General features: G+C 45.0%; 4 protein-coding genes across 6 annotated transcripts; 1 reads left to right on the top strand and 3 right to left on the bottom strand.

The window, feature by feature from the left end:
* Positions 1 to 101,453: 101,453 nt before the first annotated feature.
* Positions 101,454 to 105,646, bottom strand: LOC141129491 (uncharacterized). The gene is made up of 6 exons (XM_073617547.1): positions 105,092 to 105,646; positions 104,252 to 104,386; positions 104,040 to 104,163; positions 103,826 to 103,923; positions 103,578 to 103,719; positions 101,454 to 103,355 (listed from the first exon to the last, which is right to left on the bottom strand). The coding sequence occupies exons 1-6, from the start codon at positions 105,173 to 105,175 to the stop codon at positions 102,595 to 102,597; spliced, it is 1,344 nt and encodes a 447-aa protein (XP_073473648.1). The 5' UTR covers positions 105,176 to 105,646; the 3' UTR covers positions 101,454 to 102,594.
* Positions 105,647 to 114,440: 8,794 nt separating this feature from the next.
* Positions 114,441 to 116,942, bottom strand: LOC141129490 (uncharacterized). Its single transcript, XM_073617546.1, has 3 exons — positions 116,845 to 116,942; positions 116,596 to 116,737; positions 114,441 to 116,373 (listed from the first exon to the last, which is right to left on the bottom strand). Exons 2-3 carry the CDS (start codon positions 116,657 to 116,659, stop codon positions 114,809 to 114,811), a joined length of 1,629 nt encoding a protein of 542 aa, XP_073473647.1. The 5' UTR covers positions 116,660 to 116,737; positions 116,845 to 116,942; the 3' UTR covers positions 114,441 to 114,808.
* Positions 116,943 to 139,295: 22,353 nt separating this feature from the next.
* LOC141129492 (uncharacterized) lies at positions 139,296 to 240,527 on the bottom strand. 3 transcript variants are annotated; one of them, XM_073617550.1, is made up of 10 exons: positions 240,396 to 240,527; positions 194,441 to 194,485; positions 192,018 to 192,063; positions 180,340 to 180,573; positions 176,892 to 176,987; positions 166,031 to 166,114; positions 155,720 to 155,773; positions 149,240 to 149,311; positions 146,298 to 146,360; positions 139,296 to 144,385 (listed from the first exon to the last, which is right to left on the bottom strand). In XM_073617550.1, the coding sequence occupies exons 2-9, from the start codon at positions 194,453 to 194,455 to the stop codon at positions 146,329 to 146,331; spliced, it is 633 nt and encodes a 210-aa protein (XP_073473651.1). In that variant the 5' UTR covers positions 194,456 to 194,485; positions 240,396 to 240,527; the 3' UTR covers positions 139,296 to 144,385; positions 146,298 to 146,328. The 3 variants fall into 3 exon arrangements, with proteins under 3 accessions (XP_073473651.1, XP_073473650.1, XP_073473649.1); XM_073617549.1 differs by lacking the exon at positions 240,396 to 240,527 and adding an exon at positions 221,381 to 221,637; XM_073617548.1 differs by lacking the exon at positions 240,396 to 240,527 and adding an exon at positions 203,426 to 203,500.
* Positions 240,528 to 255,434: 14,907 nt separating this feature from the next.
* Positions 255,435 to 286,928, top strand: LOC141130155 (tyrosine-protein phosphatase non-receptor type substrate 1-like). The gene is made up of 5 exons (XM_073618105.1): positions 255,435 to 255,527; positions 265,414 to 265,725; positions 271,102 to 271,386; positions 282,902 to 283,023; positions 286,391 to 286,928. The coding sequence occupies exons 1-4, from the start codon at positions 255,491 to 255,493 to the stop codon at positions 283,021 to 283,023; spliced, it is 756 nt and encodes a 251-aa protein (XP_073474206.1). The 5' UTR covers positions 255,435 to 255,490; the 3' UTR covers positions 286,391 to 286,928.
* The last annotated feature ends 1,430 nt before the right edge of the window (positions 286,929 to 288,358 follow it).

Raw genomic sequence — 288,358 nt, 5'->3', positions numbered from 1 at the left:
GTCACACGGTCTTTCAAACGCAATTTGTTTTGTAGGAAAACATAGACTTTGGGCTCCATGCACACTGACATAAAAAACGTTTCTTCTCCAGGAGTTTTGTGTTCTGCCTGTAGAAGCAGCTCAATGTTCTCCTAGGTGTCCATGTACATTAGGACGTTAGGAGGCAGATTTTGGGTTTAACGTTTAGAGGCAGAAGAAATAACCCGTCTGATTCGTATTTCTGACTGGAACTTGGAGGCAGAAAAAACGTAAAACTCTCCTAAACACGTCTAAACTTTCTACAAAAAATGCTCTATATCAGCGTTTTTTACTCCTGAGAGAACAGATGATTTTTTAAGCCCAGTGTGCAGGGAGCCTTCATGAATAAAAAATAAAAACATACAATAGTTACCCCATTTTTTTGTTGTATAATGTGATAGATGATGTTACATTGAATAAATAGATACCTAACATGTCACGTTTTAAAACTGCGCACGCTCGTGGAATGGTGAAAAATGACAGTACTTAAAAATCTCCATAGGGGACCGTTGACATTTTTTTACAGGTTACCAGTTTAGAGTTACAGAGGAGATCCAGGGCTAGAATTATCGCTCTCACTCTAACGATCGTGGTGATACCTCACATGTGTGGTTTGAACACCGTTTACATATACTTATGGATGCGTTCAGTTCTACGTGCGAGCGCGGAGGTTTGGGGCGCTTTCAATGTATTTTTTTCTTATTTCCTGTATGTTACCCTCATCCACACTGGTGCATGTTCTCCTACGTTTGCTGTCTCTATAGTGTACACCACAATGGAAATCACATTGTTTTCTATGGCGCCCGTTTACATCAATGCAGATCAGTGCAGGGCGCTTGTTTTCACCACTTGCTGACCAGGACTTTTCTGGAACTCTTTGTTTACAAGTTGAAATGAGTATTTTTTACTAGAAAGTGACTGAGAACCCCCAAATATTATATATATATATTTAGCAGAGACCCTAGAGAATAAGATGGCGATCGTTGCAATATTTTATGTGACACGGTATTTGCGCAGCGGTCTTGCCCTAACAGCTCCTGTCCTTCAAATAAATGGCGTATTTTTACTATAGACAAGTGATGACAACCCCTCCCCCCCCCCCCCCGAGAGATCTAAACCTCCGAACAGCCGGAATTGGGGGTCAGTGTGAGAAATATGTCCGGCGTCATGTTTTATTATCTCACAACTATGTGCTGTATATGTGTTTATGTATCTTTATCTCTGATCTTCTACAAAATGCCATTGTAGCTGCTGTTCTATGTAAGACATGCCGCCTTTCTTTTCTACCTAGAAGGTTTTAATTGGTTCATAAGCAGAAGAAATTAAAGTAGAACTCTAGGCAAAACTTTATTAATATTATTATTTTATATAGAGTAAGGGGGGTATAACCCCCGTCAGTTCCCTTCACTTCCTGTATACCATAGCTAAAACAGGAAGTCAGACCAGGCCTTTTCTGGAACTTTTTGTTTACGAGTTTAAATGAGTATTTTTTACTAGAAAGTGACTGAGAACCCCCAAATATTATATATATATATTTAGCAGAGACCCTAGAGAATGAGGCGGCGATTGATGCAATATTTTATGTGACACAGTATTTGCGCAGCCGTCTTTCAAACGCAATTTTTTTGAGGGAAAAATACACTTTATCTTATTACAAAAAAAAAAAACACAATACAATTGTTACCCCAATTTCTTTGTATAACGTGATAGATGATGTTACACCAAGTAAATAGATACCTCACATGTCACGTTTTAAAATTGCGCACGCACGTGGAATGGCGACAAACTACAGTACCTAAAAATCTCCATAGGCGACACTTGAATATTTTTTTTACAGATTACAAGTTTACAGAGTTACAGAGGAGATCCAGGGCTAGAATTATCGCTCTCACTCTAACATTTGTGACAATACCTCACATGTGTGGTATAAACACCGTTTTCATATATTTGTGCACCTTATGTGTGTGTTCAGTTCTGTGTGGGAGCACGGAGGGTTGGGGTGCATGTTCTCCTGCGTTTGCTGTCGCTCTCGTGTACATGACAACGGAAATCACATTGGGGGGTTATTTACTAAAGGCAAATCCACTTTGCACTACAAGTGCAAACTACAAATGCAAAGTGCGCTTGAAATTGCACTGAAAGTGCACTTGGAAGTAAAGTCGCTGTAGATCCGAGGGGGACATGCAAGGAAAATAGAAAACAGAATTTTAGCTCGCACATGATTGGATGATAAAATCAGGAGAGCTTCCCCTCATTTCAGATCTTCCCCTCAGATTTACAATGATTGCACTTCAAAGTACACTTTCAGTGCAATTTAAAGCGCACTTTGCACTTGTAGTTTGCACTTATGGTGCAAAGTGGATTTGCCTTTCGTAAATAACCCCCTTTGTCTTTTACAGACCCCATTTACATCAATGCAGATCAGTGCAGGGCGTCTTTGTTTTCACCACTTGCTGACCAGGACTTTTCTGGAACTTTTTGTTCACAAGTTTAAATTGGTATTTTTTACTAGAAAAATGACTGAGAACCCCCAAATATTATATATTTTTTATAGCAGAGGCCCTTCTAGAGAATAAATGGCGATCGTTGGAATATTTTATGTCACACGGTCTTTCAAACACAATTTGTTTTGGGGGAAAACATAGACTTTGGGCTCCATGCACACTGACATAAAAAACGTTTCTTCTCCAGGAGTTTTGTGTTCTGCCTGTAGAAGCAGCTCAATGTTCTCCTAGGTGTCCATGTACATTAGGACGTTAGGAGGCAGATTTTGGGTTTAACGTTTAGAGGCAGAAGAAATAACCCGTCTGATTCGTATTTCTGACTGGAACTTGGAGGCAGAAAAAACGTAAAACTCTCCTAAACACGTCTAAACTTTCTACAAAAAATGCTCTATATCAGCGTTTTTTACTCCTGAGAGAACAGACGTTTTTTTAAGCCCAGTGTGCAGGGAGCCTTCATGAATAAAAAATAAAAACATACAATAGTTACCCCATTTTTTTTGTTGTATAATGTGATAGATGATGTTACATTGAATAAATAGATACCTAACATGTCACGTTTTAAAACTGCGCACGCTCGTGGAATGGTGAAAAAGGACAGTACTTAAAAATCTCCATAGGGGACCGTTGACATTTTTTTACAGGTTACCAGTTTAGAGTTACAGAGGAGATCCAGGGCTAGAATTATCGCTCTCACTCTAACGATCGTGGTGATACCTCACATGTGTGGTTTGAACACCGTTTACATATACTTATGGATGCGTTCAGTTCTACGTGCGAGCGCGGAGGTTTGGGGCACTTTCAATGTATTTTTTTCTTATTTCCTGTATGTTACCCTCATCCACACTGGTGCATGTTCTCCTACGTTTGCTGTCTCTATAGTGTACACCACAATGGAAATCACATTGTTTTCTATGGCGCCCGTTTACATCAATGCAGATCAGTGCAGGGCGTTTGTTTTCACCACTTGCTGACCAGGACTTTTCTGGAACTCTTTGTTTACAAGTTGAAATGAGTATTTTTTACTAGAAAAGTGACTGAGAACCCCCAAATATTATATATATATATATATTTAGCAGAGACCCTAGAGAATAAGATGGCGATCGTTGCAATATTTTATGTGACACGGTATTTGCGCTGCGGTCTTGCCCTAACAGCTCCTGTCCTTCAAATAAATGGCGTATTTTTACCATAGACAAGTGATGACAACCCCTCCCCCCCCCCCGGGAGATCTAAACCTCCGAACAGCCGGAATTGGGGGTCAGTGTGAGAAATCTGTCCGGCGTCATGTTTTATTATCTCACAACTATGTGCTGTATATGTGTTTATGTATCTTTATCTCTGATCTTCTACAAAATGCCATTGTAGCTGCTGTTCTATGTAAGACATGACGCCTTTCTTTTCTACCTAGAAGGTTTTAATTGGTTCATAAGCAGAAGAAATTAAAGTAGAACTCTAGGCAAAACTTTATTATTATTATTATTTTATATAGAGTAAGGGGGGTATAACCCCCATCAGTTCCCTTCACTTCCTGTATACCATAGCTAAAACAGGAAGTCAGACCAGGCCTTTTCTGGAACTTTTTGTTTACGAGTTTAAATGAGTATTTTTTACTAGAAAGTGACTGAGAACCCCCAAATATTATATATATCTATTTTTAGCAGAGACCCTAGAGAATGAGGCGGCGATTGATGCAATATTTTATGTGACACAGTATTTGCGCAGCCGTCTTTCAAACGCAATTTTTTTGAGGGAAAAATACACTTTACCTTATTACAAAAAAAAAAAACATAATACAATTGTTACCCCAATTTCTTTGTATAACGTGATAGATGATGTTACACCAAGTAAATAGATACCTCACATGTCACGCTTTAAAATTGCGCACGCACGTGGAATGGCGACAAACTACAGTAGCTAAAAATCTCCATAGGCGACACTTGAATATTTTTTTAACAGATTACAAGTTTACAGGGTTACAGAGGAGATCCAGGGCTAGAATTATCGCTCTCACTCTAACATTTGTGACAATACCTCACATGTGTGGTATAAACACCGTTTTCATATATTTGTGCACCTTATGTGTGTGTTCAGTTCTGTGTGGGAGCACGGAGGGTTGGGGTGCATGTTCTCCTGCGTTTGCTGTCGCTCTCGTGTACATGACAACGGAAATCACATTGGGGGGTTATTTACTAAAAGCAAATCCACTTTGCATTACAAGTGCAAACTACAAATGCAAAGTGCGCTTGAAATTGCACTGAAAGTGCACTTGGAAGTAAAGTCGCTGTAGATCCGAGGGGGACATGCAAGGAAAATAGAAAACAGAATTTTAGCTCGCACATGATTGGATGATAAAACCAGGAGAGCTTCCCCTCATTTCAGATCTTCCCCTCAGATTTACAATGATTGCACTTCAAAGTACACTTTCAGTGCAATTTAAAGTGCACTTTGCACTTGTAGTTTGCACTTATGGTGCAAAGTGGATTTGCCTTTCGTAAATAACCCCCTTTGTCTTTTACGGACCCCATTTACATCAATGCAGATCAGTGCAGGGCGTTTGTTTTCACCACTTGCTGACCAGTACTTTTCTGGAACTTTTTGTTCACAAGTTTAAATTGGTATTTTTTACTAGAAAAAAGACTGAGAACCCCCAAATATTATATATTTTTTATAGCAGAGGCCCTTCTAGAGAATAAGATGGCGATCGTTGGAATATTTTATGTCACATGGTCTTTCAAACGCAATTTGTTTTGGGGGAAAACGTAGACTTTGGGCTCCATGCACACTGACATAAAAAACGTTTCTTCTCCAGGAGTTTTGTGTTCTGCCTGTAGAAGCAGCTCAATGTTCTCCTAGGTGTCCATGTACATTAGGACGTTAGGAGGCAGATTTTGGGTTTAACGTTTAGAGACAGAAGAAATAACCCGTCTGATTCGTATTTCTGACTGGAACTTGGAGGCAGAAAAAACGTAAAACTCTCCTAAACACGTCTAAACTTTCTACAAAAAATGCTCTATATCAGCGTTTTTTACTCCTGAGAGAACAGATGATTTTTTAAGCCCAGTGTGCAGGGAGCCTTCATGAATAAAAAATAAAAACATACAATAGTTACCCCATTTTTTTGTTGTATAATGTGATAGATGATGTTACATTGAATAAATAGATACCTAACATGTCATGTTTTAAAACTGCGCACGCTCGTGGAATGGTGAAAAACGACAGTACTTAAAAATCTCCATAGGGGACCGTTGACATTTTTTTACAGGTTACCAGTTTAGAGTTACAGAGGAGATCCAGGGCTAGAATTATCGCTCTCACTCTAACGATCGTGGTGATACCTCACATGTGTGGTTTGAACACCGTTTACATATACTTATGGATGCGTTCAGTTCTACGTGCGAGCGCGGAGGTTTGGGGCACTTTCAATGTATTTTTTTCTTATTTCCTGTATGTTACCCTCATCCACACTGGTGCATGTTCTCCTACGTTTGCTGTCTCTATAGTGTACACCACAATGGAAATCACATTGTTTTCTATGGCGCCCATTTACATCAATGCAGATCAGTGCAGGGCGTTTGTTTTCACCACTTGCTGACCAGGACTTTTCTGGAACTCTTTGTTTACAAGTTGAAATGAGTATTTTTTACTAGAAAAGTGACTGAGAACCCCCAAATATTATATATATATATTTAGCAGAGACCCTAGAGAATAAGACGGCGATCGTTGCAATATTTTATGTGACACGGTATTTGCGCAGCGGTCTTGCCCTAACAGCTCATGTCCTTCAAATAAATGGCGTATTTTTACTATAGACAAGTGATGACAACCCCTCCCCCCCCCCCCCCCGAGAGATCTAAACCTCCGAACAGCCGGAATTGGGGGTCAGTGTGAGAAATATGTCCGGCGTCATGTTTTATTATCTCACAACTATGTGCTGTATATGTGTTTATGTATCTTTATCTCTGATCTTCTACAAAATGCCATTGTAGCTGCTGTTCTATGTAAGACATGACGCCTTTCTTTTCTACCTAGAAGGTTTTAATTGGTTCATAAGCAGAAGAAATTAAAGTAGAACTCTAGGAAAAACTTTATTATTATTATTATTTTATATAGAGTAAGGGGGGTATAACCCCCGTCAGTTCCCTTCACTTCCTGTATACTATAGCTAAAACAGGAAGTCAGACCAGGCCTTTTCTGGAACTTTTTGTTTACGAGTTTAAATGAGTATTTTTTACTAGAAAGTGACTGAGAACCCCCAAATATTATATATATATATTTAGCAGAGACCCTAGAGAATGAGGCGGCGATTGATGCAATATTTTATGTGACACAGTATTTGCGCAGCCGTCTTTCAAACGCAATTTTTTTGAGGGAAAAATACACTTTATCTTATTACAAAAAAAAAAAACACAATACAATTGTTACCCCAATTTCTTTGTATAACGTGATAGATGATGTTACACCAAGTAAATAGATACCTCACATGTCACGCTTTAAAATTGCGCACGCACGTGGAATGGCGACAAACCACAGTACCTAAAAATCTCCATAGGCGACACTTGAATATTTTTTTAACAGATTACAAGTTTACAGAGTTACAGAGGAGATCCAGGGCTAGAATTATCGCTCTCACTCTAACATTTGTGACAATACCTCACATGTGTGGTATAAACACCGTTTTCATATATTTGTGCACCTTATGTGTGTGTTCAGTTCTGTGTGGGAGCACGGAGGGTTGGGGTGCATGTTCTCCTGCGTTTGCTGTCGCTCTCGTGTACACGACAACGGAAATCACATTGGGGGGTTATTTACTAAAGGCAAATCCACTTTGCACTACAAGTGCAAACTACAAGTGCAAAGTGCCCTTGAAATTGCACTGAAAGTGCACTTGGAAGTAAAGTCGCTGTAGATCCGAGGGGGACATGCAAGGAAAATAGAAAACAGAATTTTAGCTCGCACATGATTGGATGATAAAATCAGGAGAGCTTCCCCTCATTTCAGATCTTCCCCTCAGATTTACAATGATTGCACTTCCAAGTACACTTTCAGTGCAATTTAAAGCGCACTTTGCACTTGTAGTTTGCACTTATGGTGCAAAGTGGATTTGCCTTTCGTAAATAACCCCCTTTGTCTTTTACGGACCCCGTTTACATCAATGCAGATCAGTGCAGGGCGTCTTTGTTTTCACCACTTGCTGACCAGGACTTTTCTGGAACTTTTTGTTCACAAGTTTAAATTGGTATTTTTTACTAGAAAAAAGACTGAGAACCCCCAAATATTATATATTTTTTATAGCAGAGGCCCTTCTAGAGAATAAAATGGCGATCGTTGGAATATTTTATGTCACATGGTCTTTCAAACACAATTTATTTTGGGGGAAAACATAGACTTTGGGCTCCATGCACACTGACATAAAAAACGTTTCTTCTCCAGGAGTTTTGTGTTCTGCCTGTAGAAGCAGCTCAATGTTCTCCTAGGTGTCCATGTACATTAGGACGTTAGGAGGCAGATTTTGGGTTTAACGTTTAGAGACAGAAGAAATAACCCGTCTGATTCGTATTTCTGACTGGAACTTGGAGGCAGAAAAAACGTAAAACTCTCCTAAACACGTCTAAACTTTCTACAAAAAATGCTCTATATCAGCGCTTTTTACTCCTGAGAGAACAGACGTTTTTTTAAGCCCAGTGTGCAGGGAGCCTTCATGAATAAAAAATAAAAACATACAATAGTTACCCCATTTTTTTGTTGTATAATGTGATAGATGATGTTACATTGAATAAATAGATACCTAACATGCCACGTTTTTACTATAGACAAGTGATGACAACCCCTCCCCCCCCCCCCCCGAGAGATGTAAACCTCCGAACAGCCGGAATTGGGGGTCAGTGTGAGAAATATGTCCGGCGTCATGTTTTATTATCTCACAACTATGTGCTGTATATGTGTTTATGTATCTTTATCTCTGATCTTCTACAAAATGCCATTGTAGCTGCTGTTCTATGTAAGACATGCCGCCTTTCTTTTCTACCTAGAAGGTTTTAATTGGTTCATAAGCAGAAGAAATTAAAGTAGAACTCTAGGAAAAACTTTATTATTATTATTATTTTATATAGAGTAAGGGGGGTATAACCCCCGTCAGTTCCCTTCACTTCCTGTATACTATAGCTAAAACAGGAAGTCAGACCAGGCCTTTTCTGGAACTTTTTGTTTACGAGTTTAAATGAGTATTTTTTACTAGAAAGTGACTGAGAACCCCCAAATATTATATATATATATTTAGCAGAGACCCTAGAGAATGAGGCGGCGATTGATGCAATATTTTATGTGACACAGTATTTGCGCAGCCGTCTTTCAAACGCAATTTTTTTGAGGGAAAAATACACTTTATCTTATTACAAAAAAAAAAAACACGAGTTTAAATGAGTATTTTTTACTAGAAAATGACTGAGAACCCCCAAATATTATATATATTTTTAGCAGAGGGGGCGTGGCCTGACCTGGCATGAGGAAGGTCGCTTGATTCCTGAGCTCCGGCCGCCACAGGAAAAAGCCGTCTATTACCGAAGGTATTCAAACTACAAACATTGCCAGACTATGGGGACAGCTTCCCGGACCTCGTCCGCCTCCCGTTCTCGCTCCCCCAGAGCTCTTTCAGGGTCCCAGAGCCATAACATCCCGGAGATGTTCTGGAACAGCAGAGGCAATATGGCGCCCTCCCGGCACGGACCTTCCCGCTCCCAGGCACAACCGCCACTAATGCTCGACCCTCCTCAATCAACCTCCCCTCATGTTCTTCCTCATGGAGGTGGAATCAGTCTTGAGCCAGGGCTCCAAACTCCCATATGCCTACAAGATCTCCGCTCCATTGCTGATGAAATCAAAGAAACCCTAGCCGCAGCCATCTCAGAGATAAGGCTTGACTTACGCGACCTCACTGACAGGGTGAACAAGGTGGAGACAGTGACAGACCGCCATGACTCTACCCTCCGCTCTGCCGCCTCTTCCATTGACTCTCACACACTGCAAATGAGGGACATGCAGAGGCACATCGAGGACCTGGACAACCGCGGCAGGCGCCATAACCTCAGGATCCGCGGTATGCCTGAGTCAATAGAGGGCGACCAAATCACTCCTGCTATCACTGCTCTTTTCAACAACCTCCTCCGCAGGCCTCCTCAGACCCCCATCCTCATGGAAAGAATACATCGTGCCCTGCGCCCTAAAGGCAGAGAGAGCGACCCCCCGCGCGACATCATCTGCTGCCTAGTAGATTTTAAAATAAAAGAAGACATACTTCGACAAGCCAGAGGGAAACAACAAATCCTTCATGCAAGCGCACCCATCCAAATCTACCAAGATCTTTCCGGCATCACCCTGCAGCACAGACGAGACCTCAAGCCCCTGCTGGACACATTGAGGGAGAGGAACATCCCTTATAAATGGAAGTTTCCATTTTGCCTGTCCGCCTCCACACATGGCCGCACAGCCCTCTTAAAGGTACCAGAAGACCTGCCACACTTCTGTGATCTGCTGGACATACCACTGACCCCAGTTCCTAACTGGTATGCCACCTTCCGCCCTCTGTTCGCAAGCAAAGGCACAGCACGGGACATGCCCATGGAGACTCAGGCCTCCAGATTCCGTAGGAGACGCTCTCCCTCTGCTTACAGACACCAGGCCGATCCCCGCGGATACCGAGATCCCATTTCGCCTGAGTCACCACGATCCAGGAGAGCCCACCGGGACCGCTGATATGGGTCTGCTATGTACCGAGTTGTACTCTCAGTTGGCCCCGTTGGGCCCCTTTGAAAGGCACACTGTCTAGTTTTCCCTGACGTGGTTACAGCCTAACTGAAGAATCTGTGAACTTTATTCTTTACATTTCCTTTATTTAAATTTATTTTCTGAGCTATGGTACCAGAATGAATAACTGTACGGGACCTCCCTTCACCCCCCGGTAATGACCCTCCTTGTAGACCTCCAGCACTATCCAAAACGGCTGAATGCGCTCTCTCTCATCTCGTAATATCTAATGCCAAGTCAACTCTGTGTTTTCCCCCCTTGGAGGCGTTCTCATATGATCCCACTACACCGCTCTCTCCTAGCAATCGGCCCAGCAACAAGCCCTCGGTCCTCTACTACAACTACCAGGATTCCGCACGGCTTCTACCCACGCCCCCTGCCAAGATGACGACGGGATGGACACTGCCCCTACCTTCCTGCTCCAAGACTGAGCTCCACACGACGCCGTGCGTCACCGTTGCGGAAGACGCGGACAACACCAACAACGGATTCCACTCCCCTCCTCCACGCCACAAATTAATGACTCTCGCTGCACAGTCACTCTACAAGCCATGAGTGCGGCCGAACACGTCTTCTTCAACCGACCTGGCTTCACCACAACCGGATTCAAGACTGCAGCACGAGCGCGAGGCATATTCAGCACGCCGGTCTAGCTACACCTTAGACTGCCTTGTTGCACGGATCGACGGAACAGGTACCTGCCATGAGGAACTCTCATTGCTTGAAAGTGACATTACTTACCCCCCAGGTGCCTCGTCCTCTTCAACTTACTATAGCATGTATGGTCTCTCAGGTTGTCATCTATAGAGCCTTAACTTACTAGCTTTTTACAATGCTTACCTCTGATTGTCACCATACCCTGACTGTCCTAAAGCTCAGGCCATTTAGACACCCCCTCTGACTTATAAGACCTCATATTTTATATCCTCCCTACGCTTTTGTCTCATTACAAATGTAGTATTTGAACGTGTCATGACACCAGCTCTAGACCCGAGCACTGATATTCGTCGTGTCTGGAACCCGTGGTCCTGCCGAGGGGGCGGACGTGATGGGTACCAGACCGACATGATCGGGCCGAGACTAACAGCTGGTCTCATGGGATAACGATCACTTGACCGTTCACACACTTTACTACCTCATCAATGCACCCCTGCTCCAGTTGGAACCACCCCAACAAATACATTCATCACTCACCTTCGCCAATAATATCTATTATCCTGTGGCGGCGGACAATAGAATCGTCTTTTTTCTTTTTACCTTTTCGGTTTCTTTATCACCTTTTTCCGCTTCATCCTTACTGCCTCGAGTTAGGCCAACCCCCACACAGGTACGGGCCGGAGCGCTGTACCTTGATTAGGTGCACGTGCTCTGACCGCGCGTTGTACTCTTCCGATAACCACCTCTTCCCGAGGTCTGTGGACATCCGTTTCCACACCTCATCGGTTCCCTACCAGTGACTGACGTGTCAAACATACACTACCCACATTCACCGGAGGCACCCAATACCCAATATCCCCTTATCCTCACCCCTTGACTACACTATGGCAGACACAAATACCATAAACCCCCAGAATACAGACGCACAATCCTCGACAAACTCTATCAAAATTTGCTCGATCAACATTAGGGGTCTCAACACTCCTGAAAAGAGGTCCAAACTTCTATATTGCTTACGCCAATCAAAGACCCAGATAGCTCTCCTACAAGAGACACACTTTCACACAGACGCGATCCCTAAACTAAAAGATAACCATTTCCCCACAGTATATCATTCCTCCAACGATGAGGCAAAATCAAAGGGCGTATCCATTCTGTTCTCCAAAAACTGCCCCTTTCTGGTCTCTGCGGTTCAAAGGGACCCGCAGGGCAGATTCCTCTTTATCAAGGGCACCATATACGGTAAGCAACACACGATCGCCAACATATATGCCCCAAACACCAAACAAGTGTCCTTCTTCCGCTCCACACTCCAACACCTAACTAGTTTCCAAACTGGCACACTGATTGTTGGTGGCGACTTTAATGTCGCTCTCAGCCCCCCCATGGATACCTCGAATGGCACCTCATCCCTGACATACCGGGCCCTCAAAGCTATTAAAATGCAATTTAACAACTTATTGCTTCATGACACGTGGCGCACATTGCACCCTAAAGTGAAGGACTTCACCTTTTTTTCAACACCACATAATAAATATGCTAGACTAGACCACTTCTTTTTGTCTCAGAATGTTTTACACAATCTCACCAAAGCTACCATTGACCCGGCTATACTCTCTGACCACAACCCCATATCCATGACCCTCCTTATACCTACAGCACATCACAAGAACCACATATGGAGGCTTGACAGCTCCTTATTGACAGACCCCGTTACCACACAACGGATAACTGACTGCCTCTCTAACTTTTTTACAGAAAACTCCCCCGACATGGCTGCACCATCGGTCATCTGGGCCGCACACAAATGCGTGGTACGGGGTGAATTGATATCCGTAGCAGCACAACGGAACAAATGCAGAAATGCGCACATTACAGAACTGACTAAACGCATCCACACGCTAGAACAGGTACACAAGGCATCTCTGGCGACTTCCTCTTTGGCGGACCTCACAACGGCAAGAGAGGAACTCTTGGAAACACTGAACAACACTGTAAAACGCAAATTCGCACTGACACAAAAGCTCTACTACGAATTTAGCAATAAAGCAGGCAAACTCCTGGCGAGAGCTCTCCAATCCAGGAGGGCGGCTCAGACAATCCACAAAATACACCGACCATCGGGAGACGCAGCAGTTACCAATAAGGAGATCTCAGACCAATTCATACAATACTTTTCCAAACTGTACAACCTCCCAACAGCGCACACCTTTGACAGCAACACGAACCGTAAGGCAGCTATCAAAGACTTTTTAGTGCAATACAGCCCAACCCCCATCCCCTTAGACGACTCTCAAAGTTTAGACCAACCTATCTCCACTGAAGAAGTCCTTCTCGCACTAAAACAAATGAAAACAGGCAAGAGCCCTGGCCCGGACGGCCTATCGGTCAGTTATTACAAAACGTTCCCGACTATTCTGATCCCTCATCTCACCAAAGCCCTCAACGATCTCACAACCAACTCAGCAGCACACAAAGATATTCTAGAAGCACATATTACTCTTATCCCCAAATCTGGCAAAGACCCCACACTAGTATCAAACTATCGCCCAATATCTTTACTAAATGTGGACGTAAAACTCTACGCCAAAACCCTAGCGAATCGCATTCTACCCTTCATCCCGAACCTTATATCACTAGACCAGGTGGGCTTTGTCCCAAGCAGAGAAGCTCGGGACAACACCACTAAGGCCTAAAACAAATGAAAACAGGCAAGAGCCCTGGCCCGGACGGCCTATCGGTCAGTTATTACAAAACGTCCCCGACTATTCTGATCCCTCATCTCACCAAAGCCCTCAACGATCTCACAACCAACTCAGCAGCACACAAAGATATTCTAGAAGCACATATTACTCTTATCCCCAAATCTGGCAAAGACCCCACACTAGTATCAAACTATCGCCCAATATCTTTACTAAATGTGGACGTAAAACTCTACGCCAAAACCCTAGCGAATCGCATTCTACCCTTCATCCCGAACCTTATATCACTAGACCAGGTGGGCTTTGTCCCAAGCAGAGAAGCTCGGGACAACACCACTAAGGCCTAAAACAAATGAAAACAGGCAAGAGCCCTGGCCCGGACGGCCTATCGGTCAGTTATTACAAAACGTTCCCGACTATTCTGATCCCTCATCTCACCAAAGCCCTCAACGATCTCACAACCAACTCAGCAGCACACAAAGATATTCTAGAAGCACATATTACTCTTATCCCCAAATCTGGCAAAGACCCCACACTAGTATCAAACTATCGCCCAATATCTTTACTAAATGTGGACGTAAAACTCTACGCCAAAACCCTAGCGAATCGCATTCTACCCTTCATCCCGAACCTTATATCACTAGACCAGGTGGGCTTTGTCCCAAGCAGAGAAGCTCGGGACAACACCACTAAGGCTCTCCAAAACCTCCACTCCGGGGTTTTTTCTTTCCCTCGATGCGGAGAAGGCGTTTGACAGGGTGGCCTGGGATTATATGGAAGCCTCACTACAGGCGATAGGCCTACCACCCCGCATGTTACAGATGATCTTGGCCCTCTACTCGCTTCCTACGGCAAGAATCAGAGTTAACGGTACCCTGTCAGACGCCTTCTCTGTCTCCAACGGAACCCGACAGGGCTGCCCCTTATCCCCACTAATTTTCATTTTGTCCATGGAACCCATGCTCCGCAAACTTAGGGACAACCCCTCCATTAAAGGCATAGAAATCAATCATAAACAATACAAAATGGCCGCATATGCCGACGACATTTTACTATTCTTGACCGATCCTATCACCACTATCCCCAACCTGTTGGCAGATTTCTCGCTCTTCCAATCTCTGTCGAATCTAAAAATTAATTTTGAAAAATCCAAAGCCCTAAACATTACTCTGCCAAATGCCGTAGTGTCCCAATGTAAACTCAACTTCCTCTTTGTTTGGGAACGACAGGCCCTATCCTATCTCGGAATTAAGATCCCAGCAAATTTAAAGGACCTTTATGCCACTAATTTTTCCCCAGCGCTCATGTCCATCCAAGGTGATCTACAGAAGTGGCATCTGGTATCTTTCTCTTGGATGGGCAGAATCGCCATCATTAAAATGAACGTCCTACCCAGACTCCTCTATCTCCTTCAGGCAATTCCCATCAAATTACCATCCTCATTTTTTAAGTCCTACAAACGTATGTGCAGACTCTTTATTTGGGCCTCCAAAACCCCACGTATATGCTGGGACAGACTGACCTTACCCAAACCTTTGGGAGGCTTAGGCCTCCCAAACATTCTAAAATACTACTGGGCCTGCCACCTAACCAGGGTGGTGGATTGGCATGTACACAGCCCCACCAAGGAATGGACAACTGTAGAAGACTCTTTTGCCAACTTACCGATTAGGAACGCACCATGGATAGGACTTACCTCTATTCCCAAAGACTATACAACACACCCACTCATCGGAGCCACCCTCTCCATCTTTAAAATAGCAAGTAGAACACTGGCTATCACCCCTTCTGTTGGCCCCATGACGCCCCTAGAAAATAACCCAGAATTCCCTCCTGGACTCACACTCAAAGACTCAACTCTTAATGCACGAACTTCACATGCCAGAGCACAACGATTCTTCCGCAATGGCTCTCTCCTACCATATCACGAACTCTTAAACACCATCCCAGAATACAACATCCCCTTCTATAAATATCTCCAACTACGGCACTTTTTCTCCTCCTCTAAACGCACCACTCACTGGCACAAAGACCTCTCACCCTTTGAACTACTGTGCACCAGCACAGAACCTCAGGGCCATCTAATCTCCTCCGTTTATTCCCTATTACACTCCGATTGTAAAGTTAAGGAAGACCGACTGGTACGACAATGGGAGTCAGATCTTGCTCTAGATCTCACTCCCACTGAATGGGAACGCATCTTCACTCTCCTACATAAAGGCTCAATAAACGTCGCAACTCAGGAGAATAGATACAAACTGTTTTCAAAATGGTATAGGACCCCTGACAAAGTGCATCATTTCCACCCGACAGTATCCCCAACCTGTTGGAGATGCAATGCAGCACACGGCACCCTTCTCCACATATGGTGGGATTGCCCCATCATCCAACCTTTCTGGTCTGAGATTCATCAACTAATTTCAAAAATAACCACCTACACACCTGCCTTTTCTCCCGCACATTATCTCTTGCACCACACCCCGGCCCCACTGGGTTCCTATAAAAACTCACTTACACTACACCTTATTAATGCTGCCAACCTCTGCGTCCCACTCCTTTGGAGAACTACTACCCCCCCATCGGTAAACGACTGGATCCGCCGAGTAGATAGAATCGCTGACATGGAAAAACTCATAAGTCAGGCCCAGGACAACCCGTCCAAATTCCACACCACGTGGACATGCTGGCTCCACTACAAACACTCCTTGACTCAGAATACACCTCCCGACACTTCAGCATCTCCATCATGAGAACTGAAAACCCAAACACACAACTCTCTTTACTGCCCTCTCCCAGAACCTCCGGGCAACTCACCCCCAATACGCGTCCCAATGATCTCACACGGGATACTGCTCCCACTCTCTGCTACCGCTGAAGATAAGTTTTTTTTTCACTACATCACTGAACCCTCCGGTAACATAGTATAGACACACCTTGGTTACATCACTGAACCCCTTTCCCCTCCTCACCACCCCCCCCCAACTTCCCTCCGCTGTTTCAGCACCTTTTTAATGATGCTTCCTCACGAAAATAGCTACTTTGCCCTAACCCACCGCTCAATGTTTCACTCTGATGTACATGCACCCAGTCACCCTTTCATCCACAGAAAGTTCCCTTAGAGGGGTGGATGAATTGTGGGCCAACCACCACGGTGTACCTCTCCCTTAAAGTTATTAGGCACCAACCGACTCCAGTCCTATGTACACTTGTGCGAGTTTGCACCTCACACGACGAGACACTTATATCTGTTATTTGACTGTATTTTGATTGTTAGGCAACTCTGCCTCTATAATGTTTCTATCTTTTTCACACATGTGTAAAGTACCGCAATATGTATGCTGCCTATACTCTGTATTCATGAAAAATTTAATAAACTATTTTGAAAAAAAAAATATTTTTAGCAGAGACCCTAGAGAATGAGGCGGCGATTGATGCAATATTTTATGTGACACAGTATTTGCGCAGCCGTCTTTCAAACGCAATTTTTTTGAGGGAAAAATACACTTTATCTTATTACAAAAAAAACCCACAATACAATTGTTACCCCAATTTCTTTGTATAACGTGATAGATGATGTTACACCAAGTAAATAGATACCTCACATGTCACGCATTGCGCACGCACGTGGAATGGCGACAAACTACAGTACCTAAAAATCTCCATAGGCGACACTTGAATATTTTTTTAACAGATTACAAGTTTACAGGGTTACAGAGGAGATCCAGGGCTAGAATTATCGCTCTCACTCTAACATTTGTGACAATACCTCACATGTGTGGTATAAACACCGTTTACATATATTTGTGCACCTTATGTGTGTGTTCAGTTCTGTGTGGGAGCACGGAGGGTTGGGGTGCATGTTCTCCTGCGTTTGCTGTCGCTCTCGTGTACACGACAATGGAAATCACATTGGGGGGTTATTTACTAAAGGCAAATCCACTTTGCACTACAAGTGCAAACTACAAGTGCAAAGTGCGCTTGAAATTGCACTGAAAGTGCACTTGGAAGTAAAGTCGCTGTAGATCCGAGGGGGACATGCAAGGAAAATAGAAAACAGAATTTTAGCTCGCACATGATTGGATGATAAAATCAGGAGAGCTTCCCCTCATTTCAGATCTTCCCCTCAGATTTACAATGATTGCACTTCCAAGTACACTTTCAGTGCAATTTAAAGCGCACTTTGCACTTGTAGTTTGCACTTATGGTGCAAAGTGGATTTGCCTTTCGTAAATAACCCCCTTTGTCTTTTACGGACCCCGTTTACATCAATGCAGATCAGTGCAGGGCGTCTTTGTTTTCACCACTTGCTGACCAGGACTTTTCTGGAACTTTTTGTTCACAAGTTTAAATTGGTATTTTTTACTAGAAAAATGACTGAGAACCCCCAAATATTATATATTTTTTTAGCAGAGGCCCTTCTACAGAATAAAATGGCGATCGTTGCAATATTTTATGTCACACGGTCTTTCAAACGCAATTTGTTTTGTAGGAAAACATAGACTTTGGGCTCCATGCACACTGACATAAAAAACGTTTCTTCTCCAGGAGTTTTGTGTTCTGCCTGTAGAAGCAGCTCAATGTTCTCCTAGGTGTCCATGTACATTAGGACGTTAGGAGGCAGATTTTGGGTTTAACGTTTAGAGGCAGAAGAAATAACCCGTCTGATTCGTATTTCTGACTGGAACTTGGAGGCAGAAAAAACGTAAAACTCTCCTAAACACGTCTAAACTTTCTACAAAAAATGCTCTATATCAGCGTTTTTTACTCCTGAGAGAACAGATGATTTTTTAAGCCCAGTGTGCAGGGAGCCTTCATGAATAAAAAATAAAAACATACAATAGTTACCCCATTTTTTTGTTGTATAATGTGATAGATGATGTTACATTGAATAAATAGATACCTAACATGTCACGTTTTAAAACTGCGCACGCTCGTGGAATGGTGAAAAATGACAGTACTTAAAAATCTCCATAGGGGACCGTTGACATTTTTTTACAGGTTACCAGTTTAGAGTTACAGAGGAGATCCAGGGCTAGAATTATCGCTCTCACTCTAACGATCGTGGTGATACCTCACATGTGTGGTTTGAACACCGTTTACATATACTTATGGATGCGTTCAGTTCTACGTGCGAGCGCGGAGGTTTGGGGCGCTTTCAATGTATTTTTTTCTTATTTCCTGTATGTTACCCTCATCCACACTGGTGCATGTTCTCCTACGTTTGCTGTCTCTATAGTGTACACCACAATGGAAATCACATTGTTTTCTATGGCGCCCGTTTACATCAATGCAGATCAGTGCAGGGCGCTTGTTTTCACCACTTGCTGACCAGGACTTTTCTGGAACTCTTTGTTTACAAGTTGAAATGAGTATTTTTTACTAGAAAGTGACTGAGAACCCCCAAATATTATATATATATATTTAGCAGAGACCCTAGAGAATAAGATGGCGATCGTTGCAATATTTTATGTGACACGGTATTTGCGCAGCGGTCTTGCCCTAACAGCTCCTGTCCTTCAAATAAATGGCGTATTTTTACTATAGACAAGTGATGACAACCCCTCCCCCCCCCCCCCCCGAGAGATCTAAACCTCCGAACAGCCGGAATTGGGGGTCAGTGTGAGAAATATGTCCGGCGTCATGTTTTATTATCTCACAACTATGTGCTGTATATGTGTTTATGTATCTTTATCTCTGATCTTCTACAAAATGCCATTGTAGCTGCTGTTCTATGTAAGACATGCCGCCTTTCTTTTCTACCTAGAAGGTTTTAATTGGTTCATAAGCAGAAGAAATTAAAGTAGAACTCTAGGCAAAACTTTATTAATATTATTATTTTATATAGAGTAAGGGGGGTATAACCCCCGTCAGTTCCCTTCACTTCCTGTATACCATAGCTAAAACAGGAAGTCAGACCAGGCCTTTTCTGGAACTTTTTGTTTACGAGTTTAAATGAGTATTTTTTACTAGAAAGTGACTGAGAACCCCCAAATATTATATATATATATTTAGCAGAGACCCTAGAGAATGAGGCGGCGATTGATGCAATATTTTATGTGACACAGTATTTGCGCAGCCGTCTTTCAAACGCAATTTTTTTGAGGGAAAAATACACTTTATCTTATTACAAAAAAAAAAAACACAATACAATTGTTACCCCAATTTCTTTGTATAACGTGATAGATGATGTTACACCAAGTAAATAGATACCTCACATGTCACGTTTTAAAATTGCGCACGCACGTGGAATGGCGACAAACTACAGTACCTAAAAATCTCCATAGGCGACACTTGAATATTTTTTTTACAGATTACAAGTTTACAGAGTTACAGAGGAGATCCAGGGCTAGAATTATCGCTCTCACTCTAACATTCGTGACAATACCTCACATGTGTGGTATAAACACCGTTTACATATATTTGTGCACCTTATGTGTGTGTTCAGTTCTGTGTGGGAGCACGGAGGGTTGGGGTGCATGTTCTCCTGCGTTTGCTGTCGCTCTCGTGTACACGACAACGGAAATCACATTGGGGGGTTATTTACTAAAGGCAAATCCACTTTGCACTACAAGTGCAAACTACAAATGCAAAGTGCGCTTGAAATTGCACTGAAAGTGCACTTGGAAGTAAAGTCGCTGTAGATCCGAGGGGGACATGCAAGGAAAATAGAAAACAGAATTTTAGCTCGCACATGATTGGATGATAAAATCAGGAGAGCTTCCCCTCATTTCAGATCTTCCCCTCAGATTTACAATGATTGCACTTCAAAGTACACTTTCAGTGCAATTTAAAGCGCACTTTGCACTTGTAGTTTGCACTTATGGTGCAAAGTGGATTTGCCTTTCGTAAATAACCCCCTTTGTCTTTTACAGACCCCATTTACATCAATGCAGATCAGTGCAGGGCGTCTTTGTTTTCACCACTTGCTGACCAGGACTTTTCTGGAACTTTTTGTTCACAAGTTTAAATTGGTATTTTTTACTAGAAAAATGACTGAGAACCCCCAAATATTATATATTTTTTATAGCAGAGGCCCTTCTAGAGAATAAATGGCGATCGTTGGAATATTTTATGTCACACGGTCTTTCAAACACAATTTGTTTTGGGGGAAAACATAGACTTTGGGCTCCATGCACACTGACATAAAAAACGTTTCTTCTCCAGGAGTTTTGTGTTCTGCCTGTAGAAGCAGCTCAATGTTCTCCTAGGTGTCCATGTACATTAGGACGTTAGGAGGCAGATTTTGGGTTTAACGTTTAGAGGCAGAAGAAATAACCCGTCTGATTCGTATTTCTGACTGGAACTTGGAGGCAGAAAAAACGTAAAACTCTCCTAAACACGTCTAAACTTTCTACAAAAAATGCTCTATATCAGCGTTTTTTACTCCTGAGAGAACAGACGTTTTTTTAAGCCCAGTGTGCAGGGAGCCTTCATGAATAAAAAATAAAAACATACAATAGTTACCCCATTTTTTTTGTTGTATAATGTGATAGATGATGTTACATTGAATAAATAGATACCTAACATGTCACGTTTTAAAACTGCGCACGCTCGTGGAATGGTGAAAAAGGACAGTACTTAAAAATCTCCATAGGGGACCGTTGACATTTTTTTACAGGTTACCAGTTTAGAGTTACAGAGGAGATCCAGGGCTAGAATTATCGCTCTCACTCTAACGATCGTGGTGATACCTCACATGTGTGGTTTGAACACCGTTTACATATACTTATGGATGCGTTCAGTTCTACGTGCGAGCGCGGAGGTTTGGGGCACTTTCAATGTATTTTTTTCTTATTTCCTGTATGTTACCCTCATCCACACTGGTGCATGTTCTCCTACGTTTGCTGTCTCTATAGTGTACACCACAATGGAAATCACATTGTTTTCTATGGCGCCCGTTTACATCAATGCAGATCAGTGCAGGGCGTTTGTTTTCACCACTTGCTGACCAGGACTTTTCTGGAACTCTTTGTTTACAAGTTGAAATGAGTATTTTTTACTAGAAAAGTGACTGAGAACCCCCAAATATTATATATATATATATATTTAGCAGAGACCCTAGAGAATAAGATGGCGATCGTTGCAATATTTTATGTGACACGGTATTTGCGCTGCGGTCTTGCCCTAACAGCTCCTGTCCTTCAAATAAATGGCGTATTTTTACCATAGACAAGTGATGACAACCCCTCCCCCCCCCCGGGAGATCTAAACCTCCGAACAGCCGGAATTGGGGGTCAGTGTGAGAAATCTGTCCGGCGTCATGTTTTATTATCTCACAACTATGTGCTGTATATGTGTTTATGTATCTTTATCTCTGATCTTCTACAAAATGCCATTGTAGCTGCTGTTCTATGTAAGACATGACGCCTTTCTTTTCTACCTAGAAGGTTTTAATTGGTTCATAAGCAGAAGAAATTAAAGTAGAACTCTAGGCAAAACTTTATTATTATTATTATTTTATATAGAGTAAGGGGGGTATAACCCCCATCAGTTCCCTTCACTTCCTGTATACCATAGCTAAAACAGGAAGTCAGACCAGGCCTTTTCTGGAACTTTTTGTTTACGAGTTTAAATGAGTATTTTTTACTAGAAAGTGACTGAGAACCCCCAAATATTATATATATCTATTTTTAGCAGAGACCCTAGAGAATGAGGCGGCGATTGATGCAATATTTTATGTGACACAGTATTTGCGCAGCCGTCTTTCAAACGCAATTTTTTTGAGGGAAAAATACACTTTACCTTATTACAAAAAAAAAAAACATAATACAATTGTTACCCCAATTTCTTTGTATAACGTGATAGATGATGTTACACCAAGTAAATAGATACCTCACATGTCACGCTTTAAAATTGCGCACGCACGTGGAATGGCGACAAACTACAGTAGCTAAAAATCTCCATAGGCGACACTTGAATATTTTTTTAACAGATTACAAGTTTACAGGGTTACAGAGGAGATCCAGGGCTAGAATTATCGCTCTCACTCTAACATTTGTGACAATACCTCACATGTGTGGTATAAACACCGTTTTCATATATTTGTGCACCTTATGTGTGTGTTCAGTTCTGTGTGGGAGCACGGAGGGTTGGGGTGCATGTTCTCCTGCGTTTGCTGTCGCTCTCGTGTACATGACAACGGAAATCACATTGGGGGGTTATTTACTAAAAGCAAATCCACTTTGCATTACAAGTGCAAACTACAAATGCAAAGTGCGCTTGAAATTGCACTGAAAGTGCACTTGGAAGTAAAGTCGCTGTAGATCCGAGGGGGACATGCAAGGAAAATAGAAAACAGAATTTTAGCTCGCACATGATTGGATGATAAAACCAGGAGAGCTTCCCCTCATTTCAGATCTTCCCCTCAGATTTACAATGATTGCACTTCAAAGTACACTTTCAGTGCAATTTAAAGTGCACTTTGCACTTGTAGTTTGCACTTATGGTGCAAAGTGGATTTGCCTTTCGTAAATAACCCCCTTTGTCTTTTACGGACCCCATTTACATCAATGCAGATCAGTGCAGGGCGTTTGTTTTCACCACTTGCTGACCAGTACTTTTCTGGAACTTTTTGTTCACAAGTTTAAATTGGTATTTTTTACTAGAAAAAAGACTGAGAACCCCCAAATATTATATATTTTTTATAGCAGAGGCCCTTCTAGAGAATAAGATGGCGATCGTTGGAATATTTTATGTCACATGGTCTTTCAAACGCAATTTGTTTTGGGGGAAAACGTAGACTTTGGGCTCCATGCACACTGACATAAAAAACGTTTCTTCTCCAGGAGTTTTGTGTTCTGCCTGTAGAAGCAGCTCAATGTTCTCCTAGGTGTCCATGTACATTAGGACGTTAGGAGGCAGATTTTGGGTTTAACGTTTAGAGACAGAAGAAATAACCCGTCTGATTCGTATTTCTGACTGGAACTTGGAGGCAGAAAAAACGTAAAACTCTCCTAAACACGTCTAAACTTTCTACAAAAAATGCTCTATATCAGCGTTTTTTACTCCTGAGAGAACAGATGATTTTTTAAGCCCAGTGTGCAGGGAGCCTTCATGAATAAAAAATAAAAACATACAATAGTTACCCCATTTTTTTGTTGTATAATGTGATAGATGATGTTACATTGAATAAATAGATACCTAACATGTCATGTTTTAAAACTGCGCACGCTCGTGGAATGGTGAAAAACGACAGTACTTAAAAATCTCCATAGGGGACCGTTGACATTTTTTTACAGGTTACCAGTTTAGAGTTACAGAGGAGATCCAGGGCTAGAATTATCGCTCTCACTCTAACGATCGTGGTGATACCTCACATGTGTGGTTTGAACACCGTTTACATATACTTATGGATGCGTTCAGTTCTACGTGCGAGCGCGGAGGTTTGGGGCGCTTTCAATGTATTTTTTTCTTATTTCCTGTATGTTACCCTCATCCACACTGGTGCATGTTCTCCTACGTTTGCTGTCTCTATAGTGTACACCACAATGGAAATCACATTGTTTTCTATGGCGCCCATTTACATCAATGCAGATCAGTGCAGGGCGTTTGTTTTCACCACTTGCTGACCAGGACTTTTCTGGAACTCTTTGTTTACAAGTTGAAATGAGTATTTTTTACTAGAAAAGTGACTGAGAACCCCCAAATATTATATATATATATTTAGCAGAGACCCTAGAGAATAAGACGGCGATCGTTGCAATATTTTATGTGACACGGTATTTGCGCAGCGGTCTTGCCCTAACAGCTCATGTCCTTCAAATAAATGGCGTATTTTTACTATAGACAAGTGATGACAACCCCTCCCCCCCCCCCCCCCGAGAGATCTAAACCTCCGAACAGCCGGAATTGGGGGTCAGTGTGAGAAATATGTCCGGCGTCATGTTTTATTATCTCACAACTATGTGCTGTATATGTGTTTATGTATCTTTATCTCTGATCTTCTACAAAATGCCATTGTAGCTGCTGTTCTATGTAAGACATGACGCCTTTCTTTTCTACCTAGAAGGTTTTAATTGGTTCATAAGCAGAAGAAATTAAAGTAGAACTCTAGGAAAAACTTTATTATTATTATTATTTTATATAGAGTAAGGGGGGTATAACCCCCGTCAGTTCCCTTCACTTCCTGTATACTATAGCTAAAACAGGAAGTCAGACCAGGCCTTTTCTGGAACTTTTTGTTTACGAGTTTAAATGAGTATTTTTTACTAGAAAGTGACTGAGAACCCCCAAATATTATATATATATATTTAGCAGAGACCCTAGAGAATGAGGCGGCGATTGATGCAATATTTTATGTGACACAGTATTTGCGCAGCCGTCTTTCAAACGCAATTTTTTTGAGGGAAAAATACACTTTATCTTATTACAAAAAAAAAAAACACAATACAATTGTTACCCCAATTTCTTTGTATAACGTGATAGATGATGTTACACCAAGTAAATAGATACCTCACATGTCACGCTTTAAAATTGCGCACGCACGTGGAATGGCGACAAACCACAGTACCTAAAAATCTCCATAGGCGACACTTGAATATTTTTTTAACAGATTACAAGTTTACAGAGTTACAGAGGAGATCCAGGGCTAGAATTATCGCTCTCACTCTAACATTTGTGACAATACCTCACATGTGTGGTATAAACACCGTTTTCATATATTTGTGCACCTTATGTGTGTGTTCAGTTCTGTGTGGGAGCACGGAGGGTTGGGGTGCATGTTCTCCTGCGTTTGCTGTCGCTCTCGTGTACACGACAACGGAAATCACATTGGGGGGTTATTTACTAAAGGCAAATCCACTTTGCACTACAAGTGCAAACTACAAGTGCAAAGTGCCCTTGAAATTGCACTGAAAGTGCACTTGGAAGTAAAGTCGCTGTAGATCCGAGGGGGACATGCAAGGAAAATAGAAAACAGAATTTTAGCTCGCACATGATTGGATGATAAAATCAGGAGAGCTTCCCCTCATTTCAGATCTTCCCCTCAGATTTACAATGATTGCACTTCCAAGTACACTTTCAGTGCAATTTAAAGCGCACTTTGCACTTGTAGTTTGCACTTATGGTGCAAAGTGGATTTGCCTTTCGTAAATAACCCCCTTTGTCTTTTACGGACCCCGTTTACATCAATGCAGATCAGTGCAGGGCGTCTTTGTTTTCACCACTTGCTGACCAGGACTTTTCTGGAACTTTTTGTTCACAAGTTTAAATTGGTATTTTTTACTAGAAAAAAGACTGAGAACCCCCAAATATTATATATTTTTTATAGCAGAGGCCCTTCTAGAGAATAAAATGGCGATCGTTGGAATATTTTATGTCACATGGTCTTTCAAACACAATTTATTTTGGGGGAAAACATAGACTTTGGGCTCCATGCACACTGACATAAAAAACGTTTCTTCTCCAGGAGTTTTGTGTTCTGCCTGTAGAAGCAGCTCAATGTTCTCCTAGGTGTCCATGTACATTAGGACGTTAGGAGGCAGATTTTGGGTTTAACGTTTAGAGACAGAAGAAATAACCCGTCTGATTCGTATTTCTGACTGGAACTTGGAGGCAGAAAAAACGTAAAACTCTCCTAAACACGTCTAAACTTTCTACAAAAAATGCTCTATATCAGCGCTTTTTACTCCTGAGAGAACAGACGTTTTTTTAAGCCCAGTGTGCAGGGAGCCTTCATGAATAAAAAATAAAAACATACAATAGTTACCCCATTTTTTTGTTGTATAATGTGATAGATGATGTTACATTGAATAAATAGATACCTAACATGCCACGTTTTTACTATAGACAAGTGATGACAACCCCTCCCCCCCCCCCCCGAGAGATGTAAACCTCCGAACAGCCGGAATTGGGGGTCAGTGTGAGAAATATGTCCGGCGTCATGTTTTATTATCTCACAACTATGTGCTGTATATGTGTTTATGTATCTTTATCTCTGATCTTCTACAAAATGCCATTGTAGCTGCTGTTCTATGTAAGACATGCCGCCTTTCTTTTCTACCTAGAAGGTTTTAATTGGTTCATAAGCAGAAGAAATTAAAGTAGAACTCTAGGAAAAACTTTATTATTATTATTATTTTATATAGAGTAAGGGGGGTATAACCCCCGTCAGTTCCCTTCACTTCCTGTATACTATAGCTAAAACAGGAAGTCAGACCAGGCCTTTTCTGGAACTTTTTGTTTACGAGTTTAAATGAGTATTTTTTACTAGAAAGTGACTGAGAACCCCCAAATATTATATATATATATTTAGCAGAGACCCTAGAGAATGAGGCGGCGATTGATGCAATATTTTATGTGACACAGTATTTGCGCAGCCGTCTTTCAAACGCAATTTTTTTGAGGGAAAAATACACTTTATCTTATTACAAAAAAAAAAAACACGAGTTTAAATGAGTATTTTTTACTAGAAAATGACTGAGAACCCCCAAATATTATATATATTTTTAGCAGAGGGGGCGTGGCCTGACCTGGCATGAGGAAGGTCGCTTGATTCCTGAGCTCCGGCCGCCACAGGAAAAAGCCGTCTATTACCGAAGGTATTCAAACTACAAACATTGCCAGACTATGGGGACAGCTTCCCGGACCTCGTCCGCCTCCCGTTCTCGCTCCCCCAGAGCTCTTTCAGGGTCCCAGAGCCATAACATCCCGGAGATGTTCTGGAACAGCAGAGGCAATATGGCGCCCTCCCGGCACGGACCTTCCCGCTCCCAGGCACAACCGCCACTAATGCTCGACCCTCCTCAATCAACCTCCCCTCATGTTCTTCCTCATGGAGGTGGAATCAGTCTTGAGCCAGGGCTCCAAACTCCCATATGCCTACAAGATCTCCGCTCCATTGCTGATGAAATCAAAGAAACCCTAGCCGCAGCCATCTCAGAGATAAGGCTTGACTTACGCGACCTCACTGACAGGGTGAACAAGGTGGAGACAGTGACAGACCGCCATGACTCTACCCTCCGCTCTGCCGCCTCTTCCATTGACTCTCACACACTGCAAATGAGGGACATGCAGAGGCACATCGAGGACCTGGACAACCGCGGCAGGCGCCATAACCTCAGGATCCGCGGTATGCCTGAGTCAATAGAGGGCGACCAAATCACTCCTGCTATCACTGCTCTTTTCAACAACCTCCTCCGCAGGCCTCCTCAGACCCCCATCCTCATGGAAAGAATACATCGTGCCCTGCGCCCTAAAGGCAGAGAGAGCGACCCCCCGCGCGACATCATCTGCTGCCTAGTAGATTTTAAAATAAAAGAAGACATACTTCGACAAGCCAGAGGGAAACAACAAATCCTTCATGCAAGCGCACCCATCCAAATCTACCAAGATCTTTCCGGCATCACCCTGCAGCACAGACGAGACCTCAAGCCCCTGCTGGACACATTGAGGGAGAGGAACATCCCTTATAAATGGAAGTTTCCATTTTGCCTGTCCGCCTCCACACATGGCCGCACAGCCCTCTTAAAGGTACCAGAAGACCTGCCACACTTCTGTGATCTGCTGGACATACCACTGACCCCAGTTCCTAACTGGTATGCCACCTTCCGCCCTCTGTTCGCAAGCAAAGGCACAGCACGGGACATGCCCATGGAGACTCAGGCCTCCAGATTCCGTAGGAGACGCTCTCCCTCTGCTTACAGACACCAGGCCGATCCCCGCGGATACCGAGATCCCATTTCGCCTGAGTCACCACGATCCAGGAGAGCCCACCGGGACCGCTGATATGGGTCTGCTATGTACCGAGTTGTACTCTCAGTTGGCCCCGTTGGGCCCCTTTGAAAGGCACACTGTCTAGTTTTCCCTGACGTGGTTACAGCCTAACTGAAGAATCTGTGAACTTTATTCTTTACATTTCCTTTATTTAAATTTATTTTCTGAGCTATGGTACCAGAATGAATAACTGTACGGGACCTCCCTTCACCCCCCGGTAATGACCCTCCTTGTAGACCTCCAGCACTATCCAAAACGGCTGAATGCGCTCTCTCTCATCTCGTAATATCTAATGCCAAGTCAACTCTGTGTTTTCCCCCCTTGGAGGCGTTCTCATATGATCCCACTACACCGCTCTCTCCTAGCAATCGGCCCAGCAACAAGCCCTCGGTCCTCTACTACAACTACCAGGATTCCGCACGGCTTCTACCCACGCCCCCTGCCAAGATGACGACGGGATGGACACTGCCCCTACCTTCCTGCTCCAAGACTGAGCTCCACACGACGCCGTGCGTCACCGTTGCGGAAGACGCGGACAACACCAACAACGGATTCCACTCCCCTCCTCCACGCCACAAATTAATGACTCTCGCTGCACAGTCACTCTACAAGCCATGAGTGCGGCCGAACACGTCTTCTTCAACCGACCTGGCTTCACCACAACCGGATTCAAGACTGCAGCACGAGCGCGAGGCATATTCAGCACGCCGGTCTAGCTACACCTTAGACTGCCTTGTTGCACGGATCGACGGAACAGGTACCTGCCATGAGGAACTCTCATTGCTTGAAAGTGACATTACTTACCCCCCAGGTGCCTCGTCCTCTTCAACTTACTATAGCATGTATGGTCTCTCAGGTTGTCATCTATAGAGCCTTAACTTACTAGCTTTTTACAATGCTTACCTCTGATTGTCACCATACCCTGACTGTCCTAAAGCTCAGGCCATTTAGACACCCCCTCTGACTTATAAGACCTCATATTTTATATCCTCCCTACGCTTTTGTCTCATTACAAATGTAGTATTTGAACGTGTCATGACACCAGCTCTAGACCCGAGCACTGATATTCGTCGTGTCTGGAACCCGTGGTCCTGCCGAGGGGGCGGACGTGATGGGTACCAGACCGACATGATCGGGCCGAGACTAACAGCTGGTCTCATGGGATAACGATCACTTGACCGTTCACACACTTTACTACCTCATCAATGCACCCCTGCTCCAGTTGGAACCACCCCAACAAATACATTCATCACTCACCTTCGCCAATAATATCTATTATCCTGTGGCGGCGGACAATAGAATCGTCTTTTTTCTTTTTACCTTTTCGGTTTCTTTATCACCTTTTTCCGCTTCATCCTTACTGCCTCGAGTTAGGCCAACCCCCACACAGGTACGGGCCGGAGCGCTGTACCTTGATTAGGTGCACGTGCTCTGACCGCGCGTTGTACTCTTCCGATAACCACCTCTTCCCGAGGTCTGTGGACATCCGTTTCCACACCTCATCGGTTCCCTACCAGTGACTGACGTGTCAAACATACACTACCCACATTCACCGGAGGCACCCAATACCCAATATCCCCTTATCCTCACCCCTTGACTACACTATGGCAGACACAAATACCATAAACCCCCAGAATACAGACGCACAATCCTCGACAAACTCTATCAAAATTTGCTCGATCAACATTAGGGGTCTCAACACTCCTGAAAAGAGGTCCAAACTTCTATATTGCTTACGCCAATCAAAGACCCAGATAGCTCTCCTACAAGAGACACACTTTCACACAGACGCGATCCCTAAACTAAAAGATAACCATTTCCCCACAGTATATCATTCCTCCAACGATGAGGCAAAATCAAAGGGCGTATCCATTCTGTTCTCCAAAAACTGCCCCTTTCTGGTCTCTGCGGTTCAAAGGGACCCGCAGGGCAGATTCCTCTTTATCAAGGGCACCATATACGGTAAGCAACACACGATCGCCAACATATATGCCCCAAACACCAAACAAGTGTCCTTCTTCCGCTCCACACTCCAACACCTAACTAGTTTCCAAACTGGCACACTGATTGTTGGTGGCGACTTTAATGTCGCTCTCAGCCCCCCCATGGATACCTCGAATGGCACCTCATCCCTGACATACCGGGCCCTCAAAGCTATTAAAATGCAATTTAACAACTTATTGCTTCATGACACGTGGCGCACATTGCACCCTAAAGTGAAGGACTTCACCTTTTTTTCAACACCACATAATAAATATGCTAGACTAGACCACTTCTTTTTGTCTCAGAATGTTTTACACAATCTCACCAAAGCTACCATTGACCCGGCTATACTCTCTGACCACAACCCCATATCCATGACCCTCCTTATACCTACAGCACATCACAAGAACCACATATGGAGGCTTGACAGCTCCTTATTGACAGACCCCGTTACCACACAACGGATAACTGACTGCCTCTCTAACTTTTTTACAGAAAACTCCCCCGACATGGCTGCACCATCGGTCATCTGGGCCGCACACAAATGCGTGGTACGGGGTGAATTGATATCCGTAGCAGCACAACGGAACAAATGCAGAAATGCGCACATTACAGAACTGACTAAACGCATCCACACGCTAGAACAGGTACACAAGGCATCTCTGGCGACTTCCTCTTTGGCGGACCTCACAACGGCAAGAGAGGAACTCTTGGAAACACTGAACAACACTGTAAAACGCAAATTCGCACTGACACAAAAGCTCTACTACGAATTTAGCAATAAAGCAGGCAAACTCCTGGCGAGAGCTCTCCAATCCAGGAGGGCGGCTCAGACAATCCACAAAATACACCGACCATCGGGAGACGCAGCAGTTACCAATAAGGAGATCTCAGACCAATTCATACAATACTTTTCCAAACTGTACAACCTCCCAACAGCGCACACCTTTGACAGCAACACGAACCGTAAGGCAGCTATCAAAGACTTTTTAGTGCAATACAGCCCAACCCCCATCCCCTTAGACGACTCTCAAAGTTTAGACCAACCTATCTCCACTGAAGAAGTCCTTCTCGCACTAAAACAAATGAAAACAGGCAAGAGCCCTGGCCCGGACGGCCTATCGGTCAGTTATTACAAAACGTTCCCGACTATTCTGATCCCTCATCTCACCAAAGCCCTCAACGATCTCACAACCAACTCAGCAGCACACAAAGATATTCTAGAAGCACATATTACTCTTATCCCCAAATCTGGCAAAGACCCCACACTAGTATCAAACTATCGCCCAATATCTTTACTAAATGTGGACGTAAAACTCTACGCCAAAACCCTAGCGAATCGCATTCTACCCTTCATCCCGAACCTTATATCACTAGACCAGGTGGGCTTTGTCCCAAGCAGAGAAGCTCGGGACAACACCACTAAGGCCTAAAACAAATGAAAACAGGCAAGAGCCCTGGCCCGGACGGCCTATCGGTCAGTTATTACAAAACGTCCCCGACTATTCTGATCCCTCATCTCACCAAAGCCCTCAACGATCTCACAACCAACTCAGCAGCACACAAAGATATTCTAGAAGCACATATTACTCTTATCCCCAAATCTGGCAAAGACCCCACACTAGTATCAAACTATCGCCCAATATCTTTACTAAATGTGGACGTAAAACTCTACGCCAAAACCCTAGCGAATCGCATTCTACCCTTCATCCCGAACCTTATATCACTAGACCAGGTGGGCTTTGTCCCAAGCAGAGAAGCTCGGGACAACACCACTAAGGCCTAAAACAAATGAAAACAGGCAAGAGCCCTGGCCCGGACGGCCTATCGGTCAGTTATTACAAAACGTTCCCGACTATTCTGATCCCTCATCTCACCAAAGCCCTCAACGATCTCACAACCAACTCAGCAGCACACAAAGATATTCTAGAAGCACATATTACTCTTATCCCCAAATCTGGCAAAGACCCCACACTAGTATCAAACTATCGCCCAATATCTTTACTAAATGTGGACGTAAAACTCTACGCCAAAACCCTAGCGAATCGCATTCTACCCTTCATCCCGAACCTTATATCACTAGACCAGGTGGGCTTTGTCCCAAGCAGAGAAGCTCGGGACAACACCACTAAGGCTCTCCAAAACCTCCACTCCGGGGTTTTTTCTTTCCCTCGATGCGGAGAAGGCGTTTGACAGGGTGGCCTGGGATTATATGGAAGCCTCACTACAGGCGATAGGCCTACCACCCCGCATGTTACAGATGATCTTGGCCCTCTACTCGCTTCCTACGGCAAGAATCAGAGTTAACGGTACCCTGTCAGACGCCTTCTCTGTCTCCAACGGAACCCGACAGGGCTGCCCCTTATCCCCACTAATTTTCATTTTGTCCATGGAACCCATGCTCCGCAAACTTAGGGACAACCCCTCCATTAAAGGCATAGAAATCAATCATAAACAATACAAAATGGCCGCATATGCCGACGACATTTTACTATTCTTGACCGATCCTATCACCACTATCCCCAACCTGTTGGCAGATTTCTCGCTCTTCCAATCTCTGTCGAATCTAAAAATTAATTTTGAAAAATCCAAAGCCCTAAACATTACTCTGCCAAATGCCGTAGTGTCCCAATGTAAACTCAACTTCCCCTTTGTTTGGGAACGACAGGCCCTATCCTATCTCGGAATTAAGATCCCAGCAAATTTAAAGGACCTTTATGCCACTAATTTTTCCCCAGCGCTCATGTCCATCCAAGGTGATCTACAGAAGTGGCATCTGGTATCTTTCTCTTGGATGGGCAGAATCGCCATCATTAAAATGAACGTCCTACCCAGACTCCTCTATCTCCTTCAGGCAATTCCCATCAAATTACCATCCTCATTTTTTAAGTCCTACAAACGTATGTGCAGACTCTTTATTTGGGCCTCCAAAACCCCACGTATATGCTGGGACAGACTGACCTTACCCAAACCTTTGGGAGGCTTAGGCCTCCCAAACATTCTAAAATACTACTGGGCCTGCCACCTAACCAGGGTGGTGGATTGGCATGTACACAGCCCCACCAAGGAATGGACAACTGTAGAAGACTCTTTTGCCAACTTACCGATTAGGAACGCACCATGGATAGGACTTACCTCTATTCCCAAAGACTATACAACACACCCACTCATCGGAGCCACCCTCTCCATCTTTAAAATAGCAAGTAGAACACTGGCTATCACCCCTTCTGTTGGCCCCATGACGCCCCTAGAAAATAACCCAGAATTCCCTCCTGGACTCACACTCAAAGACTCAACTCTTAATGCACGAACTTCACATGCCAGAGCACAACGATTCTTCCGCAATGGCTCTCTCCTACCATATCACGAACTCTTAAACACCATCCCAGAATACAACATCCCCTTCTATAAATATCTCCAACTACGGCACTTTTTCTCCTCCTCTAAACGCACCACTCACTGGCAGAAAGACCTCTCACCCTTTGAACTACTGTGCACCAGCACAGAACCTCAGGGCCATCTAATCTCCTCCGTTTATTCCCTATTACACTCCGATTGTAAAGTTAAGGAAGACCGACTGGTACGACAATGGGAGTCAGATCTTGCTCTAGATCTCACTCCCACTGAATGGGAACGCATCTTCACTCTCCTACATAAAGGCTCAATAAACGTCGCAACTCAGGAGAATAGATACAAACTGTTTTCAAAATGGTATAGGACCCCTGACAAAGTGCATCATTTCCACCCGACAGTATCCCCAACCTGTTGGAGATGCAATGCAGCACACGGCACCCTTCTCTACATATGGTGGGATTGCCCCATCATCCAACCTTTCTGGTCTGAGATTCATCAACTAATTTCAAAAATAACCACCTACACACCTGCCTTTTCTCCCGCACATTATCTCTTGCACCACACCCCGGCCCCTCTGGGTTCCTATAAAAACTCACTTACACTACACCTTATTAATGCTGCCAACCTCTGCGTCCCACTCCTTTGGAGAACTACTACCCCCCCATCGGTAAACGACTGGATCCGCCGAGTAGATAGAATCGCTGACATGGAAAAACTCATAAGTCAGGCCCAGGACAACCCGTCCAAATTCCACACCACGTGGACATGCTGGCTCCACTACAAACACTCCTTGACTCAGAATACACCTCCCGACACTTCAGCATCTCCATCATGAGAACTGAAAACCCAAACACACAACTCTCTTTACTGCCCTCTCCCAGAACCTCCGGGCAACTCACCCCCAATACGCGTCCCAATGATCTCACACGGGATACTGCTCCCACTCTCTGCTACCGCTGAAGATAAGTTTTTTTTTCACTACATCACTGAACCCTCCGGTAACATAGTATAGACACACCTTGGTTACGTCACTGAACCCCTTTCCCCTCCTCACCACCCCCCCCAACTTCCCTCCGCTGTTTCAGCACCTTTTTAATGATGCTTCCTCACGAAAATAGCTACTTTGCCCTAACCCACCGCTCAATGTTTCACTCTGATGTACATGCACCCAGTCACCCTTTCATCCACAGAAAGTTCCCTTAGAGGGGTGGATGAATTGTGGGCCAACCACCACGGTGTACCTCTCCCTTAAAGTTATTAGGCACCAACCGACTCCAGTCCTATGTACACTTGTGCGAGTTTGCACCTCACACGACGAGACACTTATATCTGTTATTTGACTGTATTTTGATTGTTAGGCAACTCTGCCTCTATAATGTTTCTATCTTTTTCACACATGTGTAAAGTACCGCAATATGTATGCTGCCTATACCCTGTATTCATGAAAAATTTAATAAACTATTTTGAAAAAAAAAATATTTTTAGCAGAGACCCTAGAGAATGAGGCGGCGATTGATGCAATATTTTATGTGACACAGTATTTGCGCAGCCGTCTTTCAAACGCAATTTTTTTGAGGGAAAAATACACTTTATCTTATTACAAAAAAAACCCACAATACAATTGTTACCCCAATTTCTTTGTATAACGTGATAGATAATGTTACACCAAGTAAATAGATACCTAACATGTCACGCTTTAAAATTGCGCACGCACGTGGAATGGCGACAAACTACAGTACCTAAAAATCTCCATAGGCGACACTTGAATATTTTTTTAACAGATTACAAGTTTACAGAGTTGCAGAGGAGATCCAGGGCTAGAATTATCGCTCTCACTCTAACATTCGTGACAATACCTCAGATGTGTAGTATAAACACCGTTTACATATATTTGTGCACCTTATGTGTGTGTTCAGTTCTGTGTGGGAGCACGGAGGGTTGGGGTGCATGTTCTCCTGCGTTTGCTGTCGCTCTCGTGTACACGACAACGGAAATCACATTGGGGGGGTTATTTACTAAAGGCAAATCCACTTTGCACTACAAGTGCAAACTACAAGTGCAAAGTGCGCTTGAAATTGCACTGAAAGTGCACTTGGAAGTAAAGTCGCTGTAGATCCGAGGGGGACATGCAAGGAAAATAGAAAACAGAATTTTAGCTCGCACATGATTGGATGATAAAATCAGGAGAGCTTCCCCTCATTTCAGATCTTCCCCTCAGATTTACAATGATTGCACTTCCAAGTACACTTTCAGTGCAATTTAAAGCGCACTTTGCACTTGTAGTTTGCACTTATGGTGCAAAGTGGATTTGCCTTTCGTAAATAACCCCCTTTGTCTTTTACGGACCCCGTTTACATCAATGCAGATCAGTGCAGGGCGTCTTTGTTTTCACCACTTGCTGACCAGGACTTTTCTGGAACTTTTTGTTCACAAGTTTAAATTGGTATTTTTTACTAGAAAAATGACTGAGAACCCCCAAATATTATATATTTTTTATAGCAGAGGCCCTTCTACAGAATAAAATGGCGATCGTTGCAATATTTTATGTCACATGGTCTTTCAAACGCAATTTGTTTTGTAGGAAAACATAGACTTTGGGCTCCATGCACACTGACATAAAAAACGTTTCTTCTCCAGGAGTTTTGTGTTCTGCCTGTAGAAGCAGCTCAATGTTCTCCTAGGTGTCCATGTACATTAGGACGTTAGGAGGCAGATTTTGGGTTTAACGTTTAGAGGCAGAAGAAATAACCCGTCTGATTCGTATTTCTGACTGGAACTTGGAGGCAGAAAAAACGTAAAACTCTCCTAAACACGTCTAAACTTTCTACAAAAAATGCTCTATATCAGCGTTTTTTACTCCTGAGAGAACAGATGATTTTTTTAAGCCCAGTGTGCAGGGAGCCTTCATGAATAAAAAATAAAAACATACAATAGTTACCCCATTTTTTTGTTGTATAATGTGATAGATGATGTTACATTGAATAAATAGATACCTAACATGTCACGTTTTAAAACTGCGCACGCTCGTGGAATGGTGAAAAATGACAGTACTTAAAAATCTCCATAGGGGACCGTTGACATTTTTTTACAGGTTACCAGTTTAGAGTTACAGAGGAGATCCAGGGCTAGAATTATCGCTCTCACTCTAACGATCGTGGTGATACCTCACATGTGTGGTTTGAACACCGTTTACATATACTTATGGATGCGTTCAGTTCTACGTGCGAGCGCGGAGGTTTGGGGCGCTTTCAATGTATTTTTTTCTTATTTCCTGTATGTTACCCTCATCCACACTGGTGCATGTTCTCCTACGTTTGCTGTCTCTATAGTGTACACCACAATGGAAATCACATTGTTTTCTATGGCGCCCGTTTACATCAATGCAGATCAGTGCAGGGCGTTTGTTTTCACCACTTGCTGACCAGGACTTTTCTGGAACTCTTTGTTTACAAGTTGAAATGAGTATTTTTTACTAGAAAGTGACTGAGAACCCCCAAATATTATATATATATATTTAGCAGAGACCCTAGAGAATAAGACGGCGATCGTTGCAATATTTTATGTGACACGGTATTTGCGCAGCGGTCTTGCCCTAACAGCTCATGTCCTTCAAATAAATGGCGTATTTTTACTATAGACAAGTGATGACAACCCCTCCCCCCCCCCCCCCGAGAGATCTAAAACCTCCGAACAGCCGGAATTGGGGGTCAGTGTGAGAAATATGTCCGGCGTCATGTTTTATTATCTCACAACTATGTGCTGTATATGTGTTTATGTATCTTTATCTCTGATCTTCTACAAAATGCCATTGTAGCTGCTGTTCTATGTAAGACATGCCGCCTTTCTTTTCTACCTAGAAGGTTTTAATTGGTTCATAAGCAGAAGAAATTAAAGTAGAACTCTAGGCAAAACTTTATTATTATTATTATTATTTTATATAGAGTAAGGGGGGTATAACCCCCGTCAGTTCCCTTCACTTCCTGTATACCATAGCTAAAACAGGAAGTCAGACCAGGCCTTTTCTGGAACTTTTTGTTTACGAGTTTAAATGAGTATTTTTTACTAGAAAGTGACTGAGAACCCCCAAATATTATATATATATTTTTAGCAGAGACCCTAGAGAATGAGGCGGCGATTGATGCAATATTTTATGTGACACAGTATTTGCGCAGCCGTCTTTCAAACGCAATTTTTTTGAGGGAAAAATACACTTTACCTTATTACAAAAAAAAAAACACAATACAATTGTTACCCCAATTTCTTTGTATAACGTGATAGATGATGTTACACCAACTAAATAGATACCTCACATGTCACGCTTTAAAATTGCGCACGCACGTGGAATGGCGACAAACTACAGTAGCTAAAAATCTCCATAGGCGACACTTGAATATTTTTTTTACAGATTACAAGTTTACAGGGTTACAGAGGAGATCCAGGGCTAGAATTATCGCTCTCACTCTAACATTTGTGACAATACCTCACATGTGTGGTATAAACACCGTTTACATATATTTGTGCACCTTATGTGTGTGTTTAGTTCTGTGTGGGAGCACGGAGGGTTGGGGTGCATGTTCTCCTGCGTTTGCTGTCGCTCTCGTGTACATGACAACGGAAATCACATTGGGGGGTTATTTACTAAAGGCAAATCCACTTTGCACTACAAGTGCAAACTACAAGTGCAAAGTGCGCTTGAAATTGCACTGAAAGTGCACTTGGAAGTAAAGTCGCTGTAGATCCGAGGGGGACATGCAAGGAAAATAGAAAACAGAATTTTAGCTCGCACATGATTGGATGATAAAATCAGGAGAGCTTCCCCTCATTTCAGATCTTCCCCTCAGATTTACAATGATTGCACTTCCAAGTACACTTTCAGTGCAATTTAAAGCGCACTTTGCACTTGTAGTTTGCACTTATGGTGCAAAGTGGATTTGCCTTTCGTAAATAACCCCCTTTGTCTTTTACGGACCCCATTTACATCAATGCAGATCAGTGCAGGGCGTTTGTTTTCACCACTTGCTGACCAGGACTTTTCTGGAACTTTTTGTTCATAAGTTTAAATTGGTATTTTTTACTAGAAAAATGACTGAGAACCCCCAAATATTATATATTTTTTATAGCAGAGGCCCTTCTAGAGAATAAAATGGCGATCGTTGGAATATTTTATGTCACATGGTCTTTCAAACACAATTTATTTGGGGGAAAACATAGACTTTGGGCTCCATGCACACTGACATAAAAAACGTTTCTTCTCCAGGAGTTTTGTGTTCTGCCTGTAGAAGCAGCTCAATGTTCTCCTAGGTGTCCATGTACATTAGGACGTTAGGAGGCAGATTTTGGGTTTAACGTTTAGAGACAGAAGAAATAACCCGTCTGATTCGTATTTCTGACTGGAACTTGGAGGCAGAAAAAACGTAAAACTCTCCTAAACACGTCTAAACTTTCTACAAAAAATGCTCTATATCAGCGTTTTTTACTCCTGAGAGAACAGATGATTTTTTAAGCCCAGTGTGCAGGGAGCCTTCATGAATAAAAAATAAAAACATACAATAGTTACCCCATTTTTTTGTTGTATAATGTGATAGATGATGTTACATTGAATAAATAGATACCTAACATGTCACGTTTTAAAACTGCGCACGCTCGTGGAATGGTGAAAAACGACAGTACTTAAAAATCTCCATAGGGGACCGTTGACATTTTTTTACAAGTTACCAGTTTAGAGTTACAGAGGAGATCCAGGGCTAGAATTATCGCTCTCACTCTAACGATCGTGGTGATACCTCACATGTGTGGTTTGAACACCGTTTACATATACTTATGGATGCGTTCAGTTCTACGTGCGAGCGCGGAGGTTTGGGGCGCTTTCAATGTATTTTTTTCTTATTTCCTGTATGTTACCCTCATCCACACTGGTGCATGTTCTCCTACGTTTGCTGTCTCTATAGTGTACACCACAATGGAAATCACATTGTTTTCTATGGCGCCCGTTTACATCAATGCAGATCAGTGCAGGGCGTTTGTTTTCACCACTTGCTGACCAGGACTTTTCTGGAACTCTTTGTTTACAAGTTGAAATGAGTATTTTTTACTAGAAAGTGACTGAGAACCCCCAAATATTATATATATATATTTAGCAGAGACCCTAGAGAATAAGACGGCGATCGTTGCAATATTTTATGTGACACGGTATTTGCGCAGCGGTCTTGCCCTAACAGCTCCTGTCCTTCAAATAAATGGCGTATTTTTACTATAGACAAGTGATGACAACCCCCCCCCCCCCGGGAGATCTAAACCTCCGAACAGCCGGAATTGGGGGTCAGTGTGAGAAATATGTCCGGCGTCATGTTTTATTATCTCACAACTATGTGCTGTATATGTGTTTATGTATCTTTATCTCTGATCTTCTACAAAATGCCATTGTAGCTGCTGTTCTATGAAAGACATGCCGCCTTTCTTTTCTACCTAGAAGGTTTTAATTGGTTCATATGCAGAAGAAATTAAAGTAGAACTCTAGGAAAAACTTTATTATTATTATTATTTTATATAGAGTAAGGGGGGGTATAACCCCCGTCAGTTCCCTTCACTTCCTGTATACCATAGCTAAAACAGGAAGTCAGACCAGGCCTTTTCTGGAACTTTTTGTTTACGAGTTTAAATGAGTATTTTTTACTAGAAAGTGACTGAGAACCCCCAAATATTATATATATATTTTTAGCAGAGACCCTAGAGAATGAGGCGGCGATTGATGCAATATTTTATGTGACACAGTATTTGCGCAGCCGTCTTTCAAACGCAATTTTTTTGAGGGAAAAATACACTTTACCTTATTACAAAAAAAAAAAAACACAATACAATTGTTACCCCAATTTCTTTGTATAATGTGATAGATGATGTTACACCAAGTAAATAGATACCTCACATGTCACGCTTTAAAATTGCGCACGCACGTGGAATGGCGACAAACTACAGTACCTAAAAATCTCCATAGGCGACACTTGAATATTTTTTTAACAGATTACAAGTTTACACAGTTACAGAGGAGATCCAGGGCTAGAATTATCGCTCTCACTCTAACATTTGTGACAATACCTCACATGTGTGGTATAAACACCGTTTTCATATATTTGTGCACCTTATGTGTGTGTTCAGTTCTGTGTGGGAGCACGGAGGGTTGGGGTGCATGTTCTCCTGCGTTTGCTGTCACTCTCGTGTACACGACAACGGAAATCACATTGGGGGGTTATTTACTAAAGGCAAATCCACTTTGCACTACAAGTGCAAACTACAAGTGCAAAGTGCGCTTGAAATTGCACTGAAAGTGCACTTGGAAGTAAAGTCGCTGTAGATCCGAGGGGGACATGCAAGGAAAATAGAAAACAGAATTTTAGCTCGCACATGATTGGATGATAAAATCAGGAGAGCTTCCCCTCATTTCAGACCTTCCCCTCAGATTTACAATGATTGCACTTCCAAGTACACTTTCAGTGCAATTTAAAGCGCACTTTGCACTTGTAGTTTGCACTGATGGTGCAAAGTGGATTTGCCTTTCGTAAATAACCCCCTTTGTCTTTTAAAGACCCCATTTACATCAATGCAGATCAGTGCAGGGCGTTTGTTTTCACCACTTGCTGACCAGGACTTTTCTGGAACTTTTTGTTCACAAGTTTAAATTGGTATTTTTTACTAGAAAAATGACTGAGAACCCCCAAATATTATATATTTTTTTATAGCAGAGGCCCTTCTAGAGAATAAATGGCGATCGTTGGAATATTTTATGTCACATGGTCTTTCAAACACAATTTATTTTGGGGGGAAAACATAGACTTTGGGCTCCATGCACACTGACATACAAAACGTTTCTTCTCCAGAAGTTTTGTGTTCTGCCTGTAGAAGCAGCTCAATGTTCTCCTAGGTGTCCATGTACATTAGGACGTTAGGAGGCAGATTTTGGGTTTAACGTTTAGAGACAGAAGAAATAACCCGTCTGATTCGTATTTCTGACTGGAACTTGGAGGCAGAAAAAATGTAAAACTCTCCTAAACACGTCTAAACTTTCTACAAAAAATGCTCTATATCAGCGTTTTTTACTCCTGAGAGAACAGACGTTTTTTTAAGCCGTGTGCAGGGAGCCTTCATGAATAAAAAATAAAAACATACTATAGTTACCCCATTTTTTTGTTGTATAATGTGATAGATGATGTTACATTGAATAAATAGATACCTAACATGTCACGTTTTAAAACTGCGCACGCTCGTGGAATGGTGAAAAATGACAGTACTTAAAAATCTCCATAGGGGACCGTTGACATTTTTTTACAGGTTACCAGTTTAGAGTTACAGAGGAGATCCAGGGCTAGAATTATCGCTCTCACTCTAACGATCGTGGTGATACCTCACATGTGTGGTTTGAACACCGTTTACATATACTTATGGATGCGTTCAGTTCTACGTGCGAGCGCGGAGGTTTGGAGTGCTTTCAATGTATTTTTTTCTTATTTCCTGTATGTTACCCTCATCCACACTGGTGCATGTTCTCCTACGTTTGCTGTCTCTATAGTGTACACCACAATGGAAATCACATTGTTTTCTATGGCGCCCGTTTACATCAATGCAGATCAGTGCAGGGCGCTTGTTTTCACCACTTGCTGACCAGGACTTTTCTGGAACTCTTTGTTTACAAGTTGAAATGAGTATTTTTTACAAAAAAAATGACTGAGAACCCCCAAATATTATATATATATATTTAGCAGAGACCCTAGAGAATAAGATGGCGATCGTTGCAATATTTTATGTGACACGGTATTTGCGCAGCGGTCTTGCCCTAACAGCTCCTGTCCTTCAAATAAATGGCGTATTTTTACTATAGACAAGTGATGACAACCCCTCCCCCCCCCCCCCCCCGAGAGATCTAAACCTCCGAACAGCCGGAATTGGGGGTCAGTGTGAGAAATATGTCCGGCGTCATGTTTTATTATCTCACAACTATGTGCTGTATATGTGTTTATGTATCTTTATCTCTGATCTTCTACAAAATGCCATTGTAGCTGCTGTTCTATGTAAGACATGCCGCCTTTCTTTTCTACCTAGAAGGTTTTAATTGGTTCATAAGCAGAAGAAATTAAAGTAGAACTCTAGGCAAAACTTTATTATTATTATTATTTTATATAGAGTAAGGGGGGTATAACCCCCGTCAGTTCCCTTCACTTCCTGTATACCATAGCTAAAACAGGAAGTCAGACCAGGCCTTTTCTGGAACTTTTTGTTTACGAGTTTAAATGAGTATTTTTTACTAGAAAGTGACTGAGAACCCCCAAATATTATATATATATATATATATATATATATTTAGCAGAGACCCTAGAGAATGAGGCGGCGATTGATGCAATATTTTATGTGACACGGTATTTGCGCAGCCGTCTTTCAAACGCAATTTTTTTGAGGGAAAAATACACTTTATCTTATTACAAAAAAAAAACCCACAATACAATTGTTACCCCAATTTCTTTGTATAATGTGATAGATGATGTTACACCAAGTAAATAGATACCTCACATGTCACGCTTTAAAATTGCGCACGCACGTGGAATGGCGACAAACCACAGTACCTAAAAATCTCCATAGGCGACACTTGAATATTTTTTTTACAGATTACAAGTTTACAGAGTTGCAGAGGAGATCCAGGGCTAGAATTATCGCTCTCACTCTAACATTTGTGACAATACCTCACATGTGTGGTATAAACACCGTTTACATATATTTGTGCACCTTATGTGTGTGTTCAGTTCTGTGTGGGAGCACGGAGGGTTGGGGTGCATGTTCTCCTGCGTTTGCTGTCGCTCTCATGTACACGACAACGGAAATCACATTGGGGGGTTATTTACTAAAGGCAAATCCACTTTGCACTACAAGTGCAAACTACAAGTGCAAAGTGCGCTTGAAATTGCACTGAAAGTGCACTTGGAAGTAAAGTCGCTGTAGATCCGAGGGGGACATGCAAGGAAAATAGAAAACAGAATTTTAGCTCGCACATGATTGGATGATAAAACCAGGAGAGCTTCCCCTCATTTCAGATCTTCCCCTCAGATTTACAATGATTGCACTTCCAAGTACACTTTCAGTGCAATTTAAAGCGCACTTTGCACTTGTAGTTTGCACTTATGGTGCAAAGTGGATTTGCCTTTCGTAAATAACCCCCTTTGTCTTTTACGGACCCCGTTTACATCAATGCAGATCAGTGCAGGGCGTTTGTTTTCACCACTTGCTGACCAGGACTTTTCTGGAACTTTTTGTTCACAAGTTTAAATTGGTATTTTTTACTAGAAAAATGACTGAGAACCCCCAAATATTATATATTTTTTTTTTGCAGAGGCCCTTCTAGAGAATAAAATGGCGATCGTTGGAATATTTTATGTCACATGGTCTTTCAAACACAATTTATTTTGGGGGAAAACATAGACTTTGGGCTCCATGCACACTGACATAAAAAACGTTTCTTCTCCAGGAGTTTTGTGTTCTGCCTGTAGAAGCAGCTCAATGTTCTCCTAGGTGTCCATGTACATTAGGACGTTAGGAGGCAGATTTTGGGTTTAACGTTTAGAGGCAGAAGAAATAACCCGTCTGATTCGTATTTCTGACTGGAACTTGGAGGCAGAAAAAATGTAAAACTCTCCTAAACACGTCTAAACTTTCTACAAAAAATGCTCTATATCAGCGTTTTTTACTCCTGAGAGGACAGATGATTTTTTAAGCCCAGTGTGCAGGGAGCCTTCATGAATAAAAAATAAAAACATACTATAGTTACCCCATTTTTTTTGTTGTATAATGTGATAGATGATGTTACATTGAATAAATAGATACCTAACATGTCACGTTTTAAAACTGCGCACGCTCGTGGAATGGTGAAAAACGACAGTACTTAAAAATCTCCATAGGGGACCGTTGACATTTTCTTACAGGTTACCAGTTTAGAGTTACAGAGGAGATCCTGGGCTAGAATTATCGCTCTCACTCTAACGATCGTGGTGATACCTCACATGTGTGGTTTGAACACCGTTTACATATACTTATGGATGCGTTCAGTTCTACGTGCGAGCGCGGAGGTTTGGGGCGCTTTCAATGTATTTTTTTCTTATTTCCTGTATGTTACCCTCATCTACACTGGTGCATGTTCTCCTACGTTTGCTGTCTCTATAGTGTACACCACAATGGAAATCACATTGTTTTCTATGGCGCCCGTTTACATCAATGCAGATCAGTGCAGGACGTTTGTTTTCACCACTTGCTGACCAGGACTTTTCTGGAACTCTTTGTTTACAAGTTGAAATGAGTATTTTTTACTAGAAAAGTGACTGAGAACCCCCAAATATTATATATATATATATATTTAGCAGAGACCCTAGAGAATAAGATGGCGATCGTTGCAATATTTTATGTGACACGGTATTTGCGCAGCGGTCTTGCCCTAACAGCTCCTGTCCTTCAAATAAATGGCGTATTTTTACTATAGACAAGTGATGACAACCCCTCCTCCCCCCCCCCCGAGAGATCTAAACCTCCGAACAGCCGGAATTGGGGGTCAGTGTGGGAAATCTGTCCGGCGTCATGTTTTATTATCTCACAACTATGTGCTGTATATGTGTTTATGTATCTTTATCTCTGATCTTCTACAAAATGCCATTGTAGCTGCTGTTCTATGTAAGACATGCCGCCTTTCTTTTCTACCTAGAAGGTTTTAATTGGTTCATAAGCAGAAGAAATTAAAGTAGAACTCTAGGCAAAACTTTATTATTATTATTATTTTATATAGAGTAAGGGGGGTATAACCCCCGTCAGTTCCCTTCACTTCCTGTATACCATAGCTAAAACAGGAAGTCAGACCAGGCCTTTTCTGGAACTTTTTGTTTACGAGTTTAAATGAGTATTTTTTACTAGAAAGTGACTGAGAACCCCCAAATATTATATATATATATTTAGCAGAGACCCTAGAGAATGAGGCAGCGATTGATGCAATATTTTATGTGACACGGTATTTGCGCAGCCGTCTTTCAAACGCAATTTTTTTGAGGGAAAAATACACTTTACCTTATTACAAAAAAAAAACACAATACAATTGTTACCCCAATTTCTTTGTATAACGTGATAGATAATGTTACACCAAGTAAATAGATACCTCACATGTCACGCTTTAAAATTGCGCACGCACGTGGAATGGCGACAAACCACAGTACCTAAAAATCTCCATAGGCGACACTTGAATATTTTTTTACAGATTACAAGTTTACAGAGTTACAGAGGAGATCCAGGGCTAGAATTATCGCTCTCACTCTAACATTTGTGACAATACCTCACATGTGTGGTATAAACACCGTTTTCATATATTTGTGCACCTTATGTGTGTGTTCAGTTCTGTGTGGGAGCACGGAGGGTTGGGGTGCATGTTCTCCTGCGTTTGCTGTCGCTCTCGTGTACACGACAACGGAAATCACATTGGGGGGTTATTTACTAAAGGCAAATCCACTTTGCACTACAAGTGCAAACTACAAATGCAAAGTGCGCTTGAAATTGCACTGAAAGTGCACTTGGAAGTAAAGTCGCTGTAGATCCGAGGGGGACATGCAAGGAAAATAGAAAACAGAATTTTAGCTTGCACATGATTGGATGATAAAACCAGGAGAGCTTCCCCTCATTTCAGATCTTCCCCTCAGATTTACAATGATTGCACTTCAAAGTACACTTTCAGTGCGATTTAAAGCGCACTTTGCATTTGTAGTTTGCACTTATAGTGCAAAGTGGATTTGCATTTTGTAAATAACCCCCTTTGTCTTTTACGGACCCCGTTTACATCAATGCAGATCAGTGCAGGGCGTTTGTTTTCACCACTTGCTGACCAGGACTTTTCTGGCACTTTTTGTTCACAATTTTAAATTGGTATTTTTTACTAGAAAAATGACTGAGAACCGCCAAATATTATATATTTTTTTATAGCAGAGGCCCTTCTAGAGAATAAAATGGCGATCGTTGGAATATTTTATGTCACATGTTCTTTCAAACACAATTTATTTTGGGGGAAAACATAGACTTTGGGCTCCATGCACACTGACATAAAAAACGTTTCTTCTCCAGGAGTTTTGTGTTCTGCCTGTAGAAGCAGCTCAATGTTCTCCTAGGTGTCCATGTACATTAGGACGTTAGGAGGCAGATTTTGGGTTTAACGTTTAGAGGCAGAAGAAATAACCCGTCTGATTCGTATTTCTGACTGGAACTTGGAGGCAGAAAAAATGTAAAACTCTCCTAAACACGTCTAAACTTTCTACAAAAAATGCTCTATATCAGCGTTTTTTACTCCTGAGAGAACAGACTTTTTTTAAGCCCAGTGTGCAGGGAGCCTTCATGAATAAAAAATAAAAACATACAATAGTTACCCCATTTTTTTGTTGTATAATGTGATAGATGATGTTACATTGAATAAATAGATACCTAACATGTCACGTTTTAAAACTGCGCACGCTCGTGGAATGGTGAAAAACGACAGTACTTAAAAATCTCCATAGGGGACCGTTGACATTTTTTTACAGGTTACCAGTTTAGAGTTACAGAGGAGATCCAGGGCTAGAATTATCGCTCTCACTCTAACGATCGTGGTGATACCTCACATGTGTGATTTGAACACCGTTTACATATACTTATGGATGCGTTCAGTTCTACGTGCGAGCGCGGAGGTTTGGGGCGCTTTCAATGTATTTTTTTCTTATTTCCTGTATGTTACCCTCATCCACACTGGTGCATGTTCTCCTACGTTTGCTGTCTCTATAGTGTACACCACAATGGAAATCACATTGTTTTCTATGGCGCCCGTTTACATCAATGCAGATCAGTGCAGGGCGTTTGTTTTCACCACTTGCTGACCAGGACTTTTCTGGAACTCTTTGTTTACAAGTTGAAATGAGTATTTTTTACTAGAAAAGTGACTGAGAACCCCCAAATATTATATATAAATATTGTTAGGGAAATAATTTCACCATCTCAGACCGTCCTCGGGCATCAAGGTAATATTTATTGCATATGCAAGAGAAATGAATTACACGTTCATGCAGCCTTCATCATTTCTAAGAGATTACTGTGGTACATGTCTTTTTTTATAAGCCCTGGACACCCCCCTTTCCTGTCTTAAAACATGCCCAGTCTCATGTATTTTCAACTTTATTCTGGACACAACAGGAAAGGTGGAAGTGTCTGTTACAGACTGTTATCTGCATATAACAATGCTTACAGGATACTGACTTGAAAACTCCCCAAGTCAACACAAAAATACAGGATATATTCAAAACTGCACATCTAAGCATATTATATTGCTGAGTATATATTGCTGACTCCATATTATCACTATAGCTTATTTCTAGGCCATGATAATCAAAATGGCGTCTTTCATAACTGACATTTAAAGTATAATTTCTCTAACATCTCCCTCCTTTTATACTAATAATGTCAATACTTCAAATATCCAGGTTATTTTATTTTACCAGGTATTATCATTTAGACAGATAAGTCCTTAGCGAGAGTTGTAAATTCATCATCAGGTTCCGAGTATAGTTCCGTGTTGCTCTGGAGTTCCATAGTTTTTGTTAAAGATGTGTCAATCAGTCTTTGAAGAATTCCCCTAATACAGGGAATGCAGCAACATCCACACAATGTAAGAACTGTGGCTGTCATGACAATAGAGATAAGCAAACTTTTTGCAAGATCACCCCATTTACCAAACCATTTTCCGAAAAGTCCTGTCAGGGGGTTCTCTACACCAGAGTTCTCAGCTAATTCTTCGGATAGCATTTGTAGGCCTTGTAAGGCTTTGGTGATCCTTCCATCAGGTGCCGTATTGTTTGGAATAAAAGTGCAGCAGAAGGTGCCGAACATTTTGCATACCCCGCCCCTTTCTGCCAGCAACATATCCAACGCTATACGGTTCTGCCACGCTGTCAAAGAGGTGGCGTCCAATTGTGCTGCTATACCTTTGATAGCATCTCTGGTGTAATTCACAAACCTCTGCTGGTTGTAGTAGATGTAGTTTATCCAGTCGATGTTCTTGTTGGGCTGGACCCATATGAAGAGTGAGGTGAGTCCTGCTGTTATTTGATTCTGCGCTTTAATTTCATCTGGAACTCCTCGTGGAACACCTATTTCGTCTATATACACTCGGTTGTCAAATGAGCCTTGTGGTGTTTCTCGCTTAATTCGTTTAAAAAAAAGGTATTTACCTGGTAGTTTCATTGATTTATCACTCATAGGAACTATATAAAAGGGAAGCAGCAATCGGGTAAGGGCACAACTACCCTCCCATCTAGGTGGCAGTCTGGGTTTTAGTCTCTTATCTCCACACAGACACCAAACATCAGCCAATTGCTGTTTCTGTTCCTGAAACCATTTTAGTTCATACTTAATGTCTGTAGTAAGGGTTGTAGTTGCACAGTATTCAGGGGATAGGGTGCCAACATTTGTACCATTACTGTCATTGTTAGAAAAACAAGTAAAATTTCCTGGTAATGCTTGTACTGATGGGGGTATACTTTGCATTTTAGTCTTAGGGTAACTCTTTTTCTCATTTACACATTCTGACCCAGTAATATTTTATGAAAACATTCTTATTATACAAGTCAAGTCTATTTCCTCTTCAGGGAGAAGAACGGTGGCTAGTTGTGGAATATAATAAGGTTTACAATACAACATTTCATACGGTGTTAGTCCTTTAGCAGTAGGGGTCATTCTTATACTCAACAATGCCATTGGCAAACACTAAACCCATTTATTTTTCCCTGTTTCCTCCAACAATTTTCTTAGTTTACTCTTTAAGGTACCATTGTGTCTCTCCACTGTGCCCACAGATTGTGGGTGGTAGACACAGTGGTTTTTTAGGTCAATATTGTACCATTTACCAATTTGTTGTATTGTTCGGTTTACAAAATGGGAGCCGTTGTCACTGTAAATCACAGAGAGGATCCCATGAAATGGAATCACCTCTTTAATAAGTACTTTGGCTACTGACTGCCCATTTGGGTGTGTCAGGAAAAGCTTCCGCCCACTTTATAAACAACAAAAATCATAAAATCCATGCATATCGTGTGAAAGGGATAAGAGGGTTGTGGGAAATGACCTCTTAAGGGTCTTAGGGCACCTTGAGCATGGTATCTGGTACAAAGCGGACAGGTGAGGCAAAAGTTTCTAGAGTCGTTCGTAAACCCATATGTTGTGAACACCTTGTTGATCACCTGTACCATCCCTCCTTTTGAGATATGGGCTTGCCCATGGCTCAATAATGCAGCATATCTAAATAGTGATGTAGGTAAGATGGGTTTACCTTCTGTACTTGTGTATATACCATTGACCAGCGTTGCCCCTTTAGATAACCACTTTTGTTTTTCACCTGCCGGTGATGTTTTCTGCATTTCTGATAACCATGTTTTATCAATAGCTTTCCGTACCTCACCATTTTCTTGGGGACCTGTATAGTATATGTGTGTTTTTTTGCGGTCCTGTAGCAGCTTCCCTTGCGGTCTTGTCTGTTAGTGCATTTCCTAGAGTAATTGGATCTGTTCCCTTTCTGTGTGCTGTACATTTACAAATAGCCACTTGTGTTGGTTTCTATATGAAACAACACTAATTCTGAATATGAATGTACTATTTTTGTAAGTATTTTCCAAGTTTATGTGTGTACAATAAAACACACAGTTTGATTTAAGCTGACTCAAGCAGAAATAATTCCAAAATTTGTCTCACGAGAAATCATCATTATTGAAGGCTTTTTATACAATATTAAGCCATTTATTTCATTCTGGCTTCAATGACCTGGTCATGTGTTACTATAGCGTATGCCGTTTGATGTACCCCTTTATCGTCCTCTTTACAAGACCCATCAACACAAAAGGTAATGTCAGCATCTAGAAAGGGAATATCAGTGAGATCCTTCCTTACAATCTACAGTCTGATAAAAGGTTTTACTTTAATTAGGAAGGCTAAGCATAACCCACAATGAGGTGCTTTACCTTCGTAAATGCATCCTCTGCTTGCACATTCCACTGAATGGAATCTTTTGCAGCCATTAGTGAACCATAGATGAGATCAGAAAGAGGCTCCACCTCCGTAGCATAATTTGCTATCCATGCTCTACAGAAATTTGCCATGCCAAGAAATGACATCATTTATTTTTTGGTATGTGATATGGGGACTTGAAGGACGGCCTCTTTTCGGATCTCATGCAAAAGTCTACCTTCTTGAGATAAAATGTAACCCAGGTATTTCACCTTTTCTTTCCACAGTTGTAATTTGTCTTTGCTGACCTTTTGACCTTGGTCTGCGAGGAAATGCATCAGAACCATGGTCATTTTACATACATTACTACCAGAATGTCATCCACATACAAGAGAATTTAACTCCCACTGGGAGGTACAAACCGAGACAAATTATTGGACATTCTTTGTGAGAAGGTAGTTGGACTTTCACAATATTCCTGTGATAACCTAGTGTATGTGTACCTCTTTCTTTTTTTTTTCCGTGTACATAAATGCAACCCAGAACTGACTGTCTTTGTGTAAGGGAATGGAAAAGAAGGATTACTGTTATCGATGACATAAAATACCTTGTTCTCTGGGTAGAGCTCGTTCAGGAGCACATGCATGTCTGGGACCACCGGGGCCCTCGGTAATACGGCCCCATTGACTGCCTGTAAATCCTGCACGAGTCTCCACCCATCTTTCTCTCCCTTATGCCTCCTATACCTCTGAATCCCTCTGGATTTTAGTTTCTCATCTGTCAGTTGGACCCAGTTCGTGATAAGTTCTCCTAGCTCATGCCATGATACCTTGGTATTCTGGGTGACCGAAACACAAGGTACAGTATCCTACCTGTATATTTGCAGAATAGGCTGTGGTAGGAGACAAGTAGCCACGCTATTTCCTTTCCTTATCACAGTCCAGACATTTTAAGAGAACTTCAGTGTTAGTGAGACTCATTAACTGTTTATCATAGGACTTATCAGGCCCAGAGATCTTTCTGTAGTACATGGTGCAATAGAGGTTTGTCTGGACCTTATACCTTTTCCTCACAGACTCTTCGTCAATTATTTCTGCCAGTGTTTTGGGTATATTTAATCCCTCAGTTTGCAAATTCCAGGCTGTTCCAGTATCAGGGCTCATTATCCACGGCTGTGATTTCTTTTTCACACAGCCGATGGGCTCTGAGACCTCCCTCCACTGGTACGACAGAAATATCAAGAGCGTGCAACATGTCTCTACCCAACAAATTAACAGGACATTTAGTTGAAATGACAATTTTACACTGAGCCTTTTTACCTGTCTGTGGATCTTCCACAGTAAGGCCTTCAGACACGGCCTCCTGGTGCATCAACCCATTTTTCCGATTTTACATATACTACACCTTTTTCTTTACCTTTTTCATATCCAGCAGGTGTATTAGGGTCCTACAAACCCCAGTATCACAGAGAAATGTTAGCCATCTACCCTTCACAACCAAGGTTATTTCTGACTTGACTTTAGCATGCAAACAAGTTTGAACAGCGCACACATCCAAAATTTCAGATTCTTTCTCATCATTTTCTTCTGTATCTCTGTCTGCAGACATACCAACATCTTCTAGTCATGCTTCTTCCTCTCTGTTTGACCTACATTCTTTTGCCAAATGACCTCTTTTACCTCACAGGAAACACTCCCTTCTCTTTTTTTTTTTGCATAGTCCTGAATGCGGGGCCTTGTTCAGGTGTTTCCTGTCCTTCTGTTCTCTATCCTTGCTATAAGAGCATTTCTCCTGTTTTCTAGTGCTGCATCATCATGAGGCAACGCAACTCCCTGATTGTTTAATCCACTCCAATCTCCCACTACATGATGCCAGTCGGGACCCAGGATCTGTCTGATATTCTGCTCTATTTCCCTCCCAATAAGATGATAGTTAGCAATCATTCCCATGATACCATCCCTGATTTGAGCTATGTTGACCTTGGAATGTGGTACCACTTCAGTAGTTTTTTTAACATCCTCAGGGGTCCAGGGGCGATAGACCATCATAGTGTTGGGGACTACTATACCTCCTACATTTTGTCCTGCCCTAGGGTTGGGAACTTCAATTAGTGGAAATTCTTCCTCTCCACATTCTGTTTGTTCCCCAGCTGAGGGGGATATCAATTGGTTCACCAGGTCCCCGAAAAATTTTGTAACAGTTGCTGTAAAGGTAGTCCCTTGTGGACTCCTCTGGACAGCAAGAGTCATCTTGAGAGGGGTTTAGCTGCAGCCATAAGAGAATCGGTTGCATCTGCGGGTGACCCAGGTGACCACGGGGGAACAGCAAACAGTGGAGAGTCAGGTTGCATTTGGTTTGTTACGTTTTGTTCAGTCAATACTTGCTGAACTAAACTTCAGAGGACGGTCATATTATTGTCCTCCTCTTTGTTCAAAAACATAGTCTTTTTATGGTTTTCTGAATTTAACCTATGGTTAGCCTCCTCAAGCCATTTCTTTGCCTGGGGAAGGCCTAATTTCTTCTGTTTTCTTATTTTCATGCCGGCATCATTTTTAAGCTTTCTACACAGTATTACACAACAATCCTTATTTAAAAACGCATCAAAATCATACTTTGTTTTCCACATTTTAAGAAGTGTCACATTCTCTTTGTCTAGACTACACATATACCTAACATCTTCATTCATACTAACAGATTTTCCATGGATCATACCTACTTTGTTTATCGTGCACACGGAGCTCTTTTTTTGTTAATGTCTTCTCACAATGACACAACACACGCACACAGTATCTTATCACTTGCAATCACTCACAGACTTTCTAGTCATGATATATCACTTCTAGATTACTGATCTTGTGTATTGCTAAAACACTGGTGTCTTAGAGAATTACAGAATTACGAGGAGACTGAATTCTCCCGACTGTTCTTTCATCCTATCAAAACATTTAATATTTCAGTCCTTGATCCAAGGGTATTTATGTGCCTGCTCAGGATTAATACAACATATGAGGCTGGCATGAACACTGCGGTCCGCCAAATGTCCTCTGTTTGTTACCTGGAAATCTATCAGGCCACACCCTTGTATCAGGGGGGGGGTTCTTTATCTGGAAGTATTTTTGATCCAAGGGTATTTATATGCCTAGAAATCTATCAGGCCACACCCTTGTATCAACAGGGGGTTCTTTTATGTTTTGATCTAGGAGTATTTATGTGTCCCCAAGGGATTTTCTGCAGTTTACAAGACTGTCTGGATCTAAGATCCAATCGACAAATTTCCTTTATCTGCACCTGGATATTAGTATGGGCCCATTGTTAGAATATCAGAATTTATGAATGGTTGAGTTCTTGTGATAATTGAATTATATATATAAATATATATATAAATATATATATATCTTCTATGTATGGAAAAGGTGAAGTTATATAGGTTTTTATACTCATGAAAGTTTATGCTGGTTTAGGCTTAGTATGCATTTCTTGGGAGAGATTCATCTCACATATGGATACAATTTAGTGTAGACCATTTCACCTCCCCCATCGTAAGAAGATTAGATTACAGTCTTTCCAAAGACACAAAGTTTCAGTATGTTAAGAATATAAGCTGTTTCTTTACATTGCTATATTTTTTGATTAGGATATTAATAAGAACACTGCATTTTACATATATGTATACTGATATGTAGGATTTTATATGTTTAAAGGAAATGTATATATTGTAAGTTAAATGATTCTTAAAAAATAGCTTTTTCATATAGTTCATAGCCCCGCCCTTAGGAATGTTGGAAGGAGTAATTCAAATTTCCCGGTCTTTTCTATGGGACTATAACGAACCGTTTTTAAGCCAGCCTCTTTGGGAAAGGTGGGAGTTAATTGTAGGAGTACAGACAGGCTGTGGGGAGAAGACAGATGCATTGCAGCTCTCCATCAAGACACACACACACACAGATCTCAAGATGTACACACAGACATATCTGATTTAGACTTTATTTTAAGAATAATCTATTTTTGTATTCTACATTTTGACATTGTTTTTGTAACATTTTGCTAATTGATCATTAAATCAATTTTGGAGGTTTTACACGAGAACTTAACAGATTTTTCTTGGAACTTTTCTCATCAATATGAATTATTGATATATAGTTATTAATACAGTAATAACTCGATTATTACAGTGGCGAGCCATTTGCCAGATTCTTTTTGTCCGAATATCGAATTTTTTTTCAATAATTTCTCCTTCCGCTTGTCGAGAGGGAATATCAGCAAAAACAGTGATTATTCAGACAAGCTTTCAGGAGAAATCGAAAAAGCTCATTTTCGGCATCATTGAATTGAACTTGGAAGGAAAAGAAATATCAGAATCGGTGAGACGTTTGTGCACGTACAAGAAAAATCTGTTTCTTGATGACGTAATTTCCCGCCAAGAGAGGGAACGCGTGTTACATGAAGGAAGCCGTCTTACATTGGTAAGTTATGGATTTAATTCATGAATTATCCAGTGAGAGTGATTTAGAATTTAAAAATTTGTCAAAGTTTGTTAAAGATGATGAATTATGGTGTTACATGTTCAATGAATGCTTACAGGCTAATAAGAAAATACAAAAGTCAAAATTTGCATTTAAGAAATTCAGCAAACAGGTTAGGAATTTGATTAAGTTGATTAAAGTTTATGATACAATGATATCAGGAGTTTTTGGAAGCAATGTAGTTGGTACAAAAGAGGAAACAAAGGACAATAGTTTATGTACTAATTGTCAGATTTTGACTGAAAGGATAGATGATTTGCAGAGTGCAATTCAAATAAAGGATATTCAGTTGTCTGAGTTACAGAATAATGTAAAGTTTAAAGTAGAGTCAAGCAAGAGTTTAGAGATTAATGTTAATGTAGACTCTATGAATGTTACTGCAGATTCTATGCAGAAGCCTTTTGTACAAGATATGCGGTTTTTCAAGGTTGATGACCAGGAACATGAAGTTTTGCTTAAAACAAAAATACTGAATAAAGCTGCTGAATGCAGACACCGTTTAGATATATTACAAAATGGCGTTCAGAGTGCCACGTGTAAGGCCACACCCAGAGTTGGTGAGATACACGTCACAGGCAGAACTAAAGTTTCAGAGCAGATAGGAAATACTTCCCTACATACTACACAAAGGAAAACTTTGAAAGTAGAAAATACAGAACATATTTCTGAGCAATATATTCTTTCTTCTTCAAACAATTGTTTGACTGATTTGCCTTATGCTTCAGAAGTCAAACAGATCAGTACATTGACTGTTAATGACAGTTCAATCAATATGAAAAACAATGATGAAAATAAGAGGGATGGATTACTTCCATCACCATCAGGATTTAGGAAAAAAGGTTCTGAGTCATCTCCAACATTAAAATATGTGACTTCACTTTTATTAGATGAAAGTGGAAGGCCATGGGTACATGGTTTATTAAATGGCAAGGATACTAAATGGTTAATAGATTTAGGATCTAAACTCAGTTTAACTAAAAACAAATTACATGTGAATATTGATTCTCCAAAATGTAATTTAATTGGTTTCAATGGAAAAGGAAATACAGTTGCAGCTAAAGTTTCTGGTGTGAATTTCGAGATTCCGGGAGTTTTAAAAACTAAAATGGACATCTGGTGTTGCCAAAATACAGAGAATATTTTAGGCATGGATGTGATTAGTAAATTAGATTGGATTATTGATTTAAGTAATTCTACTATATGGAAAGATTCATCTATGCCCAAATCTAGGTTAATAGATTCTTCCATGTACAATAATGTTGGAAGTATTTGTACAGCAGTCGCTGACATTTCTTCAGATTTTAATTGGCCACACACAGGAACCAATCTCGAACTGGAACAATCAGTAAGAGCACATGAAAGTCTTTGGAGTCAGAACAAAATGGATACAGGTTTGTTTAAAGATATTGAGATAGAAATTGAGGGACGAGACCCTGAACCCCAAATTCAAAATAAGTTGCCACAAGAATCAATAGGTCCAGTTTCTGACATTGTACAATCATTTTTACAACAAGGAATATTAAAGAAGGCACAATCAGTGGTAAATAATTGTATTTGGCCTATCAAGAATGCTGATGATTCGTATTCTTTATCAGTTGATTTAAGATCACTGAATAAATGCATCACAAATAACAAACCTATTGTTCCTAATTTAAATTTAATGTCACAAATGGATGCCAAGGCCAAAGTATTTTCAGTACTGGAAATTTCCAATAGTCATTTTTCAGTACCAGTAACAAACAGTTGTCATTATAAACTTGCCTTCAGTTTCAATAAAGAAACTTATGCCTTCACTAGAATAATTCCAGAAATGGAAATCAGTGACGGAATAGTGCACGAGTGCTTGGAGAAAGTTTTATCAAAATTTTCTAGACCAAAATGTGTTTTCCAACATGTGGACAAAATTTTGTTGTCTACCCAAAATACAGAGGAGCATGTCAATCTGTTGACAGAGTTATTTACTTTGTTACAAACAGCAGGATTGAAATTAAACACAGAGTCAGTTCAGTTAATGAAAGATAAAGTTAACTTTCTTCATATGCAAATTAGTCATGGACAGAGAATGTTATCACAGGAAAAAGTTAGAAACATTTCTGCTATTCCAGTTCCAACATCTTACAAGGCATTATATCAATTTTTGAGTGAGGTAAATTCTTGCAAAGAGTTTTTACAGGAATATGATGATAAAGTTAAACCATTATTTGATTTCTTGAAACAAAAAGATGTTGTGTTTGATCAATGGTCTCAAACCCATACAGATGTTTTTGAAATGTTGAAAAGAGATTTGCAGAGTGCTGTTTCATTGCATACAATCGAAATTGGAATGTCTATGCCTGTTTTATTGTCTACTAAGGTATCTGAGAATTCCATCTCAGTAATTTTATTTCAGGTAAAAGATGGTGAACCGAAAATAATAGGTTTTTTCTCCAGAGGTTTGACAAATATGGAAAAGACTTTTGACACAAATATGAAGCAATTGTTAAGTGTTTATTTTGCAGTCAAAGTAACAGAAAAGATTGTGAGATCTAGGATGATCATATTACGGACACCTGATCTGTCATTAAAAATTCTTTTTAAGAGAATTAATTCAGGAGAATTATATGACAAATATTGCCCATTTTTTAAAACTTTAAAATCTAAACCCATAGAGGTAGATGTGATAACAGAACATTCTCAGCTAGATTTATTCAGAAAGCCTATAAATGGGATTGTTAGAACAAGTGCTGAGAGATGCTTTGAGACAGGATTTGTCAATAATATTAAGAATTGTTCAACAGGTCTTTCTAGGTGTTACCCAAAGAATGGTTATACTATTCAGCAAAAATTCTACAGAAAATGCTGAATTGAAAATGTTAGAAGTACAGTACAGCACGCATTACTCTGAAATATTATAGAGGAGAAGTGAATGGATAAACAATTCGCTTTTGTCTTCTGGGGTAATTTAAAATCTTTTATTTGGTTTATGAAAACAAGATTTTATATTATGACTAAAAAAAAAGAGAAATTGCGTCCTGTCGTTTAAATACACAGAATAATAAATTAGAGTATAGGTAATTTTAAGAAAAATAGAGCAAAGTAAGGTAATTAGAAATGTTATTATTAAAATATGGTTTGTATGTCATAATAAAATATTAGAATTTTGGTATGTAAAATGAATAAGTAAATGAAGGTATATTTTGCATGTATTTAAATTCTCAATAATGATACTGCATTCTTTTTTAGGATCTGACTTGTAAGTCACCAAAAGAAAGAAATTTATTATTTCTAGACCTTCCAGATGGGAACAAAATCTTGAAGTTTAAGAATATCAGTTCTGGGAGAAGAATTGACAGAAGAGATTCATTCGTTATAATTATTGTTGTCATTTTAATGTTCAATAAAGTTTTTCCAACTTTACAGAGTGCAGGAAGAAGAAGAGGAAGAAAAAAATTCTCGAGAACCTCTGATAAGAGAGGACATTCTAAAAACAATGGACTTTTGATTTTTTTTGACTACTGATGAAATCATTTATCCATCAGATATATTGCAGTTTTTATATATCATTTTTATGTGACAGGACATGTTTATTATATCAAGATGTGATATTTTTTACACTCATATATAGTGTATTTTCAGAGTTGAAAGGGTTAAACATCCCTACAATAGAGTCATTCTAGTTAGAGGGAACATCTGGTGTTAATTAAGACAGAGTACATTTTTCTTAAAGGTACACAAACAAGATAGGATTAACTTTACATTGTAATATGTATTTAGTTTTGAAATCATCTCACTTATATGAACAAATTGAAGTTAAGAACATATTTTATGTTTAATTTTGACAAGGTTATTAGAAAGGTTTTATGTATTATAGATTTATGTTAAACACAATTTGGAGGGAAAATATGAAACAAATTTCTGAAGTGATATCTATATTTCAAAGTATTGTACAACAATGTTACATTTATGAATCATGAAATTAAGGGGATTGATTTATTTGGTAAAAGAAAAAGAAAATAATAATTGTGAAAATATTTTTTATGGTATATGAAGATGAAGGGTTATGAATTCACTTTTCCTTATATAGAATCACATTTGAAAATATATATTTGAGTCAATTATCTTAAGATCTTTGGGCATGAATGAATACGGATGTGATGCGTTTGAGGTATAAATGAATTTAGAGTTAGATTCAGATTTAGATTTAAAAATGATAAGATTGGATAAATCAATCATTTTGAGAGGGAAATGTTAGAATATCAGAATTTATGAATGGTTGAGTTCTTGTGATAATTGAATTATATATATAAATATATATATATCTTCTATGTATGGAAAAGGTGAAGTTATATAGGTTTTTATACTCATGAAAGTTTATGCTGGTTTAGGCTTAGTATGCATTTCTTGGGAGAGATTCATCTCACATATGGATACAATTTAGTGTAGACCATTTCACCTCCCCCATCGTAAGAAGATTAGATTACAGTCTTTCCAAAGACACAAAGTTTCAGTATGTTAAGAATATAAGCTGTTTCTTTACATTGCTATATTTTTTGATTAGGATATTAATAAGAACACTGCATTTTACATATATGTATACTGATATGTAGGATTTTATATGTTTAAAGGAAATGTATATATTGTAAGTTAAATGATTCTTAAAAGATAGCTTTTTCATATAGTTCATAGCCCCGCCCTTAGGAATGTTGGAAGGAGTAATTCAAATTTCCCGGTCTTTTCTATGGGACTATAACGAACCGTTTTTAAGCCAGCCTCTTTGGGAAAGGTGGGAGTTAATTGTAGGAGTACAGACAGGCTGTGGGGAGAAGACAGATGCATTGCAGCTCTCCATCAAGACACACACACACACAGATCTCAAGATATACACACAGACATATCTGATTTAAACTTTATTTTAAGAATAATCTATTTTTGTATTCTACATTTTGACATTGTTTTTGTAACATTTTGCTAATTGATCATTAAATCAATTTTGGAGGTTTTACACGAGAACTTAACAGATTTTTCTTGGAACTTTTCTCATCAATATGAATTATTGATATATAGTTATTAATACAGTAATAACTCGATTATTACACCCATACCCCTATATCAAATGACAATTAACCAGAAGAAACAAACAAGAACACACAAGAGAGAACACCCGCAGTGCTCGACTGCCGCCAGGTCGCCCTGAGCGCATCTTCCCAAAACGCGGGCTAGTCACTAGGTCTGCCCATCCAGGATGGCCACGGACGATTCTATACGGGGAATACGTGACCACTTATTTTCCCTCAACAAGAGTAAAGCAGATAGGACAGAAACAGATAAACATTCGATCAATCTCTATATTGTATGTATATATTCAAATCCCTTATTCATCAAATTCCTAATCAAGTCTAACACAAAAGGTTAATAATAAAATAAAAATAAAAATCTTACCTTGTCCCAAGAGCGGTCTCATGTGCTGATCCGGTAAGTCGCTGCCCGGGAGGCACTAGTTCAGCGGACCGGCCTCTTTTTAACATCTAATTTAAGATGGAGGACTTACAGTTTTGCCGTACGGTCATCGGTCACTGTTGGCCAGTGCGTCTCGGGGGATCGGACTCCCGGCTCTTCGAAGGACCAAATTGTTAGGGAAATAATTCACCGTCTCAGACCGTCCTCTGGCATCAAGGTAATATTTACTGCATACGCAAGAGAAATGAATAGCATTACATCTTCATGCTGTCATTTCTAAGGAAAATACTGTGGTACATGTCTTTTTTATAAGCCCTGGACACCCCCCTTTCCTGTCTTAAAACATGCCCAGTCTCATGTATTTTCAACTTTATTCTGGACACAACAGGAAAGGTGGAAGTGTCTGTTACAGACTTTATCTTCATCTAACAATGGTTACAGGATACTGACTTGAAAACTCCCCAAGCCAACACAAAAATACAGGATATATTCAGAAAACTGCATATCTAAGCATATTATATTGCTGACTCCATTTTATTACTAGTCTTTAGCTCAATCCTAGATTCATAACTTATTTCTAGGCCATGATAAACAAAATGGCGTCTTTCATAACTGACATTTAAAGTATAATTTCTCTAACAGCAATTCATTTCTCTTGCATATGCAATAAATATTACCTTGATGCCCGAGGACGGTCTGAGATGGTGAATTATTTCCCTAACAATTTGGTCCTTCGAAAAGCCGGGAGTCCAATTTCCCCGAGACGCACTGGCCAACTCAGTGACCGATGACCGTACGGCAAAACTGTAAGTCCTCCGTCTTAAATTAGACGTTAAAAAGAGGCCGGTCCGCTGAACTAGTGCCTCCCGGGCAGCGACTTACCGGTTCAACACAAGAGATCGCTCTCGGGACAAGGTAAGATTTTTATTTTTATTTTATTATTAACCTTTTGTGTTAGACTTGATTAGGAATTTGATGAATAAGGGATTTGAACATATACATACAATATAGAGATTGATCGAATGTTTATCTGTTTCTGTCCTATCTGCTTTACTCTTGTTGAGGGGAAATAAGTGGTCACGTATTCCCCGTATAGATCCGTCTGTGGCCATCCTGGATGGGCAGACCTAGTGATTAGCCCGCGTTTTGGGAAGACGTGCTCAGGGCGACCTGGCGGCAGTCGAACACTACGGGTGTTCTCTCTTGTGTGTTCTTGTTTGTTTCTTCTGGTTAATTGTCATTTGATATAGGGGTATGGTCCCATACTAATATCCGGGTGCAGATAAAGGAAATTTGTCGATTGGATCTTAGATCCAGACAGCCTTGTAAACTGCAGAAAATCCCTTGGGGACACATAAATACTCCTAGATCAAAACCTAAAGAACCCCCTGTTGATACATTGTGTGGCCTGATAGATTTCTAGGCATATATATACCCTTGGATCAAAAATACTTTCAGATAAAGAACCCCCCATTGATACAAGGGTGTGGCCTGATAGCTTTCCAGGCATATAAATACCCTTGGATCAAAAATACTTCCAGATAAAGAACCCCCCCCCCTGATACAAGGGTGTGGCCTGATAGTCTTCCAGGTAACAAACAGAGGACATTTGGCGGACCGCAGTGTTCATGCCAGCCTCATATGTTGTATTAATCCTGAGCAGGCACATAAATACCCTTGGATCAATGGCTGAAATATTAAATGTTTTGATAGGATGAAAGAACAGTCGGGAGAACTTAGTCTCCTTGTAATTCTGTAAATGTTCTCTACAAATTAGTGAAGTTTTAAGTAATGATGAAAGAACAGTCAGGAGAACTCAGTCTCCTTTTAATTCTGTAATTCTCTAAGACACCAGTGTTTTAGCAATACACAAGATCAGTAATCTAGAAGTGATATATCATGACTAGAAAGTCTGTGAGTGATTGCAAGTGATAAGATACTGTGTGGGTGTGTTGTGTCATTGTGAGAAGACATTAACAAAAAAAAGAGCTCCGTGTGCACGATAAACAAAGTAGGTATGATCCATGGAAAATCTGTTGGTGTGAATGAAGATGTTAAGTATATGTGTAGTCTAGACAAAGAGAATGTGACACTTCTTAAAATGTGGAAAACAAAGTATTATTTTGATGCGTTTTTAAATAAGGATTATTGTGTAATACTGTGTAGAAAGCTTAAAAATGATGCCGGCATGAAAATAAGAAAACAGAAGAAATTAGGCCTTCCCCGGGCAAAGAAATGGCTTGAGGAAGCTAACCATGGGTTAAATTCAGAAAACCATAAAAAGACTATGTTTTTGAACAAAGAGGAGAACAATAATACGACCGTCCTCTGAAGTTTAGTTCAGCAAGTATTAACTGAACAAAACGTAACAAACTAAATGCAACCTGACTCTCCACTGTTTGTTGTTCCCCCGTGGTCACCTGGGTCACCCGCAGATGCAAACGATTCTCCTATGGCTGCAGTTAAACCCCCTCTCAAGATGACTCTTGCTGTCCAGAGGAGTCCACAAGGGACCCCCTTTACAGCAACTGTTACAAAATTTTTTGAGGACCTGGTGAACCAATTGATATCCCCCTCAGTTGGGGAACAAACAGAATGTGGAGAGGAAGAATTTCCACTAATTGAAGTTCCCAACCCTAGGGCAGGACAAAATGTAGGAAGTATAGTAGTCCCCAACACTATGATGGTATATCGCCCCTGGACCCCCGAGGATGTTAAAAAAAACTACCAAAGGGGTACCACATCCCAAGGTCAACATAGCTCAAATCAGGGATGGTATCATGGGAATGATTGCTAACTATCATCTTAATGGGAGGGAAATAGAGCAGGTCATCAGACAGATCCTGGGTCCCGACTGGCATCATGTAGTGGGAGATTGGAGTGGATTAAACAACCAGGGAGTTGTGTTGCCTCATGATGATGCAGCACTAGGAAACAGGAGAAATGCTCTTATAGCAAGGATAGAGAATAGATGGATATGTCGAGCCGACTGGTCCATTATAAATCAGTGTGTGCAGGGAGAAGAGGAAACAGTGGACAATTTCATTGTTAGGATGAGGGAGATTTTCAATAATCACTCAGGAATAGAAGTCCCAGTAAATCAAGTAAACGATAGCCCATATGAGCAACAGCTAAAGGATGCAATCTTGAAGGGGCTGCTTGCCCCTATATCAAGTTTGTTACCAAACACATGACCAACCATAGGATCTGCAGACTTCAGGAGCTGATTGAGTATGCGAGGCATGCTGAACGGCACTTCCAATCAAAAAAGAGAGTAAAGAAAGGGAAAGTGCTTATGTAGGTGAAGGTAGTGATATGTATGTAATTGAGAAGGAGAACAGAAGGATAGGAAACACCTGAACAAGGCCCCGCATTCAGGATTATGAGGGGAAAAAGAAGAGGGGGGAGTGTTTCCTGTGAGGTAAAAGAGGTCATTTGGTAAAAGAATGTAGGTCAAACAGAGAGGAAGAAGCATGACTAGAAGATGTTGGTATGTCTGCAGAGAGAGAGATACAGAAGAAAATGATGAGAAAGAATCTGAAATTTTGGATGTGTGCGCTGTTGAAACTTGTTTGCATGCTAAAGTCAAGTCAGAAATAACCTTGGTTGTGAAGGGTAGATGGCTAACATTTCTCTGTGATACTGGGGTTTTTAGGACCCTAATACACCCGCTGGATATGAAAAAGGTAAAGAAAAAGGTGTAGTATATGTAAAATCTGCAAAATGGGTTGATGCACCAGGAGGTCATGTCTGAAGGTCTTACTGTGGAAGATCCACAGACAGGTAAAAAAGGCTCAGTGTAAAATTGTCATTTTGACTAAATGTCCTGTTAATTTGTTGGGTAGAGACATGTTGCACGCTCTTGATATTTCTGTCGTACCAGTGGAGGGAGGTCTCAGAGCCTATCGGCTGTGTGAAAAACAAATCACAGCCGTGGATAATGAGCCCTGATACTGGTACAGCCTGGAATTTGCAAACTGAGGGATTAAATATACCCAAAACCCTGGCAGAAATAATTGACAAAGAGTCTGTGAGGAAAAGGTATAAGGTCCAGACAAACCTCTATTGCACCATGTACTACAGAAAGACCTCTGGGCCCGATAAGTCCTATGAGAAACAGTTAATGAGTCTCACTAACACTGAAGTTCTCTTAAAATGTCTGGACTGTGATAAGGAAGGAAATAGCGTGGCTACTTGTCTCCTACCACAGCCTATTCTGCAAATATACAGGCAGGATACTGTCCTTGTGTTTTGGTCACCCTGAATCCCAAGGTATCATGGCATGAGCTAGGAGAACTTATCACGAACTGGGTCCAACTGACAGATGAGAAACTAAAATCCAGAGGGATTCAGAGGTATAGGAGGCATAAGGGAGATTAAGATGGGTGGAGACTCGTGCAGGATTTACAGGCAGTCAATGGGGCCGTATTACAGAGGGCCCCGGTGGTCCCAGACATGCATGTGCTCCTGAACGAGCTCTACCCAGAGAACAAGGTATTTTCTGTTATCGATAACAGTAATCCTTCTTTTCCATTCCCTTACACAAAGACAGTCAGTTCTGGGTTGCATTTATGTACACGGAAAAAAAAAAGAAAGAGGTACACATGCACTAGGTCATCCCAGGAATATTGTGAAAGTCCAACTACCTTCTCACAAAGAATGTCCAATAATTTGTCTCGGTTTGTACCTCCCAGTGGGAGTTAAATTCTCTTGTATGTGGATGACATTCTGGTAGTAATGTATGTAAAATTACCATGGTTCTGATGCATTTCCTCGCAGACCAAGGTCAAAAGGTCAGCAAAGACAAATTACAACTGTGGAAAGAAAAGGTGAAATACCTGGGTTACATTTTATCTCAAGAAAGTAGACTTTTTGCATGAGATCCGAAAAGAGGCCATCCTTCAAGTCCCCAAATCACATACCAAAAAATAAATGATGTCATTTCTTGGCATGGCAAATGTCTGTAGAGCATGGATAGCAAATTATGCTACGGAGGTGGAGCCTCTTTCTGATCTCATCTATGGTTCACTAATGTCTGCAAAAGATTCCATTCAGTGGAATGTGCAAGCAGAGGATGCATTTACGAAGGTAAAGCACCTCATTGTGTGTTATGCTTGGCCTTCCTAATTACAATAAAACCTTTTATCAGACTGTAGATTGTAAGGAAGGATCTCACGGATGTTCCCTTTCTAGATGCTGACATTACCTTTTGTGTTGATTGGTGTTGTAAAAAGGACGATAAAGGGGTACATCAAACGGCATACGCTATAGTAACACATGACCAGGTCATTGAAGCCAGACTGAAATAAATGGCTTAATATTGTATAAAAAGCCTTCAATAATGATGATTTCTCGTGAGACGAATTTTGGAATTATTTCTGCTTGAGTCAGCTTAAATCAAACTGTGTGTTTTATTGTACACACATAAACTTGGAAAATACTTACAAAAATAGTACATTCATATTCAGAATTAGTGTTGTTTCATATATGCAAAAAATGTTCAAATATAGTTCACTTGTTTCAAAGATCTGAAAGTCTTTAGACATGTGCTTTCCTTTGTCATGGCCTATTAAAGATGGCCGATTAACTTCTTGTGTCCTGGAAGAAATGCTGTATGCATAGCAGAGCTGTGTGTCTTGAAGCAGGAGATGTATGCAAGAGACAGAAGACTGGTTTCCTTGTGATTATATGAACTTCAGTCTTTCAAATTCGCGCCCAAACACAAATCCCTCCCATACACTCCCCTTTCTCCTCCTTCCTAAGAGTGGGGGCTAACAGAGAGCAACATCTGGTCTATTTTAACAAACCTTCTAAACATGAAACAAGATATATGTGAGAGAGAATATCAGACCACTTAAAACATAAACGCATATATCAGAGTAACAGAGTATCGGTTACATAGGAAGATTTTCAACCCATACATATATTATTTACAAAATCCATCAAATTCTGACAGGGTCTTGACCTGCAGTCTGAGTCAATGAGTCGCCATCTGAATATCATTAGCTCAAAGTCTTATCATTCACACAAATATGGAGAATGCATATTCTTTTTAATAAAGCCAATTAAAATTTAGATATTAAGAATATAACACAGACCCCTTCCCAATTCCTACTCTACACAACAAGCTGAAATTATTGCCCTATCCTGGGTCTGTAGTCTAGGGGAAGGGAAGAAAATAAATATTTATACAGACAGCCAATACGCTTTTTCTACTATACACATATTTGCCCAGCAATGGAAAAATAGGGGTATGATTACGTCCACAGGTAAACCAATCTCACATAGAGATCTTATCCTGGCCCTTCTAGAAAATGTACAGAAACCAACACAAGTGGCTATTTGTAAATGTACAGCACACAGAAAGGGAACAGATCCAATTAATCTAGGGAATGCACTAACGGACAAAGATCGCAAGGGAAGCTGCTACAGGACCGCAAAAAAACACACATATACTATACGGGTCCCCAAGAAAATGATGAGGTACGGAAAGCTATTGATAAAACATGGTTATCAGAAATGCAGAAAACATCACCGGCAGGTGAAAAACAAAAGTGGTTATCTAAAGGGACAACGCTGGTCAATGGTATATACACAAGTACAGAAGGTAAACCCATCTTACCTACATCACTATTTAGATATGCTGCGTTATTGAGCCATGGGCAAGCCTATATCTCAAAAGGAGGGATGGTACAGGTGACAGACATAGCCGGGACAGAGGCTGTTGGAGAGGACTGAATGCAAGCCTGTTGCCTTTTGATTATGGGCCCTGGATTTTCAATGGAACAATACTCTTTGTGAGGTGAATGAGAAATCCAGTCTGAACTGTACTAATCGGACTCAGTCGTATATATATGTATATATTGTATGTTGTTTGATTCAGTTGGGGACTCCTTGCTGTGGATTTGTGTCCCTGAAGAGGGAGGGGGGATTCCTCCAGCAGCCCCCTGCTGATAAGACTGATTCATTCTGTTGGGACACATCCTGTGAGGAGATGCTGGTGTCATCAACCTGTGTTTATGTTAATTGAGAGAGCTGATCACATTAGCCACCAGCACTGGCTAGGAGACGAATGGTCTAGGCTGAGGAGGGGGGAGATTGTTGTTTGTATTGTTAATTGTAATTAGCTCCAGCTATTGTGTTTATACTACTGTGTGAAGCTCGGTGCCCACAAGTCTGTCATCTGGTCTGGGTACATTTTTTTAGTTAATTAGCTCATGTTAATTATGTTAATTAGGTTACAGTTGTATTGTTAGAGGAGGTTCCAACGACATATAAAGTCTTGTAACTTTGATTCTAAATAAACAGTTCATGTTAGCAACAAGCAAGTGTCGCCTTGTTTTGTGCTCAGAGAGGTTGGGATATCTGTATACAGACTGGGAGGAAGTGGTATATGACGGAAGCACTCAAGCGGAGTGTGGGACGTTCCGTGACAGTACAGGTGATCAACAAGGTGTTCACAACATATGGGTTTACGAACGACTCTAGAAATTTTTGCCTCACCTGTCCGCTTTGTACCAGATACCATGCTCAAGGTGCCCTAAGACCCTTAAGAGGTCATTTCCCACAACCCTCTTATCCCTTTCACACGATATGCATGGTTTTTATGATTTTTGTTGTTTATAAAGTGGGCGGAAGCTTTTCCTGACACACCCAAATGGGCAGTCAGTAGCCAAAGTACTTATTAAAGAGGTGATTCCATTTCATGGGATCCCCTCTGTGATTTACAGTGACAACGGCTCCCATTTTGTAAACCGAACAATACAACAAATTGGTAAATGGTACAATATTGACCTAAAAAACCACTGTGTCTACCACCCACAATCTGTGGGCACAGTGGAGAGACACAATGGTACCTTAAAGAGTAAACTAAGAAAATTGTTGGAGGAAACAGGGAAAAATAAATGGGTTTAGTGTTTGCCAATGGCATTGTTGAGTATAAGAATGACCCCTACTGCTAAAGGACTAACACCGTATGAAATGCTGTATGGTAAACCTTATTATATTCCACAACTAGCCACCGTTCCTCTCCCTGAAGAGGAAATAGACTTGACTTGTATAATAAGAATGTTTTCATAAAATAGAACTGGGTTAGAATGTGTAAATGAGAAAAAGAGTTACCCTAAGACTAAAATGCAAAGTATACCCCCATCAGTACAAGCATTACCAGGAAATTTTACTTGTTTCTCTAACAATGACAGTAATGGTACAAATGTTGGCACCCTATCCCCTGAATACTGTGCAACTACAACCCTTACTACAGACATTAAGTATGAACTAAAATGGTTTCAGGAACAGAAACAGCAATTGGCTGATGTTTGGTGTCTGTGTGGAGATAAGAGACTAAGGCCCAGACTACCACCTAGATGGGGGGGTAGTTGTGCCCTTACCCGATTGCTGCTTCCCTTTTATATAATTCCTATGAGTGATGAATCAATGAAACTACCAGGTAAATACTTTTATAAATGAATTAAGCGAGAAACACCACAAGGATCATTTGACAACCGAGTGTTTATAGACGAAATAGGTGTTCCACGAGGAGTTCCAGATGAAATTAAAGCACAGAATCAAATAACAGCAGGACTCACCTCACTCTTCATATGGGTCCAGCCCAACAAGAACATCGACTGGATAAACTACATCTACTACAACCAGCAGAGGTTTGTGAATTACACCAGAGATGCTATCAAAGGCATAGCAGCACAATTGGACGCCACCTCTGACAGCGTGGCAGAACCGTATAGCGTTGGATATGTTGCTGGCAGAAAGGGGCGGGGTATGCAAAATGTTCGGCACCTTCTGCTGCACTTTTATTCCAAACAATACGGCACCTGATGGAAGTATCACCAAAGCCTTACAAGGCCTACAAATGCTATCTGAAGAATTAGCTGAGAACTCTGGTGTAGAGAACCCCCTGACGAGACTCTTTGAAAAATGGTTTGGTAAATGGGGTGATCTTGCAAAAAGTTTGCTTATCTCTATTGTCATGGCAACCGCAGTTCTTACATTGTGTGGATGTTGCTGCATTCCCTGTATTAGGGGAATTCTTCAAAGACTGATTGACACATCTTTAACAAAAACTATGGAACTATAGAGCAACACGGAACTATACTCGGAACCTGATGATGAATTTACAACTCTCGCTAAGGACTTATCTGTCTAAATGATAATACCTGGTAAAATGAAAAACCTGGATATTTGAAGTATTGACATTATTAGTATAAAAGGAGGGAGATGTTAGAGAAATTATACTTTAAATGTCAGTTATGAAAGACGCCATTTTGTTTATCATGGCTTAGAAATAATCTATAGTGATAATATGGAGTCAGCAATATATAGACTCAGCAATATAAAAAGCTTGGATCTGCAGTTTTTTGCATATATCCTGTATTTTTGTGTTGGCTTGGGGAGTTTTCAAGTCAGTATCCTGTAACCATTGTTAGATGAAGATAAAGTCTGTAACAGACACTTCCACCTTTCCTGTTGTGTCCAGAATAAAGTTGAAAATACATGAGACTGGGCATGTTTTAAGACAGGAAAGGGGGGTGTCCAGGGCTTATAAAAAAGACATGTACCACAGTATTTCCTTAGAAATGACGATGACTGCATGAACATGTAATTCATTTCTCTTGCATATGCAATAAAATATTATCTTGTTTCCTGAGGACAGTCTGAGACAGTGATTTCTGTAACACATTGCAAAAAGGACTCTTGAAGAAACTGACCCTTCCACCGCAGATTTGGTGGTGGACAATCCCAACTCAGTGTCAGGGCTGGGCTCAGCCCTTCCTTCTCTGAGCTGGCCACTTAGCTGTCAGATAATTGCCAGCTCCTATCTCTCCACAGTTACTCAGCTGTTGATGATATCCTGCTCGTCAGTCCTGCCTACTTAAGCCGTCCAGTCCAGAGGATCTCTGCCTTCGCCTTGGTCAACATCACAGAAACAATCTCCTGCGATCCTGTTCAAGACTTGCTTTGCTGACATCCCTTCTGGCTCCAGATCCTGCTTGCTGTTCCACTACATTGATCCCTGACTTCTGGCTTGGCTGACTATCTGTTCCGGTTACTGAACTTTGGCTATGTTTTGACTACGTTTGTTCTTTTTACTTTTATTATTAAACCAGTGTGATTTAACTGTACTTCTGTCTTGGCCTGATTCCTTTTTTTCTGACACTCAGCTCCTGGCACATCTAGCTGGGCCATTCCAGTTAACCTCCCCTCCTATGCTAATTGGTGGGATGTTCCTCTGCCAGGGTTTTATGCAGATGTAAATTGTATGGTTTTCTGTGCACACTAACCTGTTTTTTTTTCCGTGTGTATATCAAAAGCATGTAACAAGTCATAGACTCTTTACCTCCTTTGGCGGACCAAAGGTTCTTTGGTGGGGGGAGTGTGTAGTGGGGGCTACTCTATCACCCAACCATTCCGCACCTCCCGCCATTCCTGCCAGCGACCGCCGGACTGAATAGACACTGACACAGGCACTCACTGAAGGAGAGCACGCCTGTCAGTCCCTGTGGGGGTTTTCTACCCCTCCCTCTCCTCTTACTGTGTCCCTATTGGCAGGGAGAGGGAGCCAATTAAGCAGCAGCAGAGGACCACAGCCCACAATACAGCCCCATTGATTTCTACAGGGGGTGGAACTACCAAGCCCAGCCTGCTTTGCAAGAAGGGGGGGGCTAGCTAAAGACTTAGAGCCCTTGCACACTGGGGCGGGGGGCGGCGACGGCGGTAAAACGCCGCTATTATTAGCAGCGTTTTACCGCCGGTAAAACCGCCCCACTAGCGGCCGAGAAAGGGTTAAATACCACCGCAAAGCGCCTCTGCAGAGGCGCTTTGCCGGCGGTATAGCCGCGCCGTCCCATTGATTTCAATGGGCAGGAGCGGTGAAGGAGCGGTATACACTCCGCTCCTTCACCGCTCCGAAGATGCTGCTGGCAGGACTTTTTTTACCGTCCTGCCAGCGCAACACTCCAGTGTGAAAGCCCTCAGGGCTTTCACATTTGAATGCAAGCAGCGGCACTTTCGGGGTGGTTTGCAGGCGCTATTATTAGCGCAATATCGCCTGCAAACCGCCCCAGTGTGCAAGGGCTCTTAAGCTTGTTGGTCTGAGGAGAGATCACCATGAGGCAGGGAGGTGAACGGAGGTGTGAGGAGAGACTACAGGCACCCGCTGAAGAACCATGCAAAGAAGGTTCCAGAGAACATCCAGAGACAGTTGAAGTTTGATAACGGGGGCTAAGCCGTCCATATGTACCACCTAATATCTCTATTTTGATGTGGAATATCTCTGAAATGATGTGAGATCTAACGTTAAAACCACTTGACCTTACCGGATCTAACAAATTGCTTCCAAAATAGCTAACTGTTTGGTCAATTTTTTGATAAGGGGGGGCTGCTGATGGGTTAGCCCCCCGAGCAAATAACTGTTAATATTGCTTCTTCTGTGTGAGATCTAACACAAACAATGGTTGATCTAACCTGATCTAACAAAGTGCATAAGATTTTTTCAAAAATTTTGATATGGGGGGGCTAACCCGGCAGAGGTCATCACATACCTAGTACATGATACGGCACTTCCGAGCAGAGGGCGCATGCGCTGCCGGCAACCCGGCTCTGCTGTCATTTTACACACTCGATGTCGGGCAATAGATTACCACCGGCACACACCGATTGTTTGGAAAACAATCAGGACAGAACTCTACATGTAAACAAGGCAGAGCCACGTCCTGTCAGCCAGAAAGTCATTGATTTTCTTTCCCGCACAAAAGCAGGGAATAAATTCATCACTTCCCTTAGTAAACGCACCACATATAATACACCAAAACACTGGCTAGGCACACATTTAACCCTTTTATCACCCTAGGAGTTTAACCCCTTCCCAGCCAGTGTCATTAGTACAGTGACAGTGCTTATTTTTAGCACTGATCACTGTATTAGTGTCACTGGTTCCGACAAAGTGTCAGATTGTCCACCACAATATCGCAGTCCTGCTATAAGTTGCTGATCGCCACCATTACTAGTAAAAAAATTCCATAAAAATATCCCATAGTTTGTAGACGTGAAAAACAATCAATAGACACTTATTAGAATATGTAGCAGAATATTGCAATAAATGGATGAAGACATTTTTTTTTTCTATTTTTTTATTGGATGTTTTAAAGCAGAAAGTAAAAAATATTCTTTGTTTTCATAATTGTTGCCTTTTTTATGTTTATAGCGCAACAAATAAAAAACGCAGAGATGATCGAATACCATCAAAAGAAATCTCTATTTGTGGGAAGAAAAGGACGCAAATTTTGTTTGGTTACAACGTCACATGACCGCGCAATTATCAGATAAAGAGACACCGTGCCAAATTGTAAGAAGTCCTCCAGTCAGGAAGAGGGGTAAATATATGAGAGTCACAGCAAAGGGTATGAATACTTATGAGCATGTGATAGTTCAGGTTTTATTTTATAAATCTGCAAAAATGTCAACAATTCTGTGTATTTCTGTCAATATGGGGGGCTGTGTGTACAATATGGGGTGCTGTGTGTACAATATGGGGTGCTGTGTGTACAATATGAGGTGCTGTGTGTACAATATGGGGGGCTGTGTGTACAATATGAGGGGCTGTGTGTACAATATGGGGGGCTGTGTGTACAATATGGGGGGCTGTGTGTACAATATGGGGTGCTGTGTGTACAATATGGGGTGCTGTGTGTACAATATGGAGTGCTGTGTGTACAATATGGGGGGCTGTGTGTACAATATGGGGTGCTGTGTGTACAATATGGGGTGCTGTGTGTACAATATGGGGTGCTGTGTGTACAATATGAGGTGCTGTGTGTACAATATGGGGTGTTGTGTGTACAATATGAGGTGCTGTGTGTACAATATGGGGGGCTGTGTGTACAATATGGGGTGCTGTGTGTACAATATGGAGTGCTGTGTATACAATATGGGGTGCTGTGTATACAATATGGGGTGCTGTGTGTACAATATGGGGGGCTGTGTGTACAATATGGAGTGCTGTGTGTACAATATGGGGTGCTGTGTGTACAATATGGGGTGCTGTGTGTACAATATGAGGGGCTGTGTGTACAATATGGGGGGCTGTGTGTACAATATGGGGTGCTGTGTGTACAATATGAGGTGCTGTGTGTACAATATGGGGGGCTGTGTGTACAATATGGGGGGCTGTGTGTACAATATGGGGTGCTGTGTGTACAATATGGAGTGCTGTGTATACAATATGGGGTGCTGTGTATACAATATGGGGTGCTGTGTATACAATATGAGGTGCTGTGTGTACAATATGGGGTGCTGTGTGTACAATATGGGGTGCTGTGTGTACAATATGGGGTGATGTGTGTACAATATGGGGTGCTGTGTGTACAATATGGGGGGCTGTGTGTACAATATGGGGTGCTGTGTGTACAATATGGGGTGCTGTGTGTACAATATGAGGTGCTGTGTGTAGAATATGAGGTGCTGTGTGTACAATATGGGGTGTTGTGTGTACAATATGGGGTGTTGTGTGTACAATATGGGGGGCTGTGTGTACAATATGGGGGGCTGTGTGTATAATATGGGGTGCTGTGTGTAGAATATGAGGTGCTGTGTGTACAATATGGGGTGTTGTGTGTACAATATGGGGTGTTGTGTGTACAATATGGGGGGCTGTGTGTACAATATGAGGTGCTGTGTGTACAATATGGGTGCTGTGTGTACAATATGGGGTGTTGTGTGTACAATATGGGGGGCTGTGTGTACAATATGGGGGGCTGTGTGTATAATATGGGGTGCTGTGTGTATAATATGGGGTGCTGTGTGTAGAATATGAGGTGCTGTGTGTACAATATGGGGTGTTGTGTGTACAATATGGGGTGTTGTGTGTACAATATGGGGGGCTGTGTGTACAATATGAGGTGCTGTGTGTACAATATGGGTGCTGTGTGTACAATATGGGGTGTTGTGTGTACAATATGGGGGGCTGTGTGTACAATATGGGGGGCTGTGTGTATAATATGGGGTGCTGTGTGTATAATATGGGGTGCTGTGTGTACAATATGGGGGGCTGTGTGTATAATATGGGGTGCTGTGTGTACAATATGAGGTGCTGTGTGTACAATATGGGGTGCTGTGTGTACAATATGGGGTGTTGTGTGTACAATATGGGGGGCTGTGTGTACAATATGGGGTGCTGTGTGTACAATATGGGGTGCTGTGTGTACAATATGGGGTGCTGTTTGTAGAATATGGGGGGCTGTGTGTACAATATGGGGTGCTGTGTGTACAATATGAGGTGCTGTGTGTACAATATGGGGTGCTGTTTGTAGAATATGGGGGGCTGTGTGTACAATATGGGGTGCTGTGTGTACAATATGGGGGGCTGTGTGTACAATATGGGGTGCTGTGTGTACAATATGAGGTGCTGTGTGTACAATATGGGGTGCTGTTTGTAGAATATGGGGGGCTGTGTGTACAATATGGGGTGCTGTGTGTACAATATGGGGTGCTGTGTGTAGAATATGAGGTGCTGTGTGTACAATATGGGGTGTTGTGTGTACAATATGGGGTGTTGTGTGTACAATATGGGGGGCTGTGTGTACAATATGGGGGCTGTGTGTACAATATGGGGTGCTGTGTGTACAATATGGGGGGCTGTGTGTACAATATGGGGTGTTGTGTATACAATATGGGGTGCTGTGTGTACAATATGGGGGGCTGTGTGTACAATATGGGGTGCTGTGTGTACAATATGGGGAGCTGTGTGTACAATATGGGGTGCTGTGTGTACAATATGGGGTGCTGTGTGTACAATATGGGGTGTTGTGTGTACAATATGGGGTGCTGTGTGTACAATATGGGGTGCTGTGTGTACAATATGGGGTGCTGTGTGTAGAATATGAGGTGCTGTGTGTACAATATGGGGTGTTGTGTGTACAATATGGGGTGTTGTGTGTACAATATGGGTGCTGTGTGTACAATATGGGGTGTTGTGTGTACAATATGGGGGGCTGTGTGTACAATATGGGGGGCTGTGTGTATAATATGGGGTGCTGTGTGTATAATATGGGGTGCTGTGTGTACAATATGGGGGGCTGTGTGTATAATATGGGGTGCTGTGTGTACAATATGAGGTGCTGTGTGTACAATATGGGGTGCTGTGTGTACAATATGGGGTGTTGTGTGTACAATATGGGGGGCTGTGTGTACAATATGGGGTGCTGTGTGTACAATATGGGGTGCTGTGTGTACAATATGGGGTGCTGTTTGTAGAATATGGGGGGCTGTGTGTACAATATGGGGTGCTGTGTGTACAATATGAGGTGCTGTGTGTACAATATGGGGTGCTGTTTGTAGAATATGGGGGGCTGTGTGTACAATATGGGGTGCTGTGTGTACAATATGGGGGGCTGTGTGTACAATATGGGGTGCTGTGTGTACAATATGGGGGGCTGTGTGTACAATATGGGGGCTGTGTGTACAATATGGGGTGCTGTGTGTACAATATGGGGGGCTGTGTGTACAATATGGGGGCTGTGTGTACAATATGGGGGGCTGTGTGTAGAATATGAGGTGCTGTGTGTACAATATGGGGTGTTGTGTGTACAATATGGGGTGTTGTGTGTACAATATGGGGGGCTGTGTGTACAATATGGGGGCTGTGTGTACAATATGGGGTGCTGTGTGTACAATATGGGGGGCTGTGTGTACAATATGGGGTGTTGTGTATACAATATGGGGTGCTGTGTGTACAATATGGGGGGCTGTGTGTACAATATGGGGTGCTGTGTGTACAATATGGGGAGCTGTGTGTACAATATGGGGTGCTGTGTGTACAATATGGGGTGCTGTGTGTACAATATGGGGTGCTGTGTGTACAATATGGGGTGCTGTGTGTACAATATGGGGTGTTGTGTGTACAATATGGGGTGTTGTGTGTACAATATGGGGTGTTGTGTATACAATATGGGGTGCTGTGTGTACAATATGGGGGGCTGTGTGTACAATATGGGGTGTTGTGTATACAATATGGGGTGCTGTGTGTACAATATGGGGGGCTGTGTGTACAATATGGGGTGCTGTGTGTACAATATGGGGTGCTGTGTGTACAATATGAGGTGCTGTGTGTACAATATGGGGTGCTGTGTGTACAATATGGGGTGCTGTGTGTACAATATGGGGTGCTGTGTGTACAATATGGGGTGTTGTGTGTACATTAATGAGGAAAAAAATGAACTTAAATGATTTTAGCAAATGGCTGCAATATAACAAAGAGTGAAAAATCTAAGGGGGTCTGAATACTTTCCCTCACCACAGTATATATATATACACTACCGTTCAAAAGTTTGGGGTCACCCAAACAATTTTGTGTTTTCCATGAAAAGTCACACTTATTCACCACCATACGTTGTGAAATGAATAGAAAATAGAGTCAAGACATTGACAAGGTTAGAAATAATGATTTGTATTTGAAATAACATTGTTTTTACATCAAACTTTGCTTTCATCAAAGAATCCTCCTTTTGCAGCAATTACAGCATTGCACACCTTTGGCATTCTAGCTGTTAATTTATTGAGGTAAGCTGGAGAAATTGCACCCCACGCTTCTAGAAGCAGCTCCCACAAGTTGGATTGGTTGGATGGGCACTTCTGGCGTACCATACGGTCAAGCTGCTCCCACAACAGCTCAATGGGGTTCAGATCTGGTGACTGTGCTGGCCACTCCATTACCGATAGAATACCAGCTGCCTGCTTCTGCTGTAAATAGTTCTTGCACAATTTGGAGGTGTGTTTAGGGTCATTGTCCTGTTGTAGGATGAAATTGGCTCCAATCAAGCGCTGTCCACTGGGTATGGCATGGCGTTGCAAAATGGAGTGATAGCCTTCCTTATTCAGAATCCCTTTTACCCTGTACAAAGCTCCCACCTTACCAGCACCAAAGCAACCCCAGACCATCACATTACCTCCACCATGCTTAACAGATGGCGTCAGGCATTCTTCCAGCATCTTTTCATTTGTTCTGCGTCTCACAAACGTTCTTCTTTGTGATCCAAACACCTCAAACTTGGATTCATCCGTCCACAACACTTTTTTCCAGTCTTCCTCTGTCCAATGTCTGTGTTCTTTTGCCCATCTTAATCTTTTTCTTTTATTGGCCAGTCTCAGATATGGCTTTTTCTTTGCCACTCTGCCCTGAAGCCCAAAATCCCGCAGCCGCCTCTTCACTGTAGATGTTGACACTGGTGTTTTGCGGGTACTATTTAATGAAGATGCCAGTTGGGGACCTGTGAGGCGTCTGTTTCTCAAACTAGAGACTCTAATGTGCTTATCTTCTTGCTTAGTTGTGCAACGCGGCCTCCCACTTCTTTTTCTACTCTGGTTAGAGCCTGTTTGTGCTGTCCTCTGAAGGGAGTAGTACACACCGTTGTAGGAAATCTTCAATTTCTTTGCAATTTCTCGCATGGAATAGCCTTCATTTCTAAGAACAAGAATAGACTGTCGAGTTTCAGATGAAAGTTCTCTTTTTCTGGCCATTTTGAGCGTTTAATTGACCCCACAAATGTGATGCTCCAGAAACTCAATCTGCTCACAGGAAGGTCAGTTTTGTAGCTTCTGGAAGGAGCTAGACTGTTTTTAGATGTGTGAACATGATTGCACAAGGGTTTGCTAATCATCAATTAGCCTTCTGAGCCAATGAGCAAACACATTGTACCATTAGAACACTGGAGTGATAGTTGCTGGAAATGGGCCTCTATACACCTATGTAGATATTGCACCAAAAACTAGACATTTGCAGTTAGAATAGTCATTTACCACATTAGCAATGTATAGAGTATATTTGTTTAAAGTTAGGACTAGTTTAAAGTTAGCTTCATTTAAAAGTACAGTGCTTTTCCTTCAAAAATAAGGACATTTCAATGTGACCCCAAACTTTTGAACGGTAGTGTATATATATATATATATTATATATATATATATATATATATAGTGTAGTGTGGGGGAGGGGGGTCTTTATTAGAAATCTTATGCCGCGTACACACGGTCGGACTTTTCGTCTACAAAAGTCCAACGGACGCTGACGGACTAAAGCTGGCTGGTAATCCGATCGTGTGTGGGCTTCTCCGGACTTTCAGCAGACTTTTTCAGCCTCAAATCCGACGGACTTTAGATTTGAAACATGCTTCAAATCTTTACGTCGTAACTACGACGGACCCCGAAATCCGCTCGTCTGTGTGCTAGTCCGACGGACAAAAACCCATGCTAGGGCAGCTATTGGCTACTGGCTATGAACTTCCTTATTTTAGTCCGGTGTACGTCATCACGTACGAATCCGTCGGACTTTTGTGTGGTCGTGTGTAGGCAAGTCCGTTCGTTAGAAAGTCTGCTGCAAGTCCGCCGAAAGTCCGCCGGAAGTCTGTCGGACAGGCTGTCGGACTTTTGTGGACGAAAAGTCCGACCGTGTGTACGCGGCATTAGAAGCCCAAAAAATCCTCATTTATATATTATTATTATTATGGGAAATAAAATCAATAAATATAAATGAGGATTTTTCTTGCACATTTGTAATGAGGAGACACAGAAGAGTTACCATCCCCCCTCACATGTCCCCCTCCCCCCCTCACATGTGACATCAGGTTACATTGTATACAATTCATTCCAACACAACTAATTGTTACATTGCAGGTGCAGCTCCAACCCCCCCATCCCCCATCCCTGTGTATTCATACCGCCATCTACAGGGGAGAGAACGTCACTGCACTCATCACTAACATTTCACATCACATTATGGTGTCCTTTTATGAACCTGCGGTAAAATACCGCTTTTCAGTTCTCAGGCATTCTCAGAGGAGATCACTCTCCTCTGAGTACCTGTTTATGAAGGTGTGTAGATCGCTCTCCTCTGAGTGCCTGTTTATGAAGGTCTGTAGATCGCTCTCCTCTGAGTGCCTGTTTATGAAGGTCTGTAGATCGCTCTCCTCTGAGTGCCTGTTTATGAAGGTGTGTAGATCGCTCTCCTCTGAGTGCCTGTTTATGAAGGTCTGTAGATCGCTCTCCTCTGAGTGCCTGTTTATGAAGGTGTGTAGATCGCTCTCCTCTGAGGTCCTGTTTATGAAGGTCTGTAGATCGCTCTCCTCTGAGTGTCTGTTTATGAAGGTCTGTAGATCGCTCTCCTCTGAGTGCCTGTTTATGAAGGTCTGTAGATCGCTCTCCTCTGAGGTCCTGTTTATGAAGGTGTGTAGATCGCTCTCCTCTGAGTGCCTGTTTATGAAGGTGTGTAGATCGCTCTCCTCTGAGTGCCTGTTTATGAAGGTGTGTAGATCGCTCTCCTCTGAGTGCCTGTTTATGAAGGTCTGTAGATCGCTCTCCTCTGAGTGTCTGTTTATGAAGGTCTGTAGATCGCTCTCCTCTGAGGTCCTGTTTATGAAGGTGTGTAGATCGCTCTCCTCTGAGTGCCTGTTTATGAAGGTGTGTAGATCGCTCTCCTCTGAGTGCCTGTTTATGAAGGTGTGTAGATCGCTCTCCTCTGAGTGCCTGTTTATGAAGGTCTGTAGATCGCTCTCCTCTGAGTGCCTGTTTATGAAGGTGTGTAGATCGCTCTCCTCTGAGTGCCTGTTTATGAAGGTCTGTAGATCGCTCTCCTCTGAGGTCCTGTTTATGAAGGTCTGTAGATCGCTCTCCTCTGAGTGTCTGTTTATGAAGGTGTGTAGATCGCTCTCCTCTGAGTGTCTGTTTATGAAGGTCTGTAGATCGCTCTCCTCTGAGGTCCTGTTTATGAAGGTGTGTAGATCGCTCTCCTCTGAGTGCCTGTTTATGAAGGTGTGTAGATCGCTCTCCTCTGAGTGCCTGTTTATGAAGGTCTGTAGATCGCTCTCCTCTGAGTGTCTGTTTATGAAGGTCTGTAGATCGCTCTCCTCTGAGGTCCTGTTTATGAAGGTGTGTAGATCGCTCTCCTCTGAGTGCCTGTTTATGAAGGTGTGTAGATCGCTCTCCTCTGAGTGCCTGTTTATGAAGGTCTGTAGATCGCTCTCCTCTGAGTGCCTGTTTATGAAGGTCTGTAGATCGCTCTCCTCTGAGTGCCTGTTTATGAAGGTCTGTAGATCGCTCTCCTCTGAGTACCTGTTTATGAAGGTCTGTAGATCGCTCTCCTCTGAGTGCCTGTTTATGAAGGTGTGTAGATCGCTCTCCTCTGAGGTCCTGTTTATGAAGGTGTGTAGATCGCTCTCCTCTGAGTGCCTGTTTATGAAGGTGTGTAGATCGCTCTCCTCTGAGGTCCTGTTTATGAAGGTCTGTAGATCGCTCTCCTCTGAGTGCCTGTTTATGAAGGTGTGTAGATCGCTCTCCTCTGAGTGCCTGTTTATGAAGGTCTGTAGATCGCTCTCCTCTGAGTGTCTGTTTATGAAGGTGTGTAGATCGCTCTCCTCTGAGTGCCTGTTTATGAAGGTCTGTAGATCGCTCTCCTCTGAGGTCCTGTTTATGAAGGTGTGTAGATCGCTCTCCTCTGAGTGTCTGTTTATGAAGGTCTGTAGATCGCTCTCCTCTGAGTGCCTGTTTATGAAGGTGTGTAGATCGCTCTCCTCTGAGGTCCTGTTTATGAAGGTGTGTAGATCGCTCTCCTCTGAGGTCCTGTTTATGAAGGTCTGTAGATCGCTCTCCTCTGAGGTCCTGTTTATGAAGGTGTGTAGATCGCTCTCCTCTGAGGTCCTGTTTATGAAGGTCTGTAGATCGCTCTCCTCTGAGTGCCTGTCTATGAAGGTCTGTAGATCGCTCTCCTCTGAGTGTCTGTTTATGAAGGTGTGTAAATCGCTCTCCTCTGAGTGCCTGTTTATGAAGGTGTGTAGATCGCTCTCCTCTGAGTGTCTGTTTATGAAGGTGTGTAAATCGCTCTCCTCTGAGTGCCTGTTTATGAAGGTCTGTAGATCGCTCTCCTCTGAGTGCCTGTTTATGAAGGTCTGTAGATCGCTCTCCTCTGAGTGCCTGTTTATGAAGGTCTGTAGATCGCTTCTCATGTTGAGTTGAGGAACGATCTACAAACGCCGGGAACTCCTGAGAACGGCTCCTCTCACTATAATCTCCTGTGATGTAGCGGGATTACAGTATGAGGAACCATAAAATACAAAGTGTAACACAAATCAGCACACATTATTCCCTAACATATTAATAAAATAATAAAGATAAATCCCCCTACACAATATACATTAACCTAATTATAAAAAAAACATTGTTTTTATCAATATTTAAAGATCATACATGTCCCTATATAAATGTGAATGGTGTATAGTAAATGAATGTAATGCACATATGTAATGCAGCTATACACCATTCATATAAATGCAAAATACATTTATAATCATTAAAAAAATAATTTTAATAAAGTATACAAGTATAAATATTTATTAATAAATTAAAATAAAATATATTTCATTATAGATAAACATAAAAATTGATAAACTGGTGCGATGCGAGAACACTGCGAATCCACTGCGGGTTCCCGCATCGCACCAACTCGCATGTCAGTTCACACTGCCATATGCGAATCGCTGGGGAGTGTCAATACATTGTTAAGGACACCCCCAGATCAGCTTGCATATTGCACTGCGAACTGACAGTTCGGACATGAATCGGATCGCATATGTCTGAACACACATGCGATCCGATTCTGGTCCGAACAGAAAAAAGGGTCCTGTGCGTGTTTGCACCGAATGCGGTGCGATATCAGCCATACTATCAGTACAGCTGATATCGCACCATACAGACATCGCATGTAATGTGAATGGCAGTGTGCTGCAAATAACATGCGATGCCTGTGCGATGTCCGGCATCGCACAATTGTGAACTGGGCCTAAAAGTTAACAACACCCCCAAATCAGTTCGCATATCGCAGTGCGATCTGCAAACTCGGACAGTAATCGAATCGCATGGGTGTGAACACCCATGCGATCCGATTCTGCTGTGGACCAAAAAAAGGGTCCTGTATGAGTTTGGTCCGAGGGCAATGCAAATTTAGCAATACTATCTGTATGGCTGAAATCGCATCGCACAGAGATCGGATGTGATTTTGCACTGCAGTGCGGTGCGAATCACATCTGATCTCGGACACCGCAGCAGTGGGAACTGGCCCTAAATTATATTGCATTTGCACCAACGTGGTACAGGACCCTTTATTTGGTCCGCACTGGAATCGGATCGCATGGGTGTGAACACTCCCATGTGATCCGATTCCTGCACCATTACATAGTTCGCACTGCGATCTGTGAAATGATCGGGGGGTGTCATTAACTTTACATTGACACCCGCAGTGGTGTGCAGATGTCAATGTAGGTGCGATGTGAAAACCCGCACAGGAATCACACTGGTTCACGCATCGCACAAGTGTGAACCCAGCCAGAGACGTGAACATCTAAAAAAAAATATATATATCTATATATAGATACATATATATATATATATGTATCTATATATAGCTATATATATATATATATATAGATGTATATTTATATATATATATATGTATCTATATATAGCTATATATATATATATATATATATATATATATATATATATATATATATAGATGTATATTTATTTATATATATATATATATATATATATATATATATGCATGTATATATATATATATATATATATATACCTATATATATATATATATAGGTATATATATATATATATATATATATATATATATACCTATATATATATATATATATACATATATATATATATATATATATATATATATATATATATATATATATATATACACTATAAATTCCTATCCTGCTGGTTTTGGGGTGTGTAATGGTGGGGAAGGTGTGCTCTAACTGTTTGGTGAAAGAATATCAGCCAGTTTCAGGATTCTCACTCTGATTCTCCACTTCTGAAATGGTGAATCAGAAAGTGAGAATTCACAGATCGCCAGTGAGGTGTGGAGATCGCACCTTCATAAACTGGCCGTTTCTGTGAATTCTCACTGTGCTGAGATAATCAGCGGAGAACATGTTCTCCGCTGATTATCTCAGTTTCATAAACTGGTAAAGCGCTGAGATCAGCGGTGAGACTCGGGATCGCCGCTGATCTCAGTTTCATAAAAGGACACCTATATTATATTTACATCTCAAGATAGAAAAATACAGATATAATATATAGAGATATAAATATAGAGATATAAATATAAAGACATCGATGTCCTTTTATGAAGTTGCGGTAAAATACAGCGATTCGGTTCTCAGGGTCGATCGTTCTCCTCCGAGTTCCGGTCTATGAAGGTCTATAGATTGCGTCTCATGTTGAGAATCGATCTACAAATGTCGGGAACTCCTGAGAACGGCGCCTCTCACAGGATTACAATATGAAGTGTAAAATACAATCAGCCGACAATATTCCCCTCCCCCTCACAATATACAGGAACCTCAATCTATATAATCATCGTTCTTCTCAATATTTATCGATCGTACCTGTGTCTGTTATATGTGATTGGTGTGTAATACATGAATGTCCTCCACATATATAATACAGATATTCACCATTCATATCAATGAAAATACTTTTAGCTGGGGCCCCTGACCCCGGGGTGAGACCCCCTGTCTCCTGACTGCCAGCTGGGGCCTGCTCCCCTAATCACACTCCTCCCCCGATTGATCCTGAGCACACACTCCTCCCCCGATCGATCCTGAGCGCAGACTCCTCCCCCGATCGATCCTGAGCGCAGACTCCTCCCCCGATTAATCCTGAGCGCACACTCCTCCCCCGATCGATCCTGAGCGCCGACTCCTTCCCCGATCGATCCTGAGCGCAGACTCCTCCCCCGATCGATCCTGAGAGCAGACTCCTCCCCCGATCGATCCTGAGCGCAGACTCCTCCCCCGATCGATCCTGAGCGCAGACTCCTCCCCCGATCGATCCTGAGAGCAAACTCCTCCCCCGATCGATCCTGAGCGCAGACTCCTCCCCCAATCGATCCTGAGCGCAGACTCCTCCCCCGAGTAATCCTGAGCACACACTCCTCCCCCGATCGATCCTGAGCGCAGACTCCTCCCCAAATAGATCCTGAGCGCAGACTCCACCCCGATAAATCCTGAGCGCACACTCCTCCCCCGATCGATCCTGAGCGCAGACTCCTCCCCCGCAGAGCTCCTGGATCTCTCATCTGATGATCTGGAAGGTTTCCTCTCCATGGAGATTTGTATTTGGTGATCGCCGTTCTCCTTCTCGGGATTCTATTTACCAAACACAACCCCCATATTTTATATTTTATGGGTATTTATATGAATCATATTTTATTCCTCCTGAGGATTCGCCTTTCATAAAGAGTTGCAGAAATATTATCCGACATAAAACAATTGCAACTACGATCTTTTTTTTCTCTACAGGGTCTCTGCTTACAGAAAATAGAGAACGTTCTCCGGGGGGCCGAAGGGATTTCATGTCCAAAAATGGAGAATTGTACCTGTGTGAGAGGAGAAACGATCGATGTCCTGATTATTGCTGGTGTCATGCTACCATCTTGTGGTGATTTTAGGTATTGCACTCATCCGTTGTATAATCCATCATTGTACAAATGTCTGATACTTTGCTGCCATCTTGTGGTGATTTTAGGTATTACACTCATCCATTGTATAATCCATCATTGTACAAATGTCTGATACTTTGCTGCCATCTTGTGGTGATTTTAGGTATTGCACTCCAGCATTGTGTAAAAGAAGATGTCAATAATTATAGAAATGCCAAAATAAAATAATTGTACTTTGCTGCCATCTTGTGGTGATTTTAATATCTGCGTGACTCTACAGTTCATAATACAGGTCAGGGACATGCAGTGAGGGGGCCATGAACATAAAAAAAAACAAAACAATCAACTTCGAGGGTCATAGCTCAGCGACCTGGGGTCACAGAGACTCCAAATTCGGGGGATAAGTAGCTGAAGTCCTACCCCACCACTGGTCAAAACCTATGGTTCTGGAGATACGGGCCTCCTATCATCTATGGTTCCAGAGATACGGGCCTCCTATCATCTATGGTTCTGGAGATACGGGCCTCCTATCATCTATGGTTCTGGAGATACGGGCATCCTATCATCTATGGTTCTGGAGATACAGGCCTCCTATCATCTGTGGGTCCGGAGATACGGGCCTCCTATCATCTATGGTTCTGGAGATACGGGCCTCCTATCATCTATGGTTCTGGAGATACGGCCTCCTATCATCTATGGTTCTGGAGATACGGGCCTCCTATCATCTATGGTTCTGGAGATACGTGCCTCCTATCATCTATGGTTCTGGAGATTCGGGCCTCCTATCATCTATGGTTCTGGAGATACGGGCCTCCTATCATCTATGGTTCTGGAGATACAGGCCTCCTATCATCTGTGGGTCCGGAGATACAGGCCTCCTATCATCTATGGTTCTGGAGATACGGGCCTCCTATCATCTATGGTTCTGGAGATACGGGCCTCCTTTCATCTATGGTTCTGGAGATACGGGCCTCCTATCATCTATGGTTCTGGAGATTCGGGCCTCCTATCATCTATGGTTCTGGAGATACGGGCCTCCTATCATCTATGGTTCTGGAGATACGTGCCTCCTATCATCTATGGTTCTGGAGATACGGGCCTCCTATCATCTATGGTTCTGGAGATACAGGCCTCCTATCATCTGTGGGTCCGGAGATACGGGCCTCCTATCATCTATGGTTCTGGAGATACGGGCCTCCTATCATCTATGGTTCTGGAGATACGGGCCTCCTATCATCTATGGTTCTGGAGATACGGGCCTCCTATCATCTATGGTTCTGGAGATACGTGCCTCCTATCATCTATGGTTCTGGAGATACGGGCCTCCTATCATCTATGGTTCTGGAGATACAGGCCTCCTATCATCTGTGGGTCCGGAGATACAGGCCTCCTATCATCTATGGTTCTGGAGATACGGGCCTCCTATCATCTATGGTTCTGGAGATACGTGCCTCCTATCATCTATGGTTCTGGAGATACGGGCCTCCTATCATCTATGGTTCTGGAGATACAGGCCTCCTATCATCTGTGGGTCCGGAGATACAGGCCTCCTATCATCTATGGTTCTGGAGATACGGGCCTCCTATCATCTATGGTTCTGGAGATACGGGCCTCCTTTCATCTATGGTTCTGGAGATTCGGGCCTCCTATCATCTATGGTTCTGGAGATTCGGGCCTCCTATCATCTATGGTTCTGGAGATACGGGCCTCCTATCATCTATGGTTCTGGAGATACAGGCCTCCTATCATCTGTGGGTCCGGAGATACAGGCCTCCTATCATCTATGGTTCTGGAGATACGGGCCTCCTATCATCTATGGTTCTGGAGATACGGGCCTCCTTTCATTTATGGTTCTGGAGATACGGGCCTCCTATCATCTATGGTTCTGGAGATTCGGGCCTCCTATCATCTATGGTTCCGGAGATACGGGCCTCCTGTCATCTATGGTTCCGGAGATACGGCCTCCTTGTGCAGCCTGTCAGAAGCTGCGGCCGGTATAAATACAAGCTGAGAGGATGAGATCACAGAGGGACAGAGAGACAGGGGGACAGAGGGACACAGGGAAAGAGGGACAGATGGATAGGGGGACAGAGGGACAGGGACAGAGGGACAGGGGGAAAGAGGGACAGAGGGAAAGAGGGACAGGGGGACAGAGGGACAGGGGGAAAGAGGGACAGATGGATAGGGGGACAGAGGGACAGGGGGACAGAGGGAAAGAGGGACAGAAGGAAAGAGGGACAGAGGGACCGAGGGGACAGAGGGACAGGGGGATAGGAGGACAGAGGGACCAGGGGACAGAGGGACAGGGGGACAGAGGGACCAGGGGACAGAGGGACAGGGGGACAGAGGGATAGGGGGACAGAGGGATAGGGGGACAGAGGGATAGGGGACAGAGGGACAGGGGGACAGAGGGACAGAGGGAAAGAGGGACAGGGGACAGAGGGATAGGGGGACAGAGGGATCGGGGGACAGAGGGATCGGGGGACAGAGGGACCAGGGGGACAGAGGGATAGGGGGACAGAGGGACCAGGGGACAGAGGGATAGGGGGACAGAGGGATAGGGGGACAGAGGGACCGAGGGGACAGAGGGATAGGGGGACAGAGGGATCGGGGGACAGGGGGACAGAGGGAAAGGGGGACAGAGGGATAGGGGGACAGGGGGATAGGGGGACAGAGTGATCAGGGGACAGAGGGGTTGGGGGACAGGGGGACAGAGGGATGGGGGACAGAGGGATAGGGGGACAGAGGGAAAGAGGGACAGAAGGAAAGAGGGACAGAGGGACCGAGGGGACAGAGGGAAAGAGGGATAGGGGGACAGAGGGACAGAGGGATGGGGACAGAGGGACAGAAGGAAAGAGGGACAGGGGGACAGAGGGACAGGGGGAAAGAGGGACAGATGGATAGGGGGACAGAGGGAAAGAGGGACAGAGGGACAGAAGGAAAGAGGGACAGAGGGACAGAGGGAAAGAGGGACAGGGGGACAGAGGGATAGGGGACAGAGGGATCAGGGGACAGAGGGGTTGGGGGACAGGGGGACAGAGGGATGGGGGACAGAGGGATAGGGGGACAGAGGGACAGGGGGACAGAGGGACAAATGGATAGGGGGACAGAGGGAAAGAGGGACAGAGGGACAGAAGGAAAAAGGGACAGAGGGACCGAGGGGACAGAGGGAAAGAGGGACAGGGGGACAGAGGAATAGGGGACAGAGGGATCGGGGACAGAGGGATCGGGGACAGAGGGACCAGGGGACAGAGGGATAGGGGGACAGAGGGATAGGGGGACAGAGGGATCGGGGGACAGAGGGACCGAGGGGACAGGGGCACAGAGGGAAAGAGGGACAGGGGACAGAGGGATAGGGGGACAGAGGGATAGGGGGACAGAGGGATCAGGGGACAGAGGGATCAGGGGACAGAGGGACCGAGGGGACAGGGGGACAGAGGGACAGATGGATCGGGGGACAGGGGGACAGAGGGATAGGGGGACAGAGGGATAGGGGGACAGAGGGATCAGGGGACAGAGGGACAGAGGGATCGGGGGACAGAGGGATCGGGGGACAGAGGGATAGGGGGACAGAGGGATAGGGGGACAGAGGGACAGAGGGATCGGGGGTCAGAGGGATCAGGGGACAGAGGGATAGGGGGACAGAGGGATAGGGGGACAGAGGGATCAGGGGACAGAGGGATTGGGGGACAGAGGGATTGGGGGACAGAGGGATTGGGGGACAGAGGAATTGGGGGACAGAGGGATAGGGGGACAGAGGGATCAGGGGACAGAGGGATTGGGGGACAGAGGGGAATTGCTCCAAATCCGGGACAGTTGGGAGGTGTATAGAAGGGGGCGTGTCTAAACGACACTCTCTTCCAGCCCCGCCCTCTTATCTATAAGGAAATACACATGTGTAGAAGAATTACCCACAATCCCGAGTTTTCCTCACACAGGAGGGAGAATGAGAAAAGATAAATCGGATATTATTATTCTATATGTTAGAAGTTCATCATTTCTTATTGATCTCTTTACTGGGAAATCTTCAGTCGTTTGTCCGGTGAATCTCCTGTTTGAGGAAATATAGAAAATGACCTTAAAAACAATAAAGAATAATTATTTGTATATTATTTATGGTAATGAACCCCTCCCCCACTCAGGCCAGTTCTGACACGTCTCTCCTACATGTAAAAATCATCTTTTTATTGCTAGAAAATGACCCCCCCAACATTATATATATATATATATATAGAGCAGACACCCTGGGGAATAAAATGGTGGTTGTCGCGGTATTTGCGCAGCAATTTTTCAAATGTGTTTTTTTGGGAAAAAAAGTTTCATGAATAAAAAAATAAATAAACCAGTAAAGTTGGTCCGATTTGTTTGTATGATGTAAAAGATGATGTAATGCCGAATCAATAGATACCAAACATGTCACACTTTAATATTGTGCCGACTTGTGGAACTTCAGTGCTTATAAATCTCCATAGGTGACGCTTTCATTTGTTTTTACATGTTTAGAATTACAGAGGAGATCTAGTGATAGAATTATCGCTCTAATGATGGCGGCGTATGTAACCCGTATGTATGTAACCTGTGTGTATGTAACCCGTATGTATGTAACCCGTGTGTATGTAACCCGTGTGTATGTAACCCGTGTGTATGTAACCCGTGTGTATTTAACCCGTGTGTATGTAACACGTGTGTATGTAACCCGTGTGTATGTAACCCGTGTGTATGTAACCCGTGTGTATATAACCGTGTGTATATAACCCATGTGTATATAACCCGTGTGTATGTAACCCGTGTGTATTTAACCCGTGTGTATGTAACCCGTGTGTATGTAACCCGTGTGTATGTAACCCGTGTGTATATAACCGTGTGTATATAACCCATGTGTATATAACCCGTGTGTATGTCACCCGTATGTATACAACCCGTGTGTATGTAACCCGTGTGTATATAACCCGTGTGTATGTAACACGTGTGTATATAACTCATGTGTATATAACCCGTGTGTATGTAACACATGTGTATATAACTCGTGTGTATGTAACCCGTGTGTATGTAACCCGTGTGTATGTAACACGTGTGTATATAACTCATGTGTATATAACCCGTGTGTATGTAACACATGTGTATATAACTCGTGTGTATGTAACCCGTGTGTATGTAACCCGTGTGTATGTAACACGTGTGTATATAACTTGTGTGTATGTAACCCGTGTGTATGTCCCCCGTATGTATACAACCCGTGTGTATGTAACCCGTGTGTATATAACCCGTGTGTATATAACCCGTGTGTATGTAAACCGTGTGTATATAACCCGTGTGTATATAACCCGTGTGTATTTAACCCGTGTGAATGTAACCCGTGTGTATGTAACCCGTGAGTATGTAACCCGTGTGTATATAACCCGTGTGTATATAACCCGTGTGTATGTCACCCGTATGTATACAACCCATGTGTATGTAACCCGTGTGTATGTAACCCGTGTGTATATAACCCGTGTGTATGTAACCTGTGTGTATGTAACCCGTGTGTATATAACCCGTGTGTATGTAACCCGTGTGTATGTAACCCGTGTGTATGTAACCCGTGTGTATATAACCCGTGTGTATATAACCCGTGTGTATATAACCCGTGTGTATGTAACCCGTGTGTATGTAACCCGTATGTTTCTGATATCAGCCACTCACCTCCCTGACACAGAACATCAGTAAAATGCAGAATCTGAACTCACAAAACTCAGAGTCTTCTCTATAAGTGATAAGATATACTTTATATTTGTATACATGCAGTGAAGAGACACACGAAGGAATCAAATGATCGAATGTTTCCTATATTATGGGAGCCGGACATGGTCAGTCACATCCTTACTATGAATGGAGAAGCTCTTATGAATCTTATTATGTTAAGTCATTAGGGTGACGAGCGCGTTCCCCAAAGTCATTTGTTGTCATGTCTTTTATTTCCGGCCATAGAGTGTTATGGGAGCCGCAGAACCCGATACGTTGGGTGGTGTCCCGATATTAATCTGGTGATATGACTTCCCATGCTGAGAGGCTCCAGGAATGAGGTCATCAGGAGGTTTCTTGGAGGACCTGACAGTAGAAGCATCAGAGGACACGGCCTTAGAGGCCAACCCATATGGAAAGCCAAATCCTCCTGAAAGGAATGTTCCGAGGTGGACACAACTAGAAGGTTCTTCTAATCTTCACACATCATATATATCGATTCCTTGGAGTTTCCTGGCTCTGGATGGACAGATTCTTCTTATGGTGGAACTAAACCCTCCTCTTCTTTACCACCAATAATCACCTGTAATTCATTTATGTAAAGTGAAACTACCCCCCACCCCTCAGTCCTTCAGAAGAGCGGCACTCAAGGCACGCTGGGAAGGATAACTGTCACTGCTGCTTGTGTTCCCAACTGAATTTTCCAGCACCATGGCAACAGCAGATCAAAGAGAGGCTAAAATGGCAGCTTCCTTGGCTGTAAAGTATTGGGGGAGGGGGGTTTAGTTCTGCTTTACATAAATGGATAAAAGCTGATCATTGTAAGCACCCCTGTCGGTGGTAAAGGGTTTGCCTCAACCCTCTAACTGACACTTCTGCCGGAAAGCTTGTTTTTTTTTAAAAGAAGTTGAAAAATAACAGACTTAGTGATACATTGGTGGCCAATGAAATAAGGACCCCCTTATATCAGTGGTCAGTGTAGTGGTCCCTTACATTGATGACCGATGGGAGAAGGATCCCCTTATAGCAGTGGTCAGTGTAGTGGTACCTTACATTGATGACCAATGGGAGAAGGACCCCTTATATCAGTGGTCAGTGTAGTGGTACCTTACATTGGTGACCAATGGGAGAAGGACCCCTTATATCAGTGGTCAGTGTAGTGGTACCTTACATTGATGACCAATGGGAGAAGGATCCCCTTATATCAGTGGTCAGTGTAGTGGTACCTTACATTGGTAACCAATGGGAGAAGGACCCCTTATATCAGTGGTCAGTGTAGTGGTACCTTATATTGGTGACCAATGGGAGAAGGATCCCCTTATAGCAGTGGTCAGTGTAGTGGTACCTTACATTGATGACCAATGGGAGAAGGACCCCTTATATCAGTGGTCAGTGTAGTGGTACCTTACATTGGTGACCAATGGGAGAAGGACCCCCTTATATCAGTGGTCAGTGTAGTGGTACCTTACATTGATGACCAATGGAAGAAGGATCCCCTTATAGCAGTGGTCAGTGTAGTAGTCCCTTACATTGGTGACCAATGGGAGAAGGACCCCTTATATCAGTGGTCAGTGTAGTGGTCCCTTACATTGATGACCAATGAAAGAAGGACCCCCTTATATCAGTGGTCAGTGTAGTGGTCCCTTACATTGATGACCAATGGGAGAAGGACCCCTTATATCAGTGGTCAGTGTAGTGGTACCTTACATTGGTGGCCAATGGGAGAAGGACCCTCTTATATCAGTGGTCAGTGTAGTGGCCCTTTACATTGACCAATGGGAGAAGAACCCCTTACATCAGTGGTCAGTGTAGTGGTCCCTTACATTGGTGACCAATGGTAGAAAAACTCTCTTATATCAGTGGTCAGTGTAGTGGTCCTTTACATTGACCAATGGAAGAAGGACCCTCTTATATCAGTGGTCAGTGTAGTAGTCCCTTACATTGGTGACCAATGGGAGAAGGACCCCTTATATCAGTGGTCAGTGTGGTGGTCCCTTACATTGGTGACCAATAGTAGAAGAACCCTCTTATATCAGTGGTCAGTGTAGTGGTCCCTTACATTGATGACCAATGGGAGAAGGACCCCCTTATATCAGTGGTCAGTGTAGTGGTCCCTTACATTGATGACCAATGGGAGAAGGACCCCTTATATCAGTGGTCAGTGTAGTGGTCCCTTACATTGGTAAGCAGTCAGAAAAGGATCCCTTATATTGTTATTAGTGGGAAAACTGCCCCTTACAGATCATTGATGTCAGTTGTTACTGAGAGACAGAAGTTGTTCATTGATCAGGGAACCCCTAGAACCCTTTGGAGGAACCCTGGCTGAGAAAGTCTGGACTAGGCAGTAATATATTTCTCTCCCCCTTGGTGGGAGTGGAGATGACCCCATCTATAAGGATATACAGTACAAGGCCGTGTTCACACTACCAGACGTTTCTTGGGTGGTGATCTCATTTCTACCCAGACAGGAAGTCTCTATGGATGACAGGAAGTGATGTCAGGTACAGAAAGGAAGTGATGTCAGGTACAGACAGGAAATGGTGTTCGGTATAAATTGGAAGTTCCGAGTGAGAGGTGAGTCGGGAGAACGGAACCTTGGGAGACCGGAGCCTTGGGAGACCCCTACATAAAAAGAAAGTGGAGAGGAGGAGACAGCGTTATTGGTAACCCTGAAATAGCGCAGTATTGATAGGAGGAGAACCAGGAAAGAGAAGCATTCTATATATTTATTATAGGTACTTAACTGCTTGCCGACCAGCCGCCGCACATTTACTGTGGCAGGTCGGCTCTCCTGTGTGAACCGACGTACCCATATATCCCTGCATGTGAGATTGCGGGTGCCGGCTGCGTGCTGCGGGAGCGCGCCCGGTGGTCCAGCAGACTCGATGTCCGCCGGCCGCCCCCGATCGTTGTACACAGAGGCAAGACGGGGATCGGTCTTTGTAATGTCGCAGTCCAGCTTAAAATCGCATATTGCCGCCATTCTCAGTAAAAAAAAAAAAAAAGTCCATAAATCTATCTCCCATTTTATAGATGTGATAACTTTTGCGCAAACCAATCAATAAACGCTCATTGCAATTCTTTTTACCAAAAATATGTAGAATAATACACATCGGCCTAAACTGATGAATACATTTTTTTATATATTTTTTTGGATATGTATTATAACAGAAAGTAAAAAATAAAATATTGTGTTTTTTTTCAAAATTGTCACTTTTTTTGTTTATAGCGTAAAAAATAAAAACCGCAGAGGTGATCAAATACCACCAAAAGAAAGCTCTATTTGTGGGAAAAAAAGACATCAGTTTTGTTTGTGTACAGCGTCGCACGACCGCGCAATTGTCAGTTAAAGCGATGCAGTGCCGTATTGTAAAAAATGGCCTGGTCAGGAAGGGGGGTAAATCCTTTCAGGGCTGAAGTGTTTAAGGAAGTTCTGGGTGAGTCGGGAGGAAGTTCTGGGTAAGTCGGGAAGAAGTTCTGGGTGAGTCGGGAGGAAGTTCTGGGTGAGTCGGGAGGAAGTTCTGGGTGAGTCGGGAGGAAGTTCTGGGTGAGTCGGGAGGAAGTTCTGGGTGAATCGGGAAGAAGTTCTGGGTGAGTCGGAAGTTCTGGGTGAGTCGGGAAGAAGTTCTGGGTGAGTCGGGAGGAAGTTCTAACTGAGTTGGAAGTTCTGGGTGAGTCAGGAAGAAGTTCTGGGTGAGTCGGGAGGAAGTTCTGGGTGAGTTGGAAGTTCTGGGTGAGTCGGGAAGAAGTTCTGGGTGAGTCAGGAGGAAGTTCTGGGTGAGTCGGGAGGAAGTTCTGGGTGAGTCGGTAGGAAGTTCTGGGTCAGTCGGGAAGAAGTTCTGGGTGAGTCGGGAGGAAGTTCTGGGTGAGTAGGGAGGAAGTTCTGGGTGAGTCGGAAGTTCTGGGTGAGTCAGGAGGAAGTTCTGGGTGAGTCGGAAGGAAGTTCTGGGTGAGTCGGGAAGATGTTCTGGGTGAGTCGGGAAGAAGTTCTGGGTGAGTCGGGAGGAAGTTCTGGGTGAGTCGGGAGGAAGTTCTGGGTGAGTCGGTAGGAAGTTCTAGGTGAGTTGGAAGTTCTGGGTGAGTCGGGAAGAAGTTCTGGGTGAGTTGGAAGTTCTGGGTGACTCGGGAAGAAGTTCTGGGTGAGTCGGGAGGAAGTTCTGGGTGAGTCGGGAAGAAGTTCTGGGTGAGTCGGGAGGAAGTCCTGGGTCCGCCGGCCGCCCCCGATCGTTGTACACAGAGGCAGGACGGGGATCTGTCTTTGTAATGTCGCAGTCCAGCTAAAAATCGCATATTGCCACCATTCTCAGTAAAAAAAAAAGTCCATAAATCTATCTCCCATTTTATAGATGTGATAACTTTTGCGCAAACCAATCAATAAACGCTCATTGCAATTCTTTTTACCAAAAATATGTAGAATAATACACATCGGCCTAAACTGATGAATACATTTTTTTATATATTTTTTGGATACGTATTATAACAGAAAGTAAAAAATAAAATATTGTGTTTTTTTTTTCAAAATTGTTACTTTTTTTGTTTATAGCGTAAAAAATAAAAACCGCAGAGGTGATCAAATACCACCAAAAGAAAGCTCAATTTGTGGGGAAAAAAGACATCAATTTTGTTTGTGTACAGCGTCGCACGACCGCGCAATTGTCAGTTAAAGCGATGCAGTGCCGAATTGTAAAAAATGGCCTGGTCAGGAAGGGGGGTAAATCCTTTCAGGGCTGAAGTGTTTAAGGAAGTTCTGGGTGAGTCGGGAAGAAGTTCTGGGTAAGTCGGGAAGAAGTTCTGGGTGAGTCAGGAGGAAGTTCTGGGTGAGTCAGGAGGAAGTTCTGGGTGAGTCAGGAAGAAGTTCTGGGTGAGTCGGAAGTTCTGGGTGAGTCGGGAAGAAGTTCTGGGTGAGTCGGGAGGAAGTTCTGGGTGAGTCGGAAGTTCTGGGTGAGTCGGGAAGAAGTTCTGGGTGAGTCGGGAGGAAGTTCTGGGTGAGTCGGAAGTTCTGGGTGAGTCGGGAAGAAGTTCTGGGTGAGTCGGAAGTTCTGGGTGAGTCGGGAGGAAGTTCTGGGTGAGTCGGGAAGAAGTTCTGGGTGAGTCAGGAGGAAGTTCTGGGTGAGTCGGGAGGAAGTTCTGGGTGAGTCGGAAGGAAGTTCTGGGTGAGTCAGGAAGAAGTTCTGGGTGAGTCGGGAGGAAGTTCTGGGTGAGTCGGGAGGAAGTTCTAGGTGAGTTGGAAGTTTTGGGTGAGTCGGGAAGAAGTTCTGGGTGAGTCGGGAGGAAGTTCTGGGTGAGTTGGAAGTTCTGGGTGAGTCGGGAAGAAGTTCTGGGTGAGTCGGGAGGAAGTTCTGGGTGAGTCGGGAAGAAGTTCTGGGTGAGTCGGGAAGAAGTTCTGGGAGAGTCGGGAAGAAGTTCTGGGTGAGTCGGGAAGAAGTTCTGGGTGAGTCGGGAGGAAGTTCTGGGTGAGTCGGGAAGAAGTTCTGGGTGAGTTGGGAAGAAGTTCTGGGTGAGTCGGGAGGAAGTTCTGGGTGAGTCGGGAAGAAGTTCTGGGTGAGTCGGGAAGAAGTTCTGAGTGAGTCGGGAGGAAGTTCTGGGTGAGTCGGGAGGAAGTTCTGGGTGAGTCGGGAAGAAGTTCTGGGTGAGTCGGGAGGAATTTCTGGGTGAGTCGGGAAGAAGTTCTGGGTGAGTCGGGAGGAAGTTCTAGGTGAGTTGGAAGTTCTGGGTGAGTCGGGAAGAAGTTCTGGGTGAGTCGGGAGGAAGTTCTAGGTGAGTTGGAAGTTCTGGGTGAGTCGGGAAGAAGTTCTGGGTGAGTCGGGAGGAAGTTCTGGGTGAGTTGGAAGTTCTGGGTGAGTCGGGAAGAAGTTCTGGGTGAGTCGGGAGGAAGTTCTGGGTGAGTCGGGAGGAAGTTCTGGGTGAGTCGGGAAGAAGTTCTGGGTGAGTCGGGAAGAAGTTCTGTGTGAGTCGGGAGGAAGTTCTGGGTGAGTCGGGAAGAAGTTCTGGGTGAGTCAGGAGGAAGTTCTGGGTGAGTCGGGAGGAAGTTCTGGGTGAGTCGGGAAGAAGTTCTGGGTGAGTCAGGAGGAAGCTCCTACTAGCGAGTAACTTGCATTGATTTTTTTTGGCCCCTAAATGCCTTAGTTTACATTTTTCAACATTGAACCTATTTTTTTATGTAGTTTCCATGTAGTTGCACATTCTGTTTGCTAGATTATTGGGCTCTCCCAAGCCAATATTATTATTATTATTATCCATGATTTATAGAGCGCCAACAGTTTACGTAGCGCTTTACAATGTATAGTGGGGACAACACAATTACAGTACAGTTCAATACAAAAGGTATCTTTCTGTTTTCCCTGCTGCTGTCCCTATCTTTGCTACCACTCGTTGCTGACCCTTGGCTTGTTCCTCAACTACGCTTCTGCCTGATCCCAACCTGCAACCACCTGACCCTTGGCTTGTTTACTGACTACGCTTCTGTTTGATCCTTACCTGCTATATCTGCTTCTGGACCCTGGCTTGCTCACCTCCTGGTGGGGAGCCGATCCTGAAGACCACAACCTGGTAATAACCTGGTAATAACATGCAGGAAAAACGATCTTCGGGAGCTCTAATGAATACCAATTAGTATTTAGACCCCGCACCTCAGGTAAGCCCGTGTCATCCACCAACGTGACCTGCTTGTATAACTATGCTGCTGGTCGGTGGAAGTCCCGTTACTGCTATAGCAACTGGTCTTCAAGCCTGACCCCTGACCGTGACACACTGAGATTAAACTATTTATACTGACCTCTAAATCATTTATGAATAAATGAAAGAGAATTGGTCCCAGGACAGAGCCTTGGGGGACTTCGCTTACTACTCCAGACCGTTCTGAGCACTCGCTATTTGTCATCACCCTTTGCACACACCCCTGTAACCAGTTTTCTATATAGGTAATCACCCTATGGTTCGGGCCTACAGACCTTAATTTGTAAATTAGCCATTTCTGGGGGACTGTATTGATTACTTTGTCAAAATCCAGATACACCACATCCACGGGCCTTCCTTTATCTAGGTGGCAGCTCACCTCATAGAATGTTAACAGATTGGTTTAACAAGAACAATCGATCATAAATCCATACTAAATACTACTAATGATACTGTTTTCATTAGCAAACTCTCGGATATAGTCTCTTGCCACCCCCTCCAATAGTTTATATACTATCGATGTTAGACTGTTCTGTAGTTTCCAGGTAAATATCTTGACCATGTTTCAAATATTGGTACCACGTTGGCTTTTTGCCAATCAGCTTGTACCATTCCAGTCCCCAAACTGTCCAAAAAGATTAGGAATAACAGTCTGGCTATGACCTGGCTACGTTCTTTGAGGACTCTCGGGTGTAAGTCATCTGGTCCTGGAGATTTATTTATGTTTATTCATAAACATTGTTATTGTTTTTTCAATACTTTTTTGAACACTGTCTTCTGTAAGCCACAAGGGTATATTCTGTGACGAGTTACTGGCAATAAATTCTTGATAACTATACCCCCCCCTCTTTTCCTGTGTAAGAACTGAGAAGAATGCATTTAGTACAGTTACCTTCTCCTTGTCTTTTCTAACCAACTTCCCTGATCATCTCTTATGGGGCCAATATGGTCTGGCCTTGCTTTCTTTTTAGGGGATTTTTTTTTTACTCTCCTCCACTTTGTGCCTCTGGTGGTCCATTTTAGCTGCCCTGATTGCTCTCTTAAACTTCCTTATTGCATTTTTTATAAAGGCCATTTTTTTTTATTTATATGCTTTTTTTTTACATTAAAGTTCTTCTGTTACGTTAGGTAGACTTCTAGCATTGCCTTTTAGTTCTGTATGGTTGCATATTATATATTGATTGTGTACTGAAAAACGTTTCCATATTTGCTTCTTCCTTAGTATTTTTTGAAAACCTTTGGAGTTTTCCATTGTTATTTCCACATCCATTGTTGTTTGGAGGGCTAATCACCAAATCCGGAACGACCTGGCAAGTCCATCTTTCTTGACATTAGATGACGCTCGGAGTCTCAGCTAGTGGATTTGTGATTATTCATCACAAGAATGTATCGCTAATTGACTTTTGGGATTTCAGGGGCCGGGTAACTCAGTTTATACTTTCTTGCCTCCTTTGTTTTCTTTTATGTACGGTTGTCTCTTTTTGAGGGCTCTTTGACCTTGGCAGTAGACCAAGCTGCTAAATCTGCCTCTACATATCCTTAACCACTTCAATACCGGGCACTTTCCCCCCTTCCTGCCCAGGCCAATTTTCAGCTTTCAGCGCTGTTGCTTTTTAAATGACAATTGTGCGGTCATACAACACTGTACCCAAACAAAATGTTCATCGTTTTGTTCCCACAAATAGAGCTTTCTTTTAGTGGTATTTAATCATCTCTGCGGTTTTTATTTTTTGCTAAACAAATAATAAAAAGACTGAAAATTTTGTTTTGGTTATAAAATTTTGAAAATAAGCAAGTTTTCTCTTTCACTGATAAGGCTCCACTGACGGGCACTGATGATGGCCAGTAATATGCAGCACTGATAGGTGGCACTGATATGCAGCACTGATGGGCATTGATAGGTGACACTGATGGGTACTTATGGGTGGCATTGATAGGTGACACTGATAAGGACGCACTGGCAGGCATTACAGATGGGCACTGATTGGTGTAATTTATGGGCATTGATTGGCATAGTTCATGGGCACTGAGTGGCATCCCTGATGGTCATGGGCGGCATCCCTGGTGGCCCTGGGTGGGCATCCTCGGGGAGGGCTGTGCTGATAATCAGAGTAGACCCCCCTGTCAGGAGAGCAGTCGATCGTCTCTCCTCTAGTCGGGTTTGTCATACGCGATAGAGGAAAAGCCAATACACGGCTTTTCCTGTTTACACTGTGATCAGCTGTGATTGGACACATCTGATCACGTGGTAAAGCGCCTCTGTCAGAGACTCATTACCTAGATTGGAGTTGCGGTGTGTCAGACTGACACACCGCACAACTGATCGTCGCTCTGCGTGCCCCCACGGGCGGGCTTCAGCTTGTTATCCTGAAAGACATCATATGATGTCTTGTCAGGATGAAGGAACGACCACCCGGCTGTCATACTGCTATAGGCCGGGCGAGAAGTAGCTAAAGGTCTCCTCATCTGTTTTATCAGATTTGTGTCACTATTGTACTGTTCTGAGGTTGTTTGGGGATGAATGCTCTAGAATGAAACATAAGTGCCACCTCGACTCATTTTACCATTCTATTAGTTATATCATTCTTTTTTTTTTTTAACTTCATACAGCTGATTGGTCTGATTGGTCTGATTGTAAGGTCTTCTCTTTTTTTAGATTTGTGCTTCCATGCTCACCCCGGGATCTCTATACAACAAGAACGCACATGAGCCATCCCACTTCTTGGTTTTTTTTTAAAGATATATTTATTGAGTTTTATACAATAAAAAATAATACAATAATACCCGCTACCCGACTGGCGCACGCCGATGTACGTCGGCAGAATGGCACGGCTGGGCAAATGGGCGTACAGGTACGTCCATTTGAATTTCCCGCCGTGTCATTGCGTGCGCGCCGCCCGGGAGCTCCGTTAATCGGGTCGCGGGTCCCGCGGACTGGATCGCTGCGGTGATACCCGCGATCGTCTCACGGAGAGCAGGAACGGGGAGATGCTGATGTAAACAGCATCTCCCCGTTCTGCCTAGTGACAGTGTCACTCAGTCTCTGCTCCCTGTCATCGGAGCAGAGATCAGTGTACTGACACATACAGCCCCTCCCCCCTACAGTTAGAAAACACTCCCTAGTACTGATTTAACCCCTCCCCGCCCCCTAGTGGTTAACCCCTTCACTGCCAGTGTCATTTATACAGGAGTCAATGCATTTTTATAGCACTGATTGCTGTATAAATGACAATGGTCCCAAAAATGTGTAAAAAATGTCCGATGTGTCCGCCATAATGTCGCAGTCACAAAAAAAAAAATCGCTGATCGCCGCCAAAACTAGTAAAAAAAAATTATTAATAAAAATGCCATAAAACTATCCCCTATTTTGTAAACGCTATAACTTTTCCGCAAACCAATTAATAAACGCTTATTGCGATTTTTTTTCCCCAAAAATATGTAGAAGAATACGTATCGGCCTAAACTGAGGAAAAAAAATGTTTTTTTATATATTTTTGGGGGATATTTATTATAGCAAAAAGTAAAAAATAATGCGTTTTTTTCAAAATTGTCGCTCTTATTTTGTTTATAGCGCAAAAAATAAAAATCGCAGAGGTGATCAAATACCACCAAAAGAAAGCTCTATTTGTGGGAAAAAAAGGACGTCAATTTTGTTTGAGAGCCACGTCGCACGACCGCGCAATTGTCAGTTAAAGCGATGCAGTGCCGAATTGCAAAAAGTGCTCTGGTCAGGAAGGGGGTAAATTCTTCCGGGGCTGAAGTGGATACAGTTAAAAAAAAAAAAAACAATCTAGGAAAAGAAAACTCATAATAGAGAGAAAAAACCCTGAGCTGTTCCTCAAAGCTTCACAAGTCACCCCAGAGTAGAAGTGTGGAGGATATAGAGAATAGTGCATGGCGTATCAAACATCAGGTCATAATACAAAGCATGGAAATACCGCAAGGGACTGTCTGGAGCAACAGAGGCAAGAGTTAGCAGGTTACTTCTCACTGTTTTCACTTCATTTTAATTTTGAGTTTTATATTGTTATAATGTATATATTTTTTAGTTCTCAAAGGTGTTGCCAACTGCGATCCTTCCCAGGGGGGGGAGTTCAGGCACAAACATGGAGTAAAGTACGCCTTGTTTAATTCATTAAAATCAATCTTTACAAAGTTACAATCATAAAATCAATCTTTACAGAGTTCCAAGGTGGAGGGCAAACAGATAAACTTAATATTAATATTGATTTGCACTATTTCTAGCACAGCAGCACCTGTGGAAGGAACCTTCCCACTAGAAGTTCATACATATTTGCACATTTTTTTAAGCTTTCACTGGCTACAGGATTGATATATATATATTTTTTGGGATTAATTTTGCACTTAATTTTGTATGCACTACAGTTGCACTTTATTGTATTTATTCAGGCTGTCAGCGCTGTGGTACTTATACCCTTTTTTCCATTATCTGCTCATCACTCCAGCCTACAGCCAGCCTCTTCTGGCTATTCAAACTGCCTTGTTCATTCGTTTCCTGCCTTCGCCTGGTCAACATATCTGGAGATTCTCTGCTGTGTTCCTGTGATAGACTTTGCCCGGCTGACGTCCTTTCTGGCTCCTGATCCTGTTCTTCTGCCTCCGACTACGCTGATCTCTGGTTTCCTAATTACTGGCCTGTCAGATTACCCGCTTTGGCTTCCAATCCCTGGCTTATGTTTTGACTACGTTTATTGTCCTGTACCATTTTTTACCATTACATTAAAGGTGTGGATGTTATGGCATTTTCTGTCTCGGTCTTATTCATGGTTCTTCACACTTTCGCATCTAAAATGTTCTGTGAAGCCTCTACCCTCCTGAGGAAGTGGTAAAAACCACAAAGGAAATAATGTACAGCAGGGCCTTCTCCCAGCTGATTGATATCCTAGTCCAGTGATGGCAAACCTTGGTACCCCACATGTTTTGGCATTTTGATTTTAAACTATTTAGGGATTTAGTACCCCAACATAGTAGCCACTGACCCAATTTATACATCTGAGGTGTATATCACGGTGTGCTTCTTCCCCACACGAGAGATGTGATGTCCAGAAACATTCATATAGAAGACATTTCGCACACTCAAGGATCTGATACACCTTGAGGGTTGAATGGGATCCCTGATGTACAGGAAGACAGGACTGTAAAAGAGGAACGATTCCCTCACTCAGGACGGGAAAGTGGCTTCTCCCCCGTGTGCAATCTCTGTCTATGTCTGTAAAGATTGGACTTCTGTGTAAAACATGCCCGCACTCGGGACAGGAATACGGCTTCTCCCCCGTGTGGAATCTCTGATGTCTGTAAAGATCAGAATTTTGTGAAAAACATTTCCCGCACTCAGAACAGGAATATGGCTTCTCACCTGTGTGAGATCTTTTATGTACTTTAAGGCCGGATTTAAATAGGAAACGCCTCCCACACTCGATACAGGAAAACCTCTTAGCAGTTGGAAGGACGGCACCGTCCCTCACAGTCTCAGGTTCCTCAGGATTAGAGGAATACGATGGTCCGGAAACGTCCCGCACAGTCTGAGGTTCCTCAGGATAAGAGGAATACGATGGTCCATCTACACTGTGTGGTGCTGGATGGACATTTGAGGTAGTCGGGTTTTCTCCTGGACTATACTGTGTGATGTCCTCATCTTCTACTTTACAGTCTGGAGACAAAGTGAGACAATCCTCTGAGGTTTTCCTCATCTCCCGCCCATCTACTAAAATAGAAGTAAAAAGATTATTACTAGACATGAGCAGATTGGTTCCCCTAAACCAGAACTCCACCTACATCAGGCAGCTTTGTCTCTGAGGATCTTACAATTCCCCCCTCAAGGTAACTAGTAAATGGGTCCTCTGATCTCCTACCAGTTAATGGGTCAGGAGTATTTAATGTACAACCTAGTATGGGTGAAGGAATGTATTTGGTGTTAATGACCCACCTGTGCTGATCTCTGTAGGAGTGTCCTCCTCTATAAATGTCCCCATTATTCCATCCTCCTCCATAGACTGCTGATCATCCCTTACATACCTCTCTTCTTCTTCTGATTTACCCTCAACTTTTATATCTATCAGATCTTCACCCTAAACCAAGAGGATGAAAGAAAATATCATCTGTAAAATAAACCCACATAAAAAATTCTAAAATAATCTCCACAAGACCATGTTCTAGATACTCTGTTACACCAACCTTGTAGTGGTGAGGGATGGTGTGACCTTCCTGTGTGGAATCCCGGGAATACAGAGGACGGGGACATCTCTCTGGTGGGTTCCCATTACTGGATCCATCTGTAGGAAACACACACACTGACTGAATACATTGTTTCTATGTGTTTATCAGATGATGGGGGATCTAGGTGGACCCTCCGTACTGCTCTCTCCTTTACAATAAAGTCTCTTCTTACCCGGTGATGTGAGGGGCGGCTGATTGTCCATCATGACGTCCTTGTAGAGATCCTTGTGTCCTTCTAAATACTCCCACTCCTCCATGGAGAAATAGACACTGACATCCTGACACCTTATAGGAACCTGACACACACAATGATACAGTCACCATCCAGACACATCCCTTGTCTGTTACTGGATAATGTCCCAGAATTCCCAGAATCCTCCTCACCTCTCCTGTCAGCAACTCCATCATCTTCATGGTGACTTCTAGAATCTTCTTGTTGATGTTCATCTCAGGTGTCTTGGAGTGAGGTGGAGGCACTGTGATGGTCATATGATCTCCAGACTTCACAAGAGGAAACCTCTGTATTCAGGAAAAATAGTAATATGTCACATTCCCAGAATCCTCCTCACCTCTCCGGTCAGGTCTGTGTATTATTAATAGAGATAAGAGTGATGTCATGTGACCTCCCAGAATCCTCCTCACCTCTCCGGTCAGGTCTGTTTTATTAATAGAGATAAGAGTGATGTCATGTGACCTCCCAGAATCCTCCTCACCTCTCCGGTCAGGTCTGTGTTTTATTAATAGAGATAAGAGTGATGTCATGTGACCTCCCAGAATCCCCCTCACCTCTCCGGTCAGGTCTGTGTTTTATTAATAGAGATAAGAGTGATGTCATGTGACCTCCCAGAATCCTCCTCACCTCTCCGGTCAGGTCTGTGTATTATTAATAGAGATAAGAGTGATGTCATGTGACCTCCCAGAATCCTCCTCACCTCTCCGGTCAGGTCTGTGTTTTATTAATAGAGATAAGAGTGATGTCATGTGACCTCCCAGAATCCTCCTCACCTCTCCGGTCAGGTCTGTGTTTTATTAATAGAGATAAGAGTGATGTCATGTGACCTCCCAGAATCCTCCTCACCTCTCCGGTCAGGTCTGTGTTTTATTAATAGAGATAGGAGTGATATCATGTGACCTCCCAGAATCCTCCTCACCTCTCCGGTCAGGTCTGTGTTTTATTAATAGAGATAAGAGTGATGTCATGTGACCTCCCAGAATCCTTCTCACCTCTCCGGTCAGCAGGTAGATGATCTCCAGGGTGAGGTTTAGTATCCTCTCAGTCATGTGACTCGGGTCCTCCTCCATCCTCATTGGTGGGGTCACTTGATCTATGCGGATTCCTCTGTAGACAGATAGTGTAGAATTATCTGGACGGTATTGGTTGTACAATATTAGGATGGGGATGTATGGGGGTAATAGGGGACTCTGTTCTCACATCTGTACCCTCTCCATGTTATTGGGGTGTTTATTGTTCTTTCTTATGGTTTCACCTAAACAACAATCTGATCTTCTTCTGTCCAGCTCCGGCCTCCATTACTGTGTTGTAGTGTGTAGGCGGCACTCAGCGCAGGAGGGAAGGATTTATATTCTTCTTTAGAGGTTGCTGTATAGAGAACACTATTATGGCGTTGTATACTCCTGACCCCTGCACTCTGTGTATTATGGATCGCTGACCTACAGCAGAATAGGCTTGGGTTCTATTTAACCATACCCCCCTAAGCCCCGGTCACTCATAAATCATAATTTTGGCCACGCCTACCATTTGGCATGGCATTACACACCCCGCTCCATGCACCACCCCCCTGACCCTCCCCCCCCCATTCTCAGGGCCACTCATTTATAAACATTTCCAGGTAGGTGTATCTCGGCTTCAAGTCTGTAATTTTAGTGCAGGAAAACATTTGCCTTTGTGTCCCCAAATGTCTAATCCAGGTGACCACATCCTGTCCTAGTGATGGTCAGACTCTACACCAGGGCTTCCCAACCAGTGTTCCATGGAACTCTAGGGCTCCTCCAAAGGTTTCTAGGGGTTCCTTGAGCAATGAGCAGCTTCTGACTCTCAGATAAGTTCCCACCGACACCATTCATCTTTTTAGCCCTCTGTAAGAGGGTACTTCTTCCCACTGACCATCACACTAATGTATCATGAGATGTAGATATAGTCATTGTTAGCAAAGGGTTCCCTGAGACCGGAAAGTTATTACAAGTGTTCCTCTGTGTTGAGAAAGTCTGATCTTCACTCCTCCTCATCTCTCAATGTGGACCTCTTCTATGTGCTGTCCTAATGCTGGACCCAACCACCCCTGAGGGCTATCGCTGGAATATGTTTGGAAGTATTGGGGAGATTGGGGGGAGGGCAGAGGGGGGTGAAGTGGTTTTGTGCACTCGGTAATTTTTTTAGTTCCATAATATTTCATTGAAGTCCAACCAAGTGTAGAAAATGTCATGAGAAAGAAGTTACATAAATACAAAATATAAACCCTGGATCAGGCGTTACAGCTGGAGAAACCTGAAAGAGTATTAATCGATGGCCTGGCCTGATGTAGCTCCTTCCTAGTATAGGATGATCGGTTTCGTTTTAGGCTCCTCTGTATTCCTTGGAGCAGCTATTGTTTTTTTTTGGGGGGGGGGGCTGTTCTAGGTTTTTATAGGTTTGATTTCTTCCTCTTGTATTCTGGAGCCTTCCAGACCATAGAGGACTGGGGGAGTCGAATGGGCAGCTTGAATATTTATGGTGCTGCAGCCAATCCCTGGGGAGGTGCGCCCAGTAGGTGGCTGGGGAGAACATAAATAGCCTGGAGCAGCCCAGTCTTTGTCCTGCTGGAGAAGTTCCCAGCCTCAGGGGCTGCTGCCCCTTTGAGACGGCCCTGCTGGAGTCTGCTGATGTTCATTGAGGTCCCAGCTATAGCAGATGGGGGAGGGGGGAACTCAGTAAAGAGTGCCTGGTGGAAGCTGGAAGGTATGTAGCTGCCCTAGGACATCGGAAGTACTGACCTGATCTCAGGATCCTACTGACTATGTGCTCTTATACTTTTGGGGTGCCGGTGGTTACCTAGTTAGGGCTCGTTTTCACTTGCTTCGACTTCAACACACATTCAAGCCCCTACCACTTCAACGTGCTTCTTTGATGTGTTTTTGATGCTTCTGCATTGCTTCAGTGGTGCTTTAATGAAGCTTTGCAAATGCCCTGTGTGTGTGGATATCTCATACCTGCTATGTCTCCAAAACAAAGAGAAGCTAAAGCTGAATTATAGCCTCTCAAAAGCTTTAGGTGCTTCCAGCGAGCTGTCATAGACCTCTATAGAGGCTTTGAAGCACCACTAAAGCAATGTGGGATATCATTTTTTAAATTAAGCAAAGCAAATGCAAAGTGTAAACAGCACTGTAAGGTAATCATTTTATTTAGGGACAGGAGCTTTGGCTGGCATACAGAGAGATTATAAAAAAAAGTGTTTCCAAATCCATGTTTTGAAGCAAGTATAAAATAGACCTTAGTCTGGCTGAAAAAAGACACAAGTCCAACTAGTTCAACCAATAAAAGGGGAAAAAAAAATTATATATATATATATATATATATATATATATATATATATATATATATATATATATATACATATATATATACATATACACACACACACACGATTCTATACCCACAGTGGATCCAGAGGAAGGCAGAACCCCAGCAAAGCACCAACCAATTTGCTCCAGCCAGGGGAAAAAAAAATTCCTTCCTGATCCCCCGAGAGGCAATCGGGTTTTTCCTGGATCAACTTTACCTATAAATGTCACCCAGTTATATTCTGTACATTTAGGAAAGTATCCAGACCTTTCTTATAGAAATCTACTGAGCTGGCCAGATCCACCTCTGGAGGGAGTCTATTCCTCATTTTCACAGCTCTTACTGTGAAGAAACCTTTCCGTATTTGGAGATGAAATCTCTTTTCCTCCAGATGTAAAGAGCGTCCCCTTGTCCTCTGTGATGACCGTAAAGAGAATAACTCAACACAAAGTTCATTATATACATACCCCTTATATATTTATACATGGAGATCATATCCCCCCTCATGTATTTATACATGGAGATCATATCCCCCCCTTATGTATTTATACATGGAGATCATATCCCCCCTTATGTATTTATACATGGAGATCATATCCCCCCTTATGTATTTATACATGGAGATCATATCCCCCCCCTTATGTATTTATACATGGAAATCATATCCCCCCTTACTTAATAATGGTAATAAAGGGGGTCCAACCCACTACTGGCAAGGGGGACCTAATAAAGAGTATAATATGTATGTGAAGTGCTGTGTAGATTATCGGCATTATATCAGTACCTGTAATAAATAATAATAAATAGAACATAAGATCTTATTACCGTCTGTCCTGCCAGTTCCAGCAATGTCTCCTTCCACTTCCTCCCGATTCACCTCTCATCCAGAACTTCCTGTTTTATATCCTTACATCACTTCCTGTCTTTTCCTGACATCACTTCCTGTCTTCCATAGAGACTTCCTGTGCTGGTATAGATTAGATTGTCACCTTGTGGAGATCAGGGGAACTGCAGTCCCGAGGAATATCTCTGTCCCATTCAAATAAGGCGATTCGAAATCACTGCAGACGCGCAACTCGCATTTGGGTGCCATTATTCTTTTTTTTTTGTAACAGGTATAAACTTTATAAAAATTTTCAGCATGTACAGTGGCCCTTACTCTTTAATGGCACCCCAAATGGGTGGTTCGAATCTGCTGTGGTTGTCAGATTGTCATGAGACAGATTTACACATCAAAACACGCGGATGAAAATTGCACAAAGCTTGTTGTCTGAAAAAGGAGCAGAAGCTTCATTTAGGATGCTGAGTGAACGGGCTGCCCTATGCGTGAGAGGCGTTTCCGTGTGCTATGAAGAACGCTCTTAGGTCTGAATGGGGCCTCATAGGGTGGATATGTCATTGTTGTCAAGTGTCCCGGATGCTGCAGGACAGTCCTGGGATTTGGGCTGCTGTCCTATCATGTCCTCATCCCGCAGGTTCCAGGACTCTGTGCAGAGTGGGCAGCAAGGTGATGACACTTTATGGGTTCCATCACCAGGAACTGCAATCATATCAGACTGTAAGGAGCAGTGATCTCTTTTCTGACAGGGAACATGTATGATCAGGTAAGTACCACCAGATAATTTCTTATTGAAGTCAGCCAGACAAGGTGCCAGTGTGACTAGTATAAGCCATGGATGGGCAAGCAGGTGGACAGATCTACAGGAACCTGTGCTATGGTTGTCAGGGACTGTTCCCCAATGTGTCTCTAGGGGATGCCCCCCATTGTTTCCTCTTTATAAGGGTGGTGGGTGTCCTGTTCCTTTCCTATATCCCGGATCCTTCCCCAAAGTCTGGGAAGGCAGACGGCTTATACATACACAGTATTGGTTCCAATGTATTTTTTCTCTCTTTCTAAGAAGAGGAATGTCCATGAAACGCGTAGACAGATCGATGTTTGCATTAGGATATAGTAGACTTTGTGTATGGTTTGATTGTATTACAGTAGTAATGTTTAATGTTTGTAATAAAGCTGTGTATGTATGACGAGTCACGTGTTCATGTTTCCTGGAGGCGCCTATTGAAAATCCCAATTCCTTTTGCGTTTTTTAGGTGCGGTAAGTACCCCCGCCATTGAGCAATGTTGGCTGGGGTTAGACACCAACAATTGTGACTTATTTTATCCCACTGACACTCACAATGGGACTTATTTTATTATGCAAATGATAGGCTGCGCTTCCAAGAATTAGACGTGGTCACAATTGATAAACCAACTGGGTGACATTCAGCATAAACCAAATATAATATTAAAAAAAATCAATATCAGCAAAGTGGAGATCACACTGATAAAAATGGTGATGATACAAGAGTTCAGCAATCGAATGCAATTATAGTGAGTCCATATAATAGAAAAATGAAATCCTTGAAGATGCAAAAATTTAATAGAGAGAAGAAGAAAAGCACCCGTTCTTCCAGTGATAAAAGCATGCAAAAAAAAAGGAGACTGTCTCCCTAAGGAGCGTGATGATGCTGGGAGATCCTCCACCTCAAGTAAATGGGCCCCTTACCAGATCCAAAGATCTCCTGTCACAGAGATCTTACGCACAAGTGGCTGTGTCCCCCAGCCACTGGGTCTCTGTTGCGGTATATGTCACAGGCCACCAATCCAGGGGATCAACCTAATGTAGATGTATCCGCTCCCCATCCACAAATATGTGAGAAAAGAAAATGCTCCATAGCGTAATACAGTAAAAAACTCTTTAATGATGTAAAAGAATAACACTTACAGTGTATGCAGTAAAAGATCGCTTAAAATTGTGCCGGCCGGCTTCAGCTGCTGCCCGTTCCTTCCGGGTTCAGCGAGGTATGGTGGTGACGTCAGCACGCCGCTCCTCCCTACGCCGTTTCGACAAAGCTGTCGTCTTCCTGGGGTACGGGCGGCGTGCTGACACACCACCTATAAAGGAAACAGACACAGACAAGGGAACGCCCCCTTCTGAGATCAGGGCGTCCGAGGCCACCGCCGCCATTTCTAATAGGGGCAATCGGGACCCATGTGTTGCTAGTTAAAATGTAATTACTTGTGGGACAAAAGAAAAATATCAGCCTAGTAAGCCAATATTCCATCCTGTAAACATGGAGAACTGGTGGTTTGACAAATAAGAAACAAAATCTTCCCATCCAGTAACCTAATAGTTTCCAGTGTAGGATAATGTCAACATAAGGTTCACACCATCCCTGTGAAAATATTCACATCGAGTAATCCATTAGTTTAAGGTGTAGGGTAATGCACACATAGGAGTCACATCATCCCTGCGAGTATTGGACAATGTATGGCTGTCTGTTCCACCTATGGATAATGAAGTATGGTAAAAAAATGATTTACACAAAAAAGGAGTACCCTTAAAAAAAGGGGGAATAAAAAACAGCTTCACTCCTTCAGTTATAAATGACACACAGAGAATTAACTCATGTTGACCAAAGCATATATTAATAAATTACTAGGAAGGTCCAAAAAATTATTAATGGAATACAGTCCATGCATCTTATTTACTAATGGACAGATACACCCTTGGGGATATTTGAGACTATCTGATCAGTGTGTTAATTACCTATGCACCACAAAAAGACCCCAAACTAAAAAAACTTGAAAATCTTAAAAAAGATTGAAGTTTGATGACCCTCCAGGGATGAAAATATGGGGAGGGGGAAATATCACCCTTACATTGTCCAAACACCTTCGGACACCATGATCTCAGGTAAAGGCCATAGAGTAAACTGTCTAACCATTGTCAATGAAAGCGTTCACATCGGTATCAATATTTAAACCATGGGGGGTATAACACCGGACACGATGGATCCAGGTCATTTCCAATCTGGACAATTCCCTGACCAAGGATCCACCCCTCCAGTGGGCACTATACCTATCTATCCTCAAAAATAAGGTGTTAGCAGGATTCCTGTTATGGTGTAACGCATAATGTTTTGATACCGAATGGTATTGGTATCCATTCTTGATGTTTGTAATATGTTCTCCCAACCGGACCTGCATGGGGCGTTTAGTTCGACCTATATATTGCAGCCCGCAGGGGCATTGCAATAAATATACCACCCCTTTAGTACTACACGTAACAAAAGGTTCAATTTTATGGACCCTAGATGTACTGAAGGATGTAAAAGACTCAGTTTTCCTCTGTTTACATCTATTCAGAGAGCATATCTGGCACCTTCGACATTGATGGTAGCCAGATAAATTCTGGAAAAAATAAATCTTTTTAGTGGGCGGGTCCACTACATTAGGGGCAATTTTGTCCCGTAGTGAGGGGACCCCCCTAAATACTATTTGTGGTTTATCAGGTAAAATCGTTTTAATAACCCTATCATTCTCTAGGAGGTGCCAGTGTTTACGCAAGATCCTTGTGATCTGATAATGTTGTGTGGAAAAGCTCGTGATAAACGGTAATGATGGTCCCCCCGAGTTGCTTCTGGGGGCGTCATTTAATAAAGAAACTCTATCTATGGATTCCACCTGTTGTTTAGTTTTAATTAAGAGTTCTTTGTTGTAACCTTTTTCTTCCAATCTTTTGGATATGATGTCTGCCTGTATCCTATAGTCTCCGATGTTGGTGCAGTTGCGCCTCATTCTAGTGAACTGGCTTTTCGGGATAGATTTGAGCCAAGGGTCGTGGTGGCAACTCCCAATGGGAATAAAGGGATTCCTATCTGCTCAAATCTATCCCGAAAAGCCACTATAATTGCATTCGATTGCTGAACTCTTGTATCATCACCATTTTTATCAGTGTGATCTCCACTTTGCTGATATTGATTTTTTTTAATATTATATTTGGTTTATGCTGAATGTCACCCAGTTGGTTTATCAATTATGACCACGTCTAATTCTTGGAAGCGCAGCCTATCATTTGCATAGTTATTTAGGTGTGGGTTGTCTCACATTAGAGGTTGCAGCTGTCTTTTGAGTTCTTAGGTTCATTCTGGTTTTCATATTTTTTTACATATTTGTATGTTAATTTAACTATAGGGATAGCGCAGTATTTTCCTTTTCGGGTTTACAGACTTATTTTATTCCACTGACACCATCGATGGGGCTTATTATATTCCACCGACACCAACAATGGGGCTTATTATACTCCACCGACACCATCGATGGGGCTTATTATATTCCACCGACACCAACAATGGGGCTTATTATACTCCACCGACACCATCGATTGGGCTTATTATATTCCACCGACACCAACAATGGGGCTTATTATACTCCACCGACACCATCGATGGGGCTTATTATATTCCACTGACACCATCGATGGGGCTTATTATACTCCACTGACACCATCGATGGGGCTTATTATACTCCACTTATACCATCGATGGGGCTTATTATATTCCACTGACACCATCGATGGGGCTTATTATACTCCACTGACACCATTGACGGGGCTTATTATACTACACTAACACCATTGATGGTGGGGCTTATTATACTCCACTGACACCATCGATGGGGCTTATTATACTCCACTGACACCATCGATGGGGCTTATTATACTCCACTGACACCATCGATGGGGCTTATTTTACTCCACTGACACCATCGATGGGGCTTATTATACTCCACTGATACCATCGATGGGGCTTATTATATTCCACTGACACCATCGATGGGGCTTATTATACTCCACTGACACCATTGATGGGGCGTATTATACTACACTGACACCATTGATGGTGGGGCTTATTATACTCCACTAACACCATCGATGGGGCTTATTATACTCCACTGACACCAATGATGGGCTTTATTATAATCCACCGACACCATCAATGAGGCTTATTATACTCCACTGACACCATTGATGGTGGGGCTTATTATACTCCACTGACACCAACGATGGCCTTTATTATAATCCACCGACACCATCGATGGAAATTATTATATTCCACTGACACCATTGATGGGGCTTATTATACTTCACTGACGCCATCGATGGGGCTTATTATATTCCACTGACACCATCGATGGGGCTTATTATATTCCACTGACAACATCGATGGGGCTTATTATATTCCACTGACACCATCGATGGGGCTTATTATACTCCACTGACACCATCGATGGGGCTTATTATATTACACCGACACCAACGATGGAGCTTATTATACTCCACTGACACCATCGATGGGGCTTATTATACTCCACTGACACCATCGATGGGGCTTATTATATTACACCGACAGCATCGATGGGGCTTATTATATTACACCGACACCAACGACGGGGCTTATTTTACTCTCTTTATTGTTAGATGCAGACTTCCAGATTCTGATAAACCCCCTGCCTGCAGACCCCCACAACCGCCAGTGTTGTGGGGAAGAGGCCCCTGTCCTCACCAATATGGTGGAAAAGCACCTCCACCCCCATGCTGAGGCCATGTAGCCTGGTATGTGGATAAGAAGGCCTGGCTCGTAGTGTCTGCTCTAATTCATCCTTAAGGTGTTCTATCGGGTTGAGGTGCAGGCCAGTCAAATTCCTCCACCCCAAACTCACTCATCCAGTGAAGGGAACTCTTAAGGCGTCAGCATTCCAAGACATTTTGGACAATTTCATGCTCCCAACTTTGTGGGAACAGTTTGGGGACGGCCCCTTCCTGTTCCAACATGACTGCACACCAGTGTACAAAGCAAGGTCCATAAAGACATGGATGAGTGAGTTTGGGGTGGAAGAACTTGACTGGCCTGCACAGAGTCCTGACCTCAACCCGATAGAACACCTTTGGGATGAATTAGAGTGGATACTGCGAGCCAGGCCTTCTCATCCAACATCAGTGTCTGACCTCACAAATGCTCTTCTGGAAGAATGGTCAAACATTCACATAGACACCCTCCTAAACCTTGTGGACGGCCTTCCCAGAAGAGTTGAAGCTGTTATAGCTGCAAAGGGTGGGGCCAACTCAATATTGAACCCTACGGACTAAGACTGGGGTGTCATTAAAGTTCATGTGTGTGTGTAAAGGCAGGCGTCCCAATACTTCTGGTAATATAGTGTATATTTATTGAGTTATATAAAAAAATAAAACCAATACAGAGTTAAAAAAAAAAAACAATCTAGGAAAAGAAAACTGACTACTAGAGAGAAAAACCCTGAGCTGTTCCTTGATGCTTCACACGTCCCCCCAGAGTATTAGTATGGAGGATATAGAGAATAGTGCACAGCGTATCAAACATCGTATCAAACCAATTAGGCCCAATATACGGCTTCTCCCCCGTGTGAGATATTGATGTTTGACAAGTTCTGATTTTCTTTACAACACATTTCCCACACTCAGAACAGGATTACGTCATTTCTCCAGTGTGAAACCTTTGATGATTAGGAAGGTTTGATCCCCTTATAACATATTTCCCGCACACAGGACAGGAATACGGCTTCTCACCCGTGTCAAATCTCTAATGTCTGTTAAGACTGGACTTACAGCATCTGAAAAACATTTCCTGCACTCAGAACAGGAATACGGCTTCACCCCTGTGTGAGTTCTCTGATGTGTGACAAGTTCTGCTTTTTTTACACAACATTTCCCGCACTTAGAACAGGAACATGGCTGCTCCCCCGTGTGACATCTCTGATGTCTGTTAAGACTGGACTTGTCTGAAAAACATTTCCCGCACTCAGAACAGGTATACGGCTTCTCCCCCGTGTGCAATCTGTGATGTCTGTAAAGATGTGACTTATCGGAAAAACATTTCCCACACTCAGTACAGGAATACGGCTTCTCACCTGTATGAGTTCTTTTATGTACATTAAGGCCGGATTTAAATAGGAAACGCTTCCCGCACTCAGGACAGGAATACGCCTTTTCCCCTGTGTGTGTTCTTTTATGCACAATAAGACTGGATTTAAAACGGAAACACTTCCCACACTCAGTACAGGAAAAGCTCTTATCTGTTGGAAGGATGGCGCCGTCCCTCACAGTCCGAGGTTCCTCGGGATAAGAAGAATACGATGGTCCGGGACCGTCCCTCACAGTCTGAGGTTCCTCAGGATAAGAGGAATACGATGGTCTAGGACCGTCCCTCACAGTCTGAGGTTCCTCAGGATAAGAAGAATACGATGGTCCGGGACCGTCCCTCACAGTCTGAGGTTCCTCGGGATAAGAGGAATATGATGTTCCGGCACCGTCCCTCACAGTCTGAGGTTTCTCAGGATAAGAGGAATACGATGGTTCGGGACCGTCCCTCACAGCCTGAGGTTCCTCGGGATAAGTAGAATACGATGGTCCTGCACCATCCTTCGCAGTCTGAGGCTCCTCGGGATAAGAGGAACATGATGGTCCGGGACCGTCCCTCACAGTCTGAGGTTCCTCAGGATAGGAGGAATACGATGGTCCGGGACCGTCCCTCACAGTCTCAGGATAAGAGGAATATGATGGTCCGGGACCGTCCCTCACAGTCTGAGGTTCCTTAGGATAAGAGGAATATGATGGTCTGGCACCGTCCCTCACAGTCTGAGGTTCCTCAGGATAAGAGGAATACGATGGTCCGGCACCGTCCCTCACAGTCTGAGGTTCCTCAGGATAAGAGGAATACGATGGTCCGGCACCGTCCCTCACAGTCTGAGGTTCCTCAGGATAAGAGGAATACGATGGTCCGGCACCGTCCCTCACAGTCTGAGGTTCCTCAGGATAAGAGGAATACGATGGTCCGGGACTGTCCCTCACAGTCTGAGGTTCCTCAGGATAAGAGGAATACGATGATCTGGCACCGTCCCTCACAGTCTGAGGTTCCTCAGGATAAGAGGAATACGATGGTCCATCTACACTGTGTGGTGCTGGATGGACATTTGAGGTAGCCGGGTTTTCTTCTGGACTATACTGTGTGATGTCCTCATCTTCTACTTTACAGTCTGGAGACAAAGTGAGACAATCCTCTGAGGTTTTCCTCATCTCCCGTCCATCTACTAAAATAGGAATAAAAAGATTACTACTAGACATGAGCAGATTGGTTCCCCTAAACCAGAACTCCACCCACATCAGGCAGCTTTGTCTCTGAGGATCTTACAATTCCCCCCTCAAGGTAACTAGTAAATGGGTCCTCTGATCTCCTACCAGTTGATGGGTCAGGAGTATTTAATGTACAACCTAGTATGGGTGGAGGAATGTATTTGGTCTTAATGACCCACCTGTGCTGATCTCTGTAGGAGTGTCCTCCTCTATAAATGTCCCCATTATTCCATCCTCCTCCATAGACTACTGATCATCCCTCACATACCTCTCTTCTTCTTCTGCTTTACCCTCAACTTTTATATCTATCAGATCTTCACCCTAAACCAAGAGAATGAAAGAAAATATCATCTGTAAAATAAACCCACCGAAAAAAATCCAAAAATCATCTCCACAAGTCCATGTTCTAGATACTCTGTTACACCAACCTTGTAATGGCGAGGGATGGTGTGACCTTCCTGTGTGGAATCCCGGGAATACAGAGGACGGGGACATCTCTCTGGTGGGTTCCCATTACTGGATCCATCTGTAGGAAACACACACACTGACTGAATACATTGTTTCTATGTGTTTATCAGATGATGAGGGATCTAGGTGGAGCCTCCGTACTGCTCTCTCCTTTACAATAAAGTCTCCTCTTACCCGGTGATGTGAGGGGCGGCTGATTGTCCATCATGACGTCCTTGTAGAGATCCTTGTGTCCTTCTAAATACTCCCACTCCTCCATGGAGAAATAGACAGTGACATCCTGACACCTTATAGGAACCTGACACACACAATGATACAGTCACCATCCAGACATTTCCCTTGTCTGTTACTGGATAATGTCCCAGAATTCCCAGAATCCTCCTCACCTCTCCTGTCAGCAGCTCCATCATCTTCATCGTGACTTCTAGAATCTTCTTGTTGATGTTTATCTCAGGTGTCTTGGAGTGAGGTGGAGGCACTGTGATGGTCATATGGTCTCCAGACTTCACAAGAGGAAATCTCTGTATTCAGGAAAAATAGTAATATGTCACATTCCCAGAATCCTCCTCACCTCTCCGGTCAGGTCTGTGTATTATTAATAGAGATAAGAGCGATGTCATGTGACCTCCCAGAATCCTCCTCACCTCTCCGGTCAGGTCTGTGTTTTATTAATAGAGATAAGAGTGATGTCATGTGACCTCCCAGAATCCTCCTCACCTCTCCGGTCAGGTCTGTGTATTATTAACAGAGATAAGAGTGATGTCATGTGACCTCCCAGAATCCTCCTCACCTCTCCGGTCAGGTCTGTGTTTTATGAATAGAGATAAGAGTGATGTCATGTGACCTCCCAGAATCCTCCTCACCTCTCCGGTCAGGTCTGTGTATTATTAACAGAGATAAGAGTGATGTCATGTGACCTCCCAGAATCCTCCTCACCTCTCCGGTCAGGTCTGTGTTTTATTAATAGAGATAAGAGGGATGTCATGTGACCTCCCAGAATCCTCCTCACCTCTCCGGTCAGGTCTGTGTTTTATTAATAGAGATAAGAGTGATGTCATGTGACCTCCCAGAATCCTCCTCACCTCTCCGGTCAGGTCTGTGTTTTATTAATAGAGATGAGTGATGTCATGTGACCTCCCAGAATCCTCACCTCTCCGGTCGGGTCTGTGTTTTATTAATAGAGATAATAGTGATGTCATGTGACCTCCCAGAATCCTCCTCACCTCTCCGGTCAGGTCTGTGTTTTATTAATAGAGATAAGAGTGATGTCATGTGACCTCCCAGAATCCTCCTCACCTCTCCGGTCAGCAGGTAGATGATCTCCAGGGTGAGGTTTAGTATCCTCTCAGTCATGTGACTCGGGTCCTCCTCCATCCTCATTGGTGGGGTCACTTGTTCTATGCGGATTCCTCTGTAGACAGATAGTGTCGAATTATCTGGACGGTATTGGTTGTACAATATTAGGATGGGGATGTATGGGGATAATAGGGGACTCTGCTCTCACATCTGTACCCTCTCCATGTTATTGGGGTGTTTATTGTTCTTTCTTATGGTTTCACCTAAACAACAATCTGAGCTTCTTCTGTCCAGCTCCGGTGTAGGCGGCACTCAGCGGGAGAGGGAAGGATTTATATTCTTCTTTAGAGGTTGCTGTATAGAGAACACTATTATGGCGTTGTATACTCCTGACCCCTGCACTCTGTGTATTACGGATCGCTGACCTACAGCAGAATAGGCTTGGGTTCAGCCCAGTCTTTGTCCTGCTGGAGAAGTTCCCAGCCTCAGGGGCTGCTGCCCCTTTGAGGCAGCCCTGCTGGAGTCTGCTGATGTTCATTGAGGTCCCAGCTATAGCAGAGCTGGGGGGGCGCTATTTCTAATTACTTTTCGAGCTGGGGGATCTGGTGTGGAGAACTCACTGAAGAGTACCTGCTGGAAGGTAAGTAGCTGCGCTGGGACATCGGGAGTACTGACCCGAGCTCAGGATCCTACTGAATGTGTGCTGTTTTACTTTTGGGGTGCCAGCGGTAGCTCTCTCTGAGATGGCTCTTACAGGGTCTCAGTTCTGGCCTTCCCCCTTTTTTTCTGGATGTCACAGTCTGGCCAATAGATTCTGTGCTCACCTATGGACGCGCGCGGCTTCTGTGCTCACCTATGGGCGCGCGCGGCTTCTGTGCTCACCTATGGGCGCGCGCGGCTTCTGCGCCCATCCTGTGCTCATCTATGGGCGCGGCCGGCTTTTGCGCTCACCTATGGGCGCGGCCGGCTTCTGTGCTCACCTATGGGCGTTCTCGGCTTCTGCGCCCATTCTGCGCTCACCTATGGGCGTGCTCGGCTTCTGTGCTCACCTATGGGCATGCTCAGCTTCTGTGCTCACCTATGGGCGTTCTCGGCTTCTGCGCCCATTCTGTGCTCACCTATGGGCGCGGCCGGCTTCTGTGCTCACCTATGGGCATGGCCTGCTCTACTGTGGATTTATATCCTTTTCCGTTCGATCACTTCCTTTTGAGTTGTGCTCAAAAGTTTGCATTCCCAATGGTGACATTTTGGCATTGATATCAAAAATCTGACTGATCGAACTCTTTCACCGACTTGCTCATTCCCCGACTTAGTTGGGGTAGGCGGAACACTTTGGTGGGGGTGGGTCAGCCACGCCCATTGACCTCTAGTGACCCACCTGCTGACCTTTGGAGGAGGTCCCTACTGTCTTTTATTTTCGGATAGTGATGATATGAAGCCATTTATTATCACAGGAGTTGTTTAGCTCCTTTTTAAATCCTAATGATACCAGAAATCCCCCAAATGTCCCTGATGAAACGTCCCCCTCCCCCACAATGTTTGGCCTTGGTACAGACACATTTCTCATGTCTATGTATAAACAGTCAATGAGTTTGTTAGCTCTCACGTGGATGCACAGAGCAGGCTAGATACTGAGCCATGGGGAGCAGAAAAGAACTGTCAGAAGATCTGCGTAACAAGGTATTGGAACTTTATAAAGATGGAAAAGGATATAAAAAGATATTCAAAGCCTTTATTATGCCAGTCAGTGCTGTTCAATCACTTATTAAGGAGTGGAAATTTTCGGGGATCTTATAATACCAAGCCAAGTTTAGGAAGACCAAGGAAGATCTCAGCCACAACTGCCAGAAGACTTGTTCGGGGTACTTAGAAAACCCCCACAGGTCACCTCAGGAGGAATACAGGCTGCTCTGGAAAAAGATGGTGTGGTTGTTTCAAGGAGCACAATATGAAGATACTTGAACAAAAATGAGCTGCATGGTGGAATTGCCAGTAAGAAGCCTTTACTGTGCCAATGTCAAAAAATACCAGTTACAATGTGCCAGATGACGCGCCCCCCCCCGTTTTTTTTTGCGGCTTTGGCACAGTAAAGGCTTCTTTCTGGCACCTCATTTCCCAGATCCTCTTCTGTCTCCTGGCATCTGTACTCTGCACACTCAAGTAGTCTTCACGTCATTGGCCGGGTGTACCTGGGGGGTGGGGACCTGGTTCCAGTTTGCTGAAAGTCCATCCCCATCATCAGGGCCCCTGATGAAGAAGCAGGCTGGGGCTTAGACTATGCGCCCTGTGGAACCACCAAGTTGGCATTCAACAAGAGCTCACTACCATCGAAACCTGACCATTCAAAGAAGGTTCACCTAGTGAAGGGTGTCCTCCTGTTACAAGTCAGTATTTCCGGAGTATCCAACCCCACCCCATCCCACCCGTCAAGTTCTACAAGCAATAACTCAAGAAAAGACATCCCCTGGACTGTGTATTGGGGCCGGAGTGAATGGACAGTTGCTGGTGGGAATAGTGGCCTCTACCAAGCCAGGTAAATCAGGTAAATCAACGGCTCCTATGGGGTGGCGCTACAACGGAATAAAAGAAAAAAAAAGTATAAAACATCTGGTGGCATCTTAATGTAAAGTCAGACAACATGGAGACCCGTCACGTACACCGTCAGTGAACTGTGCAAAATGCACATGTGAGTCCCACCAGAATGAGAAAATCATTATAAGATGGAAGGAAAGTAATCCTTCCTGCCTGGAGGGCATTAAAGTGTTTGTAAACCTCAGACTTGAAATCTGAACAAAGCACATCCCTCTATAGTGTGTACTTGTCTCAGTCCAGAGCACTGAGTGTCATTTCTGTCTTCTGCCTCCTTCCTCTACTATCAGCATGAGTCACTTCAGCACACAGCCTGTGATTGACAGCCTGAATTCTGTTCCTGTGTGAAGAGGGGTGTGTCCCTCCCCCTCCAATCAGCTCTAAGAGCTCTCCTCACTGAACATAGCTTCAGCTCTCTGCCCCTTCCTTCTGACAGCTCAGACAAGCTTTATACATTCTGCACTTTGAACAGATGTAGAGAAGAGAGGACTGTAGATAAAACAGGTACAACTTTTGTAGGAAGATTTGTTTTCTCTGTGTATCACCTGAGGCCAGTCACTTTGCTGGGGATACGGAGGATTTGCAACCACTTCAAGGAAAGAAACAAGATTAGAGGACTAAGTGTGCCACAGGGAGATCAAACCTTCACAACCTTTATTGAACAATTAAAACAAGTACACCAAGTACGGTGTATGGCATATACAGAGACGTCCATTTGCTACAATCTACAAGCCTTTGTAGATTGAAATTGTGCCTGGATGTACGAAAAGGCGTGGTTCCCAAGAAAGCGAGTTACTCATGAAACGCGTCGATCCGAAAAGCCACTATATGTACAAAATGGACATCTCTGTATATACATGTCATACATCAGCCCTCAAAATTTCCACCCGCCTGCATTTGGCGAGTGGAAATAAGCTAAAAGCGAGCGTGGTGCAGGGGCGGCTGAGATGCTTGGCAGCACCACTTCTTACAGAAACGATCAGCCAGGAAACGGTTTGGAAGAGAACCAGCCGGATCACACAAAGAGGATCTCCCACTGTGACAGCTTGGATCAGAATTGCCGGCCGCTGTCAAAGTCCCGCCTCCTATGATAGACAGCACAGTGGTCCAATGCCAGGAAATTTAATCAGTGTGCTGTCCATCATAGGGGCCGGTCCAGGAGGCCGCCTCATCGGTGTCAGCATCAGTGCTGCCTCATCAGTGTCCTCATCATCAGTGCTGCCTCATCAGTGTCCTCATCATCAGTGCTGCCTCATCAGTGTCATCATCAGTGCTGCCTCATCAGTGCCGCCTCATCATCAGTGCTGCCTCATCAGTGTCCTCATCATCAGTGCTGCCTCATCAGTGTCCTCATCATCAGTGCTGCCTCATCTGTGTCCTCATCATCAGTGCCGCCTCATCTGTGTCCTCATCATCAGTGCCGCCTCATCAGTGTCAGCATCAGTGCTAGTCAGGTAGACAGGGGTGGGGTAGTAGTCAGGTGGACAAGGGGTGGGGGGTAGTAGACAGGTGGAGGGGGGGTAGTAGTCAGGTGGATGGGGGGGTAGTAGTCAGGTGGATGGGGGGGGGCAGGAGTCAGGTGGACAAGGGGGGGCCAGAAGTCAGGTGGACAAGGGGGGTAGCAGTCAGGTGGACAAGGGGTGGAGGGTAGTAGTCAGATGGACAGGGGGGTAGCGGTCAGGTGGACAGGGGGGGGCAGGAGTCAGGTGGACACGGGGGGGCCAGAAGTCAGGTGGACGGGGGGGTAGCAGTCAGGTGGACGGGGGGGCCAGAAGTCAGGTGGACAGGAGGGGGGTAGCGGTCAGGTGGACAGGAGTCAGGTGGACAGGGGGAGCAGGAGTCAGATGGACAGGGGTGGGGGGGTAGTAGTCAGGTGGACAGGGGTAGTAGTCAGGTGGACAGGGGTGGGGGGGTAGTAGTCAGATGGACAGGGATGGGGGGTAGTAGTCAGGTGGACAGGGGGTTGGGGGGTGGGGTAGTAGTCAGATGGACGGGGGGGGGGCAGGAGTCAGGTGGACGGGGGGGGGCAGGAGTCAGGTGGACGGGGGGGGGGCAGGAGTCAGGTGGACGGGGGGGGGGGGGCAGGAGTCAGGTGGACAGGGCGGGGTAGCAGTCAGGTGGACGGGGGGGCAGGAGTCAGGTGGACAGGGCGGGGTAGCAGTCAGGTGGACGGGGGGGCAGGAGTCAGGTGGACAGGGCGGGGTAGCAGTCAGGTGGACAGGAGTCAGATAGACAGGGAGGAGACAATGCTGCTCATTGGTGGACTGTAGACTTCTCTGGGAAGTGACTTGTCTCTGGTCTATAACTGGCCCCAGTATGTGTATGAATGTAAATTAGAGACCTTAGATTGTAAGCTCCTGGGGGCAGGGACTGATGTGAATGTACAATATGTATGTGAAGTGCTGTAATAATAATAAATAGAACATAAGATCTTATTACCTTCTCACCTGCCAGTTCCAGAAATGTCTCCTCTCTACTTCCACCCAACTCACCTCTCACCTGGAACTTCCTGTTTATATCCTTACATCACTTCCCGGCTTTTCCTGACATCACTTCCTCTCGTCCATAGAGACTTCCTGTGCTGGTATAAATTAGATTGCCACCTGGTGGAGATTAGAGGAATTACAGTCCTGAGAAATGTCTCTGGCCCCGTTCACATAAGACGATTAGAAAATACAGCAGAACACACGACTCGCGTTTTGGTGCCATTATTTTTTTCTTTTTTTAACAGGTATAAACGTTATTAGAAATTTGCAGCATGTACAAATAGGGAGGCCCTTTATCTCCAATGGCACCCCAAAAGTGGTTGGATTCTGCTGCGATTGTCACGTGACAGAATTGCACAGCAATCGTGGCAAAACGCGCGGTTAAAAATTGTACTAAGCTTGTTGCCCGAAAAAGGAACAGAAGCTTCATGCAGGCAACATGCATTCATAGGGCAGCCCCTAGAAGTGAACTACAGTGCCCATCAGTGCCCTATGGTGTCTGTCAGTACAGTGCCCATCAGTGCCCTATGGTGTCAGTACAGGGCCCATCAGTGCCCTATGGTGTCAGTACAGGGCCCATCAGTGTCCTATGGTGTCAGTACAGGGCCCATCAGTGCCCTATGGTGTCAGTACAGGGCCAATCAGTGCCCTATGGTGTCAGTACAGGGCCCATCAGTGCCCTATGGTGTCAGTACAGGGCCCATCAGTGCCCTATGGTGTCAGTACCGTGCCCATCAGTGCCCTATGGTGTCAGTACAGGGCCCATCAGTGCCCTATGGTGTCAGTACAGGGTCCATCAGTGCCCTATGGTGTCAGTACAGGGTCCATCAGTGCCCTATGGTGTCAGTACAGTGCCCATCAGTGCCCTATGGTGTCAGTACAGTGCCCATCAGTGTCCCATGGTGTCAGTACAGGGCCCATCAGTGCCCTATGGTGTCAGTACAGTGCCCATCAGTGCCCTATGGTGTCAGTACAGTGCCCATCAGTGCCCTATGGTGTCAGTACAGGGCCCATCAGTGCCCTATGGTGTCAGTACAGTGCCCATCAGTGCCCTATGGTGTCAGTACAGGGCCCATCAGTGCCCTATGGTGTCAGCACAGTGCCCATCAGTGACCTATGGTGTCAGTACAGTGCCCATCAGTGCCCTATGGTGTCAGTACAGGGCCCATCAGTGCCCTATGGTGTCAGTACAGTGCCCATCAGTGCCCTATGGTGTCAGTACAGTGCCCATCAGTGCCCTATGGTGTCAGTACAGTGCCCATCAGTGCCCTATGGTGTCAGTACAGGGCCCATCAGTGCCCTATGGTGTCAGTACAGTGCCCATCAGTGCCCTATGGTGTCAGTACAGTGCCCATCAGTGCCCTATGGTGTCAGTACAGGGCCCATCAGTGCCCTATGGTGTCAGTACAGTGCCCATCAGTGCCCTATGGTGTCAGTACAGGGCCCATCAGTGCATTATGGTGTCAGTACAGTGCCCATCAGTGCCCTATGGTGTCAGTACAGGGCCCATCAGTGCCCTATGGTGTCAGTACAGGGCCCATCAGTGCCCTATGGTGTTAGTACAGTGCCCACCAGTGCCCTATGGTGTCAGTACAGTGCCCATCAGTGACCTATGGTGTCAGTACAGGGCCCATCAGTGCCCTATGGTGTCAGTACAGGGCCCATCAGTGACCTATGGTGCCAGTACAGTGCCCATCAGTGCCCTATGGTGTCAGTACAGTGCCCATCAGTGACCTATGGTGTCAGTACAGTGCCCATCAGTGCCCTATGGTGTCAGTACAGGGCCCATTAGTGACCTATGGTGTCAGTACAGGGCCCATCAGTGCCCTATGGTGTCAGTACAGGGCCCATCAGTGCCCTATGGTGTCAGTACAGGGCCCATTAGTGACCTATGGTGTCAGTACAGGGCCCATTAGTGACCTATGGTGTCAGTACAGTGCCCATCAGTGCCCTATGGTGTCAGTACAGGGCCCATCAGTGCCCTATGGTGTCAGTACAGGGCCCATTAGTGACCTATGGTGTCAGTACAGTGCCCTATGGTGTCAGTACAGGGCCCATCAGTGCCCTATGGTGTCAGTACAGGGCCCATTAGTGACCTATGGTGTCAGTACAGGGCCCATCAGTGCCCTATGGTGTCAGTACAGGGCCCATCAGTGCCCTATGGTGTCAGTACAGTGCCCATCAGTGCCCTATGGTGTCAGTACAGGGCCCATTAGTGACCTATGGTGTCAGTACAGTGCCCTATGGTGTCAGTACAGGGCCCATCAGTGCCCTATGGTGTCAGTACAGTGCCCATCAGTGCCCTATGGTGTCAGTACAGTGCCCATCAGTGCCCTATGGTGTCAGTACAGGGCCCATCAGTGCCCTATGGTGTCAGTACAGTGCCCATCAGTGCCCTATGGTGTCAGTACAGGGCCCATCAGTGCCCTATGGTGTCAGTACAGGGCCCATCAGTGCCCTATGGTGTCAGTACAGGGTCCATCAGTGCCCTATGGTGTCAGTACAGTGCCCATCAGTGCCCTATGGTGTCAGTACAGGGTCCATCAGTGCCCTATGGTGTCAGTACAGTGCCCATCAGTGCCCTATGGTGTCAGTACAGTGCCCATCAGTGTCCCATGGTGTCAGTACAGGGCCCATCAGTGTCCTATGGTGTCAGTACAGGGCCCATTAGTGTCCTATGGTGTCAGTACAGTGCCCATCAGTGCCCTATGGTGTCAGTACAGGGCCCATCAGTGCCCTATGGTGTCAGTACAGTGCCCATCAGTGCCCTATGGTGTCAGTACAGTGCCCATCAGTGCCCTATGGTGTCAGTACAGTGCCCATCAGTGACCTATGGTGTCAGTACAGTGCCCATTAGTGCCCTATGGTGTCAGTACAGGGCCCATCAGTGCCCTATGGTGTCAGTACACTGCCCATCAGTGCCCTATGGTGTCAGTACAGTGCCCATCAGTGCCCTATGGTGTCAGTACAGTGCCCATCAGTGCCCTATGGTGTCAGTACAGGGCCCATCAGTGCCCTATGGTGTCAGTACAGTGCCCATCAGTGCCCTATGGTGTCAGTACAGGGCCCATCAGTGCATTATGGTGTCAGTACAGTGCCCATCAGTGCCCTATGGTGTCAGTACAGGGCCCATCAGTGCCCTATGGTGTCAGTACAGGGCCCATCAGTGCCCTATGGTGTTAGTACAGTGCCCACCAGTGCCCTATGGTGTCAGTACAGTGCCCATCAGTGACCTATGGTGTCAGTACAGGGCCCATCAGTGCCCTATGGTGTCAGTACAGGGCCCATCAGTGACCTATGGTGCCAGTACAGTGCCCATCAGTGCCCTATGGTGTCAGTACAGTGCCCATCAGTGACCTATGGTGTCAGTACAGGGCCCATCAGTGCCCTATGGTGTCAGTACAGGGCCCATCAGTGCCCTATGGTGTTAGTACAGTGCCCACCAGTGCCCTATGGTGTCAGTACAGTGCCCATCAGTGACCTATGGTGTCAGTACAGGGCCCATCAGTGCCCTATGGTGTCAGTACAGGGCCCATCAGTGACCTATGGTGCCAGTACAGTGCCCATCAGTGCCCTATGGTGTCAGTACAGTGCCCATCAGTGACCTATGGTGTCAGTACAGTGCCCATCAGTGCCCTATGGTGTCAGTACAGGGCCCATTAGTGACCTATGGTGTCAGTACAGGGCCCATCAGTGCCCTATGGTGTCAGTACAGGGCCCATCAGTGCCCTATGGTGTCAGTACAGGGCCCATCAGTGCCCTATGGTGTCAGTACAGGGCCCATTAGTGACCTATGGTGTCAGTACAGGGCCCATCAGTGCCCTATGGTGTCAGTACAGGGCCCATCAGTGCCCTATGGTGTCAGTACAGTGCCCATCAGTGCCCTATGGTGTCAGTACAGGGCCCATCAGTGCCCTATGGTGTCAGTACAGTGCCCATCAGTGCCCTATGGTGTCAGTACAGTGCCCATCAGTGCCCTATGGTGCCAGTACAGGGCCCATCAGTGCCCTATGGTGCCATCAGTGAGTGCTTATAAGTGCCACTAAAGTGCCCATCAGTGCCTAATAGTGCCCATAAATGAGTGCTCATCAGTGCCACCCTATTAGTGGATCCTCATAAGCGCCCGTCAATGCCGTAAAAATGGGGGGAAAATGTGTAAAAAAATCCGTTTTCATTTTCTTTCCACATTTTCCAAAAACTTGTGGAAAAAAATGACATGTTCAAAAGGCTCACTATGCCTCGTAGAATATACGTTGGGGTGTTTGCTTTCCAAAATGGGGTCATTTTGGGGGCGCTTTCTCTGTCCTGGTGCTCCAGGGCCTTCAAGAGTGTGATAGGTCGTCAGGACATGAGATGTGTCATTTATGCTCCTAGAACGCCTGAAGGTGCTCCTTGCATTTTGGGCCTTTCTATGTGGCCAGGCTGTGAGAAAGTCTCAAACACGTGATATTGCTGTAGTCAGGAGGAGGAGCAGAATGTGTTTTGGGGTGTCATTGGAAGTATAGGAATGGCATGTGAGAGAAAAACCTCCATCCAATAGAGCACCTTTGGGATGTGGTGTAACGGGAGATTGGCATCATGGATTTGCAGCCGATAAATCTGCAGCAACTGTGTGATGTTATCAGGTCACTATGGAGGAGAATCTCTGAGGAACGTTTCTAACACCTTGTGGTATCTATGCCACCAAGAATGAAGGCCAAAGGGGGTCCAACCCACTACTAGCAAGGGGGACCTAATAAAGGGGGTCCAACCCACTACTAGCAAGGGGGACCTAATAAAGGGGGTCCAACCCACTACTAGCAAGGGGGACCTAATAAAGGGGGTCCAACCCACTACTAGCAAGGGGGACCTAATAAAGGGGGTCCAACCCGCTACTAGCAAGGGGGACCTAATAAAGGGGGTCCAACCCGCTCCTAGCAAGGTGGACCTAATAAAGGGGGTCCAACCTGCTACTAGCAAGGTGGTCCTAATAAAAGGGGTCCAACCTGCTACTAGCAAGGGGGATCTAATAAAGGGGGTCCAACCCACTACTAGGAAGGGGGACCTAATAAAGGGGGTCCAACCCGCTACTAGAAAGGTGGACCTAATAAAGGGGGTCCAACCCACTACTAGCAAGGGGGACCTAATAAAGGGGGTCCAACCCGCTACTAGCAAGGGGGACCTAATAAAGGGGGTCCAACCCGCTCCTAGCAAGGTGGACCTAATAAAGGGGGTCCAACCTGCTACTAGCAAGGGGGACCTAATAAAGGGGGTCCAACCCACTACTAGGAAGGGGGACCTAATAAAGGGGGTCCAACCCGCTACTAGAAAGGTGGACCTAATAAAGGGGGTCCAACCCGCTACTAGCAAGGGGGACCTACTAAAGGGGGTCCAACCCACTACTAGCAAGGAGGACCTAATAAAGGGGGTCCAACCCGCTACTAGCAAGGGGGACCTAATAAAGGGGGTCCAACCCACTACTAGCAAGGGGGACCTAATAAAGTGGCCATTGAGTGTAATTGCATTGTTACATATGTAGCCAAGTCCCGAGCCTCTATAGGCCTAAAGGTGACCTCCAGAGTTAGGGACAGCTGACAGAGTGGGTGTAATACAAGGTAGATCAATGGGTTCCAGACACTACTTGAATGCCAAGAGATTTATTGTCTCTTACTCACTGAGGTCCCTGGTAATAAGGTGGTTGGTCTCTTAGTGGCGACAGCTTCCCCTCTACCTCCAACCACGACAGGTTCTCCGGCCGGCAGAACCATCACTTCTGGTTGGACTGCAATCCACAATCCCAACCCTGTGCTGCTCTCTTGCTTCTGGAGAGGCCCTCAGACAGCCTGGCAGCCAGATGTCCCTGGGATAGGCCTCAGGTTCTGGCCTAGCAACCCGGGGCAGCACAACACACCTCTACCCAGATAGCCATCCAGGTTGCACAGAACATCGATCACCTGACCCCACCCAAATATATAGGATCTCCCAGCAGGCCAAGGGATCCAAGAAAATCCCTGCCCATTGCTTGAGACACCCCATTCATTCCTAATCTGTCCTCGCAATGCCCTTGTCTTATCTAATGTCACCAGATACCCGGCCACCTAGTGGCAGAAGAGGGAAGTGCAGCAATTCCAGTATTAGGGTGAAATCGGTTGACCTCCAAACAATTGGCCGAGGCAACTACCGCCTGGCAACTAAATTTAACAGCATCCCCGCCTAAACATCAGGGTGCTACACATAGGGGGCATCTTGCCCCTACCCCTGGATATGAGCACCATATTATGGGATGTTATATAACCTCATTCTTATAATTGAATTGTATGTTATTGTGGGGTGTATTTATGGGCAGCTATTAAATGTGAATATTTGTTATAAAATCATTTTTTGGGTGATTTCCGGCACTCTGTCTCGTTGTTAAACACAGCAGTTCAGCTGAAGCAGTGAGAAGATACAACAGGAAAGGACTTTCCTCCACTCCAGACAGACTGCAAGCCAACCAACATTTTGTAAAGCATCTGTGACAGACCTAACCAGGACAGGGTTTTTTTTGGAGAGGACTGGGGCAAGCCTCTTACCCACTGACTATGGGCCCTGGCTTTTGGGGGAACACTACTCTTTTGAAGGAGGTGGGTGCCTGGGGGACCCTTGGAGTGGTCTTGTTTCTGATTGGGGTTTGTGTCTCCCCAGAACACACAGACTCGGGGAGTCTATGTCCATGTTAAGGGCCTAGATACCACATTTCCAGCAATGACTGCTCAACACTGGGAAACTCATAGCAGATGGGGATGTCATCAGCTCAAGCCACCTGTCTTTCACCCATTAATAATTGTGATAATGAACTCTCATATTGTCTGCTAGAAAACTACTGCGGGGATGTTGAACTTATGATAATGTGCATTGTACTTTGTGAGCTCGTAGCCGGCCAGTCTGACCTGGAATGAGATCTCTGAATAATCACAACATTGTCTGGGGGGGCTAGTTGGTTAATCAACTTCATGTTTCTGGTATATGTTGGCTAATTTGACTAACTCTTGGAGGATCCTCTATGACGGGATTAGCCAGGGGTCAGCTGTACCTGGTTACATAAACCTTTGTGTGATGTTTTGGGTATATAGTTGGGTCAATGTTTATGTGGTGACTGACCTACTTTTCAAGCCTATAAAAAGCCTGTATTTCTGTTCAATAAACAGTCATTTCTTTGGGATTTTACCTCACATCTTTTCTGTGTACGATGTTTGGGGTAAAAAGTGCTGGTATTAGCTCTCGATCTGCTGGGTTTGGAGGGCAGGAAGCGCTGGTTGGCAGACGGAAGCACCTAGTCGGGGTGCCCAAGCGGTTCCGTCTCAGCATCTCTTCCCAAGTCCTATTCCTACTCTCTCTGAGTTATGGGGGAAGGAGGAGCTCAGCTATGGTGATGGAGGAGCTCAGCTATGGGGGATGGAGGAGGGGGATGGAGGAGCTCAGTTATGGGGGGTGGAGGAGCTCAGTTATGGGGGGTGGAGGAGCTCAGCTATGGGGGATGGAGATCAGTTATGGGGGATGGAGGAGGTCAGTTATGTGGGATGGAGGAGGTCAGTTATGTGGGATGGAGGAGATCAGTTATGGGGGGTGGAGGAGATCAGTTATGGGGGATGGAGGAGCTCAGCTATGGGGGATGGAGGAGGTCAGTTATGGGGGATGGAGGAGCTCAGCTATGGGGGATGGAGGAGCTCAGCTATGGTGATGGAGGAGCTCAGTTATGGGGGATGGAGGAGCTCAGTTATGGGGGATGGAGGAGCTCAGTTACGGGGGATGGAGGAGATCAGTTACGGGGGGTGGAGGAGCTCAGTTATGGGGGATGGAGGAGCTCAGTTACGGGGGGTGGAGGAGCTCAGTTACGGGGGGTGGAGGACCTCAGCTATGGGGGGTGGAGGAGCTCAGTTATGGGGGATGGAGGAGCTCAGTTATGGGGGTGGAGGAGGTCAGCTATGGTGGATGGAGGAGATCAGTTATGGGGGGTGGAGGAGATCAGTTATGGGGGATGGAGGAGATCAGTTACGGGGGGTGGAGGAGCTCAGTTACGGGGGGTGGAGGAGCTCATTTATGGGGGATGGAGGAGCTCAGTTACGGGGGATGGAGGAGATCAGTTACGGGGGATGGAGGAGATCAGTTACGGGGGGTGGAGGAGCTCAGTTACGGGGGGTGGAGGAGCTCAGTTACGGGGGGTGGAGGACCTCAGCTATGGGGGGGTGGAGGAGGTCAGTTATGGGGGATGGAGGAGATCAGTTATGGGGGGTGGAGGAGATCAGTTATGGGGGATGGAGGAGCTCAGCTATGGGGGATGGAGGAGGTCAGTTATGGGGGATGGAGGAGCTCAGCTATGGGGGATGGAGGAGCTCAGCTATGGTGATGGAGGAGCTCAGTTATGGGGGATGGAGGAGCTCAGTTATGGGGGATGGAGGAGCTCAGTTACGGGGGATGGAGGAGATCAGTTACGGGGGGTGGAGGAGCTCAGTTATGGGGGATGGAGGAGCTCAGTTACGGGGGGTGGAGGAGCTCAGTTACGGGGGGTGGAGGACCTCAGCTATGGGGGGTGGAGGAGCTCAGTTATGGGGGATGGAGGAGCTCAGTTATGGGGGTGGAGGAGGTCAGTTATGGGGGATGGAGGAGATCAGTTATGGGGGGTGGAGGAGATCAGTTATGGGGGATGGAGGAGATCAGTTACGGGGGGTGGAGGAGCTCAGTTACGGGGGGTGGAGGAGCTCAGTTATGGGGGATGGAGGAGCTCAGTTACGGGGGATGGAGGAGATCAGTTACGGGGGATGGAGGAGATCAGTTACGGGGGGTGGAGGAGCTCAGTTACGGAGGGTGGAGGAGCTCAGTTACGGGGGGTGGAGGACCTCAGCTATGGGGGGTGGAGGAGGTCAGTTATGGGGGATGGAGGAGATCAGTTATGGGGGGTGGAGGAGATCAGTTATGGGGGATGGAGGAGCTCAGTTATGGGGGTGGAGGAGATCAGTTATGGGGGATGGAGGAGATCAGTTATGGGGGGTGGAGGAGATCAGTTATGGGGGATGGAGGAGCTCAGTTATGGGGGTGGAGGAGATCAGTTATGGGGTAGAGGAGGTCAGTTATGGGGGTGGAGGAGGTCAGTTATGGGGGATGGAGGAGATCAGTTATGGGGGTGGAGGAGATCAGTTATGGGGGTGGAGGAGCTCAGTTATGGGGGTGGAGGAGGTCTGTTATGGGGGATGGAGGAGATCAGTTATGGGGGTGGAGGAGATCAGTTATGGGGGTGGAGGAGCTCAGTTATGGGGGTGGAGGAGGTCAGTTATGGGGGATGGAGGAGATCAGTTATGGGGGTGGAGGAGATCAGTTATGGGGGTGGAGGAGCTCAGTTATGGGGGGTGGAGGAGCTCAGTTATGGGGGGTGGAGGACCTCAGCTATGGGGGATGGAGGACCTCAGCTATGGGGGGTGGAGGACCTCAGCTATGGGGGATGGAGGACCTCAGTTATGGTGGATGGAGGAGCTCAGCTATGGGGGGTGGAGGAGCTCAGTTATGGGGGATGGAGGAGCTCAGTTATGGAGGAGGTCAGTTATGGGAGATGGAGGAGCTCAGTTATGGGGGATGGACAAGTCCTAGGTGGTGATGGATATAGAAAAGATAAAAGGAAGGCACGTGGTCTAGTGCATGAGTGCTTAGATAGAAGTGTATTTAAAACAGAATGGTATAGACTGAAAGTACTACGTATTCATAATTATAGATACATTACAATAATGTATACGTAGTACTTTCAGTCTATACCAGGGATATGCAATTAGCGGACCTCCAGCTGTTGCAGAACTACAAGTCCCATGAGGCATAGCAAGACTCTGACAGCCACAAGCATGACACCCAGAGGCAGAGGCATGATGGGAACTATAGTTTTGCAACAGTTGGAGGTCCGCTAATTTCATATCCCTGGTCTATACCATTCTTTTTTAAATAAATTTCATTCTAATCACTCATGCACTAGGCCTCGCGCCTTTCTTTTATCTTTTCTACATATCACTAGTCGACATAGGCAGCGGGTTGTGCATGACCAACTACATATTAGTACCAGAAAAATACTACCAGCTTTATTGAGGCAAATAAATTGCACCAAAAGAAAGCTTTGGTTGTGTAAAAAAAACTATAAAAATGTCATATGCGTACAGTGTCACATGACCGCGCAATTGTCATTCAAAGTGTGACAGCGCTGAAAGCTGAAAATTGGCCTGGGCAGGAGGGGGGGGGGGGGGGAGTGCCGGGTATTGAAGGGGTTAAAGTAAATCAGAGTGTTTTAGATGAACTTGTGGAAAATGTCTGAGATATCACCCATAAATTTACAAGCTCTATTGCTCAACATTTTGCTGAGTATCATAAACCCAATCCCCGGGTATTAAAAATATATGGAATCTATCATAAAAAAAAAATAGCTAGAAGCGAGGGATTTGACCATGAACAATGAGGAAAAGAAACAACATGGATTTAAACATTGGAAACTGTGGCCCCAAAGGGTCTAAATATGAACTTTTAGCAGTATTAAACCCTCTTTTCTACATATAACTAGGCGGCATAGGCAGCGGGTTGTGCATGACCAACTATATATTACCACCAGGAAAATACTACCAGCTTTATTGAGGCTCACCACACTAGCGCAGGAGAGAATATTTTCGGTGATGCATATAGACAGCGATGTCTGGTGGTGTTTTTATTTTTGGGGGTTGCGGCAAGCAATGCACCCACAGCCCCCCCCCCTCTCCGGTCGGTCGGTTCACCCCGAGCCCACCCCCTTTTTTGAAAACAATTAGAGCCTCTAAAAACCCCATTGGAATCCATTTGCCCGGTGCCCCGCATGTAGATTAGGGTGCCGGACGCATGGATAGGGGGGCGGCTCCTCTGCTCCCTGCATTACGGGCCGTCACTTCAAATATATAGAGGGGAATTTATCACAACTGGAGCAGCCAGAATCTGGTGCTCTTATGCACGGCAACCAATCAGCTTCTCTCTTACATTTTCAACATTTACCTGAACAAACTTATTGGTGATGCACAAGGGCTCCAGATTCTGTCTGCTCCAGTTTTGATGAATTCCCTCCCCCATAGTCTAATAATTGCTGCACTCTATAGAATGTCATTGTCTGTTCTATTTCTCCTCAGATGTGTGACATCTATGTGAATTACAACAATGCATTACTTACGAAGCAACAAATGAACCCTCAAGAGGTGACACATTTTCACCACGTTTCTGGCTCTCTGATGCCCAATGAAGATGGTGAAGTACTCCAACAACCTGCAATATGTCTTCATAGCTCCACTGCAACGCAACGTCCTCCTATCTGCTGCTGGGATCTATCTATCTTTATCTGCTGCATGGGTTACAATGCTACATAGGATCTAGGTGCTTGTCTGTCCATGTGCCTCCATAGAATACGGAGGCAGCTTAGCGAATATTATAGCGTATTCTCAGGTAAAACTATAACAAATATTTTTGTAAATATAGAGATTTGTGTTTAGTTATCTTGCAATAAATATACGTATTTGTTGATTTCTGTGAGCTGATTCATTCTGAATATGTCCAATTCGCAGCTTATATTTCACCAGTGGTGGCTGGTGGGTTCTTCTTTTGGGGGGGCAGCAAACAACACCCCCCCAGTGGCATGGCACGGCACTGAAACAGCACACCCCCTCCCTCTGCGGGTGGTCCGGCACTTACCCGCTGGTGTGGCAGGGCTGTGGTGTCCTCTCCTTTTCTACTGGAGCGCGGGCAGCGGCCACAGTGGCTCCAGTGTCTGCTCCTTCAGCTTCCTCTGCCACGTGTCTCCTCTTCTGCCAAAGCACTAGGCATCCAATAGGATCGCCTGATGCTTTGGCCAGTCGGGAACACGGGTCTCACAGACGTGCTTCCTGATTGGCGGGGAGGAAAATTCATTCGCTATGGTCACACAACTGGGTGGGCTCGGAGCGCAATGCTCTGCGTTTCAAGCCCACCCTTTTTTGAAGCCTATTAGAGCCGTTGGCTCTAATCAGGTGCTTCAAAAAACACCCCCGCTGCATTGAAATCCATGGTCCGGTGCCACTGATATCTAGATCAGGGGGCTGGACACATGGATAGGGGAGGTGGCACCCGTGCACCCTCTATGGATGGACTGCCACTGTTTTTCACTGCTGCCACTAGGGCTCTGGTGCCCTACCTGTCCTATGGTACTTACTGTGTGGCCCTTAGGGCCCCTGCATGTGCGCAGTCTCCAATAGCTCCTATATCATGTCTGCAGTCTCCGACCATCTCTTGTTGCATATCTTCAGTCTCTGACAATTCTCTGTAGCATTGCAGTCACTCAAAATAATGTGTGACCCTTTGGGTGATGTCAGTGGCCACATTTGAGTCCCCCTATTATCAAGTAATTTGATCCCCACTGCACTAGAGGGAGCATTTTGCTTGACTCCCCAGTAGGGGAAAAAATGGTGCGGTCATCCTGGATTAGCAGCCGGGGGTATTTTTTTTTTCTGTTTCAGTATTTTTATTGAAGTTTCAAGAGTCATAAAAAGCCATGGTCTGCTCACACAGGGGAGACATTGAAAAGGTATGTAAAGAAACATAACAAAAAACTATCAACCAGGACCATAGAGGACCAGGTTAAAAATTAGACATATGCCATAGACTATATTACCCTGTGCCCTGGAGTACAGCAGTCTACATCGCTAGCCCTCATATCAGGAAGGAAGGGAAGAAGGAGGAAACAGAGAAAAAAAAAAGAAAAAGAAGACAGAAGTAGAGAGGGGCCCCAAGAGAGGGTGTCATGGATGTGGGACCTGTGCAGGCAAGGTTTAAAGCTGACCATAACTAGTCAGGGGCATGGAGGGGAAGGAGTAACTTATCCACGGTTCCCAGATTTTCAAAAATTTTGCATGCGAATCCTTCAATATACTGGACATTGCTCATCAATCATCAGAGCATTCATTCTGGTTTTTACCCCCTGGAAAGCAGCAGATGGAGTCTTCCAGGCCTGGGCAATGGCTCTTTGGCGGAGATAAAAAGGTATGTGGCCAATTTCTTCTGGAGTGCAAAGAGGCCCGGTATAGGTCTGTATAGGGCAATGTAAGAGAGCCAGCCAGGCATCCTTTCAGACAATCGTATGAAATAATGTCTGTAGCTGGCCAAAGACCCTGGACCAGAAGCCGATCAAGCGTGGGCAAGACTGCCACATATGTAGGACATCCCCACGTTGACCACAATCCTGAAAACATCTGTCACTGCTGCCAGGATAAGCATGAGCAAGCCTAGCTGGGACCCAGTAGCACCGCAGGAGCACTTTATTAGCGGCCTCTAGGGTCGTAGCTTGAATGAACATTTTGCTATTGTTGTCCAAACCTTACTCCAGTCCTTCCCCTCAATCCTGAAGGTCCTCCCATGATGGAAACTAAGCGCGGTAATTTTTTTTTAATCCATTATGCGCCTGGGGATTCCTGGCCATGTAAGCCAATGTGTTGGTGAAGTTGGCGGTTGCTAGGGACAAAATGAGTGCTAGCACCCAGTGTTTCCTTAGGAACCATTAAACACTGAAAGCTGTCATACCTAGGAGCAGTAGAAGTATAACTTCTATATATGTTGTCGGGTTTTTGCTAAACAGGGGACCGAATGGGCAAAATTTTGATCACTTGATCAAACACACCAGTCAAAGTTTGGTCAGAACCAATGTTCAGACTGAACCATTGACTCATCCCTAATTAGACAAAGATTGGGCAGTCTTTAAAATAAGGAAACAAATATGGCACTAATGGAGCGGCAAAGAAATATTACAATGTTTATTAACTGGCCTATAGACAAATGACGGCCGAGCAGGACATTCACCGTTCCGGGAGGACATCATATGACGTTCTCCCGGAAACGGCGGATGACTGATCAGTGTACCAGCCGCTGCTGGTACAATGTGATCGCCATGGCCAATCACAGCAGATCACATGATAATTGTACACAATGGATGGCTTTTATACATGCCATCCATTGTGTACTATTGTGTTGATCTCTGTGATTGGTCACAGTGATCACATGGTACAGACAGGGCCAATCGCAGCTCATCTGTACTATGTGATTAGCTGTGGCCAATCACAGCTAACCACAATAGTAAACAATGAATGAATAAATTTCATTCAGTTAAAATGGTGGATTATATCAGTGAAATTCACTGGTATAAGCAATGATATTGTATTAATAAAAAGCCTGATCACTTCCCCAGAGTAGTCCAGTGTTACTATGGTAACACTGTATTGATCTGGTCACAGTATGTTAAAAAAAAAATAATAATAATTAAAAAAAATATATTAATTTGTTTTATTTATTTTTTACATACTGTCACCAGTCAGTGTCCTTGATCCCTGCCACATCAGCCACACCAGTCATCTGATAATGCTGTACTGCACTGGTGAAAGTATTTAAAAAAAAAATGTGCAAAAAACTATTTTTTAAAATGTCTTAATTTTCCAAAAATTGTGACAAAAAAATTACTTAAATATTCTTCAAAAAACCCGTCATGCCTCTTACGAAATACCTTGGACTATCGACTTTAAAAAAAAAAATAGGTCATTTGGGGGGTATTTGTACTGTTTTGGCATTTTAGGGCCTCAAGAAATGAGACCGGCCGTCAGTACATCAGGATTGATCAATTTTCATATACTGTATATATCCCAAAGTTTGTGGACTCTATAACTTTCCTACCGACTAAATAATATACACTGATTTGGGTTATTTTCACCAAAGAAATGTAGCAGTATGCTATTTGGCCTAAATTTTTGAAGAACGATTATTTATTAGCAACATTTTATAACAGAAACTAAGTAAACAATTTTTTTTCAAAATTTTCTGTCTTTTCTTATTTTGTTTAGCAAAAAATAAAAACCCCAGTGGTGAATAAATACCACCGAAAGAAAGCTTTGGTTGTGTAAAAAAAAAGATAAAAATGTCATATGGGTACAGTATAGCATGACCGCGCAATTGTCATTCAAAATGTTTTAGACAAACTTGTGGAAAATATCTGAGATATTCTCACCCATAAATTTACAAGCTCTATTGCTCAACATTTTGCTGAGTATCATAATCCAAATCCCCGGGTATTAAAAATATATGGATTCTATCATAAAAAAAGAGTAGCTAGAAGAGAGGGATTTGACCATGAACAATGGAGGAAAGAAACAACATGGATTTAAACATTGGAAACTCTGGCCCCAAAGGGTCCAAATATAAACTTTTAGCAGTATTGAACCCAGAAGCAAACACTTATTATATTTCAATTATTAGATGTGATGGCTGCATTTGTTTTTTTGTTTTTTTTAGGCTTACCTTTATTTGTTTTCACCTGGCGAACCAACCAGTAAGTCTGTTTTTTTCAGCAGAACAGGCTGTCCTGCAAATGTAGCAGTTTACAGGGATGAGACAAAACATTTACCACTGGCACAGGTGCTTACAATGATCAGGTTTTATTTATTTATGTAAAACTTTTATCCCCCAAAGTAGTAAATACTGTTTTTCTGTGATTATAAAGTATGAGCTGGAGCTTGTCTTCAATGTATTAGTGTATCTAAATCTTCTAGTCCATCTAACACTCCCCCCCTCCCCCCAGACTGATAATGCTGCTGTCCAAAGATGTCTCTGTTGCTCTTTCATCCAGATTGGGGGGCGCTCCAATACAGGAGGTGTGTTAATGGCCAGATTGCCAGGTGAAAACAGAGGGGAAGAGCCTAAAAAAAAAAATGCAGAAGCCACATCTAATGATTTGTAAGCTGCAATATATGACACTTTTGTTTTGGGGGGCTTAATACCACTTTAAAACCTGTGCTGATGCGCTTTGGGCTTATGTCAATGGAAACAGTTTGAACCTTTTGATAGGTGCATTTGACCTGCAGTTGACCTCCCTCTGACCTGCCTTCAGCGGATTTTGCATCTCTATTGACTTGTATGGGAATGCAAACCCTTTTAAAGAAAAAGAAACGCCAGGCGACACCGGCCCATTAAGAAGTCAATACTAATAATCAATATTTTTTTAAGTATAATAGAAGTGCCCTAAAAATGTTTTATTATTTATTAATATTTATTTGCAAAAAAAAAATTATATAAAACATCAGTTTATTTATAATAAAGTTTACCAGAACCCTCCGTAGGTATAGTGACACCAGATGTAGCACAAAAGACCATTTGAAAAATCCAAAATATTAAACAAAATAATAAAAAAAAGTCTAAAAAAGTTATAAAGAGACACAAAGTGTGTAAGAGTGACAATAGGCAGTAAGGAAGGATATCTTTCTTGCAGCGCTGTAGTAGGAGAGGAGGTATATAGGAGGGAGAATGTATATAGGGAAGAGGGAGGAGGTATATAGGAGGGAGGGAGAAGGTATATAGGGAGGAGGTATATAGGAGGGAGGGAGAAGGTATATAGGGAGGAGGGAGGAGGTATATAGGAGGGAGGGAGGAGGTATATAGGGAGGAGAGAGGAGGTATATAGGAGGGAGGGAGAAGGTATATAGGAGGGAGGGAGGAGGTATATAGGGAGGAGGTATATAGGAGGGAGGGAGAAGGTATATAGGAGGGAGAAGGTATATAGGAGGGAGTGAGGAGGTATATACGAGGGAGGGAGGAGGTATATACGATGGAGGGAGGAGGTATATAGGAGGGAGGAAGGAGGTCTATAGGGAGGAGGTATATAGCAGGGAGGGAGAAGGTATATAGGGAGGAGGGAGGAGGTATATAGGAGGGAGGGAGGAGGTATATAGGGAGGAGGTATATAGGAGGGAGGGAGAAGGTATATAGGGATGAGGGAGAAGGTATATAGGGAGGAGGTATATAGGAGGGAGGGAGAAGGTATATAGGGAGGAGGGAGAAGGTATATAGGAGGGAGGGAGAAGGTATATAGGAGGGAGGGAGGAGGTATATAGGAGGGAGGAGGTATATAGGGAGGAGGGAGAAGGTATATAGGAGGGAGGGAGAAGGTATATAGGAGAGAGGGAGAAGGTATATAGGAGGGAGGGAGAAGGTATATAGGAGGGAGGGAGGAGGTATATAGGAGGGTTGGAGGAGGTATATAGGGAGGAGGTATATAGGGAGGAGGGAGAAGGTATATAGGAGGAAGGGAGAAGGTATATAGGAGGGAGGGAGGAGGTATATAGGAGGGTTGGAGGAGGTATATAGGGAGGAGGTATATAGGGAGGAGGTATAGAGGGAGGAGGGAGAAGGTATATAGGAGGGAGGGAGGAGGTATATTGGGAGGAGGGAAGAGGTATATAGGAGGGAGGGAGAAGGTATTTAGGAGGTAGGGAGGAGGTATATAGGGAGGAGGGAGAAGGTATATAGGAGGAAGGGAGAAAGTATATAGGAGGAAGGGAGGAGGTATAGAGGGAGGAGGGAGAAGGTATATAGGAGGGAGGGAGGAGGTATATCGGGAGGAGGGAAGAGGTATATAGGGAGGAGGGAGAAGGTATATAGGGGGCCATATGTAGAAAGATAGAGAGGAAGAATATAGGAGGCCTTACATGTGAGCTGGAGAGGAGGTATTTACACCCGCCGGACACTTTATTAGGTAAACCTGCTCAATTGCTTGGTAACATAAATTGCAAATCAGCCAATCACATGGCAGCCACTCAATGCATTTAGACATCTAGACGTGGTGAAGACGACTTGCTGAAGTTCAAACTGAGCATCAGAATGGGGAAGAAAGGGGATTTAAGTGACTTTGAACGTGGCATGGTTACATAGTTACATAGTAGGTGAGGTTGAAAAAAGACACAAGTCCATCAAGTCCAACCTATGTGTGTGATTATATGTCAGTATTACATTGTATATCCCTGTATGTTGTGGTCATTCAGGTGCTTATCTAATAGTTTCTTGAAACCATCGATACTCCCCCGCTGAGACCACCGCCTGTGGAAGGGAATTCCACATCCTTGCCGCTCTTACAGTAAAGAACCCTCTACGTAGTTTAAGGTTAAACCTCTTTTCTTCTAATTTTAGTGAATGGCCACGTGTCTTGTTAAACTCCCTTGAACCAAAAAGTTTTCTCCCTATTGTGGGGTCACCAGTACGGTATTTGTAAATTGAAATCATATCCCCTCTCAAGCGTCTCTTCTCCAGAGTCAGTAGAGCAGTGGATGGTGTCAGTAGAGCAGTGGATGGTGTCAGTAGAGGAGTGGATGGTGTCAGTAGGGCAGAGGACGGTGACAGTAGAGCAGTGGATGGTGTCAGTAGGGCAGTGGACGGTGTCAGTAGGGCAGAGGACGGTGACAGTAGAGCAGTGGATGGTGTCAGTAGAGCAGAGGATGTTGTCAGTAGAGCAGTGGACGGTGTCAGTAGAGCAGTGGATGGTGTCAGTAGAGCAGTGGACGGTGTCAGTAGGGCAGAGGATGGTGTCAGTAGAGCAGTGGACGGTGTCAGTAGAGCAGTGGACGGTGTCAGTAGGGCAGAGAATGGTGTCAGTAGAGCAGAGGACGGTGTCAGTAGAGCAGTGGATGGTGTCAGTAGAGCAGTGGACGGTGTCAGTAGGGCAGTGGACGGTGTCAGTAGAGCAGTGGACGGTGTCAGTAGGGCAGTGGACGGTGTCAGTAGGGCAGAGGATGGTGTCAGTAGAGCAGTGGATGGTGTCAGTAGAGCAGTGGACGGTGTCAGTAGGGCAGTGGATGGTGTCAGTAGAGCAGTGGATGGTGTCAGTAGAGCAGTGGATGGTGTCAGTAGAGCAGTGGACGGTGTCAGTAGGGCAGTGGACGGTGTCAGTAGAGCAGTGGATGGTGTCAGTAGTGCAGTGGACGGTGTCAGTAGGGCAGTGGATGGTGTCAGTAGAGCAGTGGACGGTGTCAGTAGGGCAGTGGATGGTGTCAGTAGTGCAGTGGACGGTGTCAGTAGAGCAGTGGACGGTGTCAGTAGAGCAGTGGACGGTGTCAGTAGAGCAGAGTACGGTGTCAGTAGGGCAGAGTACGGTGTCAGTAGAGCAGAGGACGGTGTCAGTAGAGCAGTGGGAGGTGTCAGTAGAGCAGAGGACGGTGTCAGTAGAGCAGTGGACGGTGTCAGTAGAGCAGTGGGAGGTGTCAGTAGGGCAGAGGACGGTGTCAGTAGTGCAGTGGACGGTGTCAGTAGAGCAGTGGACGGTGTCAGTAGGGCAGTGGATGGTGTCAGTAGGGCATTGGACGGTGTCAGTAGAGCAGTGGACGGTGTCAGTAGAGCAGTGGACGGTGTCAGTAGTGCAGTGGACGGTGTCAGTAGGGCAGTGGATGGTGTCAGTAGAGCAGTGGACGGTGTCAGTAGGGCAGTGGATGGTGTCAGTAGTGCAGTGGACGGTGTCAGTAGGGCAGTGGATGGTGTCAGTAGTGCAGTGGACGGTGTCAGTAGTGCAGTGGACGGTGTCAGTAGTGCAGTGGACGGTGTCAGTAGAGCAGAGGACGGTGTCAGTAGAGCAGTGGGAGGTGTCAGTAGAGCAGAGGACGATGTCAGTAGAGCAGTGGACGGTGTCAGTAGAGCAGTGGACGGTGTCAGTAGAGCAGTGGGAAGTGTCAGTAGGGCAGAGGACGGTGTCAGTAGTGCAGTGGACGTTGTCAGTAGAGCAGTGGGAGGTGTCAGTAGAGCAGTGGACGGTGTCAGTAATGCAGTGGACGGTGTCAGTAGGGCAGAGGATGGTGTCAGTAGATCAGTGGACGGTTTCAGTAGGGCAGTGGATGGTTTCAGTATATTTTAATTGTATAATTTTTTACCATTTTTATTTTATTTTTTTTTACTTTTTACAGTTTTTTTAGGAGCCCTGTTGGGGGGCTTTGATGAAATATCAGGACAGAGATCCCCTCCATTTTCTTCCTGCAGGCACTGAATGCCGGTGGGAGGGAGAGGAGCAGAATCTGGTTTTCAGCTCCAGCAGGAGTAAAATGGAGAGGTTTTGTTCCTGTATATGTTTCCCTACTGCTCCTCCTGTCTAGTGCGACCCCTGATGCTATGCCAGTGACTGACAGGTTAAGTAAAAAACTTTGATTATCTCGTAACAATGGCATCTGAAAGTGGGTGGGATATATTAGGCAGCAAGTGAACATGTTGTCCCTGAAGTTGATGTGATGAAAGCAGAAATGGAGTGTAAGAATTTGAGGACTTTGACCAGAGCCAAATTGTAATGTCTAGATGACTGTGTCAGAGCAACTCCAAAACTGCAGCTCTTGTGGGATGTTTCCAGTCTGCAGTGGCCAGGCCCTACAAAAAGTTGTCCAAGGAAGGAAAACCGGTGACAGGGTCATCGGTGGCCAAGGCTCATTCATGAGCAGCGAAGGTTGGCCCATGTAGTCCAATAGAAGAGCTACTGTAGCCCACATTTCTCCAAATGTGAATGCTGGTTGTGATAAAAAGGTGTCAGAACACACAGAGCATCGCAGTTTGTTGTGTATGGGGGCTGGGTTGCCACAGACCAGTCAGGGTGCCCATGCTGACCTGTGTCCACAGCCAAAGAAGCCTACAATGGGCAAGTGAGCATCAGAACTGGACCCCAAAGCAATGGAAGAAGGTGGCCTGGTCTGATGAATTCAAGAATGGTTTGAGGAACACAAAAACAAGTTTGAGGTGTTGACTTGGCAACCAAATTCTCCAGATCTCAATACAATCGAGCATCTGTGGGATGTGCTAGAAAAACAAGTCTGATCCATGGAGGCCCCACCTCTTAGCTTACAGGACTTAAAGGATCTGCTACTGACAGCTTGGTGCCAGATACCACAGCGTACCTTCAGAGGTCTACTGGAGTCAATGCCACGATGGGTTATAGTGGGTGGTCATAATGATATGGCTGATTGGTGTGTATGTAGTGGGAAATAAATAGAGAGGAGATACACTCGGAGAAGTATATAGGGAGGAGATATATACAGGGATACACAGTATACAGGGAGAAGATACAGTATATATACAAACACACAGTGCTAGATAGGGGGATAATACTGTGTCATAATAGAGCTGTGAAGCAATTTTCCAGGTTCTTGGTGGGTTTGGTCTCTGAGATTGGTGCCAGATATCGGGAATTATAATGGAGATTCATCACAGGACAGAAGATCCTGGAGGAGTACATATCTACAGTGATGTCATATCAGGGGGTTCGTCTTTCAGGCTGTGAAATGAGGATATTGCTGTAATTCTGGGAGATGTCACATCGCTAAGGAGAAACAAAAAATAAAAGTTATATTTCATACTGAGCAGCAATTATCAGACTATCCCAGCACTGGAAGGAACCTTCTGGCCTTGCTGGGGATCTGAAACTGTCATCTCAGTCATTGACTACAGATACCTTTCCTGAGGTATCTATACAGGACAGGGAAAGACTTGCTTAGGCGGTAACTGCACAAAGTATTTTGTCCCACTACCTTTTATGTGATTCCAACCTTATGTGCTTCTTCTCTGATACAGGACCCAAGTAGTCCACAGGGTCCTCACTGCTCTATCCTTGCCTCAGCACACACATGGACTGCATGTCACACATCTGGAGGAACTCAACATTTTCTAATGAGAAAATAGCCAGACCTGGTCACCTTCACCCCTGGAATGTTGGGTCTATGCTGCTTCATAGGTGGCCCCAACCCTCTCCCTACTCTGGACCTCTCTGTAGTCCATGGGTTCCCCATCGCTCTATCCTTACCTCACCACATGGACAACATGTAACTCACCTGCTACTCACTCAAGATCTCCCGAGGATGGACTCAGCATTTTCTAATGAGAAGGTAGCCAGATCTTGTCACCTTCATCCCTGGTTGCTTTGTCCCTGCTGCTTCGTAGGTGACCCTGACCTTCTCTCTACTCTGGACCTCTCTGTAGTGGGCCCCACCACATAGATAGCATGTCACACATCTGTTACTCTCTATAGATCTTCTGAGGAGGAACTCAACATTTTATAATGGGAAGGTAGCCAGATCTGGTCACCTTCACCCCTGTTTGCCTGGTCCCTGCTTCTTCGTAGATGGCCCTGATTCTCGCTTTACTCTGAACCTCTCTGCAGCCAGAGTTTTAACCTCTCCTTTCCTCCCCGAAGTATTAACATTCCTGTCAGGTAGATATTCTTTAATGGTGCCTGAGTAATCAGTGTACATGGTTGTCATCAACTGTTGAACTCTTTACTGAGCTTCTTATTGCAACCAAATAAACAACAGAAATTCTCAATTTCAATACTCAGGTGGTGGTCTCTCATATCGTTATCAGCTTGTGAGTGGAGTCAGGTATTTGCTACCCAACTTAGACTAAATGCACATGGAGACCATGGAATGCAGCACAATATATTACCACAAAGGTGGCAACAGGACCTGAACCACTCAGCTGAACAATTCAGTGGTTCCTTACAGAGGGACCTGAGGAACACAGGAACACCTGAGTCTATTATACTACCCTAGGCTGGAGGAACCATGAAATTGTCTACTTGGTTTCTCTCATTCACCAACTCTCTGAGGAGACACAAGACATGACCTCTCACCCATCATTCATTTCTATCACTAGATGGTTTTACTCCCACTTCCCAGCAGTGACTTCCAGCTCTCTAATCTGTAATTAGAATCTCAGAGTGGGAGCATAGGAAGAGGAAAGCAAATTACTGAACCCAGACGTTGGCATCCCCACTGCTTCTGTTGTGAATGAATTGCTCCAGAGTTCCTGATGGCTACAGAGGTCAGTGAGGGCCTTTTTTATAGCCTATTTACTGCTTGTTTGGAATTGGCAGGAAGGGGTGAATGTTTAAGGCCTTGGCACATGTCTATTTTAGGGATTCTATTACTGCTCAACATCCTTTCTCCTAATGTAGTTCCCAGCACCATTTGGAAGCCATGACTGGAAACCAGTATACTGAAAGCTGGGAGGGGTTAGATGGGCTCACATATATTTTTTGTAGGCTCCACCAAAAAGTTTAACAGGTTGAGATAAATCTGTCTCCGAACTGGTTTTATTTATAAAGGTGTCTAATGGGAAGAAGTGTTTTGAGTGGTCTGTGCTGCCACAGAGCAGCCAATCATATTCTCAGACTGCAAAGGGAGGATAAGGCAACAAATATGGGCTCTCCAATAACCTACCTCCCCCCCGGCACTCACCTTTTGCTCTCTGCTCCGACAAATTGACCATCTACTCTTTCTCTACTCCATCCCTGTTTTCTCCTAAAAGTTCAAGTAAAAGAAAGAAGAAATGTTAGTAAATAGCACAGTGTGCATAGAGGTTTTTACCTAAATATACCAGCAGAAGTGTGAGAAGGATCAACTAAATCTGATGATTGGTGAGTTTGAGGTAATGGAGGGACAAAAAGTGGAAGAGTATATACTGTATTGTAAAGCTGGGTCTATGCATAAAAGTACATAAGTATAATATACAGCATAGTGTACAGAGTGGAGTAGTGTGAAGTATACAATGTACAACACAGCGTTCAGAGTAGAGCAAGGTGGAATATACCATCTATAGCACAGTATGAAGAGTGAAATAGTGTTGAGTAGATAATGGACTATTGGACAGTACAGAGTGCAGAGTGGAACAGTGTGGAATTTGTGATGTACAGCACAGTGTACAGAGTGTAATAGTGTGGTGTACAGTGGCGGCTGGTGCTCAACATTTTTGGGGGGGGCGCAGACAAACTGTAAAATACTGCCCCCCCTCCATCAATTGCAGCCTCACTGTGCTCATCAAATGCAGCCACTGTGCCCATCAATTGCAGCCACTGTGCCCATCATATGCAGCAATTTGTGCCCATGAAATGCAGCCACTGTGCCCATCAAACGCAGCCACTGGGCGCATAAAATGCAGCCACCTATGCCCATCAAATGCAGCCACTGTGCCCATCAAACACAGCCATTTGTGCCCCATCAAATGCAGCCACTGTGCTCCATCAAATGCAGCCACTGTGCTCCATCAAATGCAACCATTGTGCCCATCAAATTCAGCCACTGTGCCCACCACCCCTCCCCCACTCATGGGGTTTGCGGCTCTGGCAGCATTCTCCCCACGAGCGCGGATTGCGGCTCTGGCCGAGCGGCGGCAACCTCTGCTCCAGCACGAGTCTCCTTGCTCCTCTTCCTAAGTGCCAGGCATCCAATAAGGTGGCCTGGCGCTTTGGCCAATCAGGAAGCAGGTCTGACGTCCTACCTCCTGATTGGCGGGGAGGAAGGTTAGTGTGAAAATAGCGAAAATTAATTCGCTATGGTCACACAATTGGGTGGAATCAGGGTGCACTCTCTGCACCCCAAGTCCACCCTATTTTGAAGCCTATTAGAGCTTCTGGCTCTAATCAGGTGCTTCAAAAAATACCACCCCCTCTCACCCCACAATAGGAATCCATGCAGCCGGTGTCCGGCGCATAAATGGGGGGGCAGCGCCTGTGCGCCCACAGTGCATGAGCTGCCAATGGTGGTGTATATAATGTACAGCACAGTGTACATTAGTTACAAGTGGCATGGTGTATATTGTGTACAACACAATCTACATAGTCTGGTTGAAAAAAGACACAAGTCCATCTAGTTCAGCCAAATCTACAATCTTCAGAGTGTAGCAATGTAGTATACCCAGTGGCGGCTTGTGCGCCATTTTGTTTTGGGGTGGGCGGCAAACAAACCACCCGTCACCCGCCCCCCCATCATTTGTTGGTCCGCCCACCAGCCCCGCACTTACCCAATCTAGGTCACGGGCAGCTCCGCCTCCTTCCAGCGTCTTCTCCTCCTCGGAGGCTTCACGGTGGCTTCACCCTGCATCTCCTCCTCCTCAGAGGCTTCCTCTTTGGCGGCCAATGCGACAGATTCTCCTCTCGGCCATTCGGGTCTTAAGCTTCCTGATTGGCCGGGAGGAGAATCTGGAAAACAATAGCCTCAGGCTCTAACCATGTGCTTCAAAAGAAAAAAAAAACATTGAAATCCATGCGTTCGACGCCCTGCATGTAGACTAGGGGCCGGGCGCATAGATTAGGGGTACGGCATCCCCTGCGCTCCTTATGGACAGGCCGCCACTGGGTGTACTGTATATAATGGACTGCACCATGTACAAAGGAGCTCTGTATAGAATGTAAAGCCTTGTCTACTGAGGTGAAGAGGTTGTGTAGGCAATGATGTCACCGGAATCTCTGTTGCACAGAAGATGAAGATCAGATATCCAGGCCCTCCACCCCACCAGACAGAGCTGAAGGTGAGTCCTGTCTGTGGGTGTCAGCGCTCTGTTCTTCTCACCATGGAGGTGACTCACATTAGGCAGAAGCCCCAGAATCCAGTGCTTGATGCCAAAGCCTATTAGTGCGTTCGAGAATGACACTCATAGGTAGAGGTTACATGTAGTGGTATCATCTCCTCCTATTGGGGGGGAGACCTCAGATATACAGATTGTAATGACATTGGGTAAAGCAGTAAATAGAAGTAGGGCCCCCTAGTGGTTGGGGAGGTGTGATGGGAACACACATGGTTTGAAGCCCTTCCGAGAGGAAGAGTCAGGCAGGCTTTGCAAATACAGTAGATCACCTACAGTATATTCTTTACCATTGGCTGAGACAAATATATTATTAAATGTGTCCCACAACTGCCCTCATTTATGAAAGTGTATGAGGAAACAACTGCCTGTAGCCAATCAGGATCTCTCTTTTATTATCTCAAAATTATATCCTAATTACCTGAAAGAGAGAATCACCTTGGTTGATGGGGATTATCACAGGCTGTCCATTCATTCTTACCTTGAGACGCTCTCACAAATGTGCTCCAGAGACAAATTCCCCCCCCCCCCAAAAAAAAATAAAAAATCTATGAGGATGATGCGTCCACAAAGATTGCCTCCCCCCCATAAAAAAAAAGCACTGATCTGCATGCTTACCCCCTAAGCATAAGCATTCCCCCCACCCCCAGTACAAATCCCCCCCCATTGAAATCCCCCTCCTCCCAGGACAAATTATCTCTCCCCAAATCCCCCCCCCCAAAAGAACCTCCTCCTAGCACAAATCCTCTACCCCTCAAATTTCCCCTCCAAACACAAATCCTCCCCACCTCCAAATGCTCCCCCCCCCCCACCAACCCACCTTCTGATTTCTCATCCATTGAACTCAAGCGTTCTCCTTTTTCAGCATCATCCGTTTCTCCAAACATTTTTCCTGAAAGTGTTATAAAGAAGAGATATCAGATAATAGGTAATAATACATACTTCATCCAGGAGGGAGCAGAATAGCCAATCACAGGAGACATCTTCCAACATGCACTAGCTGTTCTTATTGGTTCTTATGGACCAAACAGACACATTCCTTTCCAATGACAATCGTATAAGTGTAGGGAAATGATGGACTATACTCAAGTGAATTGGTGACTTAAATTCCGTTGGTCTTTTATTGATTGCATCTTATCGGAGGCCTTTTTATACCCATAGATGTTCTCCAGTTACTTGATGTATCAGTATAACAATGTAACCTTTACGATCATTTGGCCTGAAGCTGCAGAATGGTGGATCACACTGGCCTTAGAGAGACTTATCCTGCCTTATAGTGACTGCTGGAAGTCTAGTAGACTCTATTAGAGGGGGTCTCCAAACTTTCCAAACAAAGGGTCAGTTTATTGTCCTCCCGAATTTAGGGAGGCCAGAGTGTGACCAGTGGGAGTAAAAAATGTCCTGGCATTAGTAGAAGGAATAGTGCCCCAATGTTGATATAAGTACAAGGAATAGTGTCCCATCATTGGTGTCAGTGGGTGGAATAGTGTCCCATCATTGGTGTCAGTGGGTGGAATAGTGCCCCCTCATTGGTGTCAGTGGGAGTAATAGTGCCCCATCATTGGTGTCAGTGGGAGGAATAGTGCCCCCTCATTGGTGTCAGTGGGAGGAATAGTGTCCAATCAATGTTGTCAGTGGGAGGAATAGTGCCCTATCATTGGTATCAGTGGTAGGAATAGTACCCCATCATTGGTATCAGTGGGAGGAATAGTACCCCATCATTGGTATCAGTGGGAGGAATAGTGGGTTTTCCCCCTGCGGCCTACCACTTTGAGCACCCCAGGATCTGGTCTTGAGTCTCTGGCTTCTGCTGGGGGTCCGAGACAAAATGTAGTTATTCTTAAATGGGAAGTTGGTGCAATCCCTCCAGCATGGCGTGCGGTGGTGGATATGATTTTGGAGATGGGTTTTGGGGAAAACGACCTCTATGCCCTAATACATGTAGCTGGGAGCCAGGAATATACTAATAGCTTCACCAGGCCAGAGGGTCTTGACCTATTCTGGGAGTGATATGAGGCTCAGTGCAGGTCAAGGCCCAAATGGGAAAGTCTGGCCCCAGTTGCAGTTTCACAGAGGTCAACAGTGAAAAAGATAACCATCATACTCACTAATGAGAGTGTTCCTGCTCGGGACCTAGAGGTCTGGTTAAGGAATTATGGTGAGGTTTTGATTAAGTCCGATAAAATCCTTGATGAACGTAGCATCTAGACTGGGGGTTGGTCGGTAATTGTCAGCTTGGCCAGGGATGAGAATGTTGTCCATGATCTGCCCTCCTCAGCTTTTATAGGAAGGGAAGGGATGACTATTTTCTACCCTGGTCAGCCGAAGCTGTGTCACCGCTGGGGAGAAATAGGAATTTGATCTCCTCCTATTCAGCCTTGATATGTTCAGTGTGTCAGGGTCAGGGTCATATGGCCAAGGACTGCACCCAGATGATCAGGTGCAACCTGTGCCTGCGCCTTGGCCACCCCTATAGCAGATGTCCTGAAGCTTGGCACAATATGGAGAAGGAGGTAATAGATGACTTGTTGAGGCTGGACAGGTTGGAGGGTAAGGCCCCTGGTGTGTCATCCTCCTCTGCGGTGACCGACTCCCCTGGTCGTGTTCAGGATCCCTCCCCCGTTCCTGTGGCCACCCCTTCTGTGTCTGTAAGTATTCCTTCTGTGTCTGTCTCTGTGTCCCCCCAGCCTACTGTACCCACTCCTTTTGTGTCAGAACCTTCTAAGTCTGTTCCCCCTTGAGTCAGTCAGCCCCCATGAGTCTTCCCCTCCTAAGTCTGACTTAAAGAAAGTCCTCCCCCACCAGGAGTGGTAAAGAGTACTAAAAAGGGTGCTTCTTCTTCCTCTGTAAAGAAGTCTTCTGTGAAGTAAGAGATGAGAGCATCTCTGAAGCTGACCTGCAGTACCTGGAGGAGAGAAGGAAGGTTGGGAGGCAGAAGAAGCAGGCGATGAGGACGGAACGGGGACGGGAAGCTCCAGTGCCTGTCTCCAACCATCATAGGGCCTCTAAGTTAGATATTTCCTCATCTGGGGCTTCTTCGGAGCAAAGTTCAGATTCATAAATGGAGATGGAAGAGGCCTCAACAAAGAGAGAGGCTTCTGGTGATGAGCAGCAGAGGCGATATAAGAAGCAATTCACCAACTAATCCAAATAGCAGTTTCCCCCTCCGTTAAAAGTGGTGACAATTTAATTTTTTCAAGAGACTAGGCTCACCTCCTTGGCAGAGATTCATAGGGCCAAGAGAGAATGGAGGTATGGTCCATCTTACTGGTCTCTTGCGGCCGAGCCTTACAGCGATGTGGCGGTGTTGTTTAAAACCGGCATGGTAACTGTCCGGCGGGTTATTGAGGTGGAGATTGGGAGATGTATGGTCTTAGATGTCCTTGTGGGAGGGCAGGACCTGTGCCTAATTAATGTTTATGGGCCGCTCACAAAGTGGCACAGGGAATGCCTTTTTACAAGGAACAATCGTTTCTTTTTACATCCCGGCAAGTGGTATTTGGAGGTGACTTTTATACAGTAACTAGGCCCAAGGACAGGAAGGACTTCAAGGACAGGCTGGGATATGATAGTGTTTTTTTAAATAGTATGGTTAGGGATGCTGGTCTTGTGGAAGTGCACATTAAGCACCTCTCGGATGACACTGGGTTCACCTTTCATCGAGGTAGTAGTCAGAGTAGGATAGATCTGCTTTCTCGCCCCTAGTTGTGCAGGCAGTAGAGTTCTCTGATCACTGTATGCTATCTGTGGTCCTGAATGCTTCAGACACCCCTCAGAGGGGCAAGGGCATCTGGAGATTGAATTCGACTCTAGTCAAGGAAGAACATGTTAGACAATCCTTTGAGGAATTCTTTCAGGCACAGATGACCATCCTGGACTTTTATAGCAGCAAGGATGAGTGGTGAGAGCTGACCAAAAAGAGGATCACTGGATTCTTCAGGGGGCTAGCCAATAGAAAACAGTTTAATAAATAAATGACCTACCAACATTTGCGGAGGAAGCGGAGGAATTCTTGTCTCGAGAGGAGGAGATCCTGGGGCAATCTTCGAAGTGAAACTCCTTCTCAGGAAGTGTCAATATGACCGGCATGCCTCTTTGGTTCTGGAGAGGGACTATGGGAAGTACCACTCGCCTGACCCTTACCAGAACTGCAAACAAGGTGTAGCTGTTAAAACGATTGTTGTTCTTTAGGATAGTACAGATTCCTTGACAAAGTCAAGGTCAGGGATCCTGGAGGTCATGAGGTCCTTTTATGCTGACCTTCTTGGGAGGAAAGAGCTTTGCCGTCACAGGATGGAAAGTTTTTTGGACTCTACTCCAGGTCTAAATGATGGAGATGTCCCATTGATGAATTTGACAGAGGAGATCACAGTTGAAGGCAATGAGGGCAATTGAACGGCTTGCCATCAAAAAGTCACCTGGACCGGATGGCTTGACGGCTGAGTTTTACAAAGCTTTTAAGTCTATTCTGGCCCCACATTTGGTAGAGGTTTTTAACAGTTGCCTTGCTGAGGGGGTGCTTCGCCTTCCATGAGGCACTCAGCTGTGATTCTTGTTTCAAAAGGTAAAGATCCTTTGATGATTGAGAATTGGCACCCCATCAGCCTTCTCAATGTTGATAGAAAGGTGCTGGCAAAGATATTTTTCTGGCGCCTATCGTCAGTAGCAGAGTCTGCTTTCTCACCATCAGCACTGTTCGATCCAGGGTAGGAGCACCTTCACAGCGGTTTTAGCTGTTCGGGAGGCCTTGGAGCAGTGTAGGGCAGCAGGCTGGGGAAAGTATTTGCTGACATTGGATCAGGCAAAAGCTTTTGAATGTGTTAACCATGAGTACCTGTGGTTGCTTGTTAGTAAGTACGGTCTGCCGGGCAGTTTTGTTGCATGTTTGAAAGTCTGGTATAGGGGGCAGAAAGTTTTCCTCTCATTAATGGTTGAGGTTAGCTCTGGGGTGTGCCAGGGTTGTCCCCTGAGTCCCCTGCTCTATGTGTTTGCAATCGACTACTTAATCAGGAGGCTAGAGAGCGGCATGTTGTGTGGGGTACCAGTGGGGCGCCCGGGTGAGCCGCCATTGAGGGTTGTTGCCTATGCGAACGATGTGTTGGTGTTTGTCACTGGGACAGATGAAGCGGAGGAGCTGGTTTCTCTGACATCACGTTACTCCGAAGCATCGGGCTCCAAAATCAATCAGGAAAAGAGTGAAGTTTTCTGGATGGGAAAGGAAGGTGAGGGGTTTGATCTCCCGGACACCTTTCCGGTGCCCCAAGAAAAAATTAAGATACTCTGCATTGAATTTGGACCCAGCGATTATGACCTCAAAAACTGGGAAGGCAGACTAAAAATTGCCAATACTAAGGTGGTCAGCTGGAAGAGATGGAAGTTATCTCTGAGGGAGAGGGTTGATCTGATTAAGACTTACCTGATTCCGATCTTCTTGTATGCAAGCTTTGTCTGCATCTTGCCTGTGTCTCTCTGTGCTAGGATCAGTAGTGTGTTCTTCCAAATGCTGTGGGGGAACAGACTGAACCCCATCAAGAGGAATGTTACTTATCTATCAAAGAGGGAGAATGGCGTATGGTCAACCCAGTTCTTTTCTTTTCGCTGCTTTTTCTCAAGTTTAACATTGGTAATATGCTTGCAGTGGAAACTCTTGGATGGGTAATCATATTTAGAACTTGGCTTAGGCCTTTTCTACGACTTTGGGAAGAAGGTGGCCAAGTGAAGAATCTAGGGGGTCATCGGGATCAGCCACCAGCCTATGTCGCTCCGTGCCTGAAGTTACTGCGGCAGTGGCAATTGTCAGCTGAACATCTCAGAATGGTTCAGAGGAAAGTCCTTATGAGTCGACCCTTGAGCGAAGTCTTTCATGACCCACTGGCCTTAAAGGATTTCCCAGGCCCAGTTTTGAGGGCAGGGTTAATTTGGATAGAGTCCCCTTTAAATTTAGGGATCTGCCTGGTTGTGCTTCCATGGGAGGCTTTATGTTCAGGACAATTTGAAATTCCGCAGTGGGATGGATCGTAGCTGTCCTCGGGAGGAGTGTGCAGGTGAGGAGGAGAATATGGACCATTTTCTGCTTCATTGCCCTTTTAACATAGAGGTGTACAAACAGGTGGGGCGGGCCCTCTGTGTTCCTTTCCTCTCCAGGCTGGGTTATGCTGAGTGGGTGTATGGAGCATTCAATACTGGTGGGGTTTTTTGTTTGGATACACTTTTTCTAGTTAGCCTAGTAGTCCGTTATTTCACCTGGAACGCACGGGGTCAGTTCTGCATTCGGCATAAAATCCTTCCTGTTCAGGTGGTGGTGTATGACATTTTGCATGAGGTAGGGAAGATTCTGGATCTTGAGAAAGACAAGCGGAGTCGGGGGGCTTGGTTGAAGGCGTGGAGGGGTTTTAAGCCTCCCTGACTTCCAGGAGTCTCTTTCCCGGGTGTGGCTGTCTGTCTCTTATCACCGTAGATTTTTTATTTTATGATTAATTTTTGATAAATGGCTGCGTACATAGGTGATGGGTTGTGCCTCTTAGGCCCTCTCTGCTGCTTTATGTAAATAGTTTTCTAAAAATGTGTTGGTAGTGGATTATGTATATATTGTATATATTCTGAACATGGATATGTATTCCTTTGATTTCTGTTGACGTTTTGTACTATGGTTTTGTTTTTTACTTTTGTATAAAATTGTTTGCTTGATTCTTTTCAATAAAAGATCAATAGTGCCCCATCATTGGTATCAACAGGAGGAATAGTGCCCCATCATTGGTGTCAGTGGGAAAAATAGTTCCCCATCATTGGTGTTAGTGGGAAGAATAGTGCCCCATCCTTGGTGTCAGTGGGAAGAATAGTGCCCCATCTTTGGTGCGAGTGGGAGGAATTGTGCCCCATCATTAGTGTCAATGGGAGGAATAGTGCCTCATCATTAGTGTCAGTGGTAGGAATAGTACCCCATCACTTGAGTCAGTGGGGGAAATAGTGCCCCATCATTTGTTTCAGTGGGAGGAATAGTGTCTCATTATTGGCATTGGTGGGGGGAATAGTGCCCTTTTATTAGTGTGAGTAGGAGGAATAGTGCCCTATCATTGGTATCAGTGGGAGGAATAGTGCCCCATCATTGGTGTCAGTGGGAAAAAGAGTGCCCCATCGGTGTCAGTGTAAACAAGAGTCCCCCATCGTGCCCCACCCCTTCAGGCTGAGCTATGGGCATAAACTATGAACTCCCTCCTGCATACATTAAGCACCTGAAAAGTCAGAGGAAGAGGAAGAAGAGGAGGAAGAGGAAGAAGAGGAGGAGGAAGAATTGGCTCACCAGTGAGGGGGAGGACAGCATGGACAAGGTTATCGAGCCCTTTCTTCCAGTTTCCTAGAAAATAATATAACGATAAACATTAGGATAATTGACATACAAATTGATCTGTAATGTGCCATTCTAAAGAACAAAACACCCCAGACATACAGTACAATGTACCCTATATGATGACACTGATTTAGGCATGGAACCAGTGGCATATTTTGATTAACTTATTATTATTATTATTAGTATTATACAGGGTTTATATAGCACATAAGGGCAGACAGTACAATTACAATACACTTTAATACAGGAGGGATCAGAGAACCCTGCTCGTTAGAGCTTACAATCTTGGAAGGAAGGTCAAGTGATACAAAATGGTAATAACTGGGGGATGAGCTGATGAAGAAAATAAGAGTACAGTTGTTAGCTGGAGGCAGAATATGCCTCTCTGAAGGTAAGGATTTTCAGGGATCATCTAAAAGCAGACAGAATAGGAGACAGCCAGACAGATTGGGGTAGGGAGTTCCAGAGGATGGGAGAAGTCCTGGAGGTGAGCATGGGAGGAGGTGACGAGGAAGCTTGAGAGCAGGCCGTCTTGGGAGGAACAAAGAGAACGATTAGGTTGGTATTTTGAGACCAGGGTAGTGAGGTAGCTGGGGGCAGAGTTGTGGATGGCTTTGTAAGTTATTGTTAGTATTTTTTACATTTTTTGGGGTGAGTGGAAGCCAATGAAGGGATTGGCAGAGAGGATTGGAAGACACTGAATGGCTGGCAAGGTGGATGAGCCTGGCTGCAGCATTCACGGGGAACTGAAGGGGGTATAGCCCACGTAAAGGTTATCCAATGAGGAGAGAGTTGCAGTAGTTGAGGTGGGAGATGACCAGGTAGTGAGTTAGAAGCTTTGTGGTGTCATTGGTTAGGAAGGGACTTATTTTGGAGATGTTGTGGAGGTTGAGGCGGAAAGCTTTGGACAGTGATTGGATGTGGGGTCAAAAGGATAGTCCAGGACTACACCTAGCACCCTGGCATGGGGGGGACGGGTTGTTAGTTGTGCCATCAGTCTTAAAGTGGTTGTATGCCCTGACCAAAAAAAAAAAAAAAACCTGTAAGGCAAAGGCATAATGAGCTAGCATGCAACGCCTACTAGCTCATTATAAAACACTTACCTTAGAACGAAGCGCCCACACCGCCTCCTGGTCACTGCTGAGGGAGCTGACATGTTCCCTTGGCGTTTCTTCTGGCTTTCATGGCTCTGGCGCTGTGAGTGGCCTAAGCTGCAATGACGTCACTCCCACGCATGTGCGGGAGTCCTCTATTCTGGCAAGAAGCTCTGATTTTCCGGCACCATCCACTGGACCTTCAGGGCGCATGCACCGCTGACGTCAACAGCTGCATGCAAGGAGAAAATCTCCTAAAACGTATAAATTTTAGGAGATATTCATTTTAACTACAGGTAAGCCTTATTATAGGCTTACCTGTAGGTTAAAATGTGCAAGAGGAGGATACAACCACTTTAAGAGAGAAGTCAGGGGAAGGGGCACGTGGGGGAGGAAATATTATGAGCTTGGTTGTGGATAAATTGAGTTTGAGGAAGTGGTGTGACATCCAGGCTGATATGTCTGTTGGTAAATGAGTGGTACGTGAGGAAACTGAAGGAGTGAGCTGAGATGTATAGAGACAGATTTGGGTGTCGTCAGCCTATAAATGTATTGGAAACCTTGGGAGGCTATTACCTGAACCAGGGAGAAGGTGTATATTGAAAATAGGAGAGGTCCAAGGACAGAACCTTGGGGGGGCCCCACCGGAGAAACGAAGATGAAAAGAGGAAAAAGAATTGTAAGTGACATTGATGGCGTGGTGGCTAGGGATGAGCTTCGAGTTCGAGTCGAACCCACGTTCGACTCGAACATCGCATGTTCGCCCGTTTGTCGAATTTCCAACGATATGGGCCGTTAGCGCCAAATTTGAGTGGCTCGTTAAGGCCCATAATTCACTGCGGCATCGCAGTGCATTGCTGTCTGATGATTGGCCAAGCATGCACTATGACCCACATGCTTGGCCAATCACAGCGCCGTCTGTACAGAGAGTCGTAATTGCCCAAAGCCAGTGTGACTTTGGCTCAGGGGGTTTAGTACTCGCCCCACACTATATAAGGCCGCCTGCATGGCAGCCTTGTGTAGTGTGTTGCGGCGGAGAGATAGACAACGAGACAGTGTCATTTGATTTAAGTTAGATAGAGTAGGCAGGCGAGTCAGTTAGCTGCACTTACAGTGTATTGTGTATATCTATGCATCCTAGGTGTTGTGTATATATATATATATATATATATATATATATATATATATATATATACTGTATTCAGTTTAGCTAGATCCGTTCCTGTTCCTGTGTGCACCTAAAGCTACCTGAAGAAAATTGGTGGTGTTCTTCTAATCCTATTAGTACCGCAGGCAGCTACAGTATTTACAGTTAGTGTAGTGTATCCTCTGCACAGTGTGCACCTAAAGCTACCTGAAGAAAATTGGTGGTGTTCTTCTGAACCTATTAGTACCGCAGGCAGCTGCAGTATTTACAGTTAGTGTAGTGTATCCTCTGCACAGTGTGCACCTAAAGCTACCTGAAGAAAATGAGTGGTGTTCTTCTGATCCTATTAGTACCGCAGGCAGCTGCAGTATTTACAGTTAGTGTAGTGCGTCTTCTGCACAGTGTGCACCTAAAGCTACCTGAAGAAAATTAGTGGTGTTCTTCTGATCCTATTAGTACCGCAGGCAGTTGCAGTATTTACAGTTAGTGTAGTGCGTCCTCTGCACAGTGTACACCTAAAGCTACCTGAAGAAAATTGGGGGTGTTCTTCTGATCCTATTAGTACCACAGGCAGCTGCAGTATTTACAGTTAGTGTAGTGCGTCCATTGCACAGTGTTCACCTAAAGCTACCTGAAGAAAATTGGTGGTGTTCTTCTGATCCTATTAGTACCGCAGGCAGCTGCAGTATTTACAGTTAGTGTAGTGTCCTCTGCACAGTGTGCACCTAAAGCTACCTGAAGAAAATTGGTGGTGTTCTTCTAATCCTATTAGTACCGCAGGCAGCTGCAGTATTTACAGTTAGTGTAGTGCGTCCTCTGCACAGGGTGCACCTAAAGCTACCTGAAGAAAATTGGTGGTGTTCTTCTGATCCTATTAGTACTTCAGGCAGCTACAGTATTTACAGTTAGTGTAATGCGTCCTCTGCACAGTGTGCACCTAAAGCTACCTGAAGAAGATTGGTGGTGTTCTTCTGATCCTATTAGTACCGCAGGCAGCTGCAGTATTTACAGTTAGTGTACTGCGTCCTCTGCACAGTGTGCACCTAAAGCTACCTGAAGAAAATTGGTGGTGATCTTCTGATCCTATTAGTACCACAAGCAGGCAGCTACAGTATTTACAGTTAGTGTACTGTGTCCTCTGCACAGTGTGCACCTAAAGCTACCTGAAGACAATTGCTGGTGTTCTCATACTAATAATACTACAGGCAGGCAGTTGATTCTGCTAGCTGCAGTATCAGTATATATATACATCCCAGCTTTGTGAAGCTACATCTCACTGCAGGCCATTAGTATGTCTGGAAGGCCAACAAGGAGAGGCAGACAGTCACAAGCCAATAAAAGAGGGCAAGCAGGCTCTGTGTCTAGAGGCAACAGTGCTGGTCGTGGAGACGGTGCATCCTCATCAGCACGTGGCCGTGGGACACGATTGTCCTTTTTTTCTGCAACTGGTCATGTTGAGTCGCACCATGCGGAAGACTTGGTAGAGTGGATGACCAAGCCGTCCTCATCCTGTCTCACCCAGGCTCAGGGTACTTTGTCTGGCAAAGCAGCTGCCAACGCGGCCTCTTCCCTTGGCTCAATGGCATCAGCCACTCCTTCCCTAGCCCCACCATGTCCTCCTAAGGAGTCCCCCGAACTGTTTGACCACAGTGTTGGGTACATGCTCCAGGAGGATGCCCAGAGTTTTAAAGGCTCTGATGATGATACCCAGCTAGAGGAAGGCAGTAACGTGAGCCCAGAGAGAGGGGGTGCCCAAGAAGGACAGCAATCTGGCAGTCATTTTCCCCCAGCTGCAGCATACTGCCAGCTTTGCTCCAGTGAGGAGGAGGGAGGGGATGATGAGGTCACTGACTCCACGTGGGTGCCTGATAGAAGAGAGGAGGAGGGGGAAGAGGCACATTTCCAACGAGGCAGGATGCCCTCCAGGGGCCAGCTTAAAGGCAGCATACCGACTGAAGCACACCGACCTGCTTAGGCACCACATGCTTGACCAGACATATGTCGACCTGCCATGCAGTTCTTTGGCAAGCATACCTAAACACCCACACCAAAGAACAAAGCAGACCTCTCCTTGCTCCTCATCAGCTGGGATCTCCAACCCTACTATACCTTCAATCCTGTCTGAAACCTGCACTGAGAGGAATGAAGGTGTAGAATTAGGTGTGTCACATCCAAGTACTTGCGGGCAATCTGCTATCGGTACACCGACGTCAGATTATACCAGGCAAATTTCCCTGCCTCAGCTGCTGCACTGCCGAAAGAAGTTCGCTCCCAGCCATCCACATGCCCAGCGGTTGAATGCTAGCTTGGCTAAATTGCTAGCACTTCAACTGCTGACTTTTCAGTTGGTAGACTCTGCCCCCTTCCGTGAGTTTGTGGAATGTGCGGTTCCTCAGTGGCAGGTTCCCAAACGCCACTTTTTCTCACGGAAGGTGATTCCGGCTTTCTACCGGCATGTGGAAGGCAATGTCTTGGCCTCGCTGGACAGGGCAGTCAGGGGTAAGGTGCATATTACAGCTGACTCATGGTCCAGCAGGCATGGGCAGGGATGTTACCTATCTTTCACAGCGCACTGGGTGACTCTTCTGGCAGCTGGGAAGGATGCAGGACAGGGTGCACTAGTGTTGGAGGTTGTTCCGCCACCACGCCTCCAAAATTCTACTAGTGGTGATTCTGCCACACCTCTCACCTCCACCCCCTCCTCTTCTTCTTACTCCATGGCCTCTTCCTGTGCTGATTTGTCCTCGGAACCAGTGGTGCTCCGTAGGCGTTCAAGGGGCTACGCAAGCACGCAGGCAAAAAGATGCCATGCGGTGCTTGAGCTGGTGTGCTTGGGGGACAGGAGCCACACTGCAGCAGAGATTCTGTCAGCTCTGCAGGGGCAGGTTCAGAGGTGGTTGACGCCACGCCAGCTTAAGGCAGGTATGGTGGTTTGCGACAATGGCACCAACCTCCTCTCCACCCTCCGACAGGGACAACTGACCCATGTGCCCTGTTTGGCTCACGTCCTTAACTTGGTGGTGCAGCGGTTCTTGGGCAGGTACCTAGGCATGTGCATTTCCGCAGGTCATATAATGCCAGTGCTCGGCTGGCTGACCTTCAAAAGGAATTTAACCTGCCCAAGAACCGCCTAATCTGTGACATGCCCACCAGGTGGAACTCAACATTGGCCATGCTGCAGCGGCTGCACACGCAGCAGAGGGCCATCAATAAGTACCTGTGCGACTATGGCACCAGGACAGGGTCAGGGGAGCTTGTTTTTTTTTCCCCACGCCAGTGGGCCATGATCAGGGATGCATGCACTGTCCTGTCACCATTTGAGGAGGCCAAGAGGATGGTGAGCAGTGACTGTGCATGCATCAGTGACACTGTACCTCTTGTCCACCTGTTGGAGCACACGCTGCGTGGAATAATGGACAGGGCACTTGAGGCAGAACAGAGGGAGGAAGAGGAGGACTTCCTTACCTCTCAAGGCCCCCGCCGATCACACAGGAAGAGGACGAGGAGGAGGAGGAGGATTGTGTCAGCATGGAGGTGGAGCCTGGCACTCAGCATCAGCAGCAGTCTTCAAGGGATCATTTACAGTCCCAAGAAACCCATGGACTTGTACGTGGCTGGGAGGAGGTGGCTGCGGATCATGTCGTCCTTAGTGACCCAGAGGACTCCGGACCGAATGCCTCAGCAAACCTACGCTGCATGGCCTCCCTGGTCCTACAAAGCCTGCGGAAGGATCCTCGTATTTGTGGTATCAAGGAGAGGGATCAATACTGGCTGGCAGCCCTCCTTGATCCACGTTACAAGGGTAAGGACCTTATCTTGCCATTGCAGAGGGAGTAGAGGATGAAACATCTTCAGGAGGCCTTGCAGAAAGGTCTGTGAAACGCGTTCCCAGAGACTGGGAGGTTACAAACTCCTGGTCCTCCTGGACAACGAGTTGCTGAGGCTTCGGTCAGTCACAGAAGGAGCGGTGGAGAAGGTGGCCGTCTGACCAATGCATTCAGACAATTTTTTAGTCCGCAGCCCCAAGGTCTATTCGGTTCCAGCAACCATCGCCAGCGTCTGATTCACATGGTACAGGATTACCTAGGGGCAAGACCAGACTTGGACACCTTTCCCACTGAAAATCGTCTGGGTCTTGAGGATGGATCACTGGCCAGAGCTTGCACAGTATGTAATTGAGCTACTGGCCTGTCCTGCATCCATTGTTCTTTCGGAACGCACATTCAGTGCTGCTGGAGGCTTTGTAACCGATCATAGGGTGCGCCTGTCCACCGAATCAGTCGATCAGCTGACTTTCATAAAAATGAATCAGTCTAGGATCACCAGCTACCAAGCACCTGATGCTGATGTAACCGAATATTTTTTTTTTTAATGTGAGATCCCTTCAAGACTGCCTATGCTGATGCTGAGTGACTATCCTGTTATGCTGAGTCACAATCCTCTTGCTCCTCAATTTTCATGCTGATAGCTTGTAAGAACATTTTTGGTTCTGGGCACCGCCACCAGTGGCCAAGGCCCAATTTTTCAGCCCCTGTTTAACAGCAGCATATAATTACAATTTTTGATGCAATACTTTTCAGTAGGGCTCATTCCTGAGCTCCAACTATAGCATCTGTGAGGGGTTGCAGTGTTGTGGCACCAGTGCCTAAGGCCCAATTTTTCTGCCCCTGTTCAACAGGTACATGCAATTACAATTCTTGATATAATATTTCACAGCAGGGCCCGTTCTAGCGCCCACCAAGGGTAACTGTGAGGACTTACAGTGTTGTGGCACCAGCACCACCAACACCAAAGACCCAATTTTTCTACCACTGTTCAACAATGGCATGTAATTACAATTCTTGATATAATATTTCACAGCAGGGCCCATTCCTGCGCCCACCAAGAGTAACTGTGAGGACTTACAGTGTTGTGGCAACACCAACACCTAAGGCCCCAATTTCTGCAGAGTATATAGGGCAGGCCCCTACTTTCAAACATCCAACTTACAAACGACTCCTACTTTCAAACCGAAGGACACAACAGGAAGTGAGATGAAATCTACCCCATAGGAAGAGAAATTCTCTCCTGTAAGAGTTAATATGGGAAAAACGTGTCTCCTCTTCACCGATGCTTTATCACCAATCCTTGTTTCACTAAAAACCCCAAATTTTCAAAAAAACATTTGTCATTGGGACAGAAAGTGAGGTAAAATCTTCTGAAGAGGAGCACAGACAGCAAAACAAATGTCACAGGGGTGATAAACCTTCCCTATGTTTTCCAAAAAGCTTAAAAATAGATTTTTTGGCTGGAGCTAGACTTTAAAAATGTATCAGTTCAAAATTACAAACAGATTCTACTTAACAACAAACCTACAGTCCCTGTCTTGTTTGCACCGCCTGTATACTGCTGTTCAGAGTATATAGGGCCTGGGGGCCCCACGCCTTTCCTTTTTTTAATTTGGGTGCGGGGTTCCCCTTAATATCCATACAAGACCCAAAGGGCCTGGTAATGGACTGGGGGGTACCCATGCCGTTTGTCTCACTGATTTTCATCCATATTGCCGGGACCCGACATTACATTAAAGCCGCAAGCAGTTTTAAATGACTTTTTTTCTTTTACAAATGTCATTTTTTGCAGGGACTGTTCTAAACACGGGAAACACGCGCCACTTTACAGGCATACTATAGACACCCCCCAGGTACCATATTTAAAGGAATATTTCACCTTTTTTTTTTTTACTTTAAGCATCATTAAAATCACTGCTCCCGAAAAAACGGCCGCTTCTAAAACTTTTTTTTGCATTGATACATGTCCCCTGGTGCAGGACCCGGGTCCCCAAACCCTTTTTAGGACAATAACTTGCATATTAGCCTTTAAAATGAGCACTTTTGATTTTGAATGTTCGAGTCCCATAGACTTTAATGGGGCTCTAAAGTTTGCACAAACTTTCGCAGGTTCTCGTGCGAACCAAACCGGGGGTTGTTCGGCTCATCCCTAGTGGTGGCATAGGTAGGATGAGAACCATGAAGTGCACAGTCACGGAGACAAAAGCAGTGGAGGTTTTTGAGGAGGAGGAAGTGGTCAACATAGATGGGAAAATAAGCATATTTGGCTCAGATTAACAAAGATACCAACTTACAGAATCTCAAACAGTTTAAAAGAAAACAGTCCTCAGCGATAGCAAACAAACACCCCATTTTTTTGCCTTCAAAAATTGCATTAATCGTGGAGCACAACATTTCGGTATGTATTATTACCGACTACCGACTTTTGGCTTTTGTAGAAAATGCGGGTGAAGTTGTGTTTAATACATATCCTCCATTCTTGCCACCCAGTTTGGGGTTCACCAGAACTCCTTATAGCCACAGGTGGATGTTACTATGTCAGTAGGTTGAATGGTATCTTTCATATGCCTTCTGGAGCCTTTGATCAGTAAGGTTCTGTTCTTGTACCTCTCTCATTCCCCATCTACACCTCCTCCCTGGGTCTGGTAATAGCCTCCCATGGCTTCCAATATCATCTCTAAGCTGATAGCACCCAAATCTATCTCTCTACCCCTCAGCTCACTCTCTCAGTCTCCTCACACATCACTAATTTACTAACAGATATATCAGTCTGGATGTCACAACAGTTCCTCAAACTCAATCTATCCAAAACTGAGCTCATAAAAATGTCCTCCCCCACGTTCCTCTCGCCCTGATTTCTCTGTCAAGATTGATGGCACAACTATCAGCCCATCCCCTCATGTCAAGGTTCTAGATGTAATCCTGGACTCTCAACTCTTCCTTCAGCCCCACGTCCAATCACTGTCCATATCTTGCCACCTTAACCTCCGCAACATCTACAAAATACCTCCCCTTCCAACCAATGACACCACAAAGCTCCTAATTCACTCCCTGGTCATCTCTCAACTACTGCAGCTCCCTCCTCATTGGCTTACCTTTACATAGGCTCCTCCCCCCTTCAGTCCATCATGAATGCCGCTGCCAGACTCATCCACATTACCAACCGTTCCGTGTCCTCCGCCCCTCTCTGCCAATCCCTCCACTGGCTTCCGCTCCGTGTCCTCCACCCCCTCTGCCAATCTCTCCATTGGCTTCCCCTCCGTGCCCTCCACCCCCTCTGCCAATCTCTCCACTGGCTTCGCTCCGTGTCCTCCACCCCCTCTGTCAATCTCTCCATTGGCTTCCCCTCCGTGTCCTCCACCCCCTCTGTCAATCTCTCCACTGGCTTCCAATCACCCAACAAATTAAATTCAAAATACTAACAACAACTTACATCTACACCTCAGCCCCCCAGCTACATCAATAACCTAGTCTCAAAATACCTACCAAATGCTTCTCTTTGTTCCTCCCAAAACCTCCTGCTCTCTAGCTCCCTCGTCTCCTCCCATGCTCGCCTCCAGGACTTCTCTCGAAAGCCTCTCCCATCCTCTGGAACTCCCCTACCCCAATCTGTCCGACTATCTCCTACGCTGTTTACTGAAAACGATCAATGAAAACCCTCCTCTTCAGGGAAGCCTATTCTGCCCCCACCTAACAACTGTACTTTTATTTTCTCCATCAGCTCATCTCCCCCACGGTTATTACCTTTTGTATCACTTGACCCTCCCTCCTAGACTGTAAGCTCTAAGGAGCAGGGCCCTCTGATTCCTCCTGTACTGAATTGTATTGTAACTGTACTGTCTGCCTTCATGTTGTAAACTGTTGGCGCTATATAAATCCTGTATAATAATAATAATAATGCCTGCCTGGGACTAATAGTTAGGGGCAAGCACTTATGCAATACATGATCAAAGTTCAATGCTCACAGTCTATCTGTGACTACTAGCTCCGGTTTTCACAATGTTAACGTTATTGTTTGCTGTTATAAAGGATTAAGTATGCGGTGTATTGTGATCTTGCTCCTATCAGCATCATTTACGTTGGAGACATCTTTGATCGAGGCTCCTCATTTTATTACATACAATATGCTCTTCAACAGCCATACTTGCTGTATACTGAGTTTTAAAATGAAAGAAAGAACCCCAATAATACTCACGCTTGCAACAGAAGCAACAGCCGACACCGCACAGGATCCCGATCGCCATAAATGCGTTAATACATCCGCCTAAAAACTTGGACACTGTAGGGTAAAACAGAAGAGGTTTTGGATGTTGGATGTTCATAGCTGGGTCATCGTTTATACAATAAGTGACACAAAGTAATCATTTGGCTGGAAGTTGATACAAGTGCTGAAGGCCCCTCCTCATATACTACAAAGGAATGGTTGGATAATTTTAGGGGTGTCTGGCTTTACCCCTAATGGGGAAATTTTAGGTCCCAAGTTGAACTCTAGGAAGATATGAAAGGCACAAATTGATAGGGCTCTGTAACCAGTGTTTGAGGTCCGCCCTATAGCAGGTTTACTGCTACAGGGTGGCACCTCTGTGCCGGATCACGTATACCTATATTACCAAAAGTATTGGGACGCCTGCCTTTACACGCACAGGAACTTTAATAGCATCCCAGTCTTAGTCTATAGGGTTCAATATTGAGTTGGCCCACCCTTTGCAGCTACAGTTTGGATGGAAAGTATTCAGACCCCCTTCAATTTTTCACTCTTTGTTATATTGCAGCCATTTGCTAAAATCATTTAAGTTCATTTTTTTCCTCATTAATGTACACACAGCACTCCATATTGTACACACAGCACCCCATATTGTACACACAGCACCCCATATTGACAGAAAAACACAGAATTGTTGACATTTTTGCAGATTTATTAAAAAAGAAAAACTGAAATATCACATGGTCCTAAGTATTCAGACCCTTTGCTGTGACACTCATATATATAACTGAGGTGCTGTCCATTTCTTCTGATCATCCTTGAGATGGTTCTACACCTTCATTTGAGTCCAGCTGTGTTTGATTATACTGATTGGACTTGATTAGGAAAGCCACACACCTGTCTATATAAGACCTTACAGCTCACAGTGCATGTCAGAGCAAATGAGAATCATGAGGTCAAAGGAACTGCCTGAAGAGCTCAGAGACAGAATTGTGGCAAGGCACAGATCTGGCCAAGGTTACAAAAAAATTTCTGCTGTACTTAAGGTTCCTAAGAGCACAGTGGCCCCCATAATCCTTAAATGGAAGACGTTTGGGACAACCAGAACCCTTCCTAGAGCTGGCCGTCCGGCCAAACTGAGCTATCGGGGGAGAAGAGCCTTGGTGAGAGAGGTAAAGAAGAACCCAAAGATCACTGTGGCTGAGCTCCAGAGATGCAGTCGGGAGATGGGAGAAAGTTGTACAAAGTCAACCATCACTGCAGCCCTCCACCAGTCGGGGCTTTATGGCAGAGTGGCCTGACGGAAACCTCTCCTCAGTGCAAGACACATGAAAGCCCGCATGGAGTTTGCTAAAAAAACACCTGAAGGACTCCAAGATGGTGAGAAATAAGATTCTCTGGTCTGATGAGACCAAGATAGAACTTTTTGGCCTTAATTCTAAGCGGTATGTGTGGAGAAAACCAGGCACTGCTCATCACCTGTCTAATACAGTCCCAACAGTGAAGCATGGTGGTGGCAACATCATGCTGTGGGGGTGTTTTTCAGCAGCAGGGACAGGACGACTGGTTGCAATTGAGGGAAAGATGAATGCGGCAAAGTACGGGGATATCCTGGATGAAAACCTTCTCCAGAGTGCTCAGGACCTCAGACTGGGCCAAAGGTTTACCTTCCAACAAGACAATGACCCTAAGCACACAGCTAAAATAACGAAGGAGTGGCTTCACAACAACTCTGTGACTTTTCTTGAATGGCCCAGCCAGAGCCCTGACTTAAACCCAATTGAGCATCTCTGGAGAGACCTAAAAATGGCCGTCCACCAACGTTTACCATCCAACCTGACAGAACTGGAGAGGATCTGCAAGGAGGAATGGCAGAGGATCCCCAAATCCAGGTGTGAAAAACTTGTTGCATCTTTCCCAAAAAGACTCATCAAAAGGGGCTTCTACTAAATACTGAGCAAAGGGTCTGAATACTTAGGACCATGTGATATTTCAGTTTCTTTTTTAATAAATCTGCAAAAATGTCAACAATTCTGTGTTTTTCTGTCAATATGGGGGGCTGTGTGTACAATATGGGGTGCTGTGTGTACAATATGGGGGGCTGTGTGTACAATATGGGGTGCTGTGTGTACAATATGGGGTGCTGTGTGTACAATATGGGGGGCTGTGTGTACAATATGGGGTGCTGTGTGTACAATATGGGGTGCTGTGTGTACATTAATGAGGAAAAAAATGAACTTAAATGATTTTAGCAAATGGCTGCAATATAACAAAGTGTGAAAAATTTAAGGGGGTCTGAATACTTATGTCCCCACTATATATATATATATATATATATATATATATATATATATATATATATATATTTTTTTTTTTTACCATTTATGTGAATTATGGATCTACTATCACTTTGCAAGGATCCATGCCTCCACGTTTTTACGCTATTGGGTATCTGTTGACCTTGTCAAGGGCGTGGTTTGTTTGGTATTGTATGTGGAATATCAAAGGGATCTGCGCTTAGGAACGTATGACTGCTGCCTCCCTATAGAAAAGTTCCACCTAGGTGAAACCTCAATGGAAATGTATAACCGTGAGAAAAGGGAAATGGCGCTGTACTAAAAAAAAACATATAAGTGTATGTACCTGTGAATGTATGTTTACAATTCAACATATATGTGTATGACCGTATACATAAGGTATACAAACAACAAAAATCGAGTGATGTCTACCACGTGATAAAAGTGACATGTACTTAAAAAGTGCGAGGGAATAAAGAATAAGTTGTGAAGGTGTATGCACCATAAACAATAATTAGATAGCATCAGTTGGTGTGATATCAAAACAACACAGTTGTAAGAAGCAAACATATACGCTAAACGGTACTAAATGATATCCAAGAGCTTAAAAATAGGATACGTACAATTTCATTATAACAAAATGTCCATATGAGGTGCAAACCACTGATACCCAAAAAATTGATATATATATATATATATATATATATATATATATATAGTAAAAATTAATAAAAATATTATATTTATATATTTTTTAATATTTTTTTATATTTTTAATTTTTTATTTATTTTTATTTTTTTATTTTTTTTATATTTTTTTATATTTTTTAATTTTTACAATATAATTTGCACCTCATATGGACATTTTATTGTAAAGAAATTGTAAATATCCTATTTTTAAGCTCTTGGATATCATTTAGTACCGTTTAGCGTATATGTTTGCTTCTTACAACAGTGTTTTTATGATATCACACCAGCTGATGCTATCTAATTATTGATTAGTTATGGTGCATACACCTTCACAACTTATTCTTTATTCCCTCGCACTTTTTAAGAACATGTCACTTTTATCACGTGGCAGACATCACTCGATTTTTATTGTTTGTATACCTTATGTATACGGTCATACACATATATGTTGAATTGTAAACATACATTCACAGGTACATACACTTATATGGTTTTATTAGTACAGCGCCATTTCCCTTTTCTCATGTTTATACATTGGTATTGTATGTGGTTTTAATAAATTTTGTAATAAAGATATACATATTTTATACATTACTGCCTCATGTTATGCCCACAAAGTCCGCTATTTTTTGAGAGAGTTTTTTTTTACTTGTTTTCAACCTTTATATATCAATTGGATGTTGGCATGGTGGGGGTCCTCCCTGTCTATCCATTTAATTACTATTTGTTTACTTCTATTTTATAAACTATTAATAATTCTAACTTTTTTTTTGTTTGTTATTTTTTTTTACACCTACATATATATAAACGTTTTACTTAAAAAAAAATAAAAAGCACAATAAAAAAAAAGTCATTTTCGAGTAACTTATCAATGCTTTGTACCATTACTGACAGCTAAAGTGTAAACAGAACAGTTGCGGTAGGTATCTGTAAATAGTACTGGCTAGGGATGAGCCGAACACCCCCCGGTACAGTTCGCACCAGAACCTGCGAATGGACCAAAAGTTTGCGCGAACTTTAGAACCCCATTGAAGTCTATGGGACTCGAACGTTCAAAATCAAAAGTGCTCATTTTAAAGGCTAATTTGCATGGTATTGTCCTAAAAAGGGTTTGGGGACCCGGGTCCTGCCCCAGGGGACATGTATCAATGCAAAAAAAGTTTTAAAAACGGCTGTTTTTTCAAGAGCAGTGATTTTAATGATGTTCAAAGTGAAAAAAAGTGAAATATTTCTTTAAATATCGTACCTGGGGGGTGTCTATAGTTAGCCTGTAAAGTGGCGCATGTTTCCCATGTTTAGAACAGTCCCTGCACAAAATGACATTTGTAAAGGAATAAAAGTCATTTAAAACTGCTTGAGGCTTTAATGTAATGTCGGGTCCTGGCAATATGGATCAAAATCAGTGAGACATACAGCATGGGTACCCCCCAGTCCATTACCAGGCCCTTTGGGTCTTGTATGGATATTAAGGGGAACTCCGTACCCAAATTAAAAAAAGAAAAGGTGTGGGGCCACCAGGCCCTATATGCTCTGAACAGCATTATACAGGCGGTACAAACAAGACAGGGACTGGAGGTTTGTTGTTAAGTAGAATCACAGATCTCACTTCCTGTTGTCTCCTTCCGTTTGCAAGTAGGAGTCGTTTGTAAGTTGGATGCTTGAAAGTAGCGGCCTGCCTTATATACTCTGCAGAAGTTGGGGCCTTAGGTGTTGGTGTTGCCTCAACACTGTAAGTCCTCACAGTTACTCTTGGTGGGCGCAGGAATGGGCCCTGCAGTGAAATATTAGATCAAGAATTGTAATTACATGTCCCTGTTGAACAGGGACAGAAAAATTGGGCCTTGGGCACTGGTGCTGGTGCCACAACACTGCAACCCCTCACAGATACTCTAGTTGGAGCGCAGGAATGAGCCCTGCTGCAAAGTATTGCATCAAAAATTGTAATTACATGCCCCTGTTAAACAGGGGTTGAAAATTGGGCCTTAGCTACTGGTGGTGGTGCCCAGAACCAAAAATGTTCTTACAAGCTATCAGCATGATCATTCAGGAGGAAGAGGATAATCACTCAGCATAACAGGATAGTCACTCAACATCAGCATAGGCAGTCTTGAAGGGATCTGAAATTTTTAAACAAATTATTTGGTTACATCAGCATCAGGTGCTTGGTAGCTGGTGGTGATCCAAGACTGATTCATTTTTATGAAGGTCAGTCGATCGACCGAGTCGGTGGACAGGCTCACCCTGTGATCGGTTACCACGCCTCCAGCAGCACTAAATGTGCGTTACGAAAGAACGCTGGATGCAGGACAGGCCAGTAGCTCAATTGCATACAGTGCAAGCTCTGGCCTGTGATCTGTCCTCAAGAACCAGTAATCCAGAGGATTTTCAGTGGGAAAGATGTCCAAGTCAGATCTTGCCCCTAGGTATTCCTGCACCATGTAAAACAAACGCTGGCGATGGTTGCTGGAACCGATCATACCTTGGGGCTGCGGACTAAAAAACAGTTTGAATGCATCAGTCAGACGGCCACCTTCTCCACCGCTCCTTCTTTGACTGACCAAAGCCTCAGGAGTTTGTAACTTCCCAATCTCTGGGAATGCATTGCACAGACCTTTCTGCAAGGCCTCCCGAAGATGTTTCATCCTCTGCTCCCTCTGCGACGGCAAGATAAGGTCCGCAACCTCACCCTTGTAACGTGGATCAAGGAGGGTTGCCAGCCAGTATTGTTCCTTCTCCTTGATACCACGAATACGAGGATCCTTACGCAGGCTTTACAGGATCAGGGAGGCCATGCAGCGTAGGTTTGCTGAGGCATTCGGTCCGGAGTCCTCTGGGTCACTAAGGACAACATGATCCACAGCCACCATCTCCCAGCCACGTACAAGTCCATGGATTTCTTGGGACAGTAAATGATCCCTTGAAGACTGCTGCTGATGCTGAGTGCCAGGCTCCACCTCCATGCTGACACAATCCTCCTCCTCATCCTCTTCCTGTGTGATCGGCGGGCACGCAGGAACACTGTCTGGATAAAGGGGGCCTTGAGAGGTAAGGAAGTCCTCCTCTTCCTCCCTCTGTTCTGCCTCAAGTGCCCTGTCCATTATTCCACGCAGCGTGTGTTCCAACAGGTGGACAAGAAGTACAGTGTCACTGATGCATGCACTGTCACTGCTCACCATTCTCGTGGCCTCCTCAAATAGTGACAGGACAGTGCATGCATCCCTGATCATCTCCCACTGGCGTAGGGAAAAAAAACAAGCTCACCTGACCCTGTCCTGGTGCCATAGTCGCATAGGTACTCATTGATGGCCCTCTGCTGTGTGTGCAGCTGCTGCAGCATGGTCAACATTGAGTTACACCTGGTGGGCATGTCACAGATTAGGCGGTTCTTGGGCAGGTTAAATTTCTTTTGGAGATCAGCCAGCTGAGCACTGGCATTATATGTCCTGTGGAAATGCACACAGACTTTCCTGGCCTGCCTCAAGACATCCTGTAAGCCCAGGTACCTGCCCAAGAACCACTGCACCACCAAGTTAAGGACGTGAGCCAAACAGGGCACATGGGTCAGTTGTCCCTGTCGGAGGGCAGAGAGGAGGTTGGTGCCATTGTCACAAACCACCATTCCTGGCTTAAGTTGGCGTGGCGTCAACCACATCTGAACCTGCCCCTGCAGAGCTGACAGAATCTCTGCCCCAGTGTGGCTCCTGTCCCCCAAGCACACCAGCTCAAGCACCGCATGGCATCTTTTTGCCTGCGTGCTTGCGAAGCCCCTTGAACGCCTACGGAGCACCGCTGGTTCTGAGGACAAGTCAGCACAGGAAGAGGCCATGGAGGAAGAAGAAGAGGAGGGGTGGAGGAGAGAGGTGTGGCAGAATCACCACTAGTAGAATTTTGGAGGCGTGGTGGCGGAACAACCTCCAACACTACTGCACCCTGTCCTGCATCCTTCCCAGCTGCCAGAAGAGTCACCCAGTGCGTGGTGAAAGATAGGTAACGTCTCTGTCCATGCCTGCTGGACCATGAGTCAGCGGTAATATGCACCTTACTGCTGACCGCCCTATCCAGCGAGGCCAAGACATTGCCTTCCACATGCCGGTAGGGAGCAGGAATCGCCTTCCATGAGAAAAAGTGGCGTTTGGGAACCTGCCACTGAGGAACCGCACATTCCACAAACTCACGGAAGGGGGCAGAGTCTACCAACTGAAAAGGCAGCAGTTGAAGTGCTAGCAATTTAGCCAAGCTAGCATTCAACCGCTGGGCATGTGGATGGCTGGGAGCGAACTTCTTTCGGCGGTGCAGCAGCTGCCGGCACAGGGAAATTTGCCTGGTACAATCTGACGTTGGTGTACCGATAGCAGATTGCCCACAAGTACTTGGCTGTGACACACCTAATTCTACACCTTCATTCCTCTCAGTGCAGGTCTCAGAGAGGACTGAAGGTATAGTGGGGTTGAAGATCCCAGCTGATGAGGAGCAAGGAGAGGTCCTCTTTGTTCTTTGGTGTGGCTCACTGATGCACTTTTCTCAAAAACCCAGACACCAAAGAACTTTTGGAATAACGCGCAGAGACAGCAGCGCCCTGCACATGCGGAGCTCTGCGGTGTGATGCAGTCAGTGTGCTGCCCTTAGGCTGGCCCCCGGAGGGCATCCTGCCTCGTTGGTGATGTGCTTCCTCCTCCTCTCTCCTATCAGGCACCCACATGGAGTCAGTGACCTCATCATCCCCTCCCTCCTCATCACTTGAGCAAACCTGGCAGTATCCTGCAGCTGGGGGAACATGACTGCCAGATTGCTGTCCTTCTTGGGCACTCCCTCTCTCTGGGCTCACATTACTGCCTTCCTCTAGCTGGGTACCATCATCGGAGCCTTCAAAACGCTGGGCATCCTCCTGGAGCATGTACCCAACACTGTGGTCAAATAGTTTGGGGGGCTCCTCAGGAGGACATGGTGGGGCTAGGGAAGGAGCGACTGATGCCATTGAGCCGAGGGAAGAGGCCACGTTGGCAGCTGCTTTGCCAGACAAAGTACCCTAAGCCTGGGTGAGAGAGGAGGATGAGGACGGCTTGGTCATCCACTCTACCAAGTCTTCCGCATGTTGCGGCTCAACACGGCCATCTGCCGAAAAATAGGACAAGCATGTCCCACGGCCACGTGCTGATGAGGATGCACCTTCTTCACGACCAGCACTGTTGCCTCTAGACACAGAGCCTGCTTGCCCTCTTTTATTGGCTTGTGACTGTCTGCCTCTCCTTGTTGGCCTTCCAGACATACTAATGGCCTGCAGTGAGATGTAGCTGCACAAAGCTGGGATGTATATATATACTGATACTGCAGCTAGCAGAATCAACTGCCTGCCTGTAGTATTATTAGTATGAGAACACCAGCAATTGTCTTCAGGTAGCTTTAGGTGCACACGGAGCAGAGGACACAGTACACTAACTGTAAATACTGTAGTTGCCTGCCTGTGGTATTAATAGGATCAGAACAACAACAATTGTCTTCAGGTAGCTTTAGGTGCACACTGTGCAGAGGATGCAGAACACTAACTGTAAATACTGTAGTTGCCTGCCTGTGGTATTAATAGGATCAAAAGAACACCACCAATTTTATTCAGGTAGCTTTAGGTGCACACTGTGCAGAGGACACAGTACACTAACTGTAAATACTGTAACTGCCTGCCTGTGGTATTAATAGGAGCAGAAAAACAGTAATTGTCTTCAGGTAGCTTTAGGTGCACACTGTGCAGAGGACGCAGTACACTAACTGTAAATACTGTAGCTGCCTGCCTGTGGTATTAATAGGATCAGAAGAACGCCACCAATTTTCTTCAGGTAACTTTAGATGCACACTGTGCATAGGACACAGTAAACTAACTGTAAATACTGTAGCTGCCTGCCTGTGGTATTAATAGGAGCAGAACAACAGCAATTGTCTTCAGGTAGCTTTAGGTGCACACTGTGCAGAGGACGCACTACAAAAACTTGTAAATACTGCAGCTGCCTGCGATACTAATAGGATCAGAAGAACACCAGCAATTTTCTTCAGGTAGCTTTAGGTGCACACTGTGCAGAGGACGCACTACACTAACTTGTAAATACTGCAGCTGCCTGTGGTACTAATAGGATCAAAAGAACACCACCAATTTTCTTCAGGTAGCTTTAGGTGCACACTGTGCAGAGGACGTACTACACTAACTGTAAATACTGTAGCTAATAGGACTAATAGGATAAGAAGAACACCAGCAATTTTCTTCAGGTAGCTTTAGGTGCACACTGTGCAGAGGATGCACTACACTAACTTGTAAATACTGCAGCTGCCTGCGGTACTAATAGGATCAGAAGAACATCACCAATTTTCTTCAGGTAGCTTTAGGTGCACACTGTGCAGAGGACGCACTACACTAACTTGTAAAAACTGTAGCTGCCTGCGGTACTAATAGGATCAGAAGAACACCACCAATTTTCTTCAGGTAGCTTTAGGTGAACACTGTGCAGAGGACACACTACACTAACTGTAAATACTGTAGCTAATAGGACTAATAGGATCAGAAGAACACCAGCAATTTTCTTCAGGTAGCTTTAGGTGCACCCTGTGCAGAGGACGCACTACACTAACTTTTAAATACTGCAGCTGCCTGTGGTACTAATAGGATCAAAAGAACACCACCAATTTTCTTCAGGTAGCTTTAGGTGCACACTGTGCAGAGGACGCACTACACTAACTGTAAATACTGTAGCTAATAGGATTAATAGGATAAGAAGAACACCAGCAATTTTCTTCAGGTAGCTTTAGGTGCACACTGTGCAGAGGACGCACTACACTAACTTGTAAATACTGCAGCTGCCTGCGGTACTAATGGGATCAGAAGAACATCACCAATTTTCTTCAGGTAGCTTTAGGTGCACACTGTGCAGAGGACGCACTACACTAACTTGTAAATACTGCAGCTGCCTGCGGTACTAATAGGATCAGAAGAACACCACCAATTTTCTTGAGAAAGTTTTAGGTGCACACTGTGCAGAGGAGGCACTACACTAACTGTAAATACTGTAGCTAATAGGACTAATAGGATCAGAAAAAAAACAGCAATTTTTTTCAGGTAGCTGTAAATACTGGAAAAACACCTGCACCACACTAACTGTAAATACTGTAGCTAATAGGACTAATAGGATCAGAAAAACACCAGCAATTTTCTTCAGGTAGCTGTAAATACTGTAAAAACACCTGCCTGTCAGTAGGAAGAGAATAATAGGAACGGATCTAGCTAAACTGAATACAGTGTATATATATATATATATATATATATATATATATATATATATATATATATATATATATATATACACACACAACACCTGGGATGCATATATATACACAATACACTATAAGTGCAGCTAACAACTTAAATCAAATGACACTGTCTCTCTCTCTCTCTCTATCTCTTTCTCAACGCCGGAACACACTACACAAGGTCGACGTACAGGCGGCCTTATATAGTGTGGGGCGTGTACTAAACCCCTTGAGCCATAATTGGGCAAAGCCACCCTGGCTTTGGCCAATTACGGCTCTCTGTACAGACGGCGCTGTGATTGGCCAAGCATTTTGGTCATAGTGCATGCTTGGCCAATCATCAGCCAGCAATGCACTGCGATTCCTCATTGAATTATGGGCCGTGACGTGCCACTCGAATTTGGCACGAACGGTTCATATCGTTCATAATTCGAGGAACGGTCAAACATGTGTTCGACTCCAACTCAAAGCTCATGCCTAGTACTGGCATTGGTATTGGAACTAAAAAAAAAAGTATCGGTATTCGCACTTGTATAATAAATGGTATTGGTGCGTCTCTAGTCTCTATAGATACTTACGTATGCCTAAGATGCAGAGATACAAGAGTACCATAACTCCGACAATAACTCCAACCACTATCCATGCAATAACACATCCACTTAAGCCTTTGCGCTCTGAAAGATAAAACAGGAGGGAGATTACTATGAGATCTCATATCTGAGGTTGGAGTTTATCACCATAATGAGCTAGGAACCCCCTTAAGGGACAGATATCGTTTAAGTCTAGATGTGTTGGCATTCACTGGTTAATGTGACAACAATTCGGTGAATAATTTACCTACCAAATACGCCTTTTATTTGGCATACTGTGTTAATAAATGTCCTGATTATGTTTTGTTTTTATAAGCTGACAAAGGGAAAACTTTTCTTACATTTTGTGGTTATTTAACTTTTTAACAATTTTGATCAAAATGCCTTTCAATGTATTTTTTTACACATTGACTTGTAAAGTGACAGCCACAGTCAGAGGTTTTATTTTGTAAACAGCTTCTCATATGATCCCAATGATTGGCTATCGTGATGATCACATGACTGGTTCGGGATCTCTAGTCTGAGACCAAGCGGCTGTCAGGGGCAGCGCGGCATCGGGACTAGGAGTGCGCACAGCTGCACGCTTCTAGTTACTAACCAGTTCCTGTCCGGCCTATAGCAGCATAAATCTAAATGAAAGGCCCACCCGGCCGTCACTCTGCTATGTGCCAGGTGGGCCTTTCATCCCTCCGGGTGGATGTAATATGACGTCCTCCTCTTGTTGCCGCGCATCACCGATCAGGGTGAAGAGCCAATGATGTAGGCTCTTTACCATGTGATCAGCTGTGTCCAATCATAGCTGATCATATGTAAAAAATGCCCAGTTGTACACACCCCTGGATTCCTCCTTAGCACAGCTTAGCAGCATGCACGGTGACTCCTTATTAAGCGCATCACTCAAAGGAGAGAAGAGTGTCTACACCTTTTTTTTTTTTTTTTTTTAAAGTGGGGAGGGTTGCAGATGACAGGATGACGGTAGATTTCTGCTTCTTTACTGACTTGCATACAATGTTCAGTTTCATTTAGATTTTTGGGGGTTTACAACCACTTTCTTTTATCACAAGGCATAGTGCACCCACAATCTAACTACAGGGGGGAGAACCAGCAGGGGATCCCCCGACTAGCTGTGAGAGGCAGCCAATTCAAAGCAATGGGAGGCTGCCCGCTCCCACAGCTAATCATGCCCACTCACATGCCGCGCCCAAGATGCTTCATGTGCCTGCATCCATGGCCGATCACGCGCATGTGATCAACCCATGAGAGATTAAATGCAACCCAACCATGATTTGCTGTGGGAGCAATCAACCTCTCATTGCTTTCCATGGGTCTGCCTCTCACAGCTAATCGTGGGATCCCTTGCTGGCATTCTTGAATGTGATCTGACTGCATTTGCAAATGTTAAGGCATCTAGCAGTGGAACTTCACTTAAAAGTTTCACTCGTCTTCCTCCTACCCCTCCTTTTCCCTCCTTTACCATTGTTGGATTTTTTTTTCTGGGAGCAGGGCAGTGGCGGCTGGTGCTCAAAATTTTTGGGGGGTGCAAAAAAATTTTGAAAAAAAAATCATCAATTGCAGCCACTGTACCATTAAACGATGCCGGTGTGCCCTCAAGTGCTGCCACTGTGCCCTCAAATGCTGCCACTGTACCATCTCCTGCATTCCTGTTTAAAGACTTGCTTTGCTGTAATCCCTTCTGGCTCCAGATCCTGCTTGCTGTTTCACTACATTGATCCCTGATATCTGGCTTGGCTGACTATCCGTTCCGGTTACTGAACTCTGGCTTGACTATGTTTGTTCTTTTTACTTTTATTCTTAAACAAGTGTGATTCAACTGTACTTCTGTCTCGGTCTGATTTCATGGTTTCTGACAGTCTGATGACAACAGTCTCCAGATGGTAATAGAGAAGACTTTCAGGGCCACTTCCGGCTGAGGGGTTAAGAGGCCCTACCCACAAATGTGGGCGGTCCAGCAGAAGGGCACAGCCCAATTGTCAACAAGGGAATACGTCTATGCATACATAAGTAAACGAACACATACCTGTATAATCAATCTACTAGGTACCCATTAAAAGAAGCTCATGGTGTTACAAATATATGTACCCGCATTGAGTTGTCAAAAGATCTCTATCAGTACACATGCCAAACACATGCAGCAAAAGTAATAATCAACACATGACATAAATCAGAAGTGGGCAAACAGTTGACAACCATCTGGAAAAATTGCAACACTGTAGAGATCTAGATCTTATCCCATAGGTAATTATATGAACCAAAAAATTGGATGGACATTTCACAAACATCTGGGGATGAGTAGAGTAATACAGCGCTCTGGAGCTTACCCCGTCAGAGTGCTACTTCTCAGCGCCATTCACCGCCACTCAGTGTGGTGACTACCACATCAGATCAGAAGCATTGTTTAGGGTTAGTTAGGACCAGGGTTTCATTACGATTAGCATTAGGGATAGGGTTAGCATTAGTGTTAAAGTTAATATTAAAGTTAGGGGTAGGTTTAGCATTAGGGTTAGTGTTATGCTGTGTACACACGGTCGGACTTTTCGTCTACAAAAGTCCGATAGACGCTGACGGACTAAAGCTGGCTGACAATCCGATCATGTGTGGGCTTCCCCGGACTTTCAGCGGACTTTTCCAGCCGCAAATCTGATGGACTTTAGATTTGAAACATGCTTCAAATCTTTACGTCGTAACTCCGCCGGACCCATAAATCTGCTCGTCTGTATGCTAGTCTGACAGACGAAAACTGATGCTAGGGCAGCTATTGGCTACTGGCTATCAACTTCCTTATTTTAGTCCGGTGTACGTCATCACGTACGAATCCGTCGGACTTTTGTGTGATCGTATGTAGGCAAGTCCGTTCGTTAGAAAGTCTGCCGCCAAAAGTCCGTCGAAAGTCTGTCGGACGGCTGTCGGACTTTTGTAGCCGAAAATCCGACTGTGTGTACGCGGCATAAGCTTTGTGGATATGGTTCACATTAGGCATAGCATTAGGGCCAGGGTTAGCATAAGGATTAGGGATAGTGTTAAGGCTAGGGTAAGCATTAAGGTTGGGGACAGCTTTAGGATAAGCATTTTGGGTTTAGGATAACGTAACTTGGCATTAGGGTTAGAGATAGCATTAGGGCTTCTTTTTTTCAAGCAGATAAAAATATTGAAAACAAGAACAGTTTAGGGCGATTACCGGAAGCTCTCATAATCCCTTGGAGCCATGTCGAGTCTACTCCACCCTTAAAAACCCTTCATTTTTTTTTTCTTCTGCATTGACTTCAACGAGTTTTGACGGAGTGAAAACTCTTAATATTGCTTATTTCTAGTCAATACTCACCGACACACTTTATATAGATGGGGTTAGCAGACCAGCAAGGTGTCAGTCTAACTGATAATGATGGTCCTTGTGTGACCATTACTGAGAGTCACTCACCCGTACTGTAGGGAATTGTTATATTTTGGCTTTCCTTAGACAGTCTGCTGTCCAAAATGCAGGTCAGGGTCACGTCCTCCTTGGGTCTGGGTACAATGTATCTCTGTTGGGTGGATAAAGATTTCCCCTTGCTGTCCACCCATTCATAGGTCACATTAGTGATAGAAGACACACAGTCCAGGATGAGCTGCTCCTTGGTACTACTGTCATGGATGGTGGGCTTTAGGACTTGCTCTGTAAGAAAAACTTAAGAACATCACATCACAGAGATATACATCTTATTTTTTTTATTTTATAAAAACTGACTCATAATATCCACAACAACTAATCGGATCTTAGCTTTCATTGTGGATCTTTTGAGAAAAAGGTCACTAAGTTCTCCACTTTAATTTGTTTTGTTTACATTTCACCAATATAAAATCGAATGTCCCTGTTCCCCTTTAAACACAAGGCTTTGCTTTCTTTCAATGATGTCATCACACTCTACTCTGTCCTCTTTACCTTTAATGGTCTGGATATATATAAAATATATTGTCAAAAGTATTGGGATGCCTGCCTTTACACACATCTTTATTGTCATCCCAGTCTTAGTCCGTAGGGACCTTGCTTTGTGCACTGGTGGGCAGTCATGTTGGAACAGGAAGGGGCCAACCCGAAGCTGTTCCCACAAATTTGGGAGCATGAAATTGTCCAAAATGTCTTGGTATGCTGACGCCTTAAGAGTTCCCTTCACTGGAACTAAGGGACCAATCCCAACCCCTGAAAAACACCCTCACACCATAATCCCCCCTCCCCCCACACCATAATCCCCCCTCCACCAAATGATTTGGACCAGTGCACAAAAGCAAGGTCCATAAAGACATGGATGAGCGAGTTTGGGGTGGAGGATCTTGACTGGCCTGCACAGAGTCCTGACCTCAACCCAATAGTATATACCTTTGGGATGAATTAGAGTGGAGACTGCGAGCCAGACCTTCTCATCCAGCCTGACCTCACAAATGCGCTTCTGGAAAAATGGACAAACATTCCCATAGACAAAACCTTGTGGACAGCCTTGTCAGAAGAGTTGAAGGTGTTATAGCTGTAAAGCCCTCACTGGACCCTACCGACCTGAACAACTTAAGACCCATCTCATTACTCCCATTCACCTCTAAACTTCTAGAACGCTTAGTCTACAACCGTCTTAGCTCCTACCTCAGTGAAAATAACCTTCTTGACCCCTTACAGTCTGGCTTTCGCTCGCAGCACTCCACAGAAACTACCTTACTAAAACTCACTAACGATTTACTAACTGCTAAAACCAACAGCCAGTACTCCATACTCCTACTACTTGTCCTCTCTGTGGGCTTTGATACTGTTGACCACCCGCTCCTTCTCAATAAACTACATTCCCTTGGCCTCCGAGATTCTGCTCTATCCTGGTTCTCTGCCTATTTATCACAGCGCTCCTTCAGTGTCACCTACAACTCTGTCTTCTCTTCTCCATTGCCCCTTTCTGTGGGGGTCCCCCAAGGCTCGGTTCTTGGACCCCTTCTCTTCTCTATCTACACCTCCTCCCTTGGTCACTTAATAACCGCCCACGGCTTCCAATACCACTTATACACTGATGACACCCACATCTATCTGTCTACTCCTCACCTCACTCCTTCAGTCTCCTCTCGCATTACTAACTTACTAACTAACATATCAGCATGGATGTCGCACCACTTCCTTCAACTAAATCTCTCTAAAACTGAGCTATTAATATTCCCCCCCACCCCCGCCCCCAAACCCCCTTCGTCTGTGCCCCCCTCCATGACTTTTCCATCAAAATCAACAATGCAACCATCAGTCCCCCCCCTCACGCCAGGGTACTCGGTGTAATCCTAGACTCTGACTTGTCATTTCAGCCTCAAATCCAATCGTTGTCAAAAGTTTGTAGAATTCACCTCAATAACATCTCTAAAATTCGCACCTTTTTTAACAAATGAAACCACCAAGCTCCTCATTCACTCCCTTGTTATCTCTCACCTTGACTATTGTAACTCCCTTGGCCTACCGCTCCATAGGCTCCTCCCCTCTTCAGTCTATCATGAATGCTGCTGCCAGACTTATCCACCTTACCAACCGCTCAGCGTCTGCCAACCCTCTCCTCCAATCCCTACACTGGCTCCCAATCAGTGTCTGCCAACCCTCTCCTCCAATCCCTACACTGGCTCCCAATCACCCAGCAAATTAAATTCAAAATTCTAACCACAACATACAAAGCCATTCACAACTCTGCCCCAAGCTACATCACTAATCTTGTCTCCAAATATCACCCAAATCGACCTCTCCGCTCTTCTCAAGACCTCCTGCTTTCAAGCTCTCTCATCTCCTCCTCCCATGCTCGTCTCCAGGATTTCTCCAGAGCCTCTCCCATCCTCTGGAACTCGCTACCTCCATCTATCCGGCTAGCCCCTACTCTTGCTACCTTCAGGCAATCCCTGAAAACTCATCTCTTCAGGAAAGCCTATCACGTCTCCAACTAATCTCCTACCACTTCCACCAGCTCATTCCCCACAGTTACAACCTTTTGTACCACCTGCCCCACCCTATTAGATTGTAAGCTCTTCTGAGCAGGGCCCTCATAATCCTATTGTATTGTATTGTATTATAACTGTATTGTCTCCCTTTTATATTGTAAAGCGCTGCGTAAACTGTTGGCGCTATATAAATCCTGAATAATAATAATAATAATAAAGGGCGGAGCCAACTCAATATTGAACCCTACGGACTAAGACTGGGATGCCATTAAAGTTCATGTGCGTGTAAAGGCAGGTGTCCCAATACTTTTGACAATATAGTGTGTATGTGTAATATATATATATATATATATATATATATATATATATATATATATATATATATATATATATACTGATTCATATTATCCACATCAACCAATCAGATCTTAACTGTCATTGTGGATCTTTTGAGAAAAGAGTCACTTATGCCCCGTACACACGATCAAAAATTCCGCCAGCGAAAGTCGGATGAGAGCTTTTGGTCAGAAATTGCGACCATGTGTATGCTCCATCGGACTTTTGCTGGTGGAATTCCAGCCAGCAAAAGATTGAGAGCATGTTCTCTATTCTCCCGTCGGAAAAAGTTCCTATCGGAAAATCCGTTCGTCTGTATGCAATTTCGACGTGCAAAAAACGACGCATGCTCGGAAACAATTTGACGCATGCTCAGAAGCATTGAACGTCATTTTCTCGGCTTGTCGTAGTGTTGTACGTCACTGCGTTCTTGACGGTCGAAAGTTCAGAGCACTTTTGTGTGACCCGTGTGTATGCAAGCCAAGCTTGAGTGGAATTCCGTCTGAAAAACCATCCAAGTTTTTTGTGACGGAATTTCTGATTGCGTGTACGGGGCATTAGTGTTTTCTTCCTGGGTCTCTACTAGACTTTAATTCGTTTTTTTTGCATTTCGCCTATGTAGCGATGTGAACTGTTACCAGAAAGTTTCATACCTTCCAGTGTTCTGAACATTGTTTGTCCCCGTGATTATTCGGCAGCCAGTGACCTCATACATGTACCCCAGCGGAGTGCGTGATGGGGCGTATAGTCCTTCTGGAATCTGCTGCCATACATTCCTGCACCCTGAGACTGCAAATTCCAGGGACCCTTGCCTTGGCCTGAAGGCTGCCGGGAGGGATGACAAAAAGGAGCTCAGGAAGCCGGGCACGCTCTCTTTCTCCTGGGCCTGAGGCAAGACGGACCTCTCTGTGTGACACAGAGAGAGGTCGTGGCCTACCACACAGAACAATACTTCCACCCCGAGACCAGAGAGGCCGGGTCCTGTTATCCACTATCAGACATCCTGTTAATAACATCAGTGCTAACCATCGGTGTGACGTGTAGGGAAATTCGCTATGGAAGATCGAGACAGAGGATCCGTTACCAGAGTGTTACCATCCTTGTTCCTGTCCAGAAGACTGCAAAACTCTTTGGGTTGTTGGTGAGAGAGCAATCTTTATCTATCCTCTACCACCGTTACAGAACACATCTTCACCCAAGAACACTTTCCTGAATTGCTGGAACATTGTACTCAGAAGCCTTATGCCGCGTACACACGATCTGATTTTCCGACGGGAAATGTTGGATGTGAGCTTGTTGGCGGTATGTTCGACCGTGTGTACGCTCCATCGGACAAGTGTTGTCGGACTTTCCGCCAACAAATGTTGGCTAGCATGTTCTCAAATTTTCCGCCAACAAATGTGTGTTGTCGGATTTGTGTTCTTGTACACAAGTCCGTCGGACAAAAGTCCAAAGTACAAACACACATGCTCGAAATCAAGGACGAGCCGGAAGCGGTCGGTCTTGTAAACTAGCGTTGGTAATGGAGATATCACACGACTATTGAACTTCCTTTTTACCGGCTCGCCGTACGTCTTGTACGTCACTACGTTCGTAATTGTTGGCCAACATTTGTGTCACCGTGTGTATGCAAGACAAGTTGGAGCCAACACCCTTCGAACAAAATTCAACGGCTTTGTTGTCGGAAAGTCCAATCGTGTGTACGAGGGTTTAGTCCTACACTACATGGAATTTATCGTTTCATCTGCCACCTAACGAATTACAATTAATGAGCTCCAACTAAGCTAGTGAAGAACAACATCTGCCACGAGAAACTCTAGTGTCATCACTAAAAGGAAACTTCCACATATATATACTGTATATATATAAATATATCTAACACCAGCGGGAGATTAGCTCTCTCATGAATATAGCATAGGCTGTTTAGATTACATTTGTACTTGGAGTCTTTATGAAAGATCGAATAAGAAACATGATAAAGGAAAACATGAGAAGTGACCTGGGGTGTGCCAAAAGTCACGTGGTCAGTACGCCTAAAGGGGGCATACTTAAATATGAAATGAAATGAAAAGAAAAAGATAAGAATAAAGGGGACCGGGTGGGTGGAGTACGAGAAGGAAGGCCGACAGGTGAAAGGAAGAGGAGGGCGTGTTTAAGTACAGCCCGACTCCTCCTACAAATTCAGGCTAACCTGAGGCCAGCCTTCCCATTTATCTTAGTGTGGCCACTAGTGTAGTTAACTGAAACATCCACCAGGAGGTGAATTTGGATCTGAATATAGTGTATCCTTGCATAAATAACATTCTTCATTGTTCAACCGTTGTTGTGTTTTGGGAGGAGTCTGTTTGCTGAGTTGGCGCTCTTATCACCGCTCAGCAGATCTACACCTTTTTTTTTTGTGAAATAACTTTCATACTTGGTTCCAGTAAAACATTTCAGAACCTTATACTACTGAGTTGTTTGGATCCTTGCTTTATAGTATTAACAGGATGTCTGTACCCAGAGTGTCAGGAGGGCCGGAAGGTTCACTTGGCCATGGCCGTGCAGATGAGCAGGTAACTCTTAGCAGTCCTCAAGGGGGCAGTGCTACACCAATATAACATCCGATGTCCCTGCTCCCCTTTAAAACACGAGGATTTGCTTTCTGTGCTCTTCACCTTTAATGGTCTGAATATACTGTATATATATATATATATATATATATATATATACGGTAAATCATTAATGTGTGTTAAGGTTTTTAAAATCTAGTTTCTTTTTATGTATAGGTTGGCATTTGCTTCTTGTTATATTTTTTCTGGATTTTCCCCTCCCAGCTAAGTTTGACCAGCAGATTTCTTTCTAACAGATGGGAAAGCACCTGCTGGCCCTTGGTAGGACCATGTACAGGGGTCATCCTTTAGCTTATCTGGCAAGTGGCAGAGGATCATGTGAGCCGTCACTTCCTCTTTCCTTTTGCTGAATGAGAAGACTGGCCAGGTTACAGAGAGTCGTTGGCAGAAACATCCCACATTGTTAGCATCTGTTATCTCTCTCTAGAATAGATCCAGCCCTTAATTGGCCAATCCTCACCTAAGATTCACAGTGGATGAAGATTGGACGGGGCTTCCTATGGTCAGTCTATAGTAGACGTGTGCACAGTGGAAATTTTTCTTTCTGTTTCGTTTTTATTTAATTTATTAATTGAAGAACTTGGTTTAGTCAGATTTGTTATGTTGAACAGATTCATTTTCTGGATTTGCTTCGTATCTTCAGCATTAATTTAGTATGTTCATTTTTTATTAGAAAGATTCAATATTTTTGAATCCGATCTGAATTCATTGGTAAGAATAGCTGGTTGTTAAGGAGCTGGCAGCTGCCGCGTCCTTAACAACCATGATTCATCTGCTGTCAGCAGGATTCCCCGCTGACAGCTGAATGTAAACAAACAAATGAAAAAAAAAAACAGTGTGGGGATCCCCCAATCCATACTAGGCCTTTTTGGGTCCGGTATAGATTTTGAGGGGAACCCTATACCAAAATAAAATAAAATGGTGTGGGGACCCCCCCCCCCACAATCCTTACCAGACCCTTATCTGAGGATGCAGCTGAGCAGGCTAAGGAATGGGGGGGGGGGGGGTGAGCAAGTGTGCAGCCCTTCTGAACCACACCGCTTCTGAACCATACCATACCATACCATACCGGGGTGGCACAGTGGTGTAGTGGGTACTTCACCTAGCGGGTGGCACAGTGGTGTAGTGGGTACTTTACCTAGCGGGTGGCACAGTGGTGTAGTGGGTACTTCACCTAGCGGGTGGCACAGTGGTGTAGTGGGTACTTCACCTAGTGCGTGGTGTAGTGGGTACTTCACCTAGCGGGTGGCACAGTGGTGTAGTGGGTACTTCACCTAGCGGATGGCACAGTGGTGTAGTGGGTACTTCACTTAGCGGGTGGCACAGTGGTGTAGTGGGTACTTCACCTAGTGGGTGGCACAGTGGTGTAGTGGGTACTTCACCTAGCGGGTGGCACAGTGGTGTAGTGGGTACTTCACCTAGTGCGTGGCACTGTGGTGTAGTGGGTACTTCACCTAGTGGGTGGCACTGTGGTGTAGTGGGTACTTCACCTAGTGGGTGGCACTGTGGTATAGTGGGTACTTCACCTAGTGGGTGGCACAGTGGTGTAGTGGGTACTTCACCTAGCGGGTGGCACAGTGGTGTAGTGGGTAGCACTCTTGCCTAGCAGTAAAAGGGGACGCTGGTTCAAATCCCAACCACTTCACTACCTGCCTGGAGTTTGCATGTTCTCCCTGTGCCTGTGTGGGTTTCCTCCGGGTACTCTGGTTTCCTCCCACACTCTAAAGACATGCTGGGAGGTTAATTGGATCCTGTCTAAATTGTCCCTAGTATATGAATGTGAGTTGAGGACCTTGGATTGTGGGCTCCTTGAGGGTAGGGACCGATGTGAGTGTGCGATGTATGTGTGGAGCGCTGCGCAAATTGACGGCGCTATATGGTTACCTTATATAAATAATGATATAATAGATGAGCATCTTAATGAGACACAATGTACAGGGATAGGGACAATTGTAGACACTCAGGATGGACTGGTGTCTTTATTCAACCTTACTAACTATACCTGGCCACATGCCCTCAACATGTGGGGGGCGGGCACTTTGGTGGAAAAGTGCCTCTTCCCGAGGGGTGCTGTTAGAAATCACAGGGCCCAATACTGCCTATCGACAGGGCCCCGCTCCCCCAGAAAATACCAAATAATAGTTTCACTACAAATACACTAAAATCATCATTATATGACATATTTACCGGCCCCTCCCCCACTATCCATCCCGAAAAACATCCTCTTGTGTACCCAGCAGCAGCTGCTGGCGGGAGAGGAGAGGAGGGAAGCCAGAAGTGCTGTGGGGAAAAGGGGCGCACAGGGGCACAGATAAAGAACAGGTAAGGATAGAGGCGGGGGGGTCACTCATTGACGTCACCGGGTGACCCTGCCCCCATGTTTAACTGTCATGTGGCGAATGTCCCTGGAGGGGAAACATCGTGTTTGGCAGGCGGCGTTTTTTTTTTTTTTTTGTGGGTCAACGTTCATTGTGATTGACGTTGGATATGCTGCAGGGGATATTTTTATTTTTTTAATTTTTTTTATAAAAAACGGTTTTGGTGTTTTTATTTACTTTTTAAATTGTATTTTTGTATTTTTTTGGTGAATGACCTGAAGGGCCTGGTGTGGACTCTGAATCCCGCTGACAGCAGATGTTTTCTTTTTAAGGATGCAGCGGCTGCCCGCTCCTTAACAACCAGCTATTCACAATGGATTTGATATGTTTGGAACAAATTTGAAAATGTTGTTGTTGCCATTCTTTTCTATGTCTATTCTGAAATTCAGATACTGTATATCTGAATCTCCAAAAAACTGAATTTTCAACCGAAAAAAAGGAATCGAAATGAAAGGAATATCACATGTCTAGTCTGTAGACTTGGGTCATTTCTGAAGACCCCTGTGAAATACCCCTTCACTTGGAGGGTCAGCCTGAAGGGCATTCGTGTGAATTGAAAAGTGTAAATTACCGATTTTATACATCAACTCTACTCTTACCTTCTTCCAGGTAGTCTGGCCACCCAATCCTTGCCTAGTACCAATCCTGAGCTCAGGTCCTTCTATAGCACCACTGGAGACAAGGAACGCATCGCTCTTGCGTGTAGCCTTAATATCATTTGTCAGAGTATAATATCTTGATTCAGAGATTAGGCTAGAATTCTCAACCAGTGTTCTGTGGGACCCTAGGGTTCCTCCAGAGGTTGTGAAGAGGTCCTTGAGTTAATTGATGGACCTCCCATTTGATGGTGCCTGCATAGCTGTGGGGCCAACGGCACTTGGTAAAGACAGCTGCAAGTCACCAAATGATCTTTTTCGCTATCTGGCCACCAATGAAAGGGGAATTTTTCCCCTCTGAATCCCAATGATTTGGTTTTATCAGGGTTTCCCTGAGACCTAAAAAAAATATATTTCAAAGGTTCCTCTAGAGCAAGGGTCTCCAAACTTTCTAAACAAAGGGCCAATTTACTATCCTATTATAAAAAAAACCAAACCAAAGCAGAGTCCTGGGAGTGGAAATAGCCGCTTAGTGCCACACCACTCTTTAGGGAAAGTGCACCCAAAAAGCATGTATACATATAAAAAATCCCACCAGGATAGAGCACCTCAAAGGCTACTATAGCGGTATAAATATAATTTATTGGAGATCCAAAGTACAAAACACAGTACAAACCCATTGACCAGATTAGTCAGATACCCAATGAGGGGGACCCCAGCCCCCAAACTTCCCCCGACCCCTCCCTCCCCCCCAAGCAACTCTCACACCCAGATGCCCCTGCCCCCACTCCAGTGTCCCAGTTTATTATCCATCACACTTTAGAGGGGCCGGTGGGAGTAGAAAATGTCCTGGCATCAGTAACAATGCCCCATCATTTGTGTTAATGGGAAGATTAGTGCCCCATCATTGGCATAAGTGGGAGGAATAGTGCCCCATTATTAGTGTCAGTGGGAGGAATAGTGTCCCATCATTGGTATCAGTGGGAGGAATAGTGCCCCATCATTGGTATCAGTGGGAGGAATAGTGCCCCATCATTGATGTCAGTGGGAGGAATAGTGCCCCATCATTGGTATCAGTGGGAGGAATAGTGCCCCATCATTGATGTCAGTGGGAGGAATAGTGCCCCATCATTGGTATCAGTGGGAGGAATAGTGCCCCATCATTGGTGTCAGTGGGAGGAATAGTGCCCCATCATTGGTATCAGTGGGAGGAATAGTGCCCCATCATTGGTGTCAGTGGGAGGAATAGTGCTCCATCATTGGTATCAGTGGGAGGAATAGTGCCCCATCATTGATGTCAGTGGGAGGAATAGTGCTCCATCATTGGTATTAGTGGAAAGAATAGTGCCCCATTGTTCGTATCAGTGGAAGGAATAGTGCCCCACTCATCATTGGAGCACAGGTGTGTCAGGAGGAAGGCGTCTTTCCTTCTGTGATTCTGAAGCTCCCCCAGGTGATCCGTGTGAGAGGGGAGTGGTGGTGAAATCTCTCCCAGCTCTCCTGGCCCCTTTCTGGGGAAGCCATGGAGGCCAGAGGGGTCTCTCCTGATGGAATCTCGCAGCCATCTCCTGGGCCGTCGGGGGACATGCCTACCCCTGTACAAGCCATGGCTGGTGATCTCTCTGCCCCTGGTGAGGATGTCCGGGTAGAACACCAGGAGTCCATTGTGTCCATGATGGAAGGAAGAGATGGGCCCTTCAAGGAAAAGTTTGGCAATGATCAAAGGTTTACAAGGATGGCAGAGGTGGAGGAGACCCCCTGCCCCCTCAGGAAAGGGTAAGCAGCCCCATGCCTTCAGAGGACTCAGGAGACATGCTGAGGGCCATCCAGGCAATGGAGTCTTCTATGCGGGGGGATCAGTTGGCGTTTGGTGGTGAGGACATAACAGAGAATGTGCCTGATAATGTCAAGCCTCAAACAGAGGATGAAACAGTTTTTGTGGCATCTAGCACCATGAGTAATGGTGACAATGTGCCCACTGACAATCAGGTTGCTAATCCTATGTGTAGCAATGTTGTACCTGCTGATGCTGCAGTGCAAAAAAAGTTACATTTAAAAAATAACATTCCTTCAAATGAACTACAAGTCTCAGCTCAGCCTATTAACCCCCCTTTAGCTGAGTCTAAAGCTGTTTGCCCCACAGCTGCTGAAGACTCTACAGCGCAGCTTCAGGAGACAGCTGGTATTGCAGCAGAAACTGTGACTATTCCTGATGGGAAATTGAATGTGTGTGTGACTGATAGCAATCGTCCCAGTACAAGTGTGATGGACAATCGTCCCAGCTCAGTCCAAGCAATTAATAATAATGTACAGACTACTGTGACATCACTGTGGGGCCTTGGCCCTGATAAGCCTACATTTGCTCAGGTGGTACGCTCTGCTCCTGGTAACTCCACTTCCAAGCAGGTTTTCCCCCTACATGCTACCACTTTGAGCACCCCGGGATCTGGTCTTGGGTCTCTGGCTTCCGCTGGGGGTCCGAGACGAAATGTAGTGATTCTTAAATGGGAAGGTGGTACAATCCCTCCAGCACGGCGTGCGGTGGTGGACATGATTTCAGAGATGGGTTTTGGGGCAAACGATCTGTATGCTCTAATACATGTAGCTGGGACACGGGAATATACTATTAGCTTAAACCAGGTCAGAGGGTCTTGACCTGTTCTGGGAGCGATATGAGGCTCGGTGCAGGTCAAGACCTGAATGGGAAGGTCTGGTCCCATTTGCAGTTTCACAAAGGTCAACAGTGAAAAAGATCACCATTATACTCACCAATGAGAGTGTTCCTGCTCGGGATCTGGAGGTCTGGTTAAAGAATTATGGTGAGGTTTTGACTACGCCCGATAAAATCCTTGATGAACGTAACATCTGGACTGGGGGTTGGTCAGTAACAGTCAGGTTGGCCAGAGATGGGAATGTTGTCCGTCACCTGCCCTCCTCAGCTTTTATAGGGAGGGATAGGATGACTATTTTCTACCCTGGTCAGCCGAAGCTGTGTCACCGCTGTGGAGAAAAGGGGCATTTGAGCTTTTCCTGTTCAGCCTTGATATGTTCAGTGTGTCGGGGTCAGGGTCATGTCCTCAAAACAATACTGGAAAACATGTAAAAATGAGCCTGCAGCACCACCTGCTGGTACAAAATAAAAATGCATCAAAGTACAAAAGTCCCTTAGCAGACGAAGACTGGCCATCTGTGTGTTTTAGAAGGGTCTCGTTGGGATTTTAAAACACCTGTTTGGAAACTCATGGCACCCACCTGATGAAGAGGGAATCAGGAATCCTGTACAGAGCAAGCCCAGAATCTGTTAAAAAAAAAGATCAGAACAATTGTGTAATACACAGTCTGTATAAAGATCTTAATGAGGGAACTGTAGATCAGTGCCCCTCCACCCAGCTCAAATCCTCTCCCTCCCAAAATCCCCCCTCCCAGTGCAAGTCCTCTACTGCCCTAAACCCCCCTCCCAGCTCAAATCCTCTACCTCCCCAAATCCTCTCTCTACCCAAATCCATCCTCCTAGCTCAAATCCTCTACCTCCCCAAACCCCCCCATCGCAAATCTTCCCCCTCCCCTAACCATTTCTCCCCGCTCAAATCCTCTCCCTTCCTAAATCCCAACCAGCTTCAATCCTCTCCCTCCCCAAATCTCCTCTCCAAGCTCAAATCCTCTACCTCCCCAAATCCCCCCTCCCAGCTCAAATCCTCTCCCTCCCCAAACCCCCCCATCCCAGTGCATATCATCTACCCCCCTAAACCCCCCTCCCAGCTCAAATCCTCTCCCTCCTCAAACCCGCCCGCCCCTCCTGTCGCTGGCTCAAATCCTCTCCCTCCCCAAATCTCCCCTCCCAGTGCAAATCCTCTCCCTCCCCAAATCCCCCCTCCAAGCTCAAATCCTCTGCCTTCCACAATCCCTCCTCCCAGCTCAAATCCTCTTTCTACCCAAATCCCCCCTCCAAGCTCAAATCCTCTACCTCCCCAAGCCCCGCCTTCCAGATCAAATCCTCTATCTCCCCAAATCCCCCCTCCCCAGCTCAAATCATCTCCCTCCCCAAATCTCCTCTCCCAGCTCAAATCCTCTCCCCCCCAAACCCCCCTCCCAGTGAAAATCCTCTACCCCCCCAAACCCCCCTCCCAGTGAAAATCCTCTCCCTCCTCAAACCTGCCCCCCCCCCCCTGGTCCCAGCTCAAATCCTCTCCCTCCCCAAATCACCCTCCCAGTGCAAATCCTCTACTACCTCAATCCCCCCTCCAAGCTCAAATCCTCTCCCTTCCCAAATCCCTCCTCCCAACTCAAATCCTATCCCTCCACAAATCCCCCCTCCAAGCTTAAATCCTTCCCCTTCCGAAATCCCTCCACCCAGCTCAAATCCTATCCCTCCTCTCCCTCTCCAAATCCCCCCCTCCCAGCTCAAATCCTATCCCTCCCCACCCCCCCCTCCCAGCTTAAAACCTCTCCCTCCCCAAATCCCTCCTCCCAGCTCAAATCCTGTACCTCTCCAAATCCCCCCTCCCAGCTCAAATCCTCGCCCTCTCCAAATCCCCCCTCCCAGCTTAAAACCTCTCCCTCCCCAAATCCCTCCTCCCAGCTCAAATCCTCTACCTCTCCAAATCCCCCCTCCCAGCTCAAATCCTCCCCCTTCCCAAATCCCCCCTCCCCAGCTCAAATCCTCCCCCTCTCCAAATCCCCCTCCCAGCTCAAATCCTCTCCCTCCCCAAACCCCCCTCCCAGCTTAAAACCTCTCCCTCCCCAAATCCCTCCTCCCCAGCTCAAATCCTCTCCCTCCACAAATCCCCCCACCCAGCTCAAATCCTCTACCTCTCCAAATCCCCCCTCCCAGCTTAAAACATCTCACTCCCCAAATCCCTCCTCCACGTTAACAAATTCCCCCTCCCAGCTCAAATCCTCTCCCTCCAGCTTCAATCCTCTACCTCTCCAAATCCCCACTCCCAGCTTAAAACCTCTTACTCCCCAAATCCCTCCTCCCAGCTCAAATTGTTTCCCTCCCCAACCCCCCCCCCCCCAGCTCAAATCCTTCTCTCACCAAATTCCGTTCTCCCAGCACAAATCACCCCAAATCCCCTCTCCTAACACAAATCCCCCCTCCAAGTCACTCCTTCTAACAAAATACCCCGAATCCCCACTGTGCCCAGGGCCTCCCCTCCTGCCCACCCCTTCAACCTGGCCCTGGACAGGATACACTGTTGGCTGGGGAGATGCTGCAGCAGAAAATACGAAACTAGGAAGATGTTACATGAGGGTGGTAGAGATCAATGTCCTCACTACAGACTGCTGAGGTCCGAGGGCCGCACCTCATATATCAAAGGACCGCATGTGGCCCTCAGGCTGCAGGTTGGGCACCAGGGCTGTAAAGAGTCACCAAGATGGCTGAACTCTGCAGAGACTGAAACTTTATCATGTCAGGAATCAGAACCTCTCCTCTACAATATTGTGACCTACATCTAGACCATCACACAGGTACACACACCGAGGGGCCTATTCCAGCCACTACCAGTCAGCAACTCTTTGAAGTGGACCTGTCCTTGGATATATTTTTCATCTTAAGTTCATTTTTCATGTTAAGTTAATGTCTGCTAGTTACATTGTTGCAATCTCATCAAGATACTGAGGAAATGCTACTGAGGTCCATTGATATCTTCAACTAGTCTTCATTTAGAACTTACCAAGATCTTCGGCATCGTGTCACCGGGCAGCTGGAAACTCTTCACCTAGAAAAAAGCATAAAAGTCGGAGAGTGATAGGCAGTACGTCTGTATCACACAGATAGATAGGCATTTCCTGACCCCTCTATGACTCAGCTGAAGGACACAAATGGGGAGGCCCTGATCTCCTGTCCATACCACAGAGACATTACCAGAGTTCCTGATAACACTGGTCAACAATGATTTGGTCATAGAACAGCTAGGAGGTTTCTTCTAGGTACTTTATTAACCACTTCATGCTTTTAGGACATACCCGTACATCTTTGAGTGGAAGTTGTTATACCAGGTTCATGGATACAGCCATGTTCCTGGTATCAACACTTTATGGGATTTCCTGCAGAAGTGATCCTAATGGCTCTACAACCACCCAATCATTTTACAGGGCGTGGAAGGAGGCTCCTTGTCCTTCCACCACCTGCTGCCTTTCCTGGGTTCTCCAGTATGTAAGAGGCAGAGGTGGGGGACTCGAGTCACCTGTTTGAGGACTTGCGACTTGCTTGACAAAATTAAATGAATGACTTGACTTTGACTTCTCACTAAGGACTTGCGACTTGACTTTGACTTGGGCTATTTGACTTGCAATGACTTGGTACCACCAGTGCTGTGTCTTGGCCTAGGCAAAAGCCGCCCCCCCCCCCCCACAAAAGAAAACTCCCCCCAAGTCCCGGCTTTGGGGTAGATCAGTATTTTGACTTAATTTGTGACTTGACCAAAATAAATGACTTGACTTGACTTTTAGCAGGGACTCGACTTGACTTGCTTGCTTTTCGCCACATTAACTTGGGACTTGCTTATGACTTGAAGGTTAAGACTTGAGACTTGCTTGTGACTTGCACATGTGTGACTTACCCCCATCACTGGTAAGAGGGGCTTCAAGGTTGGCTAAATTTGGTGCTGAAAGTGCAAGTCTTTACCCCCCGCTCTTGTTCTGCTACAACATTGTCCCTCCTGTTGATACCGAACTCTCCACCATCTTGTGCCCCACTCCATGCCTGAGGCCTCCACACGAACTTCCCAGCTGTTGCCCCTTATATCCCCAATGAAGGAATGTTCACACATAGAAGTACATTTGCTGCATTTTGCTCATGAAATTCAGGAAATGGCACAACAGTCACATCACAGAGAATATACTGTACATTCTGGAGTCACCTGACATTACACAGTCAATCACATTTAGCGGATGGTCCGCAGTAGTCACAAGTGGAAGCATGTGCAGCAACTCAGCAGCCATCTCTCTTACAGTCTCTCCCAAAGGCGTTCTATCGGGTTGAGGTCAGGACTCTGTGCAGGTCAGTCAAGTTCCTCCACCCAAAAGTCGCTCATCCATGTCTTTATAGACCTTGCTTTGTGCACTGGTCCAAATCATTTGGTGGAGGGGGGGATTATGGTGTGGGGGGTTGTTTTTCAGGGGTTGGGTTTGGCCCCTTAGTTCCAGTGAAGGGAACTCTTAAGGCGTCAGCATACCAAGACATTTTGGACAATTTCATGCTCCCAACTTTGTGGAAACAGTTTGGGGACGGCCCCTTCCTGTTCCAACATGACTGCCCACCAGTGCACAAAGCAAGGTCCATAAAGACATGGATGAGCGAGTTTGGGGTGGAGGAGTTTCACTGGCCTGCACAGAGTCCTGACCTCAACCCGATAGAACACCTTTGGGATGAATTAGAGCGGAGACTGCGAGCCAGGCCTTCTCGTCCAACATCAGTGCCTGACCTCACAAATGCGCTTCTGGAAGAATGGTTAAACATTTAGGTGCTCGCTCCTAATCCCTGCTCTGTGCGTCCATTAGACTCATAGAGCTCGGCCCTGCCCCCCCCCACTCACTTCATTGGTTTACTGGCTGTGATTGACAGCAGTGGGAGCCAATGGCTCCTGCTGCTGACTCAGTCAATGAGGAGCGGGAGTCCCGGGACAGCCAAGGCTCTTGTGCATATCACTGGATCAACAGGGGGCTCAGGTGAGTATTGTGGGGTGGGGGAGCAAATCACAGAAGGCTTTTTACCTTCATACATAGAATGTAAAAAACCTTCAGCCTTTACAAACACTTAAAAAGTGGTTAAATGTGAAATTTAGTCCTAGAATTCCAGTCATGTAAAGTGATGTATACGGAATCTGGTCATCTGGACTTCAAGGACTTCTGGGCATGAAAAGGTTAAAGCAAAATTGCGTAAAAATTTGTGAAAATTTTGTTATGTTAAACTTTTCCTGGCTGAAAGAATTTTTGTTTACTGCCTAAAATAATGGAGACTCCTATGACTGCTCTTCCCAGGCAAAGTTCAGTGACCGTCCGCACAGGTCACCCCACCCGGGACGGGCTCAGTGCTCTCCACCGGGAGGAAATCTTAGTAAATACCTGGAAACAGACGGCCTCGTTCTCTTCTCTCCAACTGGAATATCCTGAAGATATACGAACACCAGAACACTGAGCTGAACTCATCTTTTCTTTGTATCACAATTCTGACTCCAAAGAGATTCTTTCATCTTTTTTGAATAAATATTTCCAACATTTGTCATTCATTTTATTGTTATTTGAAGTTTTGATCTGTTATGTCATAACTCTGCTGGAGGGGTCCCTGTATGGTGGAGGGGTCCCTGTATGATGGAGGGGTCCCTGTATGATGGAGGGGTCCCTGTATGATGGAGGGGTCCCTGTATGGTGGAGGGGTCCCTGTATGATGGAGGGGTACTTGTATGATGGAGGGGTCCCTGTATGGTGGAGGGGTCCCTGTATGATGGAGGGGTCCCTGTATGATGGAGGGGTCCCTGAATGGTGGAGGGGTCCCTGTATGATGGAAGGGTCCCTGTATGGTGGAGGGGTCCCTGTATGGTGGAGGTGTCCCTGTATGATGGAAGGGTACTTGTATGATGGAGGGGTCCCTGTATGGTGGAGGGGTCCCTGTATGATGGAAGGGTACTTGTATGATGGAGGGGTCCCTGTATGGTGGAGGGGTCCCTGTATGATGGAGGTGTCCCTGTATGTTGGAAGGGTCCCTGTATGATGGAGGGGTCCCTGTATGATGGAGGGGTCCCTGTATGATGGAAGGGTACTTGTATGATGGAGTGGTCCCTGTATGGTGGAGGGGTCCCTGTATGATGGAGGGGTCCCTGTATGATGGAAGGGTACTTGTATGATGGAGGGGTCCCTGTATGATGGAGGGGTCCCTGTATGATGGAAGGATACTTGTATGATGGAGGGGTCCCTGTATGATGGAGGTGTCCCTGTATGGTGGAGGGGTCCCTGTATGATGGAAGGGTCCCTGTATGGTGAAGGTGTCCCTGTATGGTGGAGGGGTCTCTGTATGATGGAAGGGTACTTGTATGATGGAGGGGTCCCTGTATGATGGAAGGGTCCCTGTATGGTGGAGGTGTCCCTGTATGGTGGAGGTGTCCCTGTATGGTGGAGGTGTCCCTGTATGGTGGAGGTGTCCCTGTATGGTGGAGGTGTCCCTGTATGATGGAAGGGTACTTGTATGATGGAGGGGTCCCTGTATGGTGGAGGGGTCCCTGTATGGTGGAGGGGTCCCTGTATGATGGAGGTGTCCCTGTATGTTGGAAGGGTCCCTGTATGATGGAGGGGTCCCTGTATGATGGAAGGGTACTTGTATGATGGAGGGGTCCCTGTATGGTGGAGGGGTCCCTGTATGGTGGAGGGGTCCCTGTATGGTGGAGGTGTCCCTGTATGATGGAAGGGTACTTGTATGATGGAGGGGTCTCTGTATGATGGAAGGGTACTTGTATGATGGAGGGGTCCCTGTATGATGGAAGGGTCCCTGTATGGTGGAGGTGTCCTTGTATGGTGGAGGTGTCCCTGTATGATGGAAGGGTACTTGTATGATGGAGGGGTCCCTGTATGGTGGAGGGGTCCCTGTATGGTGGAGGGGTCCCTGTATGATGGAGGTGTCCCTGTATGTTGGAAGGGTCCCTGTATGATGGAGGGGTCCCTGTATGATGGAAGGGTACTTGTATGATGGAGGGGTCCCTGTATGGTGGAGGGGTCCCTGTATGATGGAGGGGTCCCTGTATGATGGAAGGGTACTTGTATGATGGAGGGGTCCCTGTATGATGGAGGGGTCCCTGTATGATGGAAGGATACTTGTATGATGGAGGGGTCCCTGTATGATGGAGGTGTCCCTGTATGTTGGAAGGGTCCCTGTATGATGGAGGGGTCCCTGTATGATGGAGGGGTCCCTGTATGATGGAGGTGTCCCTGTATGGTGGAGGGGTCCCTGTATGATGGAAGGGTCCCTGTATGGTGGAGGTGTCCCTGTATGGTGGAGGGGTCTCTGTATAATGGAAGGGTACTTGTATGATGGAGGGGTCCCTGTATGATGGAGGGGTCCCTGTATGATGGAGGTGTCCCTGTATGTTGGAAGGGTCCCTGTATGATGGAGGTGTCCCTGTATGATGGAGGGGTCCCTGTGTGATGGAGGTGTCCCTGTATGGTGGAGGGGTCCCTGTATGGTGGAGGGGTCCCTGTATGATGGAGGTGTCCCTGTATGATGGAAGGGTCCTACACCTCCACCATAGAGGGACACCTTCACCATACCCCATCATCATATAGGACCCCTCACACTACTGGGAGCCCTCCATGATACGAGGATCCCTCCACCATACAGGGTCACCTCCACCATACAAGGACCCCTCCATCATACAGGTACCCCTGCAACATACAGGGACCCCTCCATCATACAGGGACACCTCCACCATATAGGGACTCATTCACCATACCCCTCAATTCTATAGGAGAGATTCCTATATAAAGTATGGGTCCCTGTATGGTGGAGAGGTCCCTATATGGTGGAGGTGTCCCTGAATGGTGGAGAGATCCCAGTATGAAGGAAGGGTCTTTGTATGGTGGAAGAATCCCTGTATGATGGAGGGGTCCCTGTATTGTGGAGGGATCCCCATGTTGAGGGCATGTGGCCTGGTACGGTTCAGGAGGGGGGGCGCTCTCTCGTCCCCCCTCTTTTCCTGCAGCCTGCCAGGTTGCGTGCTCAGATAAGGGTCTGGTATGGATTTTTAGGGAGACCCCCACGCCATTTTTTTTTTTTTACATTTTGATTTGGGTTTTCCCTTAATATTCAGAGCAGACCCAAAGGGCCTGGTAATGGACTGTGGGGAAATCCCATGCCATTTTTTTAATGACATTTATGTGTATTGCCAGACCGACAATTCATTAATAGCTGCGAGTACTTTTAAATGACTTTTTTCCTTTGAAATGTCATTTTGCTGTCAGACTGTTCTAAACATGGGAAACATGCGCCCCTTTACAGGCATACTATAGACACCCCCCAGGTACGAAATTTAAAGGGATATTTCACTTTTATTGTTTCACGTTAAGCATTATTAAAATCACTGCTCCTGAAAAAATGTCCGTTTTTAAAACTTTTTCTGCATTGATCCATGTCCCCTGGGGCAGGACCCAGGTCCTCAAACACTTTTTATGACAATAACTTGCATATAAGCCTTTAAAATTAGCACTTTTAAATTCTCCCATAGACTTTTAAAGGGTGTTCCACGGCATTCGAATTTGCCGCGAACACCCCAAATTGTTCGCTATTCCGTGAACGAGTGAATAGCCAATGTTCGAGTCAAACTCATGTTCGACCCGAACATAAAGCTCATCCCTAATGGAGAGGTCCCTGCATGGTGAAATCCCTGTATGATGGAGGGGTCCCTGTATAATAGAGGGCTCACTATAGAATGGAGGGGGTCCCTGTATGGTAGAGGGGTCTCTGTATGATGGAGAAGTCCCTGTATAATTAATTAATCTCTGCATGATGGAGGGGGGGTTCCCTGTATTGTGAAGGAATCCCTGTATAATGGCAGGGTCCCTGAATGGTGGAGGCGTCCCTGTATGGTGGAGGGGTCCATGTATGGTGGAGGGGTCCATGTATGGTGGAGGGGTCCCTGTAGAATGGAGGGGTCCCTGTAGAATGGAAGGGTCCCTGTATGGTGGAGGGATCCCTGTATGGTGGAGGGGTCTCTGTATGGTGGAGGGGTCCCTGTATGGTGGAGGGGTCCCTGAATGGTGGAGGGGTCCCTGTAAGGTCGAGGGGTCCCTGTATGGTGGAGGGGTCCCTGTATGGTGGAGGGGTCCCTGTATGGTGGAGGGGTCCCTGAATGGTGGAGGGGTCCCTGTATGGTGGAGGGGTCCCTGTGTAGTGGAGGGGTCCCTGTATGGTGGAGGGGTCCCTGTGTAGTGGAGGGGTCCCTGTATGGTGGAGGGGTCCCTGTAGAATGGAGGGGTCCCTGTATGGTGGAGGGGTCCCTGTAGATCCCCAGAAACACACACAAAGACTACTTTACAGACACTAATAATAAACTATATGAAGACTTCCTCTTTTCAGTGGCGCTCTCTGTGCTGCTTATTGGAGACATTGTAAATAAAGTGTGACGATGACTCCGACCTCCTCTGTGTCTCTACATTCCTCCAAATGACTGCTAATTCATTGTGCCCCATAATTATAATCATAGGCGTGTTCACAGGGTGTGCCAGGTGTGCCTGGGCACACCCTAATCACCCTGTGTAATGCAGATTCCCCCTGTTTAGACCCCTGATATTTCACCAAAGCCCCCTAACGGGGCTCCTTAAAAAAATAGTAAAAAAGATAATAAAAATAAAAATGACTGACACCGTCCACTGCCCCTCTGACACCAATCTCTGCCCCACTGACACCAATCTCTCCCCACTGACACCAATCTCTGCCCCTCTGACACCAATCTCTCTCCACTGACACCAATCTCTGCCCCTCTGACACCAATCTCTGCCCCTCTGACACCAATCTCTCTCCACTGACACCAATCTCTGCCCCTCTGACACCAATCTCTACCCCTCTGACACCAATCTCTGCCCCTCTGACACCAATCTCTACCTCTCTGACACCAATCTCTGCCCCACTGACACCAATCTCTGCCCCTCTGACACCAATCTCTGCCCCACTGACACCAATCTCTGCCCCACTGACACCGATCTCTGCCCCACTGACACCAATCTCTGCCCCTCTGACACCAATCTCTGCCCCTCTGACACCAATCTCTGCCCCTCTGACACCAATCTCTCTCCACTGACACCAATCTCTGCCCCTCTGACACCAATCTCTACCCCACTGACACCAATCTCTGCCCCTCTGACACCAATCTCTGCCCCAGTGACACCAATCTCTGCCCCACTGACACCAATCTCTGCCCCTCTGACACCAATCTCTGCCCCACTGACACCAATCTCTGCCCCACTGACACCAATCTCTGCCCCACTGACACCAATCTCTGCCCCTCTGACACCAATCTCTGCCCCACTGACACCAATCTCTGCCCCTCTGACACCAATCTCTGCCCCTCTGACACCAATCTCTGCCCCTCTGATACCAATCTCTGCCCCTCTGACACCAATCTCTGCCCCTCTGACACCAATCTCTGCCCCACTGACACCAATCTCTGCCCCTCTGACACCAATCTCTCTCCACTGACACCAATCTCTGCCCCTCTGACACCAATCTCTGCCCCTCTGACACCAATCTCTACCCCACTGACACCAATCTCTGCCCCTCTGACACCAATCTCTACCCCACTGACACCAATCTCTGCCCCTCTGACACCAATCTCTACCCCACTGACACCAATCTCTGCCCCTCTGACACCAATCTCTCTCCACTGACACCAATCTCTGCCCCTCTGACACCAATCTCTCTCCACTGACACCAATCTCTGCCCCTCTGACACCAATCTCTACCCCTCTGACACCAATCTCTACCCCACTGACACCAATCTCTGCCCCTCTGACACCAATCTCTGCCCCTCTGACACCAATCTCTACCCCACTGACACCAATCTCTGCCCCTCTGACACCAATCTCTACCCCACTGACACCAATCTCTGCCCCTCTGACACCAATCTCTACCCCACTGACACCAATCTCTGCCCCTCTGACACCAATCTCTGCCCCTCTGACACCAATCTCTACCCCACTGACACCAATCTCTGCCCCTCTGACACCAATCTCTACCCCACTGACACCAATCTCTGCCCCTCTGACACCAATCTCTACCCCACTGACACCAATCTCTGCCCCTCTGACACCAATCTCTACCCCACTGACACCAATCTCTGCCCCACTGACACCAATCTCTCTCCACTGACACCAATCTCTGCCCCTCTGACACCAATCTCTCTCCACTGACACCGATCTCTGCCCCTCTGACACCAATCTCTACCCCTCTGACACCAATCTCTACCCCACTGACACCAATCTCTGCCCCTCTGACACCAATCTCTGCCCCACTGACACCAATCTCTGCCCCTCTGACACCAATCTCTGCTCCACTGACACCAATCTCTGCCCCTCTGACACCGATCTCTGCCCCTCTGACACCAATCTCTCTCCACTGACACCAATCTCTGCCCCTCTGACACCAATCTCTACCCCTCTGACACCAATCTCTGCCCCTCTGACACCAATCTCTGCCCCTCTGACACCAATCTCTGCTCCACTGACACCAATCTCTGCCCCTCTGACACCAATCTCTCTCCACTGACACCAATCTCTGCCCCTCTGACACCAATCTCTACCCCTCTGACACCAATCTCTGCCCCTCTGACACCAATCTCTGCCCCTCTGACACCAATCTCTGCCCCTCTGACACCAATCTCTGCCCCTCTGACACCAATCTCTACCCCACTGACACCAATCTCTGCCCCTCTGACACCAATCTCTACCTCTCTGACACCGTCTGTATACTGATTATAAACACACAAATATGTTTGATCTTTGGGTTGCCCCCCTATGATTAGAATGATGGGGTTCCTTTATGTAAGGGGTGATTACACCCCAGAGCCCCTTCCAGCCCCTCTATGGTGGATGATAGAGCTGTGAAGGGTTAATATCTCATTACAGGATTTCTCCCAGTGATAATTATGGGATGTCTGTGGTTATTGTGCTCCACTCACCGTCCCAACGACTCTCCCGTCCAAAGTCTTCCTGTATATGAGGAGGTCATCATCGTGTACACGAGGTCATTGTCACTTCCTCTCTGCCCTCCCATACAAGTCAATGGACTGCATAGATTTCTAGTCATATACCATATATACTTTATATACATTACTTACTTCTATTACTTATTTATTACAGCAGAGCTCAAGGCTGATATAAAAGTTACAAATGAAAGGAGCTCTGCTCATTACACATCAATAAATCTGTTTTTTTTTACCCCGGGGGTTTGACAAATTTGCTTTAAATCCAGGAGATAAAAAAGTTAGGAGACATTTTTTTTTTTTAAATAACAAATCTTCCGGGTAGAAGAAGATGTGACACGTTCCCGAAGGTGAACTTATCCTTTAACTTTTCACTGTCTGAGACATTTTTACATTTTTTGCACACGTTTAAAAAATCTATTTGGTCCTAAAGATGACCTTTTTACAATTAAAAAAAAAAATGTGTTTTTTACTTAGCTTTTTTTTTCATCACATACGGAACAAAAGCCCCCTATAAGATGATTTTTTGGTGACAGGTTCTCTTTAAGACATCCAGGGTCTATAATTTTCCAATGTCACCCCGGTAGTAGGAATGATTGGGGGGGATCATAGGTGTGTGCAGCCTATTGCATTAGGGTGTGCACCTCAAAGCTCAAACACATATGCGTGTGTGTGCATGTGTATATATACGGAAGGTGTCAGTAGAGCAATGAATGGTGTCATAAGGGCAGATATTGGTGGTGTAAGTTGGGCAGTTACAATCTTATTTGACTTGTTTTTTTTTCAATTTTTTAGGAGAAAAAGAGATTTATTTTATTTGGTGAAATATCAGGGGCCTAAACATTGGAAATATGCACCACACTGTGCGCACGCCTATGGGGGGATATCAAACAAAGCTTGCTCCTGTGATAGACAGCACACTGATTCAATTTCCCGGCATTGGACCAGTGCACTCTCTATCATAGGAGCTGGTCCAGGAGGCAGGACTTTGTGGGCACTAATGAGGCTGCATTGATGGGCACTGATGAGGCTTAAATTGATGGGCACTGCTGAGGCTGCATTGATAGGCTGAATTGATAGGCACTAATGAGGCTGCACTGATGGGCACTAATAAGCTGCACTGATGGGTACTGATAAGGCTGCACTGATGAGGCTGTACTGATGGGCACTGATGAGGCTGAACTGATGGGCACTGATAGGGTGCATTGATGGGCACTGATAAGGCTGCACTATATGGCACTGATAGTGCACCAATGACTCGGCATTGATGGGCACCGATGAGGCGGCACTGATAAGCTGCACTGATGGGGCTGCACTGATAAGTCAGCACTCATATGCTGCACAGATGGGCACTGATGAGGCTGCACTGATAGGGCAGCACTGATATACTGCACAGATGGGCACTGATGGGGCTGCACTGAAGGGCACTGATGAGGCTGCATTGTTGGGCACTGATATACTGCACTGATGGGCACTGAAGAGGCTGCACTGAAGGGCACTGATAGGCTGCACCGATGGGCACTGATGAGGCTACATTGATGGGCACTGATGAGGCTGCACTAATAGGGCAGCACTGATATACTGCACATATGGCACTGATAGGTTTCACTGAGGGGCACTGAGTATCCGGTGATTAACAGAATAAAGTGTAGCGCTAATAGTGTGTAATTCAAATACAAGCAGCCTAGGGCTGTACGCCCCATATTCTAAAAGTGACAATATCTCAAACCCATAAATATTCGCACTGTGCAAAAGCATAACACTCACAGATCTCACATACAAAATAAAAGGTGTACCTCACATGCCAATACGACACATCTAAGGTGAATGTGTGTGTGCATAACTCATCATATTAATGAAATCTTATCATAATATAAATGAAACAACCCCCTTATATAGGTGAGTGTGAATAAACTCAAGCCTGGCTACAGCAAATTAATCAATGAAGTGGAGTAAGCAATATATACAATGTGCAAAGTGAAACAGTGCTGACATCAAAAAAATCAAATATAACTCAAATACTGTGATCTTATTTTCAAAACAAGTTCATAAACTCATAAGAAGTGACAGGCCCATAATTTCTCATATGTTGTTCAAACACAAATGATGGACCATAGATGAAATAATGTTCTTCCCAATGGAAATCCCAAACATAGAAGAAGGTGGGGTACTCTTACCAGCACTGGTGGACTCACAGGCCAAGGGTGGCGAGTCATCAAATCTTAGGCTGTCATACACCGAATGACAATGTGAGTGCGGTCTATAGGGACAGGATCCTCCTCCTAGGTTGGGGGCCAGGTGTCTGCCCGGATAGCTGGTGAGATCCTCTGACTCAGCAGTGTGAACGAGCCATAATCACCATATATAAAAAAGAAAAGAAGGGAGCCTCCACATAGTGTAAATCCAAAAAATCAATTGGAGTTTATTGGACAAAACAGAGTCATCCGATGATCAGTAAAAACATATCAAATAGAATCGATTCAACAAGCATTAAAAAAGCGTGGTAAACAAGTGGCTGGGTACAGCAAAAAGACCCTACGCATTTCGTCTAAGAAGACCTGCTGGAAGTCTTCTTAGACGAAACGCGTAGGGTCTTTTTGCTGTACCCAGCCACTTGTTTACCACGCTTTTAAGAAGGCTTCTGCTGGAAGTCTTCTTAGACGAAACGCGTAGGGTCTTTTGCTGTACCCAGCCACTTGTTTACCACGCTTTTAAGAAGACTTCTGGAAGTCTTCTTAGACGAAACGCGTAGGATCTTTTTGCTGTACCCAGCCACTTGTTTACCACGCTTTTAAGAAGGCTTCTGCTGGAAGTCTTCTTAGATGAAACGCGTAGGGTCTTTTGCTGTACCCAGCCACTTGTTTACCACGCTTTTAAGAAGACTTCTGCTGGAAGTATTCTTAGACGAAACGCGTAGGTTCTTTTTGCTGTACCCAGCCACTTGTTTACCACGCTTTTAAGAAGGCTTCTGCTGGAAGTCTTCTTAGACGAAACGCGTAGGGTCTTTTGTTGTACCCAGCCACTTGTTTACCACGCTTTTAAGAAGACTTCTGCTGGAAGTCTTCTTAGACGAAACGCGTAGGGTCTTTTTGCTGTACCTAGCCACTTGTTTACCACGCTTTTTTTAATGCTTGATGAATCGATTCTATTTCATATGTTTTTACTGATCATCGGATGACTCTGTTTTGTCCAATAAACTCCAATTGATTTTTTGGATTTACACTATGTGGAGGCTCCCTTCTTTTCTTTTTTATATATGGTGATTATGGCTCGTTCACACTGCTGAGTCAGAGGATCTCACCAGCTATCCGGGCAGACACCTGGCCCCCAACCTAGGAGGAGGATCCTGTCCCTATAGACCGCACTCACATTGTCATTCGGTGTATGACAGCCTAAGATTTGATGACTCGCCACCCTTGGCCTGTGAGTCCACCAGTGCTGGTAAGAGTACCCCACCTTCTTCTATGTTTGGGATTTCCATTGGGAAGAACATTATTTCATCTATGGTCCATCATTTGTGTTTGAACAACATATGAGAAATTATGGGCCTGTCACTTCTTATGAGTTTATGAACTTGTTTTGAAAATAAGATCACAGTATTTGAGTTATATTTGATTTTTTTGATGTCAGCACTGTTTCACTTTGCACATTGTATATATTGCTTACTCCACTTCATTGATTAATTTGCTGTAGCCAGGCTTGAGTTTATTCACACTCACCTATATAAGGGGGTTGTTTCATTTATATTATGATAAGATTTCATTAATATGATGAGTTATGCACACACACATTCACCTTAGATGTGTCGTATTGGCATGTGAGGTACACCTTTTATTTTGTATGTGAGATCTGTGAGTGTTATGCTTTTGCACAGTGCGAATATTTATGGGTTTGACATATTGTCACTTTTAGAATATGGGGCGTACAGCCCTAGGCTGCTTGTATTTGAATTACACACTATTAGCGCTACACTTTATTCTGTTAATCACCGGATACTCAGTGCCCCTCAGTGCAACCTATCAGTGCCATATGTGCAGTATATCAGTGCTGCCCTATTAGTGCAGCCTCATCAGTGCCCATCAATGTAGCCTCATCAGTGCCCATCGGTGCAGCCTATCAGTGCCCTTCAGTGCAGCCTCTTCAGTGCCCATCAGTGCAGTATATCAGTGCCCAACAATGCAGCCTCATCAGTGCCCTTCAGTGCAGCCCCATCAGTGCCCATCTGTGCAGTATATCAGTGCTGCCCTATCAGTGCAGCCTCATCAGTGCCCATCTGTGCAGCATATGAGTGCTGACTTATCAGTGCAGCCCCATCAGTGCAGCTTATCAGTGCCGCCTCATCGGTGCCCATCAATGCCGAGTCATTGGTGCACTATCAGTGCCATATAGTGCAGCCTTATCAGTGCCCATCAATGCACCCTATCAGTGCCCATCAGTTCAGCCTCATCAGTGCCCATCAGTACAGCCTCATCAGTGCAGCCTTATCAGTACCCATCAGTGCAGCTTATTAGTGCCCATCAGTGCAGCCTCATTAGTGCCTATCAATTCAGCCTATCAATGCAGCCTCAGCAGTGCCCATCAATTTAAGCCTCATCAGTGCCCATCAATGCAGCCTCATTAGTGCCCACAAAGTCCTGCCTCCTGGACCAGCTCCTATGATAGAGAGTGCACTGGTCCAATGCCGGGAAATTGAATCAGTGTGCTGTCTATCACAGGAGGAGCAAGCTTTGTTTGATATCCCCCCATAGGTGTGCGCACAGGGTGTGCCAGGTGTGCCTGGGCACACCCTTATCACCCCGTGTGGTGCATATTTCCAATGTTTAGGCCCCTGATATTTCACCAAATAAAATAAATCTCTTTTTCTCCTAAAAAATTGCAAAAAAAACAAGTCAAATAAGATTGTAACTGCCCAACTTACACCACCAATATCTGCCCTTATGACACCATTCATTGCTCTACTGACACCTTCCGTATATATACACATGCACACACACGCATATGTGTTTGAGCTTTGAGGTGCACACCCTAATGCAATAGGCTGCACACACCTATGATCCCCCCCAATCATTCCTACTACCGGGGTGACATTGGAAAATTATAGACCCTGGATGTCTTAAAGAGAACCTGTCACCAAAAAATCAACTTATAGGGGGCTTTTGTTCCGTATGTTCTGTTAATTATCTTTGCACAATTTGTCTGATTGTAGTGTTGGCTGCTTTTTTCTATTTCATGTGATTGGCGCGGTACTTTTTCTTTATCACTGAGTATCCGGTGTCTGAAGTCTGTGCTGGGGGCAGAAATAAGAGGAGTTGTGCTAAATGAGGAGGGAGAGGGGAGATTTATGCTCGGAGGGATTAGGATGATTTTTGGAGGAGGTGAGATCAGGTTTATTAGGGGGGGGGGGGGGGGGTGGGAGGAGTAAGATTTCTGCTTGTAATGGGGATTTGGGGGAATAAGAGAACTGGTGTAAGAAGTAGGGGTTTGGTGGATTTATACCGGAAGGGGAGAAATGGGTGGGAGAGATCTGTGCTTAAAGGGTGAAGATGGAGGCAAGGGTTTGTGCTGGGGGGGGGTGATTTGTACTGGGGAGGGGTGGCAAGGGTTTGTGCTGAGGGGGAGGGGATTTGTGCTTGAAGGGAAGGGGATATATATAGCGGTGAGGATTTGTGCTGGGTGGGGGACAGGGGGGGTAAGAGAATGTAAGAAGGAAGGATTTGGGGGGATTTATACTGGAAGGAGTAGTATGGGAGGAGAATTTTTTTTGAGATTAAGGATTTATGTTGGGAGGGGGAGAAAGGGAGGATTTGTGCTGAGAGGGGGGATTTGTGCTGGGAAAGGGGAGGTGGAGGCAAGGGTTTGTTCTGAGTGGGGGATTTGTGCTGAGGGAGGGGAATTTGTACTGGAAGGGGCTATATGAGGTTGAGGAGTTCTGCTGGAAGGGGGGGTTTTGCTGGTAGGGGGGAGATGGAGGTGGGGGTCTGTGCTGAGAGAGGGGATTTTCGCTGAGAGTGGGGAATGGGGGGTTAAGGTAATTTGTGAATGGAAGAGTTTTGGGGGGAGTTTACGTTGGAAGGGGGATATGGGGAGGAAGGATTTGTGCTAGAAGGGTGTATATGGGGGTGAGGAGTTTGCCATGTTTGCCCTGGGCGCTGGATGACCTTGTCCCACCATTGGCGCACTCTATAAATTGCAAGGGCAGAGCTGTGAAGAGGGAGAGCCGGGTGCCGACTTGAGGCCTGGTTAGGAAGCTGCTCCAGCGTGTACTGATGCCATGGCAATTGTGGCGTCCGGGAGTGGCAGACTCATAAAAATCAGGTCCAGGACCCAGGTACTCCCACTGCCACTCTACACCTGGCCTGGGGGGGTTTCTCTTACCAAAGAAACATGTGCGTCTCTCCACTCAGCAGGGCCATGACCCAGGTAATCACTATTCCACATTACAGCATCTGAACAATGCAAGTCATCTCAGACTCTATGTAATGACACTCCTTTAAGCCACGCCTAATGTTTAGTGCAACTTAAACCACGCCCACTTTTCACTGCGCCATGCATGCTACCCCATGAGGACCCCATAACTTATTTTTTGGTGTCCCCCTTAACATTTATACTAGGCCTGAAGGGCTCATCATCTTGAGGCCACTGGAATTTGCCAGGGGGACCCCCTTCCTCCCAGTTTAGAACTTTCCTCCTGTTACGTTGGGGGTTATGTCCCCGTTAGGGATGAGCCGAACACCCCCCTGTTCGGTTCGCACCAGAACATGCGAACAGGAAGAAAGTTTGCTCGAACACGCGAACACCGTTAAAGTCTATGGGACACGAACATGAATATTCAAAAGTGCTAATTTTAAAGGCTTATATGCAAGTTATTGTCATAAAAAGTGTTTGGGGACCCGGGTCCTGCCCCAGGGGACATGGATCAATGCAAAAAAAAGTTTTAAAAATGGCCTTTTTTCAGGAGCAGTGATTTTAATAATGCTTAAAGTCAAACAATAAAAGTGTAATATCCCTTTAAATTTCGTACCTGGGGGTGTCTATAGTATGCCTGTAAAGGGGCGCATGTTTCCTGTGTTTAGAACAGTCTGACAGCAAAATGACATTTCGAAGGAAAAATTCCATTTAAAACTACTCGCGGCTATTGCATTGCCGACAATACACATAGAAGTTCATTGATAAAAACGGCATGGGAATTCAACACAGGGGAACCCCGAACCAAAAAAAAAAAAAAAAAATGACGTGGGAGTCCCCCTAAATTCCATACCAGGCCCTTCAGGTCTGGTATGGATATTAAGGGGAACCCCGGCCAAAATTTTTTAAAAAAATGACGTGGGGTTCCCCCTAAATTCCATACCAGACCCTTCAGGTCTGGTATAGATTTTAAGGGGAACCCCGCGCCAAAAAAAAAAAAAAAACGGCGTGGGGTCCCCCCAAAAATCCATACCAGACCTTTATCCGAGCACGCAACCTGGCAGGCCGCAGGAAAAGATGGGGGGACGAGAGTGCGCCCCCCCTCCTGAACCGTACCAGGCCACATGCCCTCAACATTGGGAGGGTGCTTTGGGGTAGCCCCCCAAAACACCTTGTCCCCATGTTGATGAGGACAAGGGCCTCATCCCCACAAACCTGGCCGGTGGTTGTGGGGGTCTGTGGGCGGGGGGCTTATCAGGATCTGGAAGCCCCCTTTAACAAGGGGACCCCCAGATCCCGGCCCCCCCCTGTGTGAAATGGTAAGGGGGTACTTACCCCTACCATTTCACTAAAAAACTGTCAAAAATGTTAAAAATGACAAGAGACAGTTTTTGATAATTCCTTCATTTAAATGCTTCTTCTTTCTTCTATCTTCCTTCATCTTCTTCTGGTTCTTCTGGTTCATCAACATTGGGACAAGGTGTTTTGGGGGGCTACCCCTAAAGCACCCTCCCAATGTTGAGGGCATGTGGCCTGGTACGGTTCAGGAGGGGGGGCGCACTCTTGTCCCCCCCTCTCAGGTTACGTGCTCGGATAAGGGTCTGGTATGGATTTTAGGGGGGACCCCACGCCATTTTTTTTTGGCGCGGGGTTCCCGTTAAAATCCATACCAGACCTGAAGGATCTGGTATGGAATTTAGGGGGAACCCCACGTCATTTTTTTTTAAAATTTTGGCCGGGGTTCCCCTTAATATCCATACCAGACCTTAAGGGCCTGGTATGGAATTTAGGGGGACTCCCACGTCATTTTTTTTTTTTTATTTTGGTTCGGGGTTTCCCTGTGTTGAATTCCCATGCCGTTTTTATCAATGAACTTCTATGGGTAGTTTTAAATGGAATTTTTCCTTCGAAATGTCATTTTGCTGTCAGACTGTTCTAAACACGGGAAACATGCGCCCCTTTACAGGCATACTATAGACACCCCCCAGGTACGAAATTTAAAGGGATATTACACTTTTATTGTTTGACTTTAAGCATTATTAAAATCACTGCTCCTGAAAAAACAGCCGTTTTTAAAACTTTTTTTTTGCATTGATCCATGTCCCCTGGGGCAGGACCCAGGTCCCCAAACACTTTTTATGACAATAACTTGCATATAAGCCCTTAAAATTAGCACTTTTGATTTCTCCCATAGACTTTTAAAGGGTGTTCTTCGGCATTCGAATTTGCCGCAAACACCCCAAATTGTTCGCTGTTTGGTGAACTTGCGAACAGCCAATGTTCGAGTCGAACATGAGTTCGACTCGAACTCGAAGCTCATCCCTAGTCCCCGTGTTCTTAAGCTTAGCTGCATATTCAAAATGCTGCCTCCTGAACCTTATTCACCCTCAAAGTATTTGAAGTCATGCCTCCCTTTTCCTTTCTTTTTTCCCGGACTGTACATGATAAGTTCCTGCAGTTTAACAATTTTTGTACCCATCTCTAGATTTGCTCTATTTTATCAATATCTTTCTGTAAGTGAGGTCTCTAGAACTGGACACAGTATTATAAATGAGGTCTCACTAAAGATCTATATAGAGGAATCGGGACCTCCTTCCTCCTGTTGGTGACTAAGGATGAGCCGAACCCCCCCCCCCCACCGGTTCGGTTCACACCAGAACATCAAAAAAATTTGGCAGAACACACAAACACTGCTAAAGTCTATGGGACACGAACATGAAAAATCAAAAGTGCTCATTTTAAAGGCTTATATGCAAGTTATTGTCATAAAAAGTGTTTGGGGACCTGGGTCCTGCCCCAGGGGACATGGATCAATGCAAAAAAAGTTTTAAAAGCGGCCGTTTCTTTGGGAGCAGTGATTTTAATAATGCTTAAAGTGAAACAATAAAAGTGAAATATTCCTTTAAATATTGTGCCTGGGAGGTGTCCATATTTTCCCATGTTTATAACAGTCCCTGCACAAAATGTCATTACTAAAGGAAAAAAAGTAATTTAACACTGATCGCGTCTATAATGAATTGTCAGGTCTCGGCAATACAGATAAAAAATCATTGAAAAAAACGTCATGGGATTCCCCCCCAGTCAATTACCAGGCCCTTTGGGTCTGGTATGAATATTAAGGGGAACCCCGAACCCGAATTTTTAAAAAAAATTGCATTGGGGTCCCCCCAAATTCTATACCAGGCCCTAAAGGTCGGATATGGAAATTAAGGAGAACCTTGCATCAAATGAAAAAAAAATGGTGTGGTGTCCCCCCCAAAATCCATACCAAATCCTTATCCGAGCACGCAACCTGGCAGGAGGGCCTGGTATGGATTTTGGGGGGACCCCCACGCAGTTTTTTTTTAAATCTTTGGTTTGGGGTTCCCCTTAATATTCATACCAGACCCAAAAAACCTGGTAATGGACTGGGGGGAGACCCATTCCATTTTTTTCAATGAGTTTTATCTATATTGCCGAGACTTGACAATTCATTATAGCTGCGATCAGTGTTAAATGACTTTTTTTCCTTTAGTAATGGCATTTTGTGCAGGGACTGTTATAAACATGGGAAACATGCGCCACTTTACAGGCATACTATAGACACCCCCCAGGTACGATATTTAAATGAATATTTCACTTTTATTGTTTAACTTTAAGCATTATTAAAATCACTGCTCCCGAAAAAGCGTCTATTTTTATACTTTTTTTTGCATTGATACATGTCCCCTGGGGCAGGACCCGGGTCCCCAAACACTTTTTATGACAAAAACTTGTATAAAAGCCTTTAAAATTAGCACTTTTGGTTTTTCATGTTAGTGTCCCATAGACTTTAATGGTGTTCTGGCGGCTTTCGAATTTGCCCCGAACACCGCATATTGTTTGGTGTTCGCCGAACAACCAAAGTTCGGGACGAACTTATGCTTGGGCCGAACTGTTCGCCCATCCCTACTGGTGACCCCTCTAGCAGTGGCAGTGCGTCCATAAGGGCGCATGGGCACCACCCCCTCTCTCCTGCCACCCCCTCTAGTGCCAATAGATAGATTCATGCATAGCATAGCATGAATCTATCTATGGCCGCCACTGCCACCCCCTATTCAGGCGCCCGGACCCTTTTCGGAGGCAGGGCGCTTGAATTACAGCAGCGGGGGTGTTTTTGAAGCACCTAATTAGAGCCATAGGCTCTAATAGGCATCAAAAAAGGTAACCTGCGAGCACCAAGCTTGGCGCTCGCAGGTCACTCAGCTGTGTTAGAAAAGCGAAATAATATTGGCTTTCCTAACATTAAACCGCCTCTCCGCCAATCAGGTGCTCGGATCTGTTACCCGTCACCTGATTGGCTGAAACAACAGGCGCTGTGATTGGACGCCAGGCATCCAATCATAGCAGAGTGTATTGGCTAGAAAAATTGACTTTTAAGGCACATGGGTATTTTAACTATAAAAAGTAAAAATAAGTTTATTTAAATTTAATATACATAAATGGAAATGGATACTATAAATGTTACAATTTACATAGAAAATTACATATATTAAGTATATCCTGCCCTACATGCAATTGGAACACCCTTTGTTAAAAATTAAGGCTATAGCAAAACATTCCAAAGATAAATGGGGAACAAATTTCCAAGCCAAAGTTACAGTCTGTGGGTGTAGGATGACAAAATGTGGGTCAGATTGCAGATCCGGGTAGGTATTTCTTTAACAGCTCGACATGTTGCGGATGTGCGGCGATTGACGGGGACACGGGGCGCCTTCGGGCTCCCTCCCAGTCCCCGCCTCTGCTGTTACTGCATTGGCCGGGCACCGCCGTATCGGCGGCGGTTCTCGGCACATGCGCGGTAGCCAGCGGGTCTCTTCGAGTCTCCGCCTTTGCAGCTGTCGCATTGGCCGAGCGCCGCTCTGTTCGCGGCGTCCTTCGGCACATGCGTAACAGCCAGCGATCGGACCGAGAGGCGCCGAACCCCTTTGGGCTCGTTCGCGTTTCCGGTGGGAGGGAGCTATTTGAACACACACAGCTTTGCCCTTCAGTCAGCAGACGCTGCTTTACCAGAAGGAGCTGCACCATATCCGTTACCCTCCCCATAACGAATTAGAGGTAAGCTACTACTATTTAAGCTTACAATTCTTTTTACCGTACTTTGAATTTTCTTGTGGGACTACTAATACCAAAAGACTTTACATCATCTTTTCTTATCTTTTACTTTATAAACAGCAGCCTCCACAATCCACTTACCTACTGCTACCTACAAAGTTTTCTACTAACGCCTACCTACATATTGGGAACTGTGGCTACATTGGTGCCCCTGCAACGTTTTGTATATATTGCGAACTTCTAAACACAATTAAGTGATTACCCTTTTTACCAGCTGAAATACTACATTTACATATTTCTTATTATGTCTGACTACATGAAGTAAGCTGTGTGCACATACGTCTTTTGGCCATTAAACCTTTTTTTAATTGTTTGTACCCGAATATATCTGATTCACCTCCTCCCAATACATATTAATTGTAAATTTAACAAATGAGGTAGTAATACCGCCTTTTTTAGTACCCTATTAACATTTACTTTTGACGTTCCCCCTTTTTTGTGGGATTTGGAGGAATTTTTAATCTAATGCATACTATACTACCTGAACCGATACTTTAATATAGATATATACATATATTATATAATGGGTTCCCCAGTTACTTGGCTCTACCGTTAGCCCCTAGATGACCAGATCCTTTATGGGGTTTCCCACGTGACCGCCTTGCTTGGTTGGAACATATTTTATATCTTATTTAATGTTTTGTATTTGATTTTGTAATATGCTTTGTTGTTTTGTATATACTTATTGATGTATTTTATGTACACCCAGCAGAATTTTCCCTAGCTCCTGAAGAAGCGTTCTTCAGACGCGCAACATGTCGAGCTATTAAAGAAATACCTACCCGGATCTGCAATCTGACCCACATTTTGTCATCCTACACCCACAGACTGTAACTTTGGCTTGGGAATTTGTTCCCCATTTATCTTTGGAATGTTTTGCTATAGCCTTAATTTTTAACAAAGGGTGTTCCAATTGCATGTAGGGCAGGATATACTGAATATATGTAATTTTCTATGTAAATTGTAACATTTATAGTATCCATTTCCATTTATGTATATTCAATTTAAATAAACTTATTTTTACTTTTTATAGTTTAAAAATACCCATGTGCCTTAAAAGTCAATTTTTCTAGCCAATACACTCCATTCATCCAATATAAGGATGTTGGCACACTACTATAGAGGTACCTACAGTGTCACCCTGTTATTAGGTACATATTTTTTGGGAATCCCCTAAACAATCATAGCAATGGATGAGAAGAGAGGACGGGAGAAGACATCAAGGAGCTGTCCTACCGAGACAGGTAAGTGCAGATGGTGGGCCGGCGGGGGGGCACACTGGCAGCATTTGATATGGCACAGTGGGAGCAATTGATGGGGCACAGTGGGAGCAATTGATGGGGCACAGTGGGAGCAATTGATGGGCACAGTGGTGGCAATTGATGGGCACAGTGGGAGCAATTAATGGACACAGTGGTGGCAATGGATGGACACAGTGGGAGCAATTGATGGGCACAGTGGTGGCAATTGATGGGCACAGTGGGTGCAATTGATGGGCACAGTGGCGGCAATTGATGGGCACAGTGGTGGCAATTGATGGGCACAGTGGGTGCAATTGATGGGCACAGTGGCGGCAATTGATGGGCACAGTGGCGGCAATTGGTGGGCACAGTGGTAGTAATTGTTGGGCACAGTGGCTGCGTTTGATGGCACAGTGGTGGCAATTGATGGGCACAGTGGCTGCATTTTATGGGGCACAGTGGCTGCATTTTATGGGGCACAGTGGCTGCGTTTGATGGCACAGTGGCGGCAATTGATGGGCACAGTGGTTGCGTTTGATGGGCACAGTGGCTGCATTTGATGGCATAGTGGCTGCGTTTGATGGCACAGTGGCGGCAATTGATGGGCACAGTGGTTGCTTTTGATGGGCACAATGGTGGCGATTGATGGGGCACAGTGGCTGCATTTAATGGCACAGTGGCTGCATTTGATGGCACAGTGGCTGCGTTTGATGGCACAGTGGCGGCAAATGATGGGCACAGTGGTTGCGTTTGATGGGCACAATGGTGGCGATTGATAGGGCACAGTGGCTGCATTTGATGGCGCAGTGGCAGCGATTGATGGGCACAGTGGCTATGTTTGATGGCACAGTGGCTGCGTTTGATGGCACAGTGGCTGCGTTTGATGGCACAGTGGCTGCGTTTGATGGTACAGTGAGGCTGCAATTGATGTTTGCTTGCGCCCCCTCAAAGATTTGGAGCACCAGCCACCACTGCCCTCTATTGATAAAAAGATCTATATAGAGGAATCAGGACCTCCTTCCTCCTGAGACCCCTCTAGTAAATTAGTAGTAGTGGTAATGTTTATTTTTATTGTGTATTATTATTATTATTATTATTATTATTATTAGCAGTAGTAGTAGTATTTATTTTTATTGTGTTATACTATTATAAATAACAGTATTATTATTATTAGTAGTAGTATTTATTTTTATTGTGTATTCTTAGTAGTAGTAGTAGTAGTAGTAGTAGTAGCAGTAGTAGTGGTAGTAGTAGTAGTGGTAGTAGTAGCAGTAGTAGTAGTAGTAATCTTAGTGGTAGTAGTAGTGCTAAGACGAGGTCATTCGGTGTCCAGGGCAAAGATGTCAAACTGCCCATCCTCCTTGTAACAGAATGAAGGTGCCCCCATCCTTACAGTAAACCATTGCACCCAGGGCAGCCACCCCTTCCACCCACACCGGCCCCGGTGGTAGTAGTATCTATTTTTATTGTGTTGTATTATTATCATTGTTATTATCATCAATCATTATTATTCTTATATTATGGCGTCCTATAACGTCAAAGGCTACATGGAGATGGAAATGTTCAGCTGGTTCCTGTAGAACGATGACAATGCTGTATAACAATAATATTCGGACTATACATAGCACTGATATTACAAACGTTATTCCATGTTTGGGTCATTAGTGACATAATACTTATCATGAATGATCAGATAAACCAATCATGACAAGATCAGGAATTATTATTATTATACAGGATTTCTATGGAGCCAACAGTTTACACAGCGCTTTACAACATGGGGGCAGACAGTACAGTCACAATACAATTCAATACAGGAGGAATCAGAGGCCTTGGTCATTAGAGTTTACAATCTAACCAGACTGGAGGCTGTCCAGGAGTCACATGATGACATGAATGAAGTATATCCGTGGGGGAAGGGTCACTAAAAATGCTGAATGATGGGAGGGGTTAGGAATGATGGGAGGGGTCATATAATTGACATAAATGCCTTTTTCACCCAAAGTCCTATCACTACTCGTCCTTTCTGAGCCAAGAACATCTAGACAATGAGGCCTCTCCCTCTGGAAAATATCTGAGTTTGCTTCTCCTGAGTTCTCCTGGCAGAGATACAATGTGACCTCCCTGAAATATTTCCGTATCAACACCTTCATCAACATTTCTTTACCCTACTGAAAATTCTACACACATGTGCACATTGTTGGCCTAAAATGACTCTCAAAGGGACACTCCACCCCACCCAGCTACAATTTTAGTTTTACTTCCTAATAATTGTTCCTGTATGTACTGTACATGAAAAAATTCATATACTACCAGTGATGTCCTCCCTCCTGACCAGAGTTCTCCTCAGTGGCTCTGTTTCCATGCTGCCATCCAGTGCCCAGGCCTAGGGCGGCACTTTGGGGGGGGGGGGGGGGGGCCCAGACAAAAAAGCCCCCCCTGCTCCCGGGTCAGTCCATTCAATGAGAATTTGACAGAACACCGGAGTTGCTGGATGCAGCGTTCAGAGAGTGTCTCTCTCTCATACAGCGTGTGGTGACAGTTCCCCCCTCCTCCTCTCTACACAGACGGGAGAGCAGTGATAGAGATGGTCGGTTACTCTTCCTGTGTTGTGACCCCGGGTGCACATGGAGCCGTCGGATTATGGCTTCAGCAGCGGATCCGGCTCCTGTGTACATTCTGTATATCTGACCTGGCTGGAGGTGTGAGAGGACATATTGATCCTCACTGTGTCTCCTTTCAAACCTCATAGCACTGCTTATCCGTGCTCCAACTTCCCCACTTTGTTTCTCCTATCTTCTGTTATCTGGAATAGAGACTCTGGAGTAATGAACCCTCTGTGTCCTTGCTGGGGGAGAACTCTGCTTTTTCTTTTCTTCTCTGCTTCAGCCCAGGTTCACACCAGTGCGATCACAGACATCGCATGCGATTCCCACCCGCACCTGTGGTGCCGATCACATGCCACGTGCATTCTTGCCAGCGCTAGAATCGCATCGCATTGGGTGTTCTCACCTATGCGATCCGATTCCTGTGCGAGTTCACAGTTCGCACTGCGATCTGTGAACTAAACTGGGGGGGTGTCATTAACATTGTAATGACACCCACAGCGGTTCGCAGAGGGTGGTGGTGAACTGCCCGCTGGAGAGATACAATGCAGCAATTGGCACTGGAATCGCAATGGTTCCCACATCACATCAGTGTGAACCCCGGCTTATTGAACACGTGTACATTGCTGCTTACCCTTTTCACACTGGAGACGTTTTTCTGGAGGCGTGTCTGTGCGTGGGTGAAATCCACCTACCTGCCCACATGTGGTCAGATACTCCATGGATCTCTGTCATGGACTGGGAGAGACTTTCTGTATTCTTCATGTATTGGGGGGGTTATTGTGAGTTCACGCATGCACACAGTCCATATTCCCCTCGCACACGTTCCTGGAACAAGCTCTTTAGGATGCTGGGTACTGTAGCGATCACCAGCTGGATACAGGAACCCATACAATACGTAGATATTCTCCAGCACACCGAGGATCATCAATTCCGTCAAAACGTTTTTTTTTTTATTTGAGAAAGATCACATCACAAAGCATAGTAGTGCAAAGTGTCAGAGCCACGCAGGACCCCTTCATCAGGCACGTCAAACGTTTGGACGGAATTGATGATCCTTGGTGTGCTGGAGAATATCTACGTATTTCACACTCGCACAGACACACCATGGGTCTCCGACAGGATCTTTAGACTCACAGCGTGTGAGATATTGCATTGCATTTGTTGTTTTTGCCTAACAGGAACTAAAAACTGTAAAAACATTTAAAAAAATGTATTCATTGTTAAAAAAAAATCTATTGCATAAGAGGGAAGGGGGGGAAGAAGTGATGCTTTAAACCCCCAAAACATGACATATTTTCTGAAATCAGGGGCCCCGTAAAATAAAATGACGGCAGGATATGTGCACAGCCGCTTATCAAATCTGTTTTTTTCAAAATAATTTTAGTACACACAAACATAATAAAATCCCCAGTATTTTTTGTAAAATATAAAATATGGATTAAATTGAATAAAAAGATGCCAAACTGTTTAAGCCTAAAAACAGAATTCACCCGCCAACTGGTGACAAAACCCAATCCTTTCCATAGACTTATTCCTCACACTTTGCTATGAGTGTGATGTCCAATATATGTTATGCAATGGAGTGTGTGTGTGGGGGGGGCAATAGATAAAGTTTTGCTAGAGTGTGTATGGTGTTTGGGATGGATGGGGTGTGACCTCCCTGTGGTTTAGGGTCAGCAAGCCATATGATGCATATGTGATATTCATAGCCATCCTCCCATCCGTTCATCCTTCATCTATCTATCTATCTATCTATCTATCTATCTATCTATCTATCTATCTATCTATCTATCTATCTATCTATCTATCTATCTATCTATCTACTGTACAGGATGACAGGATAGTGGAAGGTAGTGTTGAGTACTCAGGGGTTCTTCCATCCATCCATCCATCTGTCCTTCCTTTCTTTCTATCTACATCCATCATCCCTTCTATCCATCCATTCACTCCTGCCTGCCTTCCTTCATTCCATCCATTCTTCCTTCCTTTCCATCTGTTTAACCATCATCCCTTCAATACATCCATCCCTCCATCCATCCTTTCTGCCATCTATCTATCTATCATATAGGATGGCAGGGTTGGGTCCTTGGTGGCAGTTATATTTCCCCACTGTTCAAGTTGTGGTCCCTTTTAAGGGGGTCAGTTTTAAGGTAATGTTGAGTACTCAAGGGTCTCTCACCCATGTATGGTGATGGGTTTCCAGGGTAGCCTGGTTGGAGAGGAGAGGACTGATTTTCAGCACTCTCTGAATTGCTAAATCTTTGATAGGAACCCAGAATTTCAGAGGTTCAAAGAGTTTTGGGTGGGAAGAACCTCCAATCCCAAGGAAGAAGTCACACCTGGCTGTGAGAGAAAGAGAGCGGTGAACTGAGCTTAGATTGCTGAGCTGTAAAAACTTCCTCTTTGGATCTATCTATCTATCTATCTATCTATCTATCTATCTATCTATCTATCTATCTATCTATCTATCTATCTATCTATCTATCTATCTATCTCCTCAAGGTTCAAGGAGGCAACCCTCACCACAGCCCCGATCCACTTACAGTTATTCTTGAGCGTTGTAATGTAGATCTGGACACAGGGCACCGGTCACTTCTCTTTTCAGTACTATCTGTAGGAGAGAGGCTGATATCCCATCAGAACATCCCAATATACCATCCAGTCCAGGCAGGTAGTCTCATTCCCCATGCAGCGCTGATCACCCTGCAGTAGCAGATCTGGTTTCTTCCACTAGTACCCTAGGTTATGATGGTTTGCTCTTCTCTAAAGACGTGTTCAGTAATAAATGTTCTTTGTATGTTTTGCTATTTTATCCAGCTGCAGATAGGACACACCTAAGCAGCGGACAAAAGGGGCCTCATATCATGGCTTCTAGCCAGGACACTCTCCCTGAAACATTCCTAAAACATCAAAATACATCCAAGTATCAGCTCCCAGGCACGACCCTGAGGGCCACATGGACAGGGATCGTCTGGAAAAATAAATATTCACAGTACAGTTCACAAGAAACATGTATCTGGACCTATTGTTGTGAAATATTTGACTTGACTTTCAACTGGACGTATTGGATGCCATACAGTGGATTATGAATACAAGTGTATGTTTGGATTGCTCCAGTTTTATTGGGCGTGGTCACAGGTCTACATGTTTATACAGCATCCTTCTACTGGTGTTATTCAAAAATTATCAAAAATGCTTAAAAAAAAAAAATATTCACAACTCTGGACTCTAAGAATCTTAGGCCTCTTTTCCTTGAAGGCAAAAATGGGGCTCCTGATGGAGCAAGGGACAGTATAGTCAGCCAAATGACCTATGTGAGAGTTTGGTGGGCTGCAAAGTGTTTATTTGTTGTATTGCTCCCCCAGCTATCGCATTTCATCTAGAGAGTGGTATGACCATGGTTAGAGCATTACCCAACCACGAGGGATATGGATATTTCATCCAGCACATACCTGAACAATCTGCTGGCAAAGCCATCTGGAACGCAATAGAGGCTGGTTAGAGACTTTGGTGATTTCGATTTTAGAGGAATTTCTAAATTCCATGTCAGGGTGAGCCCAATCCGCATGCACCAAATCCTTGAGATGAAGGCATACGGGGAATGACTGAGAACATTGTGGCGGCCATGAACCCAGGGGTGGCACCTTCAGAGATGCAGACTCAGGAAGTGACAACTTCAAATCAGTGCGGACTATTGGAATTAGAAAACTCAACAAGGCCTTTTTGGTCTGGGTTACACTCTGATCCAAGGGTTCCTTGGGGGCTGGAGGAATGTAGTAATATGTAATAATATGTAGTAATAGTAATAATAATATGATCCAGTACTTGGTTTTCGGGGTCCCGTACGCGGTTAGGCTCCCAAAAAGTCTCACACATGTGGTATCCCCGTACTCAGGAGAAGCAACAGAATGTATTTTGGGGTGTAATTTCATTTAGTGACAACTTTGTGAAAAAAAATTATATATATATATATATATTGAAATCTTCAAAAGGACATCACCACGACATCCATAAAATCAGGCATCCATAATAAACGTTTCGGGCTATTGTAGATAACGCCCTTCATCAGGAGTCATGCTTTCTGATGAAGGGCGTTATCTACAATAGCCGGAAATATAAACCAGTGATAGGCAGTGAGGAGTGAAATCAAAAATTTACGCCCTAATGCCCCGTACACACGGTCTGATTTTCCTACGAAAAATGCTCGATGGGAGCTTGTTGTCGGAAATTCCGACCGTGTGTATTGCTGCATCGGACATTTTCCATCGGAATTTCCATCACACAAAATTTGAGATCTGGATCTCAAATTTTTTCCGACAACAGAATCCATTGTCGGAATTTCCGATCGTGTGTACACAATTCCGACGCACAAAGTGCCCCGCATGCTCGGAATCAAGCAGAAGAGCCGCACTGGCTATTGAACTTCATTTTTCTCGGCTCGTCGTACGCGTTGTACGTCACCGCGTTCTCGACTTTTTGGAATTTCCGACCAACTTTTTTGTGACCATGTGTATGCCAAGACAAGTTTGAGCCAACATCTGTCGGAAAAAAAACATGGATTTTGTTGTCAGAATGTGCGATCGTGTGTATGCGGCATTAGTGAGCCTGAAGGCGGTGATTTGGTTTTCGGGGTCCCGTACGCGGCTAGGCTCCCAAAAAGTCCCACACATGTGGTATCCCCATACTCAGGAGAAGCAGCAGAATGTATTTTGGGGTGCAATTCCACATATAACCATGGCATGTGTGAGCAATAGATCATTTAGTGACAGCTTTGTGTATATATTTTTTTTTTTGTCATTTTTCAATCACTTGGGACAAAAAAATTAAATATTCAATGTGCTCAACATGCCTCTCAGCAATTTTCTTGGGGTGTCTACTTTCCAAAATGGGGTAATTTGGGGGGTTTTGTACTGCCCTGCCATTTTAGCACCTCGAAAAATGACATAGGCCGTCATAAACTAAAAGCTGTGGAAATTCCAGAAAATGTACCCTAGTTTGTAGACGCTATAACTTTTGCGCAAAACTTCTACCCGAGACACGTGGCTGAATAAATATTGGCCTAAATGTATGACTACAATTGAATTTATTGTATTTTTTTTGTAACAAAAAGTAGAAAATATCTTTTTTTTTGTTTTCAAAATTTTCGGTCTATTTTTTTGTTTATATTGCAAAAAATAAAAACCGCAGAGGTGATCAAATACCACCAAAAGAAATCTCTATTTGTGGGGAAAAAAGGACGCAAATTTCGTTTGGGTACAGCATTGCATGACCGCGCAATTGTCAGTTAAAGCGACGCAGTGCCAAATTGTAAAAAGTGCTCTGGTCAGGAAGAGGGTAAAATCTTCCGGGGCTGAAGCGGTTAAAGGAGTTGTAAACCCTCGTGCATCCTATGCATTAAAAAAACTTCTTCTAGTGACCAGCCCCCTCCCCCCCATTTTAGTCACCTGAGCCCTGGAATTTCCCACGGCGGAGACACGCTCTTCCCCTACCCGGGGTTTTCGGCTCTTGATTGGTTAGATTGATAGCAGCGCAGCTATTAGCTCCCGCTGCGGTCAATCAAATCCAGTGACGCGGCACTGGGGGGGGTGGGGCCGAGTCCGCACGCAAATGCTAGACTCGGGAGTGCGCCCCCAAGTTAGCCCCCCGGGAGAGCGCTTCTAGGGGGGTTATATGATGCGGGGAGGAGCCGCCAGAACCGCTGGGACCCCAGAAAACAATCGGGGCCACTCTGTGCAAAGCGAACTACACAGTGGAGGTAAGAATGATATGTTTGTTATTTAAAAAAAAAACACACATGAAGCTTTACAATCACTTTAACCACTTCCGGACCGCCGAACGCCGATATATTGAAGAAGGATATCTCTTTAATGGTAGCTACTAGCTACCATAACCCAGGTATCCTCCTCTTCAGCTGGCGGTCCAGTTTCCGATAATGGTGGTCTCTGTAGTGGATTTGCCGCGAGATCACCGTTATCGGTGGTGGGAGAGGGCCTCCCGCCGCTCTCCCGTGCCCTTAGCCGCTTACCGGAGCCTTGTTTCTATTACAAGGGATGTTTACATTCCTTGTAATAGGAATAAAAGTGACACGATTATTTTTTTTAAAAGAACAGTGTAAAAAATAAAAGGTAAAATAAATAAGAAAAATCAAAAAAATGTTAAACGCGCCCCGTCCCGCCGAGCACCGCGTGCAGAAGCGAACGCATACGTGAGTAGCGCCCGCATATGAAAACGGTGTTCAAACCACACATGTGAGGTACCGCCACGATTGGTAGAGCGAGAGCAATAATTCTAGCCCTAGACCTCCTCTGTAACGCAAAACATGCAACCTGTAGAATTTTTTAAACGTCGCCTGTTTAGATTTTTAAGGGTAAAAGTTTGTCACCATTCCACGAGCAGGCGCAATTTTGAAGCGTGACATGTTGGGTATCAATTTACTTGGCGTAACATTATCTTTCACAATAAAAAAAAAAAAAATGGCTAACTTTACTGTTGTCTTATTTTTTAATTAAAAAAAGTGCCCTTGTAATGCCGCGTACACACGGTCGGACTTTCCGGCATACTTGGTCCGGCGGACCAGAGTGTGCCGGACAATCCGCCCGTGTGTGGGCGGCGGCGGACTTTTCCGGCGGACTTCTTCCCAAAAGCCCGCCGGACCTAGATTTTAAACATGTTTGAAATCTTTCCGTCGGACTCAGTTTCGGGCGGAAAGTCCGCTCGTGTGTGTGCTGGTCCGACGGAAAGCCCGCTCGTGTGTAGGCTGGTCCGACAGACCAAATACGACACGAGGGGATGGTATTGCATCTCGCGCTCGCTGCAATAGGAAAAACAAATCTTCCTATTGCGGCGAGCGCGGGGCATACCAGGCCCTTAGGTCTGGTATGGATTATAAAGGGGAACCCCGCTACGCCGAAAAAACGGCGTGGGGTCCCCCTAAAATCCATACCAGACCCCGATCCGAGCACGCAGCCTGGCCGGTCAGGAAAGGGGGTGGGGACGAGCGAGCGCCCCCCCCCCCTCCTGAACCGTACCAGGCCGCATGCCCTCAACATGGGGGGTGGGTGCTTTGGGGGAGGGGGGCGCCCTGCGCCCCCCCCCCCCCCCAAAGCACCTTGTCCCCATGTTGATGAGGACAAGGGCCTCTTCCCGACAACCCTGGCCGTTGGTTGTCGGGGTCTGCGGGCGGGGGCTTATCGGAATCTGGGAGCCCCCTTTAATAAGGGGGCCCCCAGATCCCGGCCCCCCACCCTATGTAAATGAGTATGGGGTACATGGTACCCCTACCCATTTACCTAGGAAAAAAGTGTAAGTAATAAAACACACTACACAGGTTTTTAAAATATTTTATTAAACAGCTCCGGGGGGGGATCTTCCTCCGGCTTCGGGGGTCTTCTTCCGGCTTCGGGGGTCCCTCCGCTTCATCTTCTCCCGGCGTCCGGTTGGTTCTTCTCCGCTCTCCGGCCTCTTCTCCCGGTGTCGCAGGTCTTCGGCCGGCCCCTCCGCTCTCTTCATGTAGCTCTATTGCGAGCGGAGGTCCGGACTTCTGGGCTTCTTGGCTTCTTGGCTTCTCTTCTCTTCTCTTCCCCCAGATGTTGACACGACGCTCTCTCCGGCTGGACTGGTCTCTGAGGGCTGCGTTGTGACTTATATAGGCGGAGACCCCGCCCCCATATGATGTCACAGTCCCTGGGCATGCTGGGACTGTGACGTTTTAGGGGGCGTGGTCGACCACGCCCCCTAAAACGTCACAGTCCCAGCATGCCCAAGGACTGTGACATCATATGGGGGCGGGGTCTCCGCCTATATAAGTCACAACGCAGCCCTCAGAGACCAGTCCAGCCGGAGAGAGCGTCGTGTCAACATCTGGGGGAAGAGAAGAGAAGAGAAGCCAAGAAGCCAAGAAGCCCAGAAGTCCGGACCTCCGCTCGCAATAGAGCTACATGAAGAGAGCGGAGGGGCCGGCCGAAGACCTGCGACACCGGGAGAAGAGGCCGGAGAGCGGAGAAGAACCAACCGGACGCCGGGAGAAGATGAAGCGGAGGGACCCCCGAAGCCGGAAGAAGACCCCCGAAGCCGGAGGAAGATCCCCCCCCGGAGCTGTTTAATAAAATATTTTAAAAACCTGTGTAGTGTGTTTTATTACTTACACTTTTTTCCTAGGTAAATGGGTAGGGGTACCATGTACCCCATACTCATTTACATAGGGTGGGGGGCCGGGATCTGGGGGCCCCCTTATTAAAGGGGGCTCCCAGATTCCGATAAGCCCCCGCCCGCAGACCCCGACAACCAACGGCCAGGGTTGTCGGGAAGAGGCCCTTGTCCTCATCAACATGGGGACCAAGGTGCTTTGGGGGGGGGGGGGGGCGCAGGGCGCCCCCCTCCCCCAAAGCACCCACCCCCCATGTTGAGGGCATGCGGCCTGGTACGGTTCAGGAGGGGGGGGGGCGCTCGCTCGTCCCCACCCCCTTTCCTGACCGGCCAGGCTGCGTGCTCGGATCGGGGTCTGGTATGGATTTTAGGGGGACCCCACGCCGTTTTTTCGGCGTAGCGGGGTTCCCCTTTATAATCCATACCAGACCTAAGGGCCTGGTATGCCCCGCGACGGGGCTAGCAAGGTGTCAATCTCGCCGATAAAAGCGGCAAGATTGACATCCTTCTCTAGTCCCGTCGCACCTGAGTCACGTTCAAAATGAACGGACTTGTCCGTGTGTGGGCAAGTCCGTTCATTCTGAAAGTCCGCCGGAACTCCGGCGAAAGTCCGTCGGAAAGACGGGCGGACTTAGCCCGCCGGAAAGTCCCGGCGTGTGTGGGCAAGTCCGTCCGTTTTAAAGTCCGGCGCACCTGGCGGACAAAGTCCGTCGGAAAGTGTGCCGGACCAAGTAGGATAGAAAGTCCGCTCGTGTGTACGCGGCATAAGACCGCTGCGCAAATACGATGTGACAGAAAGTATTGCAACGACCGCCATTTTATTCTCTAGGGTGTTGGAAAAAAAAGGTATAATGTTTGGGGGTAATTTTCTAGCAAAAAAAAAAATGTTTTTAACTTGAAAACAACAAATCTCAGAAAGAGGCCCGGTCCTTAATTGGTTAATTAATGGCTGTGTGTTGAGTTATTTTCAGGGGACAGCAAATTTACACTGTTATACAAGCTGTACACTCACTACTTTACATTGTAGACAAGTGTCATTTCTTCAGTGTTGTCACATGAAAAGATAGAAGAAAATATTTACAAAAATCTGAGGGGTGTGCTTACTTTTGTGAGATACTGTATGCATGCTATAATGTGCAAATATGTTGAACATACACTCCATTACAGTAAGAGGCCTGGGGGGCCCAAAAAAGTGAATTTCCTGCCATGCCATTAGCAGGGGCGGACTGACAACTCATGGGGCCCCTGGGCAATAGGAGAAGATTATGGGGCCCTGGGCAATAGGAGATTATGGGGCCCCTGGGCAATAGGAGAAGATTATGGGGCCACACAGTATACACACACATACAGTATACACACACAGTATACACACACAGAATACACACACACACATACAGTATACACACACAGTATACACACACAGAATACACACACACACATACAGTATACACACACAGTATACACACACATACAGTATACACACACATACAGTATACACACACAGTATACACACACATACAGTATACACACACATACAGTATACACACACAGTATACACACACATACAGTATACACACACATACAGTATACACACACATACAGTATACACACACACACATACAGTATACACACACAGAATACACACATACAGTATACACACACAGTATACACACACACACATACAGTATACACACACAGAATACACACACACACACATACAGTATACACACACAGTATACACACACACACACACATACAGTATACACACACAGTATACACACACAGAATACACACACAGTATACACACACAGAATACACACACACATACAGTATACACACACAGTATACACACACACACATACAGTATACACACACAGTATACACACACACACATACAGTATACACACACAGAATACACACACACACACATACAGTATACACACACAGTATACACACACACACACATACAGTATACACACACAGTATACACACACAGAATACACACACACACATACAGTATACACACACAGAATACACACACACACAGTATACACACACATACAGTATACACACACATACAGTATACACACACAGAATACACACACACACATACAGTATACACACACAGTATACACACACAGAATACACACACACACATACAGTATACACACACAGTATACACACACACATACAGTGTACACACACAGAATACACATACACACACTGAAAAGGTACTGGAGAGGCGGGGCAGCTATAATCTTGGGATTAAAAAAAAAGATTTTTACATACTGTCCCTGGTTTTATTGAGGCTGGCAACCCTGATGGGGCCCCTTAGTGGCATTAGGCCCTTGGGCAGTGCTGAGTGCCCGAATGGACAGTCCGCCCCTGGCCATTAGTTTTCCTCCATCGATTCTCTATTCTGCATGGAGAATGGAGCAGTGTCAGTACATACAGCAGACACTAGAGGGACCCCCAGAGACAGAAATCTTCTATTTATATAACAGCAGCATTGTCTGTACACAGTGCATGGAGGGGGATATTGATACAATGTATCATGTGGTTCTATTTCTGGCATAACAATGAATCTACACCGCGGGCACACAAAGAAACAACTGTAAATACACATTTGATCCTTTTCTGGGCACACCACAATCTCTCACAGGATTTTTTTTTAGTGAATCTCCCAATCTTTAGTGAATCACATATTCAGATATTGTCATTATTATTATTATTATTATACAGGATTTATATTGTCATTACATTTACCAGAAGATCATTTTTGGCCTGACTCACTTTTTCATATTTGTTGTTTTGTTTCACGTTTTCTATGTTGCATTTCATAATTCGTATCCAGTGTTTGTCCACTTGCTGATCAGGCCTTTTCTGGCACTTTTTTTTTTAATAAAATCAAATCTGTATTTTTTGCTAGAAAATTATATTGCAATATTTTATGTCACGCGGTATTTGCGCAGCAATTTTCCAAACGCAATATTTTTTTTTAAAAGACAAATACACTTTAATGAATTTTAATGCAAAAAACACGATGCATAAGTAATTTTTTTGTAAAATATAAAAGATGATGTTACACCGAGTAAATGGATACCCAACATTTTTAAATTGTGCACGCTCCTGGAATGGTGACAAAGTTCGACATTTAAAAATTTCCATAGGCGCCGCTTTAAAAATGTTTACGGTTGGTCCCGACCTGAGTCGCAAGGATGCATCCGTCTGCGTCGCCCACCTGCTTTAGACGTTGTGGCCAGATAGGTACAATGTCTCATGTTTGGTGGCAGTGCCCTGTGGTCACTAGATTTCGGATTCGTATATTTAACCTAGTATATTCTGTGACGGGGGTTAATATACGTAGATCCCCGCAACCAGCGCTTTTTCAAAAGTTTTCTGATGGGGTCCCCAATAAATCGACAAAACTGATTACATACAGTGGAACCTTGGTTTACGAGTAACGTGGTTAACGAGCGTCTTTGAATAACGAGCAACTTTTTTTTTTTTTAAATTCTGACTCGGTTTGCGAGTGTTGTTTCGCAAAACAAGCAGAATTCAAGCTAATGGGGTGTGCAGTACCACATTTGGCTAGAGGTGCGGGGGCGCCGGTGACACTCGGAACGGGTCGGAGCCGTTCTGAGCCGTTCGGAAATACTCAGAATCACTCGGAAATACTCGGAAATACTCCGCCTTTCCGAGATCAGCCGAGCTGTCCCCGAGTATTTCCGAGGCTCACCAGCGCCCCCCCCCCCCCACCTCTGGCCACATGCGGTATTGCATGTAATAGAAGTCAATTTGGAACAAATTATCTTCGTTTCCATTGACTTCTATGGGGAAACTCGCTTTGATATGCGAGTGCTTTGGATTACAAGCATTCTCCTGGAACGGATTATCCTCGTAATCCAAGGTTCCACTGTATATGTTTTTGGCAGCTAGAGTAACTATCGCTTAATACTGGAAGCAGGCAGACATCGTTTCATTTTACTCACAAATCAACAATATCCTGCTATTCGCAGGAAAAGAACTGCAATATTCTGTCAAGATGGTACAAAGACCCCTCCACATTACACAAAATGTTCCCATCCCATTACTCCAGCCTCCTGCTGGCGATGTATTTCCTCTACAGGGACCTATCTACATGCTTGGTGGGAATGCGAAAGGATCCGTCCCTTTTGGATTCAGGTATTTGATGAAACGCTTACACCTTCCCCTAAGATTTCCCTTCTCTCAATACTCCCTGGGTCAGGGCTGGACTGGGACACACATGTGGCCCTGGAATTCAACCAGACTGGCCCACTTTAATTTTGAGTGTCCCTATCAGCACCCCCTTACATCAAAGTGTCCCCATCAGCACCCCCTTACATCAAAGTGTCCCCATCAGCACCCCCCTTCACATCAGAGTATCCTCAAGAGCACCCCCTTACATCAGAGTGTCCCCATCAGCACCCACTTACATCAGAGTGTCAGCCCCCTCTCATCCCCCTCCCATGTGTACTCACAGTTCTGAAGGCAGCCTCTCGTTCCTCTCTCCAGTCATGTGGTAAGTGACAAGTGATAAGGGGAGAGAGGAAGGGAAATCTGCCGGCTGTCTATCTCCCCCTGCAGGCTGGAGGGAGCAGAAAGCCTAATCATCTCTCCAGCAAGTGTAGGCAGCTGCTCCTTGGTGACAGGAGTGAAATCACGATCACTCACTGTCAGTGAGGAGCGGCTCCAGGACTGTGCCTGACTGGCCCACTGAGCCATCGGCCCACCGGGAAACTCCCTGTAGTCCCAATGGCCAGTACATGCCTGCCCTGGGTCAATAACATTGCAGAAACGGAATCACCTCCGTTTTTTTATGTCCTCAGCGAGACAGCTCATCCAATCATTTTGGGAGACAACCACTATTCCTCCTTTGTCACGATGGGTCTCGATTATGAATTATACCATGGGGATGGAGGAGGAGATGCTGGCCCTTGACAATGACACCTTTGATAAGTATAAGGTACTGTGGTCCATCTGGCTCCACTTCTCCGCCTCCGATACTCTTGCCAACATGCTGTTGACCCCGACATGATCACCCTAACATGCAACCTGGCAGTGGGTTTGGCGGGGCATATACCCATGGGTCCCCCCCCCCACTGTCCTCTAATAACTCCTTCCTGCAATTGTCTCCTCAGCAGCCTTTATTTTCTTCTATGACTTTCTCTCTCTTATTCTTCTCCTGTTTCTTCTTCCTTCCTCTCTCTCTCTCTTTCTCTTTCAATTCACGCCCAATCCTGGGTCACTCCCCCCCCCTTCTTCTTCCATTTTTAATTTTATTCTCTCAGATTTTTTTGCATACAATTTTATTGTGATCGACAAGGCTATTTAGCCAGAATTATTTCTTACACCGAATGACAGTCGTCGATGTTAGTAACATACCATCTGACAACAGAAGTTAAGCTATGGGCGATAGCCATTGGGCTGTTTACTTGCGATTGTAACCTTATACGTTGTTCCTTGCAATATCTGTTAAATTATCAATAAACACATTTTCAACCCTAAATACTGGAAGCAGTCGATGGTTCCCCTTGATTACGTGAAGAATAAACCTAACTGGATCATGGTTAACGATAGACTTACCTCTGTCCTTCACAATCCTACTAAGAAATTCGATGCAACCTGGGATCCATGGATACGTTATCTGTCTACACCTTAAAGCGCTTCTGGCCGACCCTCTTGCTTTCTTCCTTTCTCTCTCTTTCTTCTTCCCTCCCTCTCTCTTCCCTTCTCTCGATTTACTTCCTTTTTATTTTTTTTAATTTTATTTTTAAATTTTTGTTGATTTGGTTATTGTTGCTAACTGCAAGACACTTCGACAGATCATATGTCCCTATGCTGACATGATACTAGTAGAAATGTATACAGGGGTCCCCCTTTTTTTTTTTTTGACCTCTTTCCCCTCCCCCTCCCCACCCTTCCCAATTCCCCCCCCTCCCAATTTCTACCCCCCCCCTCTGTTCCTTACAACATATTTGTTTCTCCCTGTGAAAGTCATCCTAATGTTATAAGATTAAGTAGCTTGATGGGACAATCTGCAAACGGTCCCTAGGTGATCAGAGATGTACTTCTTGACTCTACAGTGAATTACTTAAATTTTTTTATGTTATATGCCTGTTAATTAATTGGCACTCCCGCCAAACGCATTTTATGTTGAGAGAGTTCTGTCTCTTATTTAAAGGTTCTATGTTTATGATCATTTGAAAGAGAGGCACTATCTGAGGGGGCTCAATTTAAACGTCTGTTTATGTCACTGTTTACCACTTGTGCCTTAAATAACATTGTTACTTCAATAAAAAAATATATTGAGATATAAAAATGTTTGCAGGTCACCAGTTTAGAGTTACAGAGGAGGTCTAAGGCTAGAATTATTGCTTCCCATGACCTTCCATGATCCCCATGCCTAAGCTCCAGGGGGGCAGAGCGAAACGCGTTGGGGGCATGGCCTGGTAGGAGTCAAGGCGGAGGTTGACATTCTGTTTACCTCTACAGGATTTCATTGATGTGCGGCATTAGGGATTACCCTTTTATCTTTCTTGAGCCGTTGCAGGGGCCGGGAGGGGCTCCATCCCCGGCCAGCGCAGCCTTCAACTGATGTGGGGGAACTCAAACTTACACCTCACATCAACCGAGCTTGAGCGGCGCACAAAGAGGTCATGGGTCACTAGAATTATTGCTCTCGCTCTAACGTACGCGACCATACGCTGTTTACATATGCATTCGCTTCTGCACACAAGCACAGAGGGATGGGGGCGCTTTCATTTTTTTTATTATTTTTATTATTTTTTTATTTTTACACTGTCCCTTTATTTTTTTTTTAATCACTTTTATTTCTATTACAAGGAATGTAAACATCACTTGTAATAGTAATAAAAGATGACAGGTCCCCAAATCTCTCCTCTACCTTTCAAAGCAAACGATAAAAAAAAGAAAAAAAAAAAAAGAAAAAGATCTTTTGCTTTAAAAAAAAAAAAATGTTTTACTCTGCCCCAGACCAGAAGTGACATCATGACATTGCTCCAGTCCTCCAAGACCATAGAGGCGATCAGTTGATGATCTGGTAACCTCTATGGCCAGCTGTGCAACCTGTCAGATCATTTCTCGGTAACACCGGCGAGCTTCAGGAGGGGCGACCCCTCCCACTGCTTCTGAAAGCAATCCAGTGGCTAGTTAGCCGCTCGGACTGCTTTCATGAGAAAGCCAGTTGCTGGCTGAAAAAAAATACCGGGGTTATGGCTGATAAGTGTTGCGGTGTATATATATGTGCACTGTGCAAATGTTTTAGGCAGGGGGAAATGCTGTAAAGTAAGAATGCTTTTAAAAATATATATTTTACTTGTTTATTTTTATTCGTTTACAAAATGCGAAGTGAGTGGGCACAAGAAAAAATTAAATCAAATCAATATATGGCGTGACTACCCTTTGGCTTCAAACCCACATCAATGGTTACACTTGCACAAAGTCAGGGATTTTGTAGGATTGGAGTCAGGTGTATGAATAACCAATTATTGCAAGCAGGTGCTAATGATCATCAATTTTATTTGCAAGTTGAGACACAGTCGTTAACTGAAACAGAAAACTTAAAGTGTAAGTTCAGCCTAAAACGAACGATCTCTAAATCTACCGACAGCCACATTCTAAGACCTATCTAACCTTGTAAAGCAAAAATCGCTATACATACTGTACCTTTTCTGGAGATGTTGTGGGCAGGAGACAGCTGACAACGGCTGTGAAATGCCTGGGAAGTGATGTCACCCAAAAAACTTACCATGGGGCTTCCACTGCCGGCTTCCTCTTCTGCACAGAGAAGCCGCCGCTGACAGCTCAGCGTTGGACCATGGGATGCAGAAAATGTATGTATAGCGATTTTTGCTTTACAAGGTTAGATGGTTTAGTCTTTGAATATATTTGCCAGTAGATTTTAGACATAGTTTGTTTTAGGCTGAACTTCCACATTAAGCTTCACCGCTTCTTGACCGGCTCACGCAGATATACTGCGGCACAATGGCTCCCCTGGGCGAAATCCTGTACGGGTACATCCATTCCTTTAGCGGCCAACAGAGGGCGCGCACGCTGCATGGCGGGGAACCCAATGCGTATGGCCTAAGGGCATGATCGTCGCCAGCCACGCACGATCACGTGCACGAGCGCCAGCACAAGGATTTGTGTGTGTAAACACACAAATCCCCGTGCTGTCAGGGAAGAGGAGCCATATCGTTTGTACCTTCCTAAGTAGGAAAAAATATATGTCTCCTCTCCTAGCCAGTCCTATCCCTATACAGTTAGAACACGCTGAGGGAACACACATTTAGCCCCTTGATCGCCCCCTAGTGTTAATCCCTTCCCGGCCAGTGACATTTACACAGTAATCAGTGCATTTTTATAGCTCTGATCACTGTATAAATGCCAATGGTGCCAAAAAAGTGTCAAAGGTATCCGATCTGTCTGTTGCAATGTCGCAGTACCGCTAAAAATCGCATATCATATCATTACTAGTAAAAAAAAAACATAAAAATGCCATAAATCTTTCCCATAGTTTGTAGACACTATAACTTTTGCACAAACCAATCAATATATGCTTATTGAAAATTTTTTACCAAAAATATGTATTGGCCTAAACTGATGAAGAATTTTTTTTTTTTTTAATTTGGGGATATTTATTATAGCAGAAAGTAAAAAACATAATGTTTAGTTTTTTTTTTTCAAAATTGTCGCTTTTTTTGTTTATAGTGCAAAAAAAACGCAGAGGTGATCAAATACCACCAAAAGAAAGCTCTATTTGTGGGGGAAAAAAAATTTGGGTACAGCGTCCAACGACCGCGCAATTGTCCGCTAAATTGACGCAGTGCCAAATTGTAAAAAGAGCTCTGGTCAGGAAGGGGGTAAAATCTTCAGAGCCTGAAGTGGTTAAAACTGGGTGAGGAACAGCCAAACTCTGCTATTGAGGTTGTGGAAGACAGTTTGCATGTCACAGGTCACAGGTCATACATCATGGCAAGACTGAGCACAGCAACAAGACACAAGGTAGTTCTACTTCATCAGCAAGGTCTCTCCCAGGCAAAGATTTCAGAGCAGATTGGGGGTTCAAGATGTGGTGTTCAAGCTCTTTTGGAAAAGCACAAAGAAACAGGAAACTTTAACCACTTCAGATCCAGGAGGTTTACCCCTCTTCATGACCAGGCCATTTTTTTGCCATACAGGACTGCATTACTTTAACTGGCAATTGTGTGGGCGTGCGACACTGTACCCAAAAAAAAAATATTTTGGTGGTTATTTGATCACCTTTTCGGTTTTTATTTTTTGCGCTATATACAAAAAAAGCCAACAATTTTGAAAAAAATATACATATTTTTTACTTTCTGCTAAAAAGCACATCCAATAAAAAAAATAAAAAAATCGAATTTCTTTATCAGTTTAGGCCAATATGTATTCTGCTATTGATTGGTTTGTGCAAAAGTTATAGCATCTACAAACTATTGGATATTTTTATTCATTTTTTTTATTTTTTATTTTTTTACTAGTAATGGCAACAATCAGACACTTATAGCCAGACAAATTGGGCACCTAACTGACACTTTTTGGGTAACAATGACACTAATATAGTGATCAGTGCTAGAAATATGCACTGTCACTGTACCAATGACACTGGCAGGGAAGGGGTTAACTTCAGGGGTGAGCAAAGGGTTAAATGTGTTCCCTGGGAGTGATTGCTAACTGTGGGGAAGGTGCTTTGGCTGGGGGGATATAAAGATCCGTGTTTCTGCTTAGCAGGAACACAAGATCAGCACGTTTCCCTCTCACAGACTGATGTTTTGCCTTTCTTACGAATGATCGTCGGGTTCCGGTGGACATTGCATCTGCCAGACCGGCTGATTCGCTCCCGCTGTGTCCAATCACAGCAGGAGTGGGTCGCCGGCGGCACGCGCCCATACTCGGAACTGTCAGGTCATGTACCAGGTATATCTGGTGCAGAGTGGCCGCCCTGCCGCAGTAAATTTATGGTGGGCTGTCGCTAAGCGGTTAAGGAATGTAGAAGCAGTGAACAGCCAAGGAAACTTAATGCAGCAGATTAAAGACACATCCTGCTTACTTCTCTTATACGTCGGAAGATGTCCAGCAATGCCATCAGCACAGAACTGGTGGAAACCAGTGGGACCCAGGTACACCCATCTACTGTCCAGGGAAGTCTGGAAACCAGTGGGACCCAGGTACACCCATCTACTGTCCAGGGAAGTCTGGAAACCAGTGGGACCCAGGTACACCCATCTACTGTCCAGGGAAGTCTGGAAACCAGTGGGACCCCGGTACACCCATCTACTGTCCAGGGAAGTCTGGAAACCAGTGGGACCCCGGTACACCCATCTACTGTCCAGAGAAGTCTGGAGGAAACCAGTGGGACCCAGGTACACCCATCTACTGTCCAGAGAAGTCTGGAGGAAACCAGTGGGACCCAGGTACACCCATCTACTGTCCAGAGAAGTCTGGAGGAAACCAGTGGGACCCAGGTACACCCATCTACTGTCCAGAGAAGTCTGGAGGAAACCAGTGGGACCCAGGTACACCCATCTACTGTCCAGAGAAGTCTGGAGGAAACCAGTGGGACCCAGGTACACCCATCTACTGTCCAGAGAAGTCTGGAGGAAACCAGTGGGACCCAGGTACACCCATCTACTGTCCAGAGAAGTCTGGAGGAAACCAGTGGGACCCAGGTACACCCATCTACTGTCCAGAGAAGTCTGGAGGAAACCAGTGGGACCCAGGTACACCCATCTACTGTCCAGAGAAGTCTGGAGGAAACCAGTGGGACCCAGGTACACCCATCTACTGTCCAGAGAAGTCTGGAGGAAACCAGTGGGACCCCGGTACACCCATCTACTGTCCGGAGAAGTCTGTAGGAAACCAGTGGGACCCAGGTACACCATCTACTGTCCAGAGAAGTCTGGAGGAAACCAGTGAGACCCAGATACACCCATCTACTGTCCAGGGAAGTCTGGTGGAAACCAGTGGGACCCAGGTACCCCCATCTACTGTCCGGAGAAGTCTGGAGGAAACCAGTGGGACCCAGATACACCCATCTACTGTCCATAGAAGTCTGGAGGAAACCAGTGGGACCCAGGTACACCCATCTACTAGTAGTCCGGAGAAGTCTGGAGGAAACCAGTGGGACCCAGGTACACCCATCTACTAGTAGTCCGGAGAAGTCTGGAGGAAACCAGTGGGACCCAGGTACACCCATCTACTGTTTATAGAAGTCTGGAGGAAACCAGTGGGACCCAGGTACACCCATCTACTGTCCGGAGAAGTCTGGAGGAAACCAGTGAGACCCAGGTGCCCCATCTACTGTCCAGGGAAGTCTGGAGCAATCCAGTGGGACCCAGGTACACCCATCTACTGTCTGGAGAAGTCTGGAGGAAACCAGTGGGACCCAGGTACACCCATCTACTGTCTGGAGAAGTCTGGAGGAAACCAGTGAGACCCAGGTACACCCATCTATTGTTTGATGAAGGCTGGAGGAAACCAGTGGGACCCAGGTACACCCATCTACCGTTTGGAGAAGTCTGGAGGAAACCAGTGGGACCAAGGTACACCCATCTACTGTTTGGAGAAGTCTGGAGGAAACCAGTGAGACCCAAGTACACCCATCTATTGTTTGATGAAGTCAGGAGGAAACCAGTGGGACCCAGGTACACCCATCTACCATTTGGAGAAGTTTGGAGGAAACCAGTGGGACCCAGGTACACCCATCTACTGTCCATAGAAGTCTGGAGGAAACCATTGGAACCCAGGTACACCCATCTACTGTCTGGAGAAGTCTGGAGGAAACCAGTAAGACCAAGGTACACCCATCTACAGAGGTGGTGGGATACAGAGGTGGACGGAGGAGGGGGGTACAGAGGTGGCGGGGGGGTACAGAGGAGGCGGGTACAGAGGTGCACATGGGGGGGTAAAGAGATGGACAGAAGGATACAGAGGTAAATGTGGATGGGGGTGCAGAGGTGGACAGGGGATACAGAGGTGAATGGGGGGGTACAGAGGTGAGCAGCGGACAGGGAATACAGTGGTGAGCTGTGGACGGGGGATATAGAGGTGAACTGTGGATGGGGGGTTGGTACAGAGGTGGATGGGGGGATACAGAGGTGGATGGAGGAGGGGGGTACAGAGGTGCACATGGGGGGGTAACAAGATGGATAGAAGGATACAGAGGTGAACTGTGGATGGAGGGGGGTACAGAGGTGAACTTTGTGAGAAATGCTATATACCAGTTTTTTTGAGAAATTGCTATTTACAGTTCTGCCTTACTAATAATTTAATTTTTCAGTTTGTTTGCGCCCCCCCCAAAAAATTTCGAGCACCAGCCACCACTGGGCTGGAGAGCAGTACAGTGACTGCAACTAATGCGGCATACACACGGGCGAACTTTTCGACAGACTTTCGACGGACTTCCGACGGACTTTTGAACGTCCGGACTTGCCTACACACGATCACACCAGTCCGACGGATTCGTACGTGATGACGCACCCCGGACTAAAATAAGGAAGTTGATAGCCAGTAGCCAATAGCTGCCCTAGCGTGGGTTTTCGTCCGTCGGACTAGCATACAGACGAGCGGACTTTTCTACCGGACTCGAGTCCGTCGGAAAGATTTGAAACATGTCCGTCAGATTTTTGACCAAAAAAGTCGGCTGCAGGTCCGATGAAGCCCACACACGGTCAGATTGTCCGCAGGATTCGGTCCGTCGGACCAGTCCGGGCGAAAAGTCCGCCCGTGTGTACGCGGCATAACAGCTTCCCTCCAGGCAGTACTGGGACAGGGTTGTCCAGAGTCCAGGGCAAGGCTCCAAAATTGTGCCCCTTCCCCACTGGTAATACATGCCATAGAATGGGTGTTCCATCCTGTGCCCATTCTTTGCCAATTTGCTTCACTGCACCCAGGGCAGCTTCCCCTCCTGCCCATCCATTGTCCCGGCCCCGCTTCCAGGTTTTGTTAAACAGGGATTTGGACCAGACCCCAGCACATCCTTAGTGCAGCGTACAGCAGCCTGTCAAAATCAATGACAGGCTGAAATACTTGGCAGCTGTACATGGCTGTGTGCTGTTCCTGAGTGGCACTTGTGTTTAGAGCTGTATTGGTTCATGGACATATGCTCCGAATGTGGCATTCCTGCAGTTTGGGCATACATCACACATGTGGCATTAAATGTACATAATGCTCGGAGCCACAGGCAACCACCTTGTGACAGGCTGAGGGCATCAGGCTGGACGCTGCACCTGTGCCTCCCCAGTGCCCCAAAAAAGCCCAAAAAAGACCAAACCACCACCAAACAGGGTTGAGAAGGGGGTTAATGATATCCAAAAATGAAATAACAAATAGAAGACATAATCCACTCACATGTAAAACTTTGCCAGAGAAATGAAGCTTCAGGATGTCACCAGCCTTAGTCTTGAGTCTCAATGTAGAGAGATGAGATCTTCACACTGGCAGGCAGTGGGAGAGACACAGGTACTGGTGCCCCGGAGGGTGTGACGACTAACATGGGAACTAAATGATAACAGCCTGGAGGGGATCAACCAGACAACACACAAGGCAAGGGGGAGGGCGTCAATGCGTTTCAGAGCCGATACGCCCCTTTCTGGCTGCGCAGTGAATAACAGGACGGTGCTAGGAGGACTACAAGGTCCAGCGTGAAGCTGCTCCAGGAAACAATTTATAACTTTTTGCATGAGTGGTGTTAATAAGAAGTGAATGGCACAGTGGGGGGCCGTATGGTAATGAAGCAGCAACTGCTTCCCCATTGGAGGGGACCCCACTATTACCACCACCGGTGTCAGGAATCAGCAGCAGGGGTGGCCAGATCTGCATGGCTACACTCAGGAAACTTGGACCAGACTGTGCATGCATTAACCCCTTCAATACCGGGCACTTAGCCCACTTCCTGCCCAAGCCCATTTTCAGCTTTCAGCGCTGCCGCTGTTTAAAGGACAGTTGCGCGGTCATGCTACACTGTACCCAAACAGAATTTTTATCATTTAGTTACCACAAATAGAGCTTTCTTTTGGTGGGATTTGATCACCTCTGCGGTTTTTATTTTTTGCTAAACATATAAAAAAAGACCAAAATAAAAAAAAAAAAAGTTTTTCTTTTGTTTCTTTTATAAAATTTTGTAAATAAGTAAGTTTTCTCCTTCACTGACGGGCCACTGATAAGGCGGCATCGATGAGGTGGCACCAATGAGGTGGCACTGATGGGCACTGACGATGGGCACTGATAAGGCAGCACTGGTAGGCGACACTGATGGGTGGCACTGATATGCAGCACTGATGGGCATTGATAGGCGGCACTAATGGGCACTCATGGGTGGCACTGGTGGGCACTGATAGGCAACACTGATGGGCACTGAAAGGCTGCACTGATGGGTACTTATGGGTGGTACTGATAGGTGGCACTGATGGGCACTGATATGCGGCACTGATAAATAGCGCTGATAGACATCACTGTTGGCACTGGCAAGCATTGGGGATAGGCACTGATTGGCATATCCCTGGTGGTCTAGGATGGCATACCTGGTGGTCCAGTGTGGTGGCCATCCCTGGTTGTCCTGGTGGCATCCTGGTGGTCCTGGGCGGGAAACCGAAGGGGGCCATGCTGATAAACAATGAGCACAGACCCCCCCCCCGTCAGGAGAGCAGCCGATCGGCTCTCCTCTTTTCGCGTCTGTCAGATCTGGTTAACTGAAATTTATTTTCAGTGAAATAAAATCCATCCAAACGCCGGCACGCGGCAATCATAAAGATATAAGTGAACCAAAAACCTCAGTGACAGAATACCTGACCATACCTCCCAACTGTCCCTGATTTCGAGGGAATGTCCCTGATTTCAAGGGAATGTCCCTGATTTCGAGGGACTGTCCCTGATTTGGAGCAATGTCCCTCTGTCCCTCTTTCCTCCTCAATTGTCCCTCATGTTGGTCTGATCTATATAGTTGTATATAAAATGCACTTTTTATCTCTCAAAAAGTATTTCCCAGTGCTAAACCTTTCATTCAATTTCTAAATTGCTACATTTGTAAATTTCAAAAGCAAATATAAAGGAATAGTAGTGGTAAAAAAAAAAGCACTTGTGCGTTTAATTCTTTTTTTTTTTGTATAATTTGCCTTTAGAGGGGCGTGGCAGGGGGTGTGTCCTATGCCTACATACTTTGCTAATAGGTGTCCCTCTTCCCCATCTCAAAAAGTTGGGAGGTGTGCCTGACTAATGACTGACAAACAGCAGCCTAACAATTAACTATATACAAATGGGGAACTCAAATTGCAGGGGAAGCTGGAGGTGCAGGGAACAGATGGGAGGGGGGAACAAAACTGGGATCAGATGCAATGGGGAGCAAGAAAGAGACAGCAGGGTACAGGATGCAGGGCAAGAGCAGGAACAGGATCACGGCTAGCGGTATCTGGCAGCAAGCAAAACACTGGAGCGAGAGGGACTTATAGGGGAGGACCTAAATACCCTCCCAGCAGCCAGCATCACATGGAAACTGATTACTGGGATCTGTTGGCTGCTGAAAGACACCCACTTATATACGCTTATTGGGATTTTTTTTTTTTTTTAACAAAAACATGTAGCAGAATACATATTGGCCTAAATTGATGAAGAAATTAGATTTTTTTTATTTTGTTTTATTGGATGTTTTTAGCAGAAAGTAAAAAATGTAGTTTTTTTTTTTTCAAAATTGTCGCTCTTTTTTTGTTTATAGCGCAAAAAATAAAAACCGCAGAGGTGATCAAATACCACCAAAAGAAATCTCTATTTGTGGGAGGAAAAGGACATCAATAATATTTGGGTACAGTGCCCTATCACAAAAAATGGCCTGGTCATGGGGGGGGGGGGGGGGGTGGTGGTGGCGTTAAACCTTCTGGAGCTGAAGTGGTTAAAGTGTATTTTCTCCAAAAAAAAAAATAGCATTTGAAAAATTGCTGCGTAAATACAGTGTGACATAAAACATTGCAACAACCACCAATTTATTCTCTAGGGCTTTGGCTAAAAAAACAAAAAACAAAAACAAAATATATATATATACACAGTATAATGTTTGGGGGGTCTAAGCATTCTTCTAGCAAAAAATACATATTTTTAAACGTAACCAAAAAGTGTCTGAATAGGCCGGGTCTTCAAGTGGTTTGGTGTACAAATAAAACAAGGTATTTGTTTTTACCATTCAGTTACTTGGGTGCCTTAAAAGTAATTTTTTTTATTGCTTCTTCTTCTTCTTCTTTTAAATTAGGATGTGGCGCCCTCGTTACAATTGATGCACACAGGCGCAGCGCCTGGAGGACAATAAGGTCTAGAATGTGTCTGCCGAAACTTAAAATAAAATAATAAACACAGCGTTCAAAGATAATATTTACACAGACTGATAAAATGGGAATCATATGACGCTACAAGGAGAGATACACAGAACAAGTGTTATATTTTTATAACAGCTAAAATAAGCTGTCTAAAAAAAGGGGGAGTACATACACTATATTACCAAAAGTATTGGGACGCCTGCCTTTACACACACATGAACTTTGATGCCATCCCAGTCTTATGCCCCGTACACACGGTCGGATTTTCCGATGGAAAATGTCCGATCGGAGCATGCTGTTGGAAATTCCGACCGTGTGTGGGCTCCATCACACATTTTCCATCGGATTTTCCGACACACAAAGTTTGAGAGCAGGAGATAAAATTTTCCGACAACAAAATCCGTTGTCGGAAATTCCGATCGTGTGTACACAAATCCGACGCACAAAGTGCCACGCATGCTCAGAATAAATAAAGAGATGAAAGCTATTGGCCACTGCCCTGTTTATAGTCCCGACGTACGTGTTTTACGTCACTGCGTTCGGAACGATCGGATTTTCCGACAACTTTGTGTGACCGTGTGTATGCAAGACAAGTTTGAGCCAACATCCGTCAGAAAAAATCCTAGGATTTTGTTGTCGGAATGTCCGATCAATGTCCGACCGTGTGTACGGGGCATAAGTCCGTAGGGTTCAATATGGAGTTGGCTCCGCCCTTTGCAGCTATAACAGCTTCACCTCTTCTGGGAAGGCCGTCCACAAGGTTTAGGAGTGTGTCTATGGGAATGTTTGACCATTCTTCCAGAAGAGCATTTGTGAGGTCAGCCACTGATGTTGGACGAGAAGGCCTGACTCGCAGTTTCCACTCGAATTCACCCCAAAAGGTGTTCTATCGGGTTGAGGTCAGGACTCTGTGCAGGCCAGTCAAGTTCCTCCACCCCAAACTCGCTCATCCATGTCTTTATGGACCTTGCTTTGTGCACTGGTCCCAATCATTTGGTGGAGGGGGGGGGGGATTATGGTGTGGGGGGTTGTTTTTCAGGGGTTGGGTTTGGCCCCTTAGTTCCAGTGAAGGGAACTCTTAAGGCGTCAGCATACCAAGTCATTTTGGACATTTTCATGCTCCCAACTTTGTAGGAACAGTTTGGGGACGGCCCCTTCCTGTTCCAACATGACTGCACACCAGTGCACAAAACAAGGTCCATAAAGACATGGATGAGTGAGTTTGGGGTGGAGGAACTTGACTGGTCTGCACAGAGTCCTGACCTCAACCCGATAGAAAACCTTTGGGATAAATTAGAGTGGAGACTCTGACACAGGCCTTCTCATCCAACATCAGTGCCTGACCTCACAAATGCTCTTCTGGAAGAATGGTCAAACATTCCCATAGACACCCTCCTAAACCTTGTGGACGGCCTTCCCAGAAGAGGTGAAGCTGTTATAGCTACAAAGGGCGGAGCCTACTCAATATTGAACCCTACGGACTAAGACTGGGATGTTATTAAAGTGGAATTAAAGTTCAATCACTAACTTTTATATATAGGTAGTGTAAATACCTCCTAAACAGGCACCGTTTAGGAGATATTTACATTACATGCAGCCGTTGACACCGGTGGCCATTCCTTCAGAGCCCTTTGCCGTAATCAGCGGTTCCCGTGCGCATGCATGGGAGTGACGTCAATGCGGCTCCGGCCAGTCACAGAGGCACAGTCCACAAACCCCGAAGCAAGACAGGTGAAGATGGGAGCCACTGGAGTGCTGACATCTTGGTGCAGGAAAGAACTTTGTTTTAAGGCAAGTTTCACATAATGTGCTAGTATGTGGTGCATACTAGCACATTATGACTTTACCTTTGCGGGGTAAGAAAAAAAAAAAAAAAAGTTTTTAAAATTCATGTGTGTGTAAAGGCAGCCGTCCCAATACTTTTGGTAATAGTGTCACATGATTCCTGGTTGTGTATATATTATTTTTGAAAAATGTATTTATTTTATAACTACTGTACTTGCCTTCCGGGGAATTTATAAAATTTGTAAAAGTGATCGGGCAGCTTTAAGGCCACCTGGATCACTTTTATTTTAAAAAAAAGCCAATTGCCGGCTGAGAAAAACGATCCGCGGATCAAGGCTGCCGGAATGACTCTGGTATAAGTACTTGCAATGTGGTTACATTTCAGCAGGTGACTTCTGGACCTCGTTGTCCTCCAGCTGCACCTTTTTTTCCCTCATTTCTTTATAACTAAATGTCCCCACTGCACAATTCACTTCTTATTACCACCACACATGCTAAAAGTTTTTAATTGTCTCCTCGAGCAGCTCCACGCTGGATCTTGTAGTTGTACTGGTGGTGTGTCCTTATAATCCCGTTATTCATTGGGCGCTTATAATAATGTTATTCAGTTGAGCTCCTCCAGGCCATTCTCACCTCGTTCCCATGTGAGTCATCATCACATACTTCAGTGCCCCGTCTTCTTCTCACACTCCATGCCAAGATCTTCATTGTGGAGATACAGACGGTGAAAAGTGATGGATTTCTAACACCGGTATACATCTGATGGTTCCATCAAAAGAATATATGTGGATCTTTTTTAGACTGTTTTGTTGCTGGACTTTTCCTTCATTATTTTGTTATTATTTGATGAGACCAACACCAATAATGGGGCACCATCCCTTCCAATGACACCAATGATGGGCCACTATTCCTTCCACTGAAACCAATGAGGGGCCACTATCCCTTTCACTGACACCAATGATGGGCCACTATTCCTTCCACTGACGCCAATGATGGGCCACTATTCCTTCCACTGATGCCAATGATGGGCCACTATTCCTTCCACTGACGCCAATGATGGGCCACTATTCCTTCCACTGATGCCAATGAGGGGCCACTATCCCTTTCACTGACACCAATGATGGGCCACTATTCCTTCCACTGACGCCAATGATGGGCCACTATTCCTTCCACTGACGCCAATGATGGGCCACTATTCCTTCCACTGACGCCAATGATGGGCCACTATTCCTTTCACTGACGCCAATGATGGGCCACTATTCCTTCCACTGACGCCAATGATGGGCCACTATTCCTTCCACTGACGCCAATGATGGGCCACTATTCCTTCCACTGATGCCAATGAGGGGCCACTATCCCTTTCATTGACACCAATGATGGGCCACTATTCCCTCCACTGACGCCAATGATGGGCCACTATTCCTTCCACTGACGCCAATGATGGGCCACTATTCCTTCCACTGACACCAATGATGGGCCACTATTCCTTCCACTGACGCCAATGATGGGCCACTATTCCTTCCACTGAAGCCAATCATGGGCCACTATTCCTTCCACTGAAGCCAATCATGGGCCACTATTCCTTCCACTGACGCCAATGATGGGCCACTATTCCTTCCACTGACGCCAATGATGGGCCACTATTGCTTCCACTGACGCCAATGATGGGCCACTATTCCTTCCACTGACGCCAGTGATGGGCCACTATTACTCCCACTGACAACAGCGATGTTACTTTGTATCTCTCTATCTCCTGTCTGATCAATGTTTATAAACAATGTTACTTTGTATCTCTCTATCTCCCGTATGGACAATGTTTATAAACAATTTTACTTTGTATCTCTCTATCTCCCGTCTGATCAATGTTTATAAACAATGTTACTTTGTATCTCTCTATCTCCCGTCTGATCAATGTTTATAAACAATGTTACTTTGTATCTCTCTATCTCCTGTCTGATCAATGTTTATAAACAATGTTACTTTGTATCTCTCTATCTCCCGTATGGACAATGTTTATAAACAATTTTACTTTGTATCTCTCTATCTCCCGTCTGATCAATGTTTATAAACAATGTTACTTTGTATCTCTCTATCTCCCGTCTGATCAATGTTTATAAACAATGTTACTTTGTATCTCTCTATCTCCCGTCTGATCAATGTTTATAAACAATGTTACTTTGTCATAGGTGTGCGCAGCCTATTGCATTAGGGTGTGCACCCCAAAGTCTCAAACACACACGCCTTTCTCTGCAGCCTCAGCTGCACTGCACAGTGAATGAATAGTAAGTGCTCTGTGTTGAGCGGCCTCCTGTTCATTCACAAACTGAAGCATAATAAACACAGTTTGTAAGTGTAAGAAAAAGGGGGCTGGTAAATTATATATTGATTAGCCCCATCCCCTACTCTCCATCCTGAAACATCCCCTGCAGCAGGGGGAAGCCCCAGCAGTAAGGGGAATCAGCACCGCACAGAGTGATTAGGGTGTGCCCACGCACACCTGGCACACCCCCTGCGCACACCTATGTACTTTGTATCTCTCTATCTCCTGTCTGATCAATGTTTATAAACAATGTTACTTTGTATCTCTCTATCTCCTGTCTGATCAATATTTATAAACAATGTTACTTTGTATCTCTCTATCTCCTGTCTGATCAATGTTTATAAACAATGTTACTTTGTATCTCTCTATCTCCCGTCTGATCAATGTTTATAAACAATGTTACTTTGTATCTCTCTATCTTCGCTCTGATCAATGTTTATAAACAATGTTACTAGCACATTATGACTTTACCTTTGCAGGATAAGAAGAAAGTATATTTGCTAAAATAATTTAAAATATGTGCTATATAATGTATTATTTTTTAAATTGTTAACCCCTTCCCACCACCTGTACATACATATAGACATACAGTATACTATATATATATACACTACCTATCAGAGAGCGTCCTTCTACAACAGCTTAGCAGAGTTTGCAGTCTATTGTCTGACTTATCCCTGTGGTTTTCTCCATGCAGGATGATCTATTAGAGCTCTTGGAAGTTGTTTTGGAGAACACGGATAAAACAGGGAAGGGAGGTTCATAGTGATCCTAGACATTTTCTGGAAAGCATGGAAGGTCTACAGGAGGTTTTGGGTGTGGATTTTACAGGTCATACCAGGTAGTCTCTCCTACAGAGATTTTCCATACTGTGTGCAAAATGTAGACTTCCTAGATCTATACACTTGATAGATTATCTCCCACAGGTTTAACCCTTTTGCTTCCAGAGCCATTTTTGTGTTTTGGTTTTTTTTTTGCACACATGTTTAAACAAATCATTTTTTAGCCTGAAGATTGCCTAAAACCCCAAAACACGATATACGTTCTGAATGCAGACACCCTAAACAATGGAACGGAGGTAGTTCTAATTTTTTTATGTTACACAATATTTCCTCAAAGGTCTAGGAAAAGAAAACATTTCAGTTTTAGGTAATAAAGTTATTTTTAGCGCACATAAAACTCAGTAAATCACCCAATTGTTTGGTAAAATATAAAGGATGAGTAAATAGCCAACATATCAAACCTTTGTGTGTGCACCTGTGAAATGGCAACAAACTTTAGTACCCCATATTTTCCATAGGCATATAATAAGAAGCCCCCCCTATAGGTCATCGGTTTAGTGTTATGGAGGAGGTATGGTGGCGGAATTATTGCTCTCACTCTGGCGTACACAGCGATATGTAACATGTGTATTGCAAATTAAATTCTCATACATTCGTGCCCCTGATGTGTGCGTTTATTTCTATACATGTGTATATGTGCAGGTGGGGGCGTCGATTTTTTTTTTTTTTTAGAGGGGGGGGATTTTATGTGCTTGGGTGTAACTTTAATTTTTAATAATTTATAAAAATGATTTTTTGCTTAACTTTTTTTTTATTATCACAGACAAAAATCCTAATGTGATGATTTATTTTGGTGACAGGTTTTTTTGAATGAGGCAACACGGTACGCGAATATCTTTTCTAGCCCCCCTGGTTCCCTGATCTCCACTTGATTATCCTGAATTCTTAATTTATTATGGATACCTATTTTGAATAGCTATTTTATTGCAATTTTTTTTATCTTCATCCAAATTTTAGCTTATATTAGTTTTGTTTTTTTTTTTCCAATTGGCCTTAATATACTGTATATAATTTATTTTATCCTCTTGTTTGTTATTCGCACCCCGTTTTCATTGTATCCTTCTCCTATGTCATATATTGTCTGGCCATCTCTTTTACACTACATATTTCCCCTGGAAAAGTTTCAGTCATACAATGTATCCACGTTCATATATCTTGTTCCAGTACTCTTACTCCCTCTATTGGTCATGTTTTAGTAATGCTGTTTGCATTGTTATCTATTGTGTGTGTGAATATATATATATATATATATATATATATATATATATATATATATATATATATATATATCCCTTTCATGACTAAGCCTATTTTTGAAATTTGGTGTTTACAAGTTAAAATCCGTATTTTTTGCTAGAAAATTACTTAGAACCCCCAAACATTATATATATTTTTTAGTAGAGAATCTAAAGAATAAAATGGAGATTGTTGCAATATTTTATATCACACGGTATTTGTGCAGTGGTGTTTTAAATGCAAATTTTTGGAAAAGGGACACTTTCATGAGTTTTAAAAAATTCAAACAGTAAAGTTACCCCAATTTTTTTGTATAATGTGAAAGATGATGTTACGCCGAGTAAATAGATACCAAACATGTCAAGCTTTATAATTGCAGTTACTCGTGGAATGGTGACAAACTACGGTACCTAAGAATTTCCATAGGCGACGCTTTAAATTTTTTTTACGGTTACCAGGTTAGAGTTACAGAGGAGGTCTAGTGCTAGAATTATTGCTCTCGCTCTGACGATCGCGGCGATACCTCACATGTGTGATTTGAACACCGTTTACATATGCGGGTGTGACTTCCGTATGTGTTTTCTTTGCTGCGTGAGCTCGTGGGGACGGGGGCGCTTTAAAAAAATGTTTTTTTTTCTTATTTATTTTATTTATTTTGATATTTATAAATTGTGTTTAAAAAAAATTTTTTTTGATCACTTTTATTGCTGTCACAAGTAGGGATGAGCTTCGAGTTCGAGTCAAACTCATGTTCGACTCGAACATCAGCTGTTCGCAAGTTCGCTGAACAGCAAACTATTTGAGGTGTTCACGGCAAATTCGAAAGCCACGGAACACCCTTTAAAAGTCTATGGGAGAAATCAAAGTGCTAATTTTAAAGGCTTATATGCAAGTTATTGTCATAAAAAGTGTTTGGGGACCCGGGTCCTGCCCCAGGGGACATGGATCAATGCAAAAAAATTTTTTAAAAACGGCCGTTTTTCGGGAGCAGTGATTTTAATAATGCTTAAAGTGAAACAATAAAAGTGTAATATTCCTTTAAATTTTGTACCTGGGGGGTGTCTATAGTGTGCCTGTAAAGGGGCGCATGTTTCCAATGTTTAGCATGTTAGCCATTCGCGGCTATTAATGCATTGCCGGTTCGACAATACACATAAAAGTTAATTGATAAAAACGGCATGGGAATTCCCCACAGGGGAACCCCGAACCAAAATTACAAAAAAAAATGACGTGGGGGGTCCCCCTAAATTCTATACCAGGCCCTTCAGGTCTGGTATGGATATTAAGGGGAACCCTGGCCAAAATTTTTTTTAAAAAATGGCATGGGGTCCCCTTCAAAATCTATAGCAGACCCTTCAGGTCTGGTATGGATTTTAAGGGGAACCCCGCACCAAAATTTTAAAAAAAATGGCGTGGGGTCCCCCCAAAAATCCATACCAGACCCTTATCTGAGCACGCAACCTGGAAGGCCGCAGGAAAAGAGGAGGGGACGAGAGAGTGGCCCCCCTCCTGAACCATACCAGGCCACATGCCCTCAACATTGAGAGGGTGCTTTGGGGTAGCCCCCCCAAAACACCTTGTCCCCATGTTGATGGGGACAACGGCCTCATCCCCACAACCCTTGCCCAACGGTTGTGGGGGTCTGAGGGCGGGGGCCTTATCGGAATCTGGAAGCCCCCTTTAACAAGGGGACCCCCAGATCCCGGCCCTCCCCCCTGTGTGACGCTTCTCCTCTTCTGACGGTTCTTAAATAACGGGGGCGGAGCCACCCGGTGACCCCGCCCCCTCTGACGCACGGGGACTAGACGGGGACTTCCCTGTGGCATTCCCTGTGATGTCAGAAGGGGGCGGGTTACGTTATGCCACAGGGAAGTCCCCGTCAAGTCCCCGTGTGTCAGAGGGGGGCGGGGTCACCAGGTGGCCCCACCCACTGTTATTTAAGAACCGTCAGAAGAGGAGAAGCGTCACACAGCGGGAGCCTCCCTCCATGCCATCATGGATGCGGAGCGGCCCGAGGAGAAGAAGGGAAGAAGACGCCACGGAGGAAGATGCCGGATGAGAACACCGGAGGAAGAACCAGAAGAACCAGAAGAAGAAGAAGATGGAGGAAGAAACCGAAAGAAGATAGAAGATAGAAGAAAGAAGATACATTTAAATAAAGGAATTGTCAAAAACTGTCTCTTGTCATTTTTAACATTTTGACAGTTTTTTTGTGAAATGGTAGGGGTACTTTTGTACCCCCTTACCATTTCACACAAGGGGGAGGGCCGGGATCTGGGGGTCCCCTTGTTAAAGGGGGCTTCCAGATTCCGATAAGCCCCCCCACCCGCAGACCCCCACAACCATCGGGCAAGGGTTGTGGGGATGAGGCCCTTGTACCCATCAACATGGGGACAAGGTGTTTTGGGGAGCTACCCCAAAGCACCCTCCCAATGTTGAGGGCATGTGGCCTGGTACGGTTCAGGAGGGGGGCGCTCTCTCATCCCCCCTCTTTTCCTGCGGCCTGCCAGGTTGCGTGCTTGGATAAGGGTCTGGTATGAATTTTTGGGGGGACCCCACGCCATTTTCTTTTTTAATTTTAATGCGGGGTTCCCCTTAAAATCCATACCAGACCTGAAGGGTCTGGTATAGATTTTGAGGGGGACCCCACACCATTTTTTTTTATTTTGGCCGGGGTTCCTCTTAATATCCATACCAGACCTGAAGGGCCTGGTATGGAATATAGGGGGACCCCCCACGTCATTTTTTTTTTAAATTTTGGTTCGGGGTTCCCCTGTGGGGAATTCCCATGCCATTTTTTTCAATGAACTTCTATGTGTATTGTCGGACCGGCAATTCATTAATAGCCGCGAGTAGTTTTAAATGACTTTTTTTCCTTTGAAATGTCATTTTGCTGTCAGAATGTTCTAAACACGGGAAACATGCGCCCCTTTACAGGCATACTATAGACACCCCCAGGTATGAAATTTAAAGGAATATTACACTTTTATTGTTTCACTTTAAGCATTATTAAAATCACTGCTCCCGAAAAAACGTACGTTTTTAAAACTTTTTTTGCATTGATACATGTCCCCTGGGGCAGGACCCGGGTCCCCAAACACTTTTTATGACAATAACTTGCATATAAGCCTTTAAAATTAGCACTTTTGATTATTCATGTTCTTGTCCCAAAGACTTTAACGGTGTTCGCGTGTTCGAACAAATTTTTTGCCTGTTCGCAAGTTCTGGTGCGAACCGAACCGGGGGGTGTTCGGCTCATCCCTAGTCACAAGGAATGTAAACATCCCTTGTGACAGTAATAGATGGTGACAGGTACTCTTTATGGAGAGATCGGAGGTCTAAAAGACCCCCGATCCCTCCTTTGTACTTCAAAGTATTCAGATCGCCGAAAACGGCGATTCTGAATACTGTGTATTTTTTTAAAACCGGCGCCATTGGCAGTCGAGTAAACGGGAAGTGACGTCATGACGTCGCTTCCGCGTTTACAATTAGAAGGCTGGATCGAAGCCACCCACAGCTTCGTTCCAGCCCGCCCCCAGCCGCCGGAGGCAGCCGATTGGTCACCGGGCCTCCCGGGCAGGCATCATCCCAGTATAACCCCGGAAAGTCGAGTACGCACATCTGCGTACGCTCGGCGGGAGGGAAGGGGTTAAATAAATATATATATATATATATATATATATATATATATATATATATACACACTGCTCAAAAAAATGAAAGGAGCACTTTGAAAACACATCAGATCTCAATGGATAAAAATCCCATGCTGGATATCTGTACTGGTATGGACTGGGTAATGTGTTAGGAAGGAAAGGATGCCACATCGTGATCAACCTACAGAGGGCTGAATTTAAAGACACCCTGAAAATCAAAGTGAAATATATATAAAACAGGATCGTCCATTTTGCTGAAATTTCATTGCAGCAACTCAAAATGGTCCTCAGTAGTTTGTATGACCCCCCATGTGCTTGTATCCATCCTAATGAGACAACGGATGGTGTTCTATCTAGGGTGTCTGAACCAGGGCATCACTGAGCTCCTGAACAGACTGAGGGGCAACCTAGCAGCGTTGGATGGACCGAAGTATAATGGACCAGAAGTGTTCTATTGGATTTAGGTCAGACGAGCTTGGGAGGCCATTCAATGGTATCAATTCCTTCATCCTCTAGGAACTGGCTGCATACTCTCGCCACATAAGGCTGGGCATTGTCGTGCACCAGGAGGAACCCAGAACCCATTGCACCAGTGTAGGGTCTGACAATGGGTCCAAGGATTTCATCCTGATACCTAATGGCAGTCATGGTGCCATTGTCTAGCCTGTAGAGGTCTGTGTGTCTCTCCATTGCTATGTCTCCCCAGACTATCGCTGACCCACCACCAAACTGATCATGTTGAACAATATTACAAGCAGCATAATGTTCTCCATGGTTTCTCCAGACCCTTTCACGTCTGTCACATGTGCTCAGGATGAACCTGCTCTCATCTGTGAAAAGCACGGGGAGCCTGTGGCGGACCTGACAATTCTAATGTTCAAATGCCAATCGAGCTCCACAGTGCCGGGCAGTGAGCACATGTTCCACTAGAAGATGTCGGGCCCTCAGGCCATCCTCATGAAGTCTGTTTCAGATTGTTTGGTGAGAGACATTCACACCAGTGTCCTGCTGGAGATCATTTTGTAGAGCTCTAGCAGTGCTCATATTTGCACAAAGGAGCAGACACCGGTCCTACTGATGGGATAAGGACCTTCTACGGCCCTGTCCAGCTCACCTAGAGTAACTGCCTGTCTCCTGGAATCTCCTCCATGCTCTTGAGACTGTGTTGGGAGACACAGCAAACCTTCTGGCAATGGCATATATTGATGTGCCATCCTATAGGAGTTGGACTGCCTGTGCAACCTCTATAGGGTCCAAGTATGGCCTCATGCTACCAGTAGTGACACTGACCTTAGCCAAATGCAAAACTATTGCAAAAAAGTCAGAAAAGATGAGTAAGGAAAAAATGTCAGTGGCCTCAGCCTGTAAAACCATTCCTGTTTTGAAGGTCGTCTCATTGTTGCCCATCTAGTGCACGGGTGTTATTTCATAAACACTAAAGCAGCTGAAACTGATTAACAGCCCCTTCAGGGTACACCCCTCCACCTCTGTGTACACCCCTCCCCCCTCTGCTACTTACCTGACCCGATCAATATCCCATGAGTTTCACAGACTTGATGATATACTCTGATTAACCACTTCCCGCCTGGGCAGGAGATCAATTATCTTGACTGGACGGCATATGACGATCAGCAGGATATCATGCCAGCGTGCAGGGCAGCGATCAGAGGTGCTGTGTGTGTCACTCTGACACACCACATCTCCGATCCTGGTAAGGATCCTTACCACGTGATCAGCTGTGACCAATCACAGCTGATCACAATGTGAACCAGCCAATCAGCTGCCAGTCAGTGCCCATCAGGACCGCCTGTCAGTGCCCATAACAGTGCTAATCAGTGCCCAACAGTAATACCTGTCAGTACCTCATCTTCAGTGCTGCCCAGTGCCATCTATTAGTGTCCATCAGTGCCACATGTCAGTGCCACCCATCAATGCCGCCTGTCAGTGACCATCAACGCTGCATATCAGTGCCCATCAATGCTGCATATCAGTGCCACCTATCAGTGCCCGGTATTGAAGTGGTTAAAAAGTGCTCCTTGGATTTTTTTGACCAGTGTATATAAAGTATATATACAGGTATATTATAATAATAGAACAATGTGTCTGGGACAGTGAACTTGAGTGAAAGATTGAACTGCATTAGAGAACTGAATAAAAGATACAGGAAGGTAAAGGTTATATCCGGTCAGTGGCTCTTGTGGCTGTGAAGTAGGTTCAGTTTCCTGTCTTGTAATATAGAGTTTAGTTTGGTTTGCGTTATCAGTCACATTGTATCAGAAACCTACTCACCTACCTGGAGAACGGCATGGAGCCCAAAATCCTCCTCCTGGGGGTGATCTCAGGTAGGTCCAGACATCACAGTCCAGGCTATGGGGTTAGGAAGTATTTTTTTTTAATTATTATTATTATATGTTATCTTTTTCTATTTCACGCAAAGATGTCTTTAAAAACATGCCAATAACTTATTAGTAAAGGTTTCTTTTCACAACCTCACCGTGTATCAAACCCAAAACCAAAAATGTAACATATTGCAGCTTACATGTTTTTAGGCTTTTTTTCCCCTTGATTTATATCCCATGATTCAGCCATTACCAAAATTCCTGTTCTAGGGTGACGATGCTCACTCCCCTTTCTTCATCAGGGCAACAGAAACAAGATAGAACTAAAGAACGCCACCCCTCTTCTATTCTTTATAACCTAGAAGGGTTCTGCAGTTATAGTGAAGACAGTAATGGCCCGTACACACGGTCGGATTTTCCGATGGAAAATGTCCGATCGGAGCGTGTTGTCGGAAATTCCGACCGTGTGTGGGCTCCATCGAACATTTTCCATCGGATTTTCCGACACACAAAGTTTGAGAGCAGGATATAAAATTTTCCGACAACAAAATCCGTTGTCGGAAATTCCGATCGTGTGTACACAAATCCGACGGACAAAGTGCCACGCATGCTCAGAATAAATAAAGAGTTGAAAGCTATTGGCCACTGCCCCATTTATAGTCCCGACGTACGTGTTTTACGTCACCGCGTTTAGAACGATCGGATTTTCCGACAACTTTGTGTGACCGTGTGTATGCAAGACAAGTTTGAGCCAACATCCGTCGGAAAAAATCCATGGATTTTGTTGTCGGAATGTCCGAACAAAGTCCGACCGTGTGTACGCCCTATAAGAAAGCACTGGAAATTACCAAATCGCCAAATGATTTTTGTCAGGATCAACAGGTTTTTTTTTTAGCTTTTACCAAACCACATTCACATTTGGAGAACATACTTTTTTGCATGTGAGGCACATTGCATTAGGTCAAGCCCAGTCAAATAAATTGGCTACTGCTCCATTTTTGGGGGGGGCGGCAAGCCAGTCGGCCAGCCAGTCAAACCCCCCCACCCCCCCTCCCTGCTTCTCGCCCACCAGCCCCACACTTACCCCATCTAGGTCACAGACAGCTTTGGGGGCTTCCCCTGCTTCTCCTCCTCCTTGTCGGCTTCCCCCTGCATCTCCTCCTACTTGGAGGCTTCCCCCTGCATCTCCTTCTCCTCGGAGGATTCCCCCTGCATCTCCTCCTCCTTGGCAGCTTCCCCCCTGTGTCTCCTCCTCCTTGGTGGCTTCCCCTGCATCTCCTCCACCTTTGCGGCTTCCCCTGCGTATCCTCCTCCTTTGCAGCTTTCCCTGCGTCTCCTCCTCCTTGGCAGCTTCCCCCTGTGTCTCATCCTCCTTGGTGGCTTCCCCCTGCGTCTCCACCTCCTTGGTGGCTTCCCCCTGCATCTCCTCCTCCTTGGCAGCTTCTTCTGCATCTCCTCCTCCTTGGTGGCTTCCCCCTGCATCTCCTCCTCCTTTGCGGCTTCCCCCTGCATCTCCTCCTCCTTGGCAGCTTCCCCTGCATCTCCTCCTCCTTTGCAGCTTCCCCCAGCATCTCCCCCTCCTTGTCAGCTTCCCCCTGTGTCTCATCCTCCTTGGTGGCTTCCCCCTGCATCTCCACCTCCTTGGCGGCTTCCCCTGCGTCTCCTCCTCCTTGATGGCTTCCTCTGCATCTCCTCCTCCTTGGCGGCTTCCCCCTGCATCTCTTCCTCCTTGGTGGCTTCCCCCTGCATCTCCTCCTTCTTTGCGGCTTCCCCCTGCGTCTCCTCCTCCTTGGCAGCTTCTCCCTGCGTCTCCTCCTCCTTGGCGGCTTCCCCTGCGTCTCCTCCTCCTTTGCAGCGTTCCCCTGCGTCTCCTCCTCCTTGGCAGCTTCCCCCTGTGTCTCATCCTCCTTGGTGGCTTCCCCCTGCGTCTCCACCTCCTTGGCGGCTTCCCCTGCATCTCCTCCTCCTTGGCAGCTTCCTCTGCATCTCCTCCTCATTTGCGGCTTCCCCCTGCATCTCCTCCTCCTTGGCAGCTTCCCCCTGTGTCTCCTCCTCCTTGGCAGCTTCCCCCTGTGTCTCATCCTCCTTGGTGGCTTCCCCCTGCGTCTCTACCTCCTTGGTGGATTCCTCTGCATCTCCTCCTCCTTGGCGGCTTCCTCTGCATCTCCTCCTCCTTGGCGGCTTACCCCTGCATCTCCTCCTCCTTTGCGGCTTCCCCCTGCATCTCCTCCTCCTTTGCGGCTTCCCCTGCGTCTCCTCCTCCTTGGCGGCTTCCCCTGCGTCTCCTCCTCCTTGGCGGCTTCCCCAGCGTCTCCTCCTCCTTGGCGGCTTCCCCCTGCATCTCCTCTTTAGGGGCAATATAGTTTTCCCCTCATGGTGGAACTTTAAAGGCACAGATTCTGAAACAATAATTACATTTTTTTTTAAGTTTAATAGTATTAAAAAGTAATAATCTCATACAAAAATATGTATAAAAACATGAAATTTAGTAAAACTTATAATATGCCTATGGAGCAATGCATGGTGGCCAGAGAGCATAGCAAAGATAGCCAGATAGGTGCCAAGGCATAGAGTATAAAGAGCCCAAAGAGAAAGCAACCAAAGAAAATCTGATCAGTATGGATTAAGCGCGGAACCACAGACATGCATATTGGGACCCGGTGGCGTCACTTTAAGTTTTCTGTATTTCCTACACTGTATACTGAAAATAGGGTTGTCTTTCAATTTATTTGTAGTTCAATGTGTTCACCCTTCTTCCCCTAAGATATATTATGGGGAGCCTGTAGACCCTTGGATTTTGCAGCACAGAATCCCTGCATGGGACGCCACACTCCCTGTGAGTAGGGATGAGCCGAACACCCCCCGGTTCGGTTCGCACCAGAACCTGCGAACGGACCGAAAGTTCGCACGAACGTTAGAACCCCATTGACGTCTATGGGACTCGAACGTTCGAAATCAAAAGTGCTCATTTTAAAGGCTAATTTGCATGGTATTGTCCTAAAAAGGGTTTGGGGACCCGGGTCCTACCCCAGGGAACGTGTATCAATGCAATAAAAACTTTTAAAAACGGCCGTTTTTTCGGGAGCAGTGATTTTAATGATGCTTAAAGTAAAAAAAAAAAAAAAAGTGAAATATTCCTTTAAATATCGTACCTGGGGGGTGTCTATAGTATGCCTCTAAAGTGACGTGTGTTTCCCGTGTTTAGAACAGTCCCTGCACAAAATCTCATTTAAAACTGCTTGCGGGTTTAATGTAATGTCGGGTCCTGGCAATATGGATGAAAATCAGTGAGACAAACGGCATGGGTACCCCCCAGTCCATTACCAGGCCCTTTGGGTCTTGTATGGATATTAAGGGGAACCCCGCACCCAAATTAAAATAAGGAAAGGTGTGGGGCCACCAGGCCCTATATACTCTGAACAGCTGTATACAGGCTGTAGGTTTGTTGTTAAGTAGAATCTCTTTGTAATTTTGAACGGGTACATTTTTAACGTGTTTAGCTCCAGCCAAAAAATCTTTTTTAAGCTTTTTGGAAAACATAGGGAAGGGTTATCACCCCTGTGACATTTGTTTTGCTGTCTTTCCTCCTCTTCAGAAGATTTCACCTCACTTTTTGTCCCAATGGATTGGAAAGCATCAGTGGAAAGGAGAAATGTTTTTCCCATATTAACTCTTACAGGAGAGAATTTCCCTTCCTAGGGGTAGATTTATTCTCACTTCCTGTTGTCTCCTTCCGTTTGCAAGTAGGAGTCGTTTGTAAGTTAGTTGTTTGAAAGTAGGGTCCTGCCCTATATACTCAGCAGAAATTTGGGCCTTAGGTGTTGCTGTGGCCACAACACTGTAAGCCCTCACAGGGCTCTGCTGTGAAATATTAGATCAAGAATTGTAATTACATGCCCCTGTTGAACAGGAGCTGAAAAATTAGGCCTTAGGCACTGGTGCTGGTGCCACAACACTGCAACCCCTCACAGACACTCTAGTTGGAATGCAGGAACGAGCCCCGCTGCAAAGTATTGCATGAAAAATTGTAATTACACGCCCCTGTTAAACAAGGGCTGAAAAATTGGGCCTTAGGCACTGGTGCTGGTGCCACAACATTGCAACCCCTCACAGACACTCTAGTTGGAATGCAGGAACGAGCCCTGCTGCAAAGTATTACATCAAAAATCGTAATTACACGCCCCTGTTAAACAGGGGCTGAAAAATTGTGCCTTAGGCACTGGTGGTGGCGCCCAGAACCAAAAATGTTCTTACAAGCTATCAGCGTGATGATTGAGGAGGAAGAGGATAATTACTCAGGAATAGTCACTCAGCATCAGCATAGGCAGTCTTTGAAGGGATCGGAGATTTCAAAAAAAATTATTCAGTTACATCAGCATCAGGTGCTTGGTAGCTGGTGGTGATCCAAGACTCATTCATTTTTATGAAGGTCAGTCGATCGACCGAGTCAGTGGACAGACGCACCCTGTGATCGGTTACCACGCCTCCAGCAGCACTGAATGTGCGTTCCGAAAGAACGCTGGATGCAGGACAGGCCAGTAGCTCAATTGCATACTGTGCAAGCTCTGGCCAGTGATCCATCCTCAAGACCCAGTAACCCAGAGGATTTTCGGTGGGAAAGGTGTCCAAGTCTGATCTTGCCCCTAGGTATTCCTGCACCATGTAAAACAGATGCTGGCGATGGTTGCTGGAACCGATCATACCTTGGGGCTGCGGACCAAAAAATTGTCTGAACGCATCGGTCAGACGGCCACCTTCTCCACCGCTCCTTCTTTGACTGACCGAAGCCTCAGCAACACGCTGTCCAGAAACAGGAGTTTGTAACCTCCCAGTCTCTGGGAACGCGTTGCACAGACCTTTCTGCAAGGCCTCCCGAAGATGTTTCATCCTCTGCTCCCTCTGCGATGGCAAGATAAGGTCCGCAACCTTACCCTTGTAACGTGGATCAAGGAGGGTTGCCAGCCAGTATTGGTCCTTCTCCTTGATACCACGAATACGAGGATCCTTACGCAGGCTTTGCAGGATCAGGGAGGCCATGCAGCGTAGGTTTGCTGAGGCATTCGGTCCGGAGTCCTCTGGGTCACTAAGGACGACATGGTCCGCAGCCACCTCCTCCCAGCCACGTACAAGTCCATGTGTTTCTTGGGACTGATCCCTTAAAGACTGCTGCTGATGCTGAGTGCCAGGCTCCACCTCCATACTGACACAATCTTCCTCCTCCTCCTCCTCTTCCTCCTCGTCCTCTTCCTGTGTGATCGGCGGGCACGCAGGAACACTGTCTGGACAAAGGGGGCCTTGAGAGCTAAGGAAGTCCTCCTCTTCCTGCCTCTGTTCTGCCTCAAGTGCCCTGTCCATTATTCCACGCAGCGTGTGCTCCAACAGGTGGACAAGGGGGACAGTGTCACTGATGCATGCACTGTCACTGCTCACCAACCTCGTGGCCTCCTCAAATGGTGACAGGACAGTGCATGCATCCCTGATCATGGCCCACTGGCGTGGGGAAAAAAAACCAAGCTCCCCTGACCCTGTCCTGGTGCCATAGTCGCACAGGTACTCATTGATGGCCCTCTGCTGCGTGTGCAGCCGCTGCAGCATGGCCAACGTTGAGTTCCACCTGGTGGGCATGTCACAGATTAGGCGGTTCTTGGGCAGGTTAAACTCCTTTTGGAGGTCCGTCAGCCGAGCACTGGCATTATATGACCGGCGGAAATGCACACAGACTTTCCTGGCCTGCCTCAGGACATCCTGTAAGCCCGGGTACCTGCCCAAGAACCGCTGCACCACCAAGTTAAGGACGTGAGCCAAACAGGGCACATGGGTCATTTGTCCCTGTCGGAGGGCAGAGAGGAGGTTGGTGCCATTGTCGCAAACCACCATTCCTGCCTTAAGTTGGCGTGGCGTCAACCACCTCTGAACCTGCCCCTGCAGAGCTGACAGAACCTCTGCCCCAGTGTGGCTCCTGTCCCCCAAGCACACCAGCTCAAGCACCGCATGGCATCTTTTGGCCTGCGTACTTGCGTAGCCCCTTGAACGACTACGGAGCACCGCTGGTTCCGAGGAAGAGGCCATGGAGGAAGAAGTAGAGGAGGGGGTGGAGGAGAGAGGTGTGTCACAATCATTAGCATTTTGGAGGCGTGGTGGCGGAACAACCTCCAACACTACTGCACCTTGTCCTGCATCCTTCCCAGCTGCCAGCAGAGTCACCCAATGCGCCGTGAAACTTAGGTAACGTCCCTGTCCATGCCTGCTGGACCATGAGTCAGTGGTAATATGCACCTTACCGCTGACCGCCCTGTCCAGCGAGGCATGGTCATTGCCTTCCACATGCTGGTAGAGAGCCGGAATCGCCTTCCGTGAGAAAAAGTGGCGTTTGGGTACCTGCCACTGAGGAACTGCACATTCCACAAACTCACGGAAGGGGGCAGAGTCTACCAACTGAAAAGGCAGCAGTTGAAGTGCTAGCAATTTTGCCAAGCTAGCATTCAACCGCTGGGCATGTGGATGGCTGGGAGCAAACTTCTTTCGGCGGTGCAGCAGCTGGGGCAGGGAAATTTGCCTGGTACAATCTGACGTCGGTGTACCAAAATCAGATTGCCCACAAGTACGTGGCTGTGACACACCTAATTCTACACCTTCATTCCTCTCAGTGCAGGTCTCAGAGAGGACTGAAGGTCTAGTGGGGTTGGAAATCTCAGCTGATGAGGAGCAAGCAGAGGTCCTCTTTGTTCTTTGGTGTGGGTCTTTTAGATACGCTTGCCAACGAACTGCATGGCAGGTCAACATATGTCTGGTCAAGCATGTGGTACCCAAGCGGGAGATGTTTTGGCCACGCGAGATACGCTTGAGACATATGTTGCAAATAGCAGCGGTGCGATCTGATGCACTCGTCTCAAAAAAGGCCCACACCAAAGAACTTTTTGAATAACGCGCAGAGACTGCAGCGCCCTGCACATGTGGAGCTTTGGGGTGTGATGCAGTCAATGTGCTGCCCTTAGGCTGGCCCCTGGAGGGCATCCTGCCAAGTTGGTGATGTGCCGCCTCCTCCTCCTCCTCCTCCCCTCTCCTATCAGGCACCCACGTTGAGTCAGTGACCTCATCATCCCCTCCCTCCTCATCACTGGAGCAAACCTGGCAGTATGCTGCAGCAGGGGGAGCATGACTGCCAGATTGCTGTCCTTCTTGGGCACCCCCTCTGTCCGTGCTCGTGTTACTGCCTTCATCGAGCTCAGTATCATCATCAGAGCCTTCCAAACGCTGGGCATCCTCCTGGAGCATGTACCCAACACTGTGGTCAAACAGTTCGAGGGACTCCTCAGGAGGACATGGTGGGGCTAGGGAAGGAGTCACTGATGACATTGAGCCGAGGGAAGAGGCCGCTGCTTTGCCAGACAAAGTACCCTGGGCATGGGTGAGAGAGGATGAGGAGGATGAGGACGGCTTGGTCATCCACTCGACCAAGTCTTCCGCATGTTGCGGCTCAACATGGCCAGCTGCCGAAAAAAAGGCCAAGCGTGTCCCATGGCCACGTGCTGATGAGGATGCACCGTCTCCACGACCAGCACTAGACACAGAGCCTGCTTGCCCTCTCTTATTGGCTTGTGACTGTCTGCCTCTCCTTCTTGGCCTTCCAGACATACTAATGGCCTGTAGCTGCACTAAGCTGGGATATATATATATATATATATATATATATATATGTACTGATACTGCAGCTAGCAAAATCAACTGCCTGCCTGTAGTATGAGAACACCACCAACCTTCTACAGGTAGCTTTAGCTGAACACTGTGAGGTGGACGCACCCCACTAACTTGTAGGTTTAGCAGAACACTGTGAGCAGGACGCACTGCACTAACTGTAAATAGTCTAGCTGCCTGACTGTGGTACTAATAGGATCAAAAGAACACCAGCAATTTTCTTTAAAATACTGTAACAAGACAAGCCTGCCTGTCAGTAAGAAGATAACAGAAACGGATCTAGCTGAACACTGTGAGCAGGACGCACCACACTAGCTTGTAGGTTTAGCTGAACACTGTGAGGTGGACGCACCCCACTAACTTGTAGGTTTAGCTGAACACTGTGAGCAGGACGCACCCCACTAACTTGTAGGTTTAGCAGAACACTGTGGGCAGGACGCACCCCACTAACTGTAAATAGTCTAGCTGCCTGACTGTGGTACTAATAGGATCAAAAGAACACCAGTAATTTTCTTTAAAATACTGTAACAAGACAAGCCTGCCTGTCAGTAAGAAGATAACAGGAACGGATCTAGCTGAACACTGTGAGCAGGACGCACTGCACTAAATGTAAATAGTCTAGAAGATAACAGGAACGGATCTAGCTAAACTGAATACAGTGTATATATATATATATATATGCAACACCTGGGATGCATATATATACACAATACACTTTAAGTGCAGCTAACTGACTGACTGTCCTGCCTAATCTAGCTAACTCAAATGAAATTACACTGTCTCTCTCTCTCTCTAAGCACACCGGAACACACTGCACAGGGCCGCCGTGTAGGCGGCCTTATATAGTGTGGGGCGTGTACTAAATCCCCTGAGCCATAATTGGCCAAAGCCTCCTTGGCTTTGGCCAATTATGGCTCTCTGTTAAGGTGGCGCTGTGATTGGCCAAGCATGCGGGTCATAGTGCATGCTTGGCCAATCATCAGCAAGCAATGCACTGCGATGCCGCAGTGAATTATGGGCCGTGACGCGCCACACGAATTTGGCGCGAACGGCCCATATCGTTCGCAATTCGACGAACGATCGAACAGCCGATGTTCGAGTCGAACATGGGTTCGACTCGAACACGAAGCTCATCCCTACCTGTGAGGCTCAAAACCCAATTCCAGCTGGTCAGGCACCTCCAGCAGAAGTTCCTACCTGATGCTTCTTCCCAGTAATGGCTCCACTCTTTCTGTGTAACCACCACCCGAAAAGCACTGTGACACTAGAACCCAGACTCAGGTCTTGTCTCATGAATTAATAAGTGCCCTTCCTCAACAGCAAGTCTAGCAGGATGAGACTTCTAGAAGATATCTTTTTCCAGGCAGGAACCTGGGGGAAGCAAAAAGCTCACAAATTTACACTCAAATATTCATGTCCCCTCGCAGCCTGCACCAATTTAAAAAAAAAAGCTCCTAGTGGGTGGCCAGGGACACATAAATATTCATAACCCACTCATAACTGAACCTTCTTGCATGATTGCTAGAGAAACACCCCAGCAGCAGACAAAAGCAATCAATAACACTGAGTTTAGGGGACGCCAAGTGAACACAGAACTATCAATTCAGCTCAGGCTGATTACAGTCAAGCAAAGCTAATTTTAAGGAGTCACTACCAGTAGCGTCCCTAGGGGGTGGCTTTTGGGGCTATAGCCCGGAATCTGGGGCCCATAGCTCCGAGTCTCTGCAGGGGTCCCCAAGGGGAGGGGAGGCTCTCTGGGGTCCCTGATTTAAGGGGTAGGCTCTCTGGACACCCTTATTTACGGGGTAGGCTCTCTGGGGACTCTGATTTAAGGGGGAGGCTCTCTGGGGACCCTGATTTAAGGGTCTCCAGGGAGACCACACACACACACGTATATTATACGTATGCCCGCCCAAGGGTATGACTTTCTTTACTACGCTGCTATGGGCTCTAGCCCCAGATCTTTTGTACACCTAGCAACGCCCCTGGTCACTCCCACAGAGGACAAATCCTAAAATAAAAATAAAAAAAAGATTAGACAGGAGTATGGTGAGCCTGTAAATTGGCCATATTGCTGGGAAGACTGGGACATTTTTACGGAAGACAAACAATTGGTTGGTAGAAAGAAACAGACTTCTGTCAGACATTTCATGTATGAGTCCTGATTGTGTTTCTGCTTTTCTCTGTTATTCAGTGTTTTCCGCTGGTGTTGGCACATTGACGGTAATCCAGGATCCTCCATTCATTAACTTGTCTGCCGGTGACACTGCGCGGATGTCCTGTGATGTCAGGAATGTCACGGCTGGAGAGATTGAGCACCAATACTGGCATAGGTATATAAATGGACTCAGGAGTCCTCTGGAGAATCCCTCCCGAGTGACCATCACCCAGAACTCTCTCATCATCTCCTCTGTCACCCCTAAGGACACCGGACTTTACATTTGCTCAGTGCGGGACAAGTACCTTCATCCATACAGTGGGAATGAGACATATATGTCAGTCACAGGTGAGGTTTAAACCACCATACAATAAATACCCAACTCATAGTTTGTGTTAAACAATGAGTTGGAAATGATAGGTGTTCAAAGGAACAGGTGAGTCCCTATAGAAGAGTTTATTTGTGGTCATTAAAAAACACATAGAGCAAGGGTCATGCCTTCACGGGTCACAGGGGATGCAATTGTGACCTATGCTCCAGGGGGCCTGTGTGGCACCCCTGTACACCTTGATAGGAGGAGCGGTTGGGGCACATATGCCCACTTCTCCTCCTCTCCCTCTCGCGGGCGTTCAGTGGCCCATTCCTTGTCTGAATGAATAGTCAGTGAGCCGTATCGGTCACTGAGTCTATCCATTAATAACTGAAACATAGTAAACTGTGTTTACTATATTCCAGTTTGTGAATGAGCAGGAAGCTCTGTACAGAGCCTTTCCTGTTCATTCATTCTGTGCAACTGAGGCTGCAGAGCTGGAGATTGAGGGCTGTGTCTTTCATCTCCTTTCTCTGTCTCAATGGTGGAACAGCAGAGGTCTGTTTGGACCTCTGATATCTCACGCAAGGGCCTACATTTTTTTTTTTTAATTATAAAAAGGATAAGATTGTAAAAAAAAATAATAATTAAAAAGTATTAAAAACGAAATACCAAAAAAAAAAAAAAAAAAAAAAAACAACTGACACCAGTGGCTTAACTACCAGGGTCACAAAGGTTGCACTTGCAACCGGCTCTGGCATTCTGCTACTGGGCTTAGTGTGAAGGGTCCAGGGGCCTGAAGATTCTAGTTACACCACTGCACAGAGCTTTGATCACTAAGGGGCCCATTTGAGTCGCACTGAACTCAAAAAGCTTGTGTGGAGTGGCTTTGGGCTTGTGTCACTGGTATCAACTTTATGCAGTACAATAGTATTCTCCTGCACTCGAGGGTGGTGTAATGGAAATGAATATGTAGCAGGTTCTTGGTAATTCACAAAAATGCACAGGTTTTGCTGCCCTCTATAGGTCGGGGGAGGAACCCAATCAAACCACTGTAAAACAAAGAAAAGAGGCGCACCAACCTTGCGCATTACCCAAGTGGTATCTTTAATAGTGTATAAAAAAGGAGATATACTCACAAACATATTCAAGTTGAAAGCATCTCACAGTCCATAGTAGACTCACAACAACCAGGTCACTGAGACTGTTCCCAACAGGTCAGAGGACCTTCCAGAAGGCTGACGCATTTCGAGGGGTGAGTTGGTAGTGTCTTGTGAGGTCCATTTTTTGGACTTCCACCGTTCAAAGGGAGTGTAAAAAGGCAAAATCAGGTAAGTAGAAAGTAGCAAGCAAGTACTACTAGCTACTTTCTGCTACTACTACTGCAAGTGCTACTAGCGAGTAGAAATACCTGCAAGTACTTTTACTGTGCCACATGGAGATGGATTGCAGTCTTGTGTTTCAGGATGTGCATCTTTCAACATGGTTTCAGAGCTATCTTTGCATGACTTGTCCAGTTAGCCAAAGATAATAGAGGCACTGTTTGGAAGTGAATGTAAACAAAAGAATACAAAAAAAAAAAAAGAACGTGGGGACCCCCACCCCCACGCCAAAATTAGAAAAAAGGAAATGGCATAGGGGCCCCTCAAAATCCATACAATACCCTTATCCGAGCATGCAGCACGTCAGCTCAGGAAAGGGGGAGTGAGCGAGCACCCCCCCACCAAACCATACCAGACCACATGCCCTCAACATGGGGGGGTTCTTTGGGGTGGGGGGGCTCTGCTCCCCCACCCCAAAGCACCTTGTCCCTATGTTAATGGGAACAAGGGCCTCTTCTGCACAACCCTGGGCTGTGGTTGTGAGGGTTTGTGGGAGGGGGGGTTTATCCAAATCTGGAAGTCCCCTTTAACAGGGGGGCTCCCAGATACCGCCCCCCATGTGACCTGTCTTTCCTGACCTGCCAGGCTGCGTGCTCAGATAAGGGGCTGGTATGGATTTTGGGGAATTTTTCTGAAATTTTCTATTGCTTCCATTCTTTTGTTTACATTTCAGCTGTCAGTGGGGATTCCCGCTAACAGCTGATGAGTCATCAGTTGTTAAGGACATGCCGGTTGGCTACCTGGCCTGCTTCTTGGGTCCCTTGGCTTGCTGGGAGAGCCTATTTATTTGGGTGAGGTCAGGTGATTGGGGTTCTGTGCCACCTGGATGGCTGTCTAGGTGGATGTGTGTTGTATTGCCCGGGCTGCTAGGCCAGAGTTTGAGCCTATCCCGGGCACATCTGGCTGCTAGGCTGTCTGAGGGCCTATCCAGAAGCAAGAGAGAGCAGCACAGGGTTGGGATTGCGGCTTGCAGTCCAACCACAAGTGACAGTTCTGACAGCCGGAGAACCTGTCATGGTCGGAGGTAGAGGGGAAGCTGTCACCACAAAGGGACCATTCACCTTGTTACCGGGAACTACCGTGATTAGCTGAAGCAAGTACAAGAGCAGTATTCTCACCAACCGGGGACGGTAAAGAAAGAAACTTTTGCAGGTGTCAAGCCAGGGACCCAGCCAGTAGAGGTGACGCTTGCAGAGCAGCCTTGTGTGCCAAGCCAGGGACCAAGCAGGCCAGTGGGGTGTCGCTTTAGGAGTATCTGTGAGTGCCAAGCTAGGGACCCAGCAGGGATGCGGGGGTGACGCTGGAGGAAGATACTCAGTGAGAAGATTGGAAGAGCTCAGGGGATCCAGTGGCAGTGGATCAGCGGGTCTGGGTGGTAGACTGGGAGCTCAGTTGAGTGAAGATCTAAGAAAGAGATTGTGGAGGAAGTGAAAGAGTTTATTACAACCTTTGTTAGAAACTGTTCAAGATTGTTGCCATAGGAGACAGCGTGTCTACACATGCAGATGTGGTGTCTGGCTGGATGTCTTTCTCTGCATGGCTGTCTACCTATAGAAGTCTTGGAGTCTGCTTATTACCATTGAAACTACTAAATGGTGTCCTGGCCCTAACCCTCTCTGCTACAGTTCTGTTAAGAGAAAATAAATCTCTTTGCATTCAAGAAGTGTCTGGCACCCATTAATCTACCTTACATTGCACCCAGCATGCCTCGTAACCCACTCTACACAGAAGGATGTCGGCTGTCCCTAACTCTGGAGGTCACCATTAGGCCTGGAGAGGCTCGGGACTTGGCTACATAAACAAATCCCAAAACGAAACAACTCATTTATCTGAAAGGTAACAAAATTAAACAAATTTTTCTGTTCTGCACGTCTCCTAAACTTGCAGTGTGGACCAGTATGTACACTCCAGCCTGGATGCTAGCCTCCTCTATGGTAACAGGTGAATTCCAGGGAATGTGTTTAAAGCGGAGTTCAACCCTAAAGTGGAACTTCCGCTCATCTGATTAACCCCCCCCCGGTGCCACAATTGGCACCTTTCGGTGGGGGAGGGGGGACAGGTTACCTGTCTTCTACAGGTATCCTTTCCCACTTCCGGGAGTCTCAGCTGCGGACATTGACGTCCCGGCTGGGGCTCCTTTCCTGGCCACCCGGCCAGTAGGAGAGAGGAGTGGGACTCACGCATGCGCAAAAGGGTTCCCTTACCTGCAATGGTGGCGGCAGCAACCAACAGCTGATGGAAACATCAGCTGCGGTGCCGACATCACTGGACTCCAGGAAAGGTAAGTGTCCTAATATTAAAAGCCAGCAGCTGCAGTATGTGTAGCTGCTGGCTTTTATTTTTTTATTTTTTGGGTGCGGAACACCACTTTAAGCAAGAAAAGGACTTGTGTCTGCAGCTGGTGTGCTGCTAGATTAAGTCCACCTACTAGATTGTAAACTCCTTGGAGGAAGAGGCTGGTGTGAAAGGTGAGCTTCAATTATGCAGATTTTTCAGTGCTACATACAACATATCAATAAAAAATTGCTCTCTTTGTTTTGAGCATTGGCGACTGGTGGTTAGAGTGCTGCTGGTTTGAGCATTGGCGACTGGTGGTTAGAGCGCTGCTGGTTTGAGCATTGGCGACTGGTGATTAGAGTGTTGCTGGTTTGAGCATTGGCGACTGGTGGTTAGAGCGCTGCTGGTTTGAGCATTGGCAACTGGTGGTTAGAGCACTGCTGGTTTGAGCATTGGCGACTGGTGGTTAGAGTGCTGCTGGTTTGAGCATTGGCGACTGGTGGTTAGAGCGCTGCTGGTTTGAGCATTGGCGACTGGTGATTAGAGTGTTGCTGGTTTGAGCATTGGCGACTGGTGATTAGAGTGTTGCTGGTTTGAGCATTGGCAACTGGTGGTTAGAGCACTGCTGGTTTGAGCATTGGCGACTGGTGGTTAGAGTGTTGCTGGTTTGAGCATTGGCGACTGGTGGTTAGAGCACTGCTGGTTTGAGCATTGGCAACTGGTGGTTAGAGCGCTGCTGGTTTGAGCATTGGCGACTGGTGATTAGAGCGCTGCTGGTTTGAGCATTGGCGACTGGTGATTAGAGCGCTGCTGGTTTGAGCATTGGCGACTGGTGATTAGAGCGCTGCTGGTTTGAGCATTGGCGACTGGTGATTAGAGCGCTGCTGGTTTGAGCATTGGCGACTGGTGGTTAGAGCGCTGCTGGTTTGAGCATTGGCGACTGGTGGTTAGAGCACTGATGGTTTGAGCATTGGCAACTAGTGGTTAGAGCGCTGTTGGTTTGAGCATTGGTGACTGGTGGTTAGAGCGCTGCTGGTTTGAGCATTGGCAACTGGTGGTTAGAGCGCTGTTGGTTTGAGCATTGGCGACTGGTGGTTAGAGCGCTGCTGGTTTGAGCATTGGTGACTGGTGGTTAGAGCGCTGCTGGTTTGAGCATTGGCGACTGGTGGTTAGAGCGCTGCTGGTTTGAGCATTGGCGAATGGTGGTTAGAGCGCTGCTGGTTTGAGAAGTAACGACGAGGGGCAGCAAAAAATGCACCCACAGCCACACCCCCCAGTCAGTCGGGTCACCCGCACCCAACCTGAAACCTCCCCCCCAGTCAGTTGGTCAGTCTCACACTTACCCCATATAGGTCACGGGCATCGCTTCCTCTGGGCAGCGGGCAGCAGCTTCCCCTGCGTCTCCTCCTCCACCTCCTCGGTGGCCAATAGGATCATTTCTCCTCTCGGGACCCGCTTCTTGATTGGCTGGGAGGAGAATCAGGAAGACAATAGGGAATAATAATTTGCTATTGTCACACAACTGGGTGGACTCGGGGCGTAGTGCTCTGCGCCCAGAGCCCACCCTTTTTTTGAAGCCAATTAGAGCCTCAGACTCTAATCATCTGCTTCTAAAAACATAAAAACCCCATTGGAATCCATGCGCCCTGCATGCAGATTAGGGGCCGGCCGTATGGATGGGCCACCACTGTTTTTGACCATTTCTTTGTAGAGTGCCCATCTGCTGCATTAATAGATTGTTTATGTATTTTCCAGCGAGTCCTGTGGTGACCCTGGTGGAGGACACTCAGCATGATCTTCTAATCTGTAGAGCAGAGAGGTTTTATCCTCAAGATTTGGACATTTACTGGAGCATCTCCCTGAGCACTGACCAGGTTAAAGAAGAACTGACTGAGAACCAAGATGGAACCTTCACCAAGATGTCTAAACTGACCCTCACAAAGACGATGCAAGGACAGATGGTGGCTTGCAATGTGAATCACACCACACTGAGTACCACGCCCTACCGGAACGGAGAGAGGACAATTAAAGCGATAGTAGGTAAAAACAGAGATTTATCTGTATGATACGTTTTCAGGATGTATGAAGAAGTGCATAGTAATTGGGATCTCTAAACCTACGAATCAGATCATATTGTGATTATCAGTAAAGTCCCTGTGCTGTGAGAATATGTCACGTACCTGATGGAAGAGCCTGAAAAGATGAGGACGGCCTTTGCTCAGAAAAGTTACTTCCCTCATTGTCTGGCAGCCCCCCTGCAAGCTCTGTCCTCTCCTCCTTCCTTTAGCAATTTGGGTGTTAAGGAGGCACCCATGCACATGCTCTCTCAAGCCGGGCTGTGTTCATCTATAGACACACACAGCACCAGTAAGCCATGCCCCGGCTCCCTTCTCTGCCAGTTCAGGCGATGAAGTGGTCCAGGGATTTGAAAGCCGTGGTATTCTCCCCCTTCTTTCCTTGGGGATGCCAGGACTGATCAGGATGTGACCAATTAGAATTACTCTGATCCATCCCAGGAGATGACCGTAGCTTTCAAATCCCTGGACCACTGCACCCTTGATGATTAAGTTGTGCAGCTAACCCTTTATTGGGCCTGTTGCTCAGTTGATGATAAAACATTTGGATTTGGGATAGTTGTTTATTGTAGCTAGCTGTCAATAGAGGAGGATTATGGGTTTTATGTGAGAACTCCAGTGTTTTTTTTTTCCATGTTCAAATAAAAGCAGTCTCTTTATTAAAGTATTCAACTAACATGTCACAAAAGTAAAAGTGCTTTGTTTCCAACCAAAAAGATGGCTGCAGCATCCAGCGTGCTGACGTCATACGTCGGAGGTCCCAGCTGATGCGCTTCGTCACAGTTGACGTCATCAGAGGCGTAACATAAGGTGACAGTTGCCTAATCAGTTGAGTCAAGCACCTCCACACATCATACAAGTCCTCTTTTACCTATTGTAGCACCCTCCTAGGATGCTAGAGTGTAGGCAAGTTTAGTTTAGCTCCTCTGTAGGCAGAGGAGCAGGGTTTAATTGGTTAGGAAGCTGGGCAGTGCTTCACAGGCTCTGTTACCCCCCCTTGCATTCTTAAACTCACTGGAGGTTTCCAGAACAAAGTGGGTGGGGGGAACAGAGGCTGCAGCCTGAATATTGATGGGACTTACACCAATCCCTTGGAGAGGTGGGCCCAGAAGGTGGGGAAGCATCCCATAAATATGCTGAAGCCTGGCAGTCTGGGAGCAGAGTCCAGGGTCCACTCGTTTGGAGGGATCCGTGTGCTGGGGCAGAGAGGAGAAGAAGGAAAGAGAGAGAAGAGGAATAGGAGAGCTCCAGGAATTTACCCAGCTTTGGTCTCAGCTAAGCCTAGCCACAGACTCACAGCCAAGCCAGAAGCAGCCTATCCAGTGGAGGCTAATGCCGCGTACACACGAGCAGACTTTTCGACAGCAAAGGTCTGACGGAACGAATCTGTCGGACAATTCGATCGTGTGTGGGCTTCATCAGACCTTTTCTGATGAAAAATCTGACTGACTTTAGAAATAGAACATGTTTCAAATCTTTCCGACGGAGTCCTATCGAAAAATCCGTTCGTCTGTATGCTAGTCTGACGGACCAAAACTGACGCAAGTGCAGCTATTGGCTACTGGCTATCAACTTCCTTATTCTATTCCCGTCGTACGTCATCACGTTCGAATCAGTCGGACTTTGGTGTGATCGTGTGTAGGCAATTCCGTTTCGTTGGAACTCCGTCAGAACTCCATCAAAAATTCCTTTGGGGTTCAGTCCGTCGCAAAGTCCACTCGTGTGTACGCGGCATTAGACAGCAGCTTTTCCGGATCCTAGGAGTTCCCTATGGGAACTCCCAGGATCCTCAGGGGAGTGAGTAACAAACCAGCCATTAACCCTAAGGGAGGGAGAGGACAGTGAAGTGTAATATCTCACGTGTCTAGGACAGAGTGTAGTTCAAGAGCAGAGCAAGACAGCCAGGAGCCAACCATTTCTCCAACCTTGGGACTAGAGCAGCCAGGTGCCATGCAATACAGCCAGGTGCTGTGTCTTCAATACAACTTTTTGGAACTGCTATTCCTTTTCGTTTTGCACTACTACACCCACATCTGTGCAATATATTAGCAACAAACAGTAAGCAAATAGGTCTATAAATCCATAGAGGCATACATACAGGCAATATTCTTTTATTCAATTCCTACTTACAATGTAAGTAGGAATTGAATAAAAGAATATAGCCTGTATGTATGCCTCTATGGATTTATAGACCTATTTGCTTACTGTTTGTTGCTAATACATTGTCTCCAATATAGAACTGTTTGTAAACCGATATCCACCCCGGAGGAAGGAGGTCAAGTAACTCCGAAACGCGTCGGGTGCAAAAATATTGGTATTAACATCATATCTGTGTACAGGGGGTCCCCTAGTTACAAACATCCGACTTACAAACGGAGGGAGACAACAGGAAGTGAGAGCAAATCTACCCCTAGGAAGGGAAATTCACTCCTGTAAGAGCTATTATGGGAAAAAGGTACCTCCACTGATGCTTTATCACTAATCCTTGTTTCCACAACAACCCAAAATTTTCAAAATCCAATTGTCATTGGGACAGAAAGGGAGGTGAAATCTTCTGAACAGGGGCACACACAGCAAAACAAATGTTACAGGGGTGTTAACCCTTCCCTATGCTATCCAGAAAGCTTAAAAATAGTTTTTTTGGCTGGAGCTACACTTAAAAAAAGGACCTGTTCCGACTTACAAACAGATTCAACTTAAGAACAAACCTACAGTCCCTATCTTGTTTGTAACCCGGGGACCCCCTGTACTAGTATATGATTTGCATTCCCTACTAAGAACTTCCTTTTTCGTTTGATGTTTTTACTATGTTTTCTAATTAATAAAAAATTGTTATATATACTTTACATACTCCTTATACGTTCTTTTACATGTGCCTTTAAAGTCCACCACTAGGGGAATTTCCTTTTTGTTGGTACATTTGAATTTTGGATGTGGCACAATTTTGCAGCTCACTGTCAATCCACAACTTTCTCTACATCTGTGCAATACAGCTTGCGTCCTGTATTAGAGTAGCCAGAGACTGAGCAGGCCCTCAACTGTTTGCACATAGTTCTACAGTATTTCTTCAGTTTGGGGTATCCCATGCACCCCCATTCCCCATCCCATTCTAAACTGTTTATTGAGCCATCTGGGAGCATGTGAAAATGACATTTGCCTGGCAGTGGATGCTGTAAGGGGGAAATAGGCCCGAAATCCTAGCGGTTCCTTTAGAGGTATCACTACACTATAATTGCCAGAATAAAAACAAGCGATTGGAAAGCATGGACTTTTAAGGCATTAATCACACCAGATAAGTTAAAATAAATATTTTATTTGATAACAAATTGTATGTAAAAACATACTGAGATGAAACAATATTAACCACTTCAGCCCCGGAAGGATTTACCCCCTTCCTGACCAGGCCGTTTTTTTTTTGCGATACGGCACTGCGGAGCTTTAACTGACAATTGTGCGGTTGTGTGACGTTGTACCCATACAAAATTTGCGTCCTTTTTTCCCCACAAATAGAGATTTCTTTTGGTGGTATTTGATCACCTCTGTGGTCTTTATTTTTTGCATTATAAACAAAAGAAGAGTGACGATTTTGAAAAAAAACACAATATTTTTTACTTTTTGCTATAATAAATATACCCAAATTTTCTAAGAAAAAGAAAAAAAAAATGTCTTCATCAGTTTAGGCCGATACGTATTCTTCGACATATTTTTGGTAAAAAAATTCACAATAAGCGTTTATTGATTTGGTTTGCGCAAAAGTTATAGTGTCTACAAAATAGGGGATAGATTTATGTCATTTTTATTATTTTTTTATTTTTTACAAGTAATGGCAGCGATCTGCGACATTACGGCGGACAGATCGGACACTTTTGCCACATTTTTGGGACCACTGACATTTATACAGCGATCAGAGCTAAAAATAGCCAATGATTACTGTATAAATGTCACTGGCAGGGAAGGGGTTAACAGTAGGGGGCGATCAAGGGGTTAAATGTTTTTCCTAGGGAGTGATTCTAACTGTGGAGGGGATGGGACTGACTGGGGGAGGAGACCGATTAACAGTAGGGGGCGATCAAGGGGTTAAATGTGTTTCCTAGGGAGTGATTCTAACTGTGGGGGGATGGGACTGACTGGGGGAGGAGACCGATTGTTGTTCCTAAGCATTAGGAACAACAGATCTGTATCCTTACCCCTGACAGAACTGCGATTTGTGTGTTTACACGCACAATCCCAGTTCTCGCTCTTAGGAGTGACCGCTGGGCATGCGCATCAGCCCCTTAGCGATGCAGCGGGCGAGCGCGCGCCCCCTATACTTCTTAAAGCACCTGCTGTACAGCTACGGCAATTTACGCAGGAGTGCCCTTCTGCCACCGTCAATCGACGGCGGGCGGTCAGCATGTGGTTAAAATTCATAACAAAGATCAAGCTTGTGATTATTAATTTAGCATGGTCCGGATAGACCCCAATGTAACACCTGTGAAACGGAAACCAGAAACCAAAATTGACTTGATCTATATCACATTAGCTTGATGTAGCGTGACATGTTTTGAGTAGACATATGCCGAACAACCACTGGTTCGGTTCGCTGCAGAACTTTCGAACATCGCAAAAGTTCGTAACCGAATAATGAACCCCATTGAAGTCTATGGGACCCAAACTTGTAAAATCAAATGTGCTCATTTTAAAGGCTTAAATGCAAGTAATTGGGCATACAATGGTTATGGGGTCCGGGTACTGCCCTGGGGGACATGTATCAAAGAAAAAAAAGTTTGTAAAAAACATCCTTTTTAAATGAGCAGCGATTTATTGATGCTTAAGGTGAAACCATAAAAATGAGAAATAACAATAAAAATGAAAATTCCTTTCAATATAGTGCCTGGGGGGGTCCCCTTAGTCTACCTGTAAAGTAGTACATCTGTAATGTGTATAGAAGCAGCTGCAGCAATAATTGCATTTATAAAGCTCAAAAAAACGACATTTTCGCTGCAAGATTTCTTTATTTTGTAGCCAGTCTGTATGATGTGGCCACAATGTAATGCACGGAGGACAAGATTAGAGATTTTTTGGATAAATTCTGGTGTGTCTTTTGCAGGCTTTAGATAGAAGTAACGGGTGCAGAAAAATTGGTCTTTGGGTGTTGGTGGTGCCTTCAGAGGTACTGTTGGTGAATGAAGTAATGGCTGTGCATTGTCAAGGAGCAAGTGGCTGACGCTGTGCTCAAATAATTCAGCTGACTCCTTCATGTCTGATGGTGGGGCTATGGCAGGAATAGATGTGGACAAGGAGGCAGGTTTATCCACTCTGGCAGCTGTAGGGGACTATGCACTAGTCTCTGCTTGTGTGACAGAGGATGAGGAGGATGAGGATGGTTTAGTAAGCCAGTCCACCACCTCCATGCTGTGGCTGGATAGCACAGGCAACATCATTAAACAAAGGAAATGATGCCCTGCCTGAGGACTGACCACATCCACCTTTGCCTGTGGACACATACACTGCTGGCCCCCCTCACAGTGCCATGGGAACATCTGCCTCTCCTTGTCCTCCCAGACATGACAAAATGTAATAAAGATGTGGAAATGTGTACGTGGATGCACTTTAATCAATGTAAAGTGGTGTTTGGTGCACTTTAACTTGAGTACTCACCACACAGACACACTCCACCGACACACTACAATATACCGCATTAAATGTGCACTAACGCACTACAATATGCTGCGGTAAACCTGCAATGACGCATTGAAATATACTGCAGGAAACCTGCCCAGACAAAATAAAATGACACTAAAGTAAAAAAGGACGGTCGCACTACACTCCCACTGAACTATTCCTAGATAAACACTAAACTAATATTCTACACTGACAATAGAATCAGAATAGCACACTAAAGCCTCGTACATACGGTACGATTGTTGGCCAGCCAAGCGTCTGATTTTTGTCAAAAGGGCGTGTGCCAGGATCATGTCTTGCATACTAGCGGTACACAATTGTCATGCCACAAACACGAACGTAGTGATGTACTACGAGGAATTTCAGCTCTTGAGCGCCACCCTTTGGGCCCCTTCTGCTAATGTCGTGTTTGGTGAGCATGGATTCCGAGCATGCGTGTTTGTACTTTCGACTTTTGTGTGATGGATTTGTGTACTGACCATCCGAAAATCTGACGTCAAACCGTTGTCCGCCGAAAATTTACTAGTCTGCCATCCAACATTTGTTGGCCGAAAGTTGGACAAAAATTGCCAAAAGGAGCGTACTAACAGTAAGATTTAAGGACAACCCCCTGCCAACAATGGAACCGTGTGTACAAGGCTTAACTGTCTAGTGCCAATATCACACTACAAATGCAACTGGACTAAGAGCAATGAGCCATGATTGGATAGAGTCATCATGACAGTGTCCAATCATGGCTCTGACAGTGCTCTGTGCCCTGACTGGACAAAGCTTTCATTGCTTCAGCCAATCAGGGCTTCCAATGCACTGTCCGCTTTGTGTAAAAAAAAAAGCTGTTTGATCCTGTCTTCTCTGATACCCCTCTTTCTTCCACAGTCCCCAATCCATCCGCTGATAGAACAAAGCCTTGGGGGGCACTCTGCACATGCTCAGTTTGGCGTGTATTGCTGGAGAGTTGTTTTTTTCTTGGGAGGGTGCATGTGATCAGCACAGGGGCAATCAGCACTGTCCATACAGAAAATCAGGGGTCATGCAGCCTCATAGGACAGTCAGAAGGGAATGAAAACTCCTCCTACAAGCTTTAACCAGACATCGATAGAAGTCATAACACTGCTATATACTGCTGATGAGAAAAGGAATTTAGCAGTTTATATTTCCTAAAATAATTGCATTTCCATGTTCCGTGTACTGTGAATGCAGGCTCCTGGGTTTAGTAACACTTTAATACCACTTTAAAAAAAAGCCTTATTAACGTAAATAAAACATAACAGAAATAAAAACCAAAAAAAAAAACACCCCTGAAACAAAGCCCACTTTTTTAAAGGGAACCCTTGCATAAAAAAAAAAAAGAAGTTAAACCTACAATAACATAAAATAATAACCAATACAGTACACCCCCAGAATAAATGAAAATCACAAAATACAAACCACCTTAACAAAAGCCCATCTTTTGTTTTTCGTTAAAGGGAACCTTGCAGCAAAAAAAAAAAAAAAAAAGAGAATGGTTCAATATACTAATCTGAAAATACATCAGTGAGAAAATAATAAACTCCTTTTATGGGTTACCTCAGCTCAGCCCTTCACCACATCCGAGTAACCATCTCACTGCCAACATAAAGGCATAAAGGTAGAAAATACAGGAAATCAGCTGTGGGTGTGCAGTACTTGTAAATCAGTGGCTTACCAAACATTTACTGGTGGTGAAGCATTCACTGTATATTAAAACATACGAAGAAATACTCCAAAGACCTGAGATTTTAAAGGTGCCAATAAATGTATTGCAACATAAGATAAAAACTGATGAAATTTATTTATTCCAATAATAAATTACTCTATTAAAATTACATAAAAACATTATTCATGAAACAACTTTGAATCAGAGTGTCCACAAAAAGCAACTTTCCTGTAGATCATCATGGTGTAACAATCTTGACATGTTTCGCCTGCAACAGGCTTCCTCAGATATAAAGTATCACACCAATCACAGCAATCAAGCTGGAAACAAATTCACGCCGATGCATGCTGGGTCGATGATGTCACAAGGGGGTGACCAGGTGACGTCTCCAGGTGGCCCCGCCCCTTAGATATTAAAGCGGAACTTCCGTAATTTTTTCATCTTTCCATCTATTAAATCCATTAAATCTTCTACCCTTGTTGTTATTGTTGTTGTTTTAACTTTGGATAGGAAAACATTTTTTTCCTGCCAGTAAATCCCTTATACAGCCCACTTCCTGTTTCTTGTCCGGTCATTAGCCTAGGCTTATGACATCATGCACAGCTCTCTCTCACTATCCTAAGAGTTTGCCAGGAAGGGAGGGGGGATGAGTCATAAGAGGGCCAATGAGAGCTGCAGGGCTGGAGGTATGCCTCTGTGTGTTTGTGTAAATCCAGGAAGTGAACAGGCAGCAGCTTCAGCTGCCCACAGTTAAAATGGATGCAGCCAGACTCAGTGGAGGGAGATTTCTGCAGCACATTTGGCAAGTACAGAATCACAGTATATATAAAATAATATGCAAAGTGGTTGGAGGGAAGCTTTAGAATGGCAAAGATGTTTTTATTACAAATTATGTGAGCAGACTGCAGTTCCACTTCCTTACCAGGCCAATTCTGACATTTCTCTCCTCCTGTAAAAATCATAATTTTTTTGCTAGAAAATTACATAGAACCCCCAAACATTATATATGTTTTTTTAGCAAAAATCCTAGAGAATACAATGGCGGTTGTTACAACTTTTATCACACACAGTATTTGCGCAGGAATTTTTCGAACGCGTTTTTTTGGGGAAAAAAACAGTTTTGTGTTTTAAAAAAAAACAAAACAATAAAGTTAGCCCAATGTTTTTGCATATTGTGAAAGATGAAGTTACGCCGAGTAAATAGATACCTAACATGTCACGCTTCAAAATTGCACACGCTCGTAGAATGACGCCAAAGTTCAGTACTTAAAAATCCCCATAGGCGACACTTGAAATTTTTTTACTTGGTTACATGTTTTGAGTTACAGAGGAGGTCTAGTGACAAAATGATTGCTCTCGCTCCAACGTTTGCGGCGATACCTCACATGTATGGTTTGAACACCGTTTTCATATGTGGGCGGGACTTACGTATGCGTTCGCTTCTGCGTGCGAGCACACGGGGACAGCGGCGCTTTAAATTTTTTTTTTTTTATTGATAATTATATATATTTTTTTATTTTGACACTTTTTTGAAAAAAAAACATTTTTGATCACTTTTATTCCTATTACAAGGGATGTAAACATCCCTTGTAATAGGAATATAACATGACAGGTCCTCTTAATAGTGAGATATGAGGTCAATAAGACCCCATATCTCACCACTAGGCTGGGAAGCCTGAAATAAAAAATAAAAATAAAACGATCACCGCTTCCCAGCCGAAGCGGCGTTGTTTTTTTTAATGTAGAGGCCGGGCGTGACATCATAACATCACGCCTGGCCTCCGATGATCATAGAGACTCCGGCGACCATCTGGTCCACCAGAAATCTCTATGATCTACATCCAGCGCCGGCGGATCCACTCTCCGCCTCACCGATCGTAACGGTGAGTCGGAGCAAGCACCGGAGGGCGGCGGGAGGGGGGGACGTCCCCTCTCGCCTCCCATAGGAACGATCAAGCGGCAGAACGGCCGCTATGATCATTCCTATGGTGTAGAGATTCGCCGGCTGAAACCGGCAATATCTGAATGATGTCTGTAACTACAGGCATCATTCAGATATACCCGCCCAAAGCCCAGAATGTCATATGATGTCTGCGGGCGGGAAGTGGTTAAGAACTGTCAGATGGCTGAACAGGCAGGTGGCAGGCAAAGATATTTTATATTTTTTCGGGTACAGGGGGTCTCGATTGACAATAGATCTACATCAGGACATTTTTATTTTTTTTTTTATAAAATAATTGTCAAAAACTGTGTGTGTGATTTTATTTTTTACACTTTTTTTGTGAATGAGTAGGGGTACAATGTTCCTCTATACTCATTCACATAGGGGGGCCCGGATCTGAAGGCCCCGTTGTTAAAGGGGGTTTCCAGATTATGATAATCCCCCTGCCTGCAGACCCCCACAACCACCGCCCAGGGTTGTTGGGAAGACCCCCACACCATTTTTTTTTAAACATTTTTGTATTTCCGGAAATTTCTTTATCTATGTCATTTTTGCTGCAGCAGGTTCTATACATGTACAGATGTGCCACTTTACAGGCAGACTAAGGGGACCCCAGCAGGCACTATATTTAAGCAATTTTTTCATTTTTATTGCTTCACTTTAAGCATCATTAAAATCACTGCTCTTTTAAAAACTATCTTTTAAAAAAAAATAGCATTGATACGTGTCCCCCAGAGTAGTACCTGGACCCCCATGACCCTTTTATGGCCAATAATGTGCATATAAGCCTTCAAAATGGGGAATTTTGATTGTTGAGTCTGAACTTTTTCCATGTTCAGGAGTTCTAGCGTGAACCAAACTGGGGGGGGGGGGGGCTTTGGCCCATCACTAAACTTGAGGACATGATATGTGATATAATATGAGCTGCTGATTGTAGCATGTGGGAAATCAGAGGGAAATCAGAGTTCGGTAACTATTCCAGAAGGAGGGTCTGCTAGTTACAATGGAACACTCCCAAGCTCCTCAGCCCCTCATCAGACCCTTTGATTGGTCATGTTATGCATGTCAACGCCCTCCTCAAGAATCAGAAAAGAGGGCTCCATCTGTATTTATTACTTACTGTCAAAATGAAAAACCTATGCTAATACTAAGACTGATGCCCCGTACACACGATCGGAAATTCCCCCAGCAAAAGTCAGATGAGAGCTTTTGTTTGGAAATTCCGACTGTGTGTATGCTCCATTGGACTTTTGCTGGTAGAAATCCCGCCAGCAAATGGTTGAGAGCAGGTTCTCTATTTTTCGGTCGGAAAAAGTTCCGATCGGAAATTCCAATCGTCTGTACCAATTCCGACGCACAAAATTCCTACGCATGCTCGGAAACAATTTGACGCATACTCGGAAGCATTGAACGTCATTTTCTCGGCTTGTCGTAGTGTTGTACGTCACCGCGTTCTTGACGGTCGAAAGTTCAGAGAACTTTTGTGTGACCGTGTGTATGCAAGCCAAGCTTGAGCGGAATTCCGTCTGAAAAACCATCCAAGTTTTTTCCGATGGAAATTCCTCTCGTGTGTACGGGGCATAAGAGTCATATTTCTTGGGGGCCAAAGACTCAGAAATTCCATATCCATTTTATGCTCCATTGACTGAACTCTGTTGAAATCCAAATAACCCAGGACCTGAAGAGCTTCCATTCTTCATCTGTTTGTTTTGTAGATGTATTATTGCCTCTTTTTCTGTAAATATATTTCTGAACTGTTTATTTACTTTGGTTAAGCCAGAATCTAAAGAATTCCTTTCTCTTTGAAGAGCACTACAAATTGAAACTCCTAAGGTTTGACCTCATATTATATGGTTTTGGTAAATCTAAAGGAAAAAATCAGCAGAAAATCTGATAGTGTGTATGGGGCTTTAGACTTGACAGGCTGTGAGGCGGGCGGTGGCGGCGCCGGAGACGGGCAAAGAGCCGTCGATTGCTGCAATTACAAGTAAAAAAAAATATGTGTCCCCGGATTTTATTTTAAAAATCTGGTCACCTTAATATAAATGTAGTGTGTGACTGTTCGGGAGGGGACATTAGAGTGTAAGCTCCTCTGGTACAGAGACTGATGTGACTGGCTCAGTGTTCTTTGTACAGCACTACAGAATATGTTGGTGTTATTTAAATGAAAAAAGTATTCATATTTCCCTGTACTGTCAGTTTCTCACACAGATCCCAGGATCTTACTATACCAGCAGTTGTTTCCTGTTCGGGTTCTTCTGCTCATTATATTATTATTAAGCCCGGTGTTCTTCCATGTGTATCACCACCTACAGGAGTAGGTAAGATAAATAAAATACTGTAAAATACTGTCCAATATCCCTGATTTCCCTGAGCTGTAGTCAGATGAGCACCAGCTCAACACTGATTTGTTTCTCATGGTCTGTAGGTTTTCCTTTTGGATTTTACCTTCTCTAATGCCCCGTACAACAAAGTCGGACTTGCCAACGGGATAACCTCCGTCGGCATTTCCAACGGAAAGATTTAGAACATGTTCTCTATCTAAGTCCATCGGAAATGCTGACAGAAAAAGTCCAATGGGGCATACACACGGTTGGAATATCCGACCAATGGCTCCCATCGGACTTTTTCTGTCGGGAATTCCGGCAGTGTGTACGCGGCATTGGTTTTAAAGGAGTACCAAATCACTGACTAGGATAAAGCATGCGGCAACTGAAGTCAGAGCAAGCTATAACCAAAGATATGTACAATCAGCGCAAACAAACAAAATCAATCTAATTGCAAGCTGAACACTAAAGGGTAAACACCAAGCCCAAATGACATAATATACAAAGCAATAAAAGTGCAGCGCAAAAAACTTGAGAAAAAATAGAGTCCTTTAAAGGGCATATAATTCTCTTCTGTAAACTTTCTTCTTGTTAAAAGACAACCCACATACTTCAGCATTACTGAGCAAGTTGACTGCTTACCAGATGGAAAATCAAAGTAGGCATAATTACCACCGATGCTGGGGATACTTGGATCAGCTGATCTGACAGTCTGAAATAATGTCCGGCAGCTTGTCCTCCAATGCGATAGGTGATGCAGTCACTACAAGATGCGGTAAAGCAAGAAAAAAGGAAGGGACATCTAAGAGCTTTCCATATGGCTCAATATATTTTATTTAAATGGATCAGAATACAGTCCATAAAAAAGGTAGCGCATTTAAAAACATCCACGAGCGGAGATAAAACAGACTGTTCGCATCCGAACAGCTGTGAGATGACAGCGGGTGACGTGAGACTCCGCCCCCGTACGCGGCGTTACGTCCTATGGACTTCGTCAGCAGGGGTGGAGTCAGGCTGTCACCCGGGATCTTAAATACTCGCCGACTGTCAGCAAGAAGTGTATCTTAGAGCGGAAGCGGAAGCGCAATTCCAAATTTTCCTGAATGGAGACACTTGCTGGGAATGTAGCAGTAGATAAACTAACGCTAGATTAAAAATAAATGGGTTACTAAAGGCATAAGTATACCGTTTAGCTATATAAATAGTAAAATATACTGGTCGAATTGGTTATCATACACTTATACCAAAGACATTTGGCTATATATATAATAAACATACTGGTCGGAATAGTCACCCGCTGCCATCTCCTATACATTACAGCAACACTCAATGTACTATAACAACAATTGCATTAAGACAGCACACGGCGTTCTTATAAAGTTACTTAAAAATTGCATATTTACAAAACGTGCAATAAAAATAATAATAATAATAATAATAATAATAATAATAATAATAAAAATAATAATAATAATAATAATATAAATAACAAGAGGACTTGTTATTTATCTTGTTATTTATATTATTTTTATTGCTAAACGGTATACTTATGCCTTTAGTAACCCATTTATTTTTAATCTAGCGTTAGTTTATCTACTGCTACATTCCCAGCAAGTGTCTCCATTCAGGAAAATTTGGAATTGCGCTTCCGCTTCCGCTCTAAGATACACTTCTTGCTGACAGTCGGCGAGTATTTAAGATCCCGGGTGACAGCCTGACTCCACCCCTGCTGACGAAGTCCATAGGACGTAACGCCGCGTACGGGGGCGGAGTCTCACGTCACCCGCTGTCATCTCACAGCTGTTCGGATGCGAACAGTCTGTTTTATCTCCGCTCGTGGATGTTTTTAAATGCGCTACCTTTTTTATGGACTGTATTCCGATCCATTTAAATAAAATATATTGAGCCATATGGAAAGCTCTTAGATGTCCCTTCCTTTTTTCTTGCTTTACCGCATCTTGTAGTGACTGCATCACCTATCGCATTGGAGGACAAGCTGCCGGACATTATTTCAGACTGTCAGATCAGCTGATCCAAGTATCCCCAGCATCGGTGGTAATTATGCCTACTTTGATTTTCCATCTGGTAAGCAGTCAACTTGCTCAGTAATGCTGAAGTATGTGGGTTGTCTTTTAACAAGAAGAAAGTTTACAGAAGAGAATTATATGCCCTTTAAAGGACTCTATTTTTTCTCAAGTTTTTTGCGCTGCACTTTTATTGCTTTGTATATGAAGTCAGAGCAAGGACAGAAATCATGATTGGCATGCCTGTTAAAGTCACCTACACAGAAATTGTTGATGACAGAGAACCATGTATAACAGCCAAGCAGCTAGTATACAGTATTCAGGAATGAGGACCTTGCTCTACACATAAAATCTAAATGGGCATTTAGTATGTTTGGAATCATGCCTTATTGTATTAAATTTCCCTAATTTCTTGAGTCCCTGAGCCCTTTCCTTGCTATAACCTACTTGAGTCCATGAGCCTTTTCCTCCCTATGACCCCCCTGAACCTTTACCTCCCTATAACCCCCTTGAGTCTCTTAGCCTATTTCTCCCTTTAACCCCATTGAGTTGCCAAGATTTATTCTCCCTTTAACCCCCATTGAGTCTCTGAGCTTTTCCTCCCCATAACCCCTATGAGACGTCAAGGCTTTTCCTCCCTATAACCCCTTGAGATTCTGAGCCTTTTCCTCCCTATAACCCCTTGAGATTCTAAACCTTTTATCCCTATAACCCCTTGAGATTCTGAGCCTTCTCCTCCCTATAACCCTTTGAGTTTCTGAGCCTTCTCCTCCCTATAACCCCTTGAGTTTCTGAGCCTTCTCCTCCCTATAACCCCTTGAGTTTCTGAGCCTTCTCCTCCCAATAACCCCTTGAGTTTCTGAGCTTTCTCCTCCCTATAACCCCTTGAGTTTCTGAGCCTTCTCCTCCCTATAACCCCTTGAGTTTCTGAGCTTTCTCCTCCCTATAACCCCTTGAGTTTCTGAGCCTTCTCCTCCCTATAACCCCTTGAGTTTCTGAGCCTTCTCCTCCCTATAACCCCTTGAGTTTCTGAGCTTTCTCCTCCCTATAACCCCTTGAGTTTCTCAAGTTTCTGAGCCTTTTTCTCCCTATAATTTTATTTTCCATTCAGTAACATCTCACTTCTGCAAGCAATATTCCAGCATATTTAGTAGGATTTTTATGTACTTACATTTTTTTTTCATTCGACCAAACATGGGGAAATGTGCATGTATTGTGGAGAAGTATTGTATGTTTTTTTTTGTGTTTTTTTTTTTTTTTTACCCATAAATACTCTCTAAGGTGATAAACATTAATGGTTATTTATTTAATGAATTCTATTTTTTTCTTTCTTCTAGTGTTCTGGTGATTAGAAAAGACAAATGGAAACAAGACACACAGTGATATAAAGATATCAGAGGTCGCTGCCCCCTCCCCTAGTCTTGTATAGTGAGAGGTGTCGGAGCTTTTATTATTTGAGACTTTTTGACTATTTCTAATGAGAAACCTGCCATTTGTGTTACATTGTATCTGTGTTGCGGATCTGTTGTTTCATTGTTTTATCTCTGATTTTTTTTTTTTTCATTGTATTATGCTATGTTAATAACCAGTTAGTATTTTTTTTTTTAAGCAGATTTGCATCCAAAAACAAAATACATTTTTTGGCACATATGTTAAATAAAAATTAGGCCTTAAGATGAGTTAAAACCACAAAATATTATATATTTTCTGAAAACAAACACTTTGGAGAATAAAATGGTAGCCGTTTCAATTTTTGGCACTGAATTTTTTTTGGCACTTACCCAGCCAGCCAGGACACCTTTGGGGCCCAAGAACTGTCCCTCTCTCACACAATGTCTGACTCTAATCATTGATGCCATCACTTTACCTTCCTTCTACCTTAGTTCAGCATCACTCTTCACTGTGTAAAAGAGACCACTGACCGGATCAAAGCACGCTCTCATCATGCTTTGTGTAAATGCAGGTGTAAAACATGATTTTGGGCAAACAGGCAGGCAGGCATCACTTCCTTTTTTAGCTGTCCTGTCCAGGCCCTGGAGACACTTTTCTGACATCAGGCAGAAGAGGACTAATCCAGGCAGCTCCTCCCCCTTCGTGATCACCTGACCCCTTAATTTCCTCCCCCTGAATAGTCGGCCGGACAGGTGCAGAGCTGGCCACCCAGCTGCCTTGGGAGTGAGGACCCGGCCAGAAGGACATGGATGCGGCCCTCTCCGCGGAGAGGCCGACAGCGGGTGAGCAGGGCTGGCCCAAGCAGCTGCCCAGGAAGTCAGAGTCGGGCCCGAAATTAACATGCGGCCCGTCAGCCCCAGCCCATCGGGCATATGCCCGGTGTGCCCTATGGCCAGTCCGGGCCTGCTACCTACATCCGTAAACACTTACCTGCACATCTCACCATTCCAGCACTTTCCCAGCTGCAGCACCGCTCCTCTAAAGTCCTGATCTTGCAGAAGACACGGAGGGCAGCAGGATCCATAGGCTCCTGCTGCTCTTAGTCAAACTGCTGTAAAGGAGGAAACAGGAGCATGGCTTACCAGCGCTGTGTGTGTCTATGAACGCACAGAGCCCAGCTCAGGAGTATGTGTGCTTGCTAAGGGGTCATGCAGAGGAAGAAGGAGCAGACAGAGCTGCTGGAGGACCACCATACCTCCCAACGTTTTGAGGTGGGAATGAGGGACATCTATTAGCAAAAGTATGTAGGCATAGGAACACGCCCCCTTAAGGGAGAATTACACACACAAAAAAAGATTTGTTTGGCAGAGTTTCTGTTCATGTGATTGGCTGTGGCAGCGGTCACAGGATCGGGAAGCTCCCAATCGCAAGTAGAGACCAGGAGCTTTCCGTTAGTGGCCGATAACTGTGTGAGCGTGCAGGGCACGTGCTCTTGGCACAGCTCTGTATACATTCTGGTATGCATACAGTGCCTTAAAAAAGTATTCATACCCCTTTACATTTCCCACATTCTGTCTTGTTACAACCAAAAACGTAAATGTACTTTATTGGGATTTTATGTGATAGACCAACACAGTGACACATAATTGTGAAGTGGAAGGAAAATGATAAATGATAAATGATACAAATAAATATGTGAAAAGTGTGGGGTACATTTGTATGGCACCCCCCGGAGTCAATACTTTGTAGAACCCCCTTTCTCTGCAATTACAGCTGCAAGTTTTTTTGGGGATGTCTCTACCAGCTTTGCACATCTAGAGAGGACATTTCTGCCCATTCTTCTTTGCAAAATATCTCAAGCTCTGTCAGATTGGATGGAGAGCGTCTGTGAACAGCAATCTTCAAGTCTTGCC

This window comes from Aquarana catesbeiana, linkage group LG02 (assembly GCF_042186555.1).
Source record: "Aquarana catesbeiana isolate 2022-GZ linkage group LG02, ASM4218655v1, whole genome shotgun sequence".
NCBI classification, from domain to species: Eukaryota; Metazoa; Chordata; class Amphibia; order Anura; family Ranidae; genus Aquarana; species Aquarana catesbeiana.
Note: the sequence above shows the minus strand (reverse complement) of the source record. Positions and strands in the feature narration are given on the sequence as shown.

What these genes read in the sequence shown, in the direction of transcription:
- LOC141129491 (XM_073617547.1), bottom strand. Translation starts at nt 105,175, where the DNA reads ATGAGGATGGAGGAGGACCCGAGTCACATGACTGAGAGGATACTAAAC. An exon ending in TCTACCTGCTGACCGGAGAG is followed by an intron (nt 104,387 to 105,091) that starts GTGAGAAGGATT and finishes TCCTGAATACAG; the next exon opens with AGGTTTCCTCTTGTGAAGTC. An exon ending in TCCTACAGAGATCAGCACAG is followed by an intron (nt 103,356 to 103,577) that starts GTGGGTCATTAA and finishes CTTCTATTTTAG; the next exon opens with TAGATGGGCGGGAGATGAGG.
- LOC141129490 (XM_073617546.1), bottom strand. Translation starts at nt 116,659, where the DNA reads ATGGAGGAGGATGGAATAATGGGGACATTTATAGAGGAGGACACTCCT. An exon ending in TCCTACAGAGATCAGCACAG is followed by an intron (nt 116,374 to 116,595) that starts GTGGGTCATTAA and finishes TTCCTATTTTAG; the next exon opens with TAGATGGACGGGAGATGAGG.
- LOC141129492 (XM_073617550.1), bottom strand. An exon ending in AACAATTCCCTACAGTACGG is followed by an intron (nt 176,988 to 180,339) that starts GTGAGTGACTCT and finishes TTTATCTTTCAG; the next exon opens with AGCGCAAAGGCTTAAGTGGA. An exon ending in CTGTTGCTTCTGTTGCAAGC is followed by an intron (nt 155,774 to 166,030) that starts GTGAGTATTATT and finishes ATTATTTTCTAG; the next exon opens with GAAACTGGAAGAAAGGGCTC.
- LOC141130155 (XM_073618105.1), top strand. Translation starts at nt 255,491, where the DNA reads ATGGAGCCCAAAATCCTCCTCCTGGGGGTGATCTCAG. An exon ending in CCTCCTGGGGGTGATCTCAG is followed by an intron (nt 255,528 to 265,413) that starts GTAGGTCCAGAC and finishes TCTGTTATTCAG; the next exon opens with TGTTTTCCGCTGGTGTTGGC. An exon ending in GACATATATGTCAGTCACAG is followed by an intron (nt 265,726 to 271,101) that starts GTGAGGTTTAAA and finishes TGTATTTTCCAG; the next exon opens with CGAGTCCTGTGGTGACCCTG.